Raw genomic sequence first — 288,358 nt, 5'->3', positions numbered from 1 at the left:
GACACATCAATAGGAGGGGGAAAAAAAACATGGTTTCAGGTCCCTGCTATTTCACTCATTACCTGTGGGAGCTTGATAGATCGTGGTAGATAACTGCCAAGCATTCTTTCCCACACTTCCACTTCTGGAAACAGCAGCTTCTTTCCTTTGGGGCTCTCCTTTCCTACTCCATATGGCCTCAGGGCTCTGTCCTCCTACCCCCCAATCCCTCCTCTCTCCTACCCCTCAGTGATAGAACGCAGCGGGGCCAATTACAGTGTCACAGGCCCTTGGACATAGCAAATAAGCACATGAGTTATGCCAGCCCATTGTAGTCCTTCCTTGAAAGTTTTCAAAATTTCTAAACTGGATCAAAGTTATATAAGGATATTAATATAGTTTACAACTCCAAAATGAGGGAGAAAGGAAAATAGCTGTCACTCTAGCTGGGAGAAGTGAAGTTAAAAAGCTATGCCTCCACTTTTCTGAATTACTGCCGTAGCTACCTAGATTTATGGGGGCAATGTGGGATTACATATATGTGAATTTTCCTGGCAGCTGAAAGTTACCCTTCAACGGTAAAAGGACCTCTTTTTTTTTTTTTAACCATATTATTTTCAGAGTTTTCTAAAATGTTTTATATACTTCCCTGACTTTTGAAATGGGAGATACCACATTTAACCTCTTCTGGATGGCTCAGGGTCATCAAAATGAACTTCAGCTAATGGGCTGTGTGATAATATGGTTTGGGTTTTTTTTTTTTAAAGATTTGTCCCACTCTGCATTTCCTAACTCCTTCCTGCTCACCCAAGCACCATAGGGCGAGCTCCCAAAAAGAATGAGGCTCATTCATAGGCAAAGCTCTGATTCTCTTCCTGTCTTGCATACCCCTTCCTGATGTGTTCTTGCATGCTTCTGGTTCCTGAACTTCTGTTTGCTTCCCGCTTTTAGTCCAGCAGTTTCCCCTTAGATCTCACCTGTGATACAGCTGCTCTGTGACTGACCTTTGGTCTTCTTCCTCATTTGCCATTCTGCCTCTGCCCTTGGGCCCTGTTCTGTCTCCAGCTGACACTTGTACTGAGCCAGGCTAGGGTCCCATGACAAGGGATCAGATGTTAGTGCTCCTGACTCCTTTCACATGGTTAAATGGACTGGGATCATTTACCATAGAGACAAACAACCTTACACACCACCGTAACCCCAGAGTAAGACTTAAAATAGCTGGGAGTGGAAGAAGGGTTACAGAAAATATTTGTACTACTGCAGAGGGCATATTGTAATTGGGCAGTGCAGATATCAGTTTTCTGGGGAGGGTCAGTTACCATTTTTACTGGTTAATTGGGTTAGAGTAGCTTCTTTGGAGTTGTCAAATTTCCAAGCCTAACAGCTAGGCTTGATCACTGGCCCCTGTCTTACCCAGGACTAGCTTTCTCTTGTCCTCCCCCTGCTGACCCATGAGCCCAAGGACACCCAGGTTATAACATTTTCTTCTTCTTCAACAGACTCATCTCTTCATCTCCATAAAAATGGTTTAAAGATGAGTTAATAAAACAAGAAAATGTATATATATATATATATATATATATATATACATATATATATATATATACATGTTGAAAATGGATCTTATACTTCCCAAGGGTTAAAGGGAGCTTACACACTAAAAGTATCATTCTGAAGGAATGGACGCTCTTAGTTAAAGCTATAGGAAACGTTGCAAAGGATGAATCATACAAAATTAAACACATCAGTATAAACTGCTCAGTCCCGTATTAAGAACTTAGGAGGACGCTGACCAATCCCATGTTCTCAATGGCCCACTGAGCAGCTGCTTCTCCTCCTTTACATGGAGCTGGCCCATCTGCCTGTCCAGCCACAGAAAGCACTTAAGACCCCAGCCTGCAGGCCCCACCTCTGATATGCACCTAGAAATTTCCCCTCTCTTTCCACCTCTCCTGCTTAACCCATGCTCATTTCTGCTCACCCTGGCTCTGGGATCTCATAGCATGCTTTTAATGCAGTGGTCCTCAACCCTGGTCACACATTGGAATCATCCACAGAGCATTGAAAACTTCTGATGTCCAGGCCCAAACACAAGCAATTATATGAGAATCTCTGAGACTGAGGCCCAGGTATGAAATTCCCCCCCACTCCCTAAATTTCAATAAGAAAAATTTCAAACATACAAGAAAGTTGGAAAAAATTTACAGGACACCTATATATCCACCACCTACATCTTAGCATTAGCATTTTATTATACTTGACTATCCATCTCTTAACATTTCATTACCACATGTTTATCCCTCTATTAACATTCATCTAACTAACCATTAATCCATCTTATTTTAAAATATATTTTATTTTATTATTATTTTTATTTTTTGGGCTGCACAGCTTGCAGAACCTCAGTTCCCCGACCAGGGATTGAACCCGGGCCACGGCACTGAAAGCCTGGAATCCTAACCACTAGACAACCAGGGAACTCTCTAAAAATATTTTAAAGTAAATTAATTAGCAGGGAGAGGACAGATAGCAGAAGCAAAAAGAACTACAGTCCGGCAGCCTGTGGAACAAAAACCACATTCACAGAAAGATAAAGATGAAAAGGTGGAGGGCTATGTACCAGATGAAGGAACAAGATAAAACCCCAGAAAAACAACTAAATGAAGTGAAGATAGGCAACCTTCCAGAAAAAGAATTCAGAATAATGATAGTGAAGGTGATCCAGGACCTAGGAAAAACAATGGAGGCAAAGATCGAGAAGATGCAAGAAATGTTTAACAAAGACCTAGAAGAATTAAAGAACAAACAAACAGAGATGAACAATACAATAACTGAAATGAAAACTACACTAGAAGCAATCAATAGCAGAATAACTGAGGCAGAAGAACGGATAAGTGACCTGGAAGACAGAATGGTGGAATTTACTGCTACAGAACAGAATAAAGAAAAAAGAATGAAAAGAAATGAAGACAGCGTAAGAGACCTCTGGCACAACATTAAACACAACAACATTCACATTATAGGGGTCCCAGGAGAAGACAGAGAGAAAGGACCCGAGAAAATATTTGAAGAGATTATAGTTGAAAACTTCCCTAGCATGGGAAAGGAAATAGCCACCCAAGTCCAGGAAACACAGAAAGTCCCATACAGGATAAACCCAAGGAGAAACATGCCGAGACACATAGTAATCAAATTGGCAAAAATTAAAGAAAAAGAAAAATTATTGAAAGCAGCAAGGGAAAAACGACAAATAACATACAAGGGAACTCCCATAAGGTTAACAGCTGATTTCTCAGCAGAAACTCTACAAGCCAGAAGGGAGTGGCATGATATACTTAAAGTGATGAAAGGGAAGAACCTACAACCAAGATTACTCTACCCGGCTAGGATATCATTCAGATTCGATGGAGAAGGCAAAAGCTTTACAGACAAGCAAAAGCTAAGAGAATTCAGCACCACCAAACCAGCTCTACAACAAATGCTAAAGAAACTTCTCTAAGTGGGAAACACAAGAGAAGAAAAGGATTTCTTTGTTTACAAAAACAAACCCCAAACGATTAAGAAAATGGTCATAGGAACATACAGATCGATAATTACCTTAAATGTAAATGGATTAAATGCTCCAACCAAAACACACAGGCTTGCTGAATGGATACAAAAACAAGACTCATATATATGCTGTCTACAAGAGACCCATTTCAGACCTAGGGACACATACAGACTGAAAGTGAGGGGATGGAAAAAGATATTCCATGCAAATAGAACTTGAAAGAAAGCTGGAGTAGCAATACTCATATCAGATAAAATAGACTTTAAAATAAAGATTGTTACAAGAGACAAGGAAGGACACTACATAATGATCAGGGGATCAATCCAAGAAGATATAACAATTATAAATATATATGCACCCAAAATAGGAGCACCTCAATACATAAGGCAACTGCTAACAGCTATAAAAGAGGAAATCGACAGTAACACAATAATAGTGGGGGACTTTAACACCTCACTTACACCAATGGACAGATCATCCAAAATGAAAATAAATAAGGAAACAGAAGCTTTAAATGACACAATCGGCCAGATAGATTTAATTGATATTTATAAGACATTCCATCCAAAAACAGCAGATTACACTTTCTTCTCAAGTACACACGGAACATTCTCCAGGATAGATCACATCTTGGGTCACAAATCAAGCCTCAGTAAATTTGAGAAAATTGAAATCATATCAAGCATCTTTTCTGATCACAACGCTATAAGATTAGAAATGAATAACAGGGGAAAAAAGTAAAAAAACACAAACACATGGAGGCTAAACAATATGTTACTAAATAACCAAGAGATCACTGAAAAAATCAAAGAGGAAATCAAAAAATACCTAGAGACAAATGACAATGAAAACACGATGATCCAAAACCTATGGGATGCAGCAAAAGCAGTTCTAAGAGCGAAGTTTATAGCTATACAAGCCTACCGCAAGAAACAAGAAAAATCTCAAATAAATAATCTAACCTTACACATAAAGGAACTAGAGAAAGAAGAACAAACAAAACCCAAAGTTAGCAGAAGGAAAGAAATCATAAAGATAAGAGCAGAAATAAATGAAATAGAAACAAAGAAAACAATATCAAAGATCAATAAAACTTAAAGCTGGTTCTTTGAGAAGATAAACAAAATTGATAAACCATTAGCCAGACTCATCAAGAAAAAGAGGGAGAGGACTCAAATCAATAAAATTAGAAATGAAAACGAAGTTACAATGGAAACTGCAGAAATACAAAGCATCCTAAGAGACTACTACAAGCAACTGTATGCCAACAAAATGGACAACCTGGGCTTCCCTGGTGGCACAGTGGTTGAGAGTCCACCTGCCGATGCAGGGGACACGGGTTCATGACCCGGTCCAGGAAGATCCCACATGCCGTGGAGCGGTTAGGCCCGTGAGCTATGGCTGCTGAGCCTGCACGTCCGGAGCCTGTGCTCCGCAATGGGAGAGGCCACAACAGTGAGAGGCCCGCGTACTGCAAAAAAAGAAAAAAAAAAAAGGACAACCTGAAAGAAATGGACAAATTGGTATAAACTTCCAAGACTGAACCAGGAAGAAACAGAAAATATGAACAGACCAATCACAAGTAATGAAATTGAAACTGTGATTTAAACTCTTGCAACAAAAAAAAGTCCAGGACCAGATGGCTTCACAGGTGAATTCTATCTAACATTTAGAGAAGAGCTAACACCCATCCTTCTCAAACTCTTCCAAAAAACTGCAGAGGAAGGAACACTCCCAAACTCATTCTATGAGGCCACCATCACCCTGATACCAAAACCAGACAAAGATACTACAAAAAAAGAAAATTACAGACCAATATCACTAATGAATTTGGATGCAAAAATCCTCAACAAAATACTAGCAAACAGAATCCAACAACACATTAAAAGGATCATACACCATGATCAAGTGGGATTTATCCCAGGGTTGCAAGGATTCTTCAATATAGCAAATCAATCAATGTGATACACCATATTAAGCAATTGAAGAATAAAAACCATATGATCATCTCAATAGATGCAGAGAAAGCTTTCGACAAAATTCAACACCATTTATGATAAAAACTCTCCAGAAAGTGGGCATAGAGAGAACCTACCTCAACATAATAAAGGCCATATATGACAAACCCACAGCAAACATCATTCTCAATGGTGAAAAACTGAAAGCATTTCCTCTAAGATCAGGAACAAGACAAAGATGTCCACTCTCACCTCTGTTATTCAACATAGTTTTGGAAGTCCTAGCCTCGGCAATCAGAGAAGAAAAAGAAATAAAAGGAATACAAATTAGAAAAGAAGAAGTAAAACTGTCACTGTTTGCAGATGACATGATACTATACATAGAGAATCCTAAAGATGCCACCAGAAAACTACTAGAGCTAATCAATGAATTTGGTAAAGTTGCAGGATACAAAATTAATGCACAGAAATCTCTTGCATTCCTATACACTAATGATGAAATATCTGAAAGAGAAATTAAGGAAACACTCCCGTTTACAATTGCAACAAAAAGAAAAAATACCTAGGAATAAACCTACCTAGGGAGACAAAAGCCCTGTATGCAGAAAACTATAAGACACTGATGAAAGAAATTAAAGATGATACCAACAGATGGAGAGATATACCATGTTCTTGAATTGGAAGAATCAATATTGTGAAAATGACTATACTACCCAAAGCAATCTACAGATTCAATGCAATCCCTATCAAATTACCAATGGCATTTTTTACTGAACTAGAACAAAAAATCTTAAAATTTGTATGGAGACACAAAAGACCCCGAATAGCCAAAGCAGCCTTGAGGGGAAAAATTGGAGCTGGAGGGATCAGACTCCCTGACTTTAGACTATACTACAAAGCTACAGTAATCAAGACAATATGGTACTGGCACAAAAAGAGAAACATAGATCAATGGAACAAGATAGAAAGCCCAGAGGTAAACCCATTCACCTATGGTCAACGAATCTATGACAAAGGAGGCAAGGGTATACAATGGAGAAAAGACAGTCTCTTCAATAAGTGGTGCTGGGAAAACTGGACAGCTACATGTAAAAGAATGAAATTAGAACACTCCCTAAAACCATACACAAAAATAAACTCAAAATGGATTAGAGACCTAAATGTAAGATTGTACACTATAAAACTCTTAGAGGAAAACATAGGAAGAACGCTCTTTGACATAAATCACAGCAAGATCTTTTTCAATCCACCTCCTAGAGTAATGGAAATAAAAACAAAAATAAACAAATGGGACCTAATGAAACTTAAAAGCTTTTGCACAACAAAGGAAACCATAAACAAGACAAAAAGACAACCCTCAGAATGGGAGAAAATATTTACAAACGAATCAATGGACAAAGGATTAATCTCCAAAATATATAAACAGCTCATGCAGCTCAATATTTAAAAAACAACCAACCCAATCCAAAAATGGGCAGAAGACCTAAACAGACATTTCTCCAAGGAAGACATAGCTGCTCAACATCTCTAATTATTAGAGAAATGCAAATCAAAACTACAGTGATGTATCACCGTACACCAGTTAGAATGGGCTTCATCAGAAAATCTACAAACAACAAATGCTGGAGAGGGTGTGGAGAAAACGGAACCCTCTTGCACTGTTGGTGGGAATGTAAATTGATACAGCCACTATGGAGAACAGTATGGAGGTTCCTTAAAAAACTAAAAATAGAATTACCATATGATCCAGCAATCCCACTACTGGGCATATACCCAGATAAAACCACAATCCAAAAAGACACATGCACCCCAATGTTCATTGTAGCACTATTTACAATAGCCAGGTCATGGAAGCAACCTAAATGCCCATCGACAGATGAATGGATAAAGAAGATGTGGTACATATATACAATGGAATATTACTCAGCCATTAAAAGGAACGAAATTGGGTCATTTGTTGAGACGTGGATGGATCTAGAGACTGTCGTACAGAGTGAAGTAAGTCAGAAAGAGAAAAACAAATATCGTTTATTAACGCATATATGTGGAACCTAGAAAAATGGTACAGATGAACCAGTTTTCAGGGCAGAAATTGAGACACAGATGTAGAGAACAAACATATGGACACCAAGTGGGAAAGCGGCAGTGGGTGGGAGTGGGATGAATTGGGAGATTGGGATTGAGTTATATACACTGATATTTATAAAATTGATGACTAATAAGAAAAAATAATAATAAATGCAACTCCAGTGGAAAGGGGATTTAAAGCTTCAGTAGTCATGTTCCTGAGTTTCATTTGCATGGATTAGAAAGCTAGTAGGAAGCGGCCACATAGCACACGGATATCAGCTCGATGCTTTTTGACCACTTAGAGGGGTGGGATAGGGAGGGTGGGAGGGAGACACAAGAGGGAGGAGATATGGGGATATATGTATATGTATAGCTGATTCACTTTGTTATAAAGCAGAAACTAACACACCATTGTAAAGCAATTATACTCCAATAAAGATGTTAAAAAAATTAATTAGCAGGGTATAAGGAGAGGGGGGGAGCCATTGCTTAATGGCTACAGAGTTTCTGTTTGGGGTGATGAAAAATGTTCAGAAATCGATAGTGGTGATGGTTGCACAACATTATGAGTGTAATTAATGCCACTGAATTGTATGACTGGTACACTTAAAAATGGCTATAATGGTAAATGTTACCATACACAGATGTATGTATGCATATATATGTATGTATTTTTTAAACCATAAAAAATATTTTAAAGTAAATTGCAGATAATGGTGTATTACTTCCTAAGCCAGGATAGTGTGTATGTGTTTGGTTTTTATTATTCTTTTTTTAAATTTTTGGCTGCATTGGGTCTTCGTTGCTGCACGTGGGCTTTCTCTAGTTGTGGCGAGCGGGGGCTGCTCTTCGGTGCGGTGCGTGAGCTTCTCATTGTGGTGGCTTCTCTTGTTGCAGAGCACGGGCTCTAGGTACGTGGGCTTCAGTAGTTGTGGCTCACGGGCTCTAGAGCACAGGCTCAGTAGTTGTGGCCATGGGCTTTGTTGCCACGCAGCACGTGGGATCTTTCTGGACCAGGGATCGAACCCGTGTCCCCTGCATTGGCAGGCAGATTCTTAACCACTGTGCCACCAGGGAAGTCCTTCATTATTCTTTACAATGTACACATATATTACAGTTATTGCTGAAAAGAAAGATTTTTTTAAAAACAATGAATAGTATTCTTTACCTGCAGGAGAATTCTTAAGTGGTTCCTTCTTCAGGAATGCCTTCTCTCTTTTTCTTTGCCTACGAGAAATCTTCCTTTTTTTAGGAATCAGTACAACTTCCTCCTTCTGAGGAGTCTCTCCCTTGCTACTGCAGCCACCATTAATCTCCCCTTCTTTTGAATTTGCTTAATATCGTTACCATTCTTCCTAGCCCCCAATTACATACTATTTCATTTCATCGTCCTTTTCATTTCAGGTGGAGAGATAGCATGCTTGCCCTGGTTTCAGACCCACTCCCATGCTTCTCATGCTCTGCTCTCACAGTCTCTCTTGTTCTTTGGTTCTTGATAGGTTAAAGCAATACGAAGCACTGTCAAAGATTGGAAGCAGAGGAAGGGAGAAGCCAGGGTAGTTCTCACTCTTTCTTTCCCTGCTTCCTGTGGAATCTGGCAGGGTCCCTGTGGACAGCCCCTCCCTTCCTGGCCCCAGCTCTCCCTTGGGCAGTTCCCCCCATGGTTCTAGCTTCCTCTGCCTGACAGCCTAGGCTTCTGGGCTCTGGTAACATCATCTTCTCCCAGTATCACTCATGCAACAAGGGGAGCAACCTCCCAGTTTTGCTAAATCTCTGAGCTGCTTCACCATTCTCTATTTGGTTTCTTCACTCTTCCATTCATCTGTGTAACTGATCCTCTGTAAAAAAAAAATGTCCCTTCCTCTGAAAGACCTGTTTATTTTCCTGGCTAGATCCCAGCTGATACAAGTATAGTGAAAAGAGCACAGGCTTGGAAGGTGGAGGGATCTAAGCTTGAATTCTGTTGTTTATTCTATGAACTTGAACAAGCCATTTAACCTCGTTCTGTAAACTGGGAGTCAGAACACCTACTTCACTGTGTTGCCATGAGTGTTAAACGGCACGCCTGTACCATAGTTAGGATTCAGTCAATGGTATCTGCTATTATTGATTTATGAACTCCTTGACAGTATGGCCATGTTATTATTCTCTTTGAGTCCTAGTGCTTACATAAAGCGCTTGGTACATTCCTGCCTTTTAAATTTCATTTCATCAGCAGCTTATTGAGCACCTGCTATATACTAGCAAGTGTGCTAGGCACTAGTTCTAGAAAACATGATGAAAATAAAGCCCTGGCTTTCAACGTGCCTACAGTCTAATGGGAGCAAGAGAGGGGACAACAACTAAGTCTACAGAAAAGCAATCTGACGAACACACCAAACAGAGGCGTGAGTGATACTGATGGTACGTGGCTGAAGGAGTGAGGTACTGACTCTGCTAAGGGATATCAGGCACAACTTCAGAGGAGTGGGAACTCTGCTGGCTCTGAAGGAAGAGAAGACGTCCAACAAGCAAAGAACGCAGGGAAGGGGAGCTCAGGTTGAGGGAATGGAATGAGCTTAATGGTAGAGCTCTGATCAAGTGTGTACACTCAGTACAATTTGTACATTTAGCACCTTTAACAGGAATTTGTGGAGGGACACCTCGAGGAAGACCTTGAAATCCTTGCCAGCTGCTGGACATGAATTTGATTCTAAGAGTAAAAATATCAACAGAAAATTTTGAGGAGAGGAGTGATTTGATCCAACCGTAACTTAAGAAATAGTACAAGAGAGTTTGGAGGACTTTTAGCAATTTCCTGCTATAGTCCTACTGTAGTATAATTCATGACACTTGGGGATTGCTTGATATGGGGGAGGAGCAAGACAGTGAGTTAAAATTGGCTCTAAGGCAGCATTTCTCAATCTATGCAACAGAATAGTATCTCATGAATAACAACAACAGTTTTAGCTAATTTTTTTCAGTGTACTTAGAAAAAATATATGTACATTCTTTACACTGGCCTATACTTGTAACATAAGGTTCTACATGATCTTGATCTCAGAGGGACAGCAGTGAGCAGTCCTGAAATGAGATCTTAGTTCCCTGCCCAAGAATTGGACCTGGGTAGCCTGGATGAAAACCTGGAATCCTAGCCACTATACAACCAGGAGCTAGAGGCTAGCAGCAAATTTCCCCTGGCTCTTACCCCCATTTAAAGCAAGAATGTTTCAAGGAGGCAAAAACTGTAAGAACAGGTACAAAGTTTATTATTAGAGACACAGCATAACATGTGGGAGAGCACACAGTGAAGCAGTTTGTTTATTTAAGACAGAAGCAAGGCAGAAATACACACCCAGAGAGAAAGGGTATGGGTGACCTCTCTAATGAGGAGGAGTGCAGTAAAGAGGTGATTTAAATCCCTTATATAGGATAGTTCTTCCAGGTCTTTGTTTACATTTAGCCAATTATCTTGTTTCTTTTTTCACACCTGACTGGTCCTAGGACTCTCCCCAACATGCATGTGCAACTTTTTGCTAAGATGGACCCATTGCAGATGCCTGTGGGGGGTATGTCCGCACTTATTATGAGGTGGCAACTCCTCCCTTTTTGACCCCCAAGGAGCCTTCCTGCGCATGTGCAGACAGGGAAGTTTTCCGTGACCTCAGGAGTGGTCATCTTATCTCTTTATTTCAGCAGAGCTCAGCTTCTGCCACTAGCTTTGTCCTTGGAGTGTCTGGGTGAGAACAAAGCTTCAATGTTACTCCACTTGACAAACACCAGCCGTCCAGCCTAGGGGCCCATATATCTCCTACCTCGATCTGACCTGGATGACTTCTTGGACCTTGCTTGACTCTTCCCCTTTCTCAGTATGCTTCAGCTCTATCAGTCACATTTTTGTTGCTTGAATAGGCCAAACTTGGTCCTGACTCAGGACTTTCACAGTTGCTGTTCCTTCTGCCTGGAAGGAACACTCCAGACTTTTGCTTATCCTTACATAATCTGGCACATGTTATTATTATTTTTTTTAACCACTGCCTCTTTTACTTACTCTCCTTTAGGCATTCTAACCCCTTTGCTCCTTCTGGAATATATCACACATGCTCTTGCCCCAGGACCTTTGCCTTGCTGTTTCTTTCTGGCTAGACTTATCTTCTCCCAGATTTCTGAATGGCTCACATCCTCATCTCTTTCAGGTCTTCCTTTGTTTATGTGTTACCTTTTCAGAGAGGGATCCCTGAAACTTTAAAGCTAAGATTAAATATTCTTGGGAATTCCCTGGCGGTCCAGTGCTTAGGACTCCACGCTTCTACTGCAGGGGACACGAGTTTGATCCCTGGTTGGGGAACTAAGATCCCACAAGCCGAGCAGGCCCAAAAGAAAAAAAACGTGAAAAAAAAAAGAAAATTAAATATTCTTTTCCCTTTTTTTCCTGCTTTTCCCCATAGCACTTAGCTACCATTTAGCACACTATATATATTTCTTTTCTTTTTCTTTTTCTTTTCCTGTACCAGAATGTGAGCTCTGAACGTGAATCTGTTAGGGCAGATATTCTTATCTAATTTTGTTTATTGCTCTATCTTCTGTGCCTAAAACATTCCTGACACATAGTTGGTGCTCAATAAATATTTGTTGAATGAATGGCTGAATGAATAGTAAAGGACTCCAGTCTCCTTCTCATATCTCAGGTCTGAAATAAAATGCCTTCCTCAGAAAGGCCTTATCTCACCCTCCCATCTAAAACTGCCTTTCAGGGACTTCCCTGGCAGTCCAGTGTTTGAGGCTTCGCCTTCCAATGCAAGGGGTTCAGGTTTGATCCCTGGTTGGGTAGCTAAATCCCACATGCTTCAGGGCCAAAAAACCAAAACATAAAACAGAAGCAATATTATAACAAATTCAATAAAGACTTTAAAAAAAATGGGAAAAAAACCCCTGCCTTTCTCATCCTAGTTACGCTTTATAACGTCATCATGTTTTATTTTACTGATAGTACTCACCATCATCTGAAATCTTTCTATTTATTTACTTGTTTATTGTCTGTCCCCTCCCTCCCCCATTAGAACGTAGGCTCCATAAGACCTGGGACCTTGACACACAGCAGGTATTCAATAAATATTTGTTAAATGAATGAAAAGATCTGTGCTAAAGGCTTCACATGGATTATTTCACCTCCTTCTCACAGCAACCCCCATTAAATATTACCCTATTCGACCCTCTTTTTCTCAAATGCCAAACAGGGGCTTAAAGAGCTTACACAGCTAGAAAATGATAGAAGCCAGAACTGAGCACAGGCGGTTTAATTCCAGAACTCATTCTGAGTCAGTTTATTTAACAGTAGCACTTTTCAGAGCCTCTCAATCTGCAATCTTCAAGAAAAGGAAACCATATGCGACATTGCCCAAACTATTTGATGGCAGAATCCTCTTTTTTTGTGGCATATTCCTAGAGTTTTATGGGTGTATTTTGGAAAAGTTGCCATAAAGTTTCTAGCCCATTTGACTGGGAAGTTGGTAGAGCTTTATTTACAGGTCAATAACATAACTCTGCTGTAATCCCTTATGGCCTAATAAGCCTAAGAGATGTGGTGGGATGAAGGAATAAAAGTCTTCTCAATGGCAAAACAAAGGCAGCCCAGGGTTACTGTCAAAAGAGCAATAGAAGAGGGAGAGATCTAAGTGAGAGAGATCAAAAAAAAGAAAAAAAGTCCTAGTAAGAGAAAGGCACAAGATCACTTTTCTTTCAGCAAAATCTGTGAATGTTCGGTATGTTGGCCTGAGTAAGTAAGGCTGCAGAAAGTTAAGTTTGTTCTGTAACACAGAGGAACCTGCAGATCCTCTATGGAGGATGAGTAGACATTGGTATTGTTTACTCAACATCTGTTCTCTTTCTTCCTCTTTCTAACAGAACCCCATGTTTCCCCTTGTAATCTACCCTCTTTCACTCAGCCTTGTGCTTCCTTAAGCCAATCGCTTTCCTCACCCATGAACGGTGTAGAAATGAATAGGTCACCTTGTGCAATTCTGGTCAGTGAGACATAAAGGCAAATCCACTTGGGGGCTTCTGGGAAAGGTTTGCCTGTTTATGGAAAAGAGACACATGGGGAGAGGTATTGTTGGTTCTGCATGTGATGCCTGGGACTAGACAAAGTTGACGTTAATAATGAGAATGGTAGAGCAGAAAAATGGAATATTCCCTCTTCAGTTCTCTTATGTGCTGCTTTTTTTTAAAAAAAAAAAAAACCCAGCTAACCTGGGGGCATATTAAAGGGATTACATTTTAGATAAGGAAATAAGTCACTCATTTCCACGGAATAGCATTATGCCATGCATTATTCCGTTTTAGAGTTTCAGCTTTTTCAGGTGACTGTCAGTTGACTGTTTCAGGAACGAGAGGCTGGGCCTCAGTTATGCATGTGGTTTGCACAGGGTGTTGCAACAGAGGAGGGCCAGTGCCAGCTCAAGGATTGCTGCTAAACTGGTAAAAGTGGGACTTTGTTGGAAAAGATATGAGGAGAGTAGCTGTCAGATCCATGGTGTAAGACTGGAGTAAATATCCCCAAACCACTGTAGCCGAGGATTTTAGGGATCCTTCGTGTTCCTACACTTGGTTCTCATCTCTGGATGTCCCCAGCTACATGGCTGTCGGTGGGTCTTGCTGTCCCTCCACCTCAAAACATGAGACTTGCTGCCTGTGTTCTTGCCTAAGACCTCCAGAAACAGCCTGGAGAAGATGTACATCCTGTCAGACTCATCTCCTGAGTTGTTGGTTACTCTTGGGGAATGGAGACTCAATAAAAATAGAAAGGGGGGGGATGTCTCTTTGGCCAGATAATCCTGTCTTCATGCTCCCTGTAAAGCTATCAGACACCCATGGGCTTCAGAGTCTGATTTTAATGGATTTTTAGATTTCTTTAAGGAGCAGAAGTGAGTACTCCTACCCTTATTCCATGAACTTGCTCAGGTAACTTGTCCAAGGCCTCACATTTAGTAAGTAGAGGAGTGAGGATTAAAATCCAAGTTATCTACCTCCCAACATCTGTGCACATAACCATTATGCTAAACAAGACCTGTCAATGTTTGTACCAAGTAACTTCATGCATGAGAATATCCTATGTAGGGCTTGCGTCAGAAAAAGATAATGAAACTGATGCCCTCCCCACCCACCACCATTCCCCACCTTTCACTTCTACCCAAATTTTAGTAAAGCATCTCGCTCTCAGTATAGAGCACAGATTGCTCACTAGAGATGCATAGTTTCGTGCTTCACACCCAGCATAGCACAATTAGGTAAGTGTGAGACTATCTCAGGCTCAAGGAGACCATCTATGTGGGCACATCTGTCATTTAGATACGTCCTAGCAGACGCAGAGGATCCAGCAGGACGGAGGAACCCATGAACTGCTAACAGTTTATTGGACAGGGAATCTCAGTTACTATGATGGGAATGATTTCCCAGAAATGGGCACTTGGGCAAAGCTGTCTTAGGCAATGAAAAGGCTCAGCTGTCATCAAGCTATTTGTGAGTAGCAAGGAAAGTTGTCTTATTTATCACCACCTCCGGGACATTTGTTTGAGAAAAAAGAGTGAACCTTGTTTCATACTTTCATCCTTGACCTGGTATATTCATTAAGTAGAGAGCTCCATGCCAGGTTTTCCTGCTCCCTTCCAAGGCATGAAAGAATGATAGTTATAGAAACTTGTTTATGCATATCATTTTATATTTTATAATTTTATATATAAGTATATGCTATAAATATATTTATATACTGTAACTATAATATTAATATAAAGATTTTATATTTTGTTATTTTACATATATAACTGTTATTATCTTGTAAGTTTATAATCTACAAAATGCTTGCAATGTGACACTTTTTTTTTTTGGAGGGGGGAATGGGAAATCATGCTTACAAACTTGGAGTAGCCATATTTAGACAGGTACTAAAAATGACCATTGGTGATGCAATGGATGAGGTGGTGATAAAGTTTAAACAAACAAACTTGGATCGGCAAGACAAGAAGCTGTAGCTGTTGGTCTAAAGTGCAGAGAAAGAGAAAGACAGAATGCAGCCTGTGTTGAGTGCTAGTTGCATATACAGTGAAAGCAGGGACAAAGATTGTGGGTGTTTTTCATGGATTCAGTATAGGCTCAGCCGAAGAGAGCTGACCTGGAACCATTTCAAATTTCACTCAAGAGTTCTGCTCAGAAAGGTGAAGTGATCCAAACAGAGGCTTGGTTTGCCTCTTTCCCACTGCTGTGGGAAGAAGCATAAGTGACCAGATGGAGGTAAATGCTTTGCCTGCAGCACAGGCAGTTCAATGTGGGAGCCTCCAAAGTACCCAGGAAACCACCCATGAGAAGGAGTCAGCTTTGAACGTTATCATCCAGAAAGAGAGAGCTTTTAAACTTTTGACAGCTAAAGAAAACCAGTGCCAGGGTCCCTTGGTGCCCATCAGGTAAGACAGTTCCTGCCCCTTAGTTCTTATTCACCTCCCTCTTTTTTTTTTTTCTTTTTTTGCGGTACACGGGCCTCTCACTGTTGTGGCCTCTCCCGCTGCGGAGCACAGGCTCCGGAAGCGCAGGCTCAGCGGCCATGGCTCACAGGCCCAGCCGCTCCGTGGCATGTGGGATCTTCCCAGACCGGGGCATGAACCCGTGTCCCCTGCATCGGCAGGCGGACTCTCAACCACTGCGCCACCAGGGAAGCCCCTGACCTCCCTCTTCTAACCTTGGAGGATGGGGAGGCAGCCTGATGGCAAGTGGGGAAGGAGGAGCATAGGCACCAAGTAGGGAAATCAAGAGGAAACTGAAGCTTTCTCATTGCAAGCACTTTGTCAAGGGTTCTAACACCATACCAGACGTTCTATATATAGTTTAAACGCCAAATGTACCTCAGAATGAGTTTCCTAAAGTAATGTCTTACTTCAAATTCTAGCTCTCTCAGCTTACTGGAAAGGAAAGTAGTCAAAAGAAATGTATTTTAATGTTGGGTAGGGCTTGCTAAGGGTGATTTTTCAGGGGACTTGTGGGGAATCAAACACAAGCTCATGCACTGACTTACTCAAGAGAAAGTTAAATATCCATCTTCTTTTTCCCCTCATAGAGGAATCAAGCCACTGGCTCTATCCCTGTTAACAGAGTTATAGAACTAAAACTTCTCTTTGCATTTGGATTTCTGGACTATCTCTTGATGCTGATTTCCAATTTATGATTTTATGGATCTATATCTGTTACTACATCTCTGCATTTTGAACAAATACTTAAAATTCGTTTCTTGCACTTGTAATTAAACAGTTGACCAGCGTAAGTCCAATAAGAATTTAATTGAGGCCAAATATTTGCTGCTTTTAGCACGCCTAATAATTTCGATCTTTGTCTTACTTGAATAGTCATAAGTATTAGCATTTTATTTTTCTGCTTTCTGCTCATTTTTATAAAATAGGCTTAGATAAAGCATTCAAATCATTGCATAAATCAACAATGCTTTACAGATAGTAGAACAATCCAGACCAAAGAGAACCAATGACTGACAATGAATTCCTGGGAAGTGTGGAGTAGATTTGTAAGTTTGATGAATTTTGCTTGAATTTTAAGATGAGTACTTTATCATTACAATTCTACTTCCTTGACTATTATGTTCACGCTATTTGAAATATTCAAGCCTTTCCAGGTTCCCAACACAAAGATGAAAATATTGGAGGCAAACATATGTTTGATCCACTCCTTGTCTTGTGCTAGAGGTCACATGTGAGAACAAGATAATTAGAAGTTATGTTCTCCTTCAAATAACCTCTCTGGAAATATTTGTCAAGACATTTAGTGAGAGATTTCAAATGTGACAATTTAAAGTTTCAAAACAATCCAAGATAAATAAATGCAAGACTACAGGAACAAATCTTATCAACACTACTAATTTATTCACTAGTTGAAGGTTTCTAATTTTGTGTGTATCAAAAGCTTTCATCACGAAAATAGAACTATAATAAGAAATGACAAAGTGAGAAGGCACAGAAGCTAAGAACTCAACTTTTGCTTGAACTGTTATTCTGCCACTTGTTAGCTGTATGATCTGGAGAATGTTGCTCGGCTCACTGTATCTCAGTTTCCTCCTGGATAAAAAGGGGAAAATACTACCATCTCCCCGCCAGAGCTCAGAACAAATTATGAGACAGAAAAGAAGAAGGTAGATGGTGATGAAAATATCACCTGCTAAACTTCTAAAGGCTAGAATTGAAGATGTGGCTTAGATGTATTGCAATTATAGGCTTCCTAACATGGAACCCCCGTCATATGTTAGGAAGTGGAACCTGCTGGTCTCCCCATGCAGGAGCCTGCCACTGCAATTATATGGCATGAAGGAGTAGGAATGAGTGCATGATGTCTCTGAATCCCAAGTTAAAATGAAACAGGAAGGGGCAGAGATAAGCATTTAAAAATTCTTCTCTCTAACTCATCAAGAAGAAAAGTCTCTTCTCTTTCCCTGGGGAGGGGAAAGAGGAGTTGGCAGAGAGTGGACAGTGAAGCTCCTTCCACAATGAAAACATCAGAATGGGGTGAAGAAAGTAGTACCCCTAAACACTTCCCAGACTTTTGTTCTCTTAATCCATTGGCCTTGACCATTTATCCTATATTCAACCAGGCTCTGGCTGTTCCCTTGTGGGGAAAAGATCAGCAGATTATCAGGACAGTCTGGTTCTCACTTTCACAGGGATGTTCCCCCAGAGGAGCCAATCATGCTCCTCTGGGGGTCCTCCTGATATACCCGAGGTCCGTAGTGTTGCTTCTGCCGCAGAATGCTCTGAAATAGGCCAGATCTGTGTATTACATAAATTAACTTGAAGCCAACATTGAAAATCAATTCCCTACTTTATTTCCCAACCCAAATTTTGTCTAGCCAAGTTGTCCAATTACATATTATGTTAGTTCAGGTCCACTGAGAAGTAGATGCCAAGAAGGGATCAGACATGTAAGAGATGTATCAAGAGAAGAAACAGGAGAAGGCGAGGGGAGGCTTCAAACCATGGTGCAGGTCTGACACCTGTGCACTAAGGAAGAGAGGAGGAAACGGTAGGGAGACTTTTGAGAGTGCTGTGCTGCTCCTTGAAAGGTTAAACCTGGGTGATAGGCACTCAGTGAGACAAAGACACTTGCTGGAGGAGTTCTTTGTCTCACTAGAACGGACCTGCTTTAATACTCTAACCGTCCTCAGTCATTGGCTAGGAGCAGCTGGTGGGAAGGGTGGCCTCAGTGAGAACACAGTGGTGGATCCAGAGGCTGTCAGTCCATTGAGCTTCCTGCAGATGGAGATTTGAGCAGTGCATTTTCATAGCTACAACATGCCTATAGCTCATCAGTGATTCCACAATGGTATCAAGTGACAACATAAAACACTCCAATAATAACATCCTAGCAATAAGATACTTCATGTCCCATGATCAAATTCTATGGAGAAATTACAGTAAAAAAAAAATTTTGATTCTCCCCAACCCCTGCTCTGCTTGCAAGTCCAAATAAGTTAAATTCCAAAAGGATTAAAACCCTAGATCAAATTCTCTTGACTTTATGAGTTAAAGTTAAAAAAATTAAAATCCAAAATTTATTTCCTCCCATTTTCTTATCCTTTCAGTCTTAGTCAAGAGAAGGCAGATATGGAGGTGGGTTCCCTCAGCACCACAGCACCTGGAATGGATGTGTTTCCTTCAAGAACCCAGAGTTAGAATTTGTCTTCATGATCCCCACTTTATAAAAAGTCCGAAGAATTCCTAGAACATACAAGATTATAAAAGTTCTAGCTCAGTAACTATACAATTTAAAAAGCAAACTAATCCCTAGATCATAGTAGAGTTACCACAGGAAAATTATGCTCCCAAATCACATCTCTTAGTGAGGCCAAAAACTGTATCAAAGGTACCCAAATTAAGGTGAACAGATGGAAATAATCTGGGTTTTCATCTCACCAAGATTCATTCATTCACATCACAAATAATTATTGAATGCCTACTAAATTCCAGGAGCTATTCTAGCAATGAATGAAATAGACAAAACTCCTTGCTTTCATGGAGCAAAATTGCATTCTATTGGGGAAGACATTCTTTAAATGGGATAAATAAGTAAATATGTAACATGTTAGTGACATGATAAGGAGGAAAAAATAAAGAGGCTATTATGACATGTTGGGAGGGGATTAGAATTTTAGCTAGGATAGGGAAGGCAATTTTTTTTTTAACATCTTTATTGGAGTATAATTGCTTTACAAGGGTGTGTTAGTTTCTGCTTTATAACAAAGTGAATCAGCTATACATATACATATATCTCCACATCTCCTCCCTCTTGCATCTCCCTCCCACCCTCCCTATCCCACCCCTCTAGGTGGACACAAAGCACCAAGCTGATCTCCCTGTGCTGTGCGGCTGCTTCCCACTAGCTAGATATTTACATTTGGTAGTGTATATATGTCCATGCCTCTCTCTCACTTTGTCCCAGCTTACCCTAGGGAAGGCAATTTTGAATAAAACCCTAGAGGATGTTAAAGAGCAAGCCCTGAGGTTATCTAGGGAGAGATCATCTAAGGGCAGAGGAAATGCAAAGGTGGGAGACAGGAGTGTTCCTGGCATGTTTACCAGCAAGGAGGCCTGTGTGGCTGGAGTACAGGCAGCAAGGTGGAAAGTGATAAAGGGATGAGATTAGAGGGACACAGAAGGACAGATCATGTGGAGCCGTGTGAGCGTTCACTCTGATGAGCTGGAAGCCAGTGGAGGGTTCAGAGCAGAGTACTGACTTGAACTAACAAGATCACCTGGATGCTGGGTTGAGAAGAGACTCTAAGGGGCCAAGTACCGAAGCAGGCGGATGATTTAGGAAGCAATCGGGATAACCTAGGGAAGAGAAGATTGTGGCTTGGAACAAGGTAGTAGCAGTGAGGAGTGACATGTATTTGGGTTTCTGTATATAGTTTGAGGGCTGTCATTTCCAAGTTTTTGGAGTTGAGAAAATGTGAGCTTAAACTCAATTGGGAGAAATCACCCATCAAGAAGTTAATCTCTCACTTCTGATGTGGAAGGAAGAGCCAGCTCTGCATACTATTTTCTCTCTCAGGGAGTGGCATTTGTGACACTTCTGGCTTCTAAAAACATTTTTAAATTTTCACATGATGGCAGTCCCAGTCAGTAGGCTTTACTTGAAGTACCATTCCTTCCTGTCTAACATATTCAAAACCCTTTACTTTCCCTTTTCCTATTGAGTCCCATGGTTCTGGTATCCCATGCTGAAAACAGTGGGGCTTTGTCTAGTCACATAGCTTCCATGCTATCCTATGAATAGCACTTTACTCCTAATCCACAGGGCTTGTTGCCTTTCTTTACCCCTTGCCATGGCTAAGACACCTGCCTCCACTGGATGACTTCCTCCCGCTTCCTAAAATTGTTTCAACAGGATAATCACCCTCAGCAGAGACCTGAACTAAAGCTGCTTTTGGAACCTGTACCCCTATGGGCCTAGTGAGTTTCTATTACCTATCTTAAGTCTTACTCAAGACCTTATCTTTCACTTTGAATGTTACAGTCCTTGAGTAGAATCTTTCAGCTACATCTTTTTCTGCAGCAAGAGATTAGATGTCTGGTGTTATATTTCCTTCCTCTGCTCTACTGCTATTTTTTAGAAAGACTCATCTGAATTTATAACAGTTCAACCCGATTTTAGGTTGCTCCCTTTCTTTCTCTGCTTAGAGTAAAGCTAGGATTGTTTGCTGAATTTGTGATCTTCTTTCTTCTGTTTCCTTACACACTTTTAATTTTCTCTCTCTTTTTGTTTTCTGGCCCAGACGTGCATTTTTAAGTTTCGTTTGTGGGGTCTCCCATAGTGAGACATGAAGTCTACACATTCTGTGTTTGCCTAAAGCAAAGAAACTCTTACCTTCACCTTTCTGAGTTGTATAATATTCCCTGGAGATAGTCTCCTAATAGATTAATATGAAATCCAGGGCCTGGACTTGACTTGTCATTGTCTTCTCCCTGGCTTGCAGGGGTAGGACCTGTACTACTCTGCTACTGGCCTCACCGAGAGCAGACCAGAACACAATATTTTTGCAAGCTGGAATACGTGAAAGAGAATGGGGAGGGGGAAAGGAACATCAGTTATATTTGATCTTTGTCATGGCCCTGAGCCTCATCCCAAACTCATCAAAGTTCCTTCTCTCCTGGGAAGTAATAAGTGTATTCAGGCAAGGACGATTACTCTAATGGTTGTTCTCCCATATGCGAGGCAGTATCAGGAGTGAAGTCAGTGTTCCCCTATAAAAGTATGTAAAATACCTAGCATAGTGCCTGAAAAGAGATTAGAACTCAGTAAATGTTGACTATTATAAATAGAAAAAGGGACTTCCCTGGCGGTCCAGTGGTTAGGACTCCATGTTTCCGCTGCAGGGGGCATGGGTTCGATCCCTGGTTGGGGAACTAAGATCCCGCAAGCCGCATGGTGCCGCCGGAATAAGAAAAAACACTACCTATAAGCAATTTATAGGAAACGCATGAAGTGACAAAAATGTTTCAAATAAATGGACAAAAATTGTTTAAATAAAGAAATAAATAAATTGAAAAAGAAATATTGAGATGAAAATTATTTTCCAGTTTGTTATTTATAGGAAAAGCTAAAGGGAAAAAGTATACACGATAGCAGTAGGACAACCAAGCAAATCCTACAATATTGGATTTTCAGAGTTTTTTTTTTTTTTAAGAGTAAACCCCTATGCCTTAAATTGTCCTTTTAATGCTCACCTATGAATACAACCTGCTTCAAACATGGAAACAGCCTCCAGACAAATGAACACAATTAGGTCAAGTGTGAAGTTTTTTCTTGGATCTCAGGACCACAGAACTGGATTAATCCTAATCTTTGGTTATGACACTCTCCTTGTTGGTTTCTCCCTCCCTCCTTCCTTCCCTCCTTGCCCTGCCCTCTTCCTAATTACTCCCTCTCCTAAGGAATCTTACAATATCAACACCTTATTCAGAGTGGAACAGAACTTTAGAATTCTCCTGCCCTCCCCTCATTCCCCTTCCAGACAACTGTCTTTAGTTATTGGGCTGAGTTTGAAATTTTAATAAACACTGAAAGTGACAGACTTGCCACATCTGGAAGGAAAAACTGCCATTCCTTTTAGTTTCTCGCAGAATTCTAAGTGCATCCCAAAAGCTCAAAGGAAGGGTGTGGTTTTGACTCAAACTTTGCCCTTTTTGCCAACCTCAGGGAGTCTGGGTTGAGTTAGGAGGAATGTAACAAAACCTGACAATGGACAAGTCTAATGTGGTTTGGAGTTTTATTATGAAACTTCTGTGTAGTTCTGCTTTTCACCCAGTTGTGTCATAAGAAAACAACCAAAACATTCATTTCAGTTTCTGCTAACCATCTTTTAGACTAACACAAATACATATTCAGTATTTAAATATTCTGTATTGTAACTAGCAAATTATCATAAGATGTTGAAAATGTATTATGTACTGATTCATAAGTCAGTTTTAAACTATTGCCTTACTTTCCTTTATTATAAGTATGATCATATGTATACATATATATACTAGGTACAATACCATAGATCCATATAAAAATATACACATTAAAAACACAAACAAAATATTGGGACTTCTCATTATTTGTATTATGTAAACAATTTTATTTATTAAAGAAAAATTGGATAATGCAAAAAATTAGAAAGAAAGAAAAATTATGTATGGGACAATTTATGTATTTATTCTACTGGCAACTGATATCGTGCTAGGTGCTGAGAAAAATACATAGATGACTAGGACGTAGACTGTAACCTATAGGAGAGAGACATAACTAAGTACATGTATTTTGAATATTCAGTGAAAGGTTACATTTGCCAAGCATCTTCAGTATTCCAGTATCTGCCTGTTACCTTTAAGTCAGTCATTTAGAGATACAGTCTGTTTACCTAGAAATCAGATGATCTGTGGGTGCCTGGGCTGTATCATGGTTTAACTTGAGGTCCTGCTCTCTTTAGCCTGCGTGTATCTGCACTTCATTCTTTAGAGAGGCAGCAGTTGGAAAGAAATCTTTCCGCTTGTAACATGGGCTGGGAGGGCTGGGTGGATGAGTGACAAAAGGTTCCGTGTTGATAGTGTCCGCTGAAGATAAAGAAACTACATTAAGATCAAGGTAGGAAAGGGACATGGTTATGTAGTGTATTAATGACTCATTCCAAATTTTACAAGAAAGACAACCACCAGGCAGAAAGTTTTTTCTAAAGTAATTTTAAATAAAATTTTGAAAAGGATTTTAACAAAATAGAGTTTAGTCAATAATTTAATAATTTTTTAACCAGTATATTAAGTCACATAGTGATCATGTAAAGTTAGAAGCCAGAAATCAACTGGTTTTACTTGTGCCTCATTGTGTACTATTAATGGTAGACTTCCATTGGCTTCAGATAATTAGAACTGTATTTCTAAGATTTCAAGATAGTTATGCTGGGAATTATACAGACAAAGTAAAATTGTGAGACCCTATAACTATGATCATTTAACATAACAAGGAACTGGGAGAGAATTATGTCAGTTCTTCTTAGGTAAGGGGGTTGAGGTAGCTGGACACAAAGGAGAAACTGAGTATCATCTAATTCTGGCTTTTTTCTACTGATGAAGCAAAACCAGACAGTTTCTAATTCTCCCTTGATTATGATTTTTACACACACAAAAAAAACTTCTAACAAAATCAACATTAACATAACCTATTGCTTTCATTTATCCATCTGTGTGCCACCCATTTATCCAGAAAATATTTATCATGTATCTACTATGAAGGAAAGTACTTTTCTGAACACTGTATTACCAAATGCCTCAGTTGAAGAACAATTACATGTCGTGAGATATGATTTCATATAATAACATGAAGCTTCTATGAGAAACTTGGAGTTTGTTTATAAAATAGATGAGTTTAAATTTAAGGAGCAAATAGCACTCAGTTTTCAAAACTGAGGGTTGTTTGTTTGTTTGTTACAGAACACTCCTAAACTACCAGGCAAGTCTCAGTTATGAGTTTCTACTGCTAACGATCAAATGAAAAACGCTTCCCGTGGCAAGGAGAATCAGCAGTGGATTATTTGACTCTCATTGTGGTTTATTTCATTACACGAGGAGTCACATTTTTTCCTTTGTTGAGAAAAATCTGGTGGCTATACTTTACATCGGCTACAAAAAATAAATTGTTGTTCCCCAAACTGTGTATATGGCTCCCAAGTCTCCCTCCAGAGTCCTGGCTGTCTTTTATCCATTGCTAACTAGACATTTCCCCACTAGTGCTCCCCAGGCACACAAACTTCGTGTGTATGAAGCCGAACTCTGTGTAGTTGTCCACAAGCCTAGTCTTCTTGAATTCTGTCATAATTAACAGTACCACCATCTACCTAGTTTCTCAAACTAGAAATTCGATGCTCATTTAGAACCTGCCTTTGCTGGCATTCCCATAGTTACTAGGTCATCAAATTCTGTTAATTTTATCTTCAGAATAGATTCTTTACTTCATCATCACCACTGCTTTAGTGCCACTCACCCTTATATATTGCCTGGACTACTGCGAAGACCTCCAAAATGAACTTCCTGCTTCTGGTTTCTCAATACTCTAGGCCATCCACTATATTGACATTAAAGTTATCTTTTCCTAACTGAAATATTCTCATGTCACCCTCTCTGAAAGTCTTTGAACAGACCCTGACTAACTACAGGATTAAGTCCAGTCATGTAGCATGGCCTTTAAGAATATTTATAATCTGGCCCTAAATGTTCTTTTCAGGCCCATCTCTCCACAAGTATTATGTCTTTCTGCCAAATGGGACTGCTTGCCTACATATACCATGCATGCCCCTTTTATAACCATGAGCTACTGAATATGCTCTCTCTTTGTGTAGAATCTGCACTGGGTAAACCCCTACTTGTCTTTCAAGATGTATCTCAAATATTATCTCCTTTGAAGTCCTCTGGAAGTGTTAGTACCTGTACTCTCTGTGCTGGGCTATTCTTTGCTTGACCTTTTTGACCCCCTCTCTACCATTTTCCATCTATCTCGAGCCCTGGGAAGCTGACCTCTTTGGACAATATTAACCGGGTTTTCTCTGACTTTCTGGTGGATTTGAACAATGGGAGGCCCTGGAGGAAGCTCAGAGGACAGAAGAGAATAAGATTGTAGTAATATTTCCTTAACTCCCTCCCTCCCAGGCCTTGGATTGGCAAGGGCTGCATTAATCTACCAAAAAAGTTCCCGTTAGGAAACCTCCTTTTATAGCTAGAGCTGTCTCTCTGGATTTTGATAATAGCTCCTTTCCTTTGCCTCTTTAGGACTAAGGGTGGGAGCAGTTTCTCAGTGTTGGTGCTTCATTATTCCTAACTCTGCTTACACCTTTCTAAATAAATTATTTTAAACTCTCTTTAATCACTCTCTTTGAGTATGCCATCTGTTACCGGTCCTGACTGCTGTACTCCTTTAGTGCCATTTAGATATCTCCTTGGCTGTACTTAACACATTGTATTCCAATTATTTTTGCCTACCTGTTCATTTCCCCCATTAAACTCCTTAGGGCAGGTCTGAATCCAGGGAAAGAATCCTGTGACTAGGTAGAGAAAAGCCTTCTTCTCCTAGGAAGGTTTTGCAAAGACCAGGGTAGGAAGTGCAGATGCCAGAGCAAGGAGGGATCTCTGGAACCTGCAGAAAACCTGAAGGACCTGGGAGGAATCTTTGAGAATCAGGTAAGCAACTGCCTGCCTGCCTTGATTAGAGGGGTCAACCTGGCTGAAAAGAAAAATCAGAAAGTGGGGACTGAAAAATCTGACACAACTAATTGGCTTTGTCAATCTCAATCTCACTTGGGCTAAAGTCTGAAAATCTTGGCCTGACATTTGGAATCCAATGATAGAGGCTTTCAGATTTCACCTAATAAGGGGACCAAGAACTATAAACAAAAGGGCAATGATTCTAAAAACCGTATAAGACTTCTTAAACTTCCATAATCGTTGGAGGTGAGAGTTGGAGGATCCCAATCAATAGCACTTCTCCTTCCTGCCCAACTTTTCAACAAATTGAGAAATAAAAGATTAAGACAGATGGGGTCAAAAATAATAATGATAATAGCAATGATAGCTCAAACTTGTGGAACACTTACTTTGTAAAAGGCACTGTTCTAAGTGCTTTGTATATATGAACTCAATCTTCACAATAATTCTGTGAGTAGATACTCTTAGTCCCATTTTTGTAGGTGGAGAAATTGAAGCACAGGGAAGTTAAGTAACTTGCCCAAAGTCACATGGCTGTTATTAAGTGGCAGATACTGGGGTATTAACCAGTTTGGCTCCAGAGTCTATGCATCTAACCATTACACATTGCCTTTTGAAATAGAACACATTTATTATGGATAAACCTGATGTTGGAGAATGTGATTTGTATCTATGAACAGGAAGGATTCCTAATGCTGAACCCTGGTCATGGACAGTGCTGAACTTCTGCAGGCTTCCTTACATGGGGCTTGTTTCTGGAAAACTTGGGGAGTGGAAAAGCAGAGAAATTATCTTCCTTACAGGCAGGCTGGCTGCAAGGAGAGAGACTTCTCTGGTGGTCGAGTGGTTAAGACTCCATGCTTCCAATGCAGGGGGCATGGGTTTGATCCCTGGTGGGGAATTAAGATCCCTCATGCCTTGTGGCCAAGAAAAAAAAAAAAAAAAAAAGAGAGGGGGCGGGAGAGAGAGTGAGAGCGAGACAAAACAGAGAGGCAGACAGACAGAGGGGATAAACAGGGAGCTTGCGTAAGCATGCCACTTTCTCTTTTCATTGTCATCAATCAGATTAAGTAAATTCTCCTCTCCTGGGGAAGAGTTGAGGAGTGGAGGAAATTAGGGATATTACATTAGTGGAGTCCCCTCCATCTGGAAGGAAACATCAGGAATTGGGAAGAGGTATGTTTCTCCCTCAATGTGATGTCCCTATATTTATTACTTTTAAAATTCTCAATATCAGTGCTATATTGTGCTGAAATTATTTGCTTGTCTGTCTCTCCCTCCTCCTTCCTGCCTCACTTACGTTGCTTTTTTTTTTTTTTCTGTTTTTTTAGTTTTGGCTGTGTTGGGTCTTCCTTGCTGGGTGTGGGCTTTCTCTAGTTGAGGCGAGCGGGGGCTACTCTTCATTGCGGTGCACAGATTTCTCATTGTCTTGGCTTCTCTTGTTGCGGAGAATGGGCTCTAGGCGTGCAAGCTTCCGTAGTTGTGGCTCGTGGGCTCTAGAACGCAGGCTCCGTAGTTGTGGCGCACAGGCTTAGCTGCTTTGCAGTATGTGGGATCTTCCTGGACCAGGGCTCGAACCCATGTCCCTTGCATTGGCAGGCAGATTCTTAACCACTGTACCACCAGGGAAGCCCTACGTTGCTTCTTAACAGCAGAAATCTTTTTCTATTAACCTCTGGATCTCTGGTGACTGGCCCATGGTACACACTCAATAATTGCTTGTTAAATGAAAGAATGAACAAATAGGTATTTTTCTCTAATTCCTAGAAAATACAGAAGTAGGAATTTAACAGCATACTAGGATTTGTTGTTAGCTCAGGAATCGATTAGCCATTTCAGAACTTCAGCTTCCTGGCTTGAGGTCATCCTGAACCTCTTTAATTCCTGGTTTTATTTTTAATATAAGGGCATAAGAGGTGAGCTGGAGAAGCTGAAAGTTTCCTACTTACTGCGGCTACCCATGGCTTTTCTGCAACTGGAATCAGACAAAGTGGTGAGGGACAGCATACCCCAGCAGCTTGGCACATAGCTTGGTTATCCCTTGTCTAGAAAAAAGAGGACTTGGACTTTGGTGTCGTTCAACCTAGTGTTGAAAACCCACTTTGCAATTTACTAGCTGTGTGACCTTGGGCAGATTAGGCTTGTAGCCTAGAGCTATGTTCTAGTAGGTTTTAGGCAGCTCCCTTCTGTGAGGACCTCATCTGCTTTTCAGAAAGCCTCGCATTTGACTGCTTTGATGGAATTACTCATGCCCTAGCTCATAGCCTCCTTTTCCATTTTTGAAATCAGCCTGCTTTATCTTCCAGACATCAGATTCTGCTGTTTGATAGCATGTGACTATCGAGAAATGTGATTATTCCTCTGACTTTACCCTGTTTTTCTAGTTTGTGATTGTATCTCAATTAACTATTTCCTTAGTTACTGATTGACTTAATGGAATCCAGCTTCATTGACATAGTTGTGAACTTTGGTTACCACTAACATCTATTTGAATCACAGTAGCTTGTCACATTGCCCTGATATTTTTACCGCATCTTCCAGAACCGCTGAAGCTTATTACCAATGGTCACTTCAAAATGCATCAGTTATTTTTGCCTCTCAGTAGAGTTATCCAAATATAACACGTTTCCTTGACCAATGAATCCTGTGTATCTTGTACCTGGGAACACATATTTCTGGTAATGCTATATGAAATTATCCAAAACTTAAGCATCTAAAGAAATGGTCATTTATAAACCAGGGCACAGAAATGAGTAACTGGGAAGGACCTCAGCAAGACCCAGTTTTTCAAAACTAGACTCCTACTGTATTATGGGACAACTTCTTGTCAACTTGCTTCAATTTATTAATCCTTTCATGATCCTCCTATTGCAATAAGCCAAGTTCATTCTTGTCTTCACAGACTGCTGATTCACAGATTCAGAAACTATTCCCCGAAGGCTACTAAATAATAAGGACCAGTGACATTGGCCCACATTTACCTAGGTTTGTAAGATGTTTTGCACCCATTCTCTCACCAGATTTGAGTTCTAGAACAGAGGACCTTACATGGAACCATCTTTACACTAGTAGAATGATGATTCTCTGTTCTATATTTTCGACACCCTGGCTGTGTTTCTGCCTCCAAGGCCACTGCTTATTTATTAATGCATTTAACTAACATTTATTGAATCTCCTCCTGTTTTAAGCAGTGCACTAGAAATTCTGGGGGAAATAAAGATGAACATGACATGGTTCCTTCATTTAAACCAGGGAGAAAAATTTATAACCAACAAGGGACTTCCCTGGTGGTGCAGTGGTTAAGAATCCACCTGCCAATGCAGGGGACACGGGTTCAAGCCCTGGTCCGGGAAGATCCCACATGCCATGGAGCAACTAAGCCCGTGCGCCACAGCTACTAAGCCTGTGCTCTAGAGCCCGTGAGCCACAACCATTGAAGCCTGCATGCCCTAGAGACTGTGTACTGCAACTACTGAAGCCTATGCACTCTAGGGCCCATGTGCCACCACTACTGAGCCCGTGTGCCACAACTACTGGAGCCCGCGGCCTAGAGCCCATGCTCCACAAGAGAAGCCACCGCAATGAGAAGCTCAAGCCCCTCAATGAAGAGTAGCCCCCGCTCGCCACAACTAGAGAAAGCCCACGCACAGCAACGAAGACCCAATGCAGCCAAAAAATAAATAATAAAATAATAAAATAAATAAAATTAATCAACAAAGATACAATGTTAAGATACTATAATATATTTATATAAAGAGCTAAAAGAATACAGCAGGAAGAGAGGCTAATTCAGCCCTAAGCTTTAGGGTGGCTTCAGCGTCAGAGAAGAGGAAATTATTTAAAAAGAAAAAAAAAAAAAACCTAACAGCAAAACAAAATCCTGAAGCAAAGTAAGATTAATTTAATTTCATTTAAAAATTTTGTTAAATTTCATATTATAGATTCATACTTTTTTCTTGGGGCTGTGGGGGAACTATATGACAGGAGAGATAGTTGTGAAATCTAACAATCAATATGGGGTGTCACAACTTCAAAGAGGTTAGAAATCATTGTCCTGGTATCCTAGAAGTTTAAATGCTTGCTTGGACCTTGTTACATACAATTTCTAGACAATGAGTACAGAGAGAAATTTGTGACCAATAAGCAGAACTAAAGGGTTTTTAATAGCAATCACTTACTTATCTTTTTTAAAAAATTTATTTATTTAATTTATTTATTTTTGGCTGTGTTGGGTCTTCGTTGTGGTGCGCAGTCTTCTCATTGCGGCGGCTTCTCTTGTTGCGGAGCACGGGCTCTAGGCGTGCGGGCTTCAGTAGTTGTGCCTCGCTGGCTCTAGAGTACAGGCTCAGTAGTTGTGGCCCATGGACTTAGTTGCTCCGTGGCATGTGGGATCTTCCTGGACCAGGGATTGAACCCGTGTCCCTTGCATTGGCAGGCAGATTCTTAACCACTGCACCACCAGGGAAGTCCCACTTACTTATCTTTATCTTAATAATTATGATAAGGTGACTACATGGCATCAGAACCTAGATGAGTATTTCCCATTTCATAAATAGGGACATTTAAGTTTTATACTTGAAGGATATTGGAAAAACATCCTTAATTCTCACTGTAAAGACAGCAGTGATTTCCTTTCTGTTTGGTTACAAACATTCTTGGTTTTGTGTGTGTGTGTGCGCACGTGTGTGTGAGGGCGCGTGTATGAGAAATGGTGTTTTTAGCATTAGAACATACCAAAACTTCTACTTGAGTTCTTTTTTAAAAGCAACTATAAAAGAAGAAAGAACAAACGGGATTTCCTCTATAACCAATATTGACTTAACTTTATAGGGTTGCAAGCCTGAACTCCTCTGTTTACTCATGAAACAGATCCAGGCTATTGGTCCATTCGGATTTACTTCCAAACTTCACAGTTCAGACTGCACAGCCAGTTTAACTCTTGGCCTCTCAGGTGACATGATTTTCAAGGGTAATAGAAAAGACACAGCAGTGCTGGGAGTTTGTGAAAGAAACCCATGCCCCGGCCCACTGCCCAAGAGACTAGAGTCCCTCAGCAAAAGAGAGTTTCCACTGATTACACTTGAGACTTACCCCGTTTAGCCTTTGTCTCGAACCATCTGAATGTCAAAAGTGCTAATAAGCAACTGACTCACTGGTGGAATAAATTCAGTCTGGTGATTCTGTTCTGGAAGACTCTAATGACAGAGATACTGGCAATAAAACAACAAAGTAACTTCCTAAGTTTTGGAGTTGTCTGAGCTTCTCTCTTGTGAGATGGCATATTGATAACTGAGAGAGGGTATTGGAGATGTCATAGTAGCTCAGCTTCTTTTTGTATATGAAAGAAGCCCTGTTTAGATTTTGTCCAACATCCTTTTCCTAGCTCTCTCTCATTTTTTTTTACAAGTTCTCCAACATCTTTTTTAAAATTAATTAATTAATTTATTTTTGGCTGCGTTGGGTCTTTGTTGCTGCGCACGGACTTTCTCTAGTTATGGCGAGCGGGGGCTACTCTTCGTTGCAGTGCTTGGGCTTCTCATTGCGGTGGTTTCTCTTGTTGTGGAGCATGGGCTCTAGGCGTGTGGGCTTCATTAGTTGTGGAACGTAGACTCAGTAGTTGTGGCTCACGGGCTCTAGCGCACAGGCTCAGTAGTTGTGGTGCACAGGCTTCAGTAGTTGCAGTGCATGGACTAAGTAGCTGTGGCTCATGAGCTCTAGAGCACAGGCTCAGCAGCTGCGGCGCCCGGGCTTAGTTGCTCCATGGCATGTGGGATCTTCTCGGACCAGGGCTTGAACCCATGTCCCCTGCATTGGCAGGCAGATTCTTAACCAATGTGCAACCGGGGAAGCCCTCCTAGCTCTCGTAAAAGTAGCAAGTGTGGATCCCTTCTTAGAAGCCCTGGAATTATTTCACAGCTGTCACAATTGTTAGGAAAGTTTAATGAGACCTGGCAGTTTCCCTGAGAGTCATCAACATCATGTAAAATTTGACCACTAACTAAGCTAATGCCAGAGGATAATAGCTTTGCATCCTCTCAATCACAGTATTATGCAGAAAAAAATATATATATATATTTTTATATTTTATATTGTGTGTGTGTGTGTGTGTGTGTGTGTGTGTGTATTCTGGTATAATCCTTTTTCATTTTCCTATACTGGCTCTTACATTGACCTATTTCAGGCAGAGATGAAAAATGTGAATATATGTGTTTTTTATATACATATAAACAGACATTTAGGTAATGGAAAAGGTCATTTTTGTGAGATGGCTAGTGGGCACAAGTGCATTTATTCATTTTAAGATTATGTTTCACTTTATAATTAGTGAGAAGCTTTTGTCAAGAATTTCAACTTCAATATTTCATGAAATTATCTCAAATAGAGCAATACTGGTAATGCATTGGCACACAGCAACCACCTTTTTTTTCCATTGGGTTAAATGTCTGTTTCTATAATAGCTTTACAATCATTTTTCTTTTGCATTTTCCTTGGAAACCTCATACCTCAGGAAAAATATTTCAGGCACTTTCACTCTAAAGGGCAACTCACATATTTCACAGTTCATTTAAAACTTTGGTCAAGGAGTTAACCTAATGTCACATCTCTCTATCCTATATGATAGTTCTCTATGACCTGGAAAATAAAATTAATGAGATATACTAAGTGTTTTTTATGTACCAGGCACTGCTGTAAAGAATTTACATTTAGTAACTCATTTAGTCCTCATACTAACCCTATGAATTAGGGTCAGCTCATCTAAATCAACCCATGTAGGCATCTTCTTGAATTTAATTCCCAATTTATTAGTTCATTTATAAAATACTTGTAGAATGTATGCAAAGTGCTAGGTACTGTCCTAGGTGTTCTAGATACAAAATATATATAAGGCTGGATACTCATTCTTTTAGGAGTTCAGGGTCAAGCAATTAGTGGCCCCAGTTGCTGCAGATTTGCTGGACATTGTATAATTGGTACAGCATATTAATAAGGCTTCAGGCCTGTGGTATATGGCTATCTATATGGTGAATGCATCCTTTTCTATTCTAGTTAGAAGAGAGGATCAGAAATAGTTCACATTCCTGTGGGACAGACAACAATATTCATTTAAGCTTTTGCCTCAGGGCTGTATTAACTCTCCTGATCTCTGTTATAATATACTCTGAAGACATCCAGACTGCCTGGAAATCCCACAGAACATCTCACTGGAGCATTACACTGATGGCATCATGCTGATTGTTCAGGATGAGTAAGAAGTGGCTAGTGTGCTAAAGGCCTTGGTAAGCCACAGTGTTCCAGAGGGTTGGAGATGAAAATTCTATGAAGATTCAGGAATCTGACCCTTCAGTGAAGTTTTTAGGGGTCCAAGGGTCAGAAGCATGACAAGGTATTCCCCTCCAAAGTAAAACAAAATTTCTGCATCTTGCTTTTGTTACCACAAAGAAGGAAACACAGTGCCTGGTAGGTCTGTTTGGCTTCTGGAGGCAACACATTCCAAATCTATTATACAAATACTGCTCCATGTACTGAGTGACACAGACAGCAGCCAGCTTTGAGTAGGAAAGGTCCATGTTACAGGGCAAATAGCCCCATTTGGGCCATACAATCCAACAGATCTTATGGTGTTGGAGGTGTTGGTGGTAAGAAAGATGCAGTGTCTTATGGCAAGCACCACTGGAAGAATAATAATGCAAGCCTCTGGGGTTCTGGAGCAAGACCATGCCATTTGTAGCATAGAATGATATGCCTTTTGAGGAACAGCTATTGGTGAGATATTAGGACTGGTAGAGGTAGAACGCTTCATGGGGCGCCAAGAGACTATGGGTCCAGAGCTGCCCATCATAAGCAGGGTTCTGTTGGATATGTCAAATCCTAAAGTCAGATGGGTCCAACAGCAGTCCATTGTAATATGGAAATGATACATCTGGGATTGAACCCCAGCAGGACTGAGGACACAGTAAACTGTATGTCAGTCACCACAGTTGCAAACAGCACCTTTCCTCAGCTTGCTCCTACGGCCCATATGAGGGGTCCTGTGCAAGCAACCAAAGGAGAAGGAAAAGCCCCAGCTTGATTTATGGATGGGGGTATAGGCTGAAAATGGACCATGGCTGCATTATAGCCATATTCAAGGATAACCTTGAAAGACAGAAGGGAGGGAAAATCTTCCCTATGGGTAGAGCTGTGAAGAGTACACCTAGTCATCTACTTTTTTGTGGAATGAGAAGTGGTCCAGTATATGCAGGTACGGGAAGTGGGCTGGAAAGAAAAGAATTGGAAAATTGGAGACAAGAAGATGGAAGCATGTAGATGAACATTAAAAGTTTTCTATTACACATTACAGCTCAACAGAAAGCATCCACCATAGAAGGGGAACTAAATAACCAAGTATGTATAATAACTAGACCATTAGACATAAGCCAGTCTTTATCATTGGCCACCCTGGGACTGCCATAATTGGCACATGAAAAAAGTAACCATGGTAGCAGAGACAGACTATGCATTGGTCCAATAAAATGAACTTTTCATTACTGAAGCGATCTAGCTTCTGCTGCTTCTGAATGTCCAACTTGTCAACAACGAAGATCAATGCTGATATATCATTATGTCTTGATGAGACCAACTGAGAGCTTAGTAGTAAGTCAACTACAACAGTTTAGTGGCTTGTCCTCACAGAGATAGATACCTATTCTGGGTACAGTCTTGTCTTTCGCTTTTTAAAAAATATTTATTTATTTATTTGGCTGCACCAGGTCTTAGTTGTGGCATGCAGGCTCTTACAGGGATCAAACCCAGGCCCCCTACACTGGGAACGCAGAGTCTTAAACACTGGACCACCAGGGACGCCCCAGTCTTGTCTTTCCTGATTTCATTGCCTTCACCAGCACCACAGTCTGGGGGCTTCAAGAATGTCTGATCCACAGTATGAATCCCACACAATAAACATCTGAACAGGTGACACATTTCACTGTGAAGGAGGTACAGGCTTGGACCCATGACCGTGGGGATGCATTAGCCATATCATATACTGCACCATTTAGAAGATCCAAATTCACAGAACACTGGAATAGCCTTCTAAAGGCACAGCTCTGAAGCAACACTCTGAAAGGATGCAGTGCCATCCTTGTAGAGAAAAGCTCAGACCTTTTCCTCCTCCTTCAGCTGGTCCTGTGAGAACCCTCTCCCGCTCTAACCCCATATGGCCATAGGTATCAGCAGGGGGGAGGGGTGCTGTTGCAACTGTGGTGGATGACATGGGGATCTGGACTAAACCAGAGACCATAGGTGCCTTGTCCCAAGTAGGAGGAACACAATGAACACCAAACTGTGGAATCAGGAATGGCCTTACATTACTTCCAGTAATCCACTGGGAGATTTTGTGCCTCCTGTACTTGCAGTTCTGGGCTCTGCTGGGCTGACAGTTCTGGTCCCCAGAAGGGGTGCACTCTTACCAGGGGACAGAGCAAGTATCTCAATGAAATATATAAGTTGCGGATCCTGCCAGGGCACTTTGGACTCCTTGTGTCCAGAGACCAGCACGTGAAAAGAGGAGTCGCCATTTTGGGAGGGGTAATTAATCACCATCATCAGGAGAAGGTGGTGCTGCTTTTACACAACAAGGATAGGAAAGTGTGTAGAACTCAGGTGATCTACTTGGAAGCCTCCTGGTACTCCCTTGGTCCACTGTAACTATGGATGGACATGGGCAGCAGCCCTGACTTGAAAAAGGTATGATTGCCAATGACTAATACCCATCAGGAATGAAGGTCGAGGTCACACCCTGAGGTAAGCTAACAAGACTCGTCAAGGTGGTCGCTGGGAATAATAATAATAATAATGGGAATTTAAAATGGACAACAGAGGTGGGAGAGGATGAGTACCAGTTGCAGCCCCAAGACCAGTTGCAGCAATGGGGGCTCTGGTTCATCTCATTAACCTCCTTCTTCTAAGTTTTCTCTCAGGAGGAAAGGCCCACAGGAAGCATGGAGGATCTGTTTCCTAGATCTGCATAGAGAAGCAGACTTGTCCAGAGCATAGGGTGGACTGTGGAAACCATGAAAATGTGCCACTCAAATCTGCTGTGGCAGATTGAGTGTTGGACCCAACCCTTACCCGCTAGATCCACCCCTGTTTTTGCACCAGGCCAATACATCCCTTGGGCTTCTTCTAGCCAGTGATGGCACAGAAAGTGTACTAACCTAAGCCCATTTCTGTGATACAGGTACTCTTAGCAGGTGGCTTTGGCTTGAGGACTCCCCACTGACCTGGCTGAAATTTTCTTAGAACTGTGCTGTAGTGTAAGCCTCTTTCTACCTAAATCTTTCCTCCCTCTCTCTTTCACTGGTGTCAGACTTGCATCACAGTCTGAAGGCTCTCCCTATTTCTCTCGCTTTCTTTTTTATCCTTCACCAGCATTTCCCCCAGTAAATCTCTTGCATGTCTAATTCTATCTTGGCATCTGCTACTCAGAGGACACAAACTAACATAATGACACTGGGGAAATGAGACCTTATCTGACAAGAAAATGGTAGAGTATGAAGACTGAGAACCTACCATCCTGTACTAGATCTTTAGAAACTGTTGATATAATGTTTACATTGTTGTCTGAAAATACCAATCCACAATTTATTGTTTTTGCTACCCTAAAAAAGGAGGAAGTGATAGCAAAAGAAAATGAAAGTAGAGGAATCACTTCCTCTATCTTTAACAGCTCTTTCACTTTTTTTTTCTGTTTACGGTTTCTGTTATTACTTAAGCTGTAGTCCATTGTACAGTCTGGTATTGTGCACATTTATATCACTTGGTATCTGAGCAAACATATTCCTATTACTAGAAAACCACTAAAAAGTGTGTGCCCTGAAGGCCTAAAAGCATAATCTTAATTCATATAAATGGGTGAATATTGTTACTCTCCTTTGAGAAGAGAACCAGACTTAGGAATCTTGCACAGTATTCTGATCTCATCTTTGCTATTAATGTTTGAATACACCTCTTGAATTCCTGAAACCATATCTTACTTTACTAGAAAATAGAGGTAAATTATTTGCTCTCTAAGCTAAAGAAAGACATTTGCCCAGATGGGTCTTTTATACAATAACCATACTTGATGGGGTGTGTGTGTGTGTGTGTGTGTGTGTGTGTGTGTGTGTGTGTGTGTGTGTGTGTGTGTGTGTGTGTGTGTGTGAGATATAGGAAAAATAAACTTAAGATTTAGGGTTGGAAGACCTGAACTCAGCACTACAACTTGTAAGAAACCTGTGTAAGTCCTATTGCCTTATTGAGTCTTGCTCACCTCAGAGGCTGTTGCAAAGTTCAAGTGAAATAGAGCATGTGAAAAGGCTTTGTAAACTATAAAATGCCATATAGATCTGAGCTTTTATGATGGTGATGATAATTAGGAATCTTCTGTGGCACAGCTTCTGATATATGACAGATGTATGTAGCTTAAGAGAAGCAGGAAGTTGATTTAGCTCCTAGTCTACTAGGGCTACCATAACAAAATATCAATACCACAGACTGGGTGGCTTAAACAACAGAAATTTATTCTCTCACAGTTCTTGAGACTAGAAGTCCAAAACAAGGTGTGGGCCAAGTTCGTTTCTCCTGAGGCTTCCCCCTTTGGCTTGCAGACAGCCATCTTCTTGCCATGTTTTCACTTAGCCTTTTCTCTGTGCAGACACACTCCAGGTGTCTCTTCCTCTTCTTATGAGGATACCAGTCATATTGGATGAGGGTCCCACCCTTATGATCTTATTTAACCTAACTACCTCTTTAAAGGTCCTGTCTCCAAATACAGTCACATTGGGAGTTAGGCCTTCATAATGTAATTGGGGGGGGATATAATTAAGTTCATAACACTGATCATTAAGTATATTCAAGGCCTTTCTAGATCCTACTTAATACTGTCCTGGTCTATCTCAGGATAATGTGGTTCCTGGACCTCCTGCATCAGGATCACTCGAGGTGCTTGGGGGAAATGCATATTCCACAGTCTCATCTTGGGTCTACTAACTCAGAATCTTTGGGGTTGGGGTTCAGCAATCTGTGTTTTACCATCTGGATAAAATTTATCCAGATGATTTTCGTGTACCAAAGTTTAATAATTACCAATACAATGGAAAGCACTTAGAGAGTTTGGAGTCACACTGCCTGTGTTCAAATCCTGGCTTCAACAATTACTAGCTGAGTAATCTTTGCCAAATGACTTAATTTCTCTGTGTCTTGATTTTCCCATATGTAAAATGGGTATTATTACTACCTTCAGATTGCTGTGAGAATTAGAGAATTAGAGGACTTAATGTGCTATATGTGCTTCATAATTTTTTAATTTTTATAATTCTTCATTTTATGTTCTGATAAAATAATAGTTCCATGAACACTTTCTTCACGTTTATGCTCTTTTTTTCTTTCTTACAATGGCCTCCTCCCTCATCTCTAAATCCTACCCATCTTTTAAGATGGACTTTAAATCCCACCTACCTCATGTCACCTTCCTAATCCCCATTGCAATCTGGTTAACTCTTAGTGTATTCCCTTTTGCATTATAGTTATTTATATATGCCTTGTTCCCCACTGGCCTTTGACAAATGATCCCATCCTCAAACACACACACACATACGCAACACACATTCCTTGAGGGTACCTAGAACAGGGCTTAAATGAATAACTATTTGCTGAATGAAATTGAAGGGGATCTATTTTTTCAAGCTGAAGATTTGGCTTAATTATTTGCAAAATTCACTCTCTTTATGCCCATGATATACTGCAAGAAGTAGCTCATAATTTAGGGGCTGGTAGTGTACAGGAAAATTGGAAACAGAATTTTGACAAATGTAAATATTTGTAGGGAATGAAGCTAACGTTTTCTGGATTCTCATATGCCTGTGATCAAATAGAAATGGACCCTTTAGTTCTTATTATGAATACGTGGCCAGAGAAACTGCTTGCAATGTAGCTCTGGAAGAGTAAAGAGCTTGAGAATGAGGTTGATGAAGGATGGAGGAATTTTGATTGTTAGAGAAACTTGGAGCCTACAGTTTATTTTGAAACTGTTTTTAGTAAAGGTTTAGTCAGGTTCATTCCTATGAAGGTTTGGATATGTCTGGTCTATTTTATAGCACAATAATACCTCATGGTTTCCTGGTTGGCTGGTATTTGTTTAAAGAGAGTGGGCTGCTGATCCTGACAGCATTTGAGAGGTTATAACAAGAGGAAATCTCATATAAAGCTTTTCACCTGTGAAAAGGAGGGGTCGCTGAGGAATAAAATCTGCCATACCCATGAGGTTTCCTGGTTAAAAAAACCATAGTTTTGATTTCTTTAAAGTCTTGTCCATATTTGAGTAGATGTTAATCATCCTTCCAAACATGATTACACATCCCCAAAAGACAGTATTAAAATCTTGAAGTTATATAAGGTTCTGGTTATTTCTCACAGTTTGCACTTACATTTAATATAGTTACCAAAGCACCAAACCATGCTAGCGAGTTGTCACTGGGAACAGGCCAAGCATAATTCTACTGAAGACTGAAGTTAGGTTAACTGGAGCATTGCAGTGAATCTTGGTTATTTAGCAGGAAAAGAACATTAAATACACTTGCTTTTGTCTGAATTATCTGACCAGATATATTTTTTAAATGCTCTAAATATACAAATTTACATCTTCCTTTTCACTGGATCTAGTGACATGTTTACCATTTCCAGAACTGGTGAAAGTATTGTGATTTTCAATAAAGAATGTTAAATGAGATGATTTAAATGATCTTACCATCTAATTCTTTTCAAAAAAGGATTTCTTACTGAATTCAAAGGGATACAAGAAAAAAAATCTCCACTTGGATTCAACCTGTTCAAAATGAAATCCATAACCTCTATTCTCAATGATTTCTCTAGTACTTCTTATCCTAGTTAATGGTTTCAAGATAGTCCAGTCACCTAGACTAGACCTAGGAAACCCTCTTTGCATCCTCCCTTTCCCTCTATGGAACTGGTCTGAAACTTCTATAGCTGCTCTCTACTAATTCAATCCTTCCTTTACAAATTTACTGCCATTGCCTTACATAACTTTATCTTTCATTTGGCCTATTATAAAGGTTTCTTAAATGATTTTCTTGGCTTTGGTCTCACAGTCTACCAAACTATTCTTCATGCAGTACCAGCATTGAGATTTGAAACATATAACTAAAATTCATCATGCCAAAAAAAAAAAAAAATCAAAAAATCAATCATGCCCTGCTTAAAAACCTTTAACAGTTCCTTATAACTCACTCACTTATAAATTCCAGGCTCCACAGGATGGCCTCTAGACCTTCCCATGATTTGACTTCTACCTACCTATCCAGCTTCATTTCTCCATGCCCATCTTCCCTCTAACCCAAATCATACCTACCTGGTTACAGATCCAGAAGTGTCCATGCTGTTTCATGCTTCCATGTCTTTGCACATATTGCTCTGTGTGGATGCTCTACCTTCTCCTTGTCTACCTGGGGAACCTCTATTTGTTCTTTGGTACCCAGGCTAGCATCTCTTCATCTGTGAACTCCTCTTCATCCCACCACTATACTTGATAAGAGGTATGTTAGAGCATTTCATACTGTGCTGCACCTGTTTACATATTTTCTCCTCTACCAAACTGAGGGCTATATCTTATTCATATTTGTACTTTTGGTATCTAGGGCAATGCTTGGCACATGCTGAATGATGAATAAATTTTTGCAAACATAAATGTTTTCTTGTCTTCACTGTGTTTTATGTTATTATGGATGAAATTGGTTGTTAAGGTTTGACATTTTTTTTTCTTCTGTTTCTCCATGTTATCACTGACAGGCCCTAAATCAACATCTTTTCAGCAGAATGAGATCTAAGATATGTAGGCCCATAAAATTATGATAATAATGTGTAGTCATTCCTTTTAAAATTAATGTATTAATTTTTTTTTGCATTTATAGTACATGATTAGAAAAGAGCATAAAATCCCTGTAGCGTTTGCCTTGTGATGAAAGAGAACTGCTAATTTATCTATTTGTGTAGTTAGGAAGACAGAGTCCTAGTTGAATGAAATAGCATTGAAAGCAAGCCTTGAAAAGAAGCTGAACTGATGATATAATCTGGGGATCTTCTTTGAAAAACCCAGAATTGATAGATCCTGGGAAGTCCTGAAAGGATGGAGAATGTTAAGAGGATAGGATATAAGAAAAATAAATTAAATTTACATTTACCAAGCATCTAGTCACTGGTAGTCATTTTACATATTAAATTAATTTAATCCATAACAATGACCCTATGAGGTGGACATTGTTATCCCGATTTTGTAGATGAGGTAGGTAACCTGAGGCATTAGGTACCCTCCAAGGTCCTGCAGCTGCAAAGTCGTAACTAGATCTGACTGACGCTAAAGTTTCCTTCCCTCGCTGCGTGCTGCCCTGACTTTCAAAGTTCCCAGAGCTGCCCGTGCTGCTGTGTGCAGCTTAGTAACACATACAAAGCCACATTATTTGCTCCTATTTGCAGTGATCGTATGTAGGTGGCTCACTTACTAGTTAACGGTAATAATTTTATTTCCAATCCCAATGCTCAGTTTTAAAAATTTAGTAATGAATAGTCATGCATTTATTGATGATGTTAGATAATGAATTGGAAGAATCTTTTTGAGCTTCTCTTACAAAACAACATGAATGCATTTTAAGTAGGCTTAGTGGAGAAAGCATACTTCTAAATTTTTCTTTGGTGTGCCCCACTGCTGCTCCCTTTGGAATCCAGAAACGACTGCTGTCTGGAATAAAAGGCAGTTTGCTCTTGCTGCCTCCTGTACATTGCTTAGCCTGGCAGTTTGTCACTCTCCTGGGCAAGAATCCAGCTTGTGGTAGTGAGGTGGTTTTGTGGCAGAACTCCACAATTAACCACAAGTTCAGTGTCAACGGTAGGCTGCCACCGTCGTGGCTGTGATCCTTCAGATCTGCTGGGATAGCCAGAGCTGAAGAAACTACCGCTTGTCTAAGGAGGGAACAGGAAACTTGGAAAGAGTTTGCATTGCTGTTTATTGTTCAAGATTCAGGTTTTAGGTTTAATACAAAAAAATCCAGGAAATTTCAGATTAACAGTTATAGATTTAATACTTTTACCAGTTACTTTTGGTAAAAATATAGTGAATTTGTGTCATAGATACAATTGTTGCTCTGAAAACTAGAAATAGAAAAAGAAAAATTCCTACAGTGGTAGAATATATTCTTTCAAAGCAAAAGAAATCTGGGTACCATCACTTGAATAAAAAAAAAAAATTGACCCACATGTCTCTTAAACATTACATTGGAAATTAAATCAAACATAAATATAAATAACGTTTTCTATAAGTCTAAGAGAAATGTTCTTTTACTGATTTTGTGCAAATGGATGTTAAGAAAAATATTTTTCAGTAACAAAATGGAATCTTTTTTGTATTAAATCATGTTTTAAAAGTTTCAGTTAAAATTCATTGACTAATAAAACACAACAGCAAAAACCTAAGGACATACAACCAAAAAATCTGATTTAAATTGTTCTGAGAAATAAAAACATACTTCAAAGATTTTTGAGCATTAACTGAGTACTTATGCATGGCATGGAGACTAAAACAGGATTCTTGGGTTTGAGGAGTATATTGAAGACTTTACCATGTAAACAAACATGAACCTTTGTATAACAAATAGTAACAATAAACTCCAGTTGCACATTACGGCCATACCATTCCTCTAGCCTCTTTATTTCTTACATTTTTGTACTTTGCCCCTTCATACCTTACACTCTAGTCATAAAATACTTGTAATTATCCAAATGCACTATTCCTCCAGATTTTTAAACTTGTTTGCTTCTTTTGCCCAGATTATCTTTTCTCCTACTTTATTTAGGTAACGTCTCATCTTTCAACACTGAGCTTAGAAATCTCTTTCTCTGATTCCTCAAGAGCATTACTCCTTGCCTGGTACTCCACCCTTGGTCTGGGTTAGGTGTCCCTCCTCTGAGCTCACAGAGTACACTGAGCTTGCTTACATTTAAATCACAGCTCCTGTTACACTGGGCTCTAGTAGTCTTTTTACTTTTCTAGCTTTCACCATGAACACTTAAGGGCAGGAACAACACCTTTCATCAATGTATCCTTGTCAGCGAGCACAGTCCCCAGCACAATGCCAGGCACTTGATAAACACTGAATGAATGAATGCATTCATTAAGGGAGAGAAGGCAGAAGGGAGTGGTTGCATAGGAGAGTTGAGGAAGTAAAAGAAGTGAGGGATTAAATATAGAGATGAGAGAGAGAAAGTGGACAGAGGGGAAGAGAGAGAGAGGAAGACAGCCATCCAGACACTGGGGAGAGAACTGGAACTGGTGGAGGAGAAACAAATCTTGAAAACAAGCTGAGACAACAACACAGTAAGGAGACTCCAGAGAAGAATGACTCTCTCCTTCTTTAATAGTTCTCAAGCACTGTTCCCGACAGTTTTTATCACGTATTCTCTTGTGCTCTTTAATGGTCTACGTACATAGGTCCTACCTCTCGTATAAAGCTGCAGCTTTAGGAAGCTTCTAAAGAAGTTTATAGTTTTTTAATGTTCTAAATAGCATCTAGCACAGTGCTGTGCATATAGAGGACACTCAATAAATACTTGTTGAGATGATCTAAAGAGTGCGTCAAAGTGAGGTTCAGATTCAGAGATGAGTATTAGTTGGAAGGAAAATAGGTAGTATTGACACACTTAGGCAACAGAGTTGCCACTGCACATTGAAAACAGAATGATCCTTTCTATACCAGAGAAAAACCAGTCTTTCTTTTTATTTTCAAATGTAAGTTTGAAAATGTTAATTCTTTCATTCTTTCAAGACCTTTTAAAGTTTTCACGTATCTTAAAGAATGGCTCTAGTTTTGGAATTTGGAATCTCAGTGATACTGCTTAATTTACTGGGTATTCATGAAAATTTCTTTGATATTAAAAAATTTTCAGACTGCTTTGTATCTTTATCCCTGAGAAATTAGGGTTGCTTTATTACGGAATTCTGAAAAGTTACATTTTAGAAAGAGAACTCAGTTCTAAGCACTTTACAAAATCCAATTCAAATCCATTTGTTATAGTCTATTTCAGAGGCTTTAAATCCTCCCTCCCTCCCTTCCTTCCCCTTCTTCCCTTTTTCTTCCTTCCTTTTTTTCTTTCTTTCTCTCTCTCTCTCCCTCCCTCCCTTCCTTCCTTTTTTTTTTTTTTTTTTGTGGTACGCGGGCCTCTCACTGTTACGGCCTCTCCCATTGCGGAGCACAGGCTCCGGACGCGCAGGCTCAGCGGCCATGGCTCACGGGCCCAGCTGCTTCGCGGCATGTGGGATCTTCCCAGACCGGGGCACGAACCCGTGTCCCCTGCCTCGGCAGGCGGACTCTCAACCACTGCGCCACCAGGGAAGCCCTTTCCTTCCTTTCTAACATTTTTTCTTTTCTTTCCCTTCCTCCCTCCCTGCCTTCTTCCTTTCCCTCCTTCTCTCCTTCCTTCCTTTCTTTTGGCCCAAGGGTTCCAAAGAGGGGGCTTCAGGTCAGAGTAGGAGGTGTCAGAGACCTGCCAGTAGTCAGGCTCTGGGCTGGGACATCTCCACCTCAATAACAGCAGTCTGCTTTTATTTGCATGACATTTCTTTTGAAAAAATTCGAAAACCATGGTTGAGAGGTGACAATATAGAATGAGAACAGTAATAAAAAGCTCTTAAAGAACTGGTGACATTTATTCCCTGCTTTTCATCTGCTCTTTAGAGGCTGCTCCATGAATTGAGCTGGGGAGTCACGTGAACATGGGACAGTGATAAGGACTGGATAGAGTCTTATCCCTCATCCATCCACCTTTACCACCCTTTCCTATTTATATTCCATGCTAATAGGGTCACCAATGGGCATAGGGACTCAGATCCATTTAAAATATTTAATTTTGTAAGGGAATTTCTGGGAATACTGCTCTAGAAATGGATTTTCTTTACATCTGGACTTTAGAGTTTAGGAAAGAATCCCATCTTCTTTTTCAAAAAGAGACTGAAAGCACAAGGTATAAGGATGGGAAGTTAGACTTATCAGAGGACAGGACAGGTGGGGAGGAGTTGCTGAGACCTAATATGAGGCCCATTTGTTATTTCAGCTTCTTTGAGGATGAAGGTTTAAAGAGAGAACAAGAGAATTCACAGAGAGGGTAACTTCCAATCAAGCAATGGTGAGAACCAGAGGTCCCAGGTGAAAAAGTGGGTGTTCTAACAGTTGGGCTGAGCCCAGTAATGGGACATCTCAATTGATGCTTGTAAGGTTAGACAGGTGGGCAGGCAGTGGCATCTAGAAGGTCCACCAATGGGGTCCTTAGCTGGTAGACTAATGTTTAGGGGCAGAGCGTTTGGCCCTGAGACTGGAAAGACCTAGGCAGGATTTTAGTTCTTCTGTAATTAATTGGAGCTTTGGCAGCTTATTGGTGTGGGTTCCTAAAATGGAGAACAAAACAAAATTCTCATCCTATAAACTGGGGCACATGGGAAAACTGGGTCTTTGGAGCTTGAGGGCAAGGACCTCATTATCAGAATAGAGAAGTAGACAGGGGGTTGCACTGCACCAGAAGGACTTGGGAGCTGGGAAGTAAGTACTACGATCCCACGTCAGGGATCATCAAACTGGGAGAATGATTCTAGTGGAGAGATCATGGGTCAAGACGTGAGGGAAGGCAAAGTCACGTAAAATGAGGCTGGGGTAGAGAATGTTGAGAAAAGTCAAAGGTATGCTGTCACTTTAGGGTTTTTTTTCACAACAGATAACGGTCATACATTCTTGAACCTAAAGACCAGAGCTGAGTAATTCTATTGGTTGTTTAAATCTGGCAAAAGAATAACTAAATAATTTGAACTCTAAGACATGTGGCCTACTACTAATCTCTGACAAAAACTGTAAACAGAGAAGGGAGTTGCTATAAACACAGCTAGCTGATTCTTTTGGTGCATATTTTTAGTTAAGTAAACTGATGGTCTTTGGTCACGTCCTTACATTTTATTTTGCAGTCCTCGCAGGTGCTGGAGTTGGTGTCTAGAGGGATGCACTCCAACTAAAGGTTATTGAAGAAGTTGGGCTTTTAGCCTCATAAAGACCTGGGAAGACAGTTCAGAGAAGGAGAACTGGGAAGTATGAAGAGGGCTTTGCATTTTATTTTCCAGATAATAGTCCTTGGATACAAATCCTTTTATTTTTATTTGTCAGCACTGAGAGTTTGCTTTAGTTTGGTGGTACAAATAATTCAAAGGTTGCTGTTAGCAATCCTTGGATCCTAAAAATACCTATATGTTTTTGGCATATAGAAATCAGAGCTTTTTAAGACTGGAAGGGATTTTAAGATCATCAAAATTAAATTGCTTCATTTTACAATTGAAAACACTGAGGCCTGTAAAAGTTATGTGACTTGCTTAATGCTGGACATGAATGGTTGGGCCAGGACTAGAAATGATGAAATGGATTTCTAGTCCACTACTATTTACATTACCATGCCTATGCTATCTCAGCTGACAACCTAAGCTTTTAAAACAACAACAACTTTATTTATTTATTAACAACAACTTTAATCTGAATTTGTTCTGATTTTCAAAGCAATTTATTATTTCCTATGACAATTTATAGTGGGCATTTCAGTGATGCTGATACTAGTTTGTCATGCCCTTCTGTACGAGCTCAAAATGTATCCATCAAGTTTCCTATTTTAATCTTTGATTGGTAATGATGAGTTCTGTTTATTTTTAAATACATTTTAAAATGTATTTGCTGAGTTCTGTTGAAATGAGATTTTTTTTTTTGTTTTTAATATTCAATTGTCATGGTGGAAAAAAGATCCCTTGGATTTTTATCTTTTAGGGCAAGCATTTGACTAATCAACTTGAAAACTCTATTAAATATTTTTTCCTTTACCCAAGAGGCAGACAAGGAAAGGGAATTCTGGTCTTTTTTCATCTTGGTCAAATTCTTGTGCTGATTTCTCTGTGATTTCTGCTATGCATTGTGAACTATGACCATATATGAAAATAATCTGTTTTAGGTCATGGCTGTGGGCAAAGATTAATTGGTGAAAAATGGGCCTGTTTGTGGGATTTACCACACAGTAAGGTTTCAGATCTCCCTGGAAAAATGTGGAATTAGCTCTTTGAGAAATGAAGTTCTGTCATGAGGTTGAAGGGAGAGTTTTGGTGGAGGGAAACACAGTTCACTCTTTAAGGCGTTATGATTGGTTAGATTCCAGAGCAGTCCCTTCGGTACAGCAAAGTTCTTCCCGCTTTCAAGTCAGCGTTTCCCACACGTAGCTAGTTTCACCAGTAATTCACAGATAGCATCTTACTTGGCTTCTTTCATGGCCAACGGATCCAAACTGGGCAATGGTCTTGGAGAGAACTCCTAATCTGCCCATTCCCCATCTCTAGAACATGTAGTTACAGTGAAAAAGCCTTCCATGGGGAAAGAACTTTTCGACAGCAGATTTTCTATGCTCCTTGAGATGGATGCAGATGTCAACCAGTGCGTATGTTTGACAAGGACGCAGGGAGGATGGAACGGTAGTTCCTTCCCTATGAAGATGGTTCTTGAGGAAGACAATCTCGGTAGTATCTACTAGGATGCTCCCAGAGAGCGCTCCACGTGCATGCTCCTCCCTAAAAGCCACTGCAAGGGCCTGCTGCGTGGCCCAAGAATCCACGTTGCTGTTGAGGTCAGACCTAGCCACAGTAATCAAGGTTTCTTCCCCATGACCTTGGTGGTGGCTGGCCCTTTACCAGGTCACAGCTCGGCTCGGACAGTCCAAGGGTCCACCCTAAACTGGGATGAGGGTAGAGGCACGACCCGCCGCCTCCCCCACCTCAACTCGGTTTCTCTACTAGACACTCCCCTTGGGAACCGTAAACATCCTCTTTCCCTACGCCCCGGTGGTGAGCCTGCCTGGGGTCCGTGACTTACCCCCAAAGGGAACCTGCGCGCCTGGGGTCCCAGGATGGCGGGCTTGCCCCCTTCCACCCGAAAAGGACTCCTCCCGTCTCTCCCAGCCCGGGCGGGTCTTCGGGCGGCCGCGGCCGCGCTCTCCCCAGTCTGGGGACACTTAGTCGGCTGGGGTCCCCAGCTCACTTCCCGGAGGGCGGGCGGCCGGCAGTGCGAACTGCGGAGCGGGTGGCGGCGGGACTGGCCGGGGCGCGGGCGCGCGCGGGCGGCTGGCGGCGGGCGGGGCGCGCGCCCGGCCCGGACAGCCGCGGGGGAGGAGCGCCCGCCAGCCGATCGCGCGCCCAACGGACTAGGCTAAAGCCGTGAGGTAACTGTTGCAGCCCGCGGGAGCTGAGAAGCAACACCGAGGCTCCAGTCCCGAGAAGTGCCCGAGGGAAAAGGAGGGGGTCCTGCCGCAGCGGTCCCAGGCAGAAGCCCCTTCCGCCCCTCTCCTCAGCCAGCATGTCGCGGACCCCGCCGCTCCTCCGCCCGCGCGGCGGGGACCCTGGGCCACGGCGGTGGGCGCAGCCCTGACGCGGTGCCGAGCCGGGGGGCTCCTCGAGCGCGGGGGCCAGGCGGGAAGGAGCGCGAGCTGCAGCTGCGGTCCGAGCGGGGCGTGCCGAGCCCCTGCGGCCACCCCGCGTCCCGGCCATGAGGAGGGACGAGCGAGACGCCAAAGCCATGCGGTACCCGCAGCCGCCGGACGGGGCCGGCTCGCCCCTCGAGAGTCTGAGGAACGGCTACGTGAAGGGCTGCGTGAGCCCCCTGCGGCAGGACCCCCCGCGCGGCTTCTTCTTCCACCTCTGCCGCTTCTGCAACGTGGAGCTGTTGCTGCCGCCGCCGCCGGCCTCCCCCCAGCAGCCGCGGCGCGGCTCTCCCTTCTCCCGGGCGCGCCTCTCGCTGGGCGCCCTGGCCGCCTTTGTCCTCGCCCTGCTGCTCGGCTCGGGGCCCGAGAGCTGGGCTGTCGGGGCCGCCCGGCTGCGGACCCTGCTGAGCGTCTGCTCGCACAGCCTCAGCCCCCTCTTCAGCATCGCCTGTGCCTTCTTCTTCCTCACCTGCTTCCTGACCCGGACCAAGCGGGACCCCGGGCCGGGCCGGAGCGGTGGCGGCTCCTGCTGGCTGCTGGCGCTGCCCGCCTGCTGTTACCTGGGGGACTTCTTGGTGGGGCAGTGGGGGTCTTGGTCTCGGGGGGACGGAGACGCCGGGGCCCGGGCCCCGCACACGACCCCGGCGGTGGCCGGCAGGCTGTTCTTGGTGCTGAGCTGCGTGGGATTGCTGACGCTCGCGCAGCCGGGGAGGCTCCGGCACAGCATCCTGGTGCTGCTCTTCTCCGGCTTCGTCTGGTGGGTGTCCTTCACCAGCCTCGGGGCACTGCCTCCAGCCCTCCGGCCGCTGCTTTCCTGCCTGGTGGGGGGCGTCGGCTGCCTGCTGGCCCTGGGGCTGGATCACTTCTTCCAAATCAGGGAAGCTCCCCATCATCCTCGGTTGTCCAGTACCGCGGAGGAAAAAGTGCCTGTGATCAGACCCCGGAGGAGGTCCAGCTGCGTGTCGTTCGGAGAAACTTCAGCCAGTTCCTATGGCAGTTGCAGAATGTTCAGGAGACCTTCATTGCCTTGCATTTCGAGAGAACAGGTATGTTACCAGAAAGCAAAGTTTGGTAAGGAAGGGAGGGAGGTTTTATCGCTTCAGTTCCCGAGTTGAATTAGCGTGTTTGAAAGCATGTTTACTTTCATGGTGAAAAAAAGACAATTTTTATTCTGAAAAGAATTCCTAAAATACAGGAAGCTTTAAAAAAATGCATAAGTACCATTTATCTTTGAATAGAAATGAAATAGCAGACTAAGCATGTCTCACTTTTTAAAGAGTTTGTTAATGTAGTAGATGCGTTCTCAGAAGAATGAAGTGAATTATTTGAAGTATAAAAGATTGACTACTCCCACTTTGGCATAGTCTGATGTGTAGCTTTTTGGTGACATTTATCTGTTGCTGTTATAATGGTGATGTCTCCCCAAAGATAGCGTACAGCCATTAGAATGAGTGGAGAAAAAAAAAATATATGCATTCTAATCAGTGTGGTTTCATTATTCTTGATAATTGAGAGGACAAATCTGAGATCTCATAATAAAAAGAGAAAACAGTGGTGAGTTTTGGAAGAGACTTGTTAATTTAGATAAAAAGACTGTTGGAGATAATTATAAGAGATTTCTCCCCCACCCTCCGCCCCAAATTTCAGCAGTGTAGGCTAATATAATCTTTTACAGACTAACTCATGGTCCTGTGTGTTTGTTGCATAATTAGGAGAATGTTGTAACAGTTTAACCTTTAAACTTAGTAATGTTTGGAACTATGCCAAAAGCATTTGTACAATTTCTTTTCCTGTAGGTTTATGTGCTTTTGCGTTTTAAAAAAATGGAAATCATCATTAGGGAAAGAGTGTCTATTTTTGTATAGCCTAGGGAAATCTTACATGTTCTACATCACTAAGAAACTCACCAAGTATAGCTGCTGTTCACAGAGCATTTACTAAGTGCAAAATCCTTATATTGTCTTAAACCCTCACAAGGACTCTGTATGGTAGGTGATATTAACCTCAAGTTAGAGATGAGCAAATTGAGGCTTATAGAGATTATCCAACTTCACACATTTAGTAAGTGGCAGTGCTGGGATCTGAACCTAGATTTTTCAGTTTTCAATGATGTCTTCTAAGCAACTAAAAGGATGAGTGTAGAGGTTTTCCTTAAGTAGGAGAGTAAGAGTCTATACTATTGGTTTTCAATCTTTTCGATTAGTGATATGCTTTACACCAGCGACCCAATATATTTGAAACAGAAGTTTCTTATTACTACATCTGATGCTCTTTGCTCTTCAATATAATCTACAAGCTATTACACTATCCGTAGTGCTCAAAGAGACAACACCTTGCTCTCTGAAAAGTGTTTTCAGAGGCTGCTATGTGGTCTGTAGTTATTTGGCCAAATGCTTGAAAAAAATTGTTCAAAAAATATCATGGCTTTTGTTTTCTCAGTTTACTGCCAGTGATAATAGACAATGCTCAGAATAATGTGTATCAAGAGAAAAATTGTCAGGAGAAGATTCACTGTAGAGCAGAGTCATATCAGCTATTTTCATAGACTGGAACAGCGTTTGACATTTGACTATTTGCAAATATATTGTATTTTTTAACACCAGGAAAGTGTATTAGCACAGTTTCATCACATTTGTAAACAATTTTCCTGAGCTTAGCAGCGTTACAGTTTAACGTAACTTAATTGCAATATGTTGGCCTAGTGAATTATGGGTGTTATCTTATAAATTGAAAACTCCTGATCTACTTGAGCCTGATCTGGTTCTCTTTCCATCACAGCAACCTTTTTTCAGCCGTTAACTAGGTGCGGCATTGTTATGCTAGACTTTATTAGTTGTATTAGAGGAAAATATTGTGCTTTTAAAATTTGTGCTTTTAAAAAGGGCATATTTTATTAGTGCAGAAAACCCTTATTCACATTCCACTATGAATAGGAACATTTTCTTGGTGGAGGGGGTCTTAAATATATGCTGATAGTTCAAGGGTTTATACATGGTTAATGTTCAGTGTCATAACATAATACTCTTTCGGCAATACTAGAAACTACTAGATATTTTTAGCTTGGCAGAGGCTGTAATAAAAATTTTTACTTATGCTTTTTCCTGAAGTTTAACAGTGGATCTGTGGTTTAGTTTGGAGGTATGTTATGTGAAAGAAATTAAGTGGAAACCAATACTTTTATGGAAGTAAAAGATCAAGAGATTTTCTAATTTTCAAAGTGCTAAACTTTGTATGTGATAATTGTAAAGTCACTCTCTTGTTTCGGAAAGTGAAGGGAGACAAACGGTTTTGGGTAGAAGCTGATATAGGGGAAAGTCTCCTGGATTCATAGAGGTTCAAGGGTAAAGTCTTAGCCCTGCCGTCATATTGGAAAAGTTGGTGAGCCTTTCCGAGTCTGAGTATCCTGTCAAATCAGGGGATCCAGTAGGTGAATTCTATACCACCTTCCAATTCTAGAATTCATTTCTTTTAGTTAGTTTACACTTTTTGTAAGGTATAAATAAATGTATGACTAAAACTTCAAAAGTTAATAGATCTTGAAGTTTTACTTAAACGTTTAATGTTGATATTGCTAGCCTATATTTTCCAAGGTGTGATAATTGGAAAGTATGAACAAATATTCTGTATTATTTGAAGAGAAAGAACTTTTAACACGTATATTTGGACTTTCATTTGTGGATTGATAAAATTATTACGCTTTCATTTCCTTAAGAATTTAAACGTTTTTATTAACATCTTTGAAAAACAATTGAAAACTCATATTAATATAAATGTTTTTAATTGTGTGAGAGTAGATTCAAAGTAATTTTTAACATTTGGGATGTTATGTTAGATACTGTATTGAAAAATAGTGGCATATGTTTGTAAAACGTATGGTTTTTCATAATTAGGTTTAAAGTTTAGTTACTGCTGACTGTGTTCTACCTTGGTGGGTTAATGGAAAGAAGCACTAAGTTTGTAGTATATTTGTGAAGAATCAGCTGAGACTAATAGGAAGTAAAAAAAAATTTTTTACATCTACATGAGATGCCTTGGCCTGAATTTAACAAGCTACATTTCTATGTCATTTTAATTATACATTCTACAATGCAAATTTCGGCTGTCAACCAGATCATTTCATGTGTGATAGGCTAGGTAAATATAAGGTTTTGAAAGGCATAAGTCTGTGTGTGAGATATTTTTCTATACCTAAAATGCTGAGTGCTTTCTAAATGGTTAGGTAAATATTTAAAAATTCTGTGGCCTTAAAGCCCATAAATATTATTTAAAGAGTTAATTTTGTTTAATAAAGGATACGCATGTAGTATGAAGCCTTTTTAAAAAGATTTTAAAGTTTAAGTGATTATTTATTCCCCTAAGGAATCTGCAAGTAATAACCCACCATGAATTTTTTAAAGAATACTGTGGAATTTGTGAAATTTAATGAGTGAGTGTTTTATTCTAATTTCATGTTAATATTTTGTAGTGAAACATCAGCCTACGTAATATTTTTATGCTTTATTTTGTAAATATTGTATGTACCCTTGCCATCAGAGTTATCTTCCAAAAACACAGATTTGATCAAATCACTCGCTCTGTTTTAAAAATCTCTTACGGCTTTTCATTGTCCACAAAATAAAGTTCATGCCCTTGACCCTTGCTTGCAAAGTCTTAACCTGCTCTTGGCCTTGTTTTGTTGTTTTTGAAAGCCCGTTAGCAGTTATGGAACACCTCCCCACATCCATCCACCGCTCTAGCTATTTGAGGACTGCTTATTGTTACTGACGTGTAGACTTTTTTCTTTTGATTTTACCATTCACACTGTTTGAAATCTCCTTTAAGAAACATATAAGATTAAGAAGTGTTTAGACACTACAGTGATGCTCAGACTAATGTATAAGCTGAGAACAAAACTCCATCCTAGTAGAGTTGGCCGGGTTTAAAAATAAAAGTTGACAAATCGTGTCAAGCAGTGATGTGGTGATGTGTGATAGAATATTTTCATTATACCACATGAAATAGTAACATCTCCATAGTTTGTTTTCCCACAGTGAGTGGAAGGTAAATAGGGCCAACCATAAGTAAAACTTTGACTTTAGTATAGTTTAGTGATGTTTGTTTTCATTGTCCTCTGATTTTTTAATCCTCCTCAGTGGCAGGCGCTTCTCTGATTCTTTCCTTCTTCCCTTTCAGTTACCAAGTCAGCCTGTTTCCCTAGCGCATTCTCCTGCCTTCTTATACCCCACCCAAAGCAGGAAGAATCTATACTTGCTGAAAAAGTTTATTTCAACATAAATATGTTTGTATAGATATAGAAGAAATAGAAGAGATTTGGAGTTTATCCAATTGAAATCTGCTCGTTTTATAGAAAGGAAAAAAATTCAACTCCAGAGAGAGAAGAATATTGTCTCTAGGTTATGCCACGAGGTTTTGGGATACAGGGACTAGAACCTAGGTCTTGACTCCTAGTTCAGCTGTACTTTCCATTAAGAGCATATGCACCTGCAGTCATAGTTTTCCAAGGCTGTTCTTAATTTGCCAGATATCTCTAATTATGTGATAAACAATGCCCCTGAGTAAAAGCGGTTGAGGGTGGTGGTGGAAGAGAGGGGAGAGGTAGGAGGTACTCTTGAAATCACATAGTTCATGATGACCTTGAAGATAAACTTGGTACCTGATATCATTATTTCAGGGTGACTTGTCAGGATGCAGCTGGTCTGAAACTCAGGTGCCTTAAGAGGCCAGCCACATAGCCTATTTATGTTATACATTGGGGAAGGAGGGGGGGTAAGGAAGAATGGAAGTGAACTGTTGCCTACTTTGCCTAAGGGCTTTCAGTTTAAATAAAACAAACTGAACAACCCTGTTAGCCAAGCAAAACTTTAGAAGAGCTGGGTTCTGTCCGTGGGTAGTTCCTGACAGTTTATAACTGTATATAATTGTGTATAAACAATTATAGTTTATAATAATTATATTGTTTAATTATATATTTAAATACATAATATTTTTATTATATTTTATTATTAAGTTTATTATAATTATAATAGTTTATAATTGTTCACCTTATTATTTACAAACTGATTCAGGTTTATTTAAGAGATTGTTAGAAACCTGTTCTTAGAACTTGGGGAAGAGGAGGGTGTTTCCCACTTTTTCTTTTACAACCTAGAACTTTTTCTCCAGTATTGATTGACCTGGAAGGTTATCTTATCTTTATAGATTATTCCCTCCTCCATCAGATAGAGTACATTGTTTGACTGCTTCCTTACATTTCGTACAACTTGCTTTCAGTATATTTTAAATTTATTTAGTTGGCATTTAAATTTGTTAATGAGAAATGCCATAAATAAGACTGTACATATGTATATTTTTATATGGTTTAAGGAAGAAAATAAAACAAAAAAAGAAAAATGTCAAGTACTTACCACTCATTTCCTTTGTATAACCTCTTTTGCATCCCCTTCTCTCTGCCCCAGAGACAACACATGTATCTTGATTTTTTTTTTTGCTGTTCATTCCCTTGCTTATCGTTATAACTCCCCTGAACATATTACTAAGTAATCTAAATAATATGTTGTCAGTATTGTCTGCTTTTGAACTTTAAGTAAATAGAACCATGCTGTATGAATTCTTCTGTAACTTTTCTTTTTTCTTGACATTTGAGATTCATTCATGTTGATGTGGATAGATGTGGTTCACTTTTTTCAATGCTGTATAGTGTTTCATTGTATGAACATAATAAAATTTATCCATTCCACTGTTCATGGACCTGTGGGTGGTTTTCAGTTGTTTGCTATTAAGCACAATGCTGCTATGAAATTTTTTGTAAATGTCTCCTAGGGGCATGCACACATCTAGAAGTAGAATTGCTGAGCTGCAAGGTATGCTCATATTCAACTTTACTATGTATGATAGGCAGAATAATGGTACCGTAAAGATGTCCATGTTCTAATTCCTGGAATTTGTGGGTATGTTACTCTGCCTGGCAAAAGAGACTTTGCAGGTGGGATTAAGTTAAGGACCTTGAGATGGGGAGATTATCCAGGTGTCTAGGATTATCTAAGTAGACCCAGTGTCATAGGGTCTTTAAAAAGTGGAAGAGGGAGACAGAAGAGATCAGAGAAGGAGAAGTGACAATGGAAGTAGGATTAGAGTAATATAATGTGAGAAAGACTCACTCAGTCCACCTTTGGCTTTCACAGTGGGAGAAGGCCAGGAGCCAATGAAAGCAGGCAGCCTCTAGAAGCTGGAAAAGACAAGGAAATGCATTTTTCCTTATAGTCCTCGAAAGTAACAAAGCCCTTCCAATACCTTGATTTTAGCTCAGTGAGACCTTTGTCAGACTTTGGACCCACAGAACTGTAAGATGTTAAATGTGTGTTGTTTTATGTGACTGAGTTTGTAGTAATTTGTTACAGGAATGTATTAGTTTGCATTAACTGCTATAACAGTTGACATGGGTTGCTGTGACAAAGTACTACAAATTGGGTGGCTTAAACAGCAGAAATTTATTGTCTCACAGTTCTGGAGTCTGCAAGTCCGGATCAGACTGTCCCCAGGGTTGGTTCCTTCTGAGGACTCTGAGGGGGAATCTGTTCATGCCTGTCTCCTAGCTTCTGGTGGTTTACTGGCAACCTTTGGCATTTTTTGGCTTTTAGATGTGTCACCCCATCTCTGCCTTCATCTTCACATGGCACTCTCTCCATGTCTCTTCATATAGTCTTCTCTCTGTGCCTGTCTCTGTGTCTCAATTTACCCTTTTTATAAATACCCCAGTCATATTGGACTAGTGCCCACCCTAATCACCTCATTTTAATCTAATTACCTCTGTAAAGACCTAATTTCCAAATGAAGTCACATTCTAAGGTGTTGAGGGTTAGGACTTCAATATATCTTTTTTTGAGGGACACACTTTAACCCATACAAGTAGCAGTAGAAGACTGAGACACTCTGGGAAGTTGAGTTGTTTTCCAGAATGGTTGCACAATGTATATTCTGCTAGCAGTGAATAAGAATGCCCTTGAACCAATGATTCCTATTTAATAACTTTAATTTTTGTTAGTCCAGTGAGTGTGAAATGTATTTCTTTGTGATTTTAATTTGCATTTTTCTAATTACTAATAAGGCTGAATATTGTTTATGGATTGCATTTCTTATTCAGGGATTACCTGTTCATGTCTTTTGCCCTTTTAAAAATTCAGTAGTTTGGGGACTTCCCTGGCGGTCCAGTGGTTAATACTTCCAATGCAGGGGGTGCAGGCTCCATCCCTGGTCGGGGAACTAAGATCCCACGTAACTCATGGCCAAAAAACCAAAGACATAAAACAGAAGCAATATTGTAACAAATTCAGTAAAGACTTTAAAAATGGTCCACATCAAAAAAAAAAATTAAAAATTCAGTGGTTTGTTTTTTCTTGATTCATGAGTTCTTTATATATTTTGGACATTAATCCTTTATTGGTTATTTGGGTTGCAAATATCTTCTTCCAGTTTTAGTGGTGTCTTTTGATAACTGAGATTCTTAATTTTAATATTATCAAATTTACCAATCTTTTCCTTTAATGGTGTGAGACTTCCCATGTCTTGTTTATAAAACTCTTCTCTATTGGAAGTCATAAAATAAACTCTTATATTATCTTTTCAGAGTTTTAAAGTTTTGCCTTTCAAATGGTTTTTATCCACCTAGAATTGATTTCCATGTATAATGTGATACAGAGATCGAATCTCATTTTTTACCCGTATGTATATCCGGTTATGTCAGCACAATTCACTGAAAAGTTTATTCTCCGTTTATCAGCAATGCTGCCTCTGTCAAATGTGAAATTTCAGGGTGTGTGTGAGTCTGTATCTGGCTTCTCTGTCATGGTTCACTGATAAGTTTATGTGCCCTGTATTAATGCTACACCATTGTAATTATAATAGCTTTATAATGAGACAATATATAGTAAGTCTCGTCATCTTACAGTTTTTCTTCAAGAGTTTGTCAGTTATTTTTGGACTTTTGCTCTTCAATATAAATTTTAGAATAAGTTTGTCAAGTTCTACAGAAATTCATATTGGGATTTTGATTGCCATTGCATTAAATCTTTTGAACATTTAGAGGAGAATTTGATTTTGATTGAAAATTTTAAGTTGCATTTTTCTACAAATTTATTTAGTATAACTTTTCAAATTTATTTTCTTTGTAATATCTTTTTATTATCTGTAATATCTTTTTTATTATCTATTTATTTAATTTGTTCAGCATCTGCATTTTTGTCTTCTTTTTCATTCCTACCATCATTTGTATCATTTTTCTTTGTTTCTTAATCAACCTGGCTAGAAGTTTGTTTTTTTGTTTTTTGGGTTTTTCTGGTCACGCCATGTGGCATTCGGGATCTTAGTTCCCTGATCAGGGATGGAACCAGCGCCCCCTGCATTGGAAACGTGGAGTCTTAACCACTGGACCACCAGGGAAGTCCCAGTTTATTTGTTTTTTAATCTCTTCAAAAAACCAGCTTTTTGGATTGGTACTTGTTTTCTTTTTTTTATATGTTAATTTTTATTGGAGTATAGTTGAATTACAATGTTGTGTTAGTTTCTGCTGTACAGCAAAGTGAATCAGTTATACATATACATATGTCCACTCTTTTTTAGATTCTCTTCCTATATAGGTCATTGCAGAGTGTTGAGTAGAGTTCCCTGTGCTATACAGTAGGTTCTTATCAGTTATCTATTTTATATATAGTAGTGTGTATATACCAATCCCAATTTTCCAATTTATCTGCGCTTCCCCCTTGGTAACCATAACTTGGTACTTGTTTCCTATTTTATTTATATCAGCTCTTTTATTACTTCTTTTTTTCTTTTATTTTCTTGTTCCCTTTTTTTTTCTTTTTTTGGCCATGTTGCACGGCTTGTGGGAATCTTAGTTCTTAGTTCCCTGACCAAGGATTGAACCCTGGCCCTCGGCAATGAGAGCCCAGAGTCCTAACTACTGGACAGTCAGGGAGTTCCCTCTTGTTCCTTTTCTTAACTTTGTAATTGAGATGCTAAGCCCATTAACTTTGAGCTTTTCCAGCATATGCGTTTAAGATTATACATTTCTCTCTGAATGTTGCTTTAGTTGAATGTCACAAGTTTGGATGTATAGTATGGTTATTGTGCAGTCTGAAGAATTTTCTAATTTTCATTTTGATTTCCCTTTTGATTGACAGTTGTTTAGAAAAAAAAATTCTAATCATATGCAGGTTTTCCAGTTATTGTTGTTGATTTCTGACTTAAGTGCCTTTGGGCAAAGAATGTGGCCTAACATATCAGTTTTCATAAGTGTTCTGTTTGCTTGAAGAAACACATCAGTTTGTTAGCTGTCTGGTAGATAAAAGGTGTAAAATGTCCTTTTCATACCTTCTGCGTCCTTGTTGACTTTTTATCTTATTGACCCGTCAGTAACTGGACAGAGTATTAAAAAATCTCACTTTCCTGGTGTTTTCTTCAACCCCCACCCCCCCACCCACAGTTTGTGGATAAGTGTATGGAGAATAGAACTTTACAAATTGGATGGAATTACTTATCAGAGGGACAGAAAAAGAATGCATGAGAGAGAGCACATGTCATATGTTTAAAGAGTCAGTGTAAGAAAGTAATGAAAATTTGATCAGCATTAATATATATTTACAAATTGCCTTTTATATGTGCCTGCCCCTAGAGAGATACTAAGACGACAGTCACAGGATCTGTATTGCAAGGAGATCACACTCTAATTGAGATTAAAAAAATGTAAATAAATAATTACAATTCAGTGTGGTAAGTGATATAGCAGAGGTATATATAAGGTACATGGGAGCTTTAGAGAAGGAACAGCTAACTCTCTCCAGGAGTAGAGTCAGAAAGCCTTCAGAAAGTATATAACAATTGAGCTTTAATCTTCAAAAAAAGTTTCTTATTGATATAAAATGTATAAAAAATGAATTTAAAAATTTTACTTCTGTGACCTTAGAAAGAATTTTTCAAAGTTATTCCAACATAATCTCCACCTTACTGTAAATATGTTTGGAATAAGAATACTTCTTATCAACTGAGAGACTATAAAGTCACAGAAAATATACTGAGTCCAATCAGGCAAACTGTTTACCTTCAGTCCCCAGTCAATACTAACAATCAAAAAAGATGCTTAAATTTTCTATCAGAAATGTCAGTATCAGTGGTAAAAATAATATAAGCAATAAAGAAATGTAACCCAGGATTAGAAAAAAGGGATTATTATAAGATATATGTACCAAGTGCTCACTATGTGCTAGTCTCAACAACTCTGTGAAATAAGTATTGAAATCCTGTTGTGCAGCTGGAAACTAAGGTAGAAAGGTGAATTGACTAGCCCCACATCACTCAGCTAGCACACAGAAAATACCATAATATGCTAAATGCCATTTTCAGTGTATAACAAGCCCCTAAGAACTCTCCCAATTGAAACAACTAAACTACAGGTTTAAGCATTTTAGAATGTATCTTTTGAAAGGAATCACTGAGTAAGAAAAATTTCAGATCCCCAAAAAAAGAAGTGAAAGCAGTGTGGGGGAGAAAAAAAATGTTCCCTTCTTCCCTTCTAGGGTCTTTGTTTGGGCTATTAATTAAATTGATTTAAGACAAATTAACAGGGGAAAAACAAATTTAATTTTGTATATGGGAGCCCCATAAAAAAGTGAGACTCCAAGAAGTAACCAAAGCAGGAATCTTTTATAACTTTAAGACAAAGAAATAATAAATTTGTGAAGAGTTGACGAGACAAAGGAGTCTGGGCTTGGGGTAGTGAATTGGCGAAGAAGTAACAAGGTTTGTTAGAGCCAAGTATTCTTGGCCCTAAATTCCCTATCTCTGGTGATAAGGATGGCTTCCACCCTCCTGGTACTGGGATGGGTACCTTTCACATGGGAGATTTATCTCCTGCTTTTGGGGAGGGGGGGAACAAAGGAGGGTCAGAGTGTTCTTCACCACTGTTTCTCAAGTAAACTTTAATTCAAAATAAGCTATATGCCAAGTGACATATTTTGGGGTAGCACATTCTGCTCCCTTTCAGTAGGAATCCCAAGAGGTAAGCAGACATTAAAACCAGCTTTCATTTGAAGGTTTCTGACCATCCTTAGAGACCATGAACATTTGCTTCTGTTAGATATGGCTAGACTCAAGAGATAAAACCTAGGGTCTGTCCAGAGTCAGAAATCTAATAGAAAAACTACATAAAGCAGAGACCCCAAAGTGCTACTCTTCCAGTGTAAGGGTAAGTGAGAAATAAATATGACCAAGGAGATGGGATGCGGGTCTTGTATAACCACAAGAGGGCCCTCATAGGGTTTTTGTTTGTTTGTTTGTTTGTTTTAAATTGTAGTAAAATATAAATAATATAAAATTGACCATTTTGGCCATTTTTAACTGTACAGTTTAGTGGCATTAAGTACATTCATATTGTTGTGCAACCATCACCACCATCTAACTCTAGAACTTTTTTTTTATCTTCCCAAACTAAAACTCCATACCCATTAAACAGTAACTCTCTCCATTCCCCCTCCTCCCAGCACCTGGTAACTGCCATTCTACATTCTGTTTCTATGAATTTGACTACTTTAGATACTTCATACAAGTGGAATCATTTGTATTTATCTTTTGTGACTGACTTGTTTCACTTAGCAGAATCATCTTTGGAATTCTAATAGGAATTACATTGAATCCATAGATTGCCTTGAGTGGTATTTACATCTTAGCAATAGTAAGTCTTACAATTCATTAACATGGCAGGTCTTTCTATTTATTTGTGTTTTAATTTCTTTCAACAGTGTTTTGTAGTTTTCAGTGTACACGTCTTTCACCTCTTTGGTTAAGTTTATTCCTAAGTATTCTTTTTGATGCTACTGTAAATGGGATTGTTTCTTAGTTTTGTTTTTTAATATTTCATTGTTAGTGTTTGAAAATGCAACTGATTTATATGTGTTGTTTTTGTATCCTGCAGCTTACCTGAATTTGTCTATTCTAATATTTTTTTCGTGTGGAATCTTTAGGTCCTCATTTAGTTAAATTTTTTTAAAAATAAAACTTAATTTTTTAGAGCAGTTTAAAGTTCATAGCAAAATTGAAAGGAAGGTACAGATTCTCCATATACACTTTGCCCCCAACATGGCCATAGCCTCTTCCATTATCAGCATCACCCGCCCCCCGCCCCCGACTGTTACATTTGTTAAGACTGATGAACCTACGTCATAATCACCCAAAGTCCATAGTTTACGTTATGTTTCACTCTTGATCTTGCGCATTTTATGGGTTTAGATAAATGTATAATGACGTGTATCCATCATTATGGAAAATAAATACAAAGTATTCACTGCCCTAAAAATCCTTTGTGCTCTGCATATTCATCCCTTACCTCATCCCCACCCTTGGCAACCACTGATCTTTTTACTTTCTCCATACTTTTGCCTTTTCCAGAATGTCATATAATTGGAATCATAGAGTACTCATTTAGTTTTTTATCTAAATTAATGCTACATATGTGGACTTAGAAACCTCAAGTGAAAATGTAAAGTGGTCCCAGGTGACTGATAGAGGTAAATTCAAATTCTCTAAGGCATCAAATGATTCCCACAGATAAAATTCCAAGGATATTGAGCAGTGCATAGTCAAAAATCCACAGAACTTGCGCAGAAACAAGGCACTATGAATGAGAAGCTGCAGAAAAACGTACACAGCAAAAAAACCCCACAAAGACTTCAGAGCTTAGAGCTATTATTTATCAGATATAAAAAAATGTTTAATATGCTTAAAAAAAACAAAATAGAAGCTTGGGAAAATGGTTGGGGAATAGAGAATTAAAAGAATAATCATGCAGATTTGAAAAATAGAACTTCTAAAGATGAAAAAATAGCCACAGATTTAAAACCTGATGCACATATTAAATAGCAGTTGAGAGACAGAATCTGTGAACCAGAATGTAGATCCAAAGAAACTGTCCGTAATGTTTTGCAGAGAGAAAAAGATGGAAGTTAAGAAAGAGGGATCGAAAAAGTTGGAGAATAAAGAAAAAAGTTTAACATGAATTTAACTGAAGTTCCAAAAGGAAATAATAAAAGGGAAAACAGGCAATATTTGAGGAGATAATGGTTGTAAAATAGAACTTTACAGAACTGATGAAAAATACCAACTGATATCCAGAAAGCCCACTGAATCCCAAGCAGATTAAAGAAAAAGAAATCCACCCTTAGATTCCATCATTGCAAAATTCAGAACACACACACACACACACACACACACACACACACACACACACACAGACACACACACGAGAAGTTCTAAAAGAAGCCAGAGAGAAAAAAGAAGTTACCTACCAAAAAAATGAACGGCAGTTACACTGAAAGGTGACTTAGGAAGAATGGAAGCCAGAAAACAGTTGACTGTCATTTGTCATGTGCTGAGGGAAAATAACTGTCAAAGTAGAAACCAATGTCCAGCAAAACTTTCTAGAAAGAGAACATATTAAGACCATTTCAGACCAGCAAAAACGGAGAGTTTTTTTACCAGCAAAAGTATGCATACTTTAGGCAGAAGGAAGAACTTAAATCAAGAAGGAATGATAGTAAATATATAGGTAAAATTAAGTAGCCTACATGTTCTGAAACATTACTAGCAGTGCCTAATTTGTGAGGGGAGAACAAGCTAGAACTAAAACTAGAAAAAAATAGCGTTTACCTTGGAAGGAAAAATTAGAATAGTGAGATGATGTGAGAATCTTCTGTCTATAGTGAGAATACTAGGAGTGGAGAGACAGAGAGGTATAAATATTTTCATATGAAGAGAGGTTTGAAGATATTTCAGGTCTGGGTGTCTGAAAGGTTAGTGGTATTGTTAGCCAACATAGGCAGTATGGGGAAAGGACCTGGTTTGGGAGAAATGACAAAGAGCTTGGTTTTATTGATTAATGCATGTTTTCTCATGTGTATACTTGCTATCTCTAAATGGGATGTAACCTCCCTGGCAACAATGATCAAACATTTCTACTTTGTATTTCTCATAGTATATTTTGGAGTTGACAATGGTTATCTAATATTGTATTTACTCTTGATAGTTCCATGCTGACCTTGAGAAAAGGAAAGAACTCTAGGTGGAGATGGGTCTCAATTCCCTACTGTCTTTGGTATTCTCGTTAACAGTAAGCTGTGTTGCACAATGATGAAGCCAAACTGCTTCAGAGTTTCAATGGCATCTCCGCCACTTACAGGATATTAGGCAAGTTGTTTAACTTCTCTGTACCTCAGCTTCCCCAGGTGTAAACCGGGGGTAAAATAGCATCTGTCTCACTGATGTGAGGATTAAATGAGTTAATAACCTGTAAAGTTCTTGAAACAGTGTCTGGCACCTGGTAAGGTTGCCATGCAATATTGATGCTGTTATTATAGTTAAAATTTTCATTCTTGAATTGCTTGGTACTTCATGCCAAATTACTCTAAAATTAATGGTGGGCTTCCCTGGTGGCACAGTGGTTAAGAATCCTGCTGCCAATGCAGGGGACATGGGTTTGAGCCCTGGTCCAGGAAGATCCTACATGCTGCGGAGCAACTAAGCCCATGTGCCACAACTACTGAGCCTGTGCTCTAGAGCCCATGAGCCACAACTACTGAAGCCCGCGCGCCTAGAGCCCGTGCACCAAAACAAAGAGAAGCCCGCGCACTGCAACTAAGAGTAAGTAGCCCCCACTCGCTGCAACTAGAGAAAGACCGCAAGCAGCAGTGAAGACCCAACGCAGCCAAAATTAAATAAACAAATTTATCAAAAAACCCCACAACAACCCTTTAAAAAAAAAATCAATGGTAAGGTTAATTGAAATTTAGATCTTTCAAGCAATCCCTTTTTATTGTCCTGAAACTCCTTTTGCAACCTGTATTGAGTAAAAAGCCTGTGCATAAGGGATAATATGGGGAAAATTCTTCCAGCGGATTGTTCAGTATTAGGACAACAAAGAAAAGATGCAAGTGATAAGTTTAAAAGAGATTAAGGGGACTTCCCTGGTGGTCCAGTGGTTAAGACTTTGCCTTCCAATGCAGGGGTGCTGGTTCGATTCCTGGTCGGGGAGCTAAGATCCCACATGCCTCGTGGCCAAAAAAAAAAAAAAAAACCCAAACATAAAAAACAGAAACAATATTGTAACAAATTCAATAAAGACTTTAAAAATGGTCCACATCAAAAAAAAACCTGTTGTATAAAAAAGTAAATAAAATTAAAGTTAAAAAAAAGAATAAAGGAAAAGCAACAGAAATGATTAAAAAAAGCAACTTCAAACGTGATTAAAAGGGGTAATTGGGGCTTCTTATCTTTTGAAGTTTCAGAGTTAAAGGTTAAGAACCTTTGGTCCAGCAGACGAAGAATTTGTCAACTACTGCAACCATAACTTTCTGTCCCTTAAACTTTTGTTCCAGTTTGTCACTTTGGGGTTGGAGGTACACTGGAACTTCAAACAAATGCTCTCACTCATAATTCTTGCTTCATAGTTCACTGTCTGCTAAGCATGTTGACAGTTATGCAGCCCCACCCCAGGGCTGATAAGAGGGAAACAAGGGATGAGGGAACAGAAGGAAGAGAAACGGTGTCTAAAAAAGTGACTCCTCCAACCCTCCAGCCATTATGAGGCACCGAGCTTTACTGCTTCTTCAATTTAACGCTTCGTTCCACCTTTTAGATAAAGTGCCCCGAAGATCTTTCACTACGTAAAAGGTAATGGTTTAAAGCAGACAAAAATAATTATGGGTGTGAATTTTTACAAATATATGGGGACATATTTTTCCTTAGGGGGAAAATACCTACGTATACATTAGTAAACACCAATATTTATTATTTTATAGTTTGCTTTTGTTGTAAATTAAGTACCATGTAGAATTAACTTTACTATCTGAAAATTCATTCCTTCAGCAAACTTTGCTAAGGCTAATGTTCTGCTAGGAATTGTGAGGGCTATGAAGAAGAATCATGTATGGATATTATACCTAGGTGTTTAGTATAAGATAAAAGTGAAGATTTTATTTTAAATGAGAAAGCATTACTGTAATTTTGTAGTGTCTGAGGGGCTCAATAAAACCCACATTCCTTCCCCAAATTCTGAACAAACTGAGAAAAGAGTGACAGATGAGAGATCAGAATACCACCTTTATTCCTGATAAAACTCATGTTGCAGGACATGGCTTATATATGCAGACAGTTTTGCTTTCTAATCATGAAGCCCAGAGTTAAATAGACATACGTGGTCATAGAAAGGACAGGGCCAGGAACATCCTCCTTACTTGCTAGGAGGGCCCATCCATGGAGGAGCACTGGAGAACTTCTAGCTAGTAGGTAGGCTCCCTAGAGCAAAAAGCAACAGGTAGAGTTATGCTTATGTAATTCTTTAGGCTAAACTTACCAATCATGTTAAGTTACTATTCCCCTTCTAAGAGAATAGTGAGGGGATAGAGAGAGTCCAGAAATTTAGGGAGAATTCCAACTCGTGGAAACTGTAGGATTGAGGAAAAGGCATTGCCTTTTAACATGAAAATAGGAAAAGCTATTTGTAATCCTAACAACTTTAATGCAACAGGTATTTTAAATTTTGTGTGGCCTGGTTTTTGCTACTGTAGATTTTTGCATAGTTGCATAGAACGTACTTAATTTTAAAACTGAGTCTAGGTTCTACCTTTTTTCATTTTTTCCCTCTCGACAAAATTGAGTCACTGCCTTCTCAGTGTGCATCTACTCTTAACATTCAATATATTTGTGTTTATTTTGTGTTCTTTAAATGCAGGGATAGTTTCTCATTCGTTTATGTATCCCCCGTGCTTGACATATAGCAAATAGTTTATTGAATTGAATTATTGCATTAAGTACTGTGCTTTTTACCACTTAACATGGCATTTTTTTCTAGTTGCTACATACTACTCATAATTCCATCATTAAAAATAACGTGAGTGGGATACCTAAAGAATACGTTCTTGGAATCACAGAACCCAGAAGCAATCTCCTCTAACAGGAGAAGATTGCTTTAAGTGAATGACAGTTTGTAGGTGAAGTTTTAGAAGAATGTTCAAAGCTGGGAGAATGGAGACTAATGTAGGACCCTATGGGTTGGAATTCCCTCTTTTGCAAAAAGAGGTGGCATACAGTGATTATTTGAGGTGACATTGTAGTGGTTCAGTAGTGCTGAAAACAACTTTGATGTTACTTTTTCAGATATGCCTTACAAAAAAATGCTTAAGATTTGGTTAAAAATTCCTAGGTGTTTGAATGGTTCTCAGTTAACCAGTGTTGATAGAGTGAACACTTTCAGTGTTTAGAAGCACTTTAAAAAATTTTCTAGGGAGAACTTCACCTTCTTAATACAAATCTGCTAATTTTTATAGTTTACCAAGGAGGAAGATGGTAGTAAATTATTAGTCATAATTGTTTAGCAAACTCCAGAAATGTGATTATTTTAAACTAAGTACATTTATGTCCGGTAACCAAGGTTTATCTTGTTACAAGTAGTTTAGTTTAAATGCATTTTTGCCATGACTGTTTCTCATATGTTTAACTCTGTTTCTGCTTCCTGACAGATCTTGATGAAAATAGTTCATTATTTCCCTGATAAGTAAGGGTTGTCATTTTAAACACTGTTTCTCTTACTGTGCCGTGATACAATGATGCCCTAAGTGCCTTATAAAGCCTTGCCGTATACTAAGTGATCTCAGACATTTTGTATCTTGAATTTTTACCTGCTCATTAATAGTTATTTTGCTTGCTTCTCATTGTTAGCTGTTATTTCTTAGTTATCAGTCTTTAACAGACATCTTCCCCACCTTCCCAGTTTGTTACTGATTATCAACAGTAGGTCAGGAAACTAGTTAACCAAGCTAATTGGAATTGGCCTTAAAAGTAAGGATGGAGGGGCTTCCCTGGGGGCGCAGTGGTTGAGAGTCCGCCCGCCGATGCAGGGGACACGGGTTCGTGCCCCGGTCCGGGAAGATCCCACATGCCGCGGAGCGGCTGGGTCCGTGAGCCATGGCCGCTGAGCCTGCGCGTCCGGAGCCTGTGCTCCGCAGCGGGAGAGACCACAATGGTGAGAGGCCCGCATACTGCAAAAAAAAAAAAAAAGTAATGATGGAAAGAAAGTCTTTCTCATGGATAAAGTGTATGGACTTTGTAACATCTATTTTGACTATGCAGAGACCTCTTTTGCTTGTTTTGATAAAGAATCTCTGGATAAATGAGGTGTTAGCCATATTGATTCAACACGAGCAGCCAAATATAGATTTGTTTTTCCTTTTCATTTCTAGTGAGATATACTGTACATGCCATAAAGTGAACAAACGTTAGGTATACAGCTGAACAAAATTTTACATGTGTATATACCCATATAATTACCACTCATCAAAATAAGGAACATTTTCAGCACCCTAGTTACCTTCCTCATGTTCTCTCCCAGTTAATAGCTACATCCAGAAATGTCCACAATTCTGACCTTTATCCTAATAGATTAGTTTTGTATGTTTTTGAATCTTTATAGAAACTGAAATTTGAGTTTTAGATCATTTTCTTATGTCATGAAGTATCGTTCTTTTGATTTTTTAATGTTATTTTTTCCCATTCTTGAAACATTCTTTCAGTGCCTACTATGGGCAAGAAATTAATGAGTTGGGAGATTCAAAGATGAATAAAACATACCTTGTCATCAAGAAACTTGGAGTCTAGTACAAGAAAAAAAATAAAGTGTCATAAAGGAGGTATAAACAAAATACAGAGAAGGCATAGGGAAAGGGAAGTGGTGTGTCAGTGAGGTCCTTGGCAGAAAATAGATGATACAGTCAAATGGGTAAACTTGCAAGAACTTAATGTAGGGGGTGAATTATAAAAGTGTGGGTAGAGTTAAGGGAAACTGACACGGAATAGTGAAGTATCTGGTGAGCAACAATAGGTAGCCATCACAGCCCTCAGACAAGTAAGGGAAGAGTTAGGAGGTTATTGTCAAAACTCAGAGGGCAGCTGTATAGAGGTCCATTTGAACAGAAGCTTTGGCTTCTGGTAGAGTGAGATTACTAACTAGAGGTGACATTACTCTAGGCTCACTCTCTTCCTGTCTCCATTGGCTGAATTCACCCAAAAGACGGCAAAGGAGACTGTTATTACAGTCTATTCAGGATAGCCTTCTGGGAACACAGAGCAGAGTGGAGAAAAGTGGAGAATGGCTCTGGAGGGGCAAATGAAATATACCCAGCACAACTGGCTTTCTAAAAACACAGTAGATAAAGAGGCATGGACATGTATACACTACCAAACGTAAGGTAGATAGCTAGTGGGAAGCAGCGGCATAGCACAGGGAGATCAGCTCGGTGCTGTGTGACCGCCTGGAGGGGTGGGATAGGGAGGGTGAGAGGGAGGGTGATGCAAGCGGGAAGAGATATGGGAACATATGTATATATATAACTGATTCATTTTGTTGTGAAGCTGAAACTAACATACCATTGTAAAGCAATTATGCTCCAATAAAGATGTTTAAAAAAAAAAAAAAAAAAAAAAAAACACAGTAGAGGACTTCCCTGGTGGTCCAGTGGTTAACTCTGAGCTTCTACTGGTGGGGGTGCGGGTTCGATCCCTGGTCAGGGAACTAAGATCCCACATGCGCGACATGGCCATAAGTAAATAAAAATTAAAAACACAGTAGGTCCGTTCTCTGCAGAAGTGGAAGGATAGCTCCTTAGAAAGAGAAAATCATGTAAACAGAGGTGGAGGAGTAGTGAAATAAAAAGTGTGCTCAGAAAATGGAAAGTATTTCAGTTTGGAGTGTGTGCTGGACAAAGAGGAATAGTAAATGGATAGTATTTGCAGAGATATGTTAATTTTACACTGCTTTTCCTCTTGTTTATTATTAAATCTTGCATTATATCATGGCTCTTATAAGTGCATGAGAATCAGTGTTGCCTTCATCATTAGTTTGAAGATATTGGGTCACGTTTTGAGTTTTAGCGTTGCTGTCTGAGTGTTTTGCACATGGTGACAGAGTACAAATAGTAGAAAGAACAGGAGTCATTTAGAGAGCGAGGCTTACAGTTAAGACTGTAGGCTCTGGAGTTGGACTGTCTGTGTTTGTATTCTGGCCTCAGAATTCACTTTCCAGCTTGATGACCTAGGCAAATTACCTAATCCAGGCCTCAGTTTTCTCATTAGTAAAATAGGCATAGTCATCATAACTTTACCATAGAGTTGTTGTGAGGATTAAACGAGTGGTTCCTATGAAGTACTTAGCCCAGAGCCCAGCAGGCACTGTCAAGAAATGTTACCTAATTTTTAAATTATATTTAGGAGGATGTAGTTGTCTTCAAATATTTGAAAGCCTGCCTTATGAAATAGGGATTAAACTTCCTGTTTTCATGAGAACTTCTGGGGACAGAACTGAGATTAATATGTATAAATAACAAATAGGCAGCTTTTTGACTAATATGAGAAAATCTTTTGGTCATTTAAAGTTGTTTGGGTCAGAATTGATTAGCTCGTGACATAATGATTTGCGTGCCAGGGGAAGTGTTCAAGAAAAGACTGGGGATGTTTGAAAGTGTATTCATGCATCATGAAAACACAACAAAACTAAATAATATCTTCAGGATACCTCCCAACTGTAACTTTATTCTCCAGAGTCTGTGAAAATTGAAGCGCTGGATAAACCACGTTGATTTCCTTTTCTCCTTCTCTATTTATTCCTCTTGAGAAGGTCAATCCCTCCTGCCCCCCCTCCCCCGGCCCTCACCACCTTAATCCAGCTTAAATGTCATCTTTATTTAACTATATTTATTGAGCATATACACGTGTGCCAGGTTTTGTTCTAGATACCGTGATTAGTACTGTGAACAAGACACATAAGGGTTTTGCTCTAATGGAGCCTTAACAAAATTCTAGCACAGGTAAGTAGAAAATAAAAACACGGTAAAATAATTTCATGTAGTTCTAAGTACTGTGATGCATGAAGAAAGTAAAACAGAATAATGGGTCAGGGTGGTGGAGGTGGAGCTTTAGGTAAGATGGTCAGGAAAAGCCTCTCTGAAGAGACGTTTTAACTGACACATGAATGTTGAGAAGGAGCTGGTCATGCAGGCTCTGGGAGAAGAACATTCCAGACAGAAGGACTAGCAAAGGCAAGGTCCCTGTGGTGGGAAAGACCCTGGCATTCTTGGGGGTTAGAAAGAAATACGGGTGGGCGGAGAGTGGTAGGTGAGGTAAGAAGCGTGTGGATCACATAGGGCCTTGTAGACCATGTTGACACTTGCACTTCTTTCTAACCGCATTCTAATGGGAAGCAGTGAGACAATTTCATGACATCATTTAATGCTTCAAAAATATTATTCTGGCTTTTTTATGGGCCATTGGTGGGGAGTATCTAGAGTGGAAGCAGAAAGATAGGTGGCTGGTGCAGTTGTCTGAGTGAGAGGGGACTGGCTTGGACTATCTCAGCGAACTTTCTTCGCCACCACCCCCTCCCCGCCCCACTTTGATCACCTGGATAGAATGTCCTTTTTAATATTTATAATGTTTTACATACACTACTGTTAAAGTACCTTTAGTTACCTATGTGATTGCCTTCCTATTGAGAAGCTGAGTTCCTTAAGCATAGGGGCATTGTCTTATCCCTCTTCTGCATTCCTTATCCTTAGTGCTGCAGATAGCACTGTTATTAACATAGCACTTAATAAACGTCTATTAAGTGAATTCATATATACTCTTTATTAGGTTAAAGAAGTTCCTTTCTATTCTTAGTTTGCTGAAAGTTGAATGTCATCAAATTTTTGCATCAAATGATATGGTCGTATAGTATGTCTTTTTTTCTTTATACTATTAATATGATGGATTACATTGCTTGTTTTTTGAATATTGAACCAGCTTTTGCATCGCAGGGGTAAGTACCACTTGGCTGTGGTGTATTATTATTCTTGTGTATTGCTGGATTTGATTTGTTAATATGTTGTTGAGGATTTTTGTATCTATGTTCATGAGGGATGTAAGTCTGTAGTTTTTTTGGTACTGTTTTTGTCTAGTTTTGGTATCAGGGTAATGATGCTCCCACTATGAGTTGGGAAGTATTCCCTTTTCTGTTTTCAGAAGAGAGTATATAGAATTAGTTTTATTTATTCTTTAAATGTTTGGTAGAATTTCCGAATGATATCATTGGGGACTAGAAATTCTCTTTGGAAAGTTTTGAACTATGTATTCAATTCATTAATTTTCTCTATTGCTTTTCTGGTTTTTTCATTGATGTCTGATCTTATCATTGTTACCTTTTTTCTGCTTGCTTATAGGGTTATTTTGTTCTCATTATAGTTTAAGGTGGAAGCTTAGATTATTGATTTTAGATTTCTTTTCTAATATAAGCATTTAGTGTTTTAGCTTTCCCTCTAAGCACTATTCTATCTGTATGTCATAAATTTTGATATGTTGTATTTTAATTTTTATTTGGTTCATACTATTTTCCAATTTCCCTTTAAACTTCCTCTTTGAATTACAGCTTATTTAGAAGTTGTTTAATTTCTAAGTGTTTGGAGTATTTCTTTTATCCTTTTGTTATTGATTTCTAGTCTAATTTCTAATTTTATTATGGTCAGAAAGCTTACTTTATATGATTTCAGTTCTGTAAATATATTTGGTGCATGTGTATGATCTTTTCTCTGCTGTATTTACCCTGGATGGACTTGCTAGGTGGTAGGGTACGTCTGTGCTTCAATTTTGCCGAATAATGCCAAATTGTTTTTCAAGTGAAGTGACGACATAAAACTTTGTGTAGGTTGAAAAATTACTAATTTGTGACTTCTCAAATCTTTATTTAAATAAAAAATTTATAGTAAATTTATAAGTTATATTGAATTGATTTGAAATATTTGAATCTTGAAATAGAAATGGAAGTTGTATCCCAAAGAATATGAAAGTTGAAAAATATTTAAATAGTTCGAAAGCCAGTGGGGAATGTGAAGCAATATTGTTAAATGCTGTTAGAGAAACAATGGAACTGTGTTCATTTAATATTAATCAATTCTGAAGGTTTTCCTGGAAATTTGGTTTTGCTGCCCACTAAAGGTATTTCAAGCCCATTTTATGCACCATACCTGTGCTGCACCAAGAGCAGATGGAAGTTCCTGGGGGAACTTTCTCGGTGACCCGTAATTTGAGATCGGATGATAGTTTTGGAGCTACAGAAAATAGTACTAAAGTTGCCACTGTTTCTGTTTTATTTGCCTAACAAACAGATTTCTCGTTGCCTCTTCTTTCACAGATCTTATGGATGACATACAATTCACTTTATTTATTAGTGTCTGATTGATTAGCATATAATCTTAAGATTATAATTCTAAAAGTGAAATGGATCTTAATTGAGTAATTTAGGAGTTTACTCAAATCACCACATAATTTCCTTTTTTTGAACAATGCAAAATATGCACTTCTCTTATCACACAGGTTCAAAAACTTCCTGACCAGATAGGAGATAGTTTTCCTTTAAAGCTACATTCAGAATTTTATTTCTACGATAGTAACTTGAAAGTATGCAGTTTCTCTTTTCATTTCATTTATTGAAATTGATTTTTATTGTTGTTTTTGGTAAAGAAATTTAAAATTTCACTAACATTTGTTTTTTAACCATAGGGAAAATGTGTTTTCAAGAAATTAGAGATTTGAATTTGAAATATTTTTTATGTTAAACATTCTGCCAATTTTTTGTTTAACTGTGGACTCTTCATAACATCAAAGAGTTGCATGTTTTAGAGCTTAGAAAAAAATGGACACACTGAATCCTAGCAACTAAAGGCAAATAGACAGCTACGTCAGTACCACACTTATGTCAGCGGTTTGTCCTATTTGCTTGGGAACTCTTTTGTTTTAGTAGTGTGTTTACAGTGAGGTCTTTCACTGGAGCAGGACTACCTGACTGAATATGTACTCCGTGTTGTTTGAGTACATTCTGTATACAAACTTTAAGACCTATGTATACAGGCATATTTACTGTTATTTAGTTATTTGTTATTGGTATTTAGTCTTATTGTATTTATTTTCTTTCTCAAAAGTATTTTATCTGTTCATGTTTAATAACTAGCAGTAGGCTTTGCATTTCTAATTACGGTGTCCTTGTATAGGGCACTGAGTGTGATTCCAGATAAGTTATTATAATTAGATCTGTATGGTTTATGAGCCACATGACTTGTTTTTAAGAGGGAAGTTTAAGCTATTCGAGGTGGAATAATCTGTATTCTTCTTGAACAAGGCCTATAATTTTATCATGCCTTAATTTTCCTAAAGGTCACTCTGAAAATTATTTACTAAGAGTTTAAAAGTTATCATTAAAATGAAGTTCAGAGTGCTCCAGGGGCCGTGGGATTTTGTGTGTGTTTTCTGAGGCGGGGCAGATGTTATCTTCATGAAAAAGGCCAATAGGCAGTTGAATCAAAGATCATAGGTTTGAAAAGAGAATGAGGCTAGAGATAAAGTTTTGAAGCTATTCAGTATGTTTCATTCATTGCTCTGTATGCCTCAGGGAATTCAGGCCTTGGAGTTCATGCAGACCACAAGGCTGGCATCTCCCTTTCCCAGAGAGTTGGTAGTCTAGTCACTATATTCTAGAGGGAGGATTATTTGCTAAAGAAGATCATAGATGAAGCTTGAGAATAGATGAGACTGGGGGGGAAAAAGGAGTGCAGATAGAATTTTTAAAAAAATTAAGGACAGCCTGACTTTGGGAAGTACCTGTGTTGTGTAGGTTTTCAGGAGAAAGGCAAGAATTGTGGGAAGTACCTATATTTAGTGGTTGGCATGTCAGAAAGGAGTCAGCAAAGAAAACAGAGTCAGGGTTGTAGGTTGTGGGGGATTTACCACTTGTGCAAATGTCTTCTAAGCCTTGGGGAGAAAGGTGTTCACATGGCCACATGTTTCTGTAGGATTTCCAAAAGTAAGGTATTTTAAGTTAAGAGTGCTGTCTCTTTCCATTCTTGATTTACCCTCACGTCATGTAGCATTGGAGTGCCTGTAGGCATTTTTGGCATCCAGCTAAGGGAAAGTCGAATTGGGGTTACAATTAGTTTGGGTGGCATATGTTTATACGGTTCATTGTCACTTCAGAGTGTAGTTAGGTTTTTGCTAGCTGTTCTGGTATAGGGATGACATTTGGAATACGGTTGACCCTTGAACAACACAGGTTTGAACTGTGTGGGTTTACTTACATACAGAATTTTTCCAATAATAAATAACTATAGTACTACGCTATCTGAGGTTGGTTGAATCCATGGATGTGGAACCTCGGATATGGAGGAGCTGCCTATACGGAGGGCTGACTATAAATTATATACAGATTTTCGACTGCTCGGAGGGTTGGCACTCTTAGCCCCCCCGGTTGTTCAAGGGTCAACTGTACTCTTATTACTTACTGTGCTGACTCAGTGTTATGAAAAAAGATGCAAGGCCAGAGATTACAGATGATATGGACATGTCCTACAGAATCTGACACTAGAAGTACGTGAGTAGGGTAAGAGAAACACAGTTTGAAATACACGGAGCCAGAAGCTAGTCTGGGGAAAACTCTTTTGAATCTGATAGCTTATAAAGGAAAGAAACAGATGTAAGTTTCCCCAAATTTGACAACAGTACTAAAATTTTATATTACGTAGCCAGTAACAGTTTGTGAACCTAAAAGAATATTTTCTAAAATGTGAGTAATGATTTAGTCTTCAGAAAGTTTTAAAAAAATCTATTTCTTTATAGAAAATCTTACATATTTCTATCTACTTATAGAAAATGTTACATGTCATTGTCACATGAAGAAGTGATCATGAAAGATATGCAATTAAAATGTAGAAAAAGTATCCTAGAAGTGTGTCAGGGAGTTTATTATTGATAGAATTATGATGTTATTTTTCTAGATTTTAGTGATACTCGTGTTGTGATTCTTTCCCCCCTCATTCTAGATAAGTATTCACCATGACACCTAAGTTTGTATTTCTAATTTTGCTTTTTTTTCTTAAAGAGGTTCCCCTAAATTGTTTAAAGTTCAGGCCCAGCAAAACCTGGGAGGCACAGAATCATGCACGTCAAGAGGATACAGTTTAAAGATGGAGGATGTGTTCTGTTTTAAATGATGCATTGAGGTCATATGGAAGGCAGTTTGACTTGGTGATAAAGGTCATTATTGATGATCATATGAATTCGGGAGTAGGGAGTGGAGGCTGTATATTTTTTTAAGAAAGTGGCTGTGACATCAAACAACAGTATTTTGGAAGGGAAAACAAGGTCCAGGCAAGTTTTATGTGTATGTGTGTGTATGCTTCAAAGATAGATGCACATCTAAATATGTTAGAAAGATATATATATATGTGTGTATATATATACATATATATGTGTGTGTGTATATATATATGTATATACACACATATATAGCACAGAAGGAAAAATTAAAGATAATAGCAAGTGAGGTTAAAGCTCACAGTAGCTAGAACAGAGAGGTAAGGAAATGAGATCAAGACACAGGAGTAAACTGAACAGTAGAATTCAGTGAAGGGGCAAACATCTATCCCTATACACTTAAGTAATGTTTTTTAAAAAAATTGACATTTAATTGATATATAACATCATGTTTGTTTCAGGTACAAATAATGATTCAGTATTTTGTATTTATTGCAAAATAATCGTCATAATAAGTCTAGTTAACATCCATCACCTTACATAGTTATCAAAAAATTGTTTTTTCTTGTGATGAGGACTTTTAAGATCTACTGCCTTAGCAGCTTTCAAATGTGCACTATAGTATTACCGACTACAGTCATTTTGCACACTCCTACCCCCCACCTCTGGCAAACCACCAATCTGTTCTCTGTATCTATAGCTTGTTTTTTTTGTTTTTGTTTTTTAGATTCTACAAATGAGTGAAATCATACAGCATTTTTCTTTCTCTGACTTATTTCACTTAGTATATAATACCCTCAAGATCCATGCATTTTGTCACAAATGGGAAGATTTCATTCTTTTTTATGGCTGAATGATATTCGTGTGTGTGTGCACGCACACAACACACATATACCGCATTTTCTTTCAATTCATTCATCCATCAATGGACACTTAGGTTATTTCCCTATCTTGGGTATTTGTAAATAATGCTGCATTTCAGCAATTGTTTAGTCATCACTGTTTAGCTCTGTGTTGATGTTGAGTATTGTAATTGGTTTTTATAATGCTGGCCCCAAGCATTTCTTCCTAAAACCATGACATACTCTGTGCTTAGTTGGCTCCAAAACAATACAGTTTTAAAAGATTAACATTTGGATGGTTATGTCTTTTGTGACATAAATGGAAGATAATTATCTGTATTAGTTTAACATGTTAAAATCAGTCTTCCCAAATTCTTCTTTGACTATATGTAGTGGTTGCCCCAAATTAGAGATAAATATCAAGTCTTTTGCTGGTAAAGTTATACAAACTGATTATTACCAGAGACTTGGAATACATTTATTTTCTTTTAGCTTTATAGATCTTATGGAAAAGGGTACAAATTGAGTATCAGATAGGACATTTATTATTACTTTTTTCATTCCATCCACCATTATTTATTAGGTGTCTACTACATGGCAGACGTGGGTCTGGGTGCTGGGGGAGAGCAATGAACTACATGGACAAGGTCTCTGCCTTCATGGAACTTGCATTCTAGTGGGAGAGAGAGAAAATAAGAAATAAGCACATATACATGTAATATAGTATCAGATAGCAATGTGTGTTGTGAAGAAAAATAAAGGAGAGTAAGATGACAGTGTGGTGGAGGATGATATTTAGGTAATGTGATAGGAAAGCCAGGTAGGATATTTACAAATCACTTTTTCTCAGTATATTTAGAAAATTATTTTATGCAAGCCAAACGGTGTTTACAAAGATCAAACCATTTAAAACTTAATAGGAGCAACATCTATTCACCATAGTTTTCTCATCTCTAAAATTAGTACCTACCCCATAGGTTTGTTGAAGAGTTTAAATAAGATTGTGTGTGTGTGTGTGTGTGTATGTATGTGCAAATATAGCCTTGGCACAATGCTTGAGTTATTATCAACTCTCAATAAATGTTGAATCTCCTTTTTAGCATGACTTTATTTCCTGTTATTTATTTTATATGCATTTATATGAACCAAATAGGTTATGAGTTGACCAAGTCCTCTGTTAAGTACTTTCTTTTCCTGCACATATCTCCAAATTCCAGATTGAAGCTTTTTTCTTCAAATTTAGAGAATACAACTTTTTAAAATTGAGGCATAACATACATACTACCAAGTACAGTAATCTTAAAATATAGTGCTTAATGAATGTTTTCATAGGTATATACATATGTGGTTACCACCCAGACCCAAATATAAAACATTCCCAGCACACCAGAAGAAATCTTTTTTCATGCTTAGAGGCATTACTCCCTCCGTATGTTAACGACTATCCTAACTCCTATCTCCATCAATTTTTTTGGCCTGTTTTTGAATTTCATATAAATCGAGTTACATGGTATGTTATCTTTTGTATCTGGTTTCCTTTGCTGAAAATAATGCCTACAAGATTCATACATGCTGTTAAATTATCACTAGTTTATTCTTTTACAGTTCTGTGTAGTATTCCATAGTACAAATGTATCATTATTTATTCATTCTCCAGTTTATGGTCATTTGAGTTATTTCCATTTTGGGGGAACATTTATGATTAAAGCTGTTGTGAACATTCTTATACATCTTTTGGTAGACATATATTAATTTTTGTTGACTATTTACCTAGGAGTGGGTTTATTGAATCATAGTGTAGGTATATGTTTGACCCTCAATAGAAACTGCCAAGCAATTTTCCAAAGTTGTACCAATTTATACACCCGGTAGTAGTCGATGAGAGTTCCAGTTGCTCCACATTCTAATCAACACTTCAGATGAGTGTTTAGCCATTCTGTGAGTTGTGTAGTGTTGTGTCATTGTCACTTTAATTTACATTTCTTTGATGCTAATGATGCTTGCGTACTTTTCTATATGTTGATGGGCCGTTTGGGTATTTTCTTTTTTGAAATTCCTGTTTAGATCTTTTGCCCATTTAAAAAATTGGATTTTTTTTTATTATTGATTTATAGTAGATTTTACGTTCTTTATGAATTCCAGATACAAAACCTTTGCTGGATTTACGTACTGGGAATATCTTCTGCTGGTCTGTGGCTTAACCATTTGCTCTCTTAATGATATCTTTTGGTGAACAGAAGTTCTTAATTTTAATGAAGTATACGATTTTTTTTTCTATTAATAGGCTAGTAACTTTAGTTTTTAGTTAGCAGTTTAGTGGCCTTTTGAATATTTTTTAAAATCTTTGCTTATATGAAGATCATGCAGATATTTTCTTATAGTTTCTTCTAGAAGCTTTATAGTTTTACCTTTTACTTTTAGGTTTGTGATCTATCTTGAATTAATTTTTGTTAATGGTGTGAAATTGAGGTCAAGGTTCATTGTTTTTTCATACTAGTTTCCAAAACTCTAGCACCATTGATTGAAAAGGCTCTCTTTTCCCCACACAGATTTTCAGTGGCATCTTTTTCATAAAGCAAGTGACCATATATGTGTGGATTTGTTTTTGGACTCTGTTTCTTTAGTATATTTGTCCATCCTTTGACCATTGTCACAATAAAACTTTATAGTAAATGTTGAAATCTTGTTGTGTAAGTCCTTCAGCTTTGTTGTTCTTAAAGATTGAAGTTGGCTATTCTAGGGTCTTTGCAGTTCCATATAAATTTTTGGATTGGTTTTTCAGTTTCCACAAAACGTCTTGCTGGAATTTTGATTAGGATTGCATTGGAGCTATAGATTAATTGGGGGGAATTGGTTGTCATAATGATATTGAGTCTTACAAACCATGAACTGTGTGTATTTCACTGTTTATTTACTTCTTTAAAATTTTTTCTCATTACCATTTTTTAGTTTTCAGTGTAGCTATCTTACCTGTCTTATGAAAGATTTATTCATTATTTGATTTTTTGTTATTATATAATAAATGCTGTTTCATAAATTTGATTTTCCATTTGATTGTTATTACTATATAGAAATACAATAGAAAAGTCTTGAACTTGTATCAAAAAACCTTACTAGATTCACTTATTCATTGTAGTCCCTTGTTTGTAGATTCCTTTGCATTTTCTCCATATACAATCATGTTATCTGTGAGCAAAGACAATTTTACTTTTTCTGATCTTTATACTTTTCTGCCTTTTTATTGCCTTATTTCAATGGCTATAACCTCCAATATAAAATTGAATAGAAGTGAGGACAGTGGACAATCTTGTTTTCTCCCCAACTTCTGGGGAATATATTCAGTATATTGACATTAATATTGATGTTAGCTGTAGTTGAGGGATGTGTGTGTATTATTTTTGGTAGAAGATACCTTTTGTCAGTTTAAAGAATTTTCCTTCTTCTATTTCCAGATTGCTAAGAGGTTTGTAAAATTATGAATGAGTTAAATTTTATCAGATACTTTTTCTGTATCTATTGAGATGATCCTAGGATTTCTCTTTTTTATTTTGTTAATGTGGTGAGGTACTTTGGTTTATTTCCAAATGTTGAACCAACAACCTTGTTTTCTTGGAATAAATCCCACTTAGTCATATGTATTATCCTTTTTGTATGTTGCTAGATTTGCCTTGCTAAATTATTATTATTATTTTTAGAATTTTCATTAATGTTCATGAGAGATGTTGGTCTGTAATTTTCTTTTCTCATAATGTCCACGTCAGGTGTTGGTTTTAGGGTTGTGCTGGCTTCATACAATGACTTAGTATTTCCTTTTTCACTATTTGCTGAAAAAAGTTGTGTAAGATTGGTTTCTGCTACTTTTAATCTGTGGGATCATCTCTTTTTTTCTCTTATAAAATTTATGAAGTAGTCTTCAAAATATAGGGTATGGTTATCTTCTTCTACAGTTGAGGAACCTGAAGCTCAGAGAAGTTAAGCAGGACTAGTCAGCTGGTAGTTACTGATCTGGTATTAAAAACCAGTTCTGTCTTACTTCAAAACCTGTGATGCATAATGTACATGGAGGAAAGTGACTGACCAAGTGGTCATATGGAGGTCTTAAGAAATACTAGAAGTTATTCTTTTGAAAGCTGAGAGAACTTCTTTTGGAAACTTACTTTCTGCTAGTCTAAGAATCACACTCCTGATGACTGCTTCTTAGCTGTTTGTGAGGGTTGTGGCTTAAAGCAGCTAAGCTTTATAATTCTCAGCTGGCTCTGTCCAACGAAAAGCCTGTCCCTTCCAAAACTGAACAAATCAGTTTTATTTCTCTGTGGTAACAACTGGTTACTTGGAATTTACTGGAATTCCTCTTTTTCCAAATCCACATAATCCTGGCAAAAATTCTTTGGCTTTGTAGAAGTTAAGATATTTCCTAGCATATGATAGGTTCAGAGAGTCAGCTCATCCTATACTGACAGGACCAAGGATAGGGGAAAAAACTTCATACAAGGGAAATATAAGGTGATTTTTAAGACTTATCTAGTACTTTATTTCCCCCTTAGTTCAAGCATTCTCGTCAGAGAGGCTTTCTTATAAAAATAAAGTTAACTTTTATTTCACGTAGAAGCGTCTTTTCTTTCTACGGGGTACAAAGTACATGAAAAGGGGTACTTGTTTGTTGATCATTAAAAACTTCAGGTTTTCAAACAATTATTTACTAATGACATCTCATGCTGTAGCTATTTATTTTTTATTTTTAGAATTGTACTGGAAATGTTTGATTCCTTTATAATTTTTCAGCAAGTTATATAAAGTTGTTTAGTCACTAAAATTTATACTGTGCCCATGACATTATTTTATTCCCTTCGTATGAAAGCCTCAATAAGTTTTTCTTGTTTCCAGTTAACTTAATTAGAAAGTCTGGCTTCGTTTGAAACAGCTTCTCATTTTTAAAGCATAAAGCGTTATTTAGTGAAGCCTATAAAAGAATAATATGAGAGAAGGTAATTCTTTTTAGGAGAAAAATGTTCTGTGTTAGTAAAACCTCGGGATTTTAGAGCTGAAAACTTTTCTAAGAGATCATTTAATCCTTTTAGTACTTGTGATATTGATATCTTAATGGGATTATTTTGCTGACATATATAGTATTTATTGCTTTCTAAAATCCTTTGTTAATTATGGGTGCCTCCAACAATGGAGACACAAATTTAATTTAAAGGAGTAGATACTATTGAGAAAAACAATTTATTCAGTCTTTCATGCAATAAAATTTGATGGAGGGCATTGCGTATTATGCCAGGTGCTCCTAGGTACACAAATGAAAGCAACACAACCATTGCTCTCAGTGGTCACAATCATTGGAAAAAAAAAAAGGAATATATATTATTTTTAGCCTTGGTCACCTTAAAAATTGGAGTTAAAGTATTGGCCCTTTTTAGTTCTGCTGGTGATAGTAGATCTTATTCTCTTGCCATGCTATAGGTCTAATTGGTTAATATGTGGACTCTAATATTTAGTAAGGTTAATTATTAGTGAGAAATTAAGGATTTCATTTTGGTTTTTATATAAAGCTAGGCATAAATAGACTTCATAGTTAATTATTTATGCTGAATAATAAAAGTTTAAGTTTGGAGGTTCTATATATTATTGGGAACACTTGCTCTTAGAAGTTGTATTAAAAATTTGATAGAAAAATAGGAAGTTGATTGATTTTATTGTAATAATTTTGTGAAACAGGAAATATATTTTAAATTATCAAGGTAAACTGTCAAAAATAAGTATTTAGAAAGGAATGTTTTAATGTTGAATTACTTATGAACTGACAACTGTAATCTTTTGCCTAAGATTAATATCATAGTACAGTGCTTTAAAAACTTTCATAGCAAAGGCTTGTCAGTTTTTCCCATTTTTAGGAAAAATTTTTAGGGTATTATTTCTTAAAATATTTGTTTAATAAAAAGAAAAATTACTAATATTCCAGATGAAGTTTTCTTTCCAAATGAAGTTTTCTCTTTTAACCTTACTGTGTTCTCACTTGTAATGTTCAAGTGATATTGTTGCTGGCAAGTTCTCCTGACTAGTGAATTTATTCTCCTATCATAAATGTTCTGATGTCATTATTTCCTTCTCTGTCTTTTATCATGGCTCAGTCATTTTATGGGAACCTGACACAGTGACAGGCAAAAGGTTAGCTGGAAGAGAAAAGAGATGAAACTGAAACTAAAAGTGATTCAATATATACTAAGTTATCAGTTACTACTTGCATATTATCTATGGTAAATTTTATATTTGTACTGGCTTTTCCTTGTGTTTTTAGGAGCCCTGTTTGGAGTATCTCCTTTGGTCATTTAGTTAACAAATCTAAGTGCCTATTATGTGCATAACATTTCTGTGACTATCTAGCTCATTGATTTGTGCTCAAGTGATAGTATCCAATTTTAATATTAACTTTCTAAAACATATAGAGCTTAGTCTTCCCCACATACAGGGCTTAATCTTCCCGACAAATTATATGTGTGTATTTTAATGGCAAAAATAAATGGATTTATTCATATTCTAGCTCTCTGCCATCGGCACAAATAAATAGGTTTAACTATATTTCCTGTTAGCACTTTCTGAAGTTTCATTGAATGAGATGTCTAAAATGAATAGTAGATATTATCTGTGTTGCAATTATCTTTGGATTCCAATTACTTACACCATCTCTTTACAACTGATATTCAAAAATAGTTTCAAGAGTTTGAACAATTTTAACATAAAATTTCTGTTCCGCTTTTGTAATACATTTTTATTTCCTTCAAAGTAATACATACACATAAAAAATCAAACAGCACTAAAAGATTAAAATGAAAAATTGCAGTCTCCTTTCTAGTTCTTCCCCACTCTCCAGTCCTGGTCCTCAGATATAATCACTCCGAATTCTTTTCATTGTTTCTTGTGGTATTTACGTAATTTAAAATAATATGCCTCTTCTGCCAGTTTCTTGGCTTAAGTGATTCTTGTATGTTATTGAGAATTTAGGTCTCTTAGAGTCCTTCCCTTTCACTCTTCTTCCATTCTCTTACTGTAGCTATGTCACAATTTTAAAATCTATTTTTGGTATTTACATTTTTTGATTATAAAAATATTGTTTACTGTTGAACTAAGTCTACTTTAAAAAAAAAAAGCATCCAGTGTCACTATTAAAATGTCTGAAGCTAATCTGATTTCTCTCTGGAAGTTTTTAGGATTTTCTTTATCCTGGTGTTCACAAATTTTGTGATGTTGTGCCTTGGTATATGTCTTTTTTTCAATCATGTGCTGATATTTGATTTTTTTTTTTAATTTAGGAGATTCATGTCTTTTAGTTTGGGGAAAATTTCCTGTGGTTTTTAATAATTTCTCTTTTTTTCCTCTTTTCAATTCTTTCTTTCTGGACTTACTATTAACTGGCCATTGTATCTCCTATTTTGACAGTGTATCTCTTGGATTAATTGCTTAATTAAAAAAAATTTTTTTTTCTCCCCAAGTCCATCTCTTAGGATTTTTGTTTTATTTTCCTTGTTGTCCTTCACTTCATCTTCTCATCCTTCTACTGACTTACAAAATTTTTGTTATCGTAGTTTTAATTTCTCCAAGAGCTTTCTTGTTCTCTGGTTCCCATTTCAATATTATGTTTTTGTTTCATGGATGCAATATCTACTCTTATCTCTTTGAGATTATTAATAACATTTTATCCGTGTTTTCTTCTGTTTCTTTTTCCTGCCATTTCCTAATTTCTTGTGGCTCATTTTAGTCTTTGCCTTTCAATTGCAAGCTTTCATCAGATCCTTAAGAGTCTTCGTTCTCTCAAAAGCAGACTCTAAGATAGGGAGATGATTCTAGGAATTATAATCAGAGAATGGGGAAGTGAGACAGTACAAGAGGAAAACTAGTAAAGAGTATATTGACTGAGTGGATTACTACTGTGGGCAGCTGGGATTCAATATTACTGGAGACTCTCAGAGAGACTCTATGCTGTCCAGTACTAACCACTAGCCATGTACTGTTATTTAAATTTAAATTACTTAAATTAAATAAAATTTAAAATTCAGTTTTTGCTCACACTAACCACAACTCAAGTGCTCAATAGCTACTTGCAGCTAGTGGCTGCCATATAGGACAGTGCAAATATCGAACATTTCCATGCTGGTTTAGACCATGATACCACAGAATTGTCTCACTGAGCTGCAGGGAGGCTGGGCACTTTATCTACCAACATCTGTCCCTTATTGGTTAAAAGTTGCTTCTGGCACTTTTTTTTTTTTCCACACCAAAACAGTACTTTATTTTGTAAATTTTGACCCATTATTACTCCCATGTTATGTTTTTTTTCAGCTGTCAAGTGTACAAGGTAAAGAAAAAATTTAGTTAGGTGGGGGTTGTACCTGGAAAATAAATTTCTTCAACTCCATATACACGTTTCAGAACTGCTGGGTCCCAAGTCCCTCTATGAACTCCTGGGCTGCCAGTATCATGTGCAGCCTACAAAGCTACACTATCTGAATAGCTTATTAATTCTGCATATCAGGTCAATCAACGTGTCAACCTGTAACAGACTGCAAACTTTTAACCGAACATGGCAAAATATTCACTCTCTAGAACTTTACATCATCATTTGATGTCAAACAATGAAGCAAATCCCAACAGTATATACAAAAAAACAGCTTTGCATTTACAAAAGATTGTTTCCCATACTGATTAATCCAGGCAGCTAACTCATTGGTTTATGCAACTTTTTTGAAGAAAAATAAATCAATTACTAGCAGAACTATTAGTTGATCAGTTATCCATTGACAACTTGCATCGTTTATTCAGTGCTATATTAAATAATGTATTGAAAGATAGATTAACTAATAGCTCCAAGCCTCCTAACGATTTAAATGAAAATTACAAAATGTTTGAGACCCTATTTGGGAATACAAAGGGTGTTTGACTTCCAATTTCCATTCTGTGTAGAACAAGAACAGGTCATTCCTTTATGGACATGCATAAAATACATCACATTTTCTGTTCTGCTGATGCTATAAATTCAATACCAGTTCTCCAGCCACATCAGTTATGAGCATAAAGTATATCATGTAACCTCAAATCTCTAACAGTGGAAGGCTTACCCAAGAATGGATGCTGCTAGAATAATGCTGCTTCCTTTGATGTGATAACTCAGCATCCATCCCCCTCCCCCTCAGATGATTCTTCAGCGTGTTAGAGCAGTGAGGAATGGTTTTAATCCCATACCCAAGTTAGAGTGAAGACATTGGTCACATAATACACATGCTCCATTTTTTTTAAAAATTCTGAATCTTGGGCAACTGTTCTCCTGTAACTACTTTACAGTTTCTGAAAGCAGTTATTGTCCAAAGCTGGAAGAACTTAAGTCTTCTCAGATGAGCATGTGAATGAATGGAGGGAGGTAAACAAAAGATAAAAAAGACGAGGTCTGATAGGGGAGCAGCTGGATAAGAAAATCAAAAAAGGAATAGTAATTTAAAGTTTATTCCAGCTATAATGCAGGTTATTCTGACTTTCAGCTAGCATCACATGGCATACTTCTGAGTCCATTCCTGAGTTATTCTGTTGTACTTATCTCTGTTTTATAGATCCGTGCAATCTCTGGCACTAGGGGGTCATCTGGGTTTGGATCACATAGCAGTGAACAAATGGATAAAAGAAATTTAGAAGTAGTTAAAGCAGGAGACCACTGTGATCTTAGAATATCGAGACAAATGCTGCCATTACTGTTAATATTTGGATGATAAATTTTGTTGTAAATGCAACCTTAGGTGGTTTGAAGGGGTAGTCTGTAGGAAACGAACTGTCAAAAAGAATACACCGCCTTGATATGGGCTGTCATTAGGTCCCATAATTGCAGCTTGCCAATGAAACATATCATCCCCAACTGGACCTGCAAAACATTGTGCTGCAGGGTCACGGGCCAAATCACCAAGTTCTTTATTAATCCGTTTCAGTGCCATAGTCTGTGCTTTTCGTTTGGCTCCGTACTATTTCGGTGTGTGCTCAAAGGTCAGGCCAAAACTCTTGATTATCCGGTGGCTGGGAAGGATTGTCTTTTGTCTCACACCAGCTCTGCCAGACACAGGCGCAGCGGGCCGGGGCCTCCCTCAAGCTGCAGCCTGACCTCCTTCCTGCGTGGCAGCTGGTGCCTCCCTGGCCCTATGGAGCTCACGTGCACGACCTCTCCTGGTGTTCTTAACTGCCTGTTACTTCTGGCCTCTGTCAGTCTGCTATCTCACCTCTGTTTTCTACTAGGTGCCTGCTATACCAAATGCAGAATTTCTCTAGATCTCTGGTCTCTAGAATTTCTCCAGAGACCAAAATTCTGGTCTGCCAGTCTGAAGGGAAGTAGTTGCTTGACTGAACACAGTGGAGGCAGCGTCTTATCAGTATAAATATGTAGGTTTTCAATCAAACTCCCCAGATTTTAGTGGGAAATCTTACCCCAACATTCTATGGCAATTGCTATCTTCAAGTGCTAGATCTTTGGAGGGGTCTGTGAGTAAATTGACTTCCTATTCTTTTTCCTTACTGTAGGCATTTAGGTTTCAATCTTTTTTGATCTGCAAATTACCACCCCTTTGGAGCTTAAGAAAAATTATGATATATAGTGTTTCAAACATACGGAAAAGTATAAAGAAAAATATACGTGCAATTCTTGTAGTGCTGTGGTAAACCCAGCTAGGCCGTGATGTATTGTTTTGTCTTGTCTTTTCTTTTCCCTCCCTCCCTTCCTTCCTTTTCTTCTTTCTTTTCCTTCAATGCCAAGATCTTTTATTTGCTTAAATTTTAGGAGACTTGCCAACACTCATTGATATCAAGGCAGCTAAGATTTGTATTGGTTTTTCTCCTCTACTTTGCTATGTTTAGTTTGGTAATATTTTATTGAGAATTTTGTGTCTATTTGCATAAGACATTTTGGCATTTAATGTTCTTTTCTTGTAACATCTGTTCTCATCTGGTTTTGATATCAGGGTAGCACTAGACTTATGAAAAAGTTGGTGAGTGTTACATCTTTTTCTGTTATCTGAAACAGTTTTTACAAGATTAGGATTAGTTGTTCCTTAAATGCTTGTTTGAACTACTCCATTTGGGGCTAGCTGTATTTTTTGTGTGTGTCACACTCCTTCCTTCTGTTTTAATATTTTTCTTTGTAACACAGAAATATCTTTCAGTTAGGTTCAGTTAGTGTAAGCTCTTTTTGTGTGTCTGAAAGTTTCTTTGTTTAACTCTCACTTTTGAATGATAGTTTACCAAGATGTAGAATTCTAGATTGTCAGGTTTTTTTCTCCTGGGTTTTTCTTCCTCAAATATCTTTAGAAAATTTTCCAAATTTCTTCTTTTTTAAGTTTGGCATGACCAGGAGGCTTGGGTCTTATCTAAATATTAGGTCTGAAGGTCTAACAAATGGAAATTAATTTTTTAAATGGATATCCCAGTTTTTAATTAGACACCAGCAATATTTATGACAAAAAGTTCCTTATAGTCTCAGATACCTTTAATTTTAATGGAAACATTTCCTCCAAAAGATTAAACAAGAATTTCTGAATCATGGCTCTATATTAGAACCTACTGATTTGATTGGTTTGGGATGGGGGTCTAGGTAGGCTTGGGTTATCTTTTGATGTGTCCAGGTAATTCTAATGTATAGATAGAGATTAAGAAACACTGAGTTACAAATTGATCTGTACTTCAGTGAAATTCTAATACAAATTTCAGCAGTCTTTTTCTTTTTTTTAAAGTTACTGACAATCTAATTCAAAATTAGATTGAATCTAATTTACAGGACTTCCTTGGTGGTCCAATGGTTAAGACTCCATGCTTCCACTGCAGGGGGCACGGTTCGATCCCTGGTGGGGGAACTAAGATCCATCATGCTGTGTGGCGGCCAAAAAAAATTTTTTTTTTACATGGAAAGACAAATAGTCAGAGCAATTAAAAAAAAGAACATAGTTCAGACTACCTGATTCAAGATTTATTTAATTGTATGTAGTAGTAATAAGATAGACATTATGGATCAATAGAATAGAATCGAGTGTCCAGAAATAGACCCACACACATAAGATCCGTTGATTTTTAGCAAAGGTGCCAAGGCACATCAAAGGAGAAAGTTACAGTCTTTTCAACAAATGTCCTAGAACAACTGGCTACTCTCTGGGGGAAAAAATGAACACTGACTCTTACTCACACCATACACAACACAATGGTTATAGACCAAAATTTAAAAATAAAAAAAACTTTAAAACATCTAGAAGAAAATTCTGAAAAAAAAACATAAAAGAAAAAAAATTAACTGGACTTCATTACAATTAAAAACTTTTCTTTGAAAGCTATCAGTAAGAAAATGCAAAGGTAAGTACTAGCATGGGAAAACTATTTATAATAAATATATCTGACAAATGACTTCTATCTAGAATATTTAAAGATCTCTTACAACTCAATAAAAAGAAAACAAATGATCAGATTAAAATTAGGCAAAAAATGTGAACACTCCTGCTAGGAATGTAAAATTGTACATTCCTTTGGAAAATGTTTTGGCAATTTAGCGTATGATCTTGGAGTTCTCTCCTAAGTATTTAATGAAGAGAAATAAAAACATATATCCACAGAAAAATTTGTTCACGTATGTTTGTAGCACTTTTGTTCATAAAAGTTGTAAATTAGAAACAACCCAAATGTTCATCACAGGTGAGTGGGTAAACAAATTGTGGTATATCCCTACAATGGAATACTACTCATTAATAAAAGGGAATGAACTATGAATACACACAACATGTGTGAATCTCAGAACATTAGCAAAACCTTATACTAAATCGAAGAAGCCATATACAAAGGAGTAAATACTGTATAATTCAGTTTATATACAATTCTAGAAAATGAAAAATAATTTATACAAAGCAGATCAGTGACCTGCCACCTAGGGCCAGTGGTAGGGGGAATTGAATACAGAGGAGTTTGAGGGAACTTTTGTTGGTGATGGAAATATTTATATCTTAATTGTGGGGATATATACACAGTTGTACAATATTTGTCAAAAATCATTAAACTGAACATTTTAAATGGCTGTAAGTAAATTTGACTTCAATAAATTTGATTTTAAGAAAAGTAACACTGGATTGGACAATCTCATATTCTTGTCCAATTACCATAGTATATAATTATGTGTCCTTTTCATAAGTTTTTATTTATTACTTTACTATTATGTGTATACACTGACAGTTTAGTTTGTATTATAATAAAATAAAATTCTAAAATCAAAATTACATTTCAAGAAGGTTTGTAACTGCTCTTTTTAACCGTGTGTGTGTGTGTGTGCGCGCGCGCGCGCGCGCGTGCGTATGTGTAGAGTCTTTACTATAGGCATCCTCTTCCAAAACAAAATAAAACAAAAATAAACAAACTGGGAATTGTAGCTTTATTTTACATAGTGCAGAATAAAATAGGCAAAGACAATTTTGGGAATGAAATTGTAGCTTCTAGTTTTTATTTTGTGACTTCAAATCCATGTTAGTGGTTAAATTACAGTGTTTATGGTTGAATGTGGAGTATTTATTGTGGAGAAAGTATATGTATGGTCTTGGCTCATTTACTAATAAAATATTTTAACCTTTAATTGAATGTTGCTATAGCATGGATGTTATGGATGTATGTTACAATTACATTCTGTTGTATAATACGGGGAATGTTTTTATTATTTATATAGTAATAAGGTGAAAAACTGTATACTGTTTAAAAAATATATGGATAATAGCTATTTCAGATCTTTCATGTGAGCCTATTAAAGCAAAAAAAAAGGTTAAATACTGTTTTGTATATGCTGAATTCGCTGCTGCACAAAATAGAATGCAATGACCGTGTTTTCAGAGTGTTGGAGTGATTGTAAACAGATGAAGAAGTGCTGAATCAGGCACTCTAGGACTTTGACAGTTGCCCTGGAAACAGGGTGCATTATACTTGCTAGCAATAATCTCCCTCCCTCCTTCCCTCCCTCTTTCTCTCTCCTCCCCCACTCCCTCCCTCCTCTTCCTTTCCTGTTTTTTGATGACGGCAGTGCAAGTTGAATTTGTATATTGATCTAGGCTCACACTTAATGTAAATGATTTTTTTAAATTGAGTTCAATGAAGGAAAACTAAACTGTAGTTTTAATTAGACTATATTGTACAGTGCCTGAAACTGAAAGGCTAAATAAACTGACATCTTTTAAAGTATTACATTTTCTTAGCATCTGTTATTGAGTTAAGAACGTAGATTGAAATTTGTAAGTTACTAAGTGACCTTGGATAAATTAAGCCCTCTGTTTCTCAATTTTCTCATTTGTAAAATGGCAATGGTAATAGTACCACAACTCCTAGTGGTGATGTAAAGATTAGATGAGCTAATGTATTTGAGGTGCTGGCACATAGTAACTTCTCAACAAATGTTTGCATATCATCATCATGATCGTATCCAAAGTAAAACAACTTCTATACCTCACTATGGCTATTTTAATATACATGTTACTAAGCAATATAATGTATTTAAAAGAAAAATGCTGGTAATGACACAAATAAACAAAAAGAAGTGTATTGTAAATTTTAGATCATATATGTGGTTGAATTTTTAAATTGTGTTTATTGCCAATGTATTAGGTTTTGTAATGATCATTTAGATAGGAGCAATATTCATTCATTTTTAGAGTTTTTGGCCAGTTTCATAGATTTTTAAATAGCTGTAAAGACATAATTACAGTTTTCCTACACACATATTTTAGCATTTTGGTGCAGGCTGTAGTAGATTATATCTTCAGCATCTGACAGCATGTAGTGACAGTATTGATTTCTTCCTTATTCAGTCGTCTAGCAAATACATATCGTGTACCTGCTGTGTACCAGATGCTGGGGATATCACAATGAACAAGACAGTCAAGATTCTTGCTGTCATGAAACTACTGTCATGAAACTTAGAAATCATTGTTGGGGAAGGTACTAGGGAAGAGTGATTGGATAAAACAACACATAAAAGAACAAGATAGCTTCAGAAAGTGTGATAAGTCCTGAGAAAAAAATAAAACAGGCTGGTGGGATACCGTGTGCCTGGAAGGACTAATTTAGATTGCATTGTTATAGAAGTCCTTTGTAAGAAGATGACATTTGAGCTGAGACTTGAATGATGAGGAGACAGTCTCATGAAGACCTGGGGATGGAATTTCTGGTTAGTGGGAATAGGAGTGCAACTGCTTCTTAGACCTGATAAGCTTGGCATATTTGAATACTTTAAAAGGTGAGTATTGCTAAAGGGTAACGATTGAGTGGAAGAGTGATAAAGGAGATGGTGCGTAAAGATAGGCAGGGATCTATATTTCACATTTAGCCCTGGGAATCATTTCTTACTGACTCTGTGAACCTTGATGCCACTAGCAAAGAGAAGTATGGAAAACATGCAGTTGGTGTTAACAATGTGGCTTTTAGGAAACCAAAAAAATATCCACAGAGGTTTTCATTGCAGATTTGGAAGTATAATAAAAGAAATAATCATTAATTTCATAGGCTCTGGAGATAAATCAGGCCTGACTGATTCCTGGCTTCTTTTTAGTGAAATATCAAGGTATAAAAATTGGTTTTGAAAGCAGTGGAGGAGAAAACTTGTACATAGCACCCTTTCCTCCTATTATATATGTATTTATTGTATAACTACATAAATATATTCATATATATGGATATGCATATACATAGGGATTGATATAGACACATATATGAATACTAATAATTTTGGTTCATGTTTTGTGAATGCTATTACAAGATATGAACCTCTCATATTTATATAGAATTACCAACTATGCAGTTTGCTAGTAGTTTTCTATTTTGGATTAATGCACTTTGAGAATTAATCTTTCAGTCACTGGAATAGTGAATTAGTCACTCTTTGCTTTACTCACTTTGATAATTTACTTGAATATCATGGATTTTATGAAGGGATAGACTGATTTAAGTTTTTCCTTGTAAGTTTAACTTCTGTCATTGTTGATAGGTGATTTTTCTCTTTCTGTTTCAGGGCCACAGGCCACAAGTATCCTTTGCTCTAGTCAACCATCTGGAAATTTTATGACACTGATAATTACTAGAAAGATAATAATGGAAAAACATTAGCTAAGTGCCTACTATGTATATGTGCACAATTGATGATTTCTCCTTCTGGGTTGGAGATTAGAATTAGAATATGAAAAAATATAGTTTTATGCTCTTTCTAGCAGGTGATAATTCTTTTTATTTCACTTTCAGTTGTGATCGCTAGTTCACCTCTGGTATTGAGAAAATTGTAACAAATTTTAAAAAATTACAAACAATTCATGCTTATGGTTAGCAATTTAAATATTAGAATAAGAAAAATGGAAAGTAAAAGTTCCTGACCCCTGCAGTCTTATTCCCCAGAGATAAACTTTACTAACAGGTTCTTGTGTTTCCTTCTAGAATTTTAGATGTTTATGCAAGCATATGTAAGGGTATGTTTGCGTGTATAAATTTACATATATAGTGTATCTTCCTTTCCTTTCTCTTTTTACATGTATAGGATCTACAATACTGTTCTGCAACTAAGTGTCTAAGTGTACCATCACTTAGTACATATTATTGATATCTATAGACCCATCTTTTTTTTTTTTTTTTTTTGGTTGCTTCGGGTCTTAGTTGCGGCATGCAGGATCTTCATTGAGGCATGTGCAATATTTCGTTGTGGCATGCGGGCTCCAGAGCATGTGGGCTCAGTAGTTGTGGCTCATGGGCTCTCTAGTTGTGGCACAGGCTCAGTAGTTGCGGTGCAAGGGCTTAGATGCCCCGCAGCATGTGGGATCTTAGTTTCCTGACGAGGGATCTAACCTGCATCCCCTGCATTGGAAGGCGGATTCTTAACCACTGGACCACCTGGTAAATCCCCCATCTTGTTCTTTGTAACAGCTGCATGGTAGTCCATTGTTTGAATACAGTGTAATTTATTGACCTGGCTTCTATTGATAAACAGTTTCCTTGTAATTTGTATACTTGCATCGTGTATAAGTTTATCCATAGGCATTGCCTTTAAAAGTTTTAGAGCAGTTGCCAAGTTGTCTTTCAAAATAGTAGCAACAATTTATATGCCCCTCACTGTGTTCCAGTATTTCCCTTTTATATTCTAGCTAATGCACAAAAACAGTTGACTGTAGATAGGTAAATTTTATTGATAAACAGAAATATTTTTGGTTATGGTAAAAGTACCATTTATTTTCTTTTTTTCTTTTTTTTTTTTTGGTATCTTGTGACATCTTTATAAATACATGGCAAAAGTTGAATTTTACATTTAATCTCAAAGATGGTAGTACAGAGCTCAGCATGCTTGTTAGAAAACTTATATAGGACATGAATGATCTAAAGTGGTTAAAATAAATGATATTTATTTTAATATTTAGTTATTATATGCAAGCTAAAGTTCATGTAATTCAAATAACGATAAGTACATTTTTAGACTTCTCAGCATGGACTTTTTCTGTCATTAAATATAGTTAATATAGTTTTCAAATGAATGACTAAAATGGATTTAAATTTTGCAGATTGGATCAGGCAAGAATCATCAATGGATGCTAAATCCATGGGAAACTTTTAATGAGGAACAGGATATTTCAGTGATTTTAAAGAGTATCCTTGCAGATTGCTTATTAGTTGCAAGGGAAAAAAACAATAACTATACAGAGGATAAATCAGACAACACCTTGATCGATGATCAAAATTAATAGTAAGGGGTAGATGGATATCGTGTGTTTCCAGATGTGATTCTCCAAGCAGTGTTAGTATTTCAACCAAGAATGAATAACCTAAATCTAGTTATGAGAAAAGATCAGACAAACCCCCAAAATGAGGAGCATACTATTAAAAACAAAGGTTTAGGGCTTCCCTGGTGGCGCAGTGGTTGAGAGTCCGCCTGCCGATGCAGGGGACACGGGTTTGTGCCCCGGTCCGGGAAGATCCCACATGCCGCGGAGCGACTGGGCCCGTGAGCCACGGCCGCTGAGCCTGCGCGTCTGGAGCCTGTGCTCCGCAACAGGAGAGGCCACAACAGTGAGAGGCCCGCGTACCGCAAAAAAAACCCAAAAAACAAAAAAACCCCACAAAGGTTTATATTCTATAAAAAGTCAGTGTCATAAAAGGCAAAGAGAGGCTTTAGATAGGTTCCAGATTAAAGGAGAGTAAAGAGATGTAACTAAATGTAATACCGATTATAGATTGGATCCTATAAAAACTTACAGGACATTACTGGGTCGATTGACAAAATTGGAACAGGACAGTACATTTGATACGAGTATTTAGCAACATTAATTTTTCTGAAGTTTACTGTAGTATGGTTATGTAAGAGAATATCCCTATTCTTATAAATTTACACTGAAGAATTTAGGGATAAGAGGGTATGATATAAGCAATTTTCTCTCAAAAAGTTCAAGAGGAAAAAATAGAGTATGCTTGTAAGGGTGCATATATATGATAAGGTAAGTAGGACAAAATATATTTTAAATATTTATTTTTATTTTTAAATTTTCTTTTATTATTTTTTGGCTGCGTTGGGTCTTAGTTGCAGCACGTGGGATCTTCGTTGAGGCATGCGAGATCTTTCATTGCTGGACATGGGCTCTTCCTTGCAGCGCGCAGGCTTCTCTCTAGTTGTGGTGCGCAGGCTCCAGAGTGTGTGGGCTTCTGCAGTTTGCAGCACACGTGTTCTCTTGTTGAGGCGTGAGCTTAGTAGTTGTGGCGCACGGGCTTAGTTGCCCCGCGGTGTGTGGGATCTTAGTTCCCTGACCAGGGATTGAACCCACATGCCCTGCATTGGAAGGTGGATTCTTTACCACTGGACCACCAGGGAAGTCCCCAGGACAAAATATTAACAGTAGATTAGTCCAGGTAAAGGACAGACAGGACTTCTATGCACTAATCTTGTTTTGCAACTCTTCTGTAAGTTTGCAATTATGCTCAAATAAAATGTTTAAAAAATGGATTAAAGATTTTTTTAAATAACAGTGACTTTTTTTTTTTTTGCGGTACGCGGGCCTCTCACTGTTGTGGCCTCTCCCGTTGTGGAGCACAGGCTCCGGATTCGCAGGCTCAGCGGCCATGGCTCACGGGCTCAGCTGCTCCGCGGCATGTGGGATTTTCCCGGACCGGGGCACAAACCCGTGTCCCCTGCATCGGCAGGCAGACTATCAACCACTGCGCCACCAGGGAAGCCCAATAATAGTGACTTTTAAGAGCTGTTTATAAAACTAAAGATTTTCGATCAGTGGTATTTTATTATGTATTAAGTAGGGAGAAATAATTCCAAAATCTAGCTATACCTCATTGCCAGAAATGCTAATTCTTTGTTGGAGAGTTTCTCATACAGAACAGTGTGGCTACTATGATTAGCAGGTGTTAAATATTGGGTTACAAACTAAATGTTTTTAGAATCTTGAATTGGGAAAGATTAGTGTGGGCTACATGTTAGGACTCTGAAGAAAGTGCAAAAGTTTGTGTGTTAGTAGTGGTGGTGAGGTGAGATAGAAGAATTGGAAGGAAATGGCTAGAGGAGAATTCAAACTTGGAGAAAGTGAATTTGGGAGTAAATTTCCATGTAAATGCTACCACTGTAGAGCAGTGGTTTCCAATCTTTTCCTTCCTGAGGATACTTGTCTCATTGATTTTAATATTCACTACCCCCCACCCCCCCGCCGACATTTTAAAACCTCTGAAGTCTGGGTGTGCCTTACGATCAGTGGCATCTGACAATCAGTGTCAGAGTGGATTGAAGTCTGTTCTTCCATAAAAGATTTGTGTTTGCTTCTGCCATAGCATGGGGGCCCTAGCAACCTGAGACCATTTTAAATTAAATTTAGTGCTTGAGAATTTGGACCACACTAGTAGCATGAATTCAGATTACAACTCTGTGTTAGTTCTGGATGGCGGTTCAGATTTGAAGGGGAGTTCCCCGCCTCCCCCCCCCCCCCCCCCCGCCACTAGTGCCAAAGTTAGGAAGACAAGTTTCTGTGCTGTTGCTTTTCGTATAATAGGTTTCTCTTTTTCTCCTATATACTTTCTTTTTTTTTCTATATTCTTTTGTCATAGCTTTATTATAGGGTTTCCTATTAGACTCCCCATATTGGGCATTTTTTGTTCTTAGATGTACATAAAAATAATGGTGGTAAAATACCTTTTTTTCCCTTCCTGGCTAACTTTCATATCCTTACTATTTGGATATATGTCCTTAATTATATTATTCCTATTCATGGTTTCACAATATGTTTAATCTTGCCTGACCCAGAGGAATCCCTCTAAAAGTAAAATAACACTCTACATTTATAGTTCAAGCTCCCTTAAGCCATTTATCTTGGTGAGAGGTTGCAAAGTAGTCACCGTCAGTTTTTGGTTTGGAAGACATTTGGGGCAACATTGTAGAATAGGTGAATGAGTATACATATGCCTTGGAGTTAGTCCTGCTTTTGAATCCTCTGCAACTTACTTTAGCATGTACTTAACCTTTCTGAACCTTAGCTTCCTCATCTAGAGAATGGATATGATAATACCACTCTGATGATGTTATTGTGAGCCTTCCACGAGGTAGTATATGTAAAGGTCTAGTGTGGCATCTGGCACAGATGTGGTGCTGAATAGTTGATTGATTTTTTTGGGTTGACTGTAATAGCTGTTGTTTTTGGTTTCTCAGAATATTCCCTTCTACTCAATCCCTCTTCTTTTAGAAATCTGTCTTGCCCACCCATTCTCCCCCTACTCTTCCACCCAACCACCAAAGGGATGGGCACATTACTCATCCTGGTGATCTAGGTTAATCCCGTTGATACAATAGTAGGTCTAAGTCTGAGTGGGCATGTGACCAAAATCCATCAGAGTCTTGTCCAGCCAGAGATCGATATGCATGTGTTGGAGGAACAGAACCTCTCTTTACACACTATTACGAGTGTGAGATTTAGACTATGAAGCTTTAGGCAGCCATCTTCCAATTCCATGTGGAGAAGTTCTGCTTAAATAATAAAGCCAAGGGGAAACTACCAGGGATAAGAGTTGGGTGTGGGGGGAGGGTGGTTAGGGAGTGACATACACACACACACACACCCTAACCAGCTGAAGGAGACCTACTTCCATTTTTTTGAGGCCCTTCTTTCTACAGTTTTTCTTTCAGAACTATGCCAATTTCCTGCCCAGCTTTATAAGCCAATGAATGCCCCTTTTGGCTTAATGTGGGTTGAGTTGGCTGTCACTTGCAATGCAGATTTCCGATGGGTATGATAATGATATTATTTTCCCCAAGAATATTTCTTGTTCAAAGAACTGCCTTTATTGCTTCCATGCTGAATATTCAAAAACTAGTGTTCAACAGGCCATTAAATGGAGGATAAATGTCTGGGTAAAGAAAGAAAAATGATGATTTTTTTTTTTTTTTGTGGTACGTGGGCCTCTCACTGTTGTGGCCTCTCCCGTTGCGGAGCACAGGCTCCGGACGCACAAGCTCAGCGGCCATGGCTCACAGGCCCAGCCGCTCCACGGCATGTGGGATCTTCCCGGACCGGAGCACGAACCCGTGTCCCCTGCATCGGCAGGCGGACTCTCAACCACTGCGCCACCAGGGAAGCCCCAAATGATGAATTTTTAAAGGAATATCCCTGAGTTTAAGCTATTTTCCATGTCATATGATTCTTTCCAGTGATGGTATAGAGAATACTGTATTGAAAGTAAACTTCTATTCAGATGTGCAAAGAAAAATTGCAGTGTAATTTTAATTAGAAACTGTCAGTCACATTTAGAAGCTCTGATTAAAGATATAATGGGCAAAATGGATGAAGTTACATTTGCAGTTTTTCGTGGGTTGGATCTTCACTGCTTTTGCTTCTTAAGGATCTCAGATAGAATGAGCAGGACCTAACTGGTCTGAAGCTTAAAGGGTGATCCAGAATGCAAGTGAGAGGACCAGAAGGGTAATGAATCAGTGACAGCATTCACAGCTGGTAAAAATGCTCTTTGTGTTCTCATTAGGGATAGTTACTCTGAATAGGGGCCAAGGATCATAATATGGCTACATGCAAGTTTGCAATTTGATTAGACTTGAGAACATGTTAGGGAAGGAAAGAATTTCCTTTAAAATCATGCTGCACACTGAATACTCAGAGTGGTAGAAATGATTTAAGCTGAGAAGCCAAGAAAAAATTTAGTCATTCTTCCAAGTCTAAGGATAGCTGTATCCAGAGAATAGTGTGTAAACTCCTACCATTTGTACTTCTGTTTTCTTTTCTTTGTGTGTGTTAGTATTTAAATTTTACCCAAGATAGGAAAAGTGGTTTATGTGGGTGTGCAAGAGATGTGTTTAAAAGTAGATCATAATCCTGTGGATTGACTTAAGTAATTTTCTTTGCAAGTGGTTGCATAGGAGTATTAAATACAAGTCCTCCTACTAATGTCATATTTAAATAATGCCTTAATATAATATAATGTCTTAGTGAACTGCTTGATTATACTAGAGATTATCCCATGATTCCTTTAATATGTCTCATAAAGTTGCACGAAAGAATGATATTGAATGATATTGAGATCCTTTACTGTCAGGCACATAGACTTATTTCATTTAGTATTTATTTTAAAAAATTTGATTACCAGTTATATGTAGGACACCATGATAAATACAAAAAATACAAGAAATAGTCTTTGCTTTAGGCCAATTACATTCTCAGAGAGAGTTAAAATATTTATACAAATATCTGTTACTCAAAGCATTGTATATCAGATATCTTGTGCGGACTGTAAGTGTTTTAAGTTCTGAACTCTTGTATAGCAGGATTTTATTAGGTAAAGATGGTAAAGAAAAACACTACAGGCAGAGGAAATAGCATATGTGATGGGAACAATCTCAAGTACTATAATTTAGTTGGATTTCAGGGTGTTTCCACTGCTGTTTTGCATTTCAAGAGTTGTGGGAGAACACCAGTTTTACCACAACCTGGCTAGTACTGGATGGTGGTAGTGGTTGTATGTATGCAACTTGTTTTAAATGACTGTAGCAGGTTGTTTTGTTTTGATTAAAGGGGAAGCCTACTTTCTCAGCATCCTAGTTAATCTAACCTGTGATCATTTTTCATTACTTTGACATGTTCTAGTCCAGGGGAGGGGATGGTTAGATTCAGAGAGACTATAAATGTCTAAGAGAGAGTGTGTGTGTGTGTGTGTGTGTGTGTGTGTGTGTGTGTTGCTATTTGTATTGGTCTTGGCAGGTTGCAAAGTGAACATGATAACATTCTTCCTTTGGCCCTATTTTAAGCTTGCTTCTCTATTTGTGGATCTAAGTTATATTTGTGGATATAAAGGCAAAGATTTATATAGCTTTGAAATTCATGTTTATTATTGAGCCCTTGAAATATGCCTAGTGTGGTTGAGAAATGGAACTTTAAGTTTTATTTAATTTTGATTAAATTGTTACATATGGCTAGTGGCTATTGTATGGGACAGCACACTTACAGAGTTTCAGCAGTTTTGACTTCTTTTTAGCTCTATGGTGTTGAGAAGGGATGACCAGATAGTATTTTCACTCACATATGGTAAAGTAAACACAAATTTAAAATAGAATATTATTTTACATTTATTTAAATATGTTTTTGGTGGTTACACAAATTTTGATATTGTCAACTTACTAATTAGTTAATAGTTGATCGATTACTTATACTCTTCCTAATACCAAATACTGTATGTGAATGTTCAGAAGTGATATATCAATATTAATAATAGGATTATTAAAATAATGATGAAGGGAAAGAGCCATGTAATAAAAGAAGGCAGGGGACTTCCCTGGTGGCGTGGTGGTTAAGACTCCACGCTCCCAATGCAATGGGCCTGGGTTTGATCCCTGGTCAGGGAACTAAATCCTACATGCATGCCACAACTAACAGTTTGCATGCCACAACTAAGGAACCAGAGAGCCGCAACTAAGACCTGGTGCAACCAAATTAAATAAAGAAATAAAATTCCTTAAAAAAAAAAGGCGGCAGAATAAGGGCAGGAGGGGGAGAAAAATCTAGAAAAGTCTAGGTGGAGATTAGTCTGGCAAAAAATCTATCTGTACCAACTGTCAGAGTAAAAAGAGAAATCCAATAAAAAAATGACACCTTCGTATAGTAAAAAGACATATGCCTTTTGGTCAAGAGAGAAACTTTTCTGTAAGATGAAACACAGAGAGAAATTTATTGAATTTTATAGAGGGTGTTGAATAGCGTAATGGATGGCATCATTTCATAGCAATTTTATAAATGATGGGAGACATTTTCATCTACTGTTTATAACGTCAGACCTCAGTAAAAATTTTTGAAGACCTAAAGTCTGCCAACGACTGTGTGAGTGAGCTTAGGAGCAGATCCTTCAGCCCTGTTGAGGCTTGAGATGGCTGCGGCCCCGGCTGACAGCTTGACTCGAGCCTCATGAGAACTGGAGCCAGACGCACTCAGCTGGGCCACTTTCAGATTATTTACCCACAGCTCTGAGATAAAAAGTGTTTGTTTTAAGATGCTCATTTTGGGTGTAACTTTTTTACACAGAGGAGATAACTAATATTATGTATTTACTATATGTTTATTATGCTATGCTTTTTTTTAGGATGCAGGTATTGGATATTAAATGTTAAAAATTATTTATGAAAATATATTTATATTTACTTGAGTTGAAGATATAGTTAGAAAAAGGGTAAAAATAAGGTACTTAAACTAGCCAACCTAAATGGCTATTTGAATGAATGAAAAATAGCTAATAATAGCTAACATATATTGAACTTCTTCTCTGTGTCAGAAACTGTGCTAAGCATACTATGTGCATTATCTCATTTGATCCTCACAAAATCCAACGAGGTATTTCAGGCTTTAAGAGGTTAAGTAACTTTCCTAAAGTTATATAGCAGATGCATTCGGGACTTAACACCAAATCTCTTTGACTCCAGTTTAGCCAGTGTACTATACTGCCATCAGAGAACTTCTCAGATGCAGAAATGCATTTACCAAGCATCTGAGGAATTCTTTTTTTCCGTTGTTTCCATTTCATTTATTTATTTATTTATTTGGCTGCATTGGGTTTTCGTTGCTGCGTGGGCTTTCTCTGGTTGCGGTGAGCGGGGGCTACTCTTCGTTGCTGTGCGCGGGCTTCTCGTTGCAGCGGCTTCTCTCTTTTTTTTTTTTTTTTTTTTTTTCGGTATGCGGGCCTCTCATTGTTGTGGCCTCTCCCACTGCGGAGCACAGGCTCCAGACGCGCAGGCTCAGCGGCCATGGCTCATGGGCCCAGCCGCTCCGCGGCATGTGGGATCTTCCCAGACCAGGGCACGAACCCGTGTCCCCTGCATCAGCAGGTGGACTCTCAACCACTGTGCTACCAGGGAAGCCCCATGCAGCGGCTTCTCTTGTTGCGGAGCACGGGCTCTAGAGGCATGGGCTTCAGTAGTTGCAGCATGTGACTCAGTAGTCATGGCACATGGGCCCTAGAGCACGTAGCCTTGAAGTAGTTCCAGTGTGTGGGCTCAGTAGTTGAGGCACACAGGCTGTAGGGCGCACGGGCTTCAGTGGTTGTGGCTCGCAGGCTCTAGAGCGCAGGCTCAGTAGTTGTGGCGCATGGGCTTAGTTGCTCCGTGGCATGTGGGATCTTCCCGGACGAGGGCTCGAACCCATGTTCCCTGCATTGACAGGCGGATTCTTAACCACTGCACCACCAGGGAAACCCCTGAGGAATTCTTAAATTTTGATGGATGCTGGAGATGTAGTGATGAAGAAAGTGAGACACAATCTCTGCTGTCACAGCATTTATAATCTTGTGAAGGGAATAGACATCGATATAATAAGCACATATTTACAAGTTGACGGAAGTGCTGTGACGGTGGGTTCTGTGAGGTCCTTTAAGAAGAGCCTGTCCTGTTGAAGGTGAGTAATGGCACGCTTAAGGAGCCAAAAGAAGGCTGATATCGTTGTAGCACAGAAACCAAAAAGAAGAGTGGTGTGAGATTAGGCCAGAAATATATGCACGGGCTGGACTGGCCAGGCCTGGGAGGGTGGCCTTTCATTCTCCCTAAGAGGTATGAGAAGCTATTGAAAAGTTTCATGTAATAGATGTCAGGGCTTTCTTTTTGAAAAGATCAAATATGGACAAATAGAATATAGAGGTACCAGAGTAGCTACGGAGAGATTATTAGGAAGCTGTTGCAATAACCAAGCTAAATAAGATGGACTAGCCTGATGGCAAAAGTCTTTTCAGAAAGGGAAGTAGATTTGAAAAATGGTTACAAGATAAAATCAACAGGACTTGGCAATAGATTGATTACCAGGGGTTGGGGGAGAAGAAGGTATCATGGACGACTGAAATATTTCTGGCTTGCCTATCTGGATGCATGTTGATGCTGTTTATCAGGATACGGAACATCAGAAGTGGGACCGGTTTGGTGGTAAAGCTCACTAGTTAGCTCTTGATGAATTTGAAATACCTTGAGTCATTCATGTTGAAATCTTGAGAAGCATATATTAGGTTAGGTCTCAAAGAACTCTGGACTGGAGATAAAAATGTTCAAAACATGGGCAAGTAGATGGAAATTGAAGTGGTGGGTAAGAATGCCTTGTGAGAGCTAGTGAGAAGAGAGTCTAGAAATTGGGGAGCACCAATATTAACTGGCCAAGCCGAAGAGAATAAGTGACAAAGGAGACAATAGGAGGGTTTTTTCACTCATTTACTCATCTATTCAACAGATATTTGAGTGCCTACTGTATATCAGGCAATGTTACAGGATCCAGGGATATAGCAGTGGACAAGACAGTCAAAGTCTTTACTCTTATAGAGCCTGCACTATAGTGGACAATATGTAAATAAACTAAGTTATTCAGATAGGGACAAGTGCTAGAAGGAAATAGAAAAGGATTATGTGGTAGCATCTGAGATGGGGAAGACTAAAAGAGGAACAAGGTTTTTGATGAAAATAAGTAACTTTGTTTTAACCATGCTACTTTTGAGGTGTCTGATAGCCAAGTGGGTAACAGTGCCTGCTGCATGCTAGTAAACAGCACTGCCATTCACCCAGTTTGGCAGTCGTTCTTTATTCCTTCTTTTTGTCTTATATCCCATATTCAGTCCCTTAGAGTAACTGCTGACAGCTGTCTTTAAAACATATGCCCAATCTGATTACTTTGATTACTGGTACGATCTCTTTGGTGCAAGTCACCATTTCTGCTTACCTAGACTCTTACAGTAACCTCTTCTCTGGCCTCCCACCTTCTAATCGTGTCCCATGTAATCCGTCTTTCACACTGCATCCAGAGTGATCTTTTAAAAATGAATATCTTACAATGTTGCTTCCTTGATTAAATGCTCCAGCTTTTTTCCTATAAAGTCTAAAAACTTTACCATGGCTATAATGCTCAATTAGATCTGATCTCTTTCTACTTTTCTGACTTCATATTCAAATGCGTTTCACTCTGTTTCAGCTACACTGTCCAGGACTCTTTGCTGTTCCTTCAGGGTGTCAACATCATTCCTGAGTTGAGGGTATTTACATTTGCTGTTTCTTCTGTTGAACTTGCTCTTCCTACATATTTCCACAGAGCTTGTTCTCTCACTTCATATCAACTTCTGTTCAGGTGTGACCGTGTAAGAGAGGTTTTTTTCTTACCATCTCTCCATGCCTGCCTATCATTCTATATTTCCGTAACACATTTTCTTTTTCTTCATTCCACTTACCCCCCTCAACATTTGTTTATTATCTTTCTCCCTATCTAAAATTCAAAGACTTTGTCTTATTTATCTCTGTATCCCAGTAACCTAGAATAATGCCTGGTGCATAATGTGTGTATTCATTAATGATTTGTTGAATGAATGAATATATAAGTCTAGAGCTCAGGGGAAAGTTCAGTCTGAAATGTAAATTTAGGAGTCAGTAGCATATAGATGGTTTTTAAAACCATAGGAGATTATCAAGAGACAATGTGTAGCCATAGCAGAAAAGGGGACCCAGATTTAAGCCTTTTCCATTTATGAAGCAGGATAGAAGGACCCAGGAAATTAGGAGGAATACCAGAAGAGATACATCACTGAAACAAAGACAGGAAGTGTTCTACGGATACAGCTGTGTTGAATGTCCCTGAGAGGTTGACCAAGATGAGGTTTGTGAATTAACCATTGGATTTGGCAAGTTGAAGGTTGTTTTATGGCCTTCAGGAGTTATTTCAGTGGGACGGTTGGGACAGAAATCAGATTTTAATAGAAGAAGGAATGAAGGTTGAGAAGTAGAAAGAGCCAAGTAGAACTCTTTTGAGAAGTTTTGCTGGTAAGGGGAACAGAGGATTGGGAGATTACTGAAGGAAGGAAATGAAACCAAGGGAGGGCTTAAGCAGTCCCCAGAATTTCCTGAATTTGGGGTGCATCCATCTTGGTTATCTCCTCTTATCTTATATTGAGGTTGAGCTGTCATCAGTTAACTGGAGGATTTGTTTATAATGCCTTTTTTCAAGGTGGTAAATCCTAGCTTCCTCCCCAAACCTTCTGTTTACCAAGGTGCTTTTTCTTCCTCCATTCCATTAGAGTCCTTGGTAAATGCTTTCTGTTTAAGTGATAACTCGCTAGTAAATTAAGCTTTTTCAGTTGTTTGCTTTGCTTGATGATTTTATTGCATTGTATAACCATCATAGATACTTTCAAGTGTCAACAATAGTAGTAGTAATTGTAATATGATGCTAATGTATATTGACATTTACTATGTACATGGGACCTTTTGAAGAGATTTACGTGTATTTATTGAGTTAATATTTCAAAACAACCCTGGGAAACAGATGCTATTTTTATTCTTGACAGAGGATCCAGGGATATGAGGTACAGAGAGTTTGAACTAATTTCCTCAAGATTATGCAGTTAGTAAGTGGCCATCAGTATTGTTGGAGAGCTTCTGCTCTTAGGCACTACACTAATCTGTCTCTACATTAACAAAGCAAGTGTCTCATCTTCAAGTTGTGTTAAACAAATATGCCTTTGGTTAAACGTTTTGGTAAAGTCAAGAATTCTCCTCTCCTTTTATATCTATCATATGAATATATATTTTGGACTGGGTTGTTGGTAATTCCATTATTCTTACAATAATCAGTTTTCAGAGTTAAATGAGACATTTAATTAACTAATGTCTGGGATAAAATTTACTAATCAGATAGACCTGTTTCCTAAATCGCATTTTTTTCCCAGTATCTTTTTTGATGTACCTCTATTAGGTCAAAAGAAAATAAATATTAAAAAAAAACTTAATGAAAATATTTTTCATTAGCTATTAGCTATGAACTTTAAATTTATTTGTGCTTACATCAATATGTACTGTTTATTCCATGAGTAATTTAATTAACCGTACAAGGCTTACAATTTCCAGAATGTCAGAGTAGCCATTATCAAGTGCACACTTCTTAAATATACACTTTTGGATTCATGACATTCCATTTTGACAGTGATAAAGAGCATACCCATAGGCATCATTGAAAAGGAATGTTCGAACTGTTTATGTGATAGTTCTTCAAGTTCCTTTCATCTATCTAACACAGAAAGGTCTTATCAACATGCTGACTATAGTTTATAATATATGAGTAGGTTTTATAAGGTAATTAGTCATATGCTTAAGTGACAAAAGAGTTTTTAGGAATTTAAGTTTTGAAGTTATTTTAGGATTTGAATTTAAATTTTTTTAATTATGAATTTAAGTAAGTTTGTTCATTTCACATTATTGGCCAAACCAAATGTGGCTGATAAAAGTTATGAAGTTGTTTCTTATAATTTAAATATGTTTTTATGCTTTTATGAAAGTCACATTTAAAACTTAATGAGGAGGACTTTCCTCGTGGTCCAGTGGTAAAGAATCTGCCTTCCGGTGCAGAGGATGCGGGTTCGATCCATGGTCGGGGAACTAAGATCCCATGCTGCGAGGCAACTAAGCCCGCACGTGACAATTTCTGAGCTCGCAAGCCTCAGTGAGAGTGTCCGCGTGCCACAAACTACAGAGAGAAAACCCGCTTGCCACAACTAGAGAGAATCCTGCGCACCGAGCAACTGGAGAGAAGCTCACGCGCTGCAACAAAGACCCGACGCAGCCAAAAAAATAAAGAAAATAAAAATTAAAAAAAAAACTTAATGAAAATATTTTTACTGCTACAATTGTGAATAACAACTGTAAGAACCTAGATTTAGTCAGTTCTTTTCATGTTAACATTATAAAGAATGCCAGAGGCAATGGAGAGGAGCTGGGAGGATCAGAGGAAAGAAAGAGGAAGTAACATTTTTTTGAACACCTATTATATTCTTGGTAACTCAGTGATAGGGCTTTTACTTATATTATCTCATTTAATTCTCACGGAACTCTTGCAACATAAGTATTAATCATTTCCCTTTTACAGATGAGGAAACTGATGTTGCACAGGTTATCTTGATCTTCATCAAACAGATAGAACCAGAATTAAAATCTAGAGCTATTTGACACTCAAACCCAGTCTGTACTCTTGCTTCATGGAGTTGTTATTTGACCTTGTTAAGCAGAAAATTACTTTATGTAATAGCAGAATTTCTATGATACTTAAATTTTTATTCATGTAGCTATCATAAACATCAAAATAATACACTACTTCTATATATGCCTGCAGATCTTTTCATTTATAAATACTGAGTTGCATAACTGCCTCATCTATCAGAGTGCTATAGAATAATTAAAAGTAATTAAAGTAGGTCTCTCAAATATACATTGTCACTGATATTTTTCCAAAGCCCAGACACTTTTATAGCAGTGTAGTTCCAGACCATGCTCACTGCCACATTGAAGATACTCCTGAACAATCTCATCTTTATCTCCACCCAGTTCATTTATCTTCTGTAGGAGCCCCTGAGTTAGACAACCTTCCCTATTACTTCCAACATAGTTTCAGATAAGGGCATGATCAGATGTTTCTTGGAGACATTTTCTTTAGCATTTACCTTAGAATGCCAACAGCAAATGCATTATTGACTGTTGTGGATAAATAAGAAAGCATCTCAGTCCTTTTATTGATCAGAGTTATAGCTCAGTTGTTTTAGGAATTTTAAATAAAATGATAGTCATGTGTTAATTTGATGACTCTCTTTGAAATTAATTTGAATATACTGACTTTTATGTTTATTACTTTTTTGTAGTTTATAACATTTCAAAGATCACATTGTGCTTATTTCCCCAGTGACCTCTGACCAAAAGCAATAAAGTTCTAGTCTGGGTGGAACTTGGCTAGTTGTAGTTTCTCAAATTTATATAATGATGGATTTGCTTTAGTAAAAATAAATCATATTTCTCACTGCCACCTCTGCCTACTTATCTATTTTATTCCATCTTGGTTGCAGAAATTAACTACTACATAATAAAATACCAAGATTTTATAATTTTTTATATTTTAATTTGCAAGCAAAAAATTTTACTGAAACATACGTAAGACCTAACTACTGTGCGATAAGTATGATGGATATTCAGAGATTGATTATCTAACTTTCAGGACTATACTCATTATACAAAATATAATTAATCTCTATTATACAAGTACTATGAAACAAATTTGAGTATAAAAGTCATAATCCTAAATTTTGTTTTGCATTTAATGGAGTATTCAAACACTAACAAAAACATAATGCATGACTAGAATGAATAAATTGTGAATTAAGGGTATATAAATTAGAGTTCTTAGTTACAAATAATAGAAATCAACTTTGGCTGTTTTAAGAACTGAAAAAATTTTTTTAAAGAATATTGAGAATCTCAAAGAATCACTGGGAAAGCTGGAAAACTAGTCTCAAAAAAAGGACAAAAATAAGAGAAGTTAAGGCAGCAGATAAAACCACATCCAAAAATCACAGCACAACATTCATCTGGTGAATATATGCATGGCTGCCACCAACAATGAATACTTACTTGCACCTTGATTATGCTAGCCCACAAATGCCACCTGTTACCTCTGACACTGCTACCTCAGAACCTTGATGTTGCTGTCATCAGTTTCCACCTGTCTCCAGAATGGATTCTCCCTCTATTGCATCATTATCCTTCAATTTAAAGCCCTGATGGGTGTTTCTGAGTAGTTGATCTAAGGATATATGCTAGTGCCATAACTCCAGGAATGATTGGGAAATGAATGTCTGGCGTTTTCAGGAGGTGTAGTGGGAAGTGAGCTCTGCAGACCATCAACATTCATCAGGTAGAGAATTTCTCAAATGTAGAAAAGGAGTTCAGATGTTGGGTGGCCAAGAATGGGCAGTTATCCACTACATTCTCTTTGTTACTGCATCTACTTTTTCATTCTTTTATGAATTTTTTAAACCTACAATTGTATAAGAGATAAAGGGCATAAATGGTTTTAATATTTTAGATTGAGAGACGTGGTTGGAGACAGTATTACTCTAGATGTTCTTTGATGTTTCAGGTTATTTTTCAATCTTATTTTTAGTTATTGTTTTAGCAGGTTCTGTGAAGTCATGGTAATATTGATAACATACATACTGATACTGTTCTTTGAGCATTATCACTTGAACATAGCCTTCTGCTGCTTCTGAAAGATATGATTTCCCTAGGCACACCTTCAACTTTTTACCTGGTTTGGGTAATATGCCCTAAAAGTGTAATGGAAGGAGCAAAAACTTTAGAGCCAGATTTGGGATCAGATGTGACCTCTGTCACTCTATCATTATCATTTAACATCTAACATTTTCTGTTATTTCCATTTTAGTCATGAGAAAACTGAACCATAGAGAGGTTAAGTAGCTCAAGAATTTTTTATTAAACATGAATGATTAAACATGAAAAAGCCAGAAAAATTAAGTAACTTTGTCTTTTTTTCCTCAATGTAGAATAGATATTTTTGTATCTCAAGTATGCAGTGGTGTCCATATTCTAATTGTGGATGTCTAATTTTTAATTTATATGTAGTAACAGGTAATCATGTTATATCAGCTTGTCTCAGTTCCCTGTGTTTTATGTTTAGAATTTTGTTCACATTCTAAATAACAACTCTTGATTATACCCCACCACTATCACTTCACATGTTTAATTTTTTTAAGTTTTAAAGCCTTTTACTTTGATTTTATCCTTACGACACCCTTGTAAAATGTCTATTTTATAGATGTGGAAACTGAAATATAGAGGAAAAATGACTTCTTTCAGATCAGTCTTCTAAATAGTGATTATATACTTTATTTAAGGACTTTTGGTATATAACTAAGTCAGAGCATGTTGTTGTAATTATTTTCTGGATAATGTACTATTTTAAAAATATTATGACTTTTTTTTCTCTGTAGAAATGCATTACTGTTTGGTGCTATTTAGCTATCCAGCTGTAGTTTAGTTCCCATAGAGAAACTGCCCTCATTGGCCTCATATACTAGTAGAAGGAGACAGAAAATAAATGGAAAAACTAATGGTCAGCTGTGATAAGTAAGTGCTGTGGCCAAAATTAAGCAAGGAAGGGTAAAAGACAGTTCTGGGGATGGGAGAGGAAGTTGTAATTTTAAACTGGGTTTTTGAGGAAGACCTTCCTAGGAAGTTGACATCTGAGCAAAGAAAGACCTAAAGGAGGTATGGGAGGGAGACATGCAAATACCTTGGAGAAGAACCTTTCCAGGCAGAGAGAAGAGCAAGGGCATTAGTCCTGAGACAGTAGTGTGTCTGACATGTTCAAGTTGAGGCAAAGGAGACAGTGATGTCGGAAGCTGGGCAAGCAGAGGGGCAAGTAGAAGATGATGAGATAAAAATAATAAAAAAACTTACAAAATTAAGAGTGATTTTTTTTTCTTATGTCTAGATTACATACTGGTATGAAACTGTCCTGAACGTTTCAGCTGTTAGAAAGAATTGTTAATGCTCGATCAGCATGTCAGAGGATGGGGTTTTAGCAACTGTTTTATTGGGGAAACTAGGTTGAGAACCATGGCTCCAGATAAGAAGATAAGGTCATAAGAAGATTATGTCATCTGATAAGAAGAATAGGTCATATTAAATATCCTCTGAGGAACTATATATAATTTGAGGCCTTTTTTAGTATCATTTTTTCATGGTTAGATAACTTTGAGAGGAAAATAATGATCTTAAAAAATACAGCTGTTCAAGAAAACTTACTAGGAGGGATCATCTGTGTTTGCCAAATCTAAGAGAACAATTTAAAATATATCATGTCAGCATTCTAGGTGTTTTGTTTTGCCTTGCATAAAATACTGATTGATAACATGATTTCTGTTTTGTGCAGTTTCATAAAGACCTAATGAAGTTTTTTTTTGTTTTGTTTTGCGGTACATGGGCCTCTCACTGTTGTGGCCTCTCCCGTTGCGGAGCACAGGCTCTGGATGCGCAGGCTCAGCGGCCATGGCTCACGGGCCTAGCCGCTCCGTGGCACGTGGGATCTTCCCAGACCGGGGCACGAACCCATGTCCCCTGCATCGGCAGGTGGGCTCTCAACCACTGAGCCACCAAGGAAGCCCTGAAATTGTTATTTTAATTCCCATTGTTTAGACACACATATTCTTGATATTTTAAAAATGCACATTATGGAAAACTCATTTTGGCATATTGATATACTTATTTGGAGAGAGTAGTATGTATCAAAATATTGCTTTACAAAATGACAATATCAGAAAGTGGCATTCAAATTCTTCCAACATGCTTGAACACCTTAATTTTTACTCATTAGGTTTCACTAATATTTGTCAACAAAAAGTTATAACAAGGACTTTGTGAGGATTCTGTAGAATGTTGAAAGATTAGGAGTGAATGTTTTATCTTATAAAATTATCTTTTAGGATAGTCTAAAAAAAGAGACAATAAAACTGCAGTTGTGTATTTTTTCAGTTTCTTATTTTACCTGTGTCTGTCTCTTGTCCTCTGTTTTCTCTGTTTTATTTCCCATTACTCCTGTTTATTTCTCTTAATCCGTCAAAGTTGGAAATTGACCAATACATCTGGTATATTATGAGGCATGAGTTCTGAGATCTTTGTGAATTTTCAGATAGAACCTTAGTAGTATATATTTTCAAATAGAAGTATAATAATTTTTGTTAAGGCATTACTTTTAATTACATACTCTTCAGGCTAGGGTGTGGGGTCAGCTAGTAGGTGAGCCTAGATGATTGTCCTACTTTAGCATTTGCCGCTATTTTTCCTGTTTACAATAACTTCCATGAAGTGACACAGACTTTCGTGCAGGATCATTTTGAAGGAAATGGTCCTAAAAAGGAAACAATTGGTATTGATAAAAGTAGAAAGAAAAATGAAAAATAAAAAGGCTAAGAAAGATCTGACAAAAGCTAAAACTAAAGCTAGAAAACATAAGTTTAAAAGACCTCGAAGAGTAGGATGTCATTTTTTTGCAGGAGCTTGGAGCCATTAACAGGGCCAGCATTACACTACATGAGGGGGGAAAAAAAAGGGATTCTGACTGTTTCAGAAAGTGATTTTGCTGTATTAAATACTTGAGAAAGAGAACACTTCACTGAAAATTGAAAATTACTGAAAACTGAACATTCAGTGTTAGGCTATGCATAGGAGTCACCTGACTCAAAATTTCAATTATAGTTTTGACTCAAATATATCATTTCTTCTGACATTGAAATTAAATTTGTATATTAATAACAATCTTGCTGAACTTACTGTTTCTTATAAATTTTAGGTTGTTTTTCTTGAAGCTTCCGAGTAAACAATTATGTCATCTGTAAGTGATAATTTTTCTTTCTTTCCAATCTCAGATTTTGCTTTTCTCTCTAATTGCAAAGAGTGAGCACTTCCAAGACAGTATTTTTTCAGCATCTGTTGAACAGTTACATACTTTTTTCTTTCACTTATTAATAAGGGGAAGTATATTAACAGGTTGCTCAATACTGAATTATACTTGCATTTCTGGAACATATGATTCTGTTCATTTTTCATTAGTTTTTGTTGTGAAAAAAATTTTTTTAACATCTTTATTGGGGTATAATTGCTTTGCAATGGTGTGTTAGTTTCTGCTTTATAACAAAGTGAATCAGTTATACATATACATATGTTCCCATATCTCTTCCCTCTTGCGTATCCCTCCCTCCCACCCTCCCTATCCCACCCCTCCAGGTGGTCACAAAGCACCGACCCGATATCCCTGTGCCATGCGGCTGCTTCCCACTAGCTATCTACCTTACGTTTGGTACTGTATATATGTCCATGCCTCTCTCTCGCCCTGTCACAGCTCACCCTTCCCCCTCCCCATATCCTCAAGTCCGTTCTCCAGTAGGTCTGTGTCTTTATTCCTGTCTTACCCCAGGTTCTTCATGACATTTTTTTTTCTTAAATTCCATATATATGTGTTAGCATACGGTATTTGTCTTTCTCTTTCTGACTTACTTCACTCTGTATGACAGACTCTAGGTCTATCCACCTCATTACAAATAGCTCAGTTTCGTTTCTTTTTATGGCTGAGTAATATTCCATTGTATATATGTGCCACATCTTCTTTATCCATTCATCCGATGATGGGCACTTAGGTTGTTTCCATCTCCCGGCTATTGTAAATAGAGCTGCAATGAACATTTTGGTACATGACTCTTTTTGAATTTTGGTTTTCTCAGGGTATATGCTCAGTAGTGGGATTGCTGGGTCATATGGTAGTTCTATTTGTAGTTTTTTAAGGAACCTTCATACTGTTTTCCATAGTGCCTGAACCAATTCACATTCCCACCAGCAGTGCAAGAGTGTTCCCTTTTCTCCACACCCTCTCCAGCATTGTTGTGAAAATTTTTAACCACACAGAAAAGTTGAAACAGTTCATCAAAAATCTGTGCATCCTCTGCCTGAATTTAACAGTTGTTAATGTTTTGCTGTATTTACTGGTTTTTTTCCTAAACCATTAGAAATCATGATATTTCACGCTATATACCTCAGCATGCATTCTAAGAATAAGGACTCCAACATAACTACAAAACCCTTATATACCTAAGAAAATTAATAATAATTCTATATTATCTAATATCCACTCTTTAAGTTTTCCCAGATGTCCCAAGAATATCTTTTATAGCTCTCATTTTTTCCAAATGAGGCAAGGTTTTATACATTGCGTGTGGTTATGTCTCTTTCATCTTATTTAATATAGAATCACACCCTCCCCAATGAAGTGACTTTTGGAAGAATCCAGGCCAGTTGCCTTGATAGACACTGTCCTTATTTTCATAGAGGTTTTTACTAATATGAGAGATAAATATTATACATGCAACTTTATACATTATTTTATAAATATGTAGGATTATATAGATGAGAAAAGTGAAAAGTGGAGAGAGATTATGTTGATTATTCAAAATAACACAAGAGATAGTGGCCAAGATGTGTTTTAACTGAGTCTGGTTTCGAAACTCACTCTATTTCAACCATTATCAAGATGACTCTAATTTTAAAATGTTAAAGAGAATTTTCAACTTGTGCAATTCAGGTGATAGGTGTTTTTCTTTAAAACTGCAGACAAACAATGTTTCTAGATGAGAAGTAAAACATTAAAAAACACTTTTTCTTAACTGTCAGGCTGTGGGGTTCTAAACATACAGGTTAACTTGCAGACCTACTTTAGATTAAGGATATTCTTGTGATATACTGTCTGATGAAGTAGATTTCACTGTAGAGCTTTGTTTTAGAATCTCCTTTAGTTCAGTTTTCACAGAATTTTATCTACTGTTTTAATTTTTATTTTTTAAAATTTGCTTACACACCATCTGTTACGTTGTAAGACCCATTGGCAGTTAAATTCTCCTTCAGCCATACTCAAACACTTGCGGATCAGATATGTCCATGATACCAAGAAGACACCCCTATATTTGTGATTCTTTTAGTTAGGAATCACTCTAAACTTAGAGGTAACGTCTGTGCAGTGTGGATACTAGAATAAATTCCTTAATTCTTTCCAACTAATGTTTGCTTTGGATTTCAAGGCACAATAGTCTTGTTGTTTGTTTGTTATTTGTGGTTGACTGCCACAGACAAAAAGCCAGAAAATTTAAATGCCTGAGTATTAGAGTAGAGGTATTGAATTTAATCCATTTAATTTTTCTATAATCTCTGCTGGCTATTTAGGCAGTACTAAATCAAATTAATTTCTTCAGTATGTTCAGTTTTTCTAACTTTTTTGTCGTTGTTGTTATTAGATACAGATTGTTAAGCTTTGGTGTAGGGGCACTGGGATGGGGGGCAGTGTATTTAAACTACGTTGGCAGGATAGATCAATAATATCTACTAAGCGCTTACACTTACTTTGTGCTGAAGCACAAGCACTGTGTTAAGTGATTTATACTTGTTATCGTCTTAATTCTAACAACAATCCTTTGAAGTTGGTACCATAATTAGCTCCATTTTTACAGATACTAGGCAAAGTTAAAACTTTTCCAGGGTCACACAGCTATTAAGTAGCAGAGCCTGGATTTGAACTCAACTCTGGGAAAGTCATACTCTTTATTGCATTGCCACTGCCGCTACTACCTGTTCAACTCTATTCTACAGATGAGGAAACTAAGGTACAAAGAGGCTAAGTAATAAAGGACTTCTTTGACTACTTGGCCCACCTGATGATTCTTTGACTGTTATCTAGAATAAATGCAAAGAATGTGTTACCTTTCATGATTCTACTAAAGTGACAGCTGTTAACAAAATTCGATTAGCTTGATATACAAAATAATATATACATATAAGAAAGCATGAAAACTTAAGAAACCACCTAGAAGATCTTAACAAAATCTGTATTGTCTTGGAACTGCAATTTGAGAAGGGCTTTACTCAGATGCTAATTTTGGTCCTTTTTAACCAAAGCGCAATACACAGGGATAACTAAGAGATGGCCTCTGTTATTCTATTCTTTTTCTGAAATGAGCTGTCCTTCCATTCTGCTCCCCCTACACCCCATTCCTGTTCTTTCTTCCCTTTCCCCCACCTCTTTTCTATTTTTGAGTAATCAAATCCCACCTACCTTTTTCCTCTGGCTCCCTTAAAAACAATTTCTTCTTCCTTTGAACTTCCATAATAATTTAACTGTTTTTCTCTTGCTCAGTGTACTCCTTCATTGTGCTAAAGTACATTCTCAAAGCACCTTTGAAGAAAGACTATGTGGAAGGTATGCTTTCTGAATTCTTGCATGCTTGAACATGACTTTATTCATCCCCAGACTTGATTACATAATATATGTAGAGTTTCTAAGTTGTTTAACATTGCTTTTCTTCAGAAATAGGAAGGTTCTGTTGTTTTCTCTCACTCAATATTGCTGGCAGTTGAATTCCAGTCTGATTCTTGGTAGGTGACATTTTTTTTCTCTGCAAGTAGAGGGCATGGTCAGTACGACAATTCCTTTCTTTGTTGACCAGAAGTTTTCTGAATTGGCATCAATTCCTTTATATTTTATATACTCTTAAGTCCTTTGTAATAGAGAAAGAGCATAGAGCAGTGGTTGAGAACACAGTTTTTGGAGCCAAACTGCCCAGATTTGAATCTCAGCTCCATCATTTACTTGGTTCTGTGACCTTGGGCAAGTTCTGTACCTCAGTTTCCCCAGCTTTAAAATGGAAATGATGGTAATAATAGCACCAACTTCATAGGATCGCTAGAATGATTTAATATTTATAGATGCTTAGAATTGTAACAGGTATACAGTAACATAGGGATTAGCAAGCTACAACTCTTGGACCTGATCCAGCATTTGGCCTTTTTTTGTACTGCCTGTGAACTGAGAATGGTTATTACATTTTTAAAGGATTGTTTAAAAAAAAACAAAGAAACAAAATAAATAACAGCAAAGAAGAATATGCATGGCACAAAGCCTAAAATATTACTCTCTTGCCCTTTACAGGAAAAATTTTCTGACCCCTTAACACATTAAATATGATTGTTTAAAAAAATTATACTAATGTAGTTTCAGGAGAATGAGGAAGATAGAAGGAAAGTACATATTAAGTTCAGAATATCTTTTGACCTTTGCCCCCAAATTTTATCCCACCTAATTTTTATTAACCTGTTGGTTTTGTAATTGTGATATAATGACACATCAGTTAGAGTGAACACTACAGTTTTTCTTTGCCATTTCCTTTGTCTTCATTGTAGGGCCTGGATAAGTTGTCTGAGTAATAATCCAATTTCTCCTTCTCCTTTGTCTTTTCCTTTCATTATAATTAAAGTTAAACTCATGGTACTTATGGCAGGAATAATTTACAGGGTAATTAGGAAGAATTTTTACTGCAGAGGAGAAATTTAAAATGTGTTTAGTTTTAAGTGTACTGGTTAAATAAACAAATGCCCAAGGGTGTCACTGGCAGGTCTGTGGAATAGGCTATGGTACCACAAACCAAGGGAATATAATAAGAAAAGCCAAGAAAGAAGCACAGAATGGAAGAAATAGGAGTAAGAAAAGGTTTGGCAGTGGTAGTGAATCACAGGAAACTCTCTCTTTTGCTGTTTCTTCTTGGTTAAAAAATTTTGAGAGACATGGAAACCAAGTCAGTTTTTGTTCTAGCCTCCTCCTTTAAACGAAAACAAGTGACAAAGATGCCTGAAATCTACTGTTTTCTGAAATGTGGTGTTCACGCTTGAAATGTGCCATTGTGGAAGAAAGTTCATTTCTGACATAATATATCTGACGTTCCTCAGTTCGTGGCGTTTCTGTTTTCTCGAAGCACGTTTTTGTCATTACCCTGTCTTTTAGAAAGTCTGTAGGCATTCATCCAGGAAAGAAACTAACAGCAATCAAATGAAACTATATTGTGCCTAGGATAAAAAAACAGTGGCTTTTGAAACTGTACCGTTTTTACCAGGATAAAAAATATTGGCTTTTGAAACTATATTTTTTTTTTTCGTTGATCATATTTTCCATTAGAAAATTTTAGGGTAGAACACATACACTGGATTTTGTCATTATAAGACCATTGTTATTTTTCCTAAAATTATAGTTTTGTCCATCTATAAGCAATTTGGATATTAGCATTTATACTTCAGACTCAGTAGTATTCCTAGTTAGTGTTTCTTGCTGGAATCAGGATTTCTATTCTTCATTTGTTATAGTGCAGATTGCCTTTGATTGGATTTCAAAATCCATTATTACCTAACCAGATTCTTACATTTATAATTTATAGACTCTTAAACTTGCAACAATGAATTGATTTTAATCTTAAAATTAAATAATTACTTCAGTCTGTGTCATATGGCTCATAAATTGTAGTTTATTGAATTTTTAGAAACATATAGAATAATTAAGCATTGCAGATTTGTTTTAACATTTCCATTGAAAAACCTTTAAAGTCTATTACATATATACTTTAGTTTAATAACCACCGTGATATTTAATTTTTCATGGTAACAAAGGGCTTTGAATATTAATATACTAAATACTAAACTATTATAATATGTACAAGAGACTTCCTAGTACAGTATTCTCATTTTAGCCCAATAACACCCTACAGATGAGGAAGATAATGTATAGAGGTTATTTGACTTGCCCAAGGTTCCATGGCTAGTAAATAGAGCCAAGTCTCCTGTGAAGTGCCTTTATCCATCATACTATGACTTCTATGCATACAGAAGGCATGAGATAGGAGATTAGCTTCTTCTAATCCTAGTAATGTTGCTAGACTAGCTGTTTTGAGTAAATTCCTGATAGGTGTCACTATCATAAAATCAGAATGAAGAAAGCACAAGTATACAAACCATAGAAGTAAGAAGTAGAAGGGAACCTTAGCTTTTTAGTGCACTGGTCCCCATACCTGGCTACACCTCAGAATTAACTGAGTGGCATTTAAAAATGCTATTTCCCTGTACCTGCTCCCAGAGATTTCTGATTCAGTAGGCTCAGTGTAGAGTCTAGGGATCTGTACATTTTAAAAGGTTTCTTACATGATTCTCATGATGTTTGGGAACCTCTGATAGTCCATTTCTTTGTTTTATGGACAAAAAACCTAAAAGCCAGAACGGTGAAGATAGTGTAAGTGGTAAACCTTGGACTCAAAGGTGTTCTCTTGAGTCTTAGCCCAGTGCTTGTCCTCTCTGTCTACTGCTTACCTATAACTTCTTATACATCTTTTGCCTGAGACACTTATAGGTACTTGCTAAGTATTACAATACTGAACAAAAGGTAATAATAACAATAATAATTGTCCGTATTTTTTCTCTGTTGTGAAAATCATTTTGTATTTCAGTGGTATTTACATACTGTGCTCCTTTAGGCTGTTTTTTAGTATCAGTCAACTTTTCTACCTCACGTTTTTGTTGTTTGGCAGTAATTTGTCAGAGTGTGTTTGCCAAATCTCCTCAACATTGACTGCAGAGCTTTAAAATACTCCTTCAGCAGATGGTCCATAAATTGAATGTACTTTATAAGAGACTCTAGAAGGTGGAAAAAACCATCAAATAATAGTTAAATGATAGGTTTTCTTGTAGTTGGGCACTTTACAGTCCGGTAACTGTCTGGGAGACTATATTGATTGTACTAATTGGTATTAGTTTGTTGATAAGAACCAAACCATATGTCTGGCCAGAAAGAGAAAACACAATAGTTAGAAGGAGGCTAACAATGAAAATATCTAGCATTTATCAAACTCTTAATATGTGCCAAGCACTGTGTTAAGTGCTTTGCAGACATTACTTCATTTAATCCTTTACAGTAATTCTTGGAGATAACTGCCCTGTGAGAGATTTTTTTTCAAGGTACAGTACACAGAAGAAGTACACTAGCTCTTTTCGATAAAGAGGATATACTATTATTATCTCTGTCTTATAGATTAAGGAAAAAAACTGAGACTGTTTTAAATAACTTGCCTGTAGTCATATATTTAGTAAGTGGCAGATCTAGGACTTGAACTCAGCCCTGACTCCAAAGTCCATTTTCCTGATTCACTATCATTGATGCAGTTTTTATTTAGCAAAACTTACGGAGTTACTACACTGAGCTTGACATACTACTAAACCCTGAAAGGTCAGAAGTGATTGCATACTTTGCCCCTGAGATTAGTACAGATAGTAATCCAGAAGACACTAGTTAGAGAGTGCTTATTGAAATTCCAACCGTATTCAAGATGTATGGAAGGCTGTTGGACTATTGTACTAATTTTCAGAGATGTCATATTTTTTTTTTTTTTGCCAAAGGAAAAACATTCAAATATGTGTATGATAAACGTGAATTGATTGCAATGCTTGAAAAGAAGGTGATGGGCATTGAGACTCATACTTCTGCACTGCAACTTAAAGGAAGGTGAAAAGTTCCTAGATAGAAAAAGGAAATAATGTATAAAGACGTCCAGGGGGTACAGAGCCTATGTTAGAGAAATAGGGAGTAGAGGAATGTGATACAAAGAAGGAAGGAAAAGCTTTGAACCTTGGACCTATATGATAAATGTTAAGATTCTCTGTTTTGAGATTGTGAAGCAGGACTATGAAAAAAGAAGGGGAATAGATGAAGAAATTGTATTATGAGAGTTTAAAAAATATTACAAGATTTACCCTAAATAGAGAGAATGTTAGATCTTCTGGTGAAAAGTGTGGAAAAATAAGGGGATATTGTCTAGAACTAAAAGGTGAGAGAAAGCACTTTGCTTGCACTGTGTAGAAGAGATGGATTGTAGTTGTCAGGCTAGCCACAAATAGTTGTTGAAATTTCGATTAAAGTAATTAAAATTAAAAATTCAGTCCCTCAGTCACACTAGCCACATTTCAAGTGTTCAATATCCATACGTGGCTAACGCCAGTCATTTTAGACAGAACTGTTCCCTGATGGAAAAAAGTTTTATTGGACAGCACTGCAGTAGACCATAGAGGTATGCTGGCTTTTAGGGCATATGTTCAGGATTTGGCAGAGAGCCTTCTAAAATTTATCAAAATCCTTGATAGTTACCCGGTTCAGATGAATCACGTAGGGATGACAGTGAAGAAGAGAATGTGGAAACATCTTTATAGTCCTCAGAAAAAAACATGTTGGGAATAATAGGTAGGGGTGTGTGTCTGTCACTTTTTTTTGTGGATTGAGATAGTGGAACACTGAAGGGAGACAGCAGAAGACAAATAATCTAGTTTTATCTCTGTTCTTCTCCCTTTCAAGGTAAGGGCTAAGCCTTTGATCTAGGCTGGATGCCCTGAGACTGGGTGTTGTTAGGACATGCCCATGATTATGGCTGTGGAGTATAAGAGCCCACAGTGAGGACAGCCTTGGAAGCAAGGCACAGAACACAGTTTGATAAACTAAATGAGCAAAAGATGCCCAGACAAGAGCACATAAGAGGATAGCCTGAAGTGCAGAAGGAAGCAAAAGCTCCAGGGATGGTAAAAGCTTGTTGAAGTATAGAAGTCTTTGGGAGTTTCTGTGTGAAGCAAGAATTTTAAAGAGGAAACAGGCTTGCCGCTTGGGGCAGATTTTGTAATGCTTTTGGATCATAAAGAAAATGAGATCTCTTCAGTATTTTGGGGCAAGGAGAGTGATTTATTTTCTAACTGAAAAGGGTGGAACTAAAGTTGCCCTAAGGGAACTAAAGTCCCAGATCAATGAAGATTATAGGAGAGTATGTAGTTGTTTATAAACATTGAAACATCCTAATATAGATGAATTTTGTCCCAGGGTATGGAGAGAATTTACAAAAGAGCAAAGAGCCTTTATTTTTCTAGCAGGCATTGTAGAGAATGGGAAAGCTTCTGGAATATTTGAGATAGGTACATGATACTCTGATTTTCAGAGGGAGGACAAGTGGGCTCCACAAACAATAAATGCATTTGTTTGACATTAGTCTCAGAAAAGATTAAAAGAATGGATTTTGAGTACCCAAGAGAGGTAGTAGTGGAGTCAGTATGGGCTCACATGCATAGTTGTGACAGACTGGCTCCTCAGATCCAGGTCCTAGCTGTGCAGCCTTGGGCAGTTTGCTTCATCTCTCTATCTCAGTGGTCCCCAAGCTGTTTGGCACCAGGGACTGGTTTCATGGAAGACAGTTTTTCCATGGACTGAGGGGTATGGGGGTTGGGGGGTGGTGGTGTGTGGATGGTTTCAGGATGATTCAAGTGCATTACATTTATTGTGCACTTTATTTCTATTATTATTACATTGTAATATACAATGAAATAATTATACAACTCACCATAATGCTCACAGGAGGCGGAGCTCAGGCAGTAATGCGAGCAATGGGGAGGGGCTGTAAATACTGATGAAGCCTCACTCACTCTCCTGCCACTCACCTCCTGCTGTGCAGCCCGGGTTCCTAACAGGCCACAGACCAGTACTGGTCTGTGGCCCAGGGGTTGGGGACCCCTGCTCTGTCTCATTTCTCATTTTTAAAATTAAAAATAATACTATTTATTGCATAGGGTTGTAATGAAAATTAAATGAATTAATACTTGTAAAGCATTTAGAACAAGACTTGGTATATACATGTTAAGTACATTGTTAGTGTTTGCTAGATAAGGGTACATTGTCTTTTATCAAACTGTCAGCTCTGAGAAATTAAATAGATAATACGTCTGGATTTCAGCAAGTCTTCTGAAATTCAGATAAAATTCACATCACCATTTTAAAGTATACAGTTCTGTGGCACAGTGTTGTGCAGCCATCACCTCTATCAAGCTCTCCAACATTTTCATCATCCCAAAAGAGAAACCCCATGCCCATTACGCTGTCACTCTCTATTTCCTCCTCACCCGACCCCCTGGCAAACACTCATCTACTTTTTGTCTCTATGGGTTTACTTATTCTAGATATTTCATGTAAGTGAAATCATACATGTGCTATATGATTTCACTTACATGACCTTCTGAGTCTGGCTTCTTTCACTTAGCATAATGGTTTTGATGTTCATCCACATTGTAGCATGTATAATAACTTTATTCTTTCTTATGATTGAATAGTATTCCATTATATGGATTACCACATTTTATTTTTCCATTCATCTGCCAATGGACACTTGGGTTGCTTCAACTTTTTGACTGTTGTAAATAATGCAGCTGTGGACATGGGTATACAACTATCTCTTCAAGTCCTTGCTTTCAGTTCTTTTGGGTATATTCCCAGAAGTGAAATTGCTAGATCATATGGTAATTATATTTAAAATTTTTTGAAGAACCACCATATTGTTTTCCATAGCAGCTGCACCATTTTACATTCCCGGCAAAAAATGCATCAGGTATTCTAAGGGTTCTAGTTTCTCCCCACGCCCCCCCCTTTTTTTTTTGGCTGTGCCATGTGGCCAAATATAAAAATATATATATAAATAAGTAAAAATTGGGTTGTTTTTCTGTTGTTGAATTATGAGCCTTCATTATGTATTCTCGGGCCTAGAGCCTTATCAGACAAATAATTCACAAATATTTTCTCCTATTCCGTAGATTATCTTTTTACTTTCTTAATACTGTCCTTTCTTGAACAAAAAGGTTTTAATTTTTTTTTAATATCTTTATTGGAGTATAATTGATTTACAATGGTGTGTTAGTTTCTGCTTTATAACAAAGTGAATCAGTTATATATATACATATGTTCCCATATCTCTTCCCTCTTGCGTCTCCCTCCCTCCCACCCTCCCTATCCCACCCCTCCAGGCGGTCACAAAGCACCGAGCTCATCTCCCTATGCTATGCGGCTGCTTCCCACTAGCTATCTACCTTATGTTTGGTACTGTATATATGTCCATGACTCTCTCTCGCTTTGTCACAGCTTCCCCTTCCCCTTCCCCATATTCTCAAGTCCATTCTCTAGTAGGTCTGTGTCTTCATTCCTGTCTTACCCCTAGGTTCTTCATGACATTATTTTTTCTTAAATTCCATATATATGTGTTAGCATATGGTATTTGTCTCTCTCTTTCTGACTTACTTCACTCTGTATGACAGACTCTAGGTCTATCCACCTCATTACAAATAGCTCAGTTTCGTTCCTTTTTATGGTTGAGTAATATTCCATTGTATATATGTGCCACATCTTCTTTATCCATTCATCCGATGATGGACACTTAGGTTGCTTCCATCTCTGGGCTATTGTAAATAGAGCTGCAATGAACATTTTGGTACGTGACTCTTTCTGAATTATGGTTTTCTCAGGGTATATGCCCAGTAGTGGGATTGCTGGGTCATATGGTAGTTCTATTTTTATTTTTTTAAGGAACCTCCATACTGTTCTCCACAGTGGCTGTATCAATTTACATTCCCACCAACAGTGCAAGAGGGTTCCCTTTTCTCCACACCCTCTCCAGCATTTATTGTTTCTAGATTTTTTGATGAGGCCATTCTGACTGGTGTGAGATGATATCTCATTGTAGTTTTGATTTGCATTTCTCTAATGATTAATGATGTTGAGCATTCTTTCATGTGTTTGTTGGCAGTCAGTATATCTTCTTTGGAGAAATGTCTATTTAGGTCTTCTGCCCATTTTTGGATTGGGTTGTTTTACTGTTATCGAGCTGCATGAGCTGCTTGTAAATTTTGGAGATTAATCCTTTGTCAGTTGCTTCATTTGCAAATATTTTCTCCCATTCTGAGGGTTGTCTTTTCGTCTTGTTTATGGTTTCCTTTGCTGTGCAAAAGCTCTGAAGTTTCATTAGGTCCTATTTGTTTATTTTTGTTTTTATTTCCATTTCTCTAGGAGGTGGGTCAAAAAGGATCTTGCTGTGATTTATGTCATAGAGTGTTCTCCCTATGTTTTCCTCTAAGAGTTTGATAGTTTCTGGCCTTACATTTAGGTCTTTAATCCATTTTGAGCTTATATTTGTGTACGGTGTTAGGGAGTGATCTAATCTCATACTTTTACATGTACCTGTCCAGTTTTTCCAGCACCACTTATTGAAGAGGCTGTCCAAAAAGGTTTTAATTTTTATGAAGTCCAGTTTATCTATTTTTTTTCTTTTGTTGCTTGTGATTTCATAGTGAAGAATCCACTGACAAGTCAAAGTTTAAGAAGATTAATCCCTATGTTTTCTTCTAAGAATTTTATTGTTTTAGCTCTTAATGGCCTTTGATCCATTTTTAGGTAATTTTTTTTTTGCGGTATGCTGGCCTCTCACTGTTGTGGCCTCTCCCGTTGCGGAGCACAGGCTCCGGACGCGCAGGCCCAGTGGCCATGGCTCACGGGCCTAGCCGCTCCGTGGCATGTGGGATCTTCCCCGACCGGGGCACGAACCTGTGTCCCCTGCATCGGCAGGCAGACCCTCAACCACTGCACCACCAGGGAAGCCCCATTTTTAGGTAATTTTTATATATGGTATGAGGTAGGGGTCCAGCTTCATCCTTTTGCCTGTGGATATCCAGTTGTCCCAGCACCATTTGTTGAAGAGACTATTTTCCCCCCATTTAATGGTTGTGGTGTCCTTATTGAAAATCAAGTGACAATAAATTATGAGTTTGTTTCTCAATTTTCAGTTCTGTTTCATTGATCTACATGTCTACCATTATGCAAGTCCCACTGTGTGTTGATACTATTGTAAATGAGATTGTCTTCTTCATTTCCTTTTTGGATTGTTCATTACTGGTATATAGAAATATAACTGACTTTTGTGTGTTGATTTTGTATGCTACAACTTTTCAGAATTCATCAGCTCTAATAGTATTTTTTTGGATTGTTTAGGATTTTCTGTATGTAAGATCATATAATTTACAAATAAACATAATTTTACTTCTTCCTTTCCAGTTTGGATAACTTTTAGTTCTTTTCCTTGCTTAATTGCTCTGGTTAGGATGCCCAGTACAATGTTGAAATAGACATAGTAAAAGCTGGCATACTTGTCTTTTTTCTGATACTGATGGAAAGACTTCAGTCTTTCACGATTGAACTAGCTGTGGGTGTTTCATAAATGCTCCTACGTTATGTTGAGGAAGATCCCTTTGATTCCTAGTCTGTTGAGTGTTTTTTTTTGTCAAATGCCTTTCTCCATCAATTGAGATGATCATGTAGTTATTTTCACTTATTCTATCACTGTGGTATAGTACATTGATCGGTTTTCATATATTAAAACCACTCTTGCATTCTCGCAGTCCCACTTTGTCATGACATATAATTCATAAGGGATATTGGTTTATAGTTTTATGATCTTTTTGTCTGGCTTTGGTATCAGGATAATGCTAGCCTCATAAAATGAGTTAAAACTGTTGCGTCTTCTTCCACTTTCTCAGAAAAGTTTGAGAAGGATTGGTGTTAAATTTTTTAAAGTTAGGTAGAATTCATCAGTGAGGCCATCTTGTCCTGGGTTTTACTTTGTTAGGAGGTTTTTGGTTACTGATTCAACCTCTTTACTTGTTGTAGATGTGTTCAAATTTTCTAAAGAATGTTTTCTAGAGTCAGTTTTGGTAGTTTTTGTAGGAATTTGGCCATATATCATCTCGGTTATTTTAATTTATGGGTATACAGTTCATACTTTGTTTACCACGTATAACATAACAGTTCCTTTAACAATGTCATATTATAAATTATTATTATCAGTTTGCATAGACCTGAAATATTAATAAGAAGAGATCACATAGTTAAAAACTAAGTTTTAAAATACAAAGGATTACTTCAGACAATATTATTCTGGAGCCATATTATTCATGCTGGACCTCAAACCTCGGAATTGGTTTTATAATGGGTAGCTGTTCTGTGACTTATTGTTCTCCTGGGTATGTAGCTGTTTATATTTCATACTGGTCACAGATTGGTCACAGTCTCAGTTTACCATTGGCAGCTGTTTTGATTTGAAGCAGGTGGCCTGAAGAAGCAGCATCCATAAATTAAAACACTAACACTTTTTCTTTGTATTTTAAAATCTTTCTCAGAAATCTGAAGGCTTTTTAGTACAGAGGTGATTTCAAAGCTCGAATATTCTTTCAGTTTTCACATAATCAATTTATATTAACCTGAGTTTTATATAACAGTATTAAGTTACATAAAATAACTGCTAACTTATTTTAACATAGAAATGAGCTAAAAAGACCCAAATTATATTTTCCAATAGAACTTCTTACAAATAATTATTTAAAATTCTGACCCAGATAGACGAATGGTTATTACATTTATTCTTTAATCATTTTAAAATGGGAAAAATAATTAACAATGGAATTCTCACCATCAAACTTTTTCACTTCTCTCTCTCTCTCTCTTTTTTTATCATTCATTGTGGCTTCGGACAGTCTCCAGGCAGCTGCATTTATTAAACTACATTATAGTTAAGGTGAAAAGGAAATGGTCTTTGTTTTCATTGTTTGAAATACCCATACTAAAATGATACTACTCAAAGAAAAGCTAACTTCATAAATGTTTAAAGACTTACTTATGTCATAAGGAGCTTTCTATTTTTATATAAGACTTGTTTTCTACCTAGGTTAGTATATATATAAATGAAAAGTAATAGAATGTTCAAGTTAGGGGGAAGTAAAAGATCATCTAGTCTGACTTTTCAGTGTTTGAATTACCTTGAACACATAACTAAATAGTACCTAGCTTCTGCAAGGACCAATCCAATGATGACTAACTCAATCCGTCTGCAGATGATACATCTCATTTTTGAACAGCATTAACTAATTAAAAGCAAATACTTGTAGTGAAGCAAAGTCTGTCTTCTTGTGTTTCTTTTTGTTTCTTACCCACTGGCCCTAGATTTCTTAGGGGCTATAAAGAATAACGTAAACTGTCTTCTGTGTGACAGTTTTGAAATACTTGAGGACAGCTTTTGGTACCCCTCTATTTCTCTCTTCATTCCCACAGTTTCTCTCCTAGATTAAAAATGTCTGATTCCTTCAGGCATTCTTCATGTGTCATGAAGTCCTTCTCTATCATTGAGAATGTCTTTCAGATGGCCTCTACCAGGGATACTGACCATGAATAGAATTCAGGGAATCCATGGATTTGGATATTGTATTAGTCAAGTTTCTCCAGAGAAACAGAACCAATAGGATATATAGACAGATAGATAGATAAGTATATAGATCTATCTATCTATCTATGTATATGAGAGAGAGAGAGAAGAAAGAAAATAAGGAATTGGCTTAGCCAGTAATGGAAGCTGAGAAGTTGGCAAACTGGAGACTGAGGAGTTCTGCTCCAGTCTGAAGGTCTGAGAACCAGGAGAGGTGATGGTATAAATTCTAGTCTGAAAGCTTGGCAAGATTGAGACCTAAGAAGAGCCAGTATTTCAGTCTGGGTCTGAATACCGAAAGAGACCAGCTCAGCAGTTAGGCAGAAAATTTCCTTTCACTTGGCCTTTTTGTTCTATTCAGGTCTGCAACTGATTAAGGTCCACTCACATTAGGGAGGGTAATTTGCATTACTCAGTATTTTATTTTACGCTTATAAGAATATTCTGAAGATGGTGGAAGAGTAAGACGCGGAGATCACCTTCCTCCCCACAGATACATCAGAAATACGTTTACACGTGGAACAACTCCTACAGAACACCTACTGAACGCTGGCAGAAGACCTAAGATCTCCCAAAAGGCAAGAAACTCCCCCACGTACCTGGGTAGGGCAAAAGAAAAAAGAATAAACAGAGACAAAAGAATAGGGACAGGACCTGCACCAGTGGGAGGGAGCTGTGAAGGAGGAAAGGTTTCCACACACTAGAAGCCCCTTCGCGGGCGGAGACTGCAGGTGGCAGAGTGGGGGAGCTTCGGAGCCATGGAGGAGAGTGCAGCCACACGGGTGCGGAGGGCAAAGCGGAGAGATTCCCGCACATAGGATCGGTGCCAGCACTAACCAGCCCGAGGGGCTTGTCTGCTCACCCACCCGGACGGGTGGGCGCTGGAAGCTGAGGCTCGGGCTTCGGTTGGAGCGCAGGGAGAGGACTGGCGGCGTGAACACAGCCTGAAGGGGTTAGTGCACCATGACTAGCCAGGAAGGGGTCAGGGGAAAAGTCTGGACCTGCCGAAGAGGCAAGAGACTTTTTCTTCCCTCTTTGTTTCCTGGTGTGCGAGGAGAGGGGATTAACAGCGCTGCTTAAAGGAGCTCCAGAGACGGACGCAAGCCACAGCTAACAGCGCGGACCCCAGAGATGGGCATGAAACGCTAGAGCTGCTGCTGCTGCCACCAAGAAGCCTGTGTGCAAGCACAGGTCACTATCCACACCTACCTTCCAGGGAGCCTGTGCAGCCCGCCACTGCCAGGGTCCCGGGATCCAGGGACAACTTCCCTGGGCGAACGCACGGCGCGCCTCAGGCTGGTGCAACGTCATGCCGGCCTCTGCCGCCACAGGCTCGCCCGCATCGTGCCCCTCCCTCCCCTCGGCCTGAGTGAGCTGGAGCCCCCGAATCAGCGGCTCCTTTAACCCCGTCCTGTCTGAGCGAAGAACAGACGCCCTCCAGTGACCTACACGCAGAGGCGGGGCCAAATCCAAAGCTGAGCCCCAGGAGCTGTGAGAACAAAGAAGAGAAAGGGAAGTCTCTCCCAGCAGCCTCAGGAGCAGCGGATTAAATCTCCACAATTAACTTGATGTACCCTGAATCAGTGGAATACCTGAATAGACAACGAATCATCCCAAATTGAGGAGGTGGACGTTGAGAGCAAGATTTATTATTTTTGCCCCTTTTCCTCTTTTTGTGTGTATGTGTATGCTTCTGTGAGAGATTTTGTCTGTATAGCTTTGCTTTCACCATTTGTCCTAGGGTTCTATCCGTCCGTTTTTTCTTTATTTACTTTTTAAAAACATTTTTTTCTTAATAATTATTTTTTATTTTAATAACTTTATTTTATTTTATCTTACTTTATTTTATTTTCTTTTATCCTCTTTCTTTCCTTCTTTCTACTTTTTCTCCCTTTTATTCTGAGCCATGTGGATGAAAGGCTGGGAGAGCCAACTTCAGGACACTGGTCCACAAGAGACCTCCCAGCTCCACGTAATATCAAACGGCAAAAATCTCCCAGAGATCTCCATCTCAACACCAACAGCCAGCTTCACTCAACGACCAGCAAGCTACAGTGCTGGACACCCTATGCCAAACACCTAGCAAGACAGGAACACAACCCCACCCATTAGCAGAGAGGCTGCCTAAAATCATAATAAGTTCACAGACACCCCCAAACACACCACCAGACGTGGACCTGCCCACCAAAAAGACAAGATCCAGCCTCATCCACCAGAACACAGGCTCTAGTCCCCTCCACCAGGAAGCCTACACAACCCACTGAACCAACTTTAGCCACTGGAGACAGACACCAAAAACAACGGGAACAACAAACCTGCAGCCTGCAAAAAGGAAACCCCAAACACAGTAAGATAAACAAAATGAGAAGACAGAAAAACACACAGCAGATGAAGGAGCAAGATAAAAACCCACTAGACCTAACAAATGAAGAGGAAATAGGCAGTCTACCTGAAAAAGAATTCAGAATAATGAGAGTAAAGATGATCCAAAATCATGGAAATAGAATAGAGAAAATGCAAGAAACATTTAACAAGGACCTAGAAGAACTAAAGATGAAACAAGCAATGATGAGCAACACAATAAATGAAATTAAAAATACTCTAGAAGGGATCAATAGCAGAATAACTGAGGCAGAAGAACGGATAAGTGACCTGGAAGATAAAATAGCGGAAATAACTACTGCAGAGCAGAATAAAGAAAAAAGAATGAAAAGAACTGAGGACAGTCTCAGAGACCTCTGGGACAACATTAAACGCACCAACATTCGAATTATAGGAGTTCCAGAAGAAGAGAAAAAGAAAGGGACTGAGAAAATATTTGAAGAGATTATAGTTGAAAACTTCCCTAATATGGGAAAGGAAATAGTTAATCAAGTCCAGGAAGCACAGAGAGTCCCATACAGGATAAATCCAAGGAGAAATACACCAAGACACATATTAATCAAACTGTCAAAAATTAAATACAAAGAAAACATATTAAAAGCAGCAAGGGAAAAACAACAAATAACACACAAGGGAATCCCCATAAGGTTAACAGCTGATCTTTCAGCAGAAACTCTGCAAGCCAGAAGGGACTGGCAGGACACATTGAAAGTGATGAAGGAGAAAAACCTACAACCAAGATTACTCTACCCAGCAAGGATCTCATTCAGATTTGATGGAGAAATTAAAACCTTTACAGACAAGCAAAAGCTGAGAGAGTGCAGCACCACCAAACCAGCTTTACAACAAATGCTAAAAGAACTTCTCTAGGTAAGAAACACAAGAGAAGGAAATGACCTATAATAACAAACCCAAAACAATTAAGAAAATGGGAATAGGAACATACATATCGATAATTACCTTAAAGGTAAATGGATTAAAGGCTCCCACCAAAAGACACAGGCTGACTGAATGGATACAAAAACAAGACCCATATATATGCTGTCTGCAAGAGACCCACTTCACACCTAGAGACACATACAGACTGTAAGTGAGGGGATGGAAAAAGATATTCCATGCAAATGGAAACCAAAAGAAAGCTGGAGTAGCAATTCTCATATCAGACAAAATGGACCTTAAAATAAAGACTATTAGAAGAGACAAAGAAGGACACAACATAATGATCAAGGGATCGATCAAAGAAGAAGATATAACAATGGTAAATATTTATGCACCCAACACAGGAGCACCTCAATACATAAGGCAAATACTAACAGCCGTAAAAGGAGAAGTCGACAGTAACACATTCATAGTAGGGGACTTTAACACCCCACTTTCACCAATTGACAGATCATCCAAAATGAAAATAAATAAGGAAACACAAGCTTTACATGATACATTAAACAAGATGGACTTAATTGATATTTATAGGACATTCCATCCAAAAACAACAGAATACACATTTTTCTCAAGTGTTCATGGAACATTCTCCAGGATTGATCATATCTCGGGTCACAAATCAATCCTTGGTAAATTTAAGAAAATTGAAATGGTATCAAGTATCTTTTCTGACCACAGAGCTGTGAGACTAGATATCAGTTACAGGAAAAGATCTGTAAAAAATACAAACACATGGAGGCTAAACAATACACTACTTAATAACGAAGTGATCACTGAAGAAATCAAAGAGGAAATCAAAAAATACCTAGAAACAAATGACAATGGAGACACAACGACCCAAAACCTATGGGATGCAGCAAAAGCAGTCCTAAGAGAGAAGTTTATAGCAATACATTCCTACCTTACGAAACAGGAAACATCTCGAATAAACAACCTAACCTTGCACCTGAAGCAATTAGTGAAAGAAGAACAAAAAAACCCCAAAGTTAGCAGAAGGAAAGAAATCATAAAAATCAGTTCAGAAATAAATGAAAAAGAAATGAAGGAAACGATAGCAAAGATCAATAAAACTAAAAGCTGATTCTTTGAGAAGATAAACAAAATTGATAAACCATTAGCCAGACTCATCAAGAAAAAAAGGGAGAAGACTCAAATCAATAGAGTTAGAAATGAAAAAGGAGAAATAACAACTGACACTGCAGAAATACAAAAGATCATGAGAGATTACTACAAGCAACTATATGCCAATAAAATGGACAACCTGGAAGAAATGGACAAATTCTTAGAAATGCACAGCCTGCCAAGAGTGAATCAGGAAGCAATAGAAAATATGAACAGACCAATCACAAGCACTGAAATTGAAACTGTGATGAAAAATCTTCCAACAAACAAAAGCCCAGGACCAGATGGCTTCACAGGCGAATTCTATCAAACATTTAGAGAAGAGCTAACACCTATCCTTCTCAAACTCTTCCAAAATATAGCAGAGGGAGGAACACTCCCAAACTCATTCTACGAGGCCACCATCACTCTGATACTGAAACCAGGCAAGGATGTCACAAAGAAAGAAAACTATAGGCCAATATCACTGATGAACATAGATGCAAAAATCCTCAACAAAATACTAGCAAACAGAATCCAATAGCACATTAAAAGGATCATACACCATGATCAAGTGGGGTTTATTCCAGGAATGCAAGGATTCTTCAATATGTGCAAATCAATCAATGTGATACACCATGTTAACAAATTGAAAGAGAAAAAACATATGGTCATCTCAATAGATGCAGAGAAAACTTTTGACAAAATTCAACACCCATTTATGATAAAAACCCTGCAGAAAGTAGGCATAGAGGGAACTTTCCTCAACATAATAAAGGCCATATATGACAGACCCACAGCCAACATCGTCCTCAATGGTGAAAAATGGAAAGCATTTCCACTAAGATCAGGAACAAGACAAGGTTGCTCACTCTCACCACTCTTATTCAACATAATTTTGGAAGTTTTAGCCACAGCAATCAGAGAAGAAAAGGAAATAAAAGGAATCCAAATTGGAAAAGAAGAAGTAAAGCTGTCACTGTTTGCAGATGACATGATACTATACATAGAGAATCCTAAAGATGCTACCAGAAAACTACTAGAACTAATCAATGAATTTGGTAAAGTAGCAGGATACAAAATTAATGCACAGAAATCTCTGGCATTCCTATACACTGAGGATGAAAAATCTGAAAGTGAAATCAAGAAAACACTCCCATTTACCATTGCAACAAAAAGAATAAAATATCTAGGAATAAACCTACCTAAGGAGACAAAAGACCTGTATACAGAAAATTATAAGACACTGATGAAAGAAATTAAAGATGATACAAATAGATGGAGAGATATACCATGTTCTTGGATTGGAAGAATCAACATTGTGAAAATGACTCTACTACCCAAAGCAATCTACAGATTCAATGCAATCCCTATCAAACTACCACTGCCATTTTTCACAGAACTAGAACAAAAAATGTCACAATTTGTATGGAAACACGAAAGACCCTGAATAGCCAAAGCAATCTTGAGAACGAAAAACGGAGCTGGAGGGATCAGGCTCCCTGACTTCAGACTATACTACAAAGCTACAGTAATCAAGACAATATGGTACTGGCACAAAAACAAAAATCTAGATAAATGGAACAGGATAGAAAGCCCAGAGATAAACCCACGCACAAAGGAGGCAGGAATGTACAGTGGAGAAAGGACAGCCTCTTCAATAAGTGGTGCTGGGAAAACTGGACAGGTACATGTAAAAGTATGAGATTATATCACTCCCTAACACCGTACACAAATATAAGCTCAAAGTGGATTAAAGACCTAAATGTAAGGTCAGAAACTATCAAACTCTTAGAGGAAAACATAGGCAGAACACTCTATGACATAAATCACAGAAAATCCTTTTTGACCCACCTCCTAGAGAAATGGAAATAAAAACAAAAATAAACAAATGGGACCTAATGAAACTTCAAAGCTTTTGCACAGCAAAGGAAACCATAAACAAGACGAAAAGACAACCCTCAGAATGGGAGAACATATTTGCAAATGAAGCAACTGAGAAAGGATTAATCTCCAAAATTTACAAGCAGCTCAATAACAAAAAAGCAAGCAACCCAATCCAAAAATGGGCAGAAGACCTGAATAGACATTTCTCCAAAGAAGATATACAGATTGCCAACAGACACATGAAAGAATGCTCAACATCCTTAATCATTAGAGAAATGCAAATCAAAACTACAATGAGATATCATCTCACACCAGTAAGAATGGCCATCATCAAAAAATCTAGAAACAATAAATGCTGGAGTGGGTGTGGAGAAAAGGGAACACTCTTGCACTCCTGGTAGGAATATGAATTTGTACAGCCACTATGGAGAACAGTATGGAGGTTCCTTAAAAAACTACAAATAGAACTACCATATGACCCAGCAATCCCACTACTGGGCATATACCCTGAGAAAACCATAATTCAAAAAGAGTCATGTACCAAAATGTTCATTGCAGCTCTATTTACAATAGGCAGGAGATGGAAACAACCTAAGTGTCCATCATCGGACGAATGGATAAAGAAGATGTGGCACATATATACAATGGAATATTACTCAGCCATAAAAAGAAACGAAATTGAGTTATTCGTAGTGAGGTGGATGGACCTAGAGTCTGTCATACAGAGTAAAGTAAATCAGAAAGAGAAAGACAAATACCATATGCTAACACATGTATATGGAATCTAAGAAAAAAAAATGTCATGAAGAACCTAGGGGTAAGACAGGAATAAAGACACAGACCTGGGCTACCCTTGTGGCGCAGTGGTTGAGGGTCCGCCTGCCGATGCGGGTGACGCGGGTTCGTGCCCTGGTCCGGGATGATCCCGCATGCTGCGGAGTGGCTGGACCCGTAGGCCATGGCCGATGGGCCTGCGCGTCTGGAGCCTGTGTTCCACGGCGGGAGGGACCGCGGCGGTGAGAGGGCTGCGTACCTCAAAAAAAAAAAAAAAAAAGACACAGACCTACTAGAGAATGGATTTGAGGATATGGGGAGGGGGAAGGGTAAGCTGTGACAAAGTGAGAGAGTGGCATGGACATATATACACTACCAAACGTAAAATATATAGCTAGTGGGAAGCAGCCGCGTAGCACAGGGAGATAAGCTCGGTGCTTTGTGACCACCTAGAGGGGTGGGATAGGGAGGGTGGGAGGGAGGGAGACACAAGAGGGAAGAGATATGGGAACATATGTATATGTAAAACTGATTCACTTTGTTGTAAAGCAGAAGCTAACATACCATTGTAAAGCAATTATACTCCAATAAAGAAGTAAAAAAAAAAAAAAAAAGAATATTATTCTGAGAAGGGTCCATAGGCTTTATCAGATTAAAAAAAGGTCCATTTTTCAATTAATGGTTAAAAACCTTTAGTCTATACTTCTTTAAAAGTGTAATTTTAAAAATGAATACGTTTCATGTATGTGGCCCACTAATGGCAAGTAGAGAGGATTGTCACCTCCCTGCTTCTACATAACATTAAACAAGATCCCATTTATTTTGAGGAGCATTCAGATCACGCTAGTTAGAATTAATCCGTCTTTTGATTCAGCCTATCCTGGTCTTTATAATTTCTGAATTGCTATTATTGCATTCTCTGCTCTGTGTTTCTGTCATCCACAAATATGATAAGCAAACTCTCTGTATCACAGATTGCCACACCCTGCCTGCCCATCAGAATCAACTGAGGAACTGTAGAAAATAGACTCTGAGGTCCTACCTCACACTTATAAATACTGACTGTGCACCTAGTGATTATTCAGCACTCCTGGCACTTGTGTGTGGGTTCACATGTGGGAATACCATTATTTTATATCATATATACTATTTATAACATTTATTAAAATATTATAGAAGTTAGAATTCTGTAGCGTCGCAGTAGCTATGTCTCTCCAAGTTGACCTGCAGTACTGTTAGTTTCAAACAATTATTGATTTATATTATAGTGCTATGTTATAATTCATACTTCTCCATTTTGATCAAGCTTGTTTTGAGAAATGAACAGTTTACCTACCTCACATCTCTGATCTGCCATCTCACAATAATCTTCTCAAAAAAGGAAACTATCTGTCATTTTTCTAGTGACTTGATATAAACTTCTGATCCCTGCTTTTTCACCTGACTTCTTGTAACTCATTCCTTAAATCTTGTTTTTGAGCCATTGATATCAGCCTCACTATTTGGTTTGGGTTCCTTTAGAAATCAAGACTGAGACAAGGATATGGAGTGGGTAGTTTATTTGGGAGTGGGAACGGAAGCGGGAGTAAGGAAGTAGGGAAGAGTAAGACCAGGAAGGAGGAAAAGCCCGTGTAAGAATGCATTACTGGGGCTAGATTATGTTGGGATTTCCTGAAAAGTCTTCAGAATGCCAATCAGGTTTTTGTTGTTGTTGTTGTTGGTTTCTTTTGTTTTTGTTTTTTTGGCTGCGACGCACAGCTTGTGGGATCATAGTTCCCCGACCAGGGATCAAACCCAGGCCCCCTTCAATGGAAGTGTGGAGTCCTAACTAACCCCTGGACGGCCAGGGAATTCCCAGTCTTTTCATTAGTTGAGGGTTGCCCTCCCTCCTCAACCTGGGGGAGTTAACCTGCCCATTTTTCCAGGCTGTGCTTGCTCACAGGCTGAGTGGCCCATTGTAGTGCCATTGAAGGCCCTGAATGGGAAAATGGAAAGATGAGCTAATGTATGTTTAAAGTGACATTCTAGGGACTTCCCTGGTGGCTCAGTGGTTAAGAATTCACCTCCCAATGCAGGGGATGCGGCTTCGATCCCTGGTCAGGGAACTAGATCCCACATGCATGCTGCAACTAAGACCCGGCACAACCAGAAATAAATAAAATAAAATAAAGTGGCATTCTAGGGACTTCCCTGGCAGTCCAGTGGTTAAGACTCTGCGCTTCCACTGCAGGGGGCGTGGGTTCAATCCCTGCTGGGGGAACTAAGATCTCACATGCCAGACTTCCCTGGTAGCACAGTGGTTAAGAGTCCACCTGCCAATGCAGGGGATACAGGTTCGAGCCCTGGTCCGGGAATATCCCACATGCCATGGAGCAACTAAGCCTGTGCACCACAACTAATGAGCCTGCTCTCTAGAGCCCGTGAGCCACAACTACTGAGCCCACATGCCTAGAGCCTGTGCTCTGCAACAAGAGAAGCCACCGCAATAAGAAACCCGTGCGCCACAACGAAGAGTAGCCCCCGCTGTCTGCAACTAGAGAAAGCCTGTGCACAGCAACAAAGACCCAACGCAGGCAAAAATAAATAAATAAATAATGAATAAATTTATTTAAAAAAAAAAGATCTCACATGCTGTGGGGCACAGCCAAAAATATAAAAAAATAAAGTGGCATTCTGTTAATATGAGGTGTCTTCCCAGGACAGTCCACATCACAGCTATGACCAAAAGTGGCCTGAGGAGCTGTGACATGGGGTACCAGTGGTACTAGCTACACTCATCTTTTATATTTTATGGAATCTATTTTTTTCCTTTCAAAAATCAATTACATTTGTTTGTTTCTAGAATTCTTCAGTTGTTAGAAATAACCTCATGTGCTAGTTCTCTCCGTATCCTTTGACTGTAATTCATCTTGACAGAGAAATTGGACTTACCTATACTGGGCTTTAGTTCCAGCATTATGTTTGTTCAAATCTTTTCGTTCCCTGACACAGAAAAGTGGGACAAACTAGGAGTTAGAGTTTTGCTTTCTCTATTGGGATTAAAATACTTTGTAAGTTCTAACAACAGAAAAGTCCCTTTTGCTCTCTCTTGTATTTTGCAAGTCATAGATAATTTTGAGGTTTGGCCTTTTTGAATCTACTGGTCAATTCAAATTTCTTTTCCTAGCTCTGTTAAAGTTCATCCCTCCCTTGAGTTTTCTGCTGTGGAATCATGGCTTTAGTTTCTGTGAAAACTTTGAAATGTTTTCTTAAATTTAAGGAGACACATATGACTATGTCTAGACTTTCTCTTTATGGCATCACAAACACTGTTTACATTTGCCCCATGGTTGGTTAGCACTGGACCCTTATTGACTGTCTTTGTGCAATACAAAGGCTTCTGTCATTTTTTTGTTCTCCCACCCCATTCTTTCTCTTATTCCTCTTCTTCCTCTAAAAGCTGTCTAATATTCTAATACGGTCTATTAGCATTCACATCCTGAACTATCCCTTTTGCTCTCATTTATTCCATTGTTTTGGGACTCTTATTCAGTGATTACAGCTAATCTGATAAACTATTTGGAGCTCAGATATTAGGAATGGTAGTTTGGGAGTGGTTATATAACACATTTGTCTTTTGTCAGGAACCTAGGATCCCCGTCTTCCCCACCTTTTCTTCCTTATCTTTGAGACATTGGATCACAGGAAAGATCAACTGACTATTAATACAAGGCAAAAGTAATTTAGTTCTTTGGAGTGAGAAATATAAAAGTTTAGACTTGGGTGGTTTTAACATGAAGAACACGTACATGGCGTTTTCTTCAGTACATATTTTAAAATTTAATTTCATGGCTAGTTAAAGAAAGGAAAGTTAAAAGGAAGGAAAGAGAAAGGAAAGCACTGAGAGTGGCACAGAGGAAAATATTTAAGGAAAAGAGAAGATTAGGGAAAATCAGGGAGTGGCATTGTGGGATTATATTAAGTATGATAAAGTGAGTTCTGCATTTGTTAACCTGTGTGTGTGTGTGTTTCCTGATATAGGAGATCTCACATAATGGTGTTCAGAAAATGGTTGTTAATTATGGTAAGGTAGTAACCATGTAACGATTATTGTGTAGATGTAGTGATCATGGTATATGCCTCAAATGTGAATGGTTCCTAACACCAGCACACCAGTGAAACTTGCATTCTTAGAAAAGCTATCACTGTAACTTATTTGTTGTTCACTTGCCTTTTGTTCATATGCATGCAGTTACAATATGTGCTGGATGACCTTCTGAGTATTCTAACAGCTTTATTTTAAAAATCAAGTAGTGAAATAAATGCCAAACCAGCACTTTCTCTGAATGTTTAGTAATTTGTGTGAGGGTATTTGAAGGAGACTTTTCCAAAGTCTGCACAAATTTCATGTCAAGAAGATGATGTTTTTGTAAACATTTCAGCAGGTCACAGTTTTCTTAGGCTCACCTTGATAGTTGGCTTTTATTTACTCACTTATCCATTCAGTATTTATTTATTTGAGTGCCTTCCATGAACCATGTACTTTGTTAGTCACTGGGGATAAATAAGGAAGGAACCTTGCCATCAAAAAGTCTAGGAGAAGACATGGAAATGTAAACAAATACCTGAATTTTAAAGTCAAAATAAAATTGAATGCTCTCAATGGGTTTCTTTTTAATGAAATCTCTTCAGTAATAATAGTATTTGATGTTATTGAATCCTTGGATTCATAAACTGAGTCATTGTTTGGTTAAAGTCAACATACTATTCTCAGATGCCAATTCTGATTTCTTTAATAAAGCTGAAAATTGTTTAAGAATCCAATAGCTTTGATTTCCTTAGGTAAATGTTAAGCTAACCATCCATCCCCATTTTCTCCCAGAGAGAAGTATTGTTATTTTTATGCCTCTGTGTTTAAGTGATAGAGGTAATTTAATTGAAAACAGAATGGTGTAAGTTTAAGTATCCCTTTTAGGGGATCAGAGGGGAGCAAGAGCCACCCATCTGATCACAGCGACCATATTGCTTTTAAACTTTTTTTTTAGCATAATAAAATAAATAAGTTGATAAATATGAAAATGGTCTGTAAAATTGACTTAAATTTTTCTGCATATTCATTACTGTTTTCCATAGGAAGATAATAAATAACATTTTCTGCAATGTTCAATCAACTCGTGTTCAAATATTTTAGTAAGTAAAATGCACATAAAGCCTTAAAATCATTACTTTTCTTGGAAAACTCAAGCAGGCCCTGGAGATTTTAAAAGCTCCACTTAATTTTAGATGACTAAATGGTGTTTTGCTTTAGAGGTCAAAAAAGAAGAATTGTTATGAAAATAGTTTATTCCACACCAATAAAGTCTGATTGGCTTATTTATTTTTATTTTTGAACAAGATAGAGTAATTGTGGAAACTTGTGTTTTAGGAACTTCCTGTTTAGATTGTGTTAAATAACATACAAACAAAGACATGGACAAAGTAATACGAGTTGTGAGATAGGACTTGACTCAGTTAGACAGGCAAAAACTTCAAAATGCATTTTTAGCATTAGAGGGGTAGTTCACTTTCCTTGGATTATTTGTTCCTTTTTGAGTTGCATGGATATTTATGGAAATTCAGTTTTATTTTTTCCTTGGTAATTTGATCATTTAATTTGATAATCTAATTTTACTGGATAGTTTCCTTAACACTTTAGTTTCAATGTTCACTATTCCTTAACTTTTTGTAAACAAGCACTTAAGTCACGAGAACTCATTATTATTAACATCAATAATACTAATAAATAATGTTAACATTTATTGAGACAGTTTGTATAGTAGTACATAAGCTCTTCATGAGTATTATCTCACTTTATATAACCTCTGAGTTATTGTTACTGTTTTATAGATGGCATTATTTAAAAGAACTCTGCAGTTAGTCCTTTGGAAAACTGAACAATGTTCAGAATGTGAGCAGCCATACCCTTGATGTATCTTCTTTATACATATGGATTTTTGTTTCTGATAGTATTCCTGTTAAACTTGCTATTTCTAGACCTCCTCATCCTTAATTATGTCTGCTTAGACTTGAACTCTCTATATACCTTTTTTTTCATGTCTTTATTGGAGTATAATTGCTTTACAATGGTGTGTTAGTTTCTGCTGTATAACAAAGTTCTATATACCTTTCACTATGCACCCTCTCCCCTCCTTTACTGGCTCCCAAACCAGGACACTGCAGTCTTGGAAAGATAATCCCTGTAATATTCTACTATTATCTATTGTGTATTTTGAGCTCAAGGCTGAGATTGAAATTTTTCTGAATGAGAGAACCACCTTCAACCATTATTATTGAAAACTGAATGACTTTGGAAATTTGCTTATGCTACGGAGTTGGTAATATTTCTTAACGAATTCAACCTAAAATTACGAGGAATAACAATGCTTAAATGCAAAATTTATACTGTGGTAAAAGTGATTTTGATGACAGTGAGTGTTGTTTGGATCACAAGTAATGTCAATCTGCTTTACATGTTGTCAAAAGTTAAAAAAGGAAGTGGGATCTCCATTTCCATACAAATTTGCAGCAGCTATATTTCCTAGATCAAAGTACGGTTTTAGCAGTGGTATTCAGAACTCAATGTAAGTAAAGGATTTTCCATATTTCAAAATCCATTTAACTGCACAGTCAGGGAACTTCCAAGTAACCTTCCACTGGAATGCATTATCTGCAATGTAATGACATGCTAAAATGTAAATATCAGGAGAAGAATCTAATATAATTCTATAAATACCTTTCAAGTGGTGAATATGCACAATTAAAATCATATACTTGTGGGCTGGTACCAATATTTGCCAGTCCCTATCTGTATGAAAAGACATTTTCAGAGGTGAAATATATAAAATCTCATTACAGATGAGCATTACAGGTAAACATTGATGTTGAGGATAGGGAATACCAATTTTTGAGTCCCAATTAAATGAAATGCTCTCCTTCCAAACTAATTTTATTCTTCTCATGTGCAGATCTGCATTACAAAAACTTATACTCACTATTATTATATTTTGAATTTTTTCAATAAAAAACTATAGAAAAATATGTTTGTCTCATTATAGAAGTACCTACATAGTAGATTTGATTTTGCTTTTTGGCTTACAAAGTCTAAAATATTTACTGTCTGGCCCTTTAAATAAAAAGTACCGACACTGAGTTAAACAATTATTCGTTTGTTTTTAAGTGATCCCATGATTATCCAAACACAAAGAAATAAATCTCTATTGGTGAGCTTTCAACTATCAGTAGAGAAAATAATACTTGTATATGATTTCTGGAACAGATTTTAGATTACCCTTTAATCCAACTTCTTTATTTTGCAGTTAAGATTCCAAGGTTTAGTGGAAGCTAGTCATTGGTAGAATTGAAAATAACTAAGATATTCTGATTTTCTGTCTAGTGTACTTTATTTACATGCAAGTGTTTTTGCTGGGTGCTAAGGATATTAAAGAAGAAATATGAAAAACAGTGCCTAAATCATCAAGGGACGTTATAATCTAGTTAGGTAGTGTATCAGCCAGGGTCCCAGCAAGAAACAAATGGCACACTAAAATGGAGTAACTGAGGATCATTTAGTAAAGGACTATTTATAAAAGTGTGAAGGGAGTTAGAGGAAATAACCCTTATTACCACCCAAGGCCTGAAGAGACAAGGGATATAACTGTAGGATCTGTAGACGAGGGTCCCCAACAGGAGCTGTAGCTTTTAGTGGAAGAATCCAGCCACTGCCAGCCTGTGCTGTTGAGGAAGGAGCTGATGATATCCCCACCTATAAATACCTCAGCCTCATTTTCCTCTTGCCCTCTCCTTTCCTGCTGGTGCCTCCTGTAGTCCCCCATCAAAAGCCAGATGACAAACAACCTTTTGATGCAGTCCAAAATGGTCTGCTTCCTAAGCAAACACTGCCATTTAAGAGAGTGGATCTGAAGGGACAAATGGAGAATATCCAGAATAGGGGGCAAGATTGTTCACACAGTAATGCATGGTAACATATTCTAAGTGTGAGCAATCTAGACAACATGTATTTTAGACAATAGCATATAAACACATGAAATATTTTATGAGCATTTTTGTAGTACTTTGTTTTTTATAAAGTACATTCTTAATTTTATCTTCACAACAAGTTTAAGATAGTGCCTTTTATATCCTGACATCTGGAACAAAAGTAGTTCAGCCCTTGGTTTTCTAATTTGGTAGCCCACTTCTTCCATTGCATAAAGTTGTTCTGTTCTCTAATAGAAGCAGATGTTTTTTTAAGTGGTTAAGAGCTCAACTTCAGCAGGAGACCAAATACTAAAAGCCAGGAAGGCAAATAATGTATTGTAATTATTTATCATTTGAAAACTCATTACTTTCACATTTTTGTAAACTGACCTTTGCTGGGAGATGAGAGTTACATAGTAGAGATTCTTAGCATAATAATGAATTCTGAATATTCCAGTATAATACTGTCATTAAAATTCTGGATTTTGTAGGTAGAAAAACCAGTTTGAGTTCTTGCTCTACCACTCACCTGCCATGTAAACTTGGTCGAGTTAGATAGTCTCTCTCAGCCATGATTAAATGTAAAAATAAGGACAACAGGTCATATAGTAAGCTCTCGATAAATATTAGCTCTTATTAGTAGTATTAATAGGCTACATAACCAAAACTTCAAACTTATATAATGTGACAAGTGATATTTTTAGGTGAATTCATTCTACAAGTATTTATTAAGCAACTAAGTGCTAGGTACGCACTTTGCTAGATGCTGGGATGCTCTTGTTCTCCTGGAGGCTAAAGGTGCATAATTTACATCTGATTTATATTAATAATTGGTGAATTAGTAAACTGCCTATACTGACATACATACTGCCAGCCTGAGAGTTTATTGAGCTGTCTTCATTAACCATCAGCATACCAAAAAAGAGTAGGTTAGTTTATTTTGTAATAGTTTCGTGGTCAAAAATTAGCACAGTTTTCCACTGTGCTAGACTCACTAATCTCAGCGAAATGCTAGGTTGGTGTGCATTTGTCCCCTAATGAGGGAGCAGCCATTAATTTGGTGTGGGGGGGGGAAGACTACTGAGTTAAGAATAGAACTATTTTTAAAATTTTACTAATACATTGATCATTGACAGACCTTAATATCTGGTTTCCTTTTCTTTGCCAGTTGGAGTAACTACTGGTGACTATTACTTGTACAGCACTGTCAGAAGGTTTAATGTTTGGGAAAATAAATTGATAGCACACTGAAGAGTTAGTAGTTGCTCTCAGTTTTTAGAAAGGGTCTCTAGAAATTATTTGAAACTTGCTTTTGAACTGTCAGTTTCTTTATGATCCATGTTACATTATAATAATAATTCAAATTAAATAATTCCCAGATTTTTATTATTTTATTCTATTTTATACATGGAAAATTAGTGTTTAGTGGTCTCTTACATGGTAAAATTTTTATTAAAATGTAGTGTTAAATTTATCTCTATATTTTAAATTTATTAAAAAGTCATTTTGCTTATGCAAAGCATAAAACTTTTAGTACTTTTTTTTTTTTTTGGCGGTATGCGAGCCTCTCACTGCTGTGGCCCCTCCCACCGCGGAGCACAGGGTCCAGACGGGCGCTCCGCTCCATGCGGTATCCTCCCAGACTGGGGCACGAACCCGTGTCACCTGCATCAGCAGGCGGACTCCCAACCACTGCGCCACCAGGGAAGCCCAGGTTTTAGTACATTTTGTTTCATTAGTTTAGGATACTGTGATGATCCTTGGGGAAATCTGATTTTTTTTTAATAGATCAGAGGTTCCATTTTTCATTTCCAGATCAAGTCAGTATGGGGCTAGTATCTTTGCTTAATTTTAATCTGTTACTATGACAAAACTTGTTTACTCAAATAAGTGTCAAACAGATACTGCCGGCAACTTGAATAATTTCTACCTAATAAAATTCCCAAATGAAAAATGGTGAATTTAATTTTAAGTGTAAAAAAATAGTTTTGTTAGTATACATTGATCTTAAGTTTCTTTCTTGGTTAATTAAAATCTACTTTGATGCTTTTATGATAATTTCCTTTAATACCTCTATCTGCTAAATTGAATATTCAGTTCTAAAATAAAATCAGGTAAGGTCCTAGTTAATGTATCTCTGTTAGGTATTTAAAATTTTACCCATGAAAAGTTATATAAATAAGTGGTAAGAAAATATTCTTAAATATACCTGTGCTACTTTCCTATATAGTCCTTTTTGTATGAAATGCCCTTTATGTTTCAGAGATGTAGCCATCTGACAGAATAAGAGTTCTTTGTGGTCCTGAATCTTTACCATATTGGCAGTGAGCTAGTTCATATAGAATAATCTAAGCTCTGGTTGTTACTTTCTAAATGAACGTGCAGTTGCTACCTTCAACAAGCTTTATTGTTTAAAGAATACCTCCATTGTAGCCTTCAAGTATTTCTTCTGTTTTAAGAGGTCAGCTACTTTTAACTGAGATTAAGAGATAGGAAGTAGAGAATAGGAACCAAGGAAAATAGGAAGGTTTAAGTCAGATGTAGAAAGTGGTAAGCAGATTTTTGTTGTTAAATTCCCCCCCATGGGTTTGGGTAGATAATCAGATGTGAGCTTGGTTGGTAGAATTATAAAATAAAAGGTAATCAGAAAAAGATGTTTTTATTTTCTTTGGGGGAGGCTTGCTCACTTAAAACCAAATAGTTCCTTTGTTTTACTTGACTGTCTGCCTACAGGTAGATTTTTTTTTTTAGTTGAGTGAGGTTAGAGGTAAAAAAGACAAAGGTAAAAAAGACAGAGGTAAAAAAGACAAAGAAAAAATCAATTACTCTGGACCTTGTTTTCTTTAGTATCTGTAAAATGAGAAGATTGGAATTAACTTCTAAATTCCCCTAAGCTCAAATATACTCTGAATATTTCTAACAGGAGAGTATCATGATAACATGGCTTTGAAGATGTATAAAGTAGATAAAATTGATTGGAGGCTGTTGAAAGTGATCAAGGCTTGATATGATAAAAATGTGAAAATATGGTGATAGAAAATCAGAAATATCTAGATCAAAATAGATTGATACGGGGAAGAAGAGGGATTTAAAAATGAGTCATTTATTCATTCAACAAATTATTTATAAAAACTGATCTCACAGGTTGAATGTAATGATATATATAAGCTCCCAAAAGAGTACCTAATGTAGTAAACACACTTTTGTTGCCTGTGGTTTGCTAGACTTGAAGTTGCCTCCCCCTTTTAACTAGGTTTTATTTTGTTTTAGTTGCAGTGAGGTAGGAATTTGAGGACACTAAAAGACTGAGACTGATTAAAGGTCACCATGTGTTCTCTTTCAAATGACCCAAGCAGTATTTAGTTATTACCCACAGTGATTTCCACCCTCTGTCCAAATGGGTTGGACATGTTTGAAGATGGGAAACTTCCAGTCGGAATGGTCCTGGGCCCATACCTGGCTCTGATAGTTCTAGTGATCAAAGGAAGGGTAGAGTAGGCAGACCGCCGAGGGGTATCAAAGCCTGGAGCTGAGCCCTTGGAAGGAATTTCTAGATTTTCTCCTACAGCAGTATTCTAACCCACTTCAAGTACTCCTCTTGGGGCAGAGATCACAAATTGTTGATGAAATATACTCTCTGCCCATGGTGAAATACCATTAGGACTCTCCATTGTGTTATTTGGGAATACAAGGCTCATGTCTATGTAAACGCATTAGAGAGTCATAAATATCAGAAGAGCCAAGGAGGAGGATTCCTAAACAAAGGGACTTCCAGCAGAGAATTTGCATGTTATTTTATTTCCCCTCCATACATATATGTAATTATTTTACCAGTAAGACTGGTGTCTTTGGTTGGTTCACCATTCTTAAGTCTAAACTATAATCTGTCTGTTCTCAGATAAATTATAAAGGGCAATCAGAGAAAACATATATGCTGTATTTGCTTTGTTAGGCAGAGGGTATGCCTGCCTAGGACCAGCTAGTCCCTTTGTTTTACTTGAATGTCTGTGCAATTTATGGAGCTTTTAGTTGTGTGAACCGTATAGAATTGATTGGGGCGGGGGCGTGGGGAAGCAACCCAGCTTCCTCTGTTTGAGCCTTAAGTAGGTGAGAAACAGTATAGTATAGTGTTTGAGAACCTGGACTCTGGCATCAGTCTGCCTGAGTTACTGTATGTATAGAAGGAGATGGCTTTAGATATGGTCATAAAACCACCATTTGAGGTTGATCTCAGGTCTCCCCTGAGAGAAGGCCATTGTGATCCAGTTTTCTTTCCAGATTGGAGTCAAGTTTGTAGCATATTCCTGTGCTTGAGGTGAGGAACCTTTTTTTCTCTTTTGGTCTTGTTCATAAATTGTGCCTAGAATTCTAGAACATTTATTAGGAAGGTCCTCATGCAATCCTGAATTGTTCACATATTTTAGCTTTTAAATATTTTTATCTTTTTTATTTTTATCTTTTTTTAATCTTTTTTATCATTTTTATCTTTTAAATATTAGCTATTATTAATTTAATCTTTTGCTTAAATTATACTGAAAATTATATTTTAACTTAAAAGGAAAACATTATTCACAGTAGGAGGAAAACAAGTTATAGGCTTACAATCCCATTTTTTTTCAGTTATTTTTGGCACATTCTCCCCAGAATATGTATCTCTTGGTGGGATTGTAGAGTCCATGTCTGGGATGGAGATAAAATTCTGCTTAACCATAGGCCAGTTGAGGCATGTGCCAACTCATATATCTGGAAGGACACAGGAGGTCTAGAAGAGAAGCAGGTAGGTAAAAACTTGAAAACATCTGGAGTGAATAAGAGATTAAGAATACTGGTGAAATAGAGGTGATTTCATAGTATATTTAGAAAATGGCTCTCTGTGCTTGAATTCCCTTAGCACAACTAATTAGACCACGGTGTATGGAACTGTTTTAAAAGGATTCTGAAAGGTTAAAAAAAAAAAAAAGGTGTTTTACTCAATTTCAGAACATCAAATGATAAAAACAAAAGTCTCATAAGATCAATAGGATATAGAGGTTTAAGTAGTTGGTACTTTTAGAGGTTAAATCTCTATCTTTTTCAAACAATCTATGACTTTTCATATTTTTCTCACTCAACCTATGTCTGTCCTCTGTCCCTTTAAATATTGTTGTTTCTGGTTTTGTACTCTTGAGAGAAAAAAACCCAAACTTACATGTACATTTCAAGTGCTACTTTATAAAATCTGAATTATCAGTACGGCTTTAGAAAAATCTTTGTTGGAATTGCCTGGCATGTTCAAGGACCAGCAGATAAACTAGTAAAGCTAAGAGAGAATTGTAGGAGAAGAATTGGAAACAAAAAGTAAACATCACTCATGAGGAATTTTGCTGTAAATGGGGAGCAAAGAACTGGGATAGAGACTGAGTATAAGGAAGATCATGAGAAAGTATGTGTGTGTGAGAAGTGAGGAATTGTGGCATGTTTATAGTCTAAGGGGAATGACTTAGTAGAGAGAGAAAATGATGATGTAGCAGACAGGGAGAGAACTGCTTGTGAAATATCCTCAGGTAGGTACCAGCAGATTGGACCTAGTGCATTTATGGAAAAGTAAGCCATTGACTAGAGTTCAGGAAGTTCATCTGTAGTAACAGAATGAAATGCAGGAAATACGGGATTGGAGGGTAATTTGATGATTTGATGATCCTTTTTTATTTATCATTTTTGGAAAGAAAGGTCTCATTAAAAGCTTAAATAATTATCCTTCAAGCATAGTAGTAGAAAGGGAATAAAATTGTAGGGAGATAAATCTGAGTTCAAATTCTAGCTCTGCAGTTTCCTAGCTGACACTTGACAGAACTTGGTTAACAATGTCCCTGTATTATTTAGGAGTGCAAAAAAGAAATAGAATTCACTCCAAGGTGGTTCAAATAAAAAGATTTTAATGAAGAATCTACTTTGAGAGAATGAGCGGAGTTAAGATAATGGACAAGGGGTGGTTAGGCAACAAGAGACTAGTAACTATGGAAAGCTGTTACCTCACCTGAGGCTGATGGAACAAGGGTGGAAATGGTGTGTTCAGAGTCACAGCTGAAGTTGTGAAGGGAAGACCATCTGGTTAAGACCTGTAGTCGTGGAGGCAGCAGAGAAGAAATAATCACCTCTCTCTCCTCCCAAACTCCGGTTTCCTGCTGTCATCTCCCAGCCTAAGTGGAAGCCAGCTGCATGGGAGCTCAGGAGATGCAGTGTAGGGCCCAGCCTCCCCAGGGTGGCAAGGAGGGCAAAGAAGGGATCTGGGAGGCAAATACAGAATAATTAGTATAATCGCTAAGCCTCAACTTGCCCATATATAAATGAGGTTACTTGCAAAATTGTTGTGATTTTACATGGCTGCCAAGCACCTGCCATATTGCTAGCACATAGTAGTGTTGATAGTAACAGTAGTAAATGGTAATAATTATAAGGTGGTGTAGAATAATGATTAAGAATCCTTAAAGTTTTGGAATGAGGCAGATCTGAATTTAATTTCTGTCTCTGCCACTTACTAATCATGTGACTCTGGGCAGGTTACTTCACCTTTTTAGTCTCTGTTGTGTCAATTGTAAAATGAGGAAATAAGGCTTACCACGAAGAATTCTAGTAAAGATTAAAGAAGACATTAGGTATTAGGCATCTAACATAGTGCTGGGGCATAGCTTACAGTCTACGTCACCACGGCTGTAATCATATATTTTGATTGATTAGTAAGAATAGTAAATGAGATTAGTTTCCAAGTAATACTAGTTTCCACCCCACCCTGCCCCTCACACACACCTTTTTTCCCCTGCTTGTCAGTTTTTCTGACTGGGGCCCTTATTTGTCAAGGTTACTATCTTAGAAAGTACAGTTTTAGTTTAGCTTTTTGGCAGTCCATTTATTTTATGTTTTTGGTTTATGTTCAATAAACACAGAGTTAAATGGGCCTAAGTTGGAAGGCATAGAAATAGAAAAAGTTGGAAATACTGAAATTCAGTCAATTTCATTAGCCTAGATTTATACATGAAGCTCAAGCAAAATGTCAACAAGAAACATGAGAATAAAGGATGCTGTAACGTTAATTCACAGCTGTACCATAATAGACAATCTTTCAAATTTCACATAAATATCACAGTTCTGTGAGCTTGACTTGAGGACACATATATATTTTTCTTTTTGTCTACATAGGGAACAATGAAATAAAACCTCATTGACGTAATTGAACCTGATAACATCTCCTGGTTGTGCTGCTGATGTTTCTCTGTGGTATTGGTGGTTTTGTAGAGCTCTGTAAAGCATGTTGGACTTATAAACATATTCAAAGAGAAACTTTTATCAGGATTCAACTTTATAACCACAAAGAAAAGCTGAATTTGTATAAAGGCACAGTCTTGGGTTTACTTTATCAAATCAACTAAAAGAATTTTTTAAATAGTATGCACCTCATATGTTACTTATGAGAAAATGCTGTTTTAAAAATTATTTTTGAACAGATAACTACAGTGTGTGAAATATGTACTAATTTCTGATATTGTATTTGAGTTTAGATGGAAACAGACAAATGTAATATTGGAAGCTCCTAAAAACAACAATTAGGGCTTCCCTGGTGGCGCAGTGGTTGAGAGTCCGCCTGCCGATGCAGGGGACACGGGTTCGAGCCCTGGTCTGGGAAGAACCCACATGCCGCGGAGCGGCTGGGCCCGTGAGCCATGGCCTCTGAGCCTGCGCGTCCGGAGCCTGTGCTCCGCAACGGGAGAGGCCACAACAGTGAGAGGCCCGCGTACCACAAACAAACAAACAAAAAACCCAGCAATTAAAATTTCATACTTTCATTAAATGATGTCTTATAGTATAATAGAACCATGTTGTGAGAACATACCATAGCCACTGAAACTTCCTTTTTTTACTGAAAATTTAGCAGTATTTGAATTATTTATTCTTATATTTAAATTATTTATAGGATCTACCTTGCTATTGAGATTGAAGTTTAGATGCCTAAGGTTTTGCTGACTTGGGAAGAGTTTATATACAGAGCATATACTGTCTACTTGGAAGTAAAATTTTAAGAGAGCTACATATTATATAGGAGGAAGGAATGCTTCTACCAATGTTTCTTAAACTTTTAATATCCATGCACCATCCACTATGTATTCAGTATGTGTGGCAGGCGCCTACCAATATTAGATAAATGTATAAAAATGATTCATAATTTTTAAAAACTAAAATAAGTACATTATCAGTGAACATTGTTTGCAATATTAAAGGTATTTCTGTTTCAGCTCACTGATGAGTAAATAGGTTGTGTGTTGTAGATTCAGCACATATATCCAACCAGATTCTTTTCTTTTCTCTATTTCTCTTAAATTAGAAAAATTCAAGCAAAATTATAATTTACAGTGGAAAGTAGCAAGTAGTTGTTTTGGTTGTTGTTTCTGAATACTCAAATTCAACATGGACCCTCAAATCATAAAGAGATTTCTCACTGAAGATTACTTTTGAGGCTGTGTCAGTTGCTAAGTTAATGGTCATTGTCACGCTTTAAAACTTGAGAAATAGAAGTTCTTTGCATTTTATTGACTACTTCTATTTGCTATTTATAGTTTTTCTTTGCACTCCATTTTCCCACAGCACACTGAAAAGATGTACTTTCTGTGGCCAAAAATGGAGTGCATTTACACTTAATGCTATTCCTTTAACACTGAACTGTGCCCAGCATGTGTGTTTCAACTACCAGCTGTTTTCTGTGAATAAAGCAGTGGTAGATCTGCAGTTAAGGGACATTCTAATTGTTTAGCGAGGCTCTTCCTTGCTGTACAGATTCTCTCAGAACTGATTCCAGCACATGTTTTCAAGTCTCTATCATAGTTTACAAAATAATCATTAAATAGGAAAAAAAATCATATTTCGTAGTATGGGTTTTTCAATGATAAACACATAAAAAAGTTGGCTGCCATCTTTTGCTGTGTGTATCGCACATAAACCAAGAGCTGATTTGGATTCATCACATGAGTGCATTTACCTACCAGTAAAGTAAAGTATTTGCTGTGTACAAATATGACAGTAATTACTCTTTTACCTTATATGCCTTTTCAGTTCTGTGATGTCCCAAGGTGTCACATAGTAAATACATTTTGGAAATTTTTTGGTCCGTTCTCTCTTCCAGCGTAATGTTTATCATCTGTGTGGCTAGTTTTACAAGTCTCTCAGCAACAGTTTATCTTTTTTAATACGCTTTTCCTATGAGGAGCACAGAATCTGAATGGTGCCTCTAGTTTATGTCACTTCTGTTTTAGGAACAAAAATCTTCAGTTTCATATAAGAAAGCATAATGTGATTGTTCTAGAAAAGTTCTACTGGTTTACTAAAAAGTCTTCACATTTTGTTTGAGTGTCATAAAAGTTTCAAAGTGGACAACATTCAGAAGAATATAAGGTGAATGAATTGCGAGTCTAAAAAAAAGTCCAGTTTTTAGATGGTCACTGTTGTATGACTTAGTAATTTTTTTTTATGGGTTTGTGTGGTATCATCACACCCACAGATTTGTAGTCAGATTGCATTAGAGTCTTGCTCTTGATTCAGGCTTAGCATTCATTCTGAGTTTTGTTACTATTTTTATTAGTACCTTAAGCCTTAGGAAACCAATTTTGAGCTATTTATTTTTTGGACTGGAGACATAATGTAACAATGCAAAAAATGCAAATTCAATAGATATAAACAATAATATTCAAATGACACGAAAATACTTTACCTAGGATGATTTGTAGTCATGCAGAATAATGCAGGCCTTAGGGCACCTGCCTCGGTTTTCAATATGTATGATTGGGAATTCCCTGGTGGTCCGGTGGTTAGGACTCTGCGCTTCCAGTGCAGGGAGCATGGGTTCGATCCCTGGTCAGGGAACTAAGATGCAACAAGCCGCTTGGCCAAAAGTTCTTTAAAAAATAAAAGATAAAAACAAAATATAATTGTTAAGATGATATTTCTGTGGAAATCAGAATTAATCTTGCAGTTCACAATGTTGAAATATATGTAAACTAAATTGGTTCTCCCCCCCGCCCCAAATATTCCAGACTGCTGAGGAACTAGTGATTCACAGATTTGATTAATAATGGCTAATACTCTATTACTGTTTCTTAGTTTAAAATTTTATCTATGTGCTAATATTATAGAGGTATTGAGCAATATTTTCATTAAGGATTTTGCTCCTTCGGAAATCGTGCACTCTATCTACCCTTTATCATCAGTTCTACTGTCCGGGATCATTCCTATCAAGTAGAAACAAGCTCTAGAACCTACCATTTTAACAACAAAAGTATTATTCCCACATTCTTTTCTGGCTATTGCTCCATTTCATTCTTGCCATGTATAGCACAATTCCTCAAGAGTTTACTCTAGTCACTGCCTCTACTTCTTTACCAGTTTAGACACTAAGGACAAAAAACACTATTGACCCACCATTATCTTTGAACATTACCAGTAACTTTGAAGTTCCCTGTATGGCACTCCCAGATCCAGTTTTCTTCTCCCCTAGAGATAACCATCCAGAATTTCTTCATAGTTTCCTGTATGTTTATATTTCTAAAAAGTATATTTCAATGAATATTTTATTTTATATTGCATGTAATTATACTGTATGTATCCTCTTGTGACTATTCTCATTCAACATTATGTTTTTAAGATTCATTCATATAGGTTGTAGCTATCCTTCATTCATTTTCACTATTGTATTCCACTGCATGAATGTACCAAAATTTCCCCATTCTGTTATTGATGGACATTTGGGTCGTTTTTAGTTTTCTTGCTGCCCCAAACAGTGCAGCTCTATGCATCCATGTTCTTGTCTCCTGGCATCAAACTATATAGAAAAGGATCAAGCTTTGGGGTTTTTGCCCCAATCTGCTTTTGTAAAATATACTAAAATCAACTCAACAATATCAAATTGATATAAAAATTTCTAAACATTTACTCTTCATTTCTGTACTTTCTTATTGTGGACCACACCTTGAATAACACTGCTGTAAGATGTACCTAGCTGCAGCTGTATGATTCCTGGATTATACATCTTCTATTACTTATGCAGAAAATTTTGTTTTCTCAAAATCGCTAATATTCTAGTTGTCCAATTTATACAGAAGGCAGTCTACCAGCGATTTGTGGCTTTCACTGTATCTCTTTTCAGTTCCTAATATGCAGGGGATTTCAGACTAAGACCTGCTGCCTTTTGGCAAATGTATTTTTGATCGCAGAGAAAGTGACTATAAATAAGGTTGATCTACTGCTTAAGAGTTTATTCAAAGACAGAATAGCAAGTGGGAGGCAAGGAAGACTCAGTGTTAAGAAACCCTCCTAATGAAAGTACACTGGAGTTAGCAAGAAATCAAATTCTACTCAGACTAATGATTAGGAGAAATGAGGTGTAGGTGTGTCACCGTTTGATGGTATCATTTGTAGAAGAAATGTGGAGGTATGGATTGGATGATAGTATGTTAGGCAAGTATGCAGACTCAGACGCAAATCTCATAGGTAATCTTTAGTGATCCATCCTGAGGTTCTGTTTTCACTCCTGTTTATTCTGTACTTTTTAAAGTGAACTTAAGAAAACATCAGATTTACAGATGTCATGATGATGGGAAGAATGGTGAATAGGCTAGTCGACATTCCACTCTCCAAAGAAACTTGGACAGGCTGAAATCAGGACTGAAGTAAAGTACTGCAGTTGGGACTAAAAAGCCAGTTGTGTAAGAATAGCATGCAGAAAATGGAGCGTGTGTATCAAGTATAAAAGAAATTTAGGGATTTTAGGTTATTTTAATCTTAATGTGAATGTTCTTAGGAAGTTATTAATGTCTTAAACTGCATTGATTAATGTCTCTAGAATCTAGAGTTTATGCTGGTTAAATCAAAACCTGAAATAATTATATGAGGACCACACTTAGGGCCATATAAAATACTGCGTAAATTTGATGAGTCTACTAATATATATTATGTACTTTGCATGTAGCTGTACCATAGCCATTTTGCAGGTACTGGTCCATGAATTTTGTAAGTGGTCTGGATTTTCTTTGGGAAGAGATAGGTTTCTCTTTACTGGCAAGAGATGACCTTCTGCAAGGATGGTGATAATGACAATTGACAATTTTTAAAAGGGGTCAGCAAGCTATAGCCCACTGACCAAATCCTGCCAGGAACATGTTTTTGTATGGCCACTGAGCTAAGAATGTTTTTTTGTTTTGTTTTGTTTTGCATGTTAAAGGGTTGTAAAACAAAAACAAAAACCAAAGAATATGCCATGGAAGACCTTATGTGGCTTGCAGAGCCTAAAATATTTACTATTTGTACCTTTACAGAAAAAAAATCTGCCAACTCCTTATTTAAATATCCGACCAATGAAAGAGTAGATAACATTTTATGATCTTTTGCAATCAGAATCCTTACGACCAAGGACAAGAAACAACACAAATATTTCAGTACATAGAAATTGTGATTGTGTTACAAATTAACTAGGCTTATGTTCGATACTAGGGTTCAAAGCCATGTAGAAAATCACAATTATAATCAATTATTTAGGCAAAAGGAGGAGACCTATTTATTACTTAAGTAAAACTTAAAAGAAATTTAGGATTAATGGTAGGTAGCAGTTACAGCTTGCCAAATTTAAGCTAATTTTATCTTCTAGAGCAGTGACTATGAGATGGAGAAGTAACCACACGGCCTGCTAGGAAGAGAAGGGCAGGAAAAAACTAGTCTGGTACTAAGAAGTTACCATTGAGAATCTATAAAGGAGAAAAACAGGAAAACTAATTATCTGTGAATCAAAAGGGTTGTGTGTAGCTTTTTATAAATCCATTCCTTTATGCTTAATCTAAACCAAGGGCAAGCTTTTTAGTGCTTTTGACAGAAGTGCCTTATTGGTAAGGAAATAGCACCACCTACTGTCACTGGTTTAAAATGACAAATTATGAGCCTTTGGAGAGGGTAGGGAGGGGGAAGAACGGTGATTTGTCATTTTTCTTGTATTTTTAGTGAATGGATGTGCTTCTGGATTGATATTTTCAGTTCTGTGGTAATAGATATTTTGAATCTATATTTTGAATATAGATTAGTTTAGTGACTTTATCCTGACTCTTTTGATTTCTCAATCACAGATTGTGTAATTAATAAAATATTCCATCTAGAGATATTTTTTATTCTAATCTTCCCAATTCCTCTCCCAAACTTTAAGGTATTTTAGGTATCTGTAATTGAAGATGCTCCATTTTGTCTTTACATATATTTATTTATTTATGATTTGTAACTAAGTGAACTCTTTTTTTTTTTTTCCCCCAGATGATTCTTTGGGATTGGGACTTAAAGCAGTGGTATAAACCTCACTATCAGGTAAATATAAGTGATATCACTAATAATTAATATCTGTAATCAAATTTTTGACATAGAAACCTTCTGAATGTAACTTTAATTTATATGCCGTAAGATTTTTCTTTAGCTGAACTAAAATAACCAGAACTTCATTTAGGTAGTTTTTTTAAAATGTATTTTAATTGTAAGGGAAAAGAAAGTAAGAAACCAAACATATAAATAGTTATTTTTAAAATGTTACTAATATAATCTGGGCTCATCTATATTAAATATGAGGCTCTTTTCCCCCAGTTCACTCCACCTAGAGTTACTGATAAATGTACAGAAAATTGCACAGCTCAAGGAATTTTCAAAAATTAAACATTCCATATAACTAGTACCCATAACAAGAAATAGAACATTACCAGCATCCCACAAGCCTCACTTGTGTGCCATTCTAGTCATTACCTATGTTTCCAAAGAAAATCCCTATCCAGACTTCTAGCAATTAGTTTTCTTTATTTATGAACTTTATATATATGGAATAATACAAAATGTACTTTTTAAAGATTTTTTGATAACTTTATGTTGTTATCAGTAGAATTAAAAATAGAAGTATAGGAGAAAAAAGGAAAATCATTCAAACATCAAGGAATAACTGTTAACTTTGTTAACTTTTGATATATATCTTTATAGATCTTTTCCTAGTTTTCCATTGTATTGAAACGTATGGTTTATATAATTCTAGTCTACAAAGATTGTAATATTATGTTTCATATGCTTTTGAAACCTGATGTTTTTCACACTAATAGATAAACATTAATAAAAATCAAATCTTTGTCATTTGTATTTACAGACATATTACTTCTATTGTCCCAACATAAAATTTTGCAAAATGAACACCCCTTTGAATGGTTGATTCTTATTTTTAAACTTTAAATGGAATAGCCACAACAGCCCATTAAGAAAAAACTATTCTCTGGTGTAACTGTTACAGTCAGATGATGTGAGGAAGGCCACATCTGACCTAAAAGGGGCTGGGGTTTCTTGACCTAAATAGTGGCCTTTTTCATCAGTCATATTCACCAAGATCCTCAGTTTCCAATTAAAAGAGTATCTACCTAAATTACTGGTAAAATCTAAAGATAAGTAAGCAGTAATGGTTGAGAGCATGGGCTTGTGGACACACAGACTTTTATTTCTCTCTTCTCCTACCCCTCTTTCTCTCCCTAATAATCCTTTTTTAAAAATCAAAGTATAGGGAATTCCCTGGTGGTCCAGTGGTTAGGACTCGGCACTTTCACTGCGATGGGCCTGGGTTTGATCCCTGGCCAGGGAACTAAGATCCCGCAAGCTGCACTGAATGGCCAAAAAAAAAATTGAAGTGTAACGCTCATATATAAAGGTGCACAGGTCATAACTGTATAACTTGATGAATTTTCTCAGAGTGAATATATACATGTGACCATTTTTCAGATGAAGAATTCAGTACACCAAAAGCCCCCTGTGCTCCCCACCTAGTCATCAACTTCTCCCAAGCATCCTTTCAAACCTGATTTCTGTCATCACAACTTAGTTTTTCTTGTCTTTTTCTGAATTGTATATAAATGGAATCACTCATATGTATTTTCTGTCTTGCTTCTTTCAAAATTTATCTGTGAGATTAATTCATGTTATTATACATAGTAGTAATTCATCCATTCTCATTCTATTTAGTGTTTCATTGAATGAATATACAGTTAATTCATCCATTCTATAGCAGATTGACATTTGTTTTATTTTTCAGTTTTTTGTCTATTGCAAGTTATGCTGCTGAAACATTCTTGATGTCTTTTGTTGGATATATACATTAGAGTGCATTGCTGGGTCATAGGGTATACATGTGTATGTTCAGTTTTAGTAGGAGGCACCAGATAATTTTCCAAAGAGGCTGTATCACTTTTACCCAACCATCAGCAGTATATGGATGTTTCAGTTGCTCTACATCCTTGCCAACACTTGGTAGTGTCTGTTTTAAATCATTCTGGTAGCTGTTGAAGGATATCCATTGTGGTTTTAGTATTTGTATTTCATTGATGGCTCATCAAGCTGAGAATCTTTTTATGTTCATTTGCTACTCAGATATCCTCTGGTAAAGATCTTTTCCCCATGTTTTCCACTGATTATCTACTTTTTACTTAGTGATCAGTAGGAGTTCTTTATGTATTTTGGACATGAATATATATATTCATAAAAAAAAAAACCTTCTCCCTGTCTGTGGTTTATCATGGTGTCTTATTAAAAGTACTCCATCAATCACTTCCTTTTATGCCAACTTATCAATCATTTCCTTTTTGTCTAGTGATTTTTTTGTGTGTGTCCTATTTAAGAACACTTTGTCTACCTCCTGGGTTGTGTCTATCCTCTGGGTTGTGTCTACCCTCTTCTGTTACCTCCTAGCAGTTTTATTGTTTTACTTCTCATCTTTAGATCTGTAATGCATCTAGAATTGATTTTTCTGTATGGTGTGATTTATAGATCAAGACATTTTTTTCCCATATGGTTATCCAATTGACCCAGTTCCAGTTGTTGAACAAAATACACATTCTTTCTTCTTTGCACTGTATTATAACCTCTGTCATATAGCAAGTGACCATATGTAGATTTGTTTCAGGACTTTCTCTTCTGGTCTGTTTGTCAATTTGTCTCTCCTGAAACACTGATAGCACACTCATTACTTTAATTACTGTAACTTTATAATAAGTCTTGACATCTGATAGTAAGTTCTCCAGCATTGTTCTTCTTCAAAGTTATCTTGACTATTCTTTAATAAACTTGAAAATTTCCACACACACAAAAAATACTGCTAGGATTTTGATTGAGACTATATTGACTCTATAAATCAGTATGAGGATAATTTACATCTCATAATACTGAGGCTTTCAATCCATGAAAATGGTATATTCCTTCACTGATCTGTATCATCTTTATCTTAATAATGTTTTTAGTGTAGGGGTCATGCATATTTTGTTAGATTTATTCTTAGATATTTAATTTTTTAAATTGCAAAACATATTGTAAAAGGTATCAATTTTTAGAAGTTCCATGTTTTTAATAGTTTGTGCTGCCTCATAGAAGTTCAGTTGATTTTTATATATTGACTCTTGTATCCAGTGTCCTTGCTAAATTTACTTATTAATTCTAATATCTTGTCTGAGGATTCTTTTTTTTTTTTTTTTTTTTTGCGGTACACGGGCCTCTCACTGTTGTGGCCTCTCCTGTTGCAGACCACAGGCTCCGGACGCGCAGGCGCAGCGGCCATGGCTCACGGGCCCAGCCGCTCTGCGGCATGTGGGATTTTCCCGGACCGGGGTATGAACCCGTGTCCCCTGCATCGGCAGGCGGACTCTCAACCACTGCACCACCAGGGAAGCCCTGAGGATTCTTTTAGAGTCTTTAGGGATATAATAACGTCATCAGTGAATAAGGACAGGTTTATTAATTTATTTCCAATCCTTTGCCATTTTTCTTGCATAACTGTATGGTTTAGGATCTTTAATGCAGTGTTGAATAGAATTGTTACTAGTAGGCAGCCTTGTCCTGTTCATGAACTCAGGGAGAAAATATTCAGTGTGTTCACCACTAATGTTTTCTGTAGATACCCTTTATCAGATTAAGAAAGTTCTATTCTAATCCCATTTTACTAAAAACTTTTTTCTTTTAAGTCATAAATGGGTGTAGAGTTTTATCAGATGCTTTTTCTGCACCTATTGAGATGATCCCTGGATTTTCCCCCATTTATTCTATTGATGTGGTAAATTATATTGTTTTATTTTTGTGCCTGTGTTGAACCATCCCTGGAATCCCAGAATAAAGCAAATTTGATCAAGAAGTATTTTCTTTTTAAAAATATGTATCAGGGACTTCCCTGATGGTGCAGTAGTTAAGAATCCGCCTGCCAATGCAGGGGACACGGGTTCGATCCCTGGTCCGGGAAGATCCCACATGCCGTGGAGCAACTAAGCCCGAGCACCACACCTACTGAGCCTGCACTCTAGAGCCCACATGCCGCAACTACTGGAGCCTGCGTGCTCTAGGGCCCGTGCTCCGCAACAAGAGAAGCCACCACAATGAGAAGCCCGTGCTCCGCAACGAAGAGTAGCCCCTGCTCGCCACAACTAAAGAAAGCCTGTGCACAGCAACGAAGACCCAACTCAGCCAAAAAAAAAGTATACACACACACACACACACACACACACATATCACTGGATTTTATTTATTAATATTTTGAATCTATGTCTACGTGAGAGAATTGGCCTATTATTCTTGTTTTTCATCATGTTTTTGGCATGTTTTTGGTATAAAGGTTATACTGGCCTCATAAAATAAGGTGGGAAATTACCTTTTTTTCTATTATCTAGAGGAGTCTGGTAAGATGGGTTTCATTTCTTCCTTTGGAAGAATACTCTGGTGATGCTATCTCAGTTTGGAGCTTTTCTTATGGGCAAGTTTTACATTATTAAGTTTCTTTAATAGTTTTAGGACTACTCAGGTTTTCTGTCTCTTCTTATAACAGTTTGGTTAGTGGTGTTTTTCTCGGAACTCCTTTTGTTTGGTTTTCTCCAGCATTGAGACTGCTGAAAACGATATTTTACTTTCAAAATAGAAATCTTTTTGAGGATTTCTGCTTTGTTTCTCCATCTCTTGGCCACTGTTTACAGATTGGCAAATATCTTCAGGGGAAAAGCAGCTCTGAATTCAAGCTTGCATCTTTGTTCTTCCCTTCTCTCTGGGATCTTGCTTGGCATTTAAAGCTCTCCCTGTCTTTATAACCCTAAATTCCAGTTTTGGTCTCCCAGCATAGAGCTGTTTCCTAGCCTCTTAACTGCTCTGCTTCTCATCTTCTCTGCCCCATGTCAGCTATGAATCAGTAGCAAATTCTGTGAAAGGAAAAAGTAGCACAGAATATTGGGTTCATTTTAATCTTTTCTCTTAACTCTAGGTTCTTGTGTTTTCAAGCCCTGGCTGCTCGACTGTGTTCTGATGCCCTGAAATGGATGCTATTTCTATTTTATTTTGGCTTTTCTAGACCTATTGTTCTAGGCAGAAGAGTTGGTCTGATACAAACTAGTCCCTCCCAGCTAAAAAATTAGGCAAGCCTTTTAAGACACTTTGAACCTATTTCTTCATCTATAAATTGGGAGTAATACCAGTTTCCTCAGAGGGCTGATTAAAATAATAATATGTGCCTGGTACATAGTAGCACAGAAAAATATAAGCTGATATTATATTAATTTCAATAATAATAAATACTAAGCATCTCTGAAATTATAGTATAAGATACGAGTTAGCACATTTTTTCCTATAAAGGGCCATATAACAAATGTTTTAGCATCTGAGGGACACACAGCCACCTTCTCCTCCCCCTCCTCCACTCCCACAGTAACTGTTAAAATGTAGTATTCTTGGCTCTGTGTACAAAAACAAGAGTTTGCCAAATATAAGCCAAATGGGAAATAAGAATTTAAGTTAAACTTTTAAAGTTATAGCAAATAATTTGAATATTCCATTCGATCTGACATAAGTCAGATGATGTCAGTCTCTTGCTCACTATGCTCCTATCTCACCAAAAATAAAAGCTGAAGTCCTAATCATGGACTTCAAAGACCCTGCACAATATGGTCCCTTCCTTTACTCCCTTTTACTTCTCTGACCTCATCTTCTGCTTTCTCTTTCATTTACTCAGCTGCTGCTACACTGGCCTTGTTATTCCTCAAACAAGCCAGGCAGGCTTCTGCCTCTGCATCTTTGCAGGCGCTAGTCTGTGTGCCTGGAATGCTCTTTTCTCACACTTTTGTCAGGTCTTAACATCATAAGTACTGCCTTCTTTTTAATACCTTCCATCACTTTTTTCCTTTTCTTGCTTTATTTCTCTTTGACCACCTCAAAATCCATGACTCTCCATTGTCCATATTCCTTAGCCTGGAATCTGATGTTATCAAATATTGGTTCCAACATGCCTCTCCAACCTTATCTTCCACTGCTCTTTAAAAAAAAAAAAAAAAAGTATATACATATAGCCTATACTTAAAAAACTTTACGTTCCCTGTACATCACTATTTCACCACTTTTGTACCTTTATTTATGCTCTCTCCTTCTTGAAGAATGAGTTCCCCCAAATAAATTTTGTTTGTTTTTATTGTCAAAAATTCTTTTCTCCTAATCTTTCTGAGTAAAATCCTACCAAATGAACAGCTCAGCTCAAATGCCACCCTTACCATGATGTGTCTGTTAATCACTCAGATTAAAGTTATCTATATATTCTTTGAACTCTGGTACCATTTTATCTCACCACTTTCCATAATAATAATATTTATTGCCCTTTACCTATATATTCTATACATTGCTTTATGTGTTCTGCATGTATCATCAGATTTAATTCTCCCTGATACTCTCTGCTAAGTACCAGCATAAACTCTGGAAATAACGCAAGAGGCGAACAAAGGAGAACTCTGAAAAATGCAAAGAGGAGAAATTAGGGACCCCAGTAACAGAGGAACAACATAGTGTGACAGGGTGTCTTTATAACTGTCACCCAACAGCAGATGTTGGGGTAATGCAGACTCCCAGCCTAACAACAGAACATGATGCAGGTAGGCTCTTCCTTTCCTTAAAATTGAATGAGAGTCTTGCCAACAACACCAAGGGGGAATTGATCAGGAACTCCATTGACGTTAAGTGGCCAGGGAAGTATGGTTATTCCCTACTAGGCATGAGACTCCCCTTCCCCAATGAGACAGAGGGTGGCCAGGTCTCCACAACACAGGTGCCTAGCCCAGAAAGTGCTCTCGGTCCTTGTGGCTTGGAGACTCCCTTCCCCGACCTAGAGGCATCAGATAGCCCAACCTGAGGAAGCTCCTCACCAACTCTCACCCGCAGCACCAGCAGGGACCAGTGGAAACCCTAGTGGCACCAGGAGAAAATCAAGCAGACGGAAAATACCACTGTGAATGCCCTGAGAATTAAATTTTCATTAGAACTACAGCCTGAAAAAGTAGACTAGGACTTGGTGCTAAATCTAAAGAGGAAGACCACCTCCTACTATAAAAGGTTTAAATAGGACCCAGAGTCTTCTAGCACAGTTACCAAAATGTTGATAAAATTTTGAAAATCACCTGTCATACCAAGAACCAGGAGAATCACAACTTAAATGAGAAAACACAGTCGATGATTAACACCAAGATGATCGGATTTGGAATTGTCTGACAAAGAATTTTAAAGCGACCGTCATAAAAACATCCTAACAAGCAATTACAAATTTTCTTGAAACAAATAAACAAAATAGAAAATCTTAGCAAAAAAACAGAAGTTACCAAAAAAAAAAAAGGGGAAGTTATAGAACTGAAAAATGCAATAAAGGAAATAAAAAACTTGTAAAATGGTCTCAGTACAGTGGTGATGATTGATAGAGCATAGAATCTGTTGAGCTTGAGGATAGATCAGTAGAATTTACTCAATTTGAACAACATTGAGAAAATAAATGGAAACAAAAGGAGCCTTCAGGACCTGGTGGACAATAACAAAAGATCCAACGTTCATATCATCAGTGTCTGAGAAGGAGAGAGAGTAGGTTTGAAAAAGTATTTGAAGAAATAATGGCTGAAAACTTCCCAAATTTTGCAAAAGATGTCATTCTGCAAATTCAAGAAGCTGAGTGAATCCCAAATAGGATCAGTGCCCCCCGCCCCAAATCTACTCTGAGGTATGTCAATTAAACATTTGAAAACTAAAAGCAAAGAAAATATTTTGAAAGCAGCCAGAGAGAAATGACACACTGCATATAAGGGAACACCAACTCAAATGACAACAGATTTCTTATTTGGGTGAGGGAAAACAGATACTGTTATACACAATTTGTGGAGGTATAGGTTTGACCAACATATGCAAGGGTAGTTTTATAGTGATTTTGGTTTGGTTCATTTACTTTGGTTCAGTAGTTCAAGTTAGGGGAAGCTATCTGTCAGAAGTATGCTTAATATCTACAGTGACATATAGAGAGAGGTGTTTGCTTATAAAGACTAGAAATAGCTGGGCTATGGCCCAATAACGGAGGACGTTTTAAGATAAAAGCTAATACAAAATAATACTTCACAAGGGAAAAGAAAAGAATTCCACAAAGAGCAAAGACATTACTAAGCTAATTGTTGGTCTAACTTTCATAACATTTCTCAATTTCAAAATGTGTTGAGGGTAATTAATAAACAGTGAACTCAATGAATACTTTGAATACTTACGAACACACCCAAATGTAAATTCAAGGCACAAGAAAACAAACAAAAGTAACATTTAATTCACTGTTCTGATTATCAGTGTACTTATTTCTGTGGGTAATTGAGTTGAACATAATATATATTTTCAAAAAGTAAAAATCATATATATTCATCAATGAAATATTAATTTTAAAAAATGTATTTCCTATCCATTTTTAAGGGTCCAGCGTCCTGTTATTCCTTCCATATTAACTATTCAGTTCAGTGTTATCACTATCTCCTTTGAACTCTGACACCATTTTTTCTCCTTTTTATCTCATCATTTTCTATAATATGGATAATAATAGTTTTATTTATTGCATTTTAAATATATGTACCATGCATTGCTTTATGTGCTTTACATAGCTTATCAGATTTAATTCTCATATCAGCCCTTAATGAGGTAGTTGTTATCCCCATTTTACAGTGAAGAAACTGAAAAGTTCAGATGTTGAATAACTTGCTCCAAGTCATGCAGTTAGGGCTAAAGTCTAGATTTCCAACTCAGATGTCTTTGCAACAAAGCCTTGTCACTATGCTAGACTGCCTCTTAAGTGAGGAGTAAATAAAAGAAATGCTGTATATGTTTGAAAGAAATTTTGACATAGAGGAAAGAGAATCATTAATAAATTAATAAAATGCCCAAACTATAGATTCTGAAAGAAACACAAATCTGGTTCCATACTAGTTATAAGGAAGTCATTAACGAATACCGTTAAATATGAGATACACTAATGAAAAATGTAGAAAAAAAATTAAAGTTCACAATATCTGTTATATCAACATCAAAAATTTTAAAGTTAGAATCGTACCACTTGATATATCATTTATGCCAAGTCCAAATAAATGAAAATTAATATTTAATAGGATTCAAGTACTTAGTCATTGTTAGAGTTAAGTTTTTCTTAAATGTTAAATTTTCTGTGTAACACATATAATTTTATGGGTTTTTTTTTTTTTTTTCTTTTCTAGAATTCTGGAGGTGGAAGTGGAGTTGATCTTTCGGTGCTAAATGAGGCTCGTAATATGGTGTCAGATCTTCTGGTTGACCCAACCCTTCCCCCGCAAGTCATTTCTTCCCTCCGGAGTATCAGTAGCTTGATGGGTGCTTTCTCTGGCTCCTGTAGGCCAAAGATTAATCCTCTCACACCATTTCCTGGATTTTATCACTGCTCTGAAATAGAGGACCCAGCCGACAAAGGAGATAGAAAACTTCACAAGGTCAAAATACAGTAATCAGCCAGCCCTGTTTATCACGTTTAATAATGTTTTTGAATTAAAACTGCTCCTTTAAATTTTGCATAAAATAGAATTTCTTTTTAAAGGGCCAGCTTCTTTTCCAGTACATTGAGTTGCTTGGGACTTCAGAGGTAGTCATAATCTCAAATAATTCTAAGCAAGTATTCAGTTTTTATTCTAAATAATATTGCTGTAATTAGCAGTTATAACTTCATTGGTAGCAACTATTTTTTTATTGTTATTGTTTTTAAGAAGTAGAGAACAACAGGCAAATTTAATTTCAGGCTGTACAGCAAACTAGTATTCAAATTGTGTCATTATTCTATTTTATTCTTTAGAAACCAGAAATTGTTTTTAAACGAAGAAAAATGATCATTATAATATTCATTTTATGAAATTACACAGCATTATTTTAAACTGATTTTCACATTTTTTGGAACTGTGTCTCCTTACCTCCCGCCTACCCACTGGAGATTACTATAGCCCAATAGGCATTGACTTTTCCATCAGTAGATATGGGATTAATTTTTCTTTAAATATCACTGATTCAAAATAGGATTTCCTTTAGAAAATAATAAATACTGTTCTAAATAGGTATACATTATGTCTGTTCAGGTTGCTTTTAATTCTTTTATTTGACTATCAATACCTTTACCAGTAGCAGAGATCATAAAACTTTAAAAATAGAAATATTTTAGAGATTATTTTAACTACTTTATTCTACTAGCTAAAGAAACTGAGAGAAGATGAAATTCAAGCCAGTTAATTTTGTTCATTGTAATAGTGATCTAGAGCTTAGAAAAAGTTAAATATAGTTTTTGGAGAGACTTTGATCATCAGTTAATTCTGTTAATTCTCAGCATTATTGTATAGAAGTGTTGAAAAATTAAGCAAGCCCGATTAGGGCAAATTTTTGATAATTATTGTTCACAAATCTGGATCATAGGTAGTTATGTGATGCTTTTATTTTTAAAGTGTATCGAGTAGCACCTGCATTACACAAAACCCAATGGGAATTAAGTTATATGGCTTTTTTTTTTTTAGCACTCTACCTATGAGAAAGGTTAATCACAAGCAACAAAAAGGGATAGCAATAAATTCATCAATAAAATAACTAATATATTCTTGAGTTAGTTTTCATTTGCTATGTTGTTCTTCCTTTGTATTTTCCATTGATATCTGATGTTTAGAATAGTAATTTTAAAAAATAATAATTCTTAAAAATCTTAGTGATAAAAATCACGCTGAGGGAATTCCCTGGTGGCCTTGTGGTTAGGATTTTGGGCTTTTACTGCTGTGGGTTCAATCCCTGGTCGGGGAACTGAGATCCCACAAGCCGCATGACGAGGCCAAAAAAAAAAAAAATCACATTGATATCAGTATTATGTTTGTTATTACGTTTACTATGTAGAAAAGTGTACTGTACATTTTAGAAACACTTAAACAATAATATTAATTAAATAGGATGCCTAATTCCTCATTTCCTGAACATTCTAGGTAATAAGGCTTATTTTGAGTACTAGAATTTACTGATAGGAATAAGTCATATAAGAACCAGGAAGTAACCCTTATTTCTTTTCTTTGTGTTCTTTAAAATTTCTTATTTGAATTTCTTATCTAATTTATCTCTGCTTTGGAAAAGAATATAAAAAGCCTGATGTTACTTCAGAAAAGAGCAAGAGCATTTATGAAAAAATAATTAGTAAGGAAAAGGGAGTTAGAACAGATCATTTAATGTAAATGTCTTATACGTGTATTAAGAACTAAGAAAGATTGTATGGACCTAAATTATAGTCAGAAAGGATGTTACATAAACAACTTTTTCAATGTAAATATAACTAACATTGAACCTTTAAAAAATCAACATCCTTGGGAAAACTTAAATATAAATGGTATTTATCTCTTTGAGATGGTTTTGTGTCTGCTGATAGGGGAAATTTATAAGAAGCAGAAACTGTTTAATGTCAATTTCACTAAAACACCTATTCACAATGGTCAAAAATGGAATATTCTGCTTAACATTTGGATTAACGGAGAATATTTTCAAAAATTAGGGTAAAATATTCTTAATGTGAAAGGTGTTCTGAATTTAATTGTCATTAATTCAAAAGGTAGCTCAGAATTCTGCAGTTTAACCTCTATCTATGTACATTAGCATTGTACTGAAAATATATTAGGAAATAGGGATCACTCCTGATCCTAAGCTTGCCCTCTGAAGTCTTTTTTCAGGGTAAATCTTTCATATCTACTTTTAAAATTGTCAGTTGCATATTTCTCATAAAACTAGGAATAAAATGTACAAAAGAAAAAAAATTTGGTTAAACTATAGGGAGTTCAGAAATCATTTTTTAGTTGGAGGAAGATAAATAGAAGAACAATATAGAATGTTATGTTTGGAGTAAAATTGACAGATTTTCAGAATAAAATATTTTGTTTCTCCTATACATGCTAAAAATGTATGGTTGATCCTTAAATGACATGGGTTTGAACTGTGTGGGTCCACTCAGACCCGTATCTTTTTCAATAGTAAATACTACAGTTCTACACCATCTGCAGTTGGTTGGATCCGCGGATGCGGAATCCGGATATGGAGGAAGCCTGCATAGGGAAGGCCCACTTGTATGTTATTTATGACACCCAGATTATTCGACTACACAGAGGATCAGTGCCCCTAACCCCCGAGTTGTTCAAGGGTCAGCTGTACTTTGTATTGATATTTCCATGGACCATCTTTTACGGCATATTGAAGGATAACGATTTTAATCATTGTTAAATTATCCAACAGGGGCTAAACAGTAGGAATAGTTTATCAACCCCACAGCTGAGAAGGAGCTCGGGAACCTCAGGTCTGCCACCTATCGACCAGACTTCTCCAAGGTGGGAACGCAATAATGGCAAAAGGGCTCACCAAGAATTTGGCATCTTAAGGTAAAATCCCCAGAGCCTTTTCAAGAAACCTGAATCTAATACATCAACTTTCTTTCTGTGAATGAAGTTTGAAATAGTTCTAAAAGCATAAAGGAACACTGGAAGTATTTTAGTACAGGATGGCTTTGTTTGTAACGTGGCCTGATAGAGAAACTGATTCTTAAAAAGAAGGTAATCTCCTTTCCCCCCAAATAGGTAAGTTGGGTACAAAGCATGCCGGAGTCTTAAGAACATGAATCAGGGAGGCAGTTTAAGGAAACAAGGATCAATTTAGGATGCAGTACTGGGAAAGCCACGGTAGAGGTGGCCATATTAGGGGCAGTCACCAGGCCCCTGCGTAGTATTCAGAGATTGGTCAACAGTTTCTGACTTGTGAAAGGAGGAGCATCCCCAAGGTTCACCGCAGATGTTACCTCAGACGTGAGATGTAAGGTAACAGGACACTTTTAAGCCCTGTTCCTGCTGGGGAACTAAAACTACTAATATATTGTATATTCTCTTGAGTATTTACTTGGAACTAAACAGTGCTAACCCTACAAAGGAGAGGTGTCAGTAACTGCAACCAAGTGAGTGAGGCTGGGAGATTGCAGGAGCTGAGATCTTCTGAATGTATATATATCCACTTACTCTGATAACAAAGGATTCAATACTTTGCCTTTTAAAGGCCAGGAAAGATATTGATATCTTGTGTGAGTTATAAGCTTCTATTTAGTCAATTATCTAACCATGTTAATAAAATTGGAACCAGTGTAAATTTCCTGTTAAACCACTTTGTTAGGACTGAGCATGTGTTGTGTTGATACTTTTAACTTGACCTGTGTAGCTACACATTTGAAACAGTAGGTGGCAGTGTTGGACCAGAGCGATTTATCTGTTAAACTTTATATGAACATTTTATATATGAAATATGATCAGATCATTGTAATTTTCCAGATGCTTGTGTGGTTTATTAATTTGAATCTTATACAGTACATTCAAGTAGATGAACTCCATTTTTATGAAAGAAAAATTGAGTGAAATGATTTATAAAATAGGAATGGATTCAAGTATGAAGAGAACATCACAGGAAAATGAGCTTTGGTCCAAAGCTAGCCCAGAGCCTAAACAGGATAATGGTTTTTGTTGCTGTTGTTGTTGTTGTTTTGTTAACGGAAGCAGGATATGACGAAGTAAATGACGTTAGGAACTGAAAATATGACAGGTATTTCTTAACCCTGGGAAATATCTTGAGAATACTTTTGCGTTTAAGAAAGAATGATGAAAATGATTCTGTTTTTTCATCTTTCCATCACATTGATGTAACAGCAATGCATTTAAGATAAAAGAAACGTTTGATGCACTGAGTTAAGGTTATTTTTATACTCCTGCCTCACACGATTGATAATAAAATAGAAACATGGTCCAAGGAAAACTAATCTTTATACGAACATATCTCAGAGTTAAAGGTAAGTATAGGCAGATTCCATATATTTACTTAACACTCATTAAAACAAAATCATATGCCTCATAAAAGATTTAGAACTTTGAAGAATACAGTAATTGGCCATATTAGGAAACATCTACTTTAAAGAGATGAGGCTAGAAGTAATCTTTCTAGTGTGCAGAAGCTGGAGCTTTTCAGTAATAAATTTCTAAGTATACTTTGAACGTAGGGTAAAGGGGAATATATGAAGCATTTACAACCACTCTTCCTTTTGAAATTCAAGTCTCTAGATCAGTGCCGTCCAATAGAAATTTCTGTGATGACTGGAATTTTTTATAGCTGTACATGCAATTTGGTAGTCCCCAGCTACGTGTGGCTACTGAGAGCTTGAAATGTGTCTAGTATGACTAAGGAACTTAATTTAAATTTGATTTGATTTTAATTAATTAAAATACAAAGAGCCATATGCAACTATCATATAGACATAAATGGCAGGCATATTAGACATCATAGCTATAGATCATTAACGTATGGTGACATTTTGTTTGGGAACATTTACGCTTTAGTAGCACAAAACAAATAGGCTTGTAACTCTGTAATCATGAGGCATTCACTTTGAATTTATTAGAGTACTCCAGAATGGAGATCACATGTCCTAGTTTTGATACGAATGTAGCTCTGGATTCTGATCATAGCTTCTCTGACTATGATTTTAAATCACCCTATGATTTCAGCATGATTTAAATATTGAACCTCCTGCTCCCTGAAACTATGTCTGAAACCAAATTTCTTATCCCTCCAGCTGCTTTTCCCTCTGTTACTATTATTCTGTCCTCATTTCCTGGCACAGTGCTGCAGTCCTCTAGTTTTGTGGTTGCTTACAAAATTGATTTACCTAGAAAACTTGGTGTTATCTATACATCCTGTTACCTTACTCTATAGATAACAGTTGTCAAGTCTATCTCTAAACCTCTTTTCCTCTCTATTCCTTTTTTTCCTTTATCACTTTGCCTACACTATTTCATGTTTTCATTATTCCTTACGTGGGCTATTGAATTATCCTTCCATTTCTAATATCCTTCACTACCCAATCCATCTTCTACCCTTCCACCAGAAATCTTCCGTAAACAAAACTTTGATTATACAGTTTTTACTAATCATTAAGTTTTTGGACATTTATCAACACCCATAGAATACTGCCCAAATTCCTAGCCTGAGATTTAAAATTCTGTTACTCCCTCATGACAAAGTTGCACCCTTACTTGGAAAAATTAAGCAAACAGAGATGAGCAGTCTTGCAAAGAATAAGAGTAGAAAAATGATTTGGAAAGCTCTCTACGTGAAAGTAACAGGCATGTAACTTGTGTTAGACTCTTCCTTGAAGTTTTCTCATAATTTTGTTTTTAGTTTCAGTCCCTTTGAAAATTAAGCTGAATTATATTTTTCAGCTGCCTCATTTGTGTAAAGCGTAATATAGGACTTAAGTTTGGTTTTCTTTATGATTTGCCTGGAGAAAAAAAGTGAAGTATTATAAACCTTATGTTAGGTATGATGAGAGGACTCCAAAGGAGGAAAACCACAAGGAAGAAGAATTAGTCCTACTTGAACAGCCACTGTATTACCTACTCTTAAGAGTTTACCACTGCTGAGGCTTCCCTGGTGGCGCAGTGGTTGAGAATCCGCCTGCCAATGCAGGGGACACGGGTTTGAGCCCTGGTCTGGGAACATCCCACATGCCGTGGAGCAACTAAGCCCGTGCACCACAACTACTGAGCCTGCACTCTAAGGCCTGCATGCCACAACTACTGAGCCCGCATGCCACAACTACTGAAGCCCACGCGCCTAGAGCCCGTGCTTTGCAACAAGAGAAGCCACTGCAATGAGAAGCCCATGCACCGCAATGAAGAGTGGCCCCTAGAGAGAGCCTGCATGCAGCAACAAAGACCCAATGCAGCCATAAATTAATTAATTAAAAAAAAAAGAGTTTACCACTGTTCATCTCTTAGAGGACTTGAGATTTTAATTAAGAAGGCCATTACTTTATAACACCAAAATACCTCTCCGGTATCACCTTTATTTATCTGAAAATCCAGTCAAGCTTAACTGTTTGATATTCCCTCTGTTTGTGCACAGTTGTGCCCCTTTTTAGTTATTCCCTCTACCTAGAAGAGACCCTCTGACCCCTATTTCTGTATGTCTTTAAAGATTGAGCTCAGATGTCACAGTTTAAGAATAACACGCTGACATCCCCCTCCCTTGTTCTCCAAGGAAAAGTAATCTGTTTCGCCTCTGAATCTCTTTAACACCTTTTCTTTGCTCTTTTATGGCAATTTTCATTTTCTACCTTGCATTAGTCATTACAACCCTTCTGAGACCTGCTTGACTACTGTAAAGAGTTTGGGATTACATTAAAATGGGTCTTTGAAGATAAACAGCTGCTTAACAAGTATCCTGCAGGGGTATGGTGTCCATATGACAGTTGATACTGCCTTCTGCTTAAGTTTCAGACCTAGGATGAAGTTTTACTGGTCAGGAAATTCCAGGAAGAGTTGAAGAATGCTTTTCTGGGTTAGCTGACAATTGAATTACCCAAGTACAGTGTTAGTACCTAGGGTTAAAAGAATGGCTAAACTGCTATGCATGGAATGCCTGCTGGGACCCAGACCCTCCCTGTGGACAAACAATGTATTCAGAACTCACAGCTTATTTCCTTTGAAAAGACTTTCCCTGGGAAATGTAGGCAAATTGCATACCAAAACTCTGAGGGCCATCAACTATAGGTACCCCTACACTAAAGAGGCTTGCCTTTAACCTATTCAGATTCATCGTTCATAGCCGTAAGTGCTCTGTAATTAAATCTAATAACTTGTTGCCTGGCAATAGTATGTCTTCTAAATAATGTACTTGGGAACCAGCTTCTCAATTATGTGTCTCATAATTTATTAGAGATTTATACCAATGCCTGGAACCTATTTGAACTGCAGAGATTCAAGAGGGCTAATGGTGTCATCCCACTCAGTTTTTAAGATAATGGCTCTGCAAATCTGGATGTTGGAGCCAGAAAGTTTTACAGCTACCTAAAAAAAAATAATAAATGAGGTGATACAAAACTTGTCAAGGTAATTTGCATTGATTGTCTTAGAAATCAACTCTTAACATATGACTTAACTCTGTGACCATAACATTTGACATCTCTTGTAATGCTTGTGCACTTGGATTTGAAGACCGATTCCGAAGTCTGACTTTAATCACCTTCCTACCAACTATTAATAATCACTGGGACTCCTAGCCTATCTTGCCCTCTGCTTTCTTCAGTATTTTTTTTTAACATCTTTATTGGAGTATAATTGCTTTACAATGGTGTGTTAGTTTCTGCTTTATAGCAAAGTGAATCAGTTATACACTCTTCAGTATTTTTTATGTAATCTCATTGCGGTATATATTTATCTGGTTATAGGCAGGGAATTAATGATTCTGGAACTGAGCTGAAAACCTGTCATTTGACCTCTCAATTCTAAACAGCTGTTTCAATGATTAGGCCCCCTGGATTAAGGTAGAAGACTATGGAGCAGTGCTTCGGGTCTCTTCTCTGAAGGAGAAAACCCTGTCTTTGTTTTGAATATTAATCAGGAAGTAGATGTTGGTAGAGTACACAGATTGTTCTATTTGAATATTGCCCTGGGTGGTATTGTCACTCTTCTTTCCCCATCTCTCCCACTCTGTATGTAGGCAATGAATATTCAAATACAAAGAATGTTTGAGCATTGGTAGGGAGATGAGTTTATTGAGTGGTATTATTTACATATTGCCTCTTTTTGTAACATTGCCAACAAACTATTATTACTATTGAGCAAAAAATGTTATAGAATCTAAAGGCTAGATGTTATCTTAGAAGTCCTTTATTCTAAATCTCTAATTTTACAGGTGGAAAAACACATACAAAGATAGCATCAGATATATCTGATGCTGAAAAACAGATTTTCCTTGAGTAAGGGGGTGTGGAAGTACAAAAAAGATGAAGGAGTTAGGGAAAATCTTGAGAACTCAGCCTATACTAACAAAATATTGAGTGGAAAATAGAGAATCTAGATTTGTCCTTGATCCTGTAGCAAAGTGCCCAATCAGGAATTGACTAACAGAAGAAAACAGGCTAGTGACTAAGAAAGGAAGTGCTATATGTATGGCATTGGGCCAAAAGCTTTAAAATATATAATCTTAAAATGCCTTTTATGTATCAGTTGGTATACTGTAACTGCTCACCTATATGTAATTTCTTCATAAGAACCCTAAAACCTGTAATAAACATTTCAGTTCCAGGATATGATTGCGTCAGTGGGTAATCAATATCTGTGAAGAAGGGGAGACCTTCACAGACCTTTTGAATCAGAAATCTTGGGGATGGGACTAGAAATCTGTGTAGTAAGAAGCCCTCCAGGTGATATTCATAACCTGCTTGAAGCCAGGGTTCAGCAAATTATAGCCTGTGGACCTAATGTGGCCCATACCTGTTTTTGTCAATAAAATTATATTGAAACAATACTCATTTGTTTATTATTGTTTATGGCTGTTTTTATACTGCAGTTGGCAGAGTTGAGTAATTGCAGAGACCTTATGGCCTGCAAAGCTCAAAGTGTTTACTACGTGGTTCTTTACAGTAAAAGTTTGCTGGCTCCTGCTTTACTCCTTAGGCACTAGATAGATGTCTAAACTAAATGTATAAGCAGATATTTGCTAATTGAATTGAAGACCATAAGGAAAAAAGGAATTTTTTTCTCATGTTTTTAAAAATCTTAACCTATTATCTTTCCCTTTTAGTCAAGGATGCTATCTAAATGGACCTTTTAGTTCAAATCCACTGACAATCCCGAAGCAAAGGTCATCTTCTGTATCGTTAACCCACCATATAGGTCTAAGAAGAGCTGGTAAGAAACCATTTTTGTGACTTAAATATGGGAGGCCTCAAAGTATATGGTAGTGCAAACCTTGTCATTACCTATTTATAGCTAATTTTGAATACCATTTCATGTGTTATAAGTTAACATAACTAAGCAGTTTGGGTTGGCTATTAAGAGTTTGCTCATTCATTTATTAATTTTTGAACAAGTACTATGTATCAGGCACTTCGTTAGGCACTAGTAATTCAGGGATAAAATATAGAACTATTTAACCTGGGTAGTTGTAGACAGAGAACAAGGGAAAACCCCAGAAAGAGCATTCTTTTGTAGCATGATAATCGTGGAGGGAGAAAAAAAAATCTTAATATGAGAGTAGGAAAAAACCCTGACTATATCCTATATCCTATAATAAGTCATTCTAATAGAATTTTTATCCAATTATCTATCTATGGGGGGGTGAATTGACATAACATTATATTAGTTTTAGGTATATAGCAAAATGATTTGATATTTGTATATGTTGTGAAATGATCACCATAAGTCAACATCTGTCACCACACATAGTTACAAATTTTTTTTTCTTGTGATGAGAACTTTTAAGATCTATTCTCTTAGCAACTTTCAAATATGAAATACAGTATTATATGCAATACAGTATTATTAACTACAGTCACCAAAGACAATAGATTGGCATATTTAAAGTATTGCAAAACAAAACTTGCCAACCTGGAATTCTTTATCCAGTGAAAATATCCTTTAAAACTTAAGGTGAAATAACATTATTTTCATACAAACAAAAGCTGGTAGAATTTATTGCTAGTAAACTTGCACTGCTAAGATTCAGCAAAGGAAGTTCCTTAGGTAGGAGGAAAATGATCCAGATTGAAGCATGGATCTGCAGGAATGAATGAAAAGCACTGGTAAGCCTAAATATGTGGGTACGTAAGAGAATACTGATCATTAAAAACAGTGACTCCCTTGTGGCCTGCATAGTGTATAAAGAAGTCAAGTATATGGTAACAGTGGCACAAAGGGTGGGAAAGGGGTAAATTGGACTTAAACTTACAGTGTACTGGCAGTGATTGAAAAGTACTAAAAAAGTTCTAATTTAAAAGAAACTAATACTTCAAAGATGCACATTGTAATATCCAGGGTGATAATTAAAAGAATAAAAGAAAAAGTATAAGTAAGAAGCTAATATAGGAGGTAAAATGGCAGGATTTAAAAAAAAAAAACCTTGAATAATCTAAAATAATACAAGAAAAGAGGAAATAAGAAACAGAAACATAAAGAATAACTAAAAAAGAAATAGCAAGATGGAGGATTAAGCAAACTATATTAAATATACACCTAGCGTGGGTGGCTGGTGGGGAGCTGGGGGTGCCAGGGATCTGACCAGAGTTGCTGGAGTATATTATCTGAAATGTGCAGTTTTCCACAAAAAAGTTGAAAATACACTCCAGTTAATAGATACAGACTGTCAGACAATTAACACAAGACTCAAGTACATGCTCTTTACAAAAGGCACACTAAATATAAGGACACAGGTCTGATCTCGTGGGTATGAAACACAAAACCAAAAATTAATTAATTAAAATAAAATACACAAACCAAAAATTAATTAAAATAAAATACACAAACCAAAAATTGACAGAACTAAAGGGAGAGAAAGACACATCTGTCTTCATTTTGGAGATTTTAACTCATCACTCTCATTATCTAGTAGAATAAGCAAACCAAAATATTAGTCATAGATAAATGGAAGATTAGGACAACATGATTTAACTGACTTGACCTAATCGACTATAAAACACCACACTCAGACATTACAAGATACATATTTTTTCCAAGGACACACACAAGATTGATCAAAATAGACCATTTGCTGAGCTATAAAACAAGTCTCAACAAGTTTCAAAGGATTAAAATCATATATAGCGATCAGCTTCCGGAATGGCAGAGAGAGGATCTCAGTAAACTTGTTCTTCTGCTAAAACAACAAAAATAGGGGCAAAAAACTAAACTCAATCATTTCAGAATTCTGGAAGTTAACGAAAGCCAGAGAACTAGAAGTCATCTATACAAGAGAAACTACCTACTGAACCTTGGTGAGACAGTGGGGTTCTGCAACAGCTTAATTGGGGGCACTTCCCAAACCCTCTGTCTGCCCAGCTCAGTGATACTACAGCTAAAAGCCACTAGCTTTGCAGCCATTAGAGTCTTACCTCTTTAGAAACTGCATTAAAAGCAACAGTACAGTAAACGTTTTGTTCAAGCCCCCTGGCAAACACTTCTACTCCCAGGGTGCTGTGGATATTTCATTTAACTCAGAGCTCAGCTCTCCAAAAACACAAACAAAAAACCCCTATACCCTATGCCAGGCAACATTGTGAGTGCCTAAGGCTGTGATTTCAACTGGGGCGAACAAGAGCTGATTGGGAATTTAAAAGGAAATCCAGGACACTAGATGACCCTGGGGAAGTGGAAAGCTCTGGCAACAGAAGAGGATAGTTTTTTGTTTTTTGTTTTTTAACAAAAGGGGCCAGAACAACTGGATATCCAAGAAAAGAATTTGGACACTTATCCCACCACATATACTAGGCTGAGCACATGTTTATTAGGGCTGTGCACATGCCCAGGAAAGATCTGGGAAAGGTGAAGGCCCTGGTCACTCCATCTGTAGCTGACCTTGAGGTCCTGCACAAGCAGGAAGTAAAAGCTAAGGCTGTCTTGTAAACTGCCTGGAAGTTTGAAGTTGTATCTTTTCAAACAGACTCTCATCTACAGATGACATAGAGGCAAGACATTTAAAGTAATCTTCTGTCTCATCTAAATTACACTGACCCAAGAATGGCTTCTAAGAAAGCAAGCGTAAATCAAGGAGAAAAGGGAAAAAAGGCAGCAGAGAACTCAGTGGCTACACACCTCAGAGAAAACAAAATCTACATAATGAGTCCAGGAAATCACTCAATGAATAATCAGAAACAAAAAACGAACAAACAAAAAACCAGCAGCGTAAACCTTGAGGGTGGGAGAGATCTGATATTAGAATTGTTACAACATATTATCTAAAATGTCCAGTTTTCAACAAAAAAACCATGAAGCATGCAAAGAAACAAGAAATTTTTCGCCATGTAGACAATGAAAAACAGCCAACAGGGCTTCCCTGGTGGCGCAGTGGTTGAGAGTCCGCCTGCCGATGCAGGGGACACGGGTTTGTGCCCCGGTCCAGGAAGATCCCACATGCCGCGGAGCGGCTGGGCCCGTGAGCCATGGCCGCTGAGCCTGCGCGTCCGGAGCCTGTGCTCCGCAACGGGAGAGGCCACAACAGTGAGAGGCCCGCGAACCGCAAAAAAAAAAAAAAAAAAAACAAACAAACAAAAAAAAAACAGCCAACAAAATTTCCCTGAGGAGGCTTGGATTTGGGATTTAGTAATGACTTTAAATCTGCTACCATAAATATGTTTAAAGAACTTGAGGAAACCATATCTAAAATAAGGACAGTATGACAACAGTGTCTCACCACAGAAAGAATATAAAGAATTAGAAATTATAAAAATTATAAAATAATTTAAATAATTATAAAATAATTACCACTTCTACTCAATACTGGGTTGGAGGTTCTACTCAGGGAAGTTTAGGTAAAAATGAATAAAAGGAAGATGTAAAACTATTTTCAGACAACATAATCATACATTTATAAATCCTAAGAAATTCATTAAACCTATTACAACCAATAAACAAGTTCATCAGTGTGGCAGAATACAAGATCTATAATCGATAATCAATTGTATTTCTATATACTAGCAATGAACAATGCAAAACTGAAATTAAGAAAATAATTTCAGGACTTCCCTGGTGGCACAGTGGTTAAGAATCTGCCTGCCATTGCAGGGGACACGGGTTCAATCCCTGGTCCAGGAAGATCCCACATGTCGCAGAGCAACTGAGCCCGTGTGCCACAACTACTGAGCCTGTGCTCTAGAGCCTGTGAGCCACAACTACTGAGCCTGTGTGCTGCAACTACTGAAGTCCACGAGCCTAGAGCCCGTGCTCTGCAACAGAAGCCACCGCAGTGAGAAGCCCGTCCGCCCCAATGAAGAGTAGCCCCCCACTCGCCGCAGCTAGAGAAAACCCACACACAGCAACGAAGACCCAACGCAGCCAAAAATAAAATAAATACATTTATTAAAAAATACTTGGGAATAAATTTAACAAAATAGTGCAAGACTTGTACACTGAAAACTATAAAATGTTGAAATTAAAGAAGACCCAGATTTTTTTTTTTTTTTAATTTTTGACTATGCTGTGTGGCATGTGAGATCTTAGTTCCCCGACCAGGGATCAAACCCATGCCCCCTGCATTGGCACGCAGAGTCTTAACCACTGGACCAACCAGGGAAGTCGCAGGAAGACCCATATGGAAAATATCCCATGTTCGTGGACCAGAAGACTTAATATTGTTAAGATGGCAATACTCCTTAAATTGTTCTAAATTTAGTACAAATCCTTATCAAAATCTGAGCTGGCTTCTTTGTAGAAATTTGAGAAGCTGATCTGAAAATTCATATAGAAATTCAAGGGACCCAGAGTAGCTAAAATAATCTTTAATAAAAAAAAGAAGAAAACTGGGGGACTCACACTTGTAAATTTTAAAACTTACTACCAAGCTATGGCAATCAAGACAGTGACACTGGCATAAGGATATTCCAACTCAGTGGTATAGAACTGAGTCCAGAAATAAACCCTTACATGGTCAATTGATTTTCAGCCAGTGTGCCAAGGTAATTCAAAGGGGAAGAAATAGTGTTTTTAACAAATGATGTTGGGACAACTGGATAGATATACAAATGAAAAAGAATGAATTTGGAACCATACCTGTCATCATACTCAAAAATTAACTCTAAATGCTTGTACACTCAAATATAAGAGTGAAACCATAAAACTTGTAGAAGAAAACATAGGAGAAAATCTCTGAGTTTGGATATTCTTAGACACCCAAAGTACAGTCCATAAATGAAACAAATTGATAATAGAGGGGGACTTCCCTGGTGGCACAGTGGATAAGGCTATAAGCTCCCAATGCAGGGGACCCGGGTTCGATCCTTGGTCAGGGAACTAGATCCCACATGCAAGCCGCAACTAAGAGTTCGCATGCTGCAACTAAGGAGCCTGTGAGCCGCAACTAAGGAGCTCGCCTGCCGCAACTAAGACCCAGAGCAACCAAATAAATATTTTTTAAAAATTGATAATAGGAATTCATTAAAATTAAATCATTTGTATTTACTTCAACAGACACCTAAAGAAAGTGAAAAGACAGTCCACAGGATGGGAGAAAATATTTGCAAATTACGATTTGACAATGGACTTGTATTCAGAATAGACAAAGATGTCTTAAAACTCAATGATAAACACAGAACTGACCTCACTAAAAAATTGGCAAAAGATTTGAATAGGTGTTTCTCCAAAGAAGGTATACAAATGGCCCTAACCACGTGAAAAGATACTCAGCATCATTAGTCATTAGGGAAATGCAAATCAAAACCACAAGGAATCATGACCTCACACCCACTATGATGTCTATAATTCTAAAGACAGTATAAGTGTTGGAAAAATGTTCAGAGGTAGGAACACTCATACATCACTGATTGGAAAGTAAAATGCTACAGCTACTTTGGAAAACAATTTGGCAGTTCAGTAATTGAACAGGGAAATAAAATTGTGCTATATTCATACATACAATTTTATATGTCATTCAAAATGAATGAACATGTGAAACATCTTTTTAAAATGTTGAGCAAGGCATAAAAGCATTTATACTATCTGATTCAGTTTACAAAGTTCAAAGAAAGGGCAAAACTAAACTGTAAAGAGATAACATATGTGGTATAAAGAGAGGCAAGAAAAACACTACCATAAAAGTCGAAGTAATGCTTTCCTTTAATGAGAGGGAGGGGAATTAGATATTGGGCATGGGTTTCTGACCTCTGGCCATGTTTTATGTTTTAGCTTGAGTGGTGAGCATTCCTGTTACAACTTTTCTATATGTGTGTTATATTTCACAATTTAAAAGGTTTATAACAAAACGATGAATCTGTATTGTAGAAAGTATTTTATAAGGGTTGCTGGGATTTTCTTTACCATGTTGTCTTCTCCGCGAAGCTTTTCTATGTTATATGAAATTTCTACCCTAAAATTAGGCTATCCTTTATTCTTCTCAGCCTGTTTGTCAGGGTTTCGGACACTCAGTATTATAATAGAAAAAAGAATGCTGAAAATTGGGACTTCAGTCTCCAGTTAGTAACTAACTGTTATTATTTTGACAAGAAAGATACTTCTCCTTTCTAGTCCTCGGTTTCCTCTTCTGAAACTTTAAAGTGTTTGACCGATTATTTATAAAATCTTTTTCAGCCCCAACATTATATGAAATTATAGGAGCCTCTAAACAAATCAGTTTGATAGAACAGCAGTTGGCAGCCCTGCACATGTAAAATGAAAATGCTACTTAACTCACAGGGCTATTATGAAGATTAAATAGAGTAACACATTGTATTAGTCAGGGTTTTCCAGACAAATAGAACTAATAGGATGTTCGTGCATGTGTATATACCTACATACATACATATATACTTACATACATATACATGGGGTGGGGAGTGATTGATTGATTGATTGACTGATGGGGATTGGCTCGCCAGATAGAGAGGGCTGTCAGGTCCAGAATTTTTAGGGCAGGCTGCCAGGCTGGAAATTCTAGCAGGAGTCAATGTTGCAGTTTTGACTCTGAAGGCAGTCTGGAGGGAAAATTCCTTCCTCTTTGGGGGACTTCAGTCTTTTCTCTTAAGGCCTTCAACAAATTGGATGAGGCCAGTCCACATTATAAAGGGCAATATGCTTTATTCAGTCTACAGATTTCAATGTTAATCACATCTGAAAAATACTTTCACAGCAATATCTAGACTGGAATTTGACCAAACAACTGGGCATGATAACCTAGCCAAGTTGACACATAAAATTAACCATCACACACATCTGTAACTATGTCTGAAAATACCATAATACCTTAACAACTGTTATTTGCTTTCCTCTCTGATGCACACTTTACTTGGATCTTTATTTCAAAATAAAGTTTTAAATCCACCTACACCTGTCCAGATATACCCTTAGTTCAAGGCACCCAGCAAAGGCTCTTGAGTAAATCAATAGGATTAGGGATGTATTTCTGAAGCACTCTTTTTTTCCCCTTATTTTAACACTTAGCACTTGCTTGTATTTTCCACTAGACTTTAGGTTCATTGAGTTGTAGGGATGGCATCTTTTTCTCCATTGTGAAACGCTGCATGTTTTCCAGCATATAATAGGCTCTCAAATACTTGTTGAATGAATGAATGAGCTGGAAAGATGTGGATTTTTTAAGGGATCTGCTGTTGTGTTAATATAATTTTATCATATGCTTAATTTGCTTAATGCTATCAAGAACTTTGGTTCTTCAATAAAAATGAATTGTATTGTACTGAAAAATATTCAATAAAATTTGGTAAAGATGCTTTTGTTCATGTGGATAATCAAGCTGGTAGGGACACAAAATGTTAAAGATAAAGACCAATATGAATTAGGAAAATTTGTGCCACACATTATGTACATTTTAGTTATACTTTTAGTATTTACCTACTATGTGCCATCCTGCCACAGGGTGTTTATTCCACAGTCATCGATGATGACAAATATGGTCTATATTCTGCCTGAATTCGTAGAAGGTGTTGAAGATAGCTCCGTGTAGAAATCTAGTTAATCATTTAACTGTAAATACTTTGCTTTCTTTAAAGAAGGAAAATGCTCTTTATAAACACCCAAACACGGACAATAAACACATACATATCAGTACATACATACATACATATCTCTTTCTTCTCTTTCAATTTTCTAGGTACTTTACCCGGCCTGAATTCTCCCAGTCATGGACCAATGTCTGCTGGCTCTCCAACTAACCGATCGCCTATAGAATTTCCTGACACTGCTGATTTTCTTACTAAGCCAAGTGTTATTTTACACAGATCTCTGAGCAATGCACCCAATTCACCAGATTTTTATCAGCAACTTAGAAATTCTGATAGCAATTTATGTAACAGGTAAGTTTCCCAAGTGTTTACTATTTGTTTCAAAATATAGGTTATTTTAATAAAGTATAACCAGTTTTCTTGTTCTGTATTATAACTAGATGATTAATGAATACTACATCCTCTTCTTCATCTAGCAGTTTTTATTCTAAACAATTTTTTTTCATTTCAGTGCCATTATTCATTTCCCAGCTAAATGATCTCCATCTGAAGTGAAATATAGTGGTATTTTATCCATCATAAGATATCAGTAAATGTACGAGAATTATTTTAGTATGTACTAATTTAGTACCTATTTACAGTACCCAGTTCATATGGTGTTTGTTCTTATTTCTGCTTTGATGGTAATAAGTGTTTACCTCAGATCTCAGTGTTACTTCCAAAATATGTTATTTCCTTCATAGGGACACAGGTGCTTTCTAGGATAAAGCCTGTTAAGTTTATAGAGAGATTGGAATATTAGGATATTTTGCAGTTGGGATCTTGCAGTTAAAAAATAACCAGATTTTCTGATTGTATTTAGGTAAAAAAATTTTGCCTCACTTATCATATACATATATTTATCTGTTTTATTTTATAAGCTGTGGACATCAAATATTGAAATATGCTTCAGCATCTGAACCAGAGGCTGGTACAGACTGCCACAGGGAAAAGTCAGGTGAGACTGCAAAAGTCATGTGTGTTTAAATTTAAGAACAATTTCTTACATTGTTTTTTAAAATGAATAAATGAATGAGTTTTTTAGTCTATCCATCTTTAAAATGAAGATTATAATCTCTTACTTCACAGAGGAGTTATTAGCAAATTATAAATAATAGACGGTGAAAGTATTTTGAAGAGTAAAAATGTGCTGTACGAATGAATATAGTCTTATGTTACGGCTAGGGTTCATAAATAGTGAGATTAACTATATTAACCTCGAAATTTAAATTGCATAATCTTAGCTCAAAAGCGTCTGCATACATTTTTAAATAATTACACAAAGGAGTTGTTTTAAAATTTAGTTAATTATATTATTCTGAAACATACCCTCAAACAAGAAATATTGTTAGTGACAAAGTTATAGTTGTTTTATAACTTTAAAACATTGATGACTCAAGTGTCCACTAATAGTTAACTAGGTAACTCAGACCATCATATCCCCTGAAGGTAGCTAGAAAAGTTACAAGTTATTAACAATAAAAAAATCTGCTTGAAGCCACTGAAGAACTAACAAGCTCCTCAGAATTTCCAGTATAAGACCTGGAGGAGGACAGAAATCCAAGAAAGTGAGTCTCAAGTTTGGGGCTACCAAAAGGGTGTTCGCTGCTTCCAGAGGGGCCAGTGACTGACAGAATGAGCAGTCCCTTTGGTAGCTTCATGGGACTAGGGAGACAAAGATTGGAATTGAAGGTTTGCCGTGGTAGGAGTAACTTGGTAAACTCAGCAGTACTGCATCCTAAGAATAAAGGTAAACCAGAAATAGGCCCTTTCAGGGGTTACAGGTGCCTATCAATCCCTTCACATACTTTAAAATTCACCCTATTATAGTGTACAATTTAATAGTTTTGGGGTTTTACATTTTAAAGGACTAAAAAACAATAAGAGGGGCTTCCCTGGTAGCGCAGTGTTTGAGAGTCCACCTGCCGATGCAGGGGACACGGGTTCATGCCCCGGTCCATGAAGATCCCACATGCCGCGGAGCAGCTGGGCCCGTGAGCCATGGCCGCTGAGCCTGCATGTCCGGAGCCTGTGCTCCGCAACGGGAGAGACCACAACAGTGAGAGGCCCACGTACCGCAAAACAAAACAAAACAACAACAACAAGAAAGAAGACCAAGCCTTCACAAACTTCCAAAAAATAGGAGGGCAAACTTCCCAACTCATTCTATAAATGAGACCAGTATTACTCTGATACCATAAGCAGACAAAGGCATCACAAGAAAATAAAACTATAGACCAACATTTCCAATATCCTTAACAAAATACTAGCACACTGAATCTAGCAACAGATAAAATGTCATACCATGACCGATTGGTATTTATGCCAGGAATGCAAGGGTGGTTTAGCATTTGAAAATTAATCAATGTAATACACCCCATTAAAGAGGGGGAAAAAATCACATGATAATCTATCTAGATGCAGAAAAAGCATTTGACAAAATCCAACACTCTTTCATGATGAAAACACTCAAACCAGTAATATCAGAGAAGTCCTTCAATCTGATAAAGGGCATCTTTGAAACAAACACAGAGCTAACATCATCCTTACTAGAGGAAGATTGATGCTTTCCCCCTAAGATCAAGAATAAGAGAAGGGGGCTTCCCTGGTGGCATAGTGGTTGAGAGTCCGCCTGCTGATGCAGGGGACATGGGTTTGTGCCCCGATCCGTGAAGATCCCACATGCAGCGGAGTGGCTGGGCCTGTGAGCCATGGCCGCTGAGGCTGTGTGTCCGGAGTCTGTGCTCCACAGCAGTAAGGGGCCCGCGTACCGCAAAAAAAAAAAAGAATAAGAGAAGGGACATGACTCTTTTTGAATTTTTTTACAATAGCCAGGACATGGAAGCAACCTAAGTGTCCATCAACAGATGAATGGATAAAGAATATGTGGCACATATATACAATGGAATATTACTCAGCCATAAAAAGAAATGAAATTGAGTTATTTGTAGTGAGGTGGATGGACATAGAGTCTGTCATACAGAGTGAAGTAAGTCAGAAAGAGAAAAACAAATACTGTATGCTAACACATATATATGGAATCTAAAAAAAAAAAAAAATGGTTCTGAAGAACCTAGGGGCAGGACAGGAATAAAGACTCAGAGTAGAGAATGGACTTGAGGACATGGGGAAGGGGAAGGGGAAGCTGAGACAAAGTGAGAGAGTGGCATTGACATATATACACTACCAAATGTAAAATAGATAGCTAGTGGGAAGCAGCCGCATAGCACAGGGAGATCAGCTCTGTGCTTTGTGACCACCTAGAGGGGTGGGATAGGGAGGGTAGGAGGTAGAAGCAAGAGGGAGGGGATATGGGGATATATGTATATGTATAGCTGATTCACTTTGTTATACAGCAGCAACTAACACAACAATGTAAAGCAATTATACTCCAATAAAGATGTTAAAAAGAAAAAAGAATAAGAGAAGGATTTTTGCTTTCAGCACTTGTATTCAATATTTTACTGGCGGTTCTAGCCAGGAAAATTTCTAGAAAGATAAAAAAATAAAGATATCTGAGTGGAAATAAAGAAATAAAACTGTCCTTATTCACAGATCATTTGTAGAAAATTTCAAACACACACACAAACACACACACACACAATTATTAGAACCAATAAACAAGTTTAGCAAAGTCACAAGATCAAAGTACAAAATCAATTGTATTTCTCTATACCAGAAATGAACCATCAAAAATTGAAATTTAGAAAATGTTTCCATTCATAATAGTATCAAAAAGAATAAAGTTAAAATAAATTTAACAAAAGAATTAGGAGATTTATAAACTGAAATCTATAAAACGTTGAGAAAACTAAAGAAAGAAAATTAAAGAAAAATTAAAGAAACTAAATAAATTGAGAGGCATAGCAAACAGATTGGGAAACTCAGTACTGTCAACAGGCTGTTCTTCCAAATTGATCTGTAAATTCATTGCAATTCTGATCAAATTCCAGTAGGCTTATTTTGGTAGAAATTGACAAATTGGTGTTAAAATTTACATGGAAATACAAATGGCCTAAAATAGCCAAAACAATTTGGAAAAATAACAAATTTGGAGGACTGATACTACCTGATTTCAAAACTTATTTCCACTTCAAAAGACACCAATAAGAAAATCAAAGACAAACCACAGACTGGGAGAAAATATTTGCAAATTACACATCTGATAAAGGTCTTATAACCATGACATATAACTCTTTAACTCAATAGTAAGTCAACCAACTCAATTAAAACACAGGCAAAAGATTTTAGATATTTTGGTGAAAGACTTTTGGTGGAGGATATGAAGGATATAAATGAATGGGTAGTAAACACATGAAAAAATTATTAACATCATTAGTCATTAGGGAAATGCAGATTAATACTACAGTGAAATACCAGTAAACTCAAACCAGAATAGCTATAATCAAAAAGACAGACAATACCAAGTGTTGGCAGGGATGAAGAGAAATTGGAACTTATGCATTGCTGATGGGATTGTAAAATGGTAAACCCACTTGGGAAAACATTTTGACAGTTTCTTTAAAAGGTAGACATGGAGACTTCCCTGGTGGTCCGGTGGTTAAGACTCTGTGCTTCCACTGTGGGGGGTGTGGGTTTGATCCCTGGTTGGGGAACTAAGATCCCACACGCAGTGTGGTGCGGCCAAAAAAAAAAAAACAAAACACAAACAAACAAAAAAGTTAGACATAAATTTACCGTATTACCCAGCAGTAACATGGATAAGAATTTACTCAAGAGAAAACATATGAGCACTCAAAGACAGGATTATGAATGCTTATGACATCATTATTCATGATAGTGCTAAACTGGAAAAGATCAAAATGTCCATCAACTTGTAAATGAATAAATATCATGTGGTATATCCATACAATGGGATTCTGTTTAACAAAAGAAGAACAAACTGCTGACACATGCTACTACGTGGATAAACTTCCAAACATTATTCTAAGTGAAAAAAACTAAGCTAAAAAGATTACATATTGTTTGATTCTATTTATATGAAATTCTAGAAAAGGCAAATTTATAGAGACAATAATCAGAATAGCAGTTGCCTGGGGTGAAAATAAGGATGAACTGTAAATAGGCATAAGGGTACTTTTTGAGGTGATGAGAACGTTCTAAAACTAGACTGTCATGCATAGAGAGCAGACTTGTGGTTCCAAGAGGGAGGGGTTTGGGGGAGACATGCGGTGGGAGGTTTGGGTTAGTAAAGTATTATATATAGAATGGATAAACAACAAGGTCCTACTGTGCAGCACAGAGAACTATATTCAATATCCTATGATAAACCATGATGGAAAAGAATATTAAAAAAGAATGTAGGACTTCCCTGGCAGTCCTGTGCTTAAGACTCCACACTTCCACTGCAGGGGGCTCGGGTTCGATCCCTGGTCAGGGAACTAAGGTTCTGCATGCCGCACAGCGTGGCCAAAAAATAAAAAAAAATAAAAATATAATGTATATATATGTATAACTGAATCACTTTGCTGTACAGCAGAAATTAACACAACATTGTAAATCAACTATACTTTAATAAAAAAAGACTTTTTTGAATCTAAAGACCAAAGCAATCAGGTGTTTTGAAGATAATGATGATAATAAAAATTCTGGGCCAAACAAACAAACAAACAAAAAAACTAGATTGTCATGAATATTGCAGAAGTCTAAATTTTCTAAAATTATGGAATTATACACTTACTCTGAGTGGGTTTTATGGCATGTAATTATACTCAATAAAGCCTTTTAAAAACCACAACGGATTATTAATTCTCACAGTTCTTTGCATTGACTGGTCTCAGCTGGGAGATTCTCACTTGAGGGCTGTCATGTAATTGCAGTCAGATATTGGCAAGGGTGACAGTCATCCAAAGGATTGATTGGACTGAGTTTCCAAGATGTCTCATGTGTCTGCTGGCTATTGACCAGTCCATTTAAATATGACCTCTCTCTGGTCTTCTTCCAACATTTTGGCTGGAGGCCAAAAGAGGAGGCTATGAAAGCTGCCACTCCAGTTAATGGCTCAACCCAGACCAGACAAAGTTGTCATTTCTGTCATATTCTGTTAATCAGAGCAGTCATGTGGCCTGTCCAGATTCCAGGGGGTTGGGAAATAAATGCTCTCTTGATGGAGCAATAAGAATACATTTCAAAAGAATGCATGTGGGATAAGAGATAGTACTGTGGACATCTTTGGAGAAGAAATTGCTATATTTATTTCATCTGTTTTTCTTATTATCTGTAAGATATAGTTATTAGGAATTTAGATCATTAAAAAGTAAATCATGTACTTCAAATGTCAACAAGTTTTGGATTGACAGCTATTTTAGAACATAATTGTAGTTAGTGCCTTAACTTACCAAGAACAGTTGAATAATCTGAATTTTTTAATTTTCTTAAAGTGTGTTCATTTGGAAACATTTGAAAAGTAATATTTTCCAAAGGGTAATACTTCCTGATCATGATCAGTTAATGATTTTTTAGTATATTCAGTGTGTTAGGTTCAGATTTGACTGACAGTTATTGATCAACTATTATGTGTACCATCTAGTAAAATAGGTGTTATTATCCACATTCTACAGGGGGAAAAGCTTGCCATTATTAAGTACAAAAATCAGGATTTAAACCTAGTTCTTCTGAAAGAACATCTATATGTGTATAACTGAGTCACTTTGCTGTACAGCAGAGATTGGCACAGCACTGTAAATCAGATAGACTTCAATAGAAATAAATAGATCAATCAACCAACCAACCAGCCTAGTTCTTCTGAAAGTCAACTCGAATGAGTACTCTTAAAAACACTTTTACTTTAAAAAATCCCTACATATTGAAAAATAAATAAATCCTAGGTCTGTGGCTTGATGAATTTTCATACATCTAATATACATATGTAGTCAGCACCCAGATCAACAAACAAAATATTACCAGCACCTCCTCTCATGCCCCACTTCCAGGAATCTCCCCCAAAGATAATGTTTATCCTGTCTTTCAATACTCATGTGTGTCAATTTTGATATGTTTTTGAACTTTTCATAAAGAGAATTGCAGAGTATATACCTTTGTGTCTGGCTTCCTTCACTTGACATTGTATTTTTAAAAATCATCCATATTGGTGCATGTGATTGTAGTTTCTTCTGTTTGCTCTGTAGTGTTCAATTGTGTGAATACACTACAGTTTGTTTATTCTACTGTTGATGTGTTTGGGGAAAGTTTCCTGGTTAGCATATTACAAATAGAATGAGTATGAATATTCTTTTGCATATGAGTGAATGAAATGTAGCTACCAATGTTGCTTCCCTTTTCCATGTAATTTGGGAAAAAGAGTATTATTAATCACATTGGTAGAGAAATAACTCACAATTCATAACATTGTTCTAATTTTTAGATGTGCCTTAATCTCATCCATAATTATGAGTTTAGAATTTTCATATCCAAAACTCAAACAATTTCAGGTATTAGAAGTAGTTTACATGAAATTGGTTTTAAAAAAATTTCCTACTAAAAAAAAAAAAAAATTTCCTACTGAGAGGGACTGACATTTTCTCACTTTTATAATGAATTTCCACTCTCTCTTTCATCCATGAGTAGCTATATCAGGTGAAATATTGCCTGAGCACAAGGTACCTGGGCCAACTGGTCCAGCAAGATACAACTTAACTGTGTCATTAATTTAGATTGAAGGCCAGTATGGTTCGATTTATCTGAATACTTTTTACAAATTTTTCTTATAAAACTGTTCATATAGGACATGTTTTATTCTTGTTTATTACTTTAAATACTTTTTGAAAGGTGATGAAGACAATACCGTTTTCTCAAAAGCATCATTCAACCTTACGGAAGCTCAACAAGAAGTGGAAACAGAGAACAGAGACTGCAGAAAATTACTTTGGGAAGGTGATAATCACCTAAAAGAAGAGGCACAGAATGAAGAGCAACCAAATGTAAAAGATAAATTTTCAATATGATTATGTAAAGGTGAAATATATTATTAGTTAGTACTAAGCTTATTATTTTTGCCCAGAACAAGGTTTTTAATATAATGATTTAAAAAATTTTTTTTACTGAAAAGTCACTATTAACACCTGAAAATAGAGTTTCTTTAAATAAATGAGGAGTTTGGGATTAACATATACATACTACTATATATAAAATAAACAACCAGGACCTACAATATAGCACAGGAAATGCTACTCAATATCCTGTAATAACCTATATGGGAAAAGAATCTGAAAAAGAATAGATATATGTATATGTATAACTGAATCACTTTGCTGTACACCTGAAACTAACACAACAGTGTAAATCAACTATACCCCAATTAAAAACAAAAAAAAGAAAGAAAACCTTCGGTTAAAAATAATTACTTTTAAACTCATCATCCTAGAATAACTAAGTGCGTTCATTTTAAAATGGACACATTTATTTGGTTGTATAGTCAATATATTACTTTCTATGCTGATTTTTTTTCATTGTATGTGTTAAAATATGAAAAAATAAAGTATGTGCATAGTCATTAAAAACAATGAAAATAACCTACTTATAATTGTAGGGGTTTTTTTGTTCTTAATATTGTTTTTGTTCTTAAAGTTCAAAATCTAAGCTTTTTAGGAAAAAAAAATCCATCCATTTCTTTTGGGAAGTTATCCTAGTAATAAATGTCAGTTTAAGTTTCTGTCTATTATCCTTTGATACCTGTAACTTCCAAAATGAAAATAATGGATTTTAGATTTGTGTAGTGTTTTGGAAATATAATAGTTTTATTTATAAAAGTAGTGTAAAGACCAATATGTCTTTTGATACCTAGAAGACATGTTTATATTTGTCTGAAGATAACATTCTACAAAGAGAATTAATAGGAAGTACAGTTTATATTTGAGAATAACCATTATAGAAAATAATATTGACCATTTTTATAGTGTTCATTTATAAGTGTTCTCATTTAGCTATGGATTTAACAATATTTATAAAAAGTAAGGTTAAGTTGGTTTGGTTTTTTTTTTTTTTCCCCTACATGTACAGATTGAACAAGAAGCATCACGGGACCTGATTTTAATAGAAGATTATGACTCATTAATAGAAAATATGAGTAACTGGAATTTTCAAATTTTTGAACTTGTAGAAAACATGGGAGAGAAATCAGGAAGGATCCTCAGTCAGGTTTGTTTCAAACCCCTACTGCTTTATTATAAGTTACTTTTTTCTTGAATCTTTATAAAAAGCAAAATCTAAAGATGTATAATATTGGTTTAGGTACAAGTTCAACATTGTTCATTGAATTATTTTTTTTCACAAATGAAATTTTCAGTAGAAAATTTGAAAAGAGAAACCTGGATATATAAACCCATATATATATAAACAAATATATTATTATGTATATAAAGTATTTCATAATTATATATATATTTATATGAAAAGTAGTTTATTTGCCCATAATAATGGGATTTAATTTACACTAAAGAAGTAATAAAGATTTACTTTTTATTAAATCTTGAGGTTGAAAAGGACATGAAAGGTGATCTAGTTCTTTGGACTGAAACTTATGCTTCGTCGTTTTCACCGGTCCTCCCTGTGCTTTACCCAAGGCCAAATGGTCCATTTCATGCTAGAACCATGGAAAAATATTTCCATTTTACCTCCCAGACTCAAAGTTCTTCCTGGTGGGTCCACACAGCAGCATCAGATTAACCTTCCTGAAATACTACTCTCATTAACTCCAAAGCATCTTATTTGTGAAATGTGAGAACATAAAGATAAATTATGTGGAGGACACACAATTTATCACATTGAATTCTTTAGGGACAGAAATGTGATAAATATATTGTTCTGACTTCTTTTAACACCTAGGACTAGAATAGAATACAATTCATATGCCTTTCAATAAATTGTGAATGAAAAGCTAAAGGGAAGAGTGGAAAAATTTCAAAACTGGGACATGATATTATAATCATTCTTTGGTTTTCAAGGGCTTTAGGGCAGTATCTTCCTTTTTCATATTTCGGAAAGAATTCACTATAGGGAAGTTTTTAATAAATTACTTAAGTTAAAGGCATATACATGGTTAACTTTCCCAAATGCAAATCACAAAAACATATTCAACTAGAAATAGAAATTCCGATTTTTAAAGCGAACTTTCTTTTCATTAACATGTAGGTTATGTATACCCTATTTCAAGACACTGGCTTATTGGAGATATTTAAAATTCCTACTCTACAATTCATGAACTACTTTCGTGCATTAGAAAATGGTTATCGAGACATTCCTTGTAAGTATTAAAATATATGATTTAAGTTGAAATAATACTGGTTTGAAATTCTTTATAAATTCCCTTCAGATAGTCCCTTAAACACTTTTAAAATTGCATGTTTGGAAAAGTTGGAAGATAGTAATTTAAAAAGAAAATCTACATCCTCCTACCCAGAGTTAACTGACTACTGTTAACATTTTGGTAAGGGACTTCCTTGGAGGATTGGTGGTTAATACTCCATGCTCCCAATGCACCGGGTGTGGTTTCAATGCCCCGTCAGGGAACTAAGATCCCACAGGCCATGCGGTGCAGCCAAAAAATTAAAAACAAAACCCAAAAAAACCCACTTTGGTATATATCCTTCAAGACCTTTTCTTATACGTACTTATTTTTTATGAAGTGAATCGTAATACCTATTTATAATCTGCTTTTTCATGAAATATAGTATACATCTTTCTATGTTAACAATTGTTCATATGAGTACCTTTTCAAATGTTTGGTAATTTTAAGTCATGAGTTTCATAAATTTCTTTACTTTAAAATGTTTAAAATTTATCCATAGAATTCGTTTTTTAACTGTGTCCTGATTTGTGGAATAATTTTGTTTGTTTTTTGGCCACATGGCTTGTGGGATCTTAGTTCCCCGACCAGGGATTGACCTTGGTCCTCGGCAGTGAGAGCAAGGAGTTCTAACCACTGGACCGCCAGGGAATTCCCTGTGGAATAATTTTTAATGGCTACTTGATTTTATGATACAATAGAATTTTAATTTTATATTAGGAAAAGGTACAATTTTATGTGTTGATCATTCTACAGTTTACCTCCAGGTGGACACACTTTTGGGAAATATAGAGAGAGCAAATTATTCTTAAATTGGCCTCATAAATAATGGTGATGCTTAATAATTTAATGTGTGTTATATGTACTATAATTACCACTTACAAAGTAGGCATTTTGAAAAGTGGCTGAATTTTATAAATGGAATAAAGTGATATTTTAAGGTGGACTTCAAGGGCAGGGGGATTGAAAAAAGAAAGCCATGGTGGGGAGTTTTCACGGTCACCTCCAATTAGGATATATTGGTTAAGACAAGAGTCTCTGGGGAATTCCCCGGCAGTCCATTGGTTAGGACTCTGTGTTTCCACTGCAGGGGGCACAGGTTTGATCCCTGGTCAGGGAACTAAGATCCCACGCACCCACGTGCCGTGCTGAGCAGCCAAAAAAAACAAAGTCACTGGGACCTAACTTTTCTAAATTTTAGGTTCCAAATTTATAAATGGGAATAATAATAGTACCTACCCCATAGGTAGTGATAATAATGTAAAGCACATATCAAAATTCATGGCACATAGTAAATGGTCAATAAAAGGTCATGATTGTATTAATAATAAGCTCCTAGTGGGTTGACATCATATCTATAGTCTAAACATTCAGTATTGTATCATTTGCTAATGCTACATGGAAGGTACACATTAAATATTTGTTGAAACATCAGCTGTGACTATAATCATTAGATTCACAAAGGTTATCTCATTTAATCTTTGTTGGAAAGGTTGTATTATCTACCTTTTACAGGTGAGAAGTAAAAATTCAGAAGGATCTTTTCCAAGATCATAAATCTGGAAATAGCAAAACTGGGTTTCACTTGTAGGTCTTGCCTTTTCACATAGTGGTATTTCAGTAAACCAGTGTTTTACTGATCATATACTACACGTCAGACACTATTCTGGATGTTTATATAAAGGTATATACCTTTTAACATGTAATCCTTATAGCAGGCCTGAGAGAGTTATTTCTTATCTGGCGAGGTGGCTGTCCAAGTATCCAGAATTTTTAACTGTTCTATGTGCCTTTGTGCAGAAATTGTTTTGTTTGCAAACATGGGTCTCCATAACCGAGACACTATTTGCATATTTTTAAGTTAAATTTTTTTTTTACATCTTTATTGGAGTATAATTACTTTACAATGGTGTGTTAGTTTCTGCTTTATAACAAAGTGAATCAGTTATACATATACGTATGTTCCCATATCTCTTCCCTCTTGCGTCTCCCTCCCTCCCACCCTCCCTATCCCACCCCTCTAGGTGGTCACAAAACACCGAACTGATCTCCCTGTGCTATGCGGCTGCTTCCCACTAGCTATCTATTTTACGTTTGGTAGTGTATATATGTCCATGCCACGCTCTCACTTTGTCACAGCTTACCCTTCCTCCTCCCCATATCCTCAAGTCCATTCTCTAGTAGGTCTGTGTCTTTATTCCTGTTTTACCCCTAGGTTCTTCATGACATTTTTTTTTTCTTAAATTCCATATATATGTGTTAGCATACGGTATTTGTCTTTCTCTTTCTGACTTACTTCACTCTGTATGACAGACTCTAGGTCTATCCACCTCATTACAAATAGCTCAATTTCATTTCTTTTTATGGCTGAGTAATATTCCATTGTATATATGTGCCACATCTTCTTTATCCATTCATCCGATGATGGACACTTAGGTTGTTTCCATCTCCTGGCTATTGTAAATAGAGCTGCAATGAACATTTTGGTACATGACTCTTTTTGAATTATGGTTTTCTCAGGGTATATGCCCAGTAGTGGGATTGCTGGGTCTTATGGTAGTTCTATTTGTAGTTTTTTTAAGGAATTTTAAAAGTCACAAAAAGCAACTGTAGGGATTTCCCTGGCACTTTCACTGCAGGGACCCACCCTAGTTTGGGAACTAAGATCCCACAAGCCTCGCAGACTGGCCAGAAAAAAAAAAAAGCAACCTTAAGTAAATTAGCCCTGGTAATGCTGCCTTTTCTTTGACCCCTCTAATATGTTTTCATAGTATATGTGAAAGTTTTTAAAAGAAAGCTTTTTAACACATCAATAAACTTTTACAAAATAAGATGAAACAAAAACATAATTGTTGGAAATTATTCTAAGCCGTATATTTTATTTATGAGGATACAGTATGACTAGAAAGTACTTTTTAAAATGTCCTATGTTAAAAATAACAGAATGATCATTTTTATAAAACATTTTGGTGACTTTAGATCACAATCGTATACATGCCACAGATGTCCTACATGCTGTTTGGTATCTGACAACACGGCCAATTCCTGGTTTACAGCAGATCCACAATGATCATGGAGCGGGAAATGAAACAGGTACTTCCTTCTATAAATCTTTCCTTTAATTATTTGATTAGGAATAATAAATCATACTATCTCATTTCATTATCTCTGTTCTCTTAAAAGTTTTATTAAGTAAACTTTGGTATATATAAAGGACTATGTAAATTTTGAGGAATAATGACATGCAAATTAGGAAACCCACTACCCGTCTTAAAAGTGAGGTTAAGATTCAGTACTACTCAACCTACCATGTTTCTTTTCTGTGTCCCACAGTGCTGCCTTCTTCACTGAGGTAGCCAGTATCCTGAATATTATGATAATCATTTATTTGCTTTTCTTTCAATTCTTAGTTTTTTTGTTTTAGGTGTATCATGTAAATTTAAAATATATGACATTCCTAACAAAAGTGGACATGTTTAAAATCTTCATATAAGTATTTAAATAATAATATTAAAGAACTTGTTAACATTCAATTTTTGTTTCCTCATAAATGTAACTATTTATACAAATATAATGAATTATAACATTCATGGCTCTCTCATTCTAGTTTATAAAAGAGGGGAGACGGGAATTACCTGGTGGTCTAGTGGTTAGGATCTGGCACTTTCACTGCTGTGGCCTGGGTTCAATCCCTGGTGAGGGAACTGAGATCCCAGAAGCTGTGTGGCCAAAATTTTTAAAAATTAAAAAAAAAGAGGAGAAATGCTCCAATAAAATACACACATGCACACACACACACACACACAAATCAGGACAGAATTTACGTAGTTACAAATGCCTGAGAAATATTACCATACTAATCAGTGTAAATGTGATATAATCTTAGCCGCTGCTTTACATTCTTTGGTGGTTTAAAGTACTGCCATTGTTTGATGGATTTGCCTTATGTCACTGCTTCATTTTTGTCTGCCATCCATACTCTTTTGTAGAGCTCTTCCTTCCTTCCAGTAGTTCCGTGCTTCCATCAGAGATCATTTTCTTCAGCCTTTTTGTTTGCAGATGTATTTTTTTAAATTTTTATTTATTTATTTATTTTGGCTTCATTGGGTCTTCATTGCTGCACGCTGGCTTCCTCTTGTTGGGGCAAGCAGGGGCTACTCTTTGTTGTGGTGCACGGGCTTCTCATTGCAGTGGCTTCTCTTGTTGCGGAGCACAGGCTCTAGCCGTGCGGGCTTCAGCAGTTGTGGCACGTGGGCTCAGTAGTTGCGGCTCGCGGGCTCTAGAGCGCAGGCTCGGTAGTTGTGGCGCATGGGCTTAGTTGCTCCACAGCATGTGGGATCTTCCCAGACCAGGGCTCAAACCCGTGTGCCCTGCATTGGCAGGTGGATTCTTAACCACTGTGCCACCAGGCAAGTCCCTATAGATGTATTTATTTTGTCTTAGAATAATGTTTTCTTATTTCAGCACATTTGTAGATACCTCTGGGTTCATCTTCTGACTTCTATAGTTTCTGTTGACAAATCAGCCATAAGTCTTTTTTCTCCTTGAAAGTATTATGTCCCTTTTCTCTTTGCTATTGGTTTTTAACATTTTGACTATGATGCACTCAGATGATATTCTTTGTATTCATCCTATTTGGGGTTCACTGAACTTCTTGAATATATTGATTAATATCTTTTGTTTTCTATCACACTCTTCAAAATTCTTCCAGCCTTCTCCCACTGCCCAATTCCAAAGCTGTTTTCACATTTTTTAGGTATTTGTTACAGCAACACCCTACTTCCGAGTGCCAAAATCTGTATTAGTTTTCTATTGCTGCTGTAACAAATTACCACAGACTTAGTGGCTTAAAACAATACAAATTTGGGGAATTCCATGGCAGTCCAGTGTTTAGGACTCTGCACTCCCAGTGCAGGGGGCATGAGTTCCTACATGCCACATGGTGTGGAATGTTTCCTTGCCCCCTCCAACTTCTGCAAGCCACCTGCATTCCATGGCTCATGGCCCCTTCTTCAAAGACATCAGCGTTGTATCTTCAAGTCTGTCTCAGACCCTGACCTTTTCATCCTTCAAAAGAATTAGCAAAAAGTGGTACAGCTACAATGTTGGTTTTCTGTCCAGAGTACACATTCCTGACAGTGCACCTCCTACTTTTAATATTTTTTGCAGTCTGAACAGGTTGAGAATTTCCCAAATTATCAAGTCCTGGACCCGTTTTGCTTAACAGTTCTCCCTCATTTTTCTCTTGCATTTTATTTCAAACAGTAAGAAACCTGGCTATATATCTTTAATACTTTCCTTGGAAATCTCCTCAGCTAAATATCTAAGGTCATTGTTTACAAGTTTTTTATTCCACATACGCAGCACACAATTCGACTAAGCTTTCTGCTGCTATATTGACAATGATCCTCTTTCCTCTAGTTTCCAATTATGGGTTCCTCTGAGCCCTCACTGGCACTGCTCTTGACAGCAGTTTTCTACCACCAGCCTGTTCAAGATGATTTAAGTATTCCCTAAGGCAATGCCTGTTTTCTCTTCCATGCACCTTACTTCCTCCTGAGTTCTTACTAGCAATGCTATAAGTCCTTATACACAATATTATGGAATCAAGTATGTGTAGAAGACGAAGCTTCCTTTGGGAGACCAAGTAGCTGTTGAAATGTAAAATTGTGGTAGAAACAAAGACTATAAGGACTATGGGATGTGCTGCCTTATTCTGATTGCAATGGAGAATTAATAGAAAAAAAAATGATGACACCAAAAGTATAAGCAACAAAAGCAAAAATAAACAAGTGTGACTACATCGAACTAAAAAGCTTCTACACAGCAAAGGAAACAATTTAAAAAATGAAAATGCAACCCTCAGAATGGGAGAAAATATTTGCAAACCATATACTGGGTAAGGGGTTAATATCCAAAATACATAAAGAACTTGTACAACTCAATAACCAAAAAACAATCCAATTTTTAAAAATGGGCAGAGAAACAAAATAGACATCCAAATGGCCAACAGGTACATGAAAAGGTACTCAGCCTCACTAATCATCAGGGAAATGTAAATCAAAACCACAATGGGAGGCTTCCCTGGTGGCGCAGTGGTTGAGTCCACTTGCCGATGCAGGGGACGCGGGTTCGTGCCCCGGTCCAGAAAGATCCCACATGCTGCAGAGCGGCTTGGCCCGTGAGCCATGGCCGCTGAGCCTGCGCGTCCAGAGCCTGTGCTCTGCAACGGGAGAGGCCACAACAGTGAGAGGCCCGCGTACTGCCAAAAAAAAAAAACCACAATGGGATATCACCTCACACTTGTTAGAATGGCTGTCATCAAGAAGGCAAGAGGTAAGTCTTGGGCAGGATGTGGATATAAGGGAACACTTGTGCACTGTTGAAGGGAAGGTAAATTGGTTCAGCCACTGTGAACACAGTATGGAGATTTTGATTCCTCAAAAAAATAAAAATAGAACTATCATATGAAGTAGCAATTTCTGGGTATATATCCAAAGGAAATGAAAACAGAAGTTTAAAGAGATATACACACTCCCATGTTTATTGCATCATTATTCACAATAGCCAAGACATGGAAATAACTTGTCTGTCAATGGATGAATGGATAAAGAATGTGTGTGTGTGTGTGTGTGTGTGTATGTGTATACACACACAATGGAATATTATTCAGCCATGAGAAAGAAGGAAATCCTGCCATTTTCAACAACACAGATGGGCTTGAGGGCATTATTATGCTAAATGAAATGTCAGACAAATACTTTACGATATCACTTATGTATGGAATCTAAAAATGTTGAACTTGTAAAAACAGGCCATGAGTGAGGGAATTGGTGATATGTTGTTTAAGGGTACAAACTTGGAACTAGTAGATAAACAAGTTCTGGAGAGCTAACGCACAGCATAATGATTATAGTCAACAGTACTATATTATAAAGCTCAAAGTTGCTGAGAGACTAGATCTTAATTGTTCTCACCACAAAAAAGCAATGATAGTTATGTGGTGTAGTGAGGTGTTAGCTAATGCTCCAGGTGGTCATCATATTGCAGTATACAAATGTATCAAATCAACACCTTGTATACCTTAAATTTACACAGTGCTTTGTGTCAATTATATTTCAATTAAAAAAAAAGAAATGAAATGACACGTTTAGAGTTTAAATGAATGGTTAGAGAACCAGATAGCTAAAAGATTCCTTAATTTTTATAGTAGTAGGATCATAACTACTGAAAACATAATCCAAAGTCTGATCCTGAAGTTACCTGAAATACAATTCAAGTTGAGTTCACGGCCTCACTAAGCCTCTTATGTTAGAACTACGGTATCAATTGGGAAAGAAAGGACCCTGATAACTAACTGGAAGGGGAATATTTGAGTAGATTTCAGTAAATCTGATTACCCTGAACCCCTCAAATCTTGCTGTACCTCCCTGCTGAGAAACAATCATTTCTCCTTGTGTTGGTTGCCTGAAGACCTTGTAACAACCTCACCTGAGATTCTTGACTTGTAGGGGAATGTTATTTCACCTCTAAATCCAGTCCCACCACCTCTCATTTCTTTGTGATCCATAATTAAACTCATATCTGCCAGGATCTAAGTCTGAACACCAGAATAATTTCCTAAATTTATATTGGCAGAAACCTGAGGAATATATGTGGGAATGGATTTAAAGTGTTACAGCAAGGGAAAGGAAGGTAATGGTTGATCATTCTGAATTTATTGATATAGGTGTACCTATTAGAGATTCTGGATTCAGGGCATTAGCTTGAGTGTTCGGCAGTGGCCCTAACAGTTTGCTCCATTCATTGTCTGAAATTTAGGCATGAAGAGAAATTGAGGTGTCACAACTTCCCGATATACTGTGGAGGAAGGAATTCAAAGGCTTACACTGATAGGATATTGAAATGGATTGGTCATGTAGTCTTCCCACCCATACCTAACCATGTCCCTCAGAAGTGTCCCCCTTCATCAGTGTTGAGAAATACATTGCAACGCTAACTCCTGGAGGGTAAACTACCACACTGGCCCACCAATCATAGTAGGGGCTTACGGAATTTAGATGATAAAAGGACTTTTGGCCTGGGTCCATCTCATAGTGGTAGTTCCCTGAACCCACCCATTTTTGGAATGCACAGTTGGAATAAACATATTTAGCAACTGGCAGAATCTCTCCATTAATTCCTTGATCTCTGCAGAGAGGACCATCATGGTGGGAGGGGTCAAGTGAAATCTCCTGAAACTGCCTCATTCTAGCAAAATAGTGAACCAAAGCAGTACCTTGTTTCTGGATGGACTGCAAAATTAGTGCCACCATCGAATGCTTAATAAATGCAGGAGTGGTGACTTCCATCACATGCTATTTGACCTGTGGTACTTTAGCTTTTACACAAGATGAATGGATCTTGAAAAATGATGGTGGGTTATTCTAAACTTCATCAGGTGGTGACTCCAGTTGTCACAGCTGTTCCAGATATGAATTTTTGAATAAGTCAACCCCACTCATCCTATTTGGTACACAGCTGTTAATCTGGAGAAATGTTTCTTTTTTTATACCTGTTAGCAAAATCCACAAGAAGACATTTACTTTCTCATCTGGCAGGCATAGCAGTACACTTTCATCATCCTAGTTCTGGGCTATATCAAGTCTCCCATTCTGTTATAATCTAGCCTAGTCCCATAAGGTATCAAAGTGGTCCAGTACAATGACCAGATAATGCTGAATAGCTCTACTGTGCAAGATGTAACAAATATCCTAGATACCTTGATAAGAGTGCCAGAGGAAGAGAAATGAGAGAACTTGCACAAAAATTCAGAGATTTGCTACCTCAGTGACGTTATTAGGAATCTGGTGGTCTAGGATATGTTGAGGTATCCTCTCCAAGGTTAGGGACAATTATTTTGAATTCTCTACCTAGAGTGCTCTTTGGATTCGAAAGGCAAATTTACAATATCTCAGTACTGCTGCTCCAACCCATGAACTGTAAGGCTACGAATTTTATGTGCAACTCAGAGCAGGAGAATCATGTGAAGCAGTTTCAGGGTAGTGTAAGCTGCTTGGACACTTGGCAATATGACCCTCAACACATCAGCAGTTTTCAGAGTGTCTTTGGCAGGTAGGGATCCTCTGTGGAGTTATAGAAGATCACTACAAGGGAATCATAGTATAAATCCTTAGGATTTTGAGGCAGTGCCCATCCTTCTTCCTCGGATAACTGTTCTTTTTGTAAAACAGCTGCTAGATTGTTACTGGGCTCTGATAAGAGTTTGAATATTTGACCATGTGCACTAAGTTACCACATGACCTGCCTGTCCTAAACTTGGGCCCTCTGACTCTCCTAAAGTTGGCATGTACAGTAGCACTCAGTCATCAAGAGGAAATATTAAATACAAGGTTAGTTTTGAGCTGCCCCTGAAGGGACAGGAGACTCCAAATATGAATTCAGATTGCTAATACGTTGGCACTCTTCCTTAATCCATGTGGCCTCATGGGGAATTACCCATGACCGGGTGACTGAAGGAGAAAAGACCTGGTTTCTAGATTGTTCTGTCCCATATACCAGTCAGTACCTCCTGAAAGTGGATGACTACAGCTTTATAGACTCTCAAAGGTATCCTTTGAAGGATAAAAAGGGGAAGGTAAATCCAATCAGTAGGCAGAACATCAAGCAGTAAATCTGCTTGTTTATTTGGCCTAGAGAGAGAGATGACCAGGAGAAAGGGTCTACACAGATACATGGCCCGTGGTTAATAGCTTGCTTGGATACTTAGAGTTTTAGAAGGAAGAAGATTGGAAAATTGGTGATAAGGAGTTCTGGGAAAGAGATTTGTGGCTAGACTTCTCCGAGTGGAGGATATCTGTTTCCCATGTGAATGCTTACTGTAATGGTTAATTTTATGTGTCAACTTGGTTGAACCATGGTGCTCAGACATTTGGTCAAATATTTTTCTGGATGTTTCTGTGAGGCTGTATTTTAGATGAGATTAACTCATCAGTGGATTTTGAGTAAAGCAGATTGCTCTCCATAATGTGGGTGGGCCTCATCCAATCAGTTGAAGGCTTTAATAGAACAAAGACTGACTTCCCCCCAGAAAGGAGGAATTCTGCCTGCAGACAGCCTTCATACTTGAACTGCAGCATTGACTCTTACCTGGTTCTTCAGTCTGCTAGCCCATACTGCAGATTTTGGACTTGCCAGCCTCCATATTCGCATGAGCCAATTCCTTAAAATCTCTCTCTCTCTCTCTCTCTCTCTCTCTCACACACACACACACTCTCACACACAAACACACACTCTCACACACAAACACACACACTGTTGGTTCCACTTCTCTGTACAACCCTAACTAATACACTTCCCAAAGAGCATTCCCTGCAAAAGAGGCTCTCAATAATCAGGTAGTCAAAATGACCTCTTCTCTTGATTATCAATCAGACTCTTTCCTTAGCTACTCCCGTTTTCATTTGGTGGGCTTATAAACACAATAGCCAAGATGGCAAGAATGGAGATTATGCATGGGTTTAGCAACACGGACTTCCTCTCACTGAGGCTGACCGGACCCTGGCTTCTGTTGAGTGCCCAGCTTGGCAATAGGAGAAACCAATGGTGAGCCCTTGATATAGCACCATTCCCTGGGGGAATATCCAGTCATCTATCTGGTAGTAGTAGGTTGATTATATTGGATCCCTTGCCTTATAGAAGAGACAACTTTTGTTCTCACTTACTCTGTGTATGGATTTACCTTTACTGTCTATAGTGCTTCACCGTCACCATCTATGAACTTAGTGAATGCCTTATTCACCATTGGCTTATTATATACAGTATTGCATAGCAAGGAACTCATTTTTGCCTCAAAAGATTGTTGCACTGGGCTCATGCTCACAGAATTTACTGATCTTTTCATGAACTTTATCATCCCACAGCTGGCCTGAGGGAATGACATATTGAAGACTCAGTTGGGGCACCTGTTAGGTGAAAACATTTTGTGGGGCTAAGGTGCTGTCCCACAAAATGTGGTTTATTTTCTGAACCAGTGACCAGTATATGGTACCATTTCTCCTATTTCAAGAATACACATATCTGTGAATCAAAGAGTGGGATTAGGAGGGTTTTTTCTGTTACCTCAAATGATCCACTTAGAAAATTTTTGCTTCTCCCCCAACCCCCACCAAAACAAACAAAAACTTGGCTTACACACCTTAGTTCCCAAGGAAAAATGCTTTCAATAGAGGACACATAAAAGGGAAACTAAACTGAGACTGACATCTGGCCACTTTGTGTTCTCCATGCCTTTGAACCAGTAGACAGGAGGAGGATTCTGTACAAGGTCAGGTGATTGATCCTGTCTGATCCTCATTATCAAGAAAAAATAGGGTTCCTACTACACATGGGAGGATGTATGTTAGGAACCCAGGGGATTCTCTGACCTTTTTGGTACTCCTATGTCCAGTGACAAAAGATAATGAAAAACTGCAGTAATCCAGTGCCATAAGGGTCACTAATAGTACAGACCCCTGAAAGTATGGGTCATCCCACTGGGCAAAGAACCATAATCAGTAGAGATGCTGGCTGAGCAAAAAGGGAATGAGGGATGGGTAGTGAAATAAGAAAATGATTGAATCCCAAACACAGCTATGTGACCAGTCACAGAAATGAAGTCTATAATAGCCATGTATTTTCCTCATTGCTTTGATATATATTGATATTTATTTTATATAGTAAGCATTTTTTTTTCTGCCTCTTTCTCACTCTTCTACCAGTCAGTATGCAGTTGATGGAAATTTGGGTTCTTTCCACTTTTGGGGTGTTATGAATAATGCTGCTATGAATATTCTACCAGCTTTTGTGTGGGTATATGTTTTCATTTCTCTTGGCCATATACCTAGTTTTATGGAATTACTGGGTCATAAGGTGACTCTGTGGTTAACATTTGGAGGAACTGCCAAACTATTTTCCAAAGTGGCTGCACTATTTTACATTCACACACACAACGTATGAAGGTTCCACTTTCTTGTTATTATCTATCTTTTTGATAGCCATTCTAGTAGGTGTGAAGTGGTATCTCATTGTGGGTTTTTTGATTCACATTTCCTTAATAGCGAATGACATTGAGCATCTTTTCATGTTGTTATGGGCCATTTGTATATCTTCTTTTTCCATTTAAAAATTGGTCATTTGTCTTTTCATTACTGAGTTGTAGAAGTTCTTTATATATTCTGGATACAAGTATCTTATTAGGTTTATGATTTGCTATTTCCTCACATTGTGTTGTCTTTGCACTTTTTTGATGGTGTCTGTTGAAGCACAGAAGCTTTTAATTTTGATGAAGTTTATCTTATTTTTTCTTTCATTACTCATGCTTTTGGTGTCATATCTAAGAAGGGTTTGTGTAACAAGGTCATGAAGATTTACTATGTTTTCTTCCAAGAGTTTCATAGTTATAGCTAGCTCTTAAGTTTAGGTCTAGGATCCATTGGAGCTAATTTGGGGGGATGAAATAAGGAAGCGGTCCAACATTCATTCTTTAGCACATGGATATCTAGTTGTCCCAGCACCATTTGTTGGAAAATTTTCTTTATATATTCTGTACATGGTTGGCTCTTAAATGTTATGAAATCAGTTTCTACCTTTTAAGATGTGAGCATTAAATGAAACAACATGTATGAAAGTGCCTTGCATCACGCAGGGCATAGTTGGCTCTCAACGAGGTCTTGGCACGCTTGTCCAAAAGCAATTGACCATATATATGAGGATTTATTTCTGGACTCTCAATTCTATTCCATTGATCTATGTGTCTATCCTATGCCAGTACCACGCAATCTTTGTTACTAAAGCTTTGTAGTAAACTTCGAAATTATTCTTCTTTCTCAAGATTGTTTTGGCTAATCTGGATCTCTTGCATTTCCATATGAATTTTAGGGCCAGCTTATATATCTCTTGTACCAAAAAAGCCAGCTGGGATTTTGGTAGGGATTGTGTTGAACCGTAGATCATTTTGGGGAGTATTGCTATCTTAACAATATTAAGTCTCCTGAACCATGAACATGGGTATTTTTCTACTTATTTAAGTCTTCTTTAATTTCTTTCAACAATATTTTTTAGTTTTCAGAATACTGGTTCTGCACTTCTTTTGTTAAATTTATTCCTAAGTATTTTATTCTTGTTGATGCTAGTGTAAATGGAATTGCTTTCTTGGGTTCATTTTTTGATTATTCATTCCTAGTGTGAAGAAATAAAATTGATTTTTTGCATATTGATCTTGTACCCTGCAACCTTTATGATCTCATTTATTAGTTCTAATAGTTTTCCAGTGGATTCTTTAGGATTTTTCTGTATACAATCATGTCATTTACAAACAGAGGTAGTTTTACCTCCTCCTTTTCAATCTGGATGCCTTTTACTGAGGCCTGCTTTTATTTATTTAATTTTTTAAAGATTTTTTTTTTGATGTGGACCATTTTTAAAGTCTGTATTGAATTTGTTACAATATTGCTTCTGTATAATGTTTTGGTTTTTTGGCATGTGGGATCTTAAGCTCCCCTATCAGGGATTGAACCCGCACCCCCTTCATTGGAAGGTGAAGTCTTAACCACTGGACTGCCAGGGAAGTCCCGTGAGGCCTCTTTTTAAATGAGATCTACAGTAGTTATGTTTAGTTGTCCTTGCCATCTATTTTCTTTTTTATACTACTAATTTTTATACTACTAATGTTAAGTATATACAAACTAATGTATTAAGATCCTAATATGTCAATTCTAAGTAATTATTGAGTTTAAAAGGATTTTTTGGCCATTTTTGATATTTTATGTATATATTGTAAATTCTAGGGGAAATACAGAACGCATATAATGCAGGAAAAATTGAAGTTATTGACTCTCATATTGGTAATTAAAATCTTATCAGAATTAAATATATCTTTATCCATACATTTAACTGTCTTGTTTTTACTTTTTATAATTATTTTTAAAAGTAACTCTAGTGTGGGTAATTCTAAAACTCTATTTAGATACAAAATATAAACAGCATGAAAATAATTAGGTATCTTTATAATTATCAGTAGTGTGTGTTAAAGTCATTACGTTAAAACATTCTTGTGATTGCAGATATTGAGTGAACTAAATTATGATAAAGTCCTTTTGGACTTTGACAAGCCAGGGCATTATTCTGAGTTTCCACTGGTGAACACACCAATGAAATTTAGTATCTCTCTAATATCCTTGTGGTTTTATTTGCTGTCTACTCTCAATATAGTTTATTATTTCCTTCTTAATACTTTAAGATCCCTTTAGCAAAAACAATCTAGTAACTATCTAAATGGAGACAGCCACCCAATTACAAAAAAGGAAGAAACAAATGTAAGATATTAAGGACACCAAAAGCACAGTGCTGATAGTGAAAACACTGTTTCTAACTAGAAGATAAAAAGAGTTATATTGACTGAGTCATTCCTCAGTTTTCCATGCCTTTTCAGTTTTCATAGTTTTTCTTTACAGTATTTTATAAGGGGCTTCATGGAAGGAAAAAGAAGAGGAAGAAGGGTTGTAGTCAGGGTTACAAATGAAAGGTAATCTATCTGGATAAGATTTGAAAAGCATCTATGTTGAATAGCTTACTTTGTTAATATATTAAATTCCTAAGTCTCTATACTATTTCATGAAATGTTATTCTCTAGGTTGGTTTTTCCTGTTACCCCGGCCATTTTATCTAGCCATTAAATAACAAATGTTTAGAAAATCAGAGGTTTGGCTTTTTTATTATTTTTTTTAAACGCACACTTCTCCAACACATTTATTTCTTTAAAGGAGTGGATTTTGAAGAGAAAAAACATGGGGCAGAGAGGTATGGAATAGAAAATACAAATGTAAGCTGTTTTGCTAATTGCTTTATGACCACAACAAACTAGTACAGAGAATGCCCTGTACAAAACACCACAATAAAGATCGAGGTGTTGCCTTAGGCAAGGCTGAAGATTTCAGTTTCTGGTATTTGGAATTTAGGTTGCAGTCCTTGTTTTTGGACGGATCACTGGGTGTGTGGCACAGTCCATGCTTTTAACCAGATTTGAACAGGAGAATGGCCACTTGGCCCAGGTAGAAGTAGATGAAGTGTTTGGTTTCATGTGTCACATAACTACCGAAGTTCCTCCCCACGATGCAGTGCCAGGTGGGGTTATACTTCTTGTCAAACTGCTTCTTGATATGGGCCGCAATGTCCTTCTCTATATTATATTTCTCCAATGCCTGAGTAGCACACTCCACCGAGGCCTGGTGCATCTCCTCCAACATATCGGCATTTTTGATCACAGCCTTTCAGTCACACATGGTTACCGAAGAGCAGGGTCTGGCCCACTGCAACGTTCTCCTGGGGGAGGGGCTGGCGAGGCTCAGACCCTTTGAGAGTAGCGATCCCTACTGAAGCCATGGTGCATCTATCAATCAGAGGTTTTTAAAAATTATCACTAGCTTGAGTAACAGCATCATGAAATCCTGTCATGTCCTGTAAAGTGAGTGACTTCAGGGTCGTGTTTAACAGTATTCCTCTCTATTAGCATGTATGTTGGAAATAGTATACTATTTTATGTCCATGTTTATAAATAGAGTCTATTTCTTAGGTAAGTCAACAAATAAGATAAATAATGATATTACCTGTGGGAATCTCCTTCTTAGCCTCCTTGTGAGGATATTATGTGTAATACTGGGTTATTTTGCTTGTTCCTCAGATTCTAACGGTAGAATTAACCCTGGGCGAATTGCTTACATTTCTTCGAGGAGTTGCTGTATTCCAGATGAGAGCTATGGCTGCCTGTCTTCAAACATTCCTGCATTGGAATTGATGGCTCTGTACGTGGCAGCTGCCATGCATGATTACGACCACCCAGGGCGGACAAATGCATTTCTAGTGGCTACAAATGCCCCTCAGGTAGGAACTACTTTTTCAGAAAGTTTAAGGAGTGGTTCTGAAATTTTACAGCCATACTGTATTTCCCTTTGTAAACCATTCTTCAATTGAATCATTTGGCCGTTGGATAATAACACACGGCAGTGATATGACATGTGCTTGTGCTGAAGAATTAGGGAAAAATCATCTTCAGCTGGAAAATAAATAAAATGCTCCTGAAAGAGTAATTTGCTACTTTTATGAAATTCTGGAGTCTTTGCTGTCAGTATCTTTGCCTTTGATCAAATTGATAAGACTCTGACTAGATGTAAGACTTACTCTTCCTTCTAGCAAGATCCTTCATATGCCTAAAAGCTATAATGACTGAGAACTGTTATTATTTTTGTTGTTGTCCTCTTTTTTTCTCTAAGACATACCATAATATGCAGTCTCTTAGGTCTGCATATATTCACATATGTAAAAAATCTTCTAGTACATTATTTCTGTATTCAGTACAGCTGATAAGGTGCAAGATTCCTTTAGGGTCACAATTTGCATAAGAGGCAGGAGTCCCCAGCAAATGGATATTGTAATTGCGATGACTTTAAACATTAGTACTTGGAACTAGATAGTCAGTCCTCCATATCCAGGGTTTCTGCCTGCGTGGATTCGATCAACTGCAGATCAAAAATATTTGAAAATTTTAAAAATTCCAGAAAGTTCCAAAAAAAGCAAAACTTGGAATTTGCTGCACACTGGCAACTATTTACATTGTATTAGGTATTATAAGTAATCTAGAGAAGATTTAAAGTATACAGGGGATGTGCGTAGGTTATATGAAAATACTACATCGTTTTATTAGTAGACTTGAACATCTGCAGGGGTCCTAGAACCAATTCCCTGCAGATGCTAAGGGATGACTATACTTGGTTTTAAGCAGAATTTAGTGTGGTTGTGAATTTTTGTTTAGGCTGGTGATTCCTGAAATGTCAGCTTTGTATTTCTGCCTGCCTGCCTTACAAAGAGCAAGTTGTCAATGATTGCTGAATTCATCTTACTTCCTCACTTTGTTGCTCTGTGTTCAAAACTCAGTTCTGATTCTTTCATCTTTTATAGCCATTCTCTGTGTTCCTTTTCTCATTTCTCTGACACACTCCCACTGCTTAAAATATAGGAGATAGATTCTCTACCCAGAACAAAATTCAGAGAGAGAGAGAAGATTAAAAGTGCTATGTAAAAAAAAAAAAAAGTGCTATGTAATTCATTTTCTCCAGTTAGACTTCATCTCTTCATAGCTCATGATTTCCACAGGTAACTTTTAAATGAATTTCAATCTAGATACTAATAGTTTTCCACTTTCTAAGAATTGCTTTGGGAGAAATTTCCCACTAAGGAACACATTTCCTCATTTGCAGTCCCATTCTGCAAGAATCAGACGCCCATTTTCTCTAGCCTAGCACTTCACAATCCTAGTCCTATGGCAAGTCACAGACCTGGGCAGTAGTGGCACAGCGGAAAAAGTACTGGTCTTCGGATTGAGAGACCTGAGTTTAATTTCTGGTTACCTACTATTAGCTGTGTGACATTAGGCAAGTAACCCTTATCTTTCTGAACCTCAAAATATGTACCTGATATGACTAAAAGAGATAACATTTGGAAAGTTTTCTACTGAATCAGATATCATGTAGACAGAAATTATTTACTATTCTATTCCACCCTCTGCTTTCATTCTCTCTTTATTGGCTTTGAGTATAGGTGAGTCAGACTTGTTTATTACCTCTTCTTCAAGGATATTACAAGTTAGTGAATTCTAGTGTTACCTGTCTTGCATGCAGATAATTGAAAACAATGACACATGAATGTAATTTATATAAGTTGTATACGCAAAACTGTTGTCCTGATCAAAATACAAACATGAAGTCTGGACACAATCAGTAACTATGTGTTATTTCTAAATTCTCATTGTTAAGGACTGCCAAGAGATGAAGCAATGGAAAGGGCTGGACTGGAAAGGAAATTGATCAGAGTTCAGCTATGAAAAAGTGTAGCCTTTTACCTAGTCTCCTTGCTTCCTGCTCCCCTTCAGTCTGGTTTCAACACATAGCAGCCAGAGTGGCCCTGTTTAAACGTGCATTACATCACTCTCTGTTCCAAGCCCTCACTCCTAGTAAAAGACAGTCATTACAGTGGCTCTGAAGGCCCTACACGATTTAGCCCCCAGTAATTCTCCTTTTAAAATTCACTCAGATCTAGCCTCACTGGCCTCCTTGCTGTTTCCTTCCATGTGTTGGCACACTCCCTTTCTAAGAACCTGGTCAGTTTCTGTTCTCTCTGCCCAGAGTGCTCTTTCCCCAGACATATATTGGGTTAGCCAACAAGTTCATTTGCGTTTTTCCATAACATCTTACAAAAAACCCTAACGACGTTTTTGGCCAACCCATTATATAGCTCACTTTGTCACTTCCTTCCACCTGAAATTTCAAAAGCCCCTCCCTGGCACTCATTATGTTCCTCCCCTGATCATAACAATGGTCATTCAGCATACTGTGTATTTTGCTTGTGTATTTTGTTTATTCCATGCCTCGCAGAGGAGTATAAGTTTCCAAGAGGGCAGGGATTTTTATCTCTTTTATTCCCTAATACCTAGAATGGTGCCTAGCACACAGAAGGCATTCAGTAAAAATTTGTTGAATGTTGAAGGATCCCTAACTTCTTTGCTCTGCAGGACCACTAAGCTTGTCTGAAATACACTCCATTGTTCCCAAAGTGATGAAATTCTTGAGACCTTCTTCAGCTAGTGCCTGTGAGATAAGGACTCTTTTGTGAAAGCCTGAGGCCTAACCTGTTTATTAGGTAATAAAGCAGTCTCTCTCATCTTAGGAAGCTCAATAGGTCTAATCAGGCCATAAATAGTGAAAGATATTATTGCTCCGGTGTATGATAAAAAGGGACAATAGTGTATACCACCATCAACTGGATCAAGCGTTCTTCATTCTCATGGGAAGAGAAGTGTGTGGGAAGACTCAGGAGGATGGTTTTGAATCCTTGCCACGAGAGAAGGGGAAACATTTAGTCAGCTTTATCCTGGAGGGATGTCAGTATTGAAATTCTAAGAGATTTCTGAGCTATTTCCAAATGAAGAGTTGGCTGAAAGACGGAGATTAGTGACTGAGATGTTAGAGTTTGTAGAATATTTTGATTTGGGGTAAAAGTAAACAAAACTTTGAGAATGGTAGATCTGAGACAGTCATCAATGTTTGTCCTCCCAAATATAGATCAAGATGGTGACTAAACAAGTACATTTTTCTCCTTTTCCTCCTGATCAAAATATTAGTAAGGGATGAAGCTCATTACAACAGAGAGGAGTTGGCGGGAGGATATTATCACCAGTAGGTTAAAGAATTTCATATTGTTTCTGGAAAATGAAAAACATGTGGGCAAATATTACGAGATCAAAGTATACTAGAAGGGGGCTTCCCTGGTGGCACAGTGGTTGAGAGTCCGCCTGTCGATGCAGGGGACACGGGTTCGTGCCCTGGTCCGGGAGGATCCCACATGCCGCGGAGCGGCTGGGCCCGTAAGCCATGGCCGCTGTGCCTGCGCATCCAGAGCCTGCGCTCCGCAATGGGAGAGGCCACAACAGTGAGAGGCCCGCGTACCACACACACACAAAAAAAAGTATACTAGAAGGGAGCTGAGGCCTAAGTGGAACCCTAGAGACTCCTGATGCAATTTGCCTTTGTCTGCTCTACACACACACGCCTCCCACATAACACACACCACACACCTTTAAGCAAAGCTACTGTATTTACTGCATTTACTTCCAGGCAGAAAACACATCTCTTAGATATTGAAGAAAATGGCCAGGAGAGATTTAATACTCCAGAGTAAATCCTTCTCATTTTTGAAATCACACTGGTAATTCTAAAGCAAAACCTGCTAGGTAAACAGGCCCCATCCATGTTTACAGGATTCCTACTCATCCTTCCCAATTAAAGAGACTCAGCAATAAAACATACACAAGGCTATTCAATGCATACTATGAATATTATTGAACAAAACAGGCAAAAAAAATATTCTGCCCCCATGGAACTTTCATTCTAGTAAAGCAAGAAAAAACAAATAAGTGTGTGTGTGTGTGTAAAAGACAGAGAGATGATTATGACATAAGTGCTAGGAAAAAAGTAAAACGGGAAGAGATAGTGCTGGCATAAAAGGATTATTTTCATGTTAGAGTTCTGTATCCAGCTAAGCTACAGTTGAGTGTTAAGAGCAAAATAAAGAGTCTCAGGTATGCAAAGATTTTTAAAAATCATGTTCCATCCATCCTATCTGAGAAAGTTACATAAAAATGTGTTTTAGCAAAACAAGGGTGATAACTAAGACAAAGGGTCTTAGAAGATAATGGGATTACCAGAAATTTTAGAACCGAGAACTTGAGAGTAAAGGAATCCCCAGATGACACCTGTTCATCAAGACTATTTCTTTAAAGAGAAGTACTTCTTTATAAAAAAGTAGCTTCATTGTTTTCTACTGCACCTAATTTGTTTACTGCCTCTATTGGATTCTTTTTTAAGTTACGAATATTATTTTTTTAATGAAAACAGCCTTTCTTAATCCAAGATTTTTCATTCAGAAAAATTAAAATACCTTCTTTAATCTTATGACTATGACCTAGAGATTTTTCTGTTTCCTCCTTTTTCTTGTGTTTCAAAAGGAGACATTTGTTCAGATTTGTCACAGTCTTCCTGTTTGATCAAAGTCTTTATGTCTGATGGGTTTTTGTTAAGATTAATTACATCAGAGTTTATATTAAACCCCTTTTCAAATCTTTTTGATTCAGAGAGGGTAAAAGTAAACTTTATGATCAACTAATTTGCTTTGCCATGTTAGAGAAGTATTTGCTTGTGGAGATAAGGATGGGATCCATAACTAGAGAAAGCAGGTAGCAAGTTGCTTTAGCAAAATTCAGAGGATGTTAGTTACTGCAGCTCTAAATTAGGGGGGAAACTGTCTTCCTTTTCTAGTTGTCATGGCGCTCTCAGTAAAAGCCAGCTGAGGCTTCATTATCTGTTTTACCTGGAATGTTTTCCTCACAGAGTTTAAGCTTGGCTTGTTGCTCTATGTGCAAGCTTCCAGTATTCTTCTAAAGCAGAATTTGCCTCCTTACTGCTCCATGATTCTTGCCTCCACTCAGCCATGAGGTAGAGAGTTGACTGGGGTCCAGCAGGGGACTCCTTCTACTTACTCTCCAGGTGGGTTTTTCCTTCTTATGCAATGACTTAGATGGCCTTTCCTCAATCCATTCCCACTTTTACCATGTCTTTAAAGCTTCCAGTATAGTGATTATATCTAGAGTCTAATATTGACTCAGATTTCTTTTGGTCCCCATTTTATATTTCTTTGGTAAGGTCAAAGGGTAATTTGGATGCTGCAGGAATTCTGAATTACTAATTTTTTTTTTTTACTGATCTCACTAGCTGAGAGTTTAAGTCAGCTAGCTTTACAGGACACTCATTATACATTGTAATTTATTGAGCTGGGAGTTTGATTACTTCATGAACAAAGCTATTCTGGTAATTTATCAGTCTTTATTAGATTTAAGCATGAATTAGTTAAATCACAATTAAATGCAAGTTGACCCCTTAGGAAGTCTTTGAAGTTTCACATGTATGTTTTAATTTGATACGTATATTGTAATATGATTACCACCATAGCGATAGCTAACACCTCCATCACATCACATAATTAACTTTGTGTGTGTGGTAAGGACATTTAAGATCTAGTCTCTTAGCAGTTTTTTATTATATAATATAGTATTGTTAATTATAATCACAATGCTGTACACTAGATCCCCAGAACTTGTCTTCAAACTGCACATTTGTACCCTTAGACCACCATCTCCCAATTCCCCCACCCTCTGGTAACAACCTAGTTCTGCTGTATCTAGAGTTCAGTCTCAGATTATTTGTAAGTGATGTCATACAGTATTTGTCTTTCTCCGACTTATCTCACTTAGCATAATGTTCTCAAGGTCCACCCATGGCAGGATTTCCTTCTTTTTCACGGCTAAAAAATATTGCATTGTGTCTATATATATTACATCTTCTTTATTCATCCATTGGTGGACACAGATTGTTTCCAGCCTTTTTATGACTCACTGCAAAGTTTAAATCATATCATTGCTAACATAAAAATAAATGATGTAAAAAACAATCAAATGGTATGTATCTATGCTTAAATCTAGACTATAGCTAATTTTCACAAATATGTAAAACAATCTAATTAGGCTCAGAATATGCATCTTAACTGAGATTGCGCAGTATTTTTATCTGTCCTTTTCCATTAGACAGGAAGCTCTATGAAAATAGGGACAACGTTTTAAATTTTATACTCAGCCGTTAGCACTGGCTATGAGAATTCTTTTAATAATTACTATGCTTATTTAATAATTTTAAAAATTGCTTGCTTGTTAGAGATGGAAGAAGCTTTAAAAATTCTATATAATCCAGTGGTTTTTAAAATCTGTATTCCCAAATCCTAGACTACTGAGGTAGTACCTCAGGGTCTTCCACTAGAGTGAAGTGGAAAAAAAGTGAATAAATCTACACCACTTGAACCAGAGAATTTGTGCTTTCACCTGCTTGATACTTCTCTGACTCCCAGGCACTGTGTCAGTTGGGAATATAGGATGTGCCCTTCTCATATTTGTGGGTCTCTGACTCACCATGCACAGTATTCCAGGTTCCTCTCCTTCATGCTTTAGTCAGCATGTTCATTCCATGCTGGCTAAAGAACAGTAATATATCCCTAAACCTGCTCTCTCTGTCCCTAATGACTTTATTAACAGAAGCTTTATCTGAGAAGGTTCACTGATTTAATGAAGTTGACCTCAGATATCAACTTTACATCTCTTGGTAGGCAGCGTGGTGTCTGCAAAGATGAACTTTGGAGACAAATTACCCTTTCGCTTACTAGCTGTGAATGCTGGAAAGGTGTACCTTATCCTCTTTGCACTTGTCTACTCATTTATAAAATTATCAACCCTTCTTTACAGGTACTAACATGCCTGGCATGTAGTAGGTACTCATTGTATTCTTCCAACCTGATCCTAACTCTGTTTATTATTAAAGTTCAGTATCTTTGAGATGCCTGCCTCATTTTTCTTATTCCTTTTTAGGCAGTTTTGTACAACGACAGATCTGTTCTGGAAAATCATCACGCTGCATCAGCCTGGAATCTGTATCTTTCTCGTCCAGAGTACAACTTCCTTCTTAATCTTGATAATGTGCAATTCAAGCGCTTTCGTTTTTTAGTCATTGAAGCAATCCTTGCCACAGATCTTAAAAAGCATTTTGATTTCCTTGCTGAATTCAATGCCAAGGTTTGTTATGCAAATTAATTCCTGGTTTCAAAAGCAGAAATTATTGTCAGTGTTACTGACAAAAGTTATTTTTTTGTTTTGTTTTAAATTTTGAGAGTTTATTTGATCAAAAGCTGATTTGAATCAGGCAGCATCCAGTCCAACAGAAAGGAGCTCCAAGGACCAGTATAAAATGAAAGACTTTTATAGGCACAAGGGGACAGGAAGTTATACTGGGCAAAAAAGCGGGTTGGTAATTGAAAAGTTAAGTCCCTGTCCTCACTGAGCTCACATTCACTGTGGAATTGAGAATCACTGCCCTTGTGTGATGGTACTAATGGGAGCACGTTCTATCCCTCAGAAGTTGGGGTGCAAAAATGTTGAGAACCACTGCTTTAGATTCCTGAGGGAAGGATGCCCCACCTTCTGCAGGCAGGAAATCGTTTTCTTGATAACATTTGTGCCCTAAAGGAAGGTGTACCTTCAGGGCAGAGGAACAGGTATCAAAGGAGTACTAGATTCAACCTCCTGGAAGGAGACCTATATATGTCACTGTTGTGATATTGATAAAATGTTTATAAAAATCAGCAAGAAATTTGAAATTTCTTTAAACTTATTTCATCGCTGTATAGCTCTATTAACTTTTTATTTAATAAAAATTCACTTAAGTGCTTAAGTCAGAGTAAATAGAAGTTTTTATAGGTGAAAGGTTATCTAGCCCAAAACTTTTGAATCTGTGTTCCTCAGAGATTTCTATTCTGTAGTCTCTCAGAAAAATGTCACATGAGTGGGGCTCTAGACTACACAATTTCTTTCTTTTCTTTCTTTTTTTTTTTTGGCCATGGGGCGAGGCTTGCGGATCTTAGTTCCCGACCAGAGGTTGAACCCGGGCCACGGCAGTGAAAGTGCAGACTCCTAACCACTGGACAGCCAGGGAATTCCCTAGACTACACAGTTTCAATCTAAAGAGCTCGCCTTTCTTTTAACTGTTTTCTGTAGTGGTGGTCTACATAAGAGTTCCTTTAACAAAAGGGGTGGATGCCAGGGAGTTCCCTGGTGGTCCAGTGGTTAGGACTCAGGGCTTTCTCGGCCGTGGCCCTGCTTCAGTCCCTGGTGGGGGGGAACTAAGATCCTGCAAGCTATGCAGCACAGCCAAAAAAAAGAAAAAAGGGGGATAGATGCCAAAAAAAAAATCTACCATCACAATAAAGTTCCAAAGCCACTGATCTGGCCTATTCACTTTATTTCTTACAACAGGAAATTTGAGTTCTTGAAAGGCATGTTAATTTGCCTGATAACTAGCATTTATTTAAATAACAATGTTAGCATTTACTATGAACTGTGAATTTTTCTTTGTTAATCCTCATGGCAATATGGCTAGATTGATATTTTTCCTATTTTATAGATGAAGAAGGGTGGACTCAAGGAGCTTAAGTAATTTTTCCAGCATTATGCAATGAATTAGTAAATCATTCTGAGTCAGGATTTAAAACCATAGAGATTAGCTTCTAAGACTTGTGTTCTTTCAGCTATATAGCATGTTGTCTTTTACAGTTAGATCCTTAAGTGTTCCTTTTTGAGACAGAAATAGTTATAATTCTTATATGATTTGGTTTTGCATATACATATATATTATATCATATTATATACGAATGTGTTAATATACACAAATTACAATTTTCTCTGGTAATCACAAATATTGAAACCCATGGTTTGTTGTTCTGCTTGTACAGTGCTCTACTTCCATTGAAACAAAACCGTAAATGACACTTCAAAGGGAAATTTAACCCATAGAGGTACATGTTATGGCACAAACCAATTAAAAGAAGCATTTATTGAAATTCCTTCCTGTCCTTTGGACAGGAAACAGTTTTAAGACAATTTGGTAAAAACAAAAAACTGGGGAATTCCCTGGCAGTCCAGTGGTTAGGACTCCACGCTTTCACTGCCGAGGGTGTGGTTTCAAACCCTGGTTGGGGAACTAAGATACCACAGGCCGTGCGGTGTGGCCAAAAAAAACCCCCCACAACAAAAAACTCCTGTGCCCTCAGCACCTAAAATAATTCTGTTTTTCCAAACTAGGCCAATGATGTAAACAGTAATGGTATAGAATGGAGTAATGAAAATGATCGCCTGTTAGTATGCCAGGTGTGCATCAAACTGGCAGATATAAATGGCCCAACAAAAGTTCGAGACTTGCATTTGAAATGGACAGAAGGCATTGTCAATGAATTTTATGAGCAGGTAAGTTAAAACATTAGATTGGTGGGACTTTTAGATTGGTGGACTTTTCTGCCATCTGAAGACACTACCCTTTGGGTTTGGATAGCTACATTAAATGCTTGAAATGAGTTGCTTTAACCAAAAATGGGTTGCATTTGCTCTGGTCTTAATATTTTCTCAGCTCCTTTGCCTTTGTTTCTAAAATTTAAAAACAGGGAGTTCCCTGGTGGTCCAGCGGTAAAGAACCTGCCTTACAACGCAGGGGACGTGGGTTTGATCCCTAGTCAGGGAACTAAAATCCCACATGCCACAGGGCAACTAAGCCTACACGCCACAACTACTGAGCTCGTGCACCTCAACTAGAGAGAGAAAACCCACACACTACAACCAGAAAGAAGCTCACACGCCACAATGAAAGATCCCGCATGCCTCAACGAAGATCCCGTGTGCCACAACTAAAGACCCAACGCAGCCAAAAATTTTAAAAATAACAATAAATAAACAAATTAATCTTTAAATTTTAAAAACAAAAATAGTTTATTGCCAATCTGGAGTGGGTTGAATGTACTCCAGTCTAGAGCTAAGGAAAGACTACATATTGATTCCAAGGTCCCTTTCAATCCTGAAAACCTATAGCCTAGGATAATTTATTTCCAGAAGAAGTTGTTTAATTGATTCAGGGTATACTTAGATTGTATTTTTAAAGTATCAACCATTTTCAACTCTGCTATAGAAAGACTGCCTTAGATACATCAACTACGTAAAAGTGCTGGCAGAGGGTAAGAAATTAGCACTAGAAATGGGGACAAAGTAGATATTTAGTGGCTTTCAAGTTTCAAAAATATAAACGTGCTCTTTTCTCATATGTTTTTAATCTTGTCTTTAAAATAATCCTACCACTTTGCAGTCTTTACCACTTTTCTGTCCAATCTTGAGGCTCCCTACAATGTAGAAAAATACTGATTTCCCCAGAAGCCTAATATTTCATTATCTCCAAAATAACAAATACATCCTCTTGACTGGAACTGCATTCCTTGGGAATCCTTACTAGACCTACTAATCAGGAAAGATCAAGATGTTTACCAAGTGAGACTTCTGTGACAGGGCTTTCTTTACCAAGAGTTGCTACTCTAGTAGGAATGATGAAGGTGAGCCTATAAACTGCACACTTATCCGTTATACCTTGTCACACCCAGATTGTATTGAATGACCAGTAAATGTAGTGTCTTTCACCCACCTTAGCTGAACATCCCTGTACAATAGTGTATACTCTGCTGTTTACAAGTCGACAAAATACCATACTGTGTAATCATGAAAATAGATTAGTAAAATCTTAACAATAATCTTAGAATACTTTTCACTGATACATTTGAACTAAATTATATGTAATTTGGGGTAATAAATGGTTATAAATATTTACCCTAATTTGTAGACTGCAGTATGTATAGTAATGTTTGCATATTCCCATCCTCATTCTCAAAGATAATTGAAGACTGCCTCAGGCTTCAGTTCAGGTTCACAAAAGAATTTTATGCTAAGGAAAATGCTGTCTTTATATTATCTGTACAAACAGTGGTAATAAGAAAGTGGTCGTATATGCCAATTTTAGAAAACCCACTAATTCAGTGAAAGAACATTAGAAAATTTCATTTAGACCCATTTTATGATATATTTTTAAAGTATAGAGAATTAATTCTTATTAAACAAACTTGGAAGCCATGCCTGAGGTTGAATCCTGGCTCCTCTTCCTTCCCAGCAATGTGACCTCAGGTAAGTTCTGTGCCTCAGTTTCCTCATTGAGAAAATAGGAATATTGATGGTACCTACCTTATAAGGTTGTGTGAGGATTAAATGAATTAATTTATGTAAAGTTCTTAGAACAGTTCCTGACACATAAGTGCTCAATAAACTATTATAATTCCAGATCACTAAAAACAATATAATATTTCAGACAGTTTCACTTAATCTTTCTATTCATTATTCTTATGTCAAAGGAGAAAAATGCCATCTGATAATCCTACCACACAGTGGTCATGAAGGTTAAATGTACTAACCTATAGGAAAGTCAACCCTCATCAAAACCATCAGAATTCCTTCTCAGTCTTGTTCTGCTATTCAACCTTCTTCAGATATGGATGCAAATTTCTAACCTGGCCCAACCTTTTACCTTTTTATTACCTTAGTTATTCTATCTTTATGTATACTCCTATAGCCATTATGTGCCATGGGCTTAGAAAAGCCTAACTCCTATTTAAAAGTCAAATGTATGAAACTGTAGAATCCTGTGGATAAACCCACCTGGATATTTTTTGTAAATATTAATAATTTTCATCCTCACAGAAGATAAAGCCATATAAGATTTTTAATCATGGGACAGTGAATCATGGGACAGTTTCTGGTTGTCTCCTTAGGGCTCTGTTGGCTCAGCACAGATAGACACTCCTGCTTGCAGAACTTGTGCACTGTGGAGAGTATTCACCCTCCACCAGTTCAGACAGTAGGCACTAAAGTGTTAATAGTACCATTTGGGGACCGCTCAGCCCTGTGCTCGACATTTTATATAATATTGCTTTTCATCCTATAGCAACCCTGTAGATTATTATTCACATCTTACACATGAATTGGGCATAGAGCTTGCCCAGCACCACACAGGTAGTAGGTGGCAAAAGCAGGTTTTGAAACCACATCTGTCTGATCTCCAGTTGTGCTCTCCAGAACCCTAGGGACCACAAGTGGGAGGGTATCACAGGGCAGGCAGCTGGGGTGAACCCTCACCTCAACCACAATAGCTCTACTTTTGTCTGTTTTACATATTGAGTTTTCTGATTTAGATTCATTAAAGGGTTCTGCTGTTAGAAAAAAAAGGGAGGGCATTGAAAAGCATTTGCAAAATTCAATTCTGTACTTCTGAGGTACAACTACAACAAAAATGATTCCATTATATCATCTCCCCATAGGAGAAAGAGGATCTATATTTGATATTATAGAATTTTGGTAATTTATATAGAATTTATATATTCTATTAATATAATTTTGGTTTGTTAGCAAATTTGCTGTATTTATTTATTTATTTATTTATGCGGTATGTGGGCCTCTCACTGTTGTGGCCTCTCCCGTTGCGGAGCACAGGCTCCGGACGCGCAGGCTCAGCGGCCATGGCTCATGGGCCCAGCCGCTCCGCGGCATGTGGGATCTTCCCAGACCAGGGCACGAACCCGTGTCCCCTGCATCGGCAGGAGGACTCTCAACCACTGCGCCACCAGGGAAGCCCTGCTGAATTTATTTTAAAAGATGTATATTTTTCTTGCTACCTGAATATCAACCGTACTGGTTGACTGGGGGTGTGAGAATAAAGTCTTGTTAAGGATTTCTCAAATAGTAGAGAAATTCTTTGAGTTGGAATGACAGAGTAATTTCACTGATACTTCTTTGTAAAAATTATTTTGAGTTAGACTGTGCTTATTAAAAAACCTCAAGATAATTTTAACAAAGCTCAGTGGTTGTTCTTCCAACAGTTAAATGTATACTTTTCTTTTTAACATGATCAGGGAGATGAAGAAGCAAATCTTGGTTTGCCCATCAGTCCCTTCATGGATCGTTCTTCTCCTCAACTAGCAAAACTCCAGGAATCTTTTATCACTCACATAGTGGGTCCCCTGTGTAACTCCTATGATGCTGCTGGTTTGCTACCGGGTCAGTGGATAGAAGCAGAAGAGGATGATGATACTGAAAGTTGTTATGATGAAGAAGATGGTGAAGAATTAGATACAGAGGATGAAGAAATAGAAGACAACCTAAATCCTAGTAAGATATAAGGATACTGTCATTTCTTTAATGTTATTAATTACCTGCAAATGTCCATTTAATTTGGATTTGTTTTTAAGATACAGATTCAGTAGTTATATCTTAAGTAAGTACTATCTAAATGTTCAGCCTGAATAGTCTCCTTTTGAGTAACTACTGCTTGGGTGCCACGCAAATGCTGTCACACAACAAGCATTCTTAGTTAAAGTAGCATCTCTGGAAGTGCTGTCCTCCAGCCAGTGCACTTCAGCAGTCTCTACCTGTGCACACATGATGGGGCTGTCGCCAAATCTGAACTTACGTGAGCTGGCTGGTCCTAGTGGCTAGTCCTCCTTTGCCTATCCCCTCTTCACACCACCCTCCCCTGTTAACATGCCCTTCATATAGACTTGGGAAATAGTTCATTCAACACAGTTGGGAGAGGAGGAAAATACACATTATCTGACTCTAAGAGGAAAACCAAGTTTTGTGGCATTATGGCTTTGAACTACCAAACCGTAATGCATAGTTTTTCTATATAAATCAGTGAGTATAAATGGAAGATGAAAAAGACATTTGTCATCTTTGTAACTAAAAATGAAATCAGTTATTTGCTCTTTAAAGTAGGATTTAAATTATATCTAGCTAATTTTTTTGTTCATTTCCCAAGCATGCTATAAATCAGAACAGATAAGACAGCTTGAAACAAGATAACAAAGTACTACCTCCACCCTACCTTGTATTCAGGAGTAGCATAGTGAAGAGTAATCTTATGGCATTTTGGCATTACCATCTGATGTCATCTTGGGAAAGTTGATTGGCTTCTAAAAATTATTTGTACTCACCAAAATTCTGATAATTGTGTTTAATTCAATACATTAAAAAAAAATCCCTAAAAAGGATGGTTTTTAACTTTGCATTGTTATTTATCATCAGTACCATCCTCCCTTCTCCTTGAAACTCCCACCCCACCCCATCTTCCCTAATTCCCTCTCTTCTTTATTTTTATCCAGTAACACTTAACACCATCTAACACACAAGTGTCTTGCTTCTTTGCTTATCTTGGTTTTCCCACTAGAAAGAGAGCCCCATGGTGCAAGGATTATTTTAATCTTATTATAACTATAACCCCAGTGCTTAGATAAATGCCTGGAATGTATCAAGCACTCAGATACTTATTGAATGATTGAATCATATTGCTATGATTAGAATACACATGTGTTAAATTTCACAGAACCACAAAGAAGGAAAGGCAGACGGCGAATATTTTGTCAGCTAATGCACCATCTCACCGAAAACCACAAGATATGGAAGGAAATCATAGAGGAAGAAGAGAAATGTAAAGCTGATGGGAATAAACTGCAGGTGGAGAATTCTTCCTTACCTCAAGGAGATGAGATTCAGGTCATTGAAGAAGCAGATGAAGAGGAAGAGAGACAGTTGGAATAAAAGAAAAGGCATATTGAAGAAGCCCTGAGGGCCGTGCTCAGTGCCGACGTCATTGCCTAGTGCTCACCACGCTGGCTTGGAACCGACTGCACCTAGGTGGACAGGCGCTAACACTGTGAGAAGATCCCTGCTGTGCCGGCAGTTTCCCACTCCCATGCACTTTCACCACACGGACTAAAAGTATCCTTGGAGCTTGGTTTCAGTTGACTTGTGTTGCCAAGCCCTTACTTAATGCCTTTACTGGTGTATAAATATTAATACTTTGTCATAATACTGCTTTGCTGGCTAGAAGGCTCTTATTTTTCATGAGGGGGGAGCTATAACTAAAAACTCAAGTGACTCACTTTAGTTTGCTAAGTGGCCAGAACCTTTTCCTTTCTTGAAGACAGGATTAAAAAACAACAACAAAAAATGGGAATTCCCTGGCGGTCCAGTGGTTAGGACTCGGAACTTTCACTGCCATGAATCCCTAGTAGAGTTCAGTTCCTCATCAGGGAACTAAGATCCTGCAAGCTGAGCAGCACAGCTGAAAAAAAACCCAAAAACAAAAAACGCCACCAAAAAACATGATTCATATTGTACTTCCAAATGTGTCTTTTATGTCTTTGAATGTTTGGGGGGGAAATGTCTGTGCCTATCTATAAAAAAGAAATCCAGCATTGCCTTTCTGAGGGATCTGTTCAATGCAGTATACCGTTCAGTGCTGTTCTCCAGCTAGGTTTATCCATGAAGGACTGAGTAACCTTTGTTATATTTAACAAAATCCAGGTGCATCAATTTTTGATGCTTTTTACTGTTTTTTTTTTTTAATCTACTATGTGTGTGTTCTTTCTGCTCAGAGCATTCAGGTTTGCCGTGGACATCAGAAGTCTGAATTCCAGTCTTACTGACTTTATATCCCATGGTTGAATTTTAAAGCTGTTTAGGTTTAACAATGAAGGAATTTTATTCTTTAGCCAAAACTGTTCTTATTTTAACTCTTGCTCAGGATTAGTATTTTTAAACATTTATTTTAATATAAACACAGCACAGATTTGTCAGAAGAAAAAAAAATGTCCTAATATCAATGTTAACCTTTTATGAAATGAGCATTATTCTCTCTTCTTAAATTTGAGACTAATTAAAGCCAAGGAAAAGGAGATGTCTGTCTTTCGCCTTAATACAAAAATCAAATGCAGTTAATCCTATCAAAGATAAAGAACAAATGAAATAGCATGAGCTCTAAAGGTCACATACATTGAATAAATAATTGAATATGTGCTTAATCTTTAGAGCCATATCTTGGGTGTTGTGTGTTACTGCAAAACTGATGCTCATCTTTCTGTTAGTTTCCTTCTGCCTTGAGACTACATGAAATGACCTATGACTACTCAATATGTCTAGAGCTCTACTGCAAGTCTAGTTTCTGAGATAAAGTAAATGGTGGGAGTACTTATTTAATTTTTATATTTTAAAAACCTAAATATTTTAGTAAATCATTTTACACAAAAGCACATTAAGATAATTACAAAGAAAATGGGCCATATTTACAATGTTTATAAACTTGTTAGGGTCCAGATATATACCCTAGTTGTGAAAATTTTTTTGAAGATATAAAATGCAGCCAGAATGACAGCAAGACGGTAGACAATATTTTCCATTATTTTTGGAGACTGTATTATATTTTGGATCTGTGCAGCTCTTATGAAGCTTTTTCAGTTTTCCAAGGTAATTCTTTTTTAAATTAATTTTTACTGTATAGTTGATTTACAATGTTGTGTTATAGTTTCTGCTGTACAGCAAAGTGAATCAGTTATACATATACATATACCCACTCTTTTAGATTCTGTTCCCATATAGTTCATTACAGGGTATTGAGTAGACTTCCCTATGCAAGGTAATTCCTTTAAAATATGATGTCAGCAGGCAATTTCTTACCTACCTAGATTATTTAGCATATCTGAAAGATATCAATTAAAGATCTACATAAGTGTTGAAAGTTTTGATCCTGTACAGTACCATAATATTTAATGAATCACTAAGCTTTATTTATTAGATACGGTGAGTGCTAGCTCCTTCCTACTACTTTTGCTACCATTGCCACATCACTGTAAACTGGCCTCTCATTACTGAGTGATAAAATTTTAACTAATTTATTGAGTTTGCCCTTATAATGTCTATATCCTGTGCTTCTCGTTCTCTTGAGTACATTTTACATCCTGCAGAAGTATATTTCTGCTATTGCAAACTACATATATATATATAAATTCACACACATGCATGTGTGCATAATGACTCAAATTTCCTTACTTTCTATTTTATTAAAATTTTGTATTGGGTTGTTTAGTGTTTATTTTTATTTTCTCAAAAGAAGCATGTTTTTATTCTGTTAAAAATGCTATTACTGAAATTTCACTTAAGTAATTTAACCCTGAAATTATTTAGCCTTTACAAAATAATTGGCATATATTAAAATAACCCAAACACTAAAAAGTATTCTTGCTGAAACTTAAATTCATAAATTGTAAGAAATGAATGTGAGTGTATGTTAAGTATAAACAGTACTATTAGATGGAATCTTACTTGAGAAATTGTGGAAAGTCATATTGCAGATCCTATTTTGGTTATTACTGAATCAGATTAATTTTCTAATTAGAATCATTTTCATCATGAATTTGCTGTTGTTTTAAGTCACTGGTCTTAGAAATAATCTTGTAGTGCTATAATATCTGTGTGCTTACTGACATTTTTCTCCATAAAAGTCTACTTTTTAACGTTATTTCATGATTTGAAGGCTGTTTCCTGCTATTCTCACTCTGCTGGTGCTGTTGGATTTTTCTACTTATTTTTACAAGAATCCTAGGAGTTCTGGCACTGCTTAGGTTTCTGTCTATATTGCATGATCTCATAGGAACAACCTTCACAATAGAGACGAATAGAATGAACTCTGGTTTCTTCACTGTAATTGCCAAGCCAGTCAGCAGCTCTAGAGGGTGTGTGGGGATGACTGGTATATGGAGCAGGGATGAAAGCTTCCCAGAGACTTTAATGCTGAGAACTGAAGACTTAATGAGTTAGCTTGGAGATGATGGCTTGTGGCCAGAGAATAACAGCATGTGTAGAGGCCAGGAGAAAAAGCATCCCACCTTGGAGGAGCCAAAAGAGATTTAGGATGGCTGAAACTTAGAGTGCAAAAAGAGGGGATGGTAGAGAGAGAGTGGTTAATGAAGGGACTTGTAAAGCATGACATGCCACTTAAACTTTATTCCAAAAGGAAATGAGGAAAAATTGAGAGAGTTTTAATATGAAAGTGACATAATTAGATTCACATTTTATGAGGATCATTCAAATAACGTATCATGTTGAGTGGAAGAGTAAGATTAGACATGGGGAGACCTCAGTGCTCTAGGATAGATTGTAGGACAACAGGAAAGTGAACGGACTTGTGATTTAAGGTATACAATAGAATCAATTTACCCTGATTAACTGGGTATGGTGGTAAGAAAGAGATGATGACCTTTCACAGCCTCCTCACCTGGGAAGCTTCCTAAACCTGATGTGCAGGCCACAAACCAGACCAATCTAATCAGAATGTGGAAAAGAGGGTGGAAGTTGGGTATCAGCATTTTGCAAAAGTCCCTTGAGATTCCAGTGAGCATCCAAGGTTGAGAACCAATGTATTAGAAGTCCCTGAGGGGCAGGCATGAGTGAGGGCCACGCAGACTGCCTTACTCTGCCTCCCACTCCGTCCTCCATCACCTACTCCTCAGGTGCCTCCTCCCTGTCTTAGGGCTGCTGCTGAAGCTCCAGTCAGGCCACGCCCCTTAACTGCTTTCCCCTATATTTGCTGTCCCCTCCCTGTTGATGGCCCTAATGGATTCTGCAGGTTAAACATTCACAGCCGGGAATTCCCTAGTGGTCCAGTGGCTGCCTTTCCATTGCAGGGGGCAGGGGTTCGATCCCTGGTGGGGAATCCCACAAGCCCCATGGTGCAGCCAGAAAAAAACAAACAACCTTCACAGCCATGTCTAGCTGCCCTGAGATTAGCCTGTCAGACAATGGCAGAAACCGCTCTTACTCCTGATTCTAATGGAATAATTTACAGTAAATGGTCTCCCTTCCCCCACCAAGGAGCCCAGTCTCCTTAGACAAATGGAGGTGAGCAAGGGCTGCCTCTAATGGGATGCAGGAGCAGAAATGAGCTGTCCAAATGGAGTGGCTGTCACAGCAGCTGCTGTATTAAGTGAGAGACACTGAAGGCTTCAAATCCTTCTTGTAAACTAACCACTCCTGGTGAGAGATGCAGCCAAGAGTCGTACAGAACCCAGGCTCCAGGCTCCAGGGTGGGATTTCCAATTAGAAAGGGCCCCAGGGGAGGTGACTAGGGGGTGGGGGTCCCCCTCTTCCCTGTTGACTTCCTACATCCTTCTTCCTCCTCCCCTTCTTCCCACCCCTTCACACCCTCACCCCTGCTCTGCCCTAGTGTTTGAAAGGATTCCTTGGAGCCTTATTCCTACTCACTTTAAGAGAGAAGTTCCGTTCCAAACCCTTGCTCTGGGCTCAGGTGTCCTCCACTAGTGTATGGGGGGAGCCAAGATTAAGATGCCTGATACCACCTGGCACTGGTGCCTTCCTGGGAACCACGACTCTGAGGACTCACTGATCAAGGAACATTTTCCATGCCCATAAACTTTTCCATCAAGAGAGATGCTGCTCAGCATTGATTATCCATTATTAATTCCCTCATTCAATAAATATTTATTTTCAACACAAACAAGGTGAATCCCATGTTTCTTCTACAAGTTGTGTACAGCCCAGCAGCAGAGAGAAGTATGTGCACATGGCGGGACACTCACTGGAGCTGTAGCTCAGATGCCACAGAGGTGGCACTGACAAGATCCCCTTGTCAATATGCTCACGTTCATGTTCATTTGGTCACTGGTGACCATATAAGTTGCAGTATGCAAGGAGGAGACTTCTGGAAGGAAAGAGAATTAGACTGTGGCCATTCCCTTGGTTGATGTTAACTAGACTTATTGTGGTGATCATTTTGCACTATATACAAATATCTAATCATCGTGTTGTACACGTGAAACTAATTAATATATCAATTATATCTATGAAAAAAAAACCTTAGTAAGTGGTGAGGGGAGACCAGTATGGTAGACAAGACACTTTTCGCTTACAGCTAATTTCTAGACTCCACCTGCTGGCAGACATAGGACACTCCTCAACGTACTGCTAACACTGTGTACATTGATTCAGAAATGGGCGGGACAGAGCTTGCCTGTGAAGGTCCCCCCAACGCCTACAGTTGAGCTTGGCAGGACAAAGGTAGATAGTAATACCTGCAATGCCTTAACCTTCTGAAGACAACACTAAGACAATTTAAGGATTGAATGGGAGGTAGAAGATAGGTTTGATGGCCTACCTCCCCTTTCTGGGAAAATTTCTATCTCCATGTGGTTTAGACGACCTTGTTGGAACCACAAGGGTCTGACCCACCCCTCAGGCCAGAGTTGATTGATCCAAGAATTTACACCGAACCCAAGTTCCAACCCATAGACTAAGCTTAGTCCGCCACATTCCTCCTAAGAATTTGAACTAGTAAACTAAGAAACCAAGATTAAGAACCACACTATCAGATAGTAGAGATATTGGACTTAAAAGGTCATTACAATGGATCAAATTTTTGTGTTCCCCCAAGTTCATATGTTGAAACCTAATCCCCAATGTGACAGTTTTTGGAGGTGGGGCCTTTGGTTGGTAATTAGGCCAAGAGGGCAGTTATGCAAGGGAGGATTAACATTAGAAATTGAATAATGGGAAATTCCCTGACGGTCCAGTGGTTAGAACTCAGCACTTTCACTGCCCTGGGCCCAGGTTCAATCCCTGGTCAGAGAACTCAGGTCTCATAAGCCACATGGCACACCCCAAAAAAATTTTTTTTGATTAATGTAATTAAACACATTAACCAATTAAAGGAGAAAAAAAGAATTATTATCTCAATGGATGCAAAAAATAATAAAAGTCACTCATTTAAGAAACAAAAGAGGAATGAAAGAAGGATGGATGCATGGGAGGGAAAAAAAGAGATAAACCTAGAATATAGGGAACTTAGGTTTGTGGGGTATGCACAAAAGAAATAACAGTCGATGACATATTTAACGATGAAATGTTAGTCATTCCCTTAAACAGACAAGAATGCTCACTATTATCACTTTTCATCAACATGCTACTGGAGGTTCTAACCAGAGTGGTAAGAAATAAAAGCCATAATAATTGGAAAGGGAGAAACAAAATGGTCGTTATTTATAGACGATATTATTGTCTAATGGAAAATCCCAAAGAATTGAGAAAAAGAATTATATTTTTCAAAATAGAAAGTTTAGCACTATTGTCATATGCTATCAATACACAAATTTCTACTGCATTTTCAGAGAACAGCATCAAATTCTGCTGTCACCAATTTTAGCTTAGAAATGATCCCCAAGTTCAGGGTCCCAGGCACACTTTAATTCTCTTGAGTCTTCACACATAGTCAAAATTCCCTGCTGGGGGCTCCCTGCTTGTTTTTAAAGGAAAGTTTTTAAAGAGGATATTCACAGTTAAACGTCATCAGGAAGACAGACAGTGTAAGTGCCATCCAGCTGCTAACACTTTGTCTCAGTCTATTTTCCCTTAATAGCCCTTTCAATACTATCAGCCTAAATGAAGACAAAGAAGATCCAAAAAGATATAAAATATCCACCACTAGAAGAGTTAGTATGATTCATTGCATTTAAATTCAAATAACTGCTTTTGGAAAAGGATAAATGGAGAAGGGCTGGTTTAATCAGCCCTCTAATGATAATAGCCCTGGAAGCTGTTGTCAATTACCTATGTTTCTCTGGTTAAGAAAAAGAAAAAAGGCAAAGGGTGTCATAAATTGCATTCGTCAGAATATACTGTCTGCATCCACCCCATTCTGAAATAGCCAGATAAAATAAATGGAACATTGGTAAATTAGAAGTCCAGAGAAGAGTGATAAGAGCCAAATCAGATAAAGAACGTATGATAACTACCCTGAACTTGGTGTTTATTTTTCCCATCTAGGACTTTACACTTTTACTACATAAGTATGTTTCTATTACAAACATATGCACTTTTTAAACTTTAAATAAACAGCACCATACTTCACACCTTCTTTGCAAGTTTCTTCTTGCAAAAAATTTTTTAGGCTTATTCATGTTTACATGTGTAGCTCTATTTCATTCATTTAAATTTCTGAATTGTATTACATTGTACTTATCCATTTCCTCTTGAGGGACATTTAAAGATTTTTTAATATATGCTATTGTAATAAACATTGAACTTAAAGGGAAATTTTAAAACATACAAATCCTATGACCCATCTTCAGAGCTTTTGACTTAGTAGGTCAAAGACAACCATATAAAAACCACCACTACCACCGTGATTCTAATGTTCACGTCAGTTTTTCAACCATTGAAGGTTGACCCCATCTCCACTCACCACCTCTCTCCCTACACCACTTTACAATTAAGTCCCTGGAAGTTTACAAAGTCCCTAGAAGTTTGGACATGCTCAAGGTCAGAGAATGATTCATGGATTTTGCAGCTATCATGTGCTAAACTTTAGATAGGTCCTGTGGATATAAAATAATGAAGAAGACAGAAAAAACCCTGCCTTCCTTGAGCTTATCATCTAGACCAGCGCTTTTCAAACTTTTATGTGCATATGAATCACCTGGGGATCTTAAGGCATAGATGCTGATTCACAAATCTAGGTGGGCCCGAGATTCTGCATTACTAATCAGCTCCCAGGTAATGCTGCTGGCCCATGGACCAGACTTTGCATGGCAAGGAGTGGAACAGCTTCAAGGCTGAGACTAGAATGCAGGTTTCCTGACTCTGATAACCTGAAGCCAGGGTCTGATTCCCAAGCAGCTCCCCAAAGACAAATTTACTGGTTACCTGAGGGTGAATATTCTGCAAGCGTTTGATGGAATTCCTTTCAAGACCAAAATTAAGGAAACAAAAAGATAAATAAATTTAAAAAAAGAACCTATGATATTTTAGCCTGGAGAAGCAAAGATTCACAGGGGAACCCAAGTGAAAGCTTCCTTTCAATGTTTGAAGTGGGGGCCACATATTTAAATACCTACAAGACCAGATAGAACATTCAAATTAATGTGGACTTCGTGTAGTACACATGTATATATCACGTAAAAAGCCACAACTCAGCTCTGTTTTTTGCTAGTCAAAAGGCCAGCCCAGCATTTATGGAATATCATATTTTTTAAAAAGAAACGCTGAAAATATGGATTTTACAAGAAATTTAGATTGTTTTTAAACGTTAACTTTTATTTTTTAAATTAAACCTAAATATTCTGGAACCAATACCTATGTGGTTTCCCCCATATCACAAACGAGCAATTCTCCGGCAGCAACTGGGTGTCCTACAAGTCAACTCTATTCTGACACTATTTACCCAGAGATAGCATCAGATTCCACAAGGGCTCAGTCCCACAAGACGGCCCCCACTCAAATACCAGCCTCAAGTCCATGTTGTTCTGACCAACTGGCTATAAATCAGAGGCTCCTGCTACCCTCTCTTTGGGTTCAATTAATTTGCTAAACCGGCTCACAGAATTTAGAAAATCAATTTACTCACCAGATGAGTGGTTTATTACCGAGGATATTAAAGCACAGGAATCAACAGCCAGATGAAGAGATTCACAGGGTGAGGCTGAGAACAAAGAAACTTCAGTCCTCTTGGAGTTTGGAGCCCAGCACGGCGGCACGTAGAGGCATTCTGCTTCACCAACCTGGAAGCTCTCTGAAACCCCTCCTTTTGGATTTTAATGACGGCTTCACTACACAGGCATGGTTGATTAAATCCTTAGGCATTGGTGATTAATTCAACCTCCAGAACTTTTCTTCTCCTCCTGGGTAATCAGGGAGTGGGGTTGAAAGTTCCAACCCTCTAATCAAGGTGGTTCCCCTGATAACCAGCCCCATCCTTACTTACTTTCCAAAATCACCTCATTAACATAAACCCAACTGTTGTGGAAAAAGGCTTGTTACGAATAACAAGGCACCCATTTCACTTCTATGGCTCTGAAGCATTTTTTCAGGAATTGAGGACAAGAGACAAAATACTGTAACAAAACATGCTCCATTGGTCTTACAGTTTAGGAAACTCCCAAGGGTTTGGGAACTGTGAGCCAGGAACTGTGGATGAAGACCAAATATATTTATTGTGAATTTTTATGAGTCAGGAATTTAGAAATGGCTTGTCTGAGCAGTTCTAGCTCAGGATCTCTCTCATGAGGTCACAATCCAATGCTAGCTGGGTCTGCAGTCATCTTAAGGTTTGAGAAGAATCTACTTCCAAGGTGGCTCACTCACGTGGTTGGCAAGTTGATCCGGGCAATTGGTGGGAGGCCTCACTTTCTCTCCATGTGGGCCTCTCCACAGGACTGCTTGAGTGTCATCATGACATGGTGACAGGTTTCCCCAGTCAGGGAGACCAAGGTGAAAAGCTGCAACGCTTTTAGACAAGCCTTAGAATTCACGCACCACCACTTTCATCGCATGCTATTCATTATACAAACTAGCTGTGATTAACAAGTTTGTGTGTACCAGGTGAGGATAATTAAGGGTATTTTTGGAGGCTGGCTATCACAGGCTGTACGTTGCTTTTCCTTGTTTTTGTTTTGTTTTGTTTAGCGTGATTTATCCTGGAGATCTCTCCATATCGCTACCTAGAAAATTCCTGACTCTTTAGAAAGCTGTAAAATATTCTATGGCAGAATATACTATTCCTCTATTGATAGATATGTATTGTTACATTGACTTTTTTGCTTCGTTTTGCTATTAGAAATAACACATCAGAGAATAATAACCTGGTACTTATGTCTCTTCATAAGTGTTCAAGTGTATCTGCAGGAGAAATTCCTAAGAATTAGAACTGTTCAGTCAAAAGGTGAATACATCTATTATTTGATAGATAATGCCAAATTCCCTTCCGTAGGAAATGTGTGTAAATTTGTACTTTCATCACCCATGTATGAAAGTGCATGTTTCAGCACAACCTTCTCAATAGTGATTACAGTCAAGTTCTAGGATTTTTGCCAATACAATAGATGAGATATGTTATCTTAGTAAAGTTTACATGTGCATTTCTTTTTTTGATTAAGGTTTAGTTATCTTTTTAGATGTTTACAATGTGGTGTATGTTATGTGAACTGTCATAACTGGACTTTTGACCAATGTTTTCTAATGCATTATTAAGACTTTTTCTCCTGTGTTCTTGTATTAAGGAGATTAGCCATTTGTTTGCAATAAGATTTGCATATTTCTTCCCAGGTTGTTTCCACTTATAGTGTTGTTTGCCTTGTAGAGGATTTATGTTGTTTTTATGTTGTGTTTTATGTTTCTATAGTATATCCTGCAATAGAATATTGTACAGCTATATAAAGAATAAGGAAGTTTTCTATGCAGCAATATAGAGAGATCTCCAGGATAAATCATATTAAACAAAACAAAAAAAGAGTTTACAGAATGTAAACAAAGAATCTTAAAATTTGTATGGAGACACAAAAGACCCCAAATAGCCAAAGCAGTTTTTAGGGTAAAAAAATGGAGCTGGAGGAATCAGACTCCCTGACTTCAGACTATACTACAAAGCTACAGTAATCAAGACAATATGGTATTGGCACAAAAACAGAAATATAGATCAATGGAACAGTATAGAAAGCCCAGAGATAAACCCATGAACCTAAGGTCAACTAATCTATAATAAAGGAGGCAAGGATATACAATGGAGAAAAGGCAGTCTCTTCAATAAGTGGTGCTGGGAAAACTGGACAGCTACATGTAAAAGAATGAAATTAGAACACTCCCTAACACCATACACAAAAATAAACTCAAAATGGATTTGAGACCTAAATGTAAGACTGGACACCATAAAACTCTTAGAGGAAAACATAGGAAGAACACTCTTTGACATAAATCACAGCAAGATCTTTTTTTGATCCACCTCCTACAGTAATGGAAATAAAAACAATAAACAAATGGGACCTAATGAAACTTCAAAGCTTTTGCACAGCAAAGGAAACTACAAACAAGACGAAAAGACAACCCTCAGAATGGGAGAAAATATTTGCAAACGAATCAATGGACAAAGGATTAATCACCAAAATATATAAACAGCTCATGCAGCTCAATATTAAAAAAACAAACAACCCAATCCAAAAATGGGCAGACATTTCTAAACAGACATTTAGAAATGTCTAAATAGACATTTCTCCAAAGAAGACATACAGATGGCCAAGATGCACATGAAAAGCTGCTCAACATCACTGATTATTAGAGAAATGCAAATCAAAACTATGAGGTATCACCTCACAGCAGTTAGAATGGGCATCATCAGAAAATCAACAAGCAACAAATGCTGGAGAGGGTGTGGAGAAAAGGGAACCCTCTTGCACTGTTGGTGGGAATGTAAATTGATACAGCCACTATGGAGAACAGTATCTAGGTTCCTCAAAAAACTAAAAATAGAATTACCACATGACCCAGCCATCCCACTACTGGGCATATACCGAGAGAAAACCATAATTCAAAAAGACACATGCACCCCAATGTTCATTGCAGCACTATTTACAATAGCCAGGTCATGGAAGCAACCTAAATGCCCATCGACAGATGAATAAAGAAGATGTGGTACATATATACAATGGAGTATTACTCAGCCATAAAAAGGAACGAAATTGGGTCATTTGTTGAGACGTGGATGGATCTAGAGACAGTCATACAGAATGAAGTAAGTCAGAAAGAGAAAAACAAATATTGTATATTAACACATATATGTGGAACCTAGAAAAATGGTACAGATGAACCGGTTTGCAGGGCAGAAACAGACACAGATGTAGAGATCAAGCGTATGGACACCAAGGGGGGAAAGTGGCGGGGAGGGTGGGGGGGGTGGGATGAATTGGGAGATTGGGATTGACATATATACACTAACATGTATAAAATGGATAACTAATAACAACTGCTGTATAAAAAAAATAAAATAAAATTCAAAAATTAAAAAAAAAAAAGAATGTAAACAAAGGATGTTGCAGCCATTCAACCTTCAGCCACTGCAGCAGTTTGCCCTCACCAGCACAGCGCACCCTGAGGGGGTTCAGGATGGAGAGAAAACAGGATACTGGCCATAGATAGTTAACGTACATGTCAAAGGAAGAATTTAAATAAGCCCAGACTCTTGCATCTTCTCATACACAGAAAAGTGCTAAATTCATTAACCTGGGATGTCTGGTTTTTCCTTAATTAGCAGTAATATTGATATTTTGATGTTCGACCTTTTTTTTTGCAAAAACTCCTATATATCCTGACTCCTCCCTTAGGATGTATCCCAGGCTTAAATCCTCATAATGTCCCTAAATAAAGCATAATCCTCAACTTTTAGTTGTGCATTTTTTTTCAGTCGACAGTAGTATATCAAGGCATATGCTATGAGATATGGGTTCAAATTTTTAACTGGTTTCAAATAACTGAAAAGAATTCCCAATACCATTTATTAAAAGTTCCATCTTTGTTCCACAGACTTGATGTTCTATGTATTTGAATTTATTTCTGACTTTCTTTTCAATTCTATTTGTCGGTCTGTTCATGCCATTATTACAATATTTTAATTATTCAAATTCTATACTATATTTCAATACCTGATGGGGCTAAAACCCCCATACAGCTATTTGTTTGTGGCTATTCTTTTACTTTTCATGTAAATTTTAGAAACAGCTTGTCTGGTCTTATGGGGAAAAATACCTGATCTCATTAAATTCATACCTTAGCCAAGGGAGAACCAACATCTTTGTGTTGTCTTCTTATCCAAGAACATATCTATCCATTTGTCAAAGTCTCCTTTTGGCTCTGTAGGGGAGCAGAATTTGCCACCCTAAAATATGTCTCTACAGCATATTGCTTTAGGCTGGTTATTTTCTGAGAAAAGGCAGACTTTACATGTTATTTAATTTTTGTTTGATTTTCTGTTACTCTCTAACTGTCAATTAAATTCTTAGATCAGCCAGAGGAACTTTGAAATGAAGAGGAAAATTTCTTCCTCCTCTACAGCTCCTTCAAGAATGTTTTAATGTTTTCCCCACTCATCTATTTCTATTGATTTTGTAAAAAGGTACTTTCTCTTCCATGTATCTAATGGTTGCTGTACATATAATAACTATTGATTTTTTGTATTTTAATTTTATATCCTTTTACTTTATTAAATTATCTATTTATTCTCATGGGCTGTACGGGAATATAGTCATATTTTCTGCAAATAAAAAGTTTTACTCTTTTCAAGTCTTGCAATCTAATGTTGTCATTGTGCTAGCTAATACCTTTAATACAAGAAAACAGTATGGTGAAAGTGGACTCATTTTCTTGTTCTTAACTTTAAGGGAATACCTCCAATATTTTCACATCAGTTTTGGAATGTGTATATATAATACACATTATATATACACATATTTACATATGTACACATTGTATGTTTTAGAGGTGTATATATGTATATTACATGTATTCATTCTATCAATTTGTATTTTATTAAATGTTGAATTTTGTCAAATGCCTTTTTAACATCTATGAGCTTGTCCATATGAGTTTTCTCTGTAAATGATTAATGTTTTCTAATACTGAACCATTCACATATTCCTGGAATAAACTCTACTTGATCATAATGTATTAATTTTTAAATGTAGTGTTGGATTTTTTTTTTTTTTGCAGTACGCGGGCCTCACACTGTTGTGGCCTCTCCCGCTGCAGGGCACAGGCTCCGGACACGCAGGCTCAGTGGCCATGGCTCACGGGCCCAGCTGCTCCGCGGCATGTGGGATCTTCCCAGACCAGGGCACGAACCCATGTTCCCTGCATCAGCAGGCAGACTCTCAACCACTGCGCCACTAGGGAAGCCCTGGATCTTTTCTTAATAATTTATCTAGGACTTTTAAATTGATATCCATGTTTGCTGTTGTTTTGATTCTAAAATAGCATTCAAAATTTTCCTTTTGTTTCTATGCTCTAGAACAGCTCAAAAAGTTTTCTGAGGGTCACATCTTTGGCAACTTTTTTTTTAATGAAATCTGGTCTGTTAAGACTTTGTCTTCCTAGGGTCATCTTTGGTAAATTATATTTTCATAGAGATTATCCATTTCAGGTCTTCAAACTTCTTTGCATTTAATTGATAAATCAATTTCTTATGATTATTAAAATTCTATTTCTGGATTATTCTCTTTTGTTATTTTGTATTTTGAGTATTTATGCTGTCGCCCCTAGCTACTAGTTTTTCTAACTCCAAAATCAGCAAACTTTTTTGTACAGGGGCTGATAGTAAATATTTTAGGCTTTGCAGACCAAGCACATTATGTAGGTACTTATATAAAAGAGAAACAATTTTCTACAAGAGTTTTATTGATGACATTCATAATATAATATAGTAATACTATATTAAATACTTTTTTTAAAAAAGTAATATTGATCCACTAATGAGAAAAAGGGAATTCTTTTTTAGGAGATAAAATTTTGCTTAATTGGGGTTCAAAGTGTGTGTTTCCTGTCATTCAAAACATTACAAATGTTCATCTGTTAATGCTGATCTGTAATGAGATTTACATGTTTCATATTTGAAAGTGCCTTTTTACACAGATGGGTACTGCCAAATTCTGATATCAATCCATGAGCATTTGATTTTAATTAAGTATATTAATCACTGGGAAGGCATTTATAGAATTCTATTAAATTCTCTGATATTTGCCTTTTAGCATGTCATTACTTTGCAGACTAAACACTTGCAATTGAAGGTTAGGTGGAAGCTCCTCAACTACACAGTTAAATAAATTTTGAAATAAGGATTTTTTTTTGCATTTGCATCGAGGTCCAAAAAAGAGTTTCTGGAACTTTAGTTTGAGCTCACAAAATTTATCTGCTGAAAGGCTGCATGGGGATGGAGGCCTAACTTCTTGTTTTAACTGTTGACACCACAAGAAGTATAGAAAGTGTTAGGTTGTTGTTGAAATGACTTTACCTGCTCTAAAGGCCAATGTCCAGAGTCATTCAGTACTTGATAACAGTAGTTAAAGGTGGTTCTCCTCATTCAGAAATATTTCAATCTTGGCCCTGAGCTCAAAAAATTTGCAATAAAGTGTTATCACTGCTAAATCATTGAAGTGTGGTAGAGCAGGTCAGGATATTCAGCTCCTATTTCTGACAAAAATTCACAAAACTGATGATGGTTAAGTTCATAAGAATAAATGAAGTTCACTATTGACACTACTGGTTTTATAACACATGATAGATTCAAGCACTTTCTGCAAAGTACCTGCTGATAATACAATTTGTACAACTATGCCTTTTAATGCTCCACATATATTTTTACTATCAATTGTAACACATCTTAGCAGATTCCATCTTAGGTTGTGCTGAATCAGTGTTTTCTCATCGTCTTTGAAAATAACCTCTTCCGTACTTGTCACAGGCAGACTATTCACAAAGGCTAAATCTTCAAACTTCGCATTGACTCTGAATAAACAACTGAACAGTATTGGTAATATTTATTTACTCACTGAGAGAGACGGAAGACCACTCAATCTTCTGCCTTGTTTTTTTTTTTTTTTTTTTTTTTTTGCGGTATGTGGGCCTCTCACTGTTGTGGCCTCTCCCGTTGTGGAGCACAGGCTCCGGACGCACAGGCTTAGTGGCCATGGCTCACGGGCCCAGCCACTCCGCGGCATGTGGGGTCTTCCCGGACTGGGGTACGAACTCGTGTCCCCTGCATCGGCAGGCAGACTCTCAACCATTGTGCCACCAGGGAAGCCCCATATGTGTCATTTTAAAATACCTTATTGTAATTTCCTATCTACTTAACTGCTGCTATGAGGGTCACAGGGACCCTCGTTTGTAGGAAGAATGACGCCGCAACTCTTATGAAGCTATAGTAGGAAGCAAGATTTGAAAGCACTGGCAGGTTTTACATTAAATATACTGTATAGCTATCTAGTCTATCATCTGCCACCATGTCTAAAATACCTCTGTAGTCCAAACTCATTTATTTGGGTTTTAATTTCTTCTTTAGTCCACTATTAAACTGGATTAGTACCACACAATCTATTAATGGCAATACCTGATCAGAAAGGAGCTGGCATTGACATTTGGAAGCAAAGAGCCCAGAAAGGAGCAAATTGCAGTCAAGAAGGGATGAGGGGTACCTGGTGTTCAACAACAGGCTGAAAAGTCAGGTCATCGATGGCCCTTCTTAGTATCTTAAGCAACAACTGTCATTTGTACCTCTGTTTTCCTCAGATAATTCCACCTTATAAGTCATAAAAAGTTGGAAAAAGTAATAGCTAATGCTTATTATTACAGTCTTTAAAGACACATCTGTGTTCATTTGGTTTTTATGATGCTGTGATCCTTATACAAACACACACACTGTATAAACAAGGTTCAGGGGTGAGGCAAACACCTTGTTCCACAAAACAGCCAGGCACTTTCAGCGTCTTTCTGTACAGATGAGGTAGGGCTGGGGTTGCAACGTCATGCCTAACCTGGGCTTCAGATTTGGAACCAGTTCATGTGGAAAATGCAAGTGAAATCGCTGAAGCAATGTTGTAAAAAACAGGAACATTTCCATCCGAGCCAGCTGTTCTCCAAGACAATGTCTTCTCCCTCAACATAAAAAACAGGCATAATAATTTTTCTGAATCCACAATATCTACCAAAATTTATGTCTAATACGTACCATTCAGGAAACCTGGAATTTAAAGAAACTTAGAGGAAGTTATGTTTATTTTATTCATTTCTTTTTAATAAATTTATTTATTTATTTATTTTTGGCTGCGTCAGGTCTTCATTGCTGCTCATGGGCTTTCTTTAGTTACAGCGAGCGGGGGTTCCTCTTCATTGCAGTGCGCAAGCTTCTCATTGCAGTGGCTTCTCTTGTTGCGGAGCATGGGCTCTAAGCCCATAGGCTTCAGTAGTTGTGACTCGTGGACTCAGTAGTTGTGGCTCATGGGCTCTAGAGCACAGGCTCAGTAGTTGTGGCAGATGGGTTTAGTTGTTCCACGGCATGTGGGATCTTCCCAGACCAGGGCTTAAACCCATGTCCCCTGCATTGGCAGGCGGATTCTTTTTTTCTTTTTTATAACATCTTTATTGGAGTATAATTGCTTTACAATGGTGTGTTAGTTTCTGCTTTATAACAAAGTGAAGCAGTTATACATATGCATATGTTCTCATCTCTCTTCCCTCTTGCGTCTCCCTACCTCTCACCCTCCTATCCCACCCCTCTAGGTGGTCACAAACCACCAAGTTGATCTCCCTGTGCTATGCAGCTGCTTCCCATTACCTATCGATTTTACGTTTGGTAGTGTATATATGTCCATGCCACTCTCTCACTTTGTCACAGTTTACACTTCCCCTCCACATATCCTCAAGTCCATTCTCTAGTAGGTCTGCGTCTTTATTCCCGTCTTGCCCCTAGGTTATTCACAACCTTTTTTTTTTTCCTTTTCTTAGATTCCATGTATATGTGTTAGCATATGGTATTTGCTTTTCTCTTTCTGACTTACTTCACTCTGTATGACAGCCTCTAGGTCCTCAGTACAAATAACTCAATTTCGTTTCTTTTTATGGCTGAGTAATATTCCATTGTATATATGTGCCACATCTTCTTTATCCATTCAACTGTTGATGGAAATTTAGGTTACTTCCATGTTCTGGCTATTGTAAATAGAGCTGCAATGAACATTTTGGTACATGACTCTTTTTTTTTTTTTTTTTTTTTGTGATATGCGGGCCTCTCACTGTTGTGGCCTCTCCTGTTGCGGAGCACAGGCTCCAGATGCGCAGGCTCAGCCGCCATGGCTCACGGGCCCAGCTGCTCCGCAGCATGTGGGATCTTCCCAGACCGGGGCACGAACCCGTGTCCCCTGCATCGGCAGGCAGACTCTCAAGCACTGCGCCACCAGGGAAGCCCAACATGACTCTTTTTGAATTGTGGTTTTCTCAGGGTATATGCCCAGTAGTGGGATTGCTGGGTTGTATGGTAGTTATATTTTTAGATTTTTAAGGAACCTCCATACTATTCTCCACAGCAGGTGTATCAATTTACATTCCCACCAACAGTGCAAGAAGGTTCCCTTTTCTCCACAACCTCTCCAGCATTCATTGTTTCTAGCTTTTTTTAAAAAAAATTTTTTTACATCTTTATTGGAGTACAATTGCTTTACAATGGTGTGTTAGTTTCTGCTTTATATCAAAGTGAATCAGTTATACATATACATATGTTCCCATATCTCTTCCCTCTTGCGTCTCCCTCCCTCCCACCCTCCCTATCCCACCCCTCCAGACGGTCAAAAGCACCGAGCTGATCTCCCTGTGCTATGCGGCTGCTTCCCACTAGCTATCTATTTTACATTTGGTACTGTATATATGTCCATGCCTCTCTCTCGCTTTTTCACAGCTTACCCTTCCCACTCCCCATATCTTCAAGTCCATTCTATAGTAGGTCTGTGTCTATTCCTGTCTTACCACTAGGTTCTTCATGACATTTTTTTTCTTAAATTCCATATATATATGTTAGCATACGGTATTTGTCTTTCACTTTCTGACATATTTCACTCTGTATGACAGACTCTAGGTCCATCCACCTCATTACAAATAGCTCAGTTTCGTTTCTTTTTATGGCTGAGTAATATTCATTGTATATATGTGCCACACCTTCTTTATCCATTCATCCAATGATGGACACTTAGGTTGTTTCCATCTCCCGGCTATTGTAAATAGAGCTGCAATGAACATTTTGGTACATGACTCTTTGAATTATGGTTTACTCAGGGTATATGCCCAGTAGTGGGATTGCTGGGTCATATGGTGGTTCTATTTGTAGTTTCTTAAGGAACCTTCATACTGTTCTCCATAGTGGCTGTACCAATTCACATTCCCACCAGGAGTGCAAGTGTTCCCTTTTCTCCGCATCCTCTCCAGCATTTATTGCTTCTAGATTTTTTGATGATGGCCATTCTGACTGGTGTGAGATGATATCTCATTGTAGTTTTGATTTGCATTTCTCTAATGATTAATGATGTTGAGCATTCTTCCATGTGTCTGTTGGCAATCTGTATATCTTCTTTGGAGAAATGTCTATTTAGGTCTTCCACCCATTTTTGGATTGGGTTGTTTTTTGTCATTGAGCTGCATGAGCTGCTTATAAATTTTGGAGATTAATCCATTTTCAGTTGCCTCATTTGCAAATATTTTCTCCCATTCTGAGGGTTGTCTTCTGGCCTTGTTTATGGTTTCCTTTGCTGTGCAAAAGCTTTGAAGTTTCATTAGGTCCCATTTGTTTATTTTTGTTTTTATTTCCCTTTCTCTAGGAGGTGAGTCAAAAAGGATCTTGCTGTGATTTATGTCATAGAGTGTTCTCCCTATGTTTTCCTCTAAGAGTTTGATAGTTTCTGGCCTTACATTTAGGTCTTTAATCCATTTTGAGCTTATCTTTGTGTATGGTGTTAGGAAGTGTTCTAATATCATACTTTTACATGTACCTGTCCAGTTTTCCCAGCACCACTTATTGAAGAGGCTGTCCTTTCTCCACTGTACAGTCCTGCCTCCTTTGTGCATGGGTTTATCTCTGGGCTTTCTATCCTGTTCCATTGATCTATATTTGTTTTTGTGCCAGTACCATATTATCTAGATTACTGTAGCTTTGTAGTATAGTCTGAAGTCAGGAAGCCTGATTCCTCCAGCTCCGTTTTTTGTTCTCAAGCTTGCTGTGGCTATTCAGGGTCTTTTGTGTTTCCATACAAATTGTGAAATTTTTTGTTCTAGTTCTGTGAAAAATGCCAGTGGTAGTTTGATAGGGATTGCATTGAATCTGTAGATTGCTTTGGGTAGTAGAGTCATTTTCACAATATTGATTTTTCCAATCCAATAACATGGCATATCTCTCCATCTATTTGTATCATCTTTAATTTCTTTCATCAGTGTCTTATAATTTTCTGCATACAGGTCTTTTGTCTCCTTAGGTAGGTTTATTCCTAGATATTTTATTCTTTTTGTTGCAATGGTAAATGGGAGTGTTTTCTTGATTTCACTTTCAGATTTTTCATCATTAGTGTATAGGAATGCCAGAGATTTCTGTGCATTAATTTTGTATCCTGCTACTTTACCAAATTCATTGATTAGCTCTAGTAGTTTTCTGGTGGCATCTTTAGGATTCTCTATGTATAGTATGTCATCTGCAAACAGTGACAGCTTTACTTCTTCTTTTCTGATTTGGATTCCTTTTATTTCCTTTTCTTCTCTGATTGCTGTGGCTAAAACTTCCAAAACTATGTTGAATAAGAGTGGTGAGAGTGGGCAACCTTGTCTTGTTCCTGATCTTAGTGGAAATGCTTTCAGTTTTTCACCACTGAGGACAATGTTGGCTGTGGGTTTGTCATATATGGCCTTTACTATGTTGAGGAAAGTTCCCTCTATGCCTACTTTCTGCACGGTTTTTATCATAAATCGGTGTTGAATTTTGTTGAAAGATTTCTCTGCATCTCTTGAGGTGACCATATGGTTTTTCTCCTTCTATTTGTTAAAATGGTGTATCACGTTGATTGATTTGCATATATTGAAGAATCCTTGCGTTCCTGGAATAAACCCTACTTGATCATGGTGTATGATCCTTTTAATGTGCTGCTGGATTTTGTTTGCTAGTATTTTGTTGAGGATTTTTGCATCTATGTTCATCAGTGATATTGGCCTGAGTTTTCTTTCTTTGTGACATCCTTGTCTGGTTTTGGTATCAGGGTGATGGTGGCCTCATAGAATGAGTTTGGGAGTGTTACTCCCTCTGCTATATTTTGGAAGAGTTTGAGAAGGATAGGTGTTAGCTCTTCTCTAAATGTTTGAGAGAATTCACCTGTGAAGCCATCTGGTAGTGGGCTTTTGTTTGTTGGAAGATTTTTAATCACAGTTTTGATTTCAGTGCTTGTGACTGGTCTGTTCATACTTTCTATTGCTTCCTGATTCAGTCTTGGCAGGTTGTGCATTTCTAAGAATTTGTCCATTTCTTCCAGGTTGTCCATTTTATTGGCATAGAGTTGCTTGCAGTAATGTCTCGTGACGTTCTGTACTTCTGCAGTGTCAGTTGTTACTTCTCCTTTTTCATTTCTAACTCTATTGATTTGACTCTTCTCCCTTTTTTTCTTGATGAGTCTGGTTTATTAATTTTATCTTCTCAAAGAACCAGCTTTTAGTTTTATTGATCTTTGCTATCATTTCCTTCATTTCTTTTTCATTTATTTCTGATCTGATTTTTATGATGTCTTTCCTTTTGCTAACTTTGGGGTTTATTTTTCTTCTTCTTTCTCTAAGCAAGGTTAGGTTGTTTATTCGAGATGTTTCCTATTTCGTAAGGTAGGATTGTATTGCTATAAACTTCCTTCTTACAACTGCTTTTGCTGCATCCCATAGGTTTTGGGTCGTCGTGTCTCCATTGTCATTTCTTTCTAGGTATTTTTTGATTTCCTCTTTGATGTCTTCAGTGATCACTTCGTTATTAAGTAGTGTATTGTTTAGCCTCCATGTGTTTGTATTTTTTACAGATCTTTTCCTGTAATTTATATCTAGTCTCTTAGTGTTGTGGTCGGAAAAGATACTTGATACATTTTCAATTTTCTTAAATTTACCAAGGCTTGATTTGTGACCCAAGATATGATCTATCCTGGAGAATGTTCCATAAGCACTTGAGAAAAATGTGTATTCTGTTGTTTTTGGATGGAATGTGCTATAAATATCAATTAAGTCCATCTTGTTTAATGTATCACTTAAAGCTTGTGTTTCCTTATTTATTTTCATTTTGAATGATCTGTCCATTGGTGAAAGTGGGGTGTTAAAGTCCCCTACTATGAATGTGTTACTGTCGATTTCCCCTTTTATGGCCGTTAGTATTTGCCTTATGTATTGAGGTGCTCCTATGTTGGGTGCATAAATATTTACCATTATTATATCTTTTTCTTGGATCGATCCCTTGATCATTATGTAGTGTCCTTCTTTGTCTCTTCTAATAGTCTTTATTTTAAGGTCTATTTTGTTTGATATGAGAACTGCTACTCCACCTTTCTTTTGGTTTCCATTTGCATGGAATATCTTTTTCCATTCCCTTACTTTCAGTCTGTATGTGTCTCTAGGTCTGATGTGGGTCTCTTGTAGACAGCTTATATATGGGTCTTGTTTATGTATCCATTTAGCCAATCTGTGTCATTTGATGGGAGCATTATTCCATTTACATTTCAGGTAATTATCGATATGTATGTTCCTATTCCCATTTTCTTAATTGTTTTGGGTTCGTTATTGTAGGTCTTTTCCTTGTCTTGTGTTTCTTGCCTAGAGAAGTTCCTTTAGCAGTTGTTGTAAAAGATGGTTTGGTGGTGCTGAACTCTCTCAGTTTTTGCTAGTCTGTAAAGGTTTTAATTTCTCCATCAAATCTGAATGAGATCCTTGCTGGGTAGAGTAATCCTGGTTGCAGGTTTTTCTCCTTCATCACTTTAAATATGTCCTGCCAGTCCCTTCTGGCTTGCAGAGTTTCTGCTGAAAGATCAGCTGTTAACCTTATGGGGATTCCCTTGTGTGTTATTTGTTGTTTTTCCCTTGCTGCTTTTAATATGTTTTCCTTGTATTTAATTTTTGACAGTTTGATTAATACGTGTCTTGGCATATTTCTCCTTGGATTTATCCTGTATGGAACTCTCTGTGCTTCCTGGACTTGATTAACTATTTCCTTTTCCATATTAGGGAAGTTTTCAACTATAATCTCTTCAAATATTTCTCAGTCCCTTTCTTTTTCTCTTCTTCTTCTGGAACCCCTATAATTCGAATGTTGGTGCGTTTAATGTTGTCCCAGAGGTCTCTGAGACTGTCCTCAGTTCTTTTCATTCTTTTTTCTTTTTTCTGCTCTGCAGTAGTTATTCCACTATTTTATCTTCCAGGTCACTTATCCGTTCTTCTGCCTCAGTTATTCTGCTATTAATCCCTTCTAGAGTATTTTTAATTTCATTTATTGTGTTGTTCATTGTTGCTTGTTTCATGTTTAGTTCTTCTAGGTCCTTGTTTAATGTTTCTTGTATTTTGTCTATTCTATTTCCAAGAATTTGGATCATCTTTACTATCATTATTCTGAATTCTTTTTAAGGTAGACTGCCTATTTCCTCTTCATTTGTTAGTTCTGGTGGGTTTTTATCTTGCTCCTTCAACTGCTGTGTGTTTTTCTGTCTTCTCATTTTGCTTATCTTACTGTGTTTGGGGTCTCCTTTTTGCAGGCTGCAGGTTCGTAGTTCCCGTTGTTTCGGTGTCTGTCCCCAGTGGCTAAAATTGGTTCAGTGGGTTGTGTAGGCTTCCTGGTGGAGGGGACTAGTGCCTGTGTTCTGGTGGATGAGGCTGGATCTTGTCTTTCTGGTGGGCAGGTCCACGTCTGGTGGTGTGTTTTGGGGTGTCTGTGGACTTACTATGATTTTAGGCAGCCTCTCTGCTAATGGGTGGGGCTGTGTTCCTGTCTTGCTAGTTGTTTGGCATAGGGTGTCCAGCACTGTAGCTTGCTGGTCGTTGAGTGAAGCTGGGTGCTGGTGTTGAGATGGGGATCTCTGGGAGATTTTCGCCGTTTGATATTATGTGGAGCTGCGAGGTCTCTTGTGGACAAGTGTCCTGAAGTTGGCTCTCCTACCTCAGAGGCACAGCACTGTCCCCTGGGTGCAGAACGAAGAGCCTTTCATCCACATGGCTCAGAATAAAAGGGAGAAAAAGAAGAGAGAGAGAAAGAGAGAAAGAGAGAGAGAGAGAGAGAGAAACAAACAAAGAAAGGAAGGAAGGAGTGAGTGATGGAGGGAGGGAGGAAGGAGGGCAGAAAGGAAAGAAAGAAAGAAGATAAAATAAAGTAAGATAAAATTATTAAAACAAAATTAATTATTAAGAAACAAACAAACAAACAAAGTGGACGGATAGAACCCTAGGACAAATGGTGGAAGCAAAGCTATAAAGACAAAATCTCACACAGAAGCATACACATACAGACTCACAAGAAGAGGAAAAGGGGAAAAAAAATAATTCTTGCTCTCAAAGTCTACCTCCTCAATTTGGGATGATTCGTTGTCTATACAGTTATTCCACAGATGCAGGGTACATCAAGTTGATTGTGGAGCTTTAATCTGCTCCTTCTGAGCTTCTGGGAGAGATTTCCCTTTCTCTTCTTTGTTCTCACAGCTCCCGGGGCTCAGCTTTGGATTTGGCCCCGCTTCTGCGTGTAGGTCACTGGAGGGCATCTGTTCTTCACTCAGACAGGATGGGGTTAAAGGAGCAGCTGCTTCGGGGACTCTGGCTCACTCAGGCCAGGCGGAGGGAGGGGTACAGAGTGTGGGTCGAGCCTGCGGCGGCAGAAGCCGGCATGACGTTGCACCAGCCTGAGGTGCGCCATTCTGCGTTCTCCTGGGGAAACTGCCCCTGGATCCCGGGACCCTGGCAGTGGCAGGCTGCACAGGCTCCCCGGAAGGGGGGTGTGGATAGTGACCTGTGCTCGCACACAGGCTTCTTGGTGGCAGCAGCAGCAGCCTTAGCATCTCATGCCCGTCTCTGGGGTCCGCGCTTTTAGTCGTGGCTCACGCCCGTCTCTGGAGCTCCTTTAAGCAGCGCTCTTAATCCCCTCTCCTCACGCACCAGGAAACAAAGAGGGAAGAAAAAGTCTCTTGCCTCTTCGGCAGGTACAGACTTTTCCCCAGACTCCCTCCCGGCTAGCCATGGTGCACTAACCCCCTGCAGGTTGTGTTCACGCCACCAACCCCAGTCCTCTCCCTGCGCTCCGACCGAAGCCCGAGCCTCAGCTCCCAGCCCCGCCCGCCCCAGTGGGTGAGCAGACAAGCCTCTCTGGCTCGTGAGTGCCGGTCGGCACCAATCATCTGTGCAGGAATCTCTCCACTTTGCCCTCCGCACCCCTGTAGCTGTGCTCTCCTCCGCAGCTCCGAAGCTTTCCCCCTCCGCCACCCGCAGTCTCTGCCTGTGAAGGGGCTTCCTAGTGTTTGGAAAGCTTTCCTCCTTCACAGCTCCCTCCCACTGGTGTAGGTCCCATCCCTATCCTTTTGTCTCTGTTTATTCTTTTTTCTTTTGCCCTACCCAGGTACGTAGGGACTTTCTTGCCTTTTGGGAGGTCTGAGGTCTTCTGCCAGCGTTCAGTAAGGTGTTCTGTAGGAGCTGTTCCACGTGTAGATGCATTTCTGGTGTGTCTGTGGGGAGGAAGGTGATCTCCGCGTCTTACTGTTCCACCATCTTCCCTCTGTTTCTAGCTTTTTATATGATGGCCATTCTGACTGGTGTGAGATTATATCTCATTGTAGTTTTGATTTGTATTTCTCTAATAATTAATGATGTTGAACATTCTTTCATGTGTTTGTTGGCAATCTGTATATCTTCTTTGGAGAAATGTCTATTTAGGTCTTCTGGCAGGTGGATTCTTAACCACTGCGCCACCAGGGAAGCCTGGAAGTTATGTTTATTAAAGGATTTTCTTAAGCCGCAAAGAATAGAAATTGGCACTTTGGTTCCCAGAGGCCATTTCTTCATCTTCTTTTGTAAGGTCATGTACTGTTGTAAGCTCATTAGTTCTGTTCTCCACTTCCTTTGCATGTGGCAACAGAGCCTGAGATATGCCATGAAAGATGTGAGGTGTGACACTTTGTTCTCTTGACCCAGGAGAAGTTCATTTCATTTCAAATGACTGCATGTGTACCCTTCCCCAGTGAAAGGATTTTTCCAGTCGATCTTCCATGGGTCTCGTGATCTGTGTACTTGTTCACAGGAGACGCAATATTTTTGGAGATGAGGTATAAGAATTGAGAGCCAAGAGAGCTAGATTCTAGTTTCACTTCAAGTTATGATGCCATTCCTGTCCCTGGGTCTCAGTCTCTCAAGCTGCCTGTTACTGATTTCTAGCTCTACAAGTTTTGATTACAAGCCAAAATCCACAAGCAAGAAAGTTTCAGAAAAAGCCAGAGCTTCTCATCAATTTCTTTCTAGCTGCTAAATTATGGCTTATTTTGAGTAGAAAGAGGTGTTAATGAGCTCTAATTAAACCATTCTCTCCTGTAAAATTCAATACTGTTTTCAGAGTTGGGATATTAACTCTACAAGAGAATGCTTCAGATTAAGGTATTATACATGATAAATCAGCATTATACTTTTTCCTAACGTTATGCCCCTTTGAAAGTTCTCTTACCTAGGGAAAAGGGAACCAAAGCTTCCTTCTTGGCAAAATATCCATTGCTGTCCAGAAATCGGTCTGGATAGAATATTTCTGGGTCTCTCCAATACTTTTCATCGAAGTGTACAGAATAAAGATTTGTAATTACTGTTGTGCCTTTAGGAATGGAATAACCACGTACAACTGCATCCTCAGAGGTTGCATGGAAAATCCCTAATGGCACTATATTACAGAATCTTAAAACTTCATGTAAAACTGCCTCGGTATAAGGCATTTTGCATTTGTCATCCCAAGAAGGTGTCCCACTGGGTCCTATAATTAAATCAATCTCTTTCTGAACTTGTCCTGTAAGAGAAAAAGTGTTCAAGTTATTATGCACTTCTTAGAATTATATCTAAAGTAATTTCCCTTTAGGATAAAACAAAAGATAACCTGTAGTAAGCCAACAAGGTATGGGTACACCCAGATTCAGATTTTTCATTATCTGGGAGTTCTATTTAAATATGTGCCACATATCTTATACAACCAGTACCCAACGCTCTAAGTAATTTTGTTGTGAAAAACACATTATAAGTAATAAAAATAAAAATTAAACAAATCTAGAATTAGAATAACAACACTCTCAGCAAGGAAAAGAGTGAAGCATAAAAACTTAAATTAAAAAAAACTAGGGTTGGGACTTCCCCGGCAGGCCAGTGGTTAAGACTCCATGCTTCCACTGCAGCAAGCACGGGTTCGATCCCTGGTTGGGGAACTAAGATCCTGCATGCAGCGTGGTGCAGCCGAAAAACAACAACCACCACCACCACCAGGGTTCAGGTCCCAGCTCAGCACTAGAAGGGAGTGAGCAAATCAGTCACTCAGCCTTTTCCCTCATTTATGAAATAGGTATTATAAGACATCTCTGAGGTTTTTATACAAATTTAGATAACAGTTTTGAAAACCTTATAGCTATTCAATGCTTCTCTTTTTGGACAGCACAGCAGGAGTTCCGAAATAGAATGCCTTGTACAAGGCCAAAGACTCTAAAACATGTGTGAGCCTTAAATGTAAGAACAGACCTTGAGATCACTGGAATCCTTACCTTGAATGTTAGGATAAAGGGCCATGAAAAGAATTGCCCACCGTAGCACATTGGTTGTAGTTTCAGTTCCAGCAATGATGAGTTCACCCACAGAGAAAATCAGGTTTTCTTTGGAGAAAGTAGATGATGGGTCATTTTTACCTTGATCCATCTCATCTAAATAAGCATCAACAAAATGCTGAGGTAACTGAGGCTTTCTGTTGATGGAAACTTTTTCAATAAGCCTGGAGAGAAAGTCATAGACCACAGCTGCATTTCTAAACAGTTGCTGATGTTTTCCAAAAGGTAAGATGCCAATCCATGGAAAGGCATTATAGAGGAAGACTGAGGCGTTGGTGGCTAGTTCCACATTTTCACTAAATAACTCAATCATGTGCTGAAAATCAGTGTCTTCATAAGTGAATCGTTCTCCAAAAATTATCAGATTGGTTATGTTTGAAACGGCATTTGTTATTAATTGTTTAAAGTCAAAAGGGCTACCATTGTATGTTTCAATAGCATCAATGAAAAATTTGGTTTCTTCTAAGATTTTAGATTCAAAAGACTTTTGACCATATCCAAAACAGCGAAAGCTGTTTACAGCTAATTTTCTGTGATCAACCCATCCTCGGCCATATCTGGAATTGAGTAAGCCTAAAAAGAAAAAGGGATGGTTAGTCATTCTTCTCCAAATTATCTTTCTATGATACTATTAAAAAATTTTATCATTCCTACATCCCTGTATCTAACAGCTAAAAATACTATGCAGGGAAGAAAAAAAAAAAAAAGATGGTTATTCATTCTTCTCCAAATTTCCTATAAAACTAAAACTAGACCCAGTAGTTAAGCCCTATTCTTTACTCCTCATTAGCCATGGAATATTATAAACAGATAAAGCTTATCCATACTTCTCATCTGGGCACAGGCAGAAAAGACCTATAATCTCCCACCACAAGAAACTGAACTGTCTTCTGTAATTCAACCTGGGTGAGCAAGGCCTTGGGTGACCTTATTATTCAACTTCTATTATAAGCCTAATTTACAAAAGACGAATGACTGTGTGTTCTATGGGCAAAATTTTATCCTGGACTAAACACATACCTGAGAAATCATCCTTCTCGAATTAGAAATTTCCTGCCTTAAGAGACTAGATTTTAGAATACAAATTTCCTCCCATTAAAGGCATATGTTACCTAATACTATAACTGGAAGTGGCAAGGATGGCCTGAATGAGGTGTCAACGTAGTGGAAATACTCAAGCCAAAAGCAGGTGCTAGGGACTGAATGTTTGTGCCACCACAACATTCAAATGTTGAAGACTAATCCCCAATGTGATGGTATTAGGAAATTAAGTATTTGGGAAATAATTATGTAATGAGCCCTTATGAATGAGCTTTAGTGCCATTATAAGAAGGGATGTAGGAAGAGATGACTGCTCTTGGTTATGTGAGGATACAAGGAGAAGACGGCAGTCTGCAAGCCAAGAAGCAGGCTCTTTCCAGACACTGTTCTGCTAGTACCTTGATCTTGAATTTCCTAGCCTCCAGATCTGATAGAATAACTGTCTGTTGTTGAAGCCACTTAGTCTATATATTTTTGTTATAGCAGCCCAAACTAAGGGGACAAACATGAAACTCAAACTTCTAATATTGATATTGCTTGCCTTGAAATCTCAGTCTCCACAGTATACTCTGCTGTTCTGATATGTCTACTATGGAATATTTTCCCTTTAAATCGATTATCAAGAAAAAAACTTCTTCAGCATATATATTTCTGTAACGTGTAGTTTACTTGGAATTTCATTCATAATTGGTACATAGGTATACCTATGATGAAAAATGTCATGTTCTCTTGTCTACATGAAGTACCTATGTAATTTACATTTCAAAAACTTTTGTGCAACAGTTTTTGAATTTGGAACTTATGATGAAATTAACCATACATAAGGGGGCCTTTAACGCTGTGCAGCAATTTTTTTTTTTTTTTTTTTTTTTTGCGGTACGCGGGCCTCTCACTGCTGTGGCCTCTCCCGTTGCGGAGCACAGGCTCCGGACGCGCAGGCCCAGCGGCCATGGCTCACGGGCCCAGCCGCTCCGCAGCATATGGAATCTTCCCGGACCGGGGCACGAACCCGTGTCCCCTGCATCAGCAGGTGGACTCTCAACCACTGCGCCACCAGGGAAGCCCATGTGCAGCAATTTTATATGCCATATTCCATTCTCTTTTCTATACTCCCAGATGACTATTCATTCAACATAATGTATTTCTGGAGCTAAAGTGTCTTAGATATATCAGTGAACAAAAGAGGCAAAGATGGCTATTTCTCATGGACCTTACATACTAGTGAGGAGAGACAAACAAATTATAGAGCAAGGAAGGAGACATAGGGTGGTCAGGAAAAGCCTCAGTGAGAAGGTGACATAAGTAAAGACATAGGAGATGGGAGTGAGTCAAGCAGATATTCAGGGAAAGATCACTGCAGGTAGAGAGAACCAGTGCAAAGGCACTGAGATAAAAGCAAGCCCAAGAGAAATGTATGCATATGGGATACATGTGCATAATATATGCATACAGTTACACACAAGAAGGTACACAGGAGCCTGATTATAACCCTATACTGGCCAGTCTGTGTGCCCAGGCATGGGCTGAACCCGCCTAAAGGGCCACTTTTTCCTATTCAAACAGTGGGTTTATGGTGGCTCTGATTTCCCACTTCCAAGTTCAGTGCATATGCATCTTAAAATAACACATCTAGGGAATTCCCTGGTGGTCCAATGGTTAGGACTCCACGCTTTCACTGCTGAGGGCCCAGGGTCAGTCCCTGGTTGGGAACTAATATCCCGCAAACTGGGCAGTGCAGCCCAAAAAAAAAAGAAAGAAACCACATCTAATTTTCTTTCTGTTTTTTTAAAAAAATAAATTTATTTATTTATTTATTTATGGCTGCGTTGGGTCTTTGTTGCTGCACGCGGGCTTTCTCTAGCTGCGTCAAGCAGGGTCTACTCTTCGTTGTGGTGCACAGGTTTCTCATTGTGGTGGCTTCTCTTGTTGCGGAGCACAGGCTCCAGGAGCACAGGCTTCAGTAGTTGTGGCATGCGGGCTTCAGTAGTTGTGGCTCATGGGCTCAGTAGTTGTGGCTCACAGAGCGCACGCTCAGTAGTTGTGGTGCACAGGCTTAGTTGCTCCACGGCATGTGGGATCTTCTCGGACCAGGGCTCAAACCCGTGTCCCCTGCACTGGCAGGCAGATTCTTAACCACTGCACCACCAGGGAAGCCCAACCCATCTAATTTTCTACTTATTTTTAATCTTACTATTTCTTTAAAAGTCTTAAGTTGAATGCATGTTTTTTCTTTCTTTATGATAAAAACAGTCTAAACTATAAGTTTATAGCTTCAAAAAACATACAGTTTATCCTAAATATTACTCTGATCACATCATACATTTTCATAATTTCTTTAAAGGTCTTCTATTATAATTGTGGTATAATTTCTTCTTTGGCCTAATTATTACTTGGAAGAGTATTTAAGAAGCTGGAGATTTGCTTTTTATTTATATTATCGCTTTCAAGTGTCATCATGCCCTGGCCTAAGAATTTGGCCTTTAAAACTGGTGTTTTCTTTGCATTAATTGATTTGCTTTGTAATTTAATATATGGTTAATTTTTATTTTTTTCCTTTTCAATCAATGTCTTCTTTAGTCTATGTAACCAAGATACTGTTGAATTTTTCTTTCAAATGAAGAGTGAAGCTCTCATTGAACTGGAAAATTTTGGAGATAAAAACTCTTATACTATTAAGTATGAAAACGGATGTATCTGACGTCAACATTCTATTTTAGGCTTTCTGTTGCTGCTTTCGTCTCATCCGTTCTGTTAACTTTCAGCCTTTCTCCCTTGTTGAATATGCAGTCATCCGACACTGATCAACACTAAACCATAGAGAATACTAGTCCTTTACACAAACCCACAATTCTTCATTTACATATCATATTAATTAGTAAAGAAAGGCTGTTTCAGGGTCTATAAGCTTATAAGTAAAATAATAGTAAAATGTCACCAAGCGCTCAAGACTAGCTTCAAAGATACTTTTGATTCAAGTATGTGTGCATGTATTCTTAACCTGTTTCACAAAACCTGCACATATTATTAAGTGCTAATTCTTTAAAACATTATTTACAATATTTATTAGAACTGGATTACAACAGTAGAATTAGTATGTACTGGCCTAAAATATGAATGTAATGCAGCCTGAAAGGTTCTCAAATATTAGGGTCTGTAACCTAAATTAACTAATTAATACTTTCTTGTTAATCAGTACAACAGAATCCAATCTCTATGTACTAAATTTACATAAAATAAGAAATGTGGGGACTTCCCTGGTGGCACAGTGGTTAAGAATCCGCCTGCAAATGCAGGGGACATGGGTTCAAGCCCTGGTCAAAGAAGATCCCACATGCCGCGGAGCAACTCAGCCCATGTGCCACAACTACTGAGCCTGCACTCTGTGAGCCACAACTACTGAGTCCATGTGCCACAACTGCTGAAGCCCGTGTGCCTAGAGCCCATGATCTGCAACAAGAGAAGCCACTGCAATGAGAAGCCCGCGCACCACAACGAAGAGTAACCCCCACTCACCGCAACTATAAAAAGCCCGTGCACGGCAATGGAGACCAAATGCAGCCAAAAATAAACAAATAAATTTTTTTTAAAAAGGAAGTGTGACTTAAAATAGTTTAGTAAATCATTAGGTAGGTGAAAATAAACATACCTCCCATTTTTGTCATCTTCATGAATAAAGGAAGGCATGGTCTGTCTGCAAAAATTTCACTTTGATGAACAAGGCATTCCTTTACTACATCATAGCCATTTAGAACCACTGCTGATATACCTCCAAGATCCAAACTGAAGATCTTTGAGAAGAAAAGAAAAACATTTAAATGGCAAAATATATGGAGAAATATAACCATAGAAATCCACATATACTAAGTCCAGCTCTCCCAGTATTTGTTACTCCCTGAAAATGCTGGCATTTATTACTCAGCTGACAATGTTTAGAGTGCCTTCTCTCTACAAGGCATGTCAAAGACCATAATTTCATTACTCATTCAGTGGCTCAAGACATAATCTTATAAATGGTGTAATGAAAAGAGTACCAGACTCAGGAGGCCTGGGTTCTAGTTTAAGCTTTGCCATTAAACAGATACAGAACACCTGGCAGAACCCTTAAACTTTTTGGGCTTCAGGGCTGCCACAGAAAATCAAGAAATACTTGATATTTATGCTCTTTTAAAATTCATTCCAACTCAAAACATTCAATGATATCTCAGAATCTGTTTACTTCCAAGATGAATGAGGAAGTGGCTCCATTTACACATCATTTATTATTCCAGGTTTAGGTGGGGGAGGGGATTGTCAAAGGCCTGAGAGACAACTTTTGAGGTATAAAATGTTGGGGCCCAGGATATGCAACCCCAAAATATGCCTCAATGGCATATTAATTATTTTGAATTAAAGTTACTGAAGAAATGGCCAACGCAAGAGGGATGCTCTAGGGAGTTCCCTGGTGGTCTAGTGGTTAGGATTTGGTGCTGTCACCGCTGTGCCCCGGGTTCGATCCCTAGTAGGGAACTGAGACCATGCAAGCTGCTCGGCACAGCCAAAATTTTAAAAAAAGAGGGACACTTTCTCTTTTTTGTCTCCCTGAAAGCAGGAAGTAAATCTCTCATGTGAAAGGTATACTCCATGCATCTGGAGGTAGGACACCCTTATTGCCAAAGATAGGGAATTTGGGGGTGAGAATCCTTTTTTAAACAAATCTTGTTACTTCTTTAATGTACTGCCCAAGCACAAACTCTCTTTAGATTCTTCACCAATTGGGCACCCAAAACCAAAGTTTCTTTGTCCTGTCAATTCTTTGCAAATTTATTGGTTCTTTGTCTAAGAAGTAGAAAATCTGCCTGCTTTGGCCACTTCCTCCATCCCATGTCTGTGAAACCTCCATGTGCATGGAGTCAAATGTGTTTCTTTTTCTCCTGTTAATCTGTCTTGTGTCAATTTTATTATTAGTCCAGCCAAAAGTACTCAAGAGGGGCAGAGGGGAAAATTTCCCTCTCCTCAACAAAACATACTGAAACTCACAGGCTTATTTATTTTGGCCCCTGAATTCCACGAAGTTAACAAAGAGGGCCCTAAGGGAATTTGACCTTGAAGGACTGGCATCCACACATTGGCACAGGTGGCTGCCCCTCAGCTAAAAGATGGAACACCCATCCTATTCCTTGCTGAAGCTTCTCATGTGCTTCACCACAGGTTCACTTACAACGTCACACCTCCTGCAGTCTATTCTAGCTAGCCCGATATAGAGGCCTAGGGAACAATGCTGCCGTATTAGTGGGATGCAAAGATTGCTTATCCCCATCCTCTCAGTGGGTGGCTGAGAGCTTTTGAGAGCCAAAACACTGAGTCAAGCCTCATCTCTGGGCAAACAGGTAGAACAGATTTAGCTATGATTCACACTACTTTGGGGGGTGGGGTGGGAGGTACCAGGAGACTTAGCAGAGAATTGAAGTTCAGCAGAAATAGTTACAGTAGCAAAAGTGATGAAGACCTCCAAGTAGTAAAGAATCAATCAGCTGAGAAGGGTCTTTGGCACAAGGATGGGCCCTGCCAACTGAGCAGTAGGTACATCCAGAACTTTGGGAAGCAGCATGGACTACCTGCCACAAGTAAAGGTATTAGTCAAAAGTGGCAGTGTAAGAGTTTCAGCACAAAGGAAGTGGTTACCAGCTGAGCAAAGATGGGGCTCTTTCAGTTCCCAAAGCAGTAATGGGATGGTCTTAAAATCTTTTCACAGAAGCGTAATTTTAAGCAGATATAAAGGAAAAATTCCTCGTCCTGTGTGTCTCCTCTACTCTCAGTACTCCACTACAACACCTATAACACCAGATGTGTGCAATTCTGGGACACCAGCTGGGTGTCCTACAATTTAACTCAATTCTGACATTATCTACCAGGAGAAAGTATCAGATTCCGCAGGTTAAGGGCTCAATAACACAAGAGTGCTCCTCCACTTCAGACTCCAATCACAAGTCGAGGTTGTTACCTGTGCTTCTGATCAAAGGGCTATAAATCAGAGGTTCCCATGACCTCCTCCTCAGGTTTGATTAATTTGATAGAGTGGCTCACAGAACTCAATAAAATATTTTACTTACTAGATTACCGGTTTCTTAAAAAAGGATGTAACTCAGGAGCAGCCATATGGAAGAGATGCATAGGGCAAGTGTATGGTCAGGCCACTCAAGATGGCTGTTCTCTTGCTCTCTGTATATTCCCTGCTCAACCAATGCCTGCTTCACCTATACCCTACTCACATGACTGACCTTCCTACATACTTGCCCCAGGCTCCAGCTACTGACTGTTCTTATCAAAGGGGCAGCGAGGGGCGTGCCCCTCTGCTAGTGTACCTGATAACCAATGAAGCAACCTGAATCAACTCCCCTGTAACTGGTAATCCCCCGCCCCCTTCCCCTGCTGCCAGGTCCTGCCTTCCACCTGCCATACACGATGGGGTATCACTCCAGGACCTTGCTTCAGTTATGTAAGATCCCTATCCACTGATGTCTCTGTTGCTGACTCCAGGCTCTTTCTTCAGTCTTGGAGCTGGGCAAGTACAGGCCTTGCTGGCCTGTGGGGTGCAGCCCAACAGCAAGGTATGAGGAAAGGGGTGTAGAGCTTCCATGCTCTCCCCAGGCATGCTAGCCTCTGCTCACCTCCACGTGTTCACCAAATCACCATGGAAGCTCTCAGAGCCCTATAATTCTGGGATTTTTATGGAGGCTTTATTACCTAGGCATGATTGATCAAATCATTGGTCACTGGTGACTGACTCAACCTCCAGCCCCCCTCCCTTCCCCAGAGGTAAGATGAGTAGAACTGAAAATTCCAACCCTCTAATCCTGGTTGGTTCTCCAGGCAACAAGCTCCCATCCTTAAGGGCTTTCCATTAACATTCACATAAACTCTGAGGTGGGTGAAAGGGGCTTATTATGAATAACAAAAGATGCATCTACCACTCTCAACACTTAGGAAGTTCCAAGGGTTTGGGGAGCTTGTGCCAGGAAAGGTACAAAGACCAAATACACATTTATTAAAAATCACAGTATCACAAGCAGAGACAATAACGAAGGGTATTAGTGAATAGGCAGTGGTCCTGACGCAGGAAAAAAATCCCCAACTTTGTGATTAAATCAACTTTGTGATCGATTTCACAACGATGGGATTACAAATTCTGTTAATAGGAAGGCAGAACAGACAGGAGAGTTAATTTCAGGGTAATGCTGTCAGGTTGTGGACACTAGAGATTGCAAAAACCAACTAGGAGCCATAACTTGAGAAAACTGTTATACAATCCACCTTTACTCAAAAATGAGATGGTCCTCTATTTCACGGTGAAAACTGGGGAAACTGTTACTTGAACTAGCATCTATTCAGGTACTTGCTCTTTTCAAGGACTTTTGGTAGAAGTTTGTAAATCAAATTGTGAAAATTCATCCTTATGCTGCTTTAATCTATGGAAGTGTCCAAGATTAGTTTTATATATTTTTAAATTTATTCAATAATTTTTATTATTATTATGGGGTAGTTATGATGCTGGCAAAGATGGAAACAGGTACACATGAAACAGCTTCTAGAAGTCAGTCTATGATCTTCAAGTCTTTTGCCCTATTCCCAAACTATCTCTACCCACGATTTTTCACTATCTCAGTTAATGACCATTCCAGCCATCCTTCAAGCTATATTCTGGTCCCAAACTGCCCATGGTTTTTGTTTTTTGGGGGTTTTTTTGGCCACACTGCAGCACACGGGATTTTAGTTCCCTGATCAGGGATTGAACCTGCACCCCCTGCAGTGGAAGCTCGGATTCTTAACCACCAGACTGCCAGGGAAGTCCTGAGCTGCCCATGTTGACTCCATTTTTCACCCAAGCCCCACATCACTGCTTAGCAGTCACGATGTCTCAACTTTAACAATACAGACAGAATATGACAATTTCTTACCACTTCCGTCACTAACACTCTAATCCTTCATTTCTCCCCTATGTTATCTCAACAGCCTCTTAACTTGTCTCTTTATAAGTGATTCTCAGCATGGCATACTCCTGCTTCATGGCCTTTGTGCTTGTTCCCATACCTAGATACTCCCATACCTTGCTCCTTCACTTCATTCAAATATTTGCTCAGATGCCTTTTTTACAGTGAGGCCTGCTCTAACCCATTTAAATTTCACCCCCTAGCATTCTCCATTTTCCTTACCCTAATTTAGTTTACTTCTTACTCTGTACTCTAACATATTATATACTTATTGTGTTTATATTGTCCCTATCCTGCTCCCCACCTCCCCTCCACTGGTAGAGTGTAAGCTACACGAGGGCAGGGATTTTCACCTGTTTTGTTCATTGCTAAATCTTCACATCTAGCATAGTATTAATACATAGCGTATGATAACAACTGATAAATATATGCTGAATTAAAGACTAGTGGGGGAGACACACATTTAAGCATATTATTACAACACTATGGGCTAAGTGCTAATAACAGAGGAATGTAAAAAGTGCTGTTGATGAAAACTGATAAATAACTGCCACACACTTTTCAACATTTGCTTGGGCTGTTTTCTCATTTGGAATGCCTACCTTGACTGCCATACCGTCCAAACCCCACCAAGTCTTTAAGGACCCACCTCCATGAAGCCTTTCTCGGTGCTCTCTCTTTCTCTTTCTCCCTTGAACCACCACAGCACATGCTTAGAAGCTCCCATGGCACTTATTTAATACTACCTAAAACCAGAAGCATTCATATTCCTGTCTTCTGCTTGCCTGCTAAATTATAAACTCTTTAGATTCAGTGATTTCATCTCTTTCATCTTTGAACGCTCCACGGAATCTCATTCAATGCCTTGCTTAAATCTCAATAAACGCTTACTGTATAAATAAATTATAGGTTGTCAACTCCACATGCCTCAAAATAATTATTTTATTATCCTTACATGCATTACCTGAAAATAATCTGTAAAAACTCCTTGTGCTAGCTTTGCTAGCTAGGGAATGCTTCTCGAAATCTGGGTTAAGATTAGTCACTGCAGAAGCTTACGCATTCAGAGTGAATCTCCAAGGAAATGCTAAGTCTCAGTGTGATACATTTCTGTAAAAGATTGTCTTTAAAATGACTGTATAAGTCTTGAGCACCGGTTGTCTTCCTTTCAAGAATTATGAAGGAGAATTGAATTCACAGACTTCATAAAAGTAGGTGTCACTTGAAGGGACTGTCATTTCTTATAAGCAATTTTAAAGTCCAGGGCTTGCTTTCTCTGAGCACACATCTCCAGATCATCAAGTAAGACAGTGGAAAAATAAGATTCTATATTTATAAGTACGACATATAAACAACTTTCCACAACCTTCTAGAAGTACAGGAGATAATAATTTCCTTCCACTTCCAAAAAAGGCATAGTATTTTAACAACTCATACTGTTAGCGGAAAAACTGACTGAAACTGCCCGCCCTGGCCAGGCAAAGACAGTAACAATTTGCATGAGTTATTTTATGACAGGAGATCCTGGTAAGGAATATAGAACTAACAAGCCACCAACCGGAAGAATACAGAAAAGGTCAAACAGAGAGAGGAGATGCCAGTCGACATGTCCTACCAACCTCCCAGAATCCTCCTCGCTGGAATCCATCTTGGCTGAGCAGTTGCGCGCCCACCAGAAAGGAACCTGAGTCAGAATGATTGGCCAGAGACAACCCGGAAACTAATCCCATCACCATAAAACCCGAGACTGCGAGCCACATGGCAGAGCAGTTCTCCTGGTTCCCTCACCCTCCTGCTCTCCACCCAGGCACCCCTTTCCAAAAGTCTCTTTGTCAGAACGCATGTCTCCTCAGACAATTCATTTCTTAGTGTTAGACAAGAGCCCACTCTGGGGCCCTGGAAGGGGTCTCCCTTCCTGCAACAATACCAACTTTGAGACTTTGTCAGAATTGGAAAATACCTCTGAGACAATGGGAGAACTGTAGGGGTGTTTCACAACTAAGATAAAGAGCAAGTAGCTTAAAGGGTTAATACAACAGGTGGTTTTCAACTTAAGTCTAAAACAGAGTTACTCAAACCATGTCTACTCTTCAATGCATACATCCTTTCCATTTCTGCTCCTTTTTCTTTTTCCTCTGCTCCTCTTATACCTAACAGCACAGGTTAGCCCTACTTAATTTTACCACCTTCAGTAAAAAGACCTCTTTGTAAAGAACCAAGGTTGCCTCAAATACATAGTTGTACCAGCAATAAAACTGGTTACTCATGCCAAATTCTTATCCAATGTACCAGATCTACCTATGCCAAGATGACAGTCTTCCAGCACATTTATAATTTGCAGTCTATTATAAGACTAAATTACCCCTCTCCCAAAGAATGTTCATAGTAAATACAGAGTTCCTTTCAGTTCAAATATCTACGTATGAAAAACAGTTCCCTATTCTGCATGACACCTTTTCACATAACTGGTCTAAAATCACTTTCTACTTTGTAGGCCTAATAAGTTGTTCTGTAATTAATAACTAACATTTACTCAAAGAACATTTGAGTAGCACTTAACTGTGTTCAGTTATTATTATTACCATTACGCATATCGCGAAACCTTAAGATTCAGACAAGTAAAGGTCAAGTTTTACCTGACGAAACAGGACTCAACCTCTCGTCTTGCGCTTTCACATCTTACGATTTCTCTAAATATTAATGATGCTTTGTACACCAGAGATCAAATATATTCAATGGAAATCACGGAAATACACTCAATTCCTGAGAACTGGAGGGTGGAAAATAGTATCTAAGAATTACACAATTTGCTTTATCTAAGCCCAGCCTCCCTTTAGCGACATATACCATCAGGGAACTGCAGAAACCTAGAATAATTATTGTAAAAGCTGGTTTAAATACGGATGTAAGCCCAAACCTGAAACACCGCAACTGCCAGGCAGCCCTGCGGTACTTTTCCTTCAAAACACAATTTGTGGTCGATCGTTAGATTAATTTTTTTCTCTGGCTAGACTGTAATTACCTAAAATTGGGCTGTGACTGCCTTCTTCATCTCTCTATCCCCAGCACCTGGCAGAGCCTGGCTGGTCGTTTCCTATAAAAGAATGGATTCAAAAGGAAACAAGTGAGCCATGTTAGTGCCAGTGTTCTGGAAACTTCTGCCTCCTCGAGGTCAGGACACCCTTCCAAACACAACCTAGCGTTTTGGCCTTTCCCCTGCTAGTTCGCAGCGGCGTGGCTGCCTGCAAGTCACTCAGCTGGTCTATGCCGCAGTTTCCTCCTCTGTAAAACAGGGAGGACCAAAGGACCTGCCCCCGGGCGCCCGCACTGCAAGGGAGGCTGGCCCACAGCCGGCGCAGTCTCCGTGTTTGCTGCGGGGACGCTCCTGGCTCCGGGCAGACAGGACGGCACTGCGACTCCGCACTAATTTTCACTCTGTTCATTCTCTCTTTCACGGTCATTTCCCAGAGGCCTTCACCTGCGCTCTCTCAGCCTCTCGGCAGACGCCTAGACCAGCCGTTCTCAAACGCAAACATCCAGCGACCTCCTATTAACCATTAACTCGGTCCTAGATTTCGGACGCCTGGTTTTCTCGAGAAGCCGTGGGTGGAAGCTAACCTACGCACTTCGTGCAGCTCCGTGGGCGCTAGAAGATGGTCGCGCTGAGGGTAACGCCCATCACTCCCGCCCGGGCTTCCGGCGCGGGACCCAGGCCCCACTGCGCAGGCGCGGGAGCGGCACCTCGTCGCCCTCGGGGGCGGGAGAATCCGGCCAGTACCCCCCGGGCGTCAGGTGGGAGGGGCTCGCGGCTTGGCCGGGCTCTCCCTCCCCCAGCGGCGCCGCTTGAGTACCTCGACCCCGGGCCTGGGAAGCCAGCTTCCCCTCCACGCTGCCGACACACAGAGAGGGGTCAGACAGCTCGCACCCACAAGCGTGGGTCATCCCCTCACCCCGGGAGGAATGCCCGAGCTTTCCCTGCCCGAGGCCCGTCGGCTGTACCTCGCCGTACACCTGGCTCTGCTTTTTCATGTAGACGTGGGGGAGCTCGGCCGAGGCGCCCAGCGAGTAGATGTTGCCGATAAATGGCAGCCCCGACGGTCCCGGGGGGAAGCCCGACGGCCGTCTCTGCTTCAGCAGCTGGCGGACCCCCAGCGCGAAGAGCAGCAGGAAGAGGGCGCCTCCGAGGGCAGCCGCGAACGCCTCAGCACCGTGAGGCTCCCACATGGCCCGGGCTGGGGCTGCGAAACCCCACCGCCCCGGGACCCGGCGAGCGCTCCAACCCCGCCGCATCGTATTGGCCCGGTACCCCGTGGTCCCGCCCCATTTCCATGGCCATTGGCTGGCTGAGCGTAGGGCCCTCGGGCCAGTTACTCTTGCCTTTGTTCTGGTCAGAGTCCGCCCTGCGGAGGGCGGGTGGCCCTATGGATCTGGGCGCGGCTCTAGGCAAGCCCCGGCTGGTTGGGCACAAAGCCTGGAGGCCTCTTCCAGGGTGTTGACACTTGGGGCTGGAAGACGTGACAGCACCGCCTACCTCACTGGGTCAGGCGGATCCTGCATCCCAGGCAGCCAAGCCTTTTCTGTGGGTATCTTTTTAGGAGCCAGGTCTGCTTATTTCAGACTGGAAAACTGGGGAGATTATCAGTACTGCAGTCTTTAGCAAAACCTGGTAATCTTAAGAATCTCCGTTAAAGAATTGACCCATCAATATAAAAAGAAAATAATCTCACTATCCTTTTTTTACTCATCTATTCTTTTGTCCTATGTTATGAGGTATTTTTACATGTGATCCCTTATGAATTGTAATTGCACAATATTTAGGCAACCTGAGTTAATTACATATCTTTTCACAGCTTTCTGGTCGTTCCCAACTGGTTACTTCTTGGCACTCACAGAAGACTCTCTGGTCTACAGTTGCCCAGGGATAGTGATTGCCTACTTGGAAATTTCTATTTGCTGTTTCTGTTTCTATTCCTGTTTTGTATTGGGTAGTTCCTTGCAACACAGGACCTACTGGGCATGGGACTCTTTTTAACAGCTGCCTTTTGTGATTGAGCAGTGGCAAGAGTGTTATGGTCCTCATTAGCTTAAGGCTTATTCACAACTGCAGGTGTTTTTTTTTTTTTTTTACATCTTTATTGGAGTATAATTGCTTTACAATGGTGTGTTAGTTTCTGCTTTATAACAAAGTGAAGCAGTTATACATATGTTCCCATATCTCTTGCGTCTCCCTCCCTCCCACCCTCCCTATCCCACCCCTCTAGGTGATCACAGTGTACCGAGCTGATCTCCCTGTGCTATGCGGCTGCTTCCCACTAGCTATCTATTTTACGTTTGGTAGTGTATATATGTCCATGCCACTCTCTCACTTTGTCACTGCAGGTGTTTTTTAAATGTCCACCATGTAGTGCTATCCAAAGCAATGGAGATAATATGTGAAAAGAGCAACAAAGTCCCTACCCTCCTAGAACTTACATTCTTGTGAGGGAGGAGGAATAAACACATAAAATAATTTTAGACAGTCATTAGCAGACGAAAATAAAAGTGTGTTATAGAGAATGCTTGGGCATGGGGAAATCCTTTAGCGGGTGAGAGATGTCAAGAAAAGTCTCTTTAAGAAGATGACATTTGAGCTTAGATCAAATGATAAGGAGTTATATTAGTTTTCTACTGCTGCCGTAACAAATTACTACAGTGCCTTAAAACCACAAATTTGTTATCTTATAGATTTTGTGCTCAGAAGTCCAAAGTGGGACTTACTGGGTTAAAAGCTAGGTGTTGGTATAGCTGCATTCCTTCTAGAGGCTCTAGAGGAGAATCAGTTTCCTGGACTTTTCCGAATTTTAGGGGCTACCCACGTTCCTTAACTCGTATTCCCTTATCTTCATCTTCAAAAGTAGCAACATCTCACATTGGATCTCACTGACTCTTCTGCCCCGCTCTCTGCCTGCCTTCTGCCTGCCCCTTCTACTTAGAAGGACACTTGTGATTACATTGGGCCTACCTGGATAATCCAGGATTATCTCCCCACCTCAAAGTCAGCTGTTTAGCAACCTTAGTTCCATTTTATTGCTCCATGCTGTGAAACCTAACATACTCTGTTTCTGGGAATTAGGATGTGAACATATTGGAGGTGAGAGGTGGGGGCAGGGGCGACCATGGGGAGATATGGGGGAAAATATTCCAAAGAGGGAATAGCGAGAGTAAAGGCCTCCATGTACTAAGCAAGCCTTGTCCTCTGGGAGTGTTTCCAGTCTCTCACTTTCTATATCTCTGATGCAAATACACTGGATCGGAAGCCAGGCAGTGAGTTAACCTTAAGATTTGCTGTTTAACTGTTTTGAGCTCACTATCTGGTATATGGACATCTCCAGTGCCCTGTACGTTTCACAGGATCTCCAGCCACGGAATATCTACCTACTGCCTATCACAAATGCCTAATATATTACCTTTAGGGATTCCTTTAAACTCTTATTAATCAAGAATCTTCTAGTAAAATGGAAAAATAATATGATAGATGATCATTGCTAAACTTAGTCCTCAATGTCTAACCAAAGGTCAGTGGAGATGGCCTAGGATGGATATTGGCATTGCAGCTGGAGCACAGTGATGCTGAGGCACCAGGAGTGGAGTGATAGCACCTACTGGGTGTCTGAGGTCACCCCTGCCTGCCTTCCCCAACATCATTCAGCTTGCATTGTCTGGCTGGCCACAGCTGTTACGCAGTATGGTACTCGGTTCAAGAGTGGCCCCTTTCCATTATTTATTTTCAAAAACGATTAATTTCCATTTCAAAAATATCCTCCCATTCACTTAAGGTAAGGAGCATTTCTCCTTTGGCATTCTCCCCCTGCCTACGTTAGCGGAGGAGGGCTGTAGCCTTGACAGCAGCCTGACTCACTAACGGCACCGATGAGATGCCTCATCTCCACCTCCACTGCCCCTTGGGGACAGTGTGTGTGGGAGGTCTTCACGACTCACTAAAAGTCTCTCAGAACACAGATCCTTCCCTGTCATCATTTTCATCATTTATGTTCTCTCAGCGCTCAGCAAAGAGAAGTAGCTCTCTTTGTTCCCCCTCCCTGCATTTGCTCCTAGAGTGATAGAAAACAACCAATATTATGTTTGTCTGTGGACTTTATCAGGACAGGGATGTTTGGTAGAACAGGAAATGAAGTATTTTGCTGTTTCATGGTAGAGAGCCCATCTTCAGTATGCAGGGCTGAATGGGTGCCTGGAGAAATGTGAAAACCCTGTACATGGCTCTGATATTTCTGTGTGCAGACAGGTAATGGTTTCAACAGAAAGTCTACGCTCCAGTGAGAGCCTCTTTCTTGAGCTTTGGGAGCCTCCCTCCAGGACGCATTCTGAGGGCTGCATGCCGTTCCTGGATGGCTGCTCCCCTGGCCTGAGCCCTGGGTGCTCTCCCAACCCCCCACCCCAGCACACAGCGATGCAATCAGCAATCAGCACAAGGTGCCTCCGTGGCACATTTCATTATGTCACTCACAGTTGCATTTCATCAGAATGGAAGGGAGTGAGAGTCAAGGAAGTGCCTAGCCGAGCCATATTGAAGCCCGAGGCAAAAGAAAAAAATCAACAATACTGATGTTGGCTCATTAAAAATTTGATATCTTGTTCATCATGGATTTTTTCGCATTAATTTTGAATTTAAAGTGTTACATTAGAATATTATCTTGATTACTAAGCATTTTGGTGTCCCCTTATTTTGCTCCCAAGGTGAATGCCTCACATGCCTCACCAGAGCCCCAGCTTTGAGATGTAGGGTACATAACTGATGATTTTGATGACAAAGTGGTATGTAGGAACTGGGTTTGTGCACTTGGATTTTCCTGACGCTCCTAGGAGCCAGGTACTGAGGTGAAGCTGGTGGAGCGTGGCACCTCTGCATGGGATTTGAGGAGCCTTATGAAAGTCTCCCTTTGACCACTACAAAAAAGTCCCCACCTTGCCTGAAGTTCAATCTTTATCATTTAATTTATATGAGTTAAACATTCCCCCAAAGAGGCTAAGTTGGAAAATGTAAACCCTGATGGCAGCAAAGTGATAGAAAGTTCCTAAAACTGCACTTACACGTGAATGTGTTTATTCCAGCATTTTCTTAGAGGCAGGACAGAATGGGAGGCGTGATGACACTGATTTGCTGGAGTTGTTGGCATGGTCATGTTGAAGGTGTTAGGTGTGGGGACTTAAGAAAGGGGTACAGAAAGAAAATAGAGGTTTTCAATGAGAAACTTCTTTCCCTTCACAATTTTCCAAAGGCTGCAGACAGATCACACTTCTCCCAGGAGTCATTCCTGCCGTTTCCTGGGGATACTCAGCCAACCACCCTCTGCCACTGCCTCTCCTCCAGCACCCTACTGGTCCATCGTCTAATCTTGACATCTTTTGTTTCTTTTCTTGTATTTAAAGAGATTAGAAGTCTAAAGTGGATGAACACTTAGTCACCATCTTGTTGAAGACCCTCTTCCAAACGTGGTATCTGAGACTCAGTGGAAATGTAATTCTCTGTCCAGGGTCACACAAGGCAGCACCAGTGGAACCAGAAGTCTGGGCTCTGGACTTGCCACATGTTTCTTCAGTCATTCATCACAGAATTACTGAACACCTACTAGACTAGATGCTGGAGATGTAATGGTGAGCAAAACCAGTCATGGTCCCCACTTTCCTGGGATTTACAGTCTACTGGGGGATGTGTACATAAATAATCACAAATAGATATATCATTACAAATAGTTAAGTTTTCTACCGGTATCAGTGTTATACCATTTTGATGGAAATGTAGAAACCATGCTACATTTGGGCATCTTTGCCCTTCTCTCTCTTTAAATATTGGATTGGCCAAAAAGTTCATTCGGGTTTTTCTGTAATGTGAAATGCCTGAACGAACTTTTTGGCCAACCCTAAATATAGTTTTTGGTGTTTCCCCTATATGCGTTGCACACCATGTCAGATGGTGTAATAATTTTTGCTTCAACCATCAATTTTGCCCATTCTGATGTTTTTTTTCCTGAAGTTCCAGACTTTCTTCTTTTGTTTCCTTCTCTGATTAGAGAACTTCCTTAAGCCATTTTAAAAAAATTATTTCTTATTGGAGTATAGTTGCCTTACAATGTTGTGTTGGTTTCTGCTGTAGAACCAAGTGAAGCAGCTATACGTATACATATACCTTGAGCCATTTTTAAGAGTAGATTTACTGGCACAGATTTCTTAGTTTTCCTTCATTTGAGAATGTTTTTATTTCCCCTTTCATTTCTGAAGGATATTATCTCCAGATATGCAATTCACAGTTGACAGTTTTTTCTCTCAATTAAAAAAAATAGTTAAGTTTTCTGATGTAAAGAAACAGTTTTATAAGCCTGTATAACACAGGAGATGGGATCAGTGTTGGAGGTCAGAAATTGCTGCCTGGGGCACAGAACTAGCTTATACCCAGGGACTTGTCTTCTCCACAGTCATGTTGACTGCAAGGTTTACTGTTCTTCTCAAGCAACTGGACTTCTATGGGACTTTGAGCACCAAGTAGGAAGAGAAGGGAAAGTGGATGTGACAAATCCATTCTTTAAGTTGTGAATATCGCTCAGGGAGCCACTTCAGTCCTAATTTGAAGCCTTTTTACTCTTGCTCTGCAAACGATTTTGATAAACATTCTTATACTGTGCTTCTAAAAAGGGTAACTTTGAAGAAGCAAAGTAAACAGCAGGTTAAATTGAACATGCTCATTAAAGAACATTAAAGTTATTTTAAGAAGATTCTAACTTAAGTGTGCAGGGGAAATGTGTGGTGTATTTTTGGAAGATTTGGCTAAGTTTTGTTTTTTTTTTTAAATCAAGAGTTTGGTTGCCATTTAGTAAACATTGTCAGGGCTTCTCTGGTGGTCCAATGGTTAAGACTCTGTGCTTCCACTGCAGGGGGCACGGGTTCGATCCCTGGTTGGGGAACAAAGATCCCACATGCCGTGAGGTGCGGCCAAAATAAATAAATAAATAAATAAACAAAAATAAATAAATAAACAAAAGCTTATTTAAAAAGCATTGTCAGATATGTTATCACTAAAAGATCTCACAATCAAAAAACTTATAAGGACAAAACATGTCTGTGAAAACTAAGTTAGTTTGAATCCATGATGGATGTAATACCCCTTGGCAAGGTTGGCTGACAGGGTCCTGATTTGCTACCAGATAAGCCAATGAGACATGAGTTACATTTATTGAACACGGAATCAAATATTAAAAAGATGCACACTAGATAACTACAATGATTTTATTCTGCATTGAGCTTTAGTTTATTTCAAGGAAAAGAGTGTTTTCAATATCAAGAAGCATGTGTATATATGTGTCTTCCATGCTATTTTTTCTGCAAGTTGCTTTCACTGCAAATTAGAGAAGTAGAGTTCAGCTGCTAACATGTATCTACTATAGTTGCCTTCAAGTTATATGGGGAAACTGAGGCTCAGAGAGGGTCTGGCCCATGGTGACATAGTTAGCAGAGGACAAACACAATATTTGAACCCAACTCTATGCTCTGAATCCAGATGTACATAACATTGTAAGGAATACTTCCAAAGGGTAGAGTCTTGCCTTTCAAACTCAAAAACTAGAAGATCACAATTATAACTTCAGGGAACAGCGTTTTAAGTGAAGAGGTTCTATATTTCCTGGCAGATGATCTTAGTGTCACCAGGAGACACTGGAAAAATAAAAATAAACCCAAGTTAGAGGGATTTCAGTTATTGAGACTCTCTGTTCTATATCCAGCCACTACAGATTTTTTTATGATACATGCCCAGGGAGGGTTAGAGTGTGACCCGCACCCCTGCAATAATACCCAGCCACCAGCCATGCCATTCAAAGTACTAGGGTGGTCACCTTCCTGGAGTCATTTCACTCTTCAGGGCTGCAGGTCCCTGTGGTGGTGGCCAAAGGCTTTGGAGCCCACGTTGGTGGGCATGTAGTTCCTCTTAATCATGCTCCCAGATCTGCTCAGCCAGCCCGCCATCTTATGGGTCACGCAAGTGGCAGTGTTGCACGAACTCTTCTGGGCAGTGATGCTGATTTGTAGGATGGAGAAAATGAGAAGGCCTGTCAGTGAGAGGTTGAGGGCAGATGCTGCCCTATGGGATCATCAGTGGAAAATTACTACTCTGAGAGGCACCAGTGAACCTTAAATGTTTCTGCTAAATACAATCATCACAGCAGAAAATCAAAGGGTTTTAGGGAAAATGCCACAATCACTCCCTGTAGACATTTTCAGGGGTGTCAGAAGACCAAAGATGTCTCCGGGTTAATGTTCTTGGAACACAGAACTGTAACAGCCAATCTTTCATGTGTAAATTAAACACCAACCAAGGCTTATGAGATGAGAGAGAGATTTATGGCACTATACCCAATCTCATTCTTAAGTATACCCCTTCCTGGTAAGCTGGGGGAAGGGTAAGCCATGTTCTGGGAGGGGTGCAGAGATTTACCTGAAGCTCTCTTCCTCATGCTCCAGCTCACTGGCCTTCATCTGCACATAATACTTCACCATTGCAGCCAGTAGGAGGCGCGATTCCTCCTCAGTGAGTGTAGCAGGTACAAAGCCACTTTCCAAGGCCGACCTAGGGAAGGGAAGGAAGCCCAACTCATGCTCTGAGCCCCTGCCTACCCGCACACCGCAGGATAAGCAGCCAGCTTTCTTGGTTTCTGGGGCTTCCACTGAGGATGTGGCCAATCCAATTCTCTCTCTCTTTTTAATTTCTTTTTTTAAGGTTTTAAAAATAACATTTATTTCTTAAAGGTTAACATGTGCAGGGCTTCCCTGGTGGCGCAGAGGTTGAGAGTCCGCCTGCCGATGCAGGGGACACGGGTTCGTGCCCTGGTCCGGGAAGATCCCACATGCCGCGGAGCGGCTAGGCCCGTGAGCCATGGCCGCTGAGCCTGCGCATCCGGAGCCTGTGCTCGGCAACGGGAGAGGCCACAACAGTGAGAAAAAGTTAAAATGTGCATAATAAGAAACCAAAAAACACAAGAAACAAAAAACAAAGTCATCCATCATCACAAGCAGTATACTGATGTGTCCTTCTAGATCTCATTTGTGTATTTACACAATTAAGCATCCATTTTTATGTAATTAAGATCATACAGTTATGTATCATGCTTGTTCACACATCATTTCAAAGTCCCAAAGCTATGAGTATTTTGATAACCAAGAATACACTACACCAACTCAATCTGGAAGGAGAAGAATGTAATCCTGCCTTTCTTGGTGACAAAAATTTCAGAAAAGACAAAAATGGCAACAGGCCTCTAGACAAAGATATTGGCAAAGTTATGATTAAAATACTACATTCCCTTAATGTTCAATTAAAAATGAGACATAAAGCAACAGAGTACACAGAGTATAATGCTTTTAAGAGGATTCATTATCCAATCTAAACTATTAAAGTGTTAGCAAGGAGGTATGTTTCCATTGAATTACTTAACAATATATTCCTATAGTACAGCCAAGAGATGCACACACATCAATGGTTATCATCAAAATATAAATATGAACATGTCCACATACATCCCTCCCTTTATACTTCCTTCTGCCCCTCTGCTGCCAACCTAATGAACACGTCCTGACATACATTTCTCAGAGACGGTTTAACAATTCCATGTCCAAGATGCTGCTTTTTCATGAATTATAACAAACATATTTACAAGTTGGTTAATTCACTAGCTCTACTTTTTACCATATATTGTCACTTCAGGACATCTAAAAAAGCCTAGATGTTGCAAAATAATGAATGAACCTTGTCTATAATAAACATTGGTACTTCACAAAAATGCACATATAGACCTATGGTTATAACCTAAAATTGTTTTCTATACGGAGATATTAGCCAAGAGCCCTTTCCCTTCACCCTTCCTCTTACCCCTTCTCCAGCATTTCAATGACTAAGTACAAGACTACATCTAGCTCCAAGATGTGGATTAACATAGACACTCCCAGAAGATACAGCCCTTCCTAAAAACCAACAAAAGGGCATTTATTAAGGGATTATTTTACTACTTTATTTTTAATATACTTTGGGCATTAGGACTTTCTTATTCTTTAATACACAGCAATATTAACTAAAACACACAAATAGAACAAGGGTTAGACAATCTGAACTTGTCTAAAGACTCATGGGCACAGATCCCTTCTCTGCACTTCCTTCCCTGTCCCCTCTTCCCTCCCCGACTACCCAATGAACAATCAGCCTACTCTCCAAGACTCAAGTTTAACAATTCCACTCCCCAAATATAACCATTCCTATGAATTAACAGAAAAAAAATATGTAAAATGTGTTACTTTAACTCTCTACTTTCAACATATGTTGTGCACTTTTACACATCTAGAAAGACTAGATGATTCAAATAAGGATTTCAGTTTGTCCACTATCTATACACATAGTAGCAATGAATAAACTGCACACAAAGGCTTTAATCTCAAAGTGTCTTCTAAACAGGAAAACTCTGGCCTAGAACTCTTCCCCTTTTCATCTCTATCAACCCAGCCCAGTTCTCAATGGACAGGGCATGAGGCATGTATCCATCCAAAAATGCCAGTTCACCAGGATTTAGGTTCTGGTGTGACCTAAAAGAAGTAGTTTGCTCCAAGTGGATTATATAGACTTGTGAAAGGTGATGGTTAGATTTTCAAGAATTTTATGAGCTTAGTGTAAATACAGCCATTATTAAAAATTAAATGATAATGATTTGAATCTGAAAATGATTTCAGTTTAATATAATCTGAATAAAGGTGAGAAATTAGATGAAAACATCACATAGATATAATAACAAACTTATTGGGAAAGTAATTAGCAGATTAGGATGCAATTCATTGATCAAATTATGGTAAAAGTAGTAAATAGGTTTGCTAAAGATAGAAATGTTTGGTAACAATCAACAAAAGCATGCTGTGAGGTTCAATGAGTTACAGTATATGAAATTTACAAGGAGTATCCTGTATCTTATGTGTGTTTGTAAACTGTGTGATACACATCTTTGTATCACAAAAAATTTATGATAAACTTATATACATGTTTACATTCATACGTTACCCGCCCCCCCATAAGAGCCAGATTCAGCACAGCACAACTTAGAACACAGAATTATAAGATTGGGAGTTGGGAGTGCTCCTGGCAGGGCTGTCTCACCTGAATGGCGCTGAGTGCAGCACACCTGCCTGGTACAAGACCAGGATGCTGAGGACCAGGAAGGGGGGGAACTTCCAGAAGACCATGACGACTCTCTGCAAGGGAAGAATAACATCAGCACCTGGAGAATAACAATTTCCATGAGCCCACAGACCCAGGCTCTGCTCCTGCCTCTGCCCCTAACTCCCTTGCCTTCTGGTTTCATGCTAGTCATGTCACTCCAATTCACCATCATTTCCTGCTCAGCAAAATGGACTGCTGGAAAATCCAGTAAGGCTGCGGCATGCTTGGTTTAGCAAAGAAACCTAGTGGGACAACTGGGTGAGGAGGTCTTAGTCTATAGCGCCCGCCCCATCACTCCACTCACTCTCACATACAACCTGTTGGCCAGGACTCCTGGAGGACAGAGTCCGAGTACCAGTCACCACAGCTTTTCCCACTGTGCAACCCAGAGCTGTCCTCCTGGTGCCGGGCTTTTGCACATACATGGAGGGGGGAGGGGATTACCGAGGACAAATTTCTGCGGTTGGAATCCCTGAGAAACTGAAGAACCACATTCCACTGCTCAGCTGCTCCACACTTTGGTAGAGAGTGCCCTGTAAGAATCTAGCTGGAAGGGTCTCAAATTGGAACCAAGGACTTAAACTGGGAAAAAAGTTCCCAGAACCCACAACGGGGGCTTGCGTTTAAAGGCTGCCTGCCCCTCAGTCACTGCACCTATTTGGCTCCCGCTTGCGCTGGCCCAGGTTCTGAAGCATTTCCCGCGGTCCGCTAGGCACAAGACGTGATCCGTGAGAGCACCATCTGCACAAAACTATTCCTGCGTCCAGATCTGCTTGCAGTGCCAGGGGAGCTCCAGCATCCCAAACTGACCTAAGCACGTGTGCTTCGGGAAAGGAAACTGGAGCCCGCCTCAGCGCGGGGAGAGTGAAGCAGGGAGTGCGTGAACTGAGACCATCCAGTGTTACCTGTGGAAGACGCCTGGGATGCATTGCAGAGTAATGCAGGTTGTGTGAAATGACCTAGACAGAAGTGGACAGAGCCTTTGAGACTGGAAGAGATCAGCTAAGAAAAAGTAATGGAGAGAGAGAGAAGGAAGAGAGGGGAGAGAGAGAAAAGCAGAATCCCAGCTAAGCAGGAATCTCCAGGCTTACCTGGCAGCAGGAGCCAGGTGGCTTGGAGCAGAGGAGGGAGCAGTGGCAGTAGCTTTGGCTTCAGGCGATGGCACGGTGGCAGAAGTGGCAGTGACACTCGAGCTGGGCAGTGCGTCTGATGCCTCCCAACACCAGCAGCTGCTCTTATTCCCGCTGCTCTGGGTCTGGGGTGGTCCAGGAGCTCTGGGCAACCAATGAGGGGAAGGATCTGAGCCCCAGAAGGATTGTGTCATCACTTGGCGTCCAGAATCTGGAGCATCCAGAAGGACCACCCCACTTGCATTTGCATTGAGGTCATTGATGGCGGGGGCGGGAGGGGGACGTGGGGGGGTTGGTGAGGACCAACGAAAAACACAGGAAAAGTGAGTAGGAATTTGAGGACAGTTTAACGTCATGGTTAACTTCACCTGTTCGGTTTCGCGGGTTTTGAACACGCACGTGTCCCACTCCATCCCCAGCTGTGCGATCTTGTCGGGCAGAGTCCAGCATTACAAGGAATGCTGTCTCCCCTAGGTCTGACCGCAGACCTCTGTGCAAGTGCAGCTTCGAGGGTTAATGCATAGTAGAGTTGATGATTCTGTGCCCAAGCAGGGGGTCTGATTCAGGCAGCTGGGATCACGCACAGGAGGGCAGGGCTTGTGGGTATCAGACACAGAGGATCAAGAACTTTGTCACACTGGAACTCTGCTGCAGTTGTGCCTTTTCCAGGTGGAAACATCGTGGGCTAGTAACTTCTAGTGCCTCAGTATACTTATCTATGAAATGGGGATCATATTCTCATCTTGAAGGAATGTTATCATTACTAAGTATGTACCTGTTATCTGCCCAGGTAGGGATCTAGAAGTGCTTACCAGGGAAGTTCATAGGGGATTCTGTGGGATCGCAATCCATCTTCCCAATCAGCACCCTGTGCAGCTGCCTGGAGTCATGCTGGTTGGTCCATCATGAGGGTTAAGGAGGGGTTGGATGCCCTGCTGGGCCTGAGCACGGAAGTGCAAGGCTAAAAGCTTCCAAGCGGACCTCTAGCCCCACACCTCCTCCCCCACCATTCATCACCTAAAGTTCAGCCTGCTCGAACCATTTGCCCAGCTGCCCCTTTCTTCCGGCTGCTGTTTGCCAAGATGTTCTAGTGACCTGTGATTCCAGCCCTGCACCCATGTCTACCGCAGTTCAGTCCTCTGCTAGAAAGCCCGCCAAGCTTGATGGTGCTGAAGAGTCCAGCGGAGTGCAATCCTCGCTCTCACTTCAGTCATACACTGCACACACACAAACTCAGTATTTCCTCCAAACATGTGCCCAGTCCCAAACCACAGGCACTCACAAAATGACACTGGCGCTCAGCGGCATCCAGGTGATGCGCTCAGTCCCGCCCTAAGTATGCGCAGAGCGGCATGATTAGGACCTGCATCCTCGAAACCTGCACCGACTCTCAGTAAGTGTGCTCTGTAAAGCCCAATTACCCAGCAACCTCGACTCTCCTACACACTGCCCAGCACGTTTCTGGATCTCTCTGTCAGAGCTCCTGCTCTAAGCCTTCCAGGAAGGTCTGAGGTGCTGACTTGCCGTCCTCAGCAGATAGAATGCAGAAAACGAAGCTTCTCACTGTCCGCAGTATCGCTGGGTCTGAGCACATAGCGCAAGATCCAAGCAGCCTGTACAGACCCTCCAGCGCGGCAAGCACTGCGGCGGCATCGCGGGGCGGTGGAATAAAACACGGATCCCAGGTAGCTGGTTTTCTCAGGCGGAACCGAAACTAGCCGAAACGAGCCACGTGGTGACCCGAGCCACTGGTCCACGCCCCAGACCTCAGTGTCAAGAAGCTTCAGTGTTTTGTTCGACACGGCAGCTGCCTCGCGGCACATCTCTTCCCCTTGCAGGTTGGTGGTCTCCGGGCTCAGGACACCTAACTTCCAAGATGCCCTTATTCCAATTTTCTGCTTCTTAACCGCAGCGGTGGCACTGATGCAAGCGAATAAAACCTTGGGGCAGGGGAACTGGATATCTGAAACTGGCTCTCCTCAGGCAGGGCGGTGGGGGATCCGGGGAATGGAATAACCGGTTGGAAGCGTGCAAGTGCGCTTGGGCGCGGAGCCGGGAAAGGCAAGATGTGCAAGGGAAGGATTCAGGATGGCGGATCGCGGGTTCAGTGCATCCTGGAGTCTCGAGGCATAAATCGGGGGCTGAGATCCAGACCCGGGTTAGGGAACTCAGCAGCAAGACTAAATTGGCGAACGCGGCAAAGCAGATACTGTGCGGCATGTAAATTGGGCTCTGCCACTTAAGACTGTTGTAGGCGAGGCATTAAAACTCAGGTGCAAGACACTTCTGCCGACATGACTTCCAAGACCTGAGGTTTCTGACGTATCAATCTTCTGAAATCATTTGTAAGTACGTGTGTACATGGATTGCCTTTTCCTTTTAAAAAAAAAAAACTTATTCATTTGGCGGCGCCGGGTCTTAGCTGCGGCAGGGGAGATCTTCGTTGCCGCGAGCGCACCGTCACTGCGGTCTGCGGAATCTTTAGTTGTGGCCTGCAGGAGGTATGCGGGCTCTATTTCCCTTACCAGGGATCGAACCCCGGTCCCCTGCATTGGTAGCTCGGAGTCAAGCACTGGATCACCAGGGAAGTCCCGCCTTTTCCTGGGGAAGTCCTGCCTCTTCCTATTGAGAGAACCATGGCTTTCACCAGTGGAATGGTGATGACAAAATGGTTAAGAAACGACTATTTTAGAAGCCGAATTTGTAACCATGTCTCTTTGTGAGCTCAGAACTCCACCCCTGGCTGTCACGTGTGCCATCAACCTTCAAAGCCTACATTCATTCCCCTTCTGAAATCTTTGGTGGCTACGAAGGGCTAGCAGTGTGAAGCAGGACACAGGGTCTGTACCCAGAGGGTGCTAACGTAGCCTCCTGCAATTTCAGCTTTTCCTGAAAAGTCAGTTTCTCAAGATAGGGAGGGACTGTCATGAACTCATCCATCAAGTACTCTGAATTTCTAATGAGTCCTGGTGCTGAGCTGGGGGCAAGGTTTTAAAAAAAAATCTTTGGGGCTTCCCTGGTGGCGCAGAGGTTGAGAGTCCGCCTGCCGATGCAGGGGACACGGGTCGTGCCCCGGTCTGGAAGATCCCACATGCCACGGAGCGGCTGGGCCCGTGAGCCATGGCCTCTGAACCTGTGTGTCCGGAGCCTGTGCTCCGCAACGGGAGAGGCCACAACAGTGAGAGGCCCGCGTACCGCAAAAAAAAAAAAAAAAAACTTTAGCACTTAGCAGCATGTGTTGCATACCAGGTGGCACTCACCCAATGTTTATTAAATAAAGGAAATTAATTTACTGTGGAAGATTTACCAGCCAGTCTCACCGCTCTTATAGGACTCTAATCTAATCCCAACCAGCAGAGAATCCGGACCTAGCTAGGTAGTGCAGCTTTTCAATTGGATTTCAAAATTGTGAGCTCAAACATTTGAGACACTCCTCTCATTTCATCTGACGTGCAGAGTTGGTTTCCCCATGGAAGTTTCCAGCAACAAGACAGGGAAAGGAAGGTTAACCCTAGGGTTCTTTCGGAAGTCTAGAGTCTCCTAGTATGAAACACAAAACTATTCTCCTCTGAGCCCATCCCTGATTTACCAAGTGAACTCAAAGTTTAGACCTTACCATGTGCACATTGCTTATGTTGCATCCAGCCCTACCTGAGACTTCTTTTAACTGAAGCACTAAATGGAAATCGATCTTGAGAAAGTCAAGGAAAATACTGATTTAAAAATAGTTACCTGATTATTTGGCACTTGATTGTACAGTCTTATTTCATAACTTTTAAACCTGAAAACCAGGTTTAAAAGTTTAAAAGGTTTAAAAGGGGGAAACAATCTAGTTTGGAGAAAACATTTTTTACAACATTCTGATAAACTCTAACTGCAGTGTTTATTTCCATACTTTTAGCTTAGATTCCTGTGCTTTGTTTCAAAACTTTTTTCAATTGAGGTTTAGTTGATTTACAATGTTGTGTTCATTTCTTCTGTGGAGCAGTATTCAGTTTTATACATATATATATTCTTTAAAATTTTATTTTCCAATATGGTTTATCTCAGGATATTGAATAATCTATAGGACCATCCATATTGCTGCAAATGGCATTATTTCATTCTTTTTAATAGGTGAGTAATTTCCCACTATATATACATCTTTTTAAAAAAATTATTTTAATTTTAAGTATAGTTGATTTACAATGTTGTGTTAATTTCTACTGTACAGCACAGTTATTCAGTTATACATATATATATACATTCTTTGTCGTATTCTTTTCCATTATTGGTTTACACAGGATATTGAATATAGTTCCATGTGCTATACAGTAGGACCTGGTTGTTTATCCATTCTATATATAATAGTTTGTATCTACTAATCCCAAACTCCCAATCTATCCCTCCCCCACCCCACCTCCCCTTTAGCAACCACAGATCTGTTCTCTATGTCTGTGAGTCTCTTTCTGTTTCATAGATAAGTTCATTTGTGTCATATTTTAGATTGCACATATAAGTGATATCACATGGTATTTGTCTTTCTCTTTCTGATTTACTTTATTAGTGTGATAATCTCTAGGGCCAATTGTGTTGCTTCAAATGGCATTATTTCATTCTTTTCAATGGCTGAATAATATTCCATGTTATATATGTACCACATCTTCTTTATCCATTCATCTGTTGAGGGACATTTAGGTTTCTTCCATGTTGGCTATTGTAAATTGTGCTGCTATGAACACTAGGGTGCATGTAACGTTTTGAATTATAGTTTTCTCCAGATATATATCGAGGAGTATGATCATTGGATCATATGGTAACTCTATTTTAGTTTTTTAAGGAACCTCCATACTGTTCTCCATGGTGGCCCCACCAATTTATATTCTCATCAACAGTGTAGGAGGGCTCCCTTTTCTCCACACTCTTTCCAGCAATGATTATTTGTAGACTTTTTGAATAAGCCATTCTGACCAGTGTGAGGTGATTCCTCATTGTGGTTTTGATTTGCTTTTCTCTAATAATTAGTGATGCTGAGCATCTTTTCATGTGCCTGTTAGCCATCTGTATGTCTTCTTTGGAAAAATGTCTATTTAGATCTTCTGCCCATTTTTTGATTGGGTCGTTTGTTTTCTTGATGTTGAGCTGTATGTGCTGTTTGTATATCTTGGATATTAAGACCTTGTCAGTGGCATTGTTGTAAATATTTTCCCCACTTCCATAGGCTGCCTTTTCGTTTTGTTGATGGTCTCCTTTGCTGTGCAAAAGCTTTTAAGTTTGATTAGGTCCCAATTCTTTATTCTTGCTTTTATTTCTTTTGCCTTGGGAGACTGATCTAAGAAAATATTGCTACGATTTATGCCAAAGAATGTTTTGCCAAAGTTCTCCTCTAGGTTACTCCTTTAATTCTATATAATTTGTGTGTGATACAGAGTCAACAACAACAACAAAACCACAACAGTAACAACCTCAGCAGCAGTAGCAACAACAACACAAATTCATTCTCTTCAGTCTGGGTGAAATTTGGAGCTGCTAAATTAACTGGAGAATTTTAACTGAAAATTGACTGTACAGGGTTCCACTTACAAGGAATTTAGAAATCACAATAACGAAAAGCTGAACATACCGAAAAAATCAACAACTCTTCTAGGAGCCCTATGAGAGATGACTGAATGGGCAAATTTCTGCCCCTAAGACTGGGGAGACAGAAAGGTGAATACAGAGAGTAATGGCTTCCCAGAGCAGGCACTCACAAGGGCAAACTCACCTAGAACCAGCAGCGGACAGAGTTAGAAATCCTGAACTATAACCGACGAATTGCTAGAGCATCAGTGTGGACAACTTCTGAAACTTAAAAACCCACCTTCCTGCCCTGCACGTGTCTGAGATTTACCTCCAGTAGCTCAACCAGGTTCTCACAGTAAATAGGGGAGAAAAATCCCCTTGTGCTTTCAGCTGGGTAAGGAGAAAAGGAATCATTCTGAAATACACCACGGCAATCTGTATTTCTTAATAAGGCCTGCCCTTATTAACTCTTGTTAACCAGAGCCTAGCTTTACTGCTATATTATCAGAGACTAAGTGACCTGGGGGAAGGGAAATTCCCAATTAACTTCCTTCCTAGGCTTTCAGGTGGGAGTAGGGAAACACCCAACTCTAGGACCCACTAGTCCCCTCTGTCACCTAAGTGGGGAGTAAAAAAACCTGAGAAACACCTGTGAAAAACTGAGAAACACCTATTCACAGTCCGGTAGAATACTCTCACTAAAAGACTGAGACCTAATTATAGGGCTATGGAAATCTTTCCCTGTCCTCAGACCTCACCACCACATTACTAAAGGCCTATTTCTAGCGTTTCCCTTGACCTGGTGTACTAAATGTGTATTAAAAGGCGACAAAACAGTATGAATAGGCATCAGGTATCCGATCAATTTACTTTTCTTATACTTACTTGATCTAACAGATAACGATTTGTTCAAAATAATAATAGCAATGGTGTATTCAATAACATACAGTTATATATATCCTATATCTATATCTATATAATGAGGTATATATATGCCTGGAGAAAGTTGCTAAACATGAGGAACAGAGAATTTTCAAAATAGATAGGAGGAAGATGGGGACAGATACCTTGCCCTTGTATCCCTGACACTAAAATAGGTAATAGTGCTCTCTGAGACGGGAAAGAGAACTGGCCACCTGGATGGCAGCACCAAATTCCTTTGTCATAAAAATGGATCTACAACTGACTCCTAGTCCTTGCCTGGATGCCACGCTTTCTGCAAGTTGTCAGCAGAAGCTTTGTAATATGACTGCTTAGTGAGTTCACCTAGAGCCTAAAGCACATATAAAATTGAGCCTGAAAAAGAAAGAGGAATAAGACCAGTCTCATAAGAATGATTATGGTCTCTTAGGGAGGTGAGATTCAACAAATGAAATAATTAAAGAACAATAAAAGAGAGGGAGTTAGTACTTGTTCCCTATTGCTGCTGTAGCAAATTATCAGTACTTTAGTGACATAACGCAAGTTTATAAACTTACACTTCTGTGACTAGAAGTCCGACGTCCATCACAGGTCTCACTGTGCAAAAATCTTGGCAGGCATTCTGGAGGTTCTAGAGGAGAATCCATTTCCTGTTTCTAGTGGCCACCCGTGTTCCTCGCCTCGTGGCCCCTTCCTCCTTTTTCGGAACCAGTAATGGCGACTTGAGTCCTTCTCACATTACCTCACTCCAACCTCTGCTTCCCTCTTCTACTTGGAAGGAGCCTTTTGATTTTACTGGGCTCACCTGGATAATCCAGGATAGTCTCCCATCTGAAAGTCCTCAATTTAATCGCATCTTTAAAGTCTCTTTTGCTGTGTAAAGTAGCAAATTTGCATTTCCAAGGATTAGGATGTGGATGTCTGGGGGCAGAGGTCCTTATTGTATCTACCATAATAAGTAAATGTTGGGCTGACTGGCAAGGACAGTGAATGCTGGGGCTTGGAGAAAGAGGCAGCCATGGGCTGGAGCACTGAGGAAGTCGCCCAGAGCAGGTGGGCCAGAGCCCGAAAGTGGCTAAATAGAGGGGAGGTAACAGAGTGCCTGAAAAGAGAGTGCATCTAGTGGGGTGTGGGGCAGGGGGTGAGGAGACCACTCTTTATATCATGTGCCATCCTCTGTCCCTCTTCTTGAGAATCGTGCCTCCCTGAATCTACAACCTGTATGGCTGGCTGCATTGAAATCTCAAGTATCAGATGTTCCTCCTCTAGCAACTTCCAGTTTGCATTCTTCAATATTCCTGTTCATATGTGCTACAGAGCAAGGGGGGCTATTGAGCGAACTGTTGTCACATTTGGTGAAACTCCAGTAGAGGTGGGAAACGGACTGCTTTGCATCACATAACTCCAGGCCTTGACAGGTTATTGGTTAGGATGCAGTTAATCCTGAAGTTGGTGCTTGAACTTTGAGCCCCATCCCTTAGATACTTCTACTAGATCCCTTTGACAATAACCAAACAACAAAGCTTTTAATTAAGTGAGGATTGTATTAAAGCCCACCTGAAAAAAACTCACTTTATTTTTATAACCTGTATCCAGTATTTAATGATGCATGCAGGTTGGGCAGGCAATAGGGAATTGTTAGCACATGGAAGATGCACGTGAGCCCCGGGACTTCACTGCTTGAACTTGGAGAAACTTTCTAATGTGCCCGTGCTCCCAAGAGACATGTGATCATTATTTAGGCGTCAGGCTCCTGGAGGTTTGATGTATGATTCCCTGATCCCTCGATGGGAATGCCAACTGCCATTAGAGCCTAGAACCAAGAATACAACATCAGTGGATTTTTAGGTTAGGCAAGGAATGAGAAAGGCATTTATGGCAGAAGGAAGGAATGGGATATCGTGTCCATGGGGTTTTCCTGGCCTCTTATTCTTGGAAAATGAGAGGTCCTAGCTTATTTTCCTGTAGCATAGAGGTGACTTGCCCTGGAAAGCTACTTTTTTGTTTTGTTTTGTTTTGTTTTTTGTTTTGTTTTTTGCGGTATGCGGGCCTCTAACTGTTGTGGCCTCTCCCGTTGTGGAGCACAGGCTCCAGACGTGCAGGCTCAGTGGCCATGCCTCACGGGCCTAGCCGCTCCACAGCATGTGGGATCTTCCCGGACCGGGGCACGAACCCACGTCCCCTGCATCGGCAGGCGGACTCTCAACCACTGCACCACCAGGGAAGTCCTGGAAGGCTACTTTTAATCTTTTTCATCTCTTAATCGTATATGCGAAAGGATCATATAATAAACCTCATAGAAAAATATCAATTTCCCAACTCAAAAATTAGTAGATACTACTTTCTCAAACCTCAGTGCAAAACCTGGAACTGAATAAGTGAAGCATAGCCTTAAAAGCTATTCTAAATTTTAAAATACTCTTCTATATAACTTTTGAGTTAAAGTGAAAATCAAAACAAAAACTATAGACTATTTTAAATATGCAATCTTTACATCTTGTAAACATGTCAGTGGTTACAGATGAACTCAGAGAATGAAATCCGAGCATTACATAGTTTCATAATTTACTTATTAACTCAACAAATGTTTATTGAGCGCCTATCATGTTCTATGGAATTTTCTGTGTTCCAGGGATACAGCCAAGGATACATGTAACTTCCCTCATAGAGTTACATGCTGGTGGAAGGAGCGCCTATCATGTTCTATGGAATTTTCTGTGTTCCAGGGATACAGCCAAGGATACATGTAACTTCCCTCATAGAGTTACATGCTGGTGGAAGGACATAGAAAATAAAAGAAAAAATAATAAATATATAATATTTTAGATAGTGGTAAGTTCTATGAATAAAAAATTAAGCTGAATAATCAGGTGACAGAGAGTAATTTGAGAAGAATGTACTTTTGTATATGGTGGTCAGGAAAGTCTTCTCTGAGGTGGTTCATCAGAAAGAAGGAATGGGATATTGTGTCTGTGGGGTTTTCCTGATCTCTTATTCTTGGAAAATTAGAGGGCCTAGCTTATTTTCCTGTAGCATGGAGGTGATTTGCCCTGGGGGCTGCTTTGCCAACCCCGCAGGCTCCCTCCTTCCAAAGCCGCAGGCTCCTTCTTTCTGTAGACACTATGAGAGGTTCCTTCCAAGGTCACAATATTATTTTTAGAGTGACTTCAACTTCCAGGGAAAGAACTGTGTGTGGTTGAGGAGGGCCAGGCTGGTCACTCAGAGAGGTGGAAAGACTCAACTGGTCATGTTAAGGAGTTACTCTGGATGGGTTCCTCTTAGATGATTAAAATTCTGCCTTAGCTGAGGCTTACCAGATACACAATGTCTCTCTTCTCCCAGGCAGCATCTCCCATGTTGCAGCATCACTGCCCAGCAGGTTAATGACAATTTATATTAAACACCTGGCATATTGTCTGGCATGCAGCAGGCACTCAAGAGTGGTGGCTATTACTGTCATTAAAACAAAAGCTTACCCCTACCCCATCAAGTTCCAAATTATATCAACTTCTATGGGAAATTAGATAAAATGCACTGTATATTCCTCTTCATTCTTAAAAGGATATAACAAATATAATTTTAATCCTTTCTTGATTTCATCAACACCATGATAAGAACATTGCTTAAGGTGCTGGACACTTATACTATCCACTCTCAGGGGCTATAAGACATGTAGGGCCAATAGCCTTGAACTAGTTGATCTCACATTATCTTCCTTTTTTAGATTTAAAATTAATATAATATTATAGTTATTTTATTTCATTTCTTGTCATCAGGTTGTCAACTATCACTTCTTGCTGGTGTCACTGTAACTGTCTTTTGCAACAGTCTACGCACTCCCATTTTCATTTGGTGTGCAGTGAAATAAACAACAAAACAACAAAAACCATGCTTAATGGTTTTGTAGAATGGTAAGGGACCAACAAGCCTATCTACAGACAATGAGTGCAAAATATTTATTGAGTGTAAATATAAATACGTATTTGTAAATTAATTATATATATTTATTTTATATAATGTATATTTTATAAATTTATTGTTATATATTTCTTATATATTTATCAAGAACTATAAAAAGCCTCTTTTTGGACATTTACTGCATTAATCTGTACTAGTGAACAGAAACAATCCTTGTCCAATTTATGGGTAAGCACAGAGTAAATAGATACCAAGTGAGTATTTATGAGTAATGATCAGGAATTTCATGATCTTTTTAAACAACAGCTTTAACGAACTTGTGCTCAGGGGAAAAACAGAAAACAGCCAAATAAGTGAGAGCTGTGTGTGAATGAAGAGCCTACATTCACTGAGTGAGAACTTAGTAATGGTCAGGATGGCGGTAATGAATTGCTGTGACGCCTATTTCAGTTATCCAGAGCCTATGGGTTTCTTCTTCTCAGCTTTGTCTGGTTTAAGGGAAGTCTGCAGTCAAGGGATACCTGATGAGCGGGTGTTTTTTAGTTTCTTTCAAGGGACACAGTCATAGTGAAGACAAGACAAAGTCTGTGATGTGGGAAGGGCTTGGCCATCCAGGCTGCAATTTTGGGAGGAGTGTGTCCCTGGATAACAGGATTCTGAGGACATCAGCAGAAACTGTGTTTCGTTTTTGGCAAATATGTAATTGGCTCTTGGAGCTGATGTGAGATCAGTCAGCTTTCAAATGTCCAGATCAAAGTCACCCTTTGGCATAAAAAACCCAGAGGATCTTAAAGGTCCTTTGAAAGCTCCTCAGCCCTGGGCCAGTTGTCCTTAGCACACCTTCACCAGTAGTCAAACAGGCTTAAGCAATCAATGCCTAACTTCTCTTTAGCACCAATAAGTACCATCACAGCAAACTTCCAGTTAAAATGAGAATGTGAAGAATAAGTTCCCTGAGGAGCCCAAAGGCTGAAGAGAGAACATGGGTTAGAGAAGGGTTGGTTTCTCCTTTTCTTACTTTGCCTTGTGGTCAACCTGTGATGACTTGTACCTCTTCCCTTTGTCTCAGGAGCGCAGGAATTTTCCCTGGCCAAAATACTACTAAGAAAACCGTTTTGTTCTCTCTCTAGCAAGATAGAGAACCAGTTCCTAAAGGTGATGAGGTAGAATAAGTGGGATGTTGTTGAGAAAGCGTATTCCTACTTCTGCTTGATATAATTACAACCCTTATCATATAATTATCTGTTTCACATCAGACTGTAAGCCCCATTAAAACCAGAATGATATCTGACTTGTTCACCCTTTTTTAAAAATAATTAATTAATTTTTGGCTGCATTGGGTCCTCGTTGTTGCGTGCAGGCTTTCTCTAGTTGCGGCAAGTGGGGGCTACTCTTCATTGCAGTGCATGGGCTTCTCATTGCGGTGGCTTCTCTTTTTGCGGAACATGGGCTCTAGGAGTGAGGGCTTCAGTAGTTGTGGCATGTGGACTCAGTAGTTGTGGCTCACAGGCTCTAGAGTGCAGGCTCAGTAGTTGTGGTGCCCAGGCTTAGTTGCTCTGCGGCATGTCTGGGATCTTCCCGGACTAGGGCTCGAACCCGTGTCTCCTGCATTGGCAGGCGGATTCTTAACCACTGTGCCACCAGGGAAGCCCCCTGTTCACCCTTGTATCTAGTGCTTAGAGCATAGTATATGCTCAGAAACCTTTTGAATTAATAATTTTTTTCCCCCGGTGCGCTTCACAGAGTGTGGGATCTTAGTTCCCCAACCAGGGAACAAACTCACACCCCTTGCATTGGAAGCGCAGAGTCTTAACCACTGGACCTTCAGGGAAGTCCCAATGAATGAATTTCTATTAAGTTTAAAGAATATAAGAAGGCAAATATGAAAATTCTCATTCATAGGATTTTTGGGAAACCTGCTTAGCGCACTATTGGTTTGGGGAAGACATGAGCTAAAAGCTTTCTAGATATTTCTAGGAGGTTCTGAAAAATGCCAAATAGTAACAAATCAGTCTTTGGAGAAATCATCCTTTCAGTAAGTCATTGTAGTATCCATCCAGTTTTCAAAGTTGTACCAAACATTGAAAGAAAGAAAGCTGATTTAGGAGGCAGTAATTTCTGCACTAAAAAGAAAAGATCAACCAAATACTACTGGTCTTGTTCAGTGGCAATTCATGTTGGTATTTAAAGGAAATACAAATATTAAAATACCAAGTACCTCATAAGCATATACTCTAGGAGTCTTATTCCCCCTCTTGTTTTTTTTTTTTTTGGCCACACCCCATGGCTTGTGGGACCTTAGTTCCCTGAACCCAGGCCCTTGGCAGTGAGAGCGCAGAGTCCTAACACCTGGACCACCAGGGAATTCCCATCTGTTTTTTAATTCGAATGAAAACATGAAAATGGAACTTCATCGCATTCAGCTCAAAGGACATTACAATAACCTAATACGACAATTGCAA

General features: G+C 38.3%; 3 protein-coding genes and 2 pseudogenes across 10 annotated transcripts; 1 reads left to right on the top strand and 4 right to left on the bottom strand.

The window, feature by feature from the left end:
* The first annotated feature begins 48,828 nt into the window (after window positions 1-48,828).
* On the top strand, window positions 48,829-224,985 carry PDE3B (phosphodiesterase 3B). The gene is made up of 16 exons (XM_067749800.1): window positions 48,829-49,930; window positions 156,113-156,163; window positions 165,382-165,630; window positions 168,434-168,576; window positions 174,815-174,921; window positions 182,822-183,023; window positions 183,593-183,669; window positions 190,500-190,651; window positions 191,730-191,867; window positions 192,861-192,972; window positions 195,994-196,107; window positions 208,733-208,932; window positions 216,071-216,274; window positions 218,336-218,497; window positions 222,025-222,280; window positions 223,494-224,985. The coding sequence occupies exons 1-16, from the start codon at window positions 48,950-48,952 to the stop codon at window positions 223,706-223,708; spliced, it is 3,363 nt and encodes a 1,120-aa protein (XP_067605901.1). The 5' UTR covers window positions 48,829-48,949; the 3' UTR covers window positions 223,709-224,985.
* LOC137231279 (ubiquitin-conjugating enzyme E2 D3 pseudogene) lies at window positions 85,438-86,912 on the bottom strand (annotated as a pseudogene).
* Window positions 207,748-208,334, bottom strand: LOC137230428 (dynein light chain 1, cytoplasmic-like; annotated as a pseudogene).
* A 13,168-nt stretch (window positions 224,986-238,153) lies between the features above and the next one.
* On the bottom strand, window positions 238,154-264,416 carry CYP2R1 (cytochrome P450 family 2 subfamily R member 1). Of its 8 annotated transcripts, none has more exons than XM_067749806.1 (6): window positions 264,141-264,224; window positions 263,164-263,235; window positions 255,821-255,962; window positions 251,074-251,706; window positions 250,005-250,334; window positions 238,154-240,424 (listed from the first exon to the last, which is right to left on the bottom strand). In XM_067749806.1, exons 3-6 carry the CDS (start codon window positions 255,840-255,842, stop codon window positions 240,249-240,251), a joined length of 1,161 nt encoding a protein of 386 aa, XP_067605907.1. In that variant the 5' UTR covers window positions 255,843-255,962; window positions 263,164-263,235; window positions 264,141-264,224; the 3' UTR covers window positions 238,154-240,248. The 8 variants fall into 8 exon arrangements, with proteins under 8 accessions (XP_067605907.1, XP_067605904.1, XP_067605908.1 ...); XM_067749803.1 differs by lacking the exons at window positions 263,164-263,235; window positions 264,141-264,224 and adding exons at window positions 262,778-262,911; window positions 263,768-263,844; XM_067749807.1 differs by lacking the exon at window positions 263,164-263,235 and having other exon boundaries at window positions 264,141-264,416.
* A 5,992-nt stretch (window positions 264,417-270,408) lies between these two features.
* Window positions 270,409-277,815, bottom strand: LOC137230424 (calcitonin receptor-stimulating peptide 2-like). The gene is made up of 5 exons (XM_067749798.1): window positions 275,478-277,815; window positions 274,324-274,418; window positions 271,627-271,758; window positions 271,028-271,209; window positions 270,409-270,848 (listed from the first exon to the last, which is right to left on the bottom strand). The coding sequence occupies exons 2-4, from the start codon at window positions 274,407-274,409 to the stop codon at window positions 271,050-271,052; spliced, it is 378 nt and encodes a 125-aa protein (XP_067605899.1). The 5' UTR covers window positions 274,410-274,418; window positions 275,478-277,815; the 3' UTR covers window positions 270,409-270,848; window positions 271,028-271,049.
* Between the last annotated feature and the right edge of the window lie 10,543 nt (window positions 277,816-288,358).

The sequence above is a fragment of the Pseudorca crassidens genome, chromosome 9 (assembly GCF_039906515.1).
Source record: "Pseudorca crassidens isolate mPseCra1 chromosome 9, mPseCra1.hap1, whole genome shotgun sequence".
Taxonomy (NCBI): Eukaryota; Metazoa; Chordata; class Mammalia; order Artiodactyla; family Delphinidae; genus Pseudorca; species Pseudorca crassidens.
The sequence above is the reverse complement of the archived record's forward strand: the minus strand, read 5'-3'. Positions and strand labels throughout refer to the sequence as shown.

Coding starts and splice junctions, on each gene's coding strand:
- PDE3B (XM_067749800.1), top strand. CDS start 48,950: ATGAGGAGGGACGAGCGAGACGCCAAAGCCATGCGGTACCCGCAGCCG. Junction 183,024..183,592: donor GATAGCAATTTATGTAACAG/GTAAGTTTCCCA, acceptor TTATTTTATAAG/CTGTGGACATCAAATATTGA. Junction 190,652..191,729: donor AGAATGAAGAGCAACCAAAT/GTAAAAGATAAA, acceptor CTACATGTACAG/ATTGAACAAGAAGCATCACG.
- CYP2R1 (XM_067749807.1), bottom strand. CDS start 264,365: ATGTGGGAGCCTCACGGTGCTGAGGCGTTCGCGGCTGCCCTCGGAGGC. Junction 250,335..251,073: donor CCTTTATCCTAACATTCAAG/GTAAGGATTCCA, acceptor TTTCTCTTACAG/GACAAGTTCAGAAAGAGATT. Junction 240,425..250,004: donor TTTGGTTCCCTTTTCCCTAG/GTAAGAGAACTT, acceptor TTTTATGTTGAG/GGAGAAGACATTGTCTTGGA.
- LOC137230424 (XM_067749798.1), bottom strand. CDS start 274,409: ATGGTCTTCTGGAAGTTCCCCCCCTTCCTGGTCCTCAGCATCCTGGTC. Junction 271,759..274,323: donor CTGCACTCAGCGCCATTCAG/GTGAGACAGCCC, acceptor TCCCTTCCCTAG/GTCGGCCTTGGAAAGTGGCT. Junction 271,210..271,626: donor CATGAGGAAGAGAGCTTCAG/GTAAATCTCTGC, acceptor CCTACAAATCAG/CATCACTGCCCAGAAGAGTT.